A 288,358-nucleotide genomic window follows, 5' to 3' on the forward strand; every position below is an offset into this window, starting at 1 on the left:
ATGGGTTTACATTTGGCAAGAAAATCAAATGTTTCCACAAATGTGTTTTTTGAGCAAATACATTATTCAATTTTAGGCTCAGAATCCTTCAAAATTGCTCAAAAAGAACATACCTACTTTGTAAAAAAAATATAAACCAATGCTGAGCTCAAAATTTTGAAAAAAGTGCTTGAAAAATATTTTTGTTGAAATATTCGATTTTCTCGCCAAATTTTAGCCAATTTTGATTGATCAAATTGCGTTTTTCCGAATATCCCAAAAATCGTGACCCAATTTTGGGCGAGTAGAAATGAAATGGCTTATAATAATTATTCAAAAGTGATATTGCGACCTATCAAAATATGTTAAAATTTTGCAAGAAATTCGAATATTTCCACGAAAATATTTTTTGAGCATTTTTGAAAAGTTTTGAGCCCAAAATTGGGTTTTGATTTTTGGAATTTTCGAAAAAGTGTCATTCGATCTATCAAAATATGTTAAAATTTTGCAAGAAATTCAAATATTTCCACAGAAATGTTATTTGAGAATTAATGAAAAATTTTGAGCCCAAAATTGGGTTTTGATTTTTGGAATTTTTGAAAAAGTGTCATTCGACCTATCAAAATGGGTTAAAATTTTGCGAGAAAATCAAATATTTCCATAAAAATATTTTTTGAGATTTTTTGAAGAATTTAGAACCATAAAAAAAAAATGAAGTCAACTATATTGTTTGCTAATTCTGGATCTTTTTCTAGCCTGGGACCTTGGCGAAGAAGTGAGTATGACAACCGTCAAGGAGTATAAAGTAACATAATTTTACATCAATCTGTCAACGCCATGTATTGATACACTCTGTTTGTTTGCAAAATCACAACCACATTTTGAAATCTTCAAGTAAAAAAGAGAAAAAACTACGAAATATGGTTTTATATATATTTTTTTTCACTAAAAAAAACTACAGACGTTTGGTAATTCTGTATTGTAAAGTGTACAAATTGATTTAAAATTGTCATCGTAATTTTATTGACCATTTTAAAATATTAGAGAATGCGTTAGTCTTCAGTAAAAATACACCTATTTTGTTACGTTGTAGCTGAGCTTTTACCTATAAGCTTGATTAGGTTGTATGTTAGGTTGTTAATGTGTACATTTTTCCGTTTGTTTAGATGATTTGCGAGATAAACGAAAATAAAAAAAAACTCGGTTAATAATTACTGAAAGTGTTTGATAAATGCAATTTTACATAGGTAGGTAGGTAATTTCAGTCTCTTAAACGAAGAATTTCACTAACGTAATAGTAGGAAAGCTAATAAGGATATTATTAGAAAAGAGTACCAAGAAAGTTTTAGTCGATTTGAATTACTAGATTCTTCTATGGTTTCAGCCCTAAAATAAATTTTGTTACCGTTCTCGGTCTGATCACTTTTTATATCGATTGTTTGATATAAATCTTCGAGTGGTACGACATGCGAATTGTTTAAAGTTAATACCGTATAGTTTTCGTAAATTTGTCTTTCTTTAATAATTCTGTCAGGGTTTTCTGTAAACAAAATTTATTTCGGTATTTAACAAAAGCAAAACTTATAATTACAAATTTGATGTAGTCGGTAAGTAGGTATACGTTATAGATTTCCATCATTGGAATGGCTTATATATGGATATCATCGAGTAGATATGTTATCGACGCTTTTTTTTTTTTTTGTTTTTATAATAATAATGCTGTCGATTTCCATGAGATCAAACACGTCCAGCCATTATGTCGTATTTTCACATTCAGACTATTTCTTTGATACCTTTGTTTAACATGCTGTCTTCTTTGTAGTCCACTTTTAAATACGTCGTCAACGTTACTTCGAAAACTTTCTTCGGATCGTATGGAATTCCGCTTATTTCACGCTTCCTTCTGCCGTAACCAGTTTGGCCGTTACTGCATTCGATCTGAAAATATGAAATTTTTTAAATAGGTGTGTGGATTACTTAATGAAGTACCCACTCGTGTAGGTACTGCAAGTTTTAAGTAAAAGAGTTGCTCGAGTGACCCGTTATTGTAATTTTTATGGTATGAAAATGAAAGTGTTGAAGAGCTCGTGCATGTGCCAAAAGATCACGATTATGATTTGTATAATTTGTGGATACAATACCATGTAGATTGATGTATTGTATTGTATGTAGGTACACCAGGGTGAGTTAAAAAAAAAAAAAAAAAAAAAAAAAAACACATACTTACCCTAGATTTTGACAAAAATTAGTGAAGATGTTTACTTTTAATGAGAGACTTCCCAGAAAAGTTTTGAGCCCCCCAGTTGTTCAGGGAGCTGAGCCAGGGATCCTCAAAGTAGGGTCATTTTCAAAAAAATAATCGAATCCAATTTTCAAAATCGTTATAAAGGAACCTATGCAATTTAAATAATTTTGAAGTTCATGTCCTATTTTTGTCCTACTTATTTTGAAATCGGATTTTTGGAAACCAGAATTACAAAATTTTGAAAAATAGGTAGGACATGGAAAAAAATGTTCGAAGTTTGTTTCATATCATCTTCTTTTTGCGGAAATTTGGAAAACAAAATGTTCAAAACTTCATAAATTTCAAAATTTATTTTCCAATTTGCTTAATAATTAGGTTTTTTTAATTTCTGAGGAGGAACCTATGATTTTTTCAACATCGAATATTTTCTCACAGGTAATTATGAAAACCTGGTTATTCAAGTTACCTACATTTCAAAAACCAAATTTCAGAATTTTTAAGCAAACTTTTGAAATGTTAAAAAATAGCCCACAAAGAAAATCAGTTTCAGATTACTCGTAGGTAGGTAGGTAGGTACCTATTAATATATACCAGCTTATTTTTAAATTCAAATTTATTTTCTGAAATTTCTATAAATAAAGCTACCAAATAGAGCCTAAAAAATTTTTCATCGCTTATTTTCACAAAATTATCAAAAATTGTTTCAACATTTATATTTTGAAAATCCGATTTCAAAATAATAGATTTAAAAAAATAAAGAGCAAAATTTCAAATTTTTCAAATCAAATCTTTGAAATTTTGAAAGTTGAAAATAAAGTATACGCTACGAAGTCAACTTCAGGGGGATTTCAAGTCGTTTTGACGCCTCCAGCGATTTTTTTGAAAATTACTGGAGTCTCCAGTATAGGTTTTTGAAACTTGAATTCATTAAACGGAGATAGAAATAAGTCGAAATTCATTCTGCAAACCAATTTCAATACGCTACGAAGTCGACTGCTGGTGGATTTCAAGTCGTTTTGGAGCCTCCGGCGACTTTTTGAAAGGTCGTATGGCGTTTTTTGGAAAATTGAAATTTCCAAAAGTAGCTGGAAGCTTCAAAACCATTTGAAACCACTATGTAGTCAACTTCTTATCGTATTGGAATTAGTTTGCGAAGTAAATTTCAGCTTACCAACACCATTTGGTAAATTGTTGCGAGAATTTCAAGCTTCAAAAATCTACTGGAGGCTCCAGTAATTTTCAAAAAGTTGCTGGAGGCTCCAAAATGACTTTAACTCACCTGACGTCGTCTTCAGAGGGTGTTAAAATTGGAGTGTAGAGTAAATATCAGATTTCCATCGCCATTTGATGAAATTTTGTAAAAATTTAAAGTTTCAAAAATTTGCTGGAGGCCCCAAAACGACTTGAAATTTACCTGCAGTACTTCGCTGCGCATTGAAATTAGTTAGTAGAATAAATTTCAGCTTTCCAACACAACTCCATTTTGATGAAATTTAGTGGAAATTTCGAGTTCCAAAAATCTGCTGGAGGCTCCAGAACTGCTCAAAACGGTTCGAAACAGTTTCCAATCGATTTTCAATGTCGAAAATAGGGTATATCCCAAATTTCAGCTTTCTTGGTCAATTTGGTAAAATTTTGATTTTTTCCCTCATTTTTTTGATTTTCAAAAATTCACCAAAAATCGAAAAACGCACATTAGCACTCGAAATTTTGACAGGTGATGAATTTTTGCCTGATCTTTCGATCTACCCTTGTACGGTTTGAAAAATTTTGTGCAGTCGTATGTTGGAACGCAAAATCTGCGATTTCGGCTGATCTGTAAATCAAAATGGCCGCCATTTCGTAAGTAGGGTCACTTTTTTTTCGAGTGCAAGGGCTAGAAATGTTCCTTAGGACTCCCCCTTTAAGAAAAAAGTTGTCCCGGTGGATCGACGTGCGGGTGCAATAGATCCTTAAGCGGGCTCCCCGACTAACCGGAAATTTCGCAAAATAAAATGTTCAACATTTCAAAACAATCAGTTGCAAATTTGCTTCAATCAGTTTTCAAAATTTTATTTCAACATCTAAAAAAATGAGCCATGTGGAAAAATTTATTGAAATTTTAGAAATCAGATTCAAAATATTTTGAACATTTGAATCCAAATTTTCAAAATTTCTATAAACGAGGCTATGAATTTCTTTTTCATAAAATTTTGAAATCAGACTTTTGAAATTTTTGAAATTTTGAAACATAGGAAAATAGATTACGAAGGAAAACTCATTATTTGTAAACCTACCACGTTTTTACATCCCAAATAACTCGAAAGTTTTTGAAAATTCTCAAAATTCAAAGTTGAAAGTTTCATGTTGAAATTTTCGAAATTATGAAAAATTTTTCTTAATTCATGTTTTCTGTTTTATTATGTACAATCTTTTTCAAAGTTTCATAAAAAATGAATAGTTATCTACCCATTTAAAAATTTGCATTTTGAAAACTTGGTTTCGAAATAATGTAGGAAAATCGAACATAAACTTCAAAATTGTCAAAATTCAGTAAGTTTGATGTGGAAATTTTGAAAACACAAGTGATTAGAAATATTTTTGAAATATTCTATTGTGTTTCGTAATTTATAGCTTCAGCTTCCTCTGCCAAAATTCTGAAAATCGAGGTTATAAAATTTCGAAATTTCAAAATCAGTTTCCAAATTTGTTTTGTTTTTAAAATCATGTTTTCAATTTCAAAATATTTTGAAAATTTTGAAACACATATGTATTTTGAAAATCCGATTTTCAATATTTCATTAAAAGAAGCTGGGAAACAAAATTTTGGAACTGGTTTCGAAATTTTTGAGATTTTGAACATTTTATTTTCCAATTTTCTTTAAAGAATCCATGAAACAAATTTTGAAAAAAAAATTCGTCGTTTATTTTCCAAAATAACGAAAATCTGGTTTTAAAAATTACATTTTAAAAATCTGGTTTAAAAAATTATATTTTAAAAATCTGATTTTATTAAATTGGAATGCATTTCTAAATTTTTAAATTTTTAATGTTTTAAAGTAGGTATAATTTATTCCTTTTATCCAAACTGATTTTCGAAATATAAATTTTAAAACCACATTTTGACACTATTAAACGAAAAAAAAATTCAAAATTTGTTTCATAGCTTTCTTTTAAAAAAACTTTGGAAATCGGATTTAGATTTCAGGATATTTTGGTAGGTAAGTACCGTTTTTGAAATTTTCGAAACTCTAAAAATCTGATTCAGAAATTTTCGGTAAAGGAAAGCCCATAGGTAACTATTGGTTCTAAAATTCACGACCTATAAAAATGAGAATAAAGTATAAAATTTTCAAATCGCACTTTTGAAATAATTCATGAATACATTTCGTATTTTGAAATCTTCAAAACGTAAATTTCAAAACCGAGTGTTCGAAATTTGGAAATTTTTCAAATCTGATTCGCTCTGAACAGACCTACTCCGATCTGGATGGATCTGATTGGTTCCACTGATCAGGATTAGATTAATTCAGGTCTGGTTAGACGGTCAGTCAGATCTTTTGGATCTGGTCAGAACCAATCGTTTTTGCCTGGATGTCCAATTTTCCTTCATCATTTTGAAATTGGATTTTTAGAATGTAAAAATTTAGGTCAAAAAAGAGTTTTTTACTACAATTTAGACAGAAGCAAGACATTTTTGGCAGAAAACGTAAAATTGATATTTTTATTGAATAGCAAAACTTTTTAGCAGGTAATTTTTTGGTAAAAAAGGAAAACTTGGAAATTCTTAGCAAAAAAGTGAAAATTTTTGATAATTTGAGGCAAAATATCAAGACTTTTTAGCAGTTTTGGTGAAAAGTGAGAACTTTGTAAATTTTTGGCAAAAATCAAAACATTGATAACGTTATTAAAAATCAGGACTTTTTTTTACAATTTTTTGCAAAAAGAATGATTTTAATAAGTAATAAGTATTATAACAAAAAGTAGAATTCATATTTTTTAGCCATTTTTTTGGCATGAAACGAGACTCTTTGCTATTTTTGGCGAATAGCAGTAACTTTGATAATTGAGTAAGGTAGGTACCTACTAGAAAAGTGATCGAGTACGATCCCAGCAATTATACCTATTAGAGGAGTGAGGATTACGAAAACTGAATTCAAGAATGTAGATAACTTTTGACTAATTTAGAGTTTATCTAGTTATTTTGGAAAACTTACACCTCTGCATTTATCCAAGCATATATTGACGGTTCCGGTGAATTGCACGTAAGTTGTTTCTGGGAACTTGAAAGCTCTAAATTTGGCACTCAGATAATCTCCGTCAACTGTATTGAAATTTTCGAACAAATATGGGTCTACCGAACATCTGCAATGAAAAATCATCCAAGTTAGTGAAAGTCTTTAAAAATGGATTCAGTCATTTTTGAAAATATGAAAAATATTCATTTTCATCTAGTATCTAATTAATTATTCTGTGAGTCAGTTTCAAGACTACATAGTAAGTAGATGATGAAATGGATTTAGCATTTTCGCATTTCATACTCAAAAACAAATCATTTACCAAATTTCTCAACTTAAAATGTAGGTACTTGGAGAATTTATTTTAAAAAATTGTCTTTTCTTTTAACAGTAGGTAAAAGCAATAAAATATACAAAAAAAAAAATAAAAAAATAAAGATGCAAAATTTTCGACTTTTCAAACTTTCTTTCGCATATTTTTTTTTTTCAAATAAACTGTTCTCACAATATTAAGTAAGTACAGAATTAGGTAATTTAAGAAAAAAAACTGAAAAATGTACTTTAATTCCAGAAAATTGTAAGTATCAAAATGAGTTGAAATAGAAGTAGTCGTGACTCATGAGTACAGTTAAATCTTCAGCAAGAGTGCTTTTACTTATTTCATGACAAAATTTTCGTTTTTTTTTTTTTTTTTTTTTTTGGAGGAATAAAAATTTTTGAACTTTAAGTTTGAAAATTGCCTCACTCATTAATGTTCAAAAATGAACTGATTCATTATAGGTACATAATATCTTGTGTGCAGGTACCCTACCCTACCTATACTGGGCCTAGTGACTAGTGTTGGCGATTATTACTCCAACTTACCCATTAAATATAATAGTCTCGTCTTGAGATTTAGTATCAGACACGCGCATAAAACTGACCAGCAATCCGTAAATCGGCGCGCTCTCTTTATCCAGGTAAATTTCCATGGTCAACGGCGTACCCGGTTTAACGTTCAATTCACCGTTAACCAACGAATTTCCTTGTTTAACTCCTACCTTCAATTGCGGCTCAGGTGCATTTCTTTCCAGCGTGGTTGTTATTTCAATGTCTCTGCAGAATGCAAAATGACAGTACGAATTGATTTTTCATTCGAATTACCTTTCTTATAATAATAATACTCGTATTATACAAGCCGGTATACGTAAGATAGGTAGGTATATATAAATGACAATAAAGCACGTTAATTATGCATTGCACGTCGTCATGGAAGAAGAAGGAAAAAAAAAGAGTTAATATGGTATTATAAAATCTTGGGTTCCGTCGTCGTCGTCGTCATCGTGTATTTAACTCATTAATAATGACCAACGTGTATAGGTGTACCGTGTAATAACCGGTTTAATTTTACTGTACTGTACAAGTAATAATTGTGCAGGTATACGAGTATAGTTTACTCAGCGAAATACTCATTTACGAGTACACGAGATTGCTTACTCTTGTTCTTTGAATCCTGCAGGAAGGACATTTCGACGAGTAATGTTGTGTACTTTACTGTTTAGCAAGCATTTTACTCCAATTACTTCTTTATTCTCCGAGTTATTTTTTTCTTCTATTATTATCTTATGGTAGAAACTTTGGATGCCCTGGATGAAATTAAAATTACATTGTAGGTACTCGTATTATGCCATTTTATAAGTAGGTAGGTAGAGAGGTACATATATTATAATATAAACCGCAAACTAGGTACCTATTATTCACTTACAGTGGCTTGATTAGTGATGCGTGTGATTCCACACTGGTAAAAATTAATCAATGATAGATTGAACATGACTCCAGAGTGTTCAATAGGTGTTGGATGGCAGCCAATGCCTATAACCGTGAAAAATATCGCAAGATACCGGTAAGTACTAGTAAAGGGTCATCTCGAGCATACATCCATCCAGTGATGGCTACAGATTTCAAATGGTGGTGCATTTTGGTGGGAGGGGGGTCCCATAGTTCGAATGATGAATTTTCTCAAGCTTTTGCTCTCGCTTCGCTCAGATCATTCAAGATGACCAAAAAATTCCAGAAATAATCCCCAAACTGTTTGAAAAACTCTTATTTTATTTTTTTTGAACAGAACTACAAGGTGGGCCACTCCAAGCCAAATCAGCGAATTTTCGCACGAGGGTGTTCGATTTTTTTCAAAATCAGATCATGTGTAGAGGTCATTAAACGATGGCGAATAACGCAAATCGGACATTTTTTCGTTTTTTTTTTTTTGACGGAGCTGTGGAGCTTCAAAGTTCTTTAAAGTGGCCAAAAATGGAAAATTTGAGTTGCCAAATTGCTCCGATTGTATGAGGTATAGAATTTTGGACTTTTTTTCAAATTGTAGTACTTTGAGAGAGTGATTGACGAATTATGTCAAAATCAGTGTGGCCACTTTCAAAAACCTAAAAAAATCTATTTATATAAAACCACGATCTGGACGAGTAAAAATTCTAAAAAAATTCTCTCTTTTTTGTCCTTTTTATGTAGAAAAACATCAAAAAATTGGACTCGCATTTTTTAAAATTTTCGATAAAAAAAATAGTTTTTCACTTAAGTATTGCAAAAATACCATCAGAAACCTAAAAAAATGAAAACTTTTGTATTTGTGAGATATTTTACCAAATGTGTAGACAAACATAAGAAAAAATCCTCCCCCCCCCCATTTGTCAACGAATTGACGAGAAATACCATTTTTCGTGCTATAATTTCAAGAGTGAAACATATTGAAAAAATTCCTCCGCCGATTTAAACAAAAGTAGGAACTTAAAAAATGGCTATTTTTGCATTTTTGAAATATTTCACCAATATGTAGAAAGACATGTGAAAAAATCTCCCTTTTTGAATTAGTTACCTATAATTCTTCTCAAATAGGGTTGTCGATTTTTTTCAGCACAATTCATCTCAGAGATCCAGAGATGGTAATTGAAATTTTGCCTCGATCTATGCCATTGCCATCAAAATCCAAGACCACTTTGAGGATTCTATTAAATAAATTGATGAAGTTTGTTCTATACAAGAAATTTCTCAGTTCAATTTTAACATGCATGTAAATTCAAAAATTGCCCCTTTGTTCATGGAGCGAGGTGGCCGAGTAGGTAGAGCAGTTGGTGAAACTAATGATAAATGGGTGGAATGCAGAGGACGTGGGTTCGAACCCTACCTGGGGCACAAATTTTTTTAATTTAGAAAAATTTCAAAATTGAATTTTAGTGCTTCATTTTACTGGGAAAGTGCATTTTTAGCAATTTTTGACTATTTTGGTACATAGAAATGAAGAAAACTCCAGTTTTTAAAAGGAATGGTTTTGTACCATTGGTAAAATACCATTGGTAAATGTGTCCGAAAATACTATATGGTTTTGTACCATTGGTTTCTCTATGAAAACCAATGGTATTTTTTCACATGGGTACTGAGCGGTTAAAAATTTACAAATCGTTTATTTTTGGATAAATTCGCGTTCTGAAAATTTTTTCTTTGCAAATACTTCGCAAAAATCATGCCAAAATATTGAAAGTTGGGAATTATTTTGGAGACCAGTGGTGCCAATTTTTTGATCATTATTGCCCATTTCAAAAAATTGAGAAAAATAGGTTGTCAAAAACTTATGATTTTTTTTTAAAATTGACAATAACGATCAAAAAAATTGGCTCCTCTGCGGTCCAAAATATTCTTAGACGATTTAGAAAATATTTCTCCAGTTTCAGGAATGATATCATTCAATATTTTGGCATAATCGATGCAAAATATTTTCCAATAAGCGATTACTTTCATTTGAGACTAGATCATTTTTTCCAAAACAGGATGGATAGCGACAGAAGCGAAAAAATCACGATTGTTTCGAAAATATCCCGTCTTTGGGGTCTCGCATATCTCCTCCTAGGGCACATTAGGAACTGAAAAATTTTTTTGAGTAACTTTCTTCAGCTCAAAATAATGAAGGTCTTTTCAGAATTCGGTCAAAATCCACCCACTTTTTTTTCGCGATCCATCCTAAATAACGTAAGTAATATTTTTCCTGATGGCAAAGTTGATGAAAGTCAATGCGAGACTTTGAAAAAAAAAATCGAGGGTCCTCTAAATTGCCAAAAATTGTATGCAATTTTTCCTCCGAAAATTTCTCATTTCATGAATCTTGAGCTCTTCCTATTTACTGTTTGACTCGTTATTTGAAAAAACTTTCGCCTTCGTTTCGATAGATAGGCCTTTTTTGTTATTTTTTCTTCAAGTTTTCCGTACTTTGAAAATAAGGCATTTTGATTTATTTTCCAAAACTGTTCTTATCAAAAATTATCCTGCACGATTTCTCAGGTAAATTATGAACATTCAAAAGCTTTAATTTTCTTCTCAAAGCAAAATTGTCGTTTGAAAATTAATGTTCCAAAGTTCTGTCTTTTCGAAAATTACAATTTCAAAAAATTTCATATTTACAATTTTTTCATCTTAGACAATATTTTTTCAAAAATTCCAAAACCTCCCATTTCATAAGTCTTGGGCTCTTTTCTTCCACTGCTTGATTCATTATTTTTCAAAAACTTTCGCCCTCACTTCGCTAAGACTTGAAAATTTTTTGTCATTTTCAAGCTTGCTGTACTTTAAAAATGAGGCATTTTGATTTATTTTTCATAAGTTTCAAAGTTAGTCAAAAAATTTGAAAAAGACAAAAGTTTCTCATAAAAAATGATTTTGCACAATTTCCTGCCATTATAAATTTCGAAATCTTTAATTTTCTTCTCTAAAATTGTCGTTTGAAAATCAATGTTCGAATTCGATCTTTTCCAAAATTGAAATTTCGAAAAAATTAGCAGGCAATCCAATGTATTTTTCAGTTTGATAAATTTCAAGGGCACCTAAAATCAGTTTTTCCTATCAAAAAAACGTTGTTTGGTTCTGAAAGTAGTCATAAATTTTTTAAAAGATTTTAAGATTATTGTTCCAATTTAAACAACGTCAAGACCAGCAAATCAAATTTTTTCACATCAAAAATAATCTTGTTTTATTCATAAAATTTTAAATTCTTAAAAGCTTCGCCTTCGCTCTGCTCATTGGGCTGATTTATTTTGCTTTATGGTCAGGGACATCGTTACGGAGGGATTGGGAGGAAGGAATCCTCCACTAGACGAATTTCATGGTTGAAAATTTGAAAAATTTACTAAAATTTGACAACGTTTCTGCAATTTTTCAACGCTAAAAAATTGTTTTTCACTTGCTTGAATTTTCCAAAAACCTTCGCTCGAGCTTAATTACTTCATTTTCCTTTCTCATGTCAAGAGACTTGAACTAGGTACTTGGAAAATATTTGCTCAAAATTTTTTTTAAATGTTGAGAATGCAAAAAAATTAGTTTCTCTCAAATGAAGTTTTTTTTTTCACTTTTGAGAATTATGAATTTTCAAAAGCTTTTGGCCTCACTTCGCTCAGTCCAAACGTAGGTACTTCTGTTTTTTTGAGAATGGAAAAATTGACTTCAAAAATTTTTTTAAAACAGAACCAAATTAATTGCAAAATTTGGATGTTTTTTTTTTAAAACGATAATACCTAGTTTTTTTTTTAAATTTGAAATTATTAAGAATTTTTGCTCTGACTTGCCCCTTCTTCCCCCTTCCCAGAAAGAATTGGTTCAAATCCCTGATGTTTGAAGTTACTAAAATCAGTATTGTTACCTATATTGTTGTTCAAACTTTTGAAATATCAATTCCAAAGGTCCCAAAACGAAGTTATAACACCACCTTTTTGGAAATCTGTAGCCACCACTGCATTTACATATAGGTATCATTTAAATCTTACCTGGATAAAATTTAAGGTTATCCAGATACACATCTGAGTCGTAATCTGGTTTCTCCAAGTCAATCAGCATATTCTCGTCTGTACATGTTACTTTGTATTTAGCTGTAAAAAAAATAAAAGTACTTTTATTAGCATGATTTTATAGATCATTGTTCCCTCGAATTCACACACCGAAACCTTGAAGAAATTGCACCAAGCACCCAGCCGTCCACATCCCACGTTATTGCGAAGAGTAGTTAGGTACCTCTAAATCAACGTCGACGACTCGACGTGCAGTCAATCATAGTATGGTACTAAATGCAACTTACACAACCTTGAATTTTCTTTGGATTATCATTTGGTTCAGGGTCAAGCATCGTTGTAAAGTATTAAACCGTGACAAAAGGGTTACAATGTGGATTTTGAGCAGATGCAGATGTCGATCATTCGATCATTAATGATGACAAAAAATCAACTAATCAAGCTACGACAATGCTCGATTAAAATTAATTAATATAGAATATGCACAAATGCAGCTTATATCGATGTTCACTCTTAATGTAAGTATATTATCGAACAAGATCGAGAATGATGTTAATCTGAGGCATCTCTGAGGAAATGACGTGTATTTTAATCAGTTTCAACTTCTCATCGCGATGCTCGTATAATGCATTTCCGTTCCACGCTATACTAGAATTGTTTATTATACGTAATTTTAATATGTTGTTGTTGTTGCTGCTGCTGTAATAGGAATTAATTTCGTAGGTAATTACACATGCCACAAGAGGTGATATGAAATGTAATCACGAAGCGTGCAATTTAGGCCGCCGAAATTCATCTTATATGTATTATGGCAATGACATTGGTAAAACACAATCCGGGTAAGTACTTATCATACCTTCTTACTCATATTATTTTTTTCAGAGGAGTGAGTACTGAATAGAGACAGGCTGTGGCTATACATATTCTCAAGAGTCAAGATACAGTTTCAAAATGAATTAGAATTGAAATACTTACTAAGGTAATACACGCGGAAGACCAAATACCCAAACCACCCATTAGATTCTAACCACGACGAAATTTTCTGTACCTATATTTGTACGAAATGAAGAGAAAAAAGTGAAAGTGAATAAAATTGACAAAGGTAAACCGAGCTGTTTCGTAACATAGGTAGGTATATTGTGTAAACAGGTACAATACTTTACTATAACGAAGTCGCGATGGTCCTTGTACACAGTAGGAGGCTCGTGTATTCCTACATGTGAAATTATTCACCCTCTGGTTTGTCCTATTGTCGTGATAATTGGTTTGGATCGGTGATATTTAGGATGTTTTGCTTTTCAGGTACCTTACCTACCTATGAATGTAACTCCCCAATTCAAAGGATTTAAAAAGGATATAATCTGTAGATAAAGAATATACTTAGTTAAATAGCGTTTCCGGTTTAAGGGGTACCTATACTGTATGTATATGGACGTTTCGAGAAAGGAAGAAGAAAGTACGAGTACCTACCAACACATAAAAAGCTAGTATTTTGGGCTTTCAAGAATTAAATGCAGGGGAATTTAGCTCGAAGTCGGAAAGAAAAACATAACTGAATTTAATTTCAAGTCGAATACATATAAGACTTAATCTCTTCTCATCATTTATGATGAGAAGAGATGGATTTAGTCACGACAAAAAAGGTAGTAGTAACAGCCAACAAAAAAAAAAAAAAAAAAAAAAAAAAAAATAGAATCACTGAAAATGACCCAAAACTTCCGAATGAAATTTCATTTCAGAAAAGAAGTACTCGAAATGCCCGAAAAGGTGTTTAAAATGCATTAATATGGTCTAGGTAATGTTGGAAAAAATTCCCCTCAAAAAAAATATTATGAAAATCACCAAAACCAGTTGAAGTTTTAATAAAAGGTTGCCCAAAGGCCAAAACGTACGAAAAAGTGTTGAAAACTCGTCAAAATGGTGTAAAAACACTTTTAAAAAACTCATTAACAGGGCTGAAAAGTAGAAATTAGCAAAAAGTAATCAAATGTTGCCTAAAACAATCTATTTGTAGCTAGAATTATAAAAATGGCCCGATATTTCTTATCTAAATGGCCCAAAAAGTATCGTATTTTACCAAAATCGCAGAAAAACACTTTCTTAGTCTAATTTACAGAAATTTGAGGTGTTTTCCACAAAAAAACATTTTTTCTATTGTGAAAATAGCAAAAAAAAAATCATACTCGAATAATAAAAAATTTTTACTTTTTTATTTTTTCCAAAATTGCAAGAAATCTTACTTTTTGTAAAAGCTGTAAAAAGCAGGTACCAATTTTTTTTTTGCCAAAATTACCATAAAAAAATCTGCTCATTTTCTCAAAATTTCCGAGCAGTCTTGTTTCTTTTTTTTTATGCCAAAATTGCAGTAAAAAAAACTTTTTTCTGGACAATGGTACGAAGTTTCCAGAAATTCTCGTTTTTTTGTGACCAAAAATATTCCTACTTATGTTAAGGTTGCAAAATAATCAAGGTTTTAAGTACCTATCAAAAATACCAAAAAAATGTTAATACTTATTTTGTCAGAATTTGCGAAAAAAAACTGTTTTTTAAGCAGAATTTCTACTTTCCAGCAAGTTTTGTTTTTTAAGCAGAATTTCCAGCAAGTTTTGTTTTTTTTACAAAATTGCAGAAAAACTCGTTTTAGGTCAAAATTTTCAGGCAGCTTTGCTTTTTTGTCACCAAAACTCTATTTTTTTTTTTTTTTGAAAATTGCAAAAATAAATCAGTTTTTTACCAAAATTATCAAAAAATCTTACCTATCTTTTTCACCATAATTGTGACAAAAAAAACGACCTTTTTGTGGATACTGCAGTGAGAAAAAGGACCCACTATTAGTCAAAATTGACCAAAAATGTTTGTTTTTTATGTAGGTACATTTCTGGAATTATGTTTTCTTGCCAAAATTGCAAGAAAGCCCTTTTTCCTTTTTAGCTGAGATTTTTTCAAAAAATCTAAACTGTTTTTTTAAAAACAAAAATATCTGTTTTTTTAAATCAAATTTGCCAACATAATTCACATTTTGGCTAAAATTGCAAGAAATTTTCATCTATGGAAATTACGATTTGGGGAAAATTTATTCAGAACGAGGGGGGGTGAAAATCACAAATTATAATTTATTAAATGGACCCTTCTGAGGCGTGCCCTTCGGGCTCTTGTTTCATAGATCTACCTCTGATGCTGAGAAGGAGATTTTTGAATAGCTTAGTGAAATCACAAATTTTTTTATTTCAAGAATTTCTGCGAAATCAATCGACAAATATTTTGAATTCTATTTTTTTTTTTTTTTTTTTTTTTTTTCAGTAAAATAATAAGGTGATTTTATGAAATGCAAAGCCAAAAAAAAAACTTGCAAAACTCAACCAGGTAGGGAAGTACCAAGTACCTACTAAGCAGGCTACCTATTGATGCCTTTGCCTTTGCACTTTAACCTATTCAACTGCAATTTCACCTACAGCCATGTGTATAGGTGACTGAAAAAGAAGAACTTTAAATTCATAAATTAATAAAGGTTGATTAATGATTATTATATTTTCTTGATTTAAATCTTCGAAAAAATTTCGAGGAAATATTTAAATTCTACGTTCATTATTAGGTATCTGATGTTTGTTCTTAAACATCGATAGCATGTTAAAATCAGTGATTCATTTTGTAAATATTCCAAGAAATTTTGATTACTCATTCATCTGCAAGAAAGAAGGCAGTTTATCAGTCAATCTCGCTGCAAAGATGGTTCATGCGTCAATCAAATTAACAGCAATTTACCAAATAAATACAGCCGAGGATCATTAAAACTTTTCAATTTGCATTGCTAATGCTGAGCAAAATTTCGTCTCCTCGTTTTCAGACAGTTACTTGGAGTAGCACTATTCCATCAACTACATACCTATTTATAATATTATGACACTGGTAAAAAAATTGCATAAAAATTAATACTCTTTCGTTTCGTGAGTTGAGAAAATTCATAAGTAGGTGCCAGGTGGTGGTGACGATGCCAAAATTTTCTGGAATTTAGCGATAGCAGGCGTCAATTATAATATCCATTTGCAATGGTAAATTAAATTAAATAAAGTACTTAGGTAATCAAATTATCGAAGCTATAGCCATATGAGAAAATATCGTAGGATCATCAATTTGCTTGATTTTAAATTCGATAACTAGTTCTGTTTTAGATAGAATTGCGTTGCAATAGAAAAAAAATAATAAACTAACGACATACATGTTGGCATACGTGTAGTATACGAGAACATAACTGTTCATCCTACACTTGTGACTTGCAATAAATGTAAATAGTTTTCGATTTATGGTTACTTTTAGATGGAAAATTTCGTAACATTCGGTTTAGATTGAATTTTAGTTCAAAAATCATCAATACTTTTTTACAGCCTTCAGCAAGTTTTCAAATTTTTCCATAAATCTCAAATCGCTCTGGCAGGGTCAATGATGCTTGTAGACACACCAAACGATATCTTGTCAAAAATATCACTTGTTCCAGGTGTTATTTTGAAATCCCCCCCCCCTTATTCCTGAAATTTACCTGCAATTTGGCTAAGAATTCACTTCTGAGGTAACCCAACTGAAATTTCCCGATAACCATCTAAGATAGTCGACAGGGTGCTTAATAAACACCCACCAAAGTTATAGAAGCCAAAGTTCATTTTTGGTCCTTCCAGAGCTGGAGAAATTTGCAGAGCTCAAACTCGACTTTTTTCTTTTAAAAAAAAGTTCACTTCAGTACCAAACAAAAAAGTTTAAGAAAGTAAAAAACCAAAAAAGTTATAAGACGATTAATATCTAGTTTATTGAAATTGTAAATACAGTTAAAGCTGTCTACTGTAATAATTTAAAAAAAAAAACATTTTAATGCAGAAAAAAATCACAAAGTTGGCAATTTTTGACAAAAACCAAGATTCAAAACAATTTTTGGAAAAAATTAAGGCTTTATAGAATCTTTTTGCAGAAAAAATGACAATTTTGCGGTAACTTTTGATCATAGTGAGACTTTTTCAAAATTTTTATGGCAATTTTTGGCATTTTTTGGTTTCTTTGAAAAAGTGAGACTCATTTGCAGCTTTTCTATTCAAAAAGTGACTATTTTGAAAAATATTCACAAAAATGAGACTTTGACAATTTTAGTAAAAAAGCAAGACTTTTTGGAAATTTTGAACATTTAAGTTGGAATTTATTTCGGCATTTTCTGGCAAAAAAAACGCGAGCAAAGTTTGACAATGTTAGCAAAATGAAGCATTTTTTACCAATTTTTGGCGAAAAGAGAGACTTAAACGCAGATTGGGACTTTTTGAAATTTTTCGCAAGCAAACGACAGTTTTAATTTCAGTAATTTTTGTCAGAGAAAGTGAAACTTTCTGGGAATTTGATGGGAATTTTTAGCTTTTTAAAAAAAGAAGTAAATTGTCAGCAATTATACTCGTTTTTGCAACTTTTTTGTAAAAGAGTGAGGTTTATTTGACAATTTTTGACTTTTTTAAGGAAAAAACAAGATTTTTTCTGCAATTATACTTCTTGGCAACTTTTACTGAAAAGATGAATCGAATATTTCACAATTCTATAAGCGAGGAAGCGACGCTTTTTGGCAAATTCTTAGGTGATTTTGAACATAAAAGTTAGAATCTTTTTGGCATTTTCTGGCAAAAAAATGACATTTTAATAATTTTAGAAAAAGGTAGTTTCTGGTTTTAAAAAAAGGTAAAGTCATTTTGACAATTCTTTAGCAATTTTGGACATAAAAGTGAGAATTTTTTGGCATTTTCTGGCAAAAAAAAGAATAACATTTTGACAATTTTAGGAAAAGGTAGTTTCTGGTGTTTAAAAAAAACAGGGTATTTTGGCAATTCTTTAGCAATTTTGGACATAAAAGTGAGAATTTTTTGGCATTTTTTTTCTGGCAAAAAAATGAATAACATTTTGGCAATTTTAGCAAAAGGCAATTTCTGACATTTTTTGGAAGAAATGACATTTTGACACTTTTAGCAAAAGGTAGTTTCTGGTGTTTTAAAAAAAAAAACAGGGTATTTTGGTTTGGCAATTCTTTAGCAATTTTTGACATAAAAGTGAGAATTTTTTGATATTTTCTGGAAAAAAATAACCCTATTACAATTTTAGCAGAAGACAATTTCTGGTAAAAAAAAAAAAAAACAAGTAAGGCATTTTGGCAATTTTTTGGCAATTTTGGACACAAAAGTGAGAATTTTTGGCATTTTCTGGCAAAAAATGACATTTTGACAATTTTAGCAAAAGTCAATTTCTGATTTTAAAAAATACTCAAGGCATTTTGGCTATTTTTTGACACTTTTTGGCATACTTGGGAAAAAACAAGATTTTTTTCATCATTACTTTTTTGCAGTTTTTGTAAAAAAAAAAGAAAAATGAGTATCTATTCTTTTAACAATTTAAGAAGAAAGCAAAGTATTTTTTGCAATTCTTCAACGATTTTGAATAGAAAAATGTAAATTTTTGGCATTATGTTTGGAGAAAAAGTGACAAGTCAGGAATTTTCAACTTTACCAAAAATTACAACACCGAAGGATAATCTTCTTGAGCTTTGAAAATCTCTGCAGGTCAAAGTCAAAGTTCTCGTCAAAGATTTGATTTCAGTTATCAGCTATGTCAAATGTAATCATATCACGTTCTCTCAAAATTGACCAAGTTGGATGTTTTGTAGCTTCGAGGGACAGGGGGGCATACAGAAAATGAATGTGAAAATTGAAAGCAATTTTTCTATGGGCATTTCTAGATTTGGCTGGGTGTTAAAACTTAAAAGGTTAGCAACAATCTTGAACTGATAAGGTTTCTTTGTTTCAGCAGCAATATATTTTGGGTTGATTCAAAGGCGAATAGAGAACCAGCATCAATCATGTTGAAGAAGATGAGGATGATGTGATGATATCATCGCCACAGTTGGTAGTCGTTTTATCAGATCAAACAGATGTAGGCACGCGAATGACATAAACGTGGAATAGGTATGCGAATCTCTGAAGCTACTGGAGGCGTAAGGACAAACGAGCTATGAAGGCTCGTTTGCTGATTAAGAAAGATTAAGGGTCTCGTTGGATGCAAAGAAGTAATAATGTACGATTATCATATCACTTACTTTTAGCTTCAGTTTGAGGAACAGTACAGCACATCAAGAGCACCAAACATGCTAGGCATACGAACGACGTCATTTTTCTACCTTCAAAGGGATATTAGGCGGTGGTAATTCGGCGAGTAGTTTTTTTTCAATCACTGGCGAAATTTCGCTTTTCGCAGATTCGAGCGAGCACACGCGAAACACGTTATTGGTCGCGTAAAACGCGCATCATGTACGAAAGTTACGCGGTATATTTAATCGCTCGGCGCGATCGCACAATAACCAAAGCGAAAACAAGAAGAATCGACCCTCAGGAAGTCTGGCTAACATTACGAAGCGCACCAACAGAACGTCATGACGAATAATATCACCTACTCTGTTTTTTTAGCCTTTCAGGTACTTGTGCACACACTAACTAAAGTATTATTCAAGTGGTCGTCAGCATGGATATGTTATATACAGTATGTTGGTGGGACGTTTTGACGTGTGGGATCTCCTCATATACTCGTATACACATACAGGCCGCCGAGTCTTAGAGAGTCAAGAGTGGTTCCCAGTTTTACGGTTTTGTCGCCGGCGTTACCACCAACGCGCTGCGTCGTCGTTACTCGACGTGTGCTGGTCGATGGCCTTAGATCGAAGGTGATCCGCTTCTGGCACGTATAGGTACACAATGTGTGCGTGGGCGGTGGCGGCAGCCCCGCGAAAATTTCTCAATTTACGGGCTAATTTTAAGGCTCTGCTTATGCAACGTTCAATGCTGTAAAGGTATCAACGTCGTAATGTGTATGTAAGCCCGATTAGCGCAATGGCAATTTGAAAATTGCCATTTGTCACTTTTTTGGCAAATTGTTGGCAGAAAGAAAATGAAAATCATTTTGCCGATACTTTGCCAAACTTTCAGGACTGGTGGCAATTTTCAAAGGTGCACGCAAGTGTCAAAAGTTTTTTTGCCAATAATGTCAAAATATTGGCAATCAACGCGGACATAACTTTTAAAACGACCGTTGGTTTTTTTAAAACCTACATATGTGTAGGTTATGTTAGATGTTACGGAGTGTCGCGTGTTCGGTTGTTCATCAGTAGGCCTACGTGCATTTTCAGTGTTTGTGAGTTTGTGACTTGTGTTATTGTTAATCGCTTCATATAGCTCAATTTAGCAAGCAAAACGCCACTAATCAAACCAACAGCATGTCTTCGGAAAATCAAGAAGAAATGGATGAAGAGCAGCAGCCGGATGATAATTTTTATTTGGTGAGTACATACTCGTATGTATTTGACGCGTATCCCCCCCCCGCCCCGATCATTCATGACCATGTTATTAAGGTAGGTTTTGAAACAATTTTGATAAAAAAAAAGTGAAAATCGGGGGATTCAATATTACAAAATTTCGATTCTACAGTCAATTCTCTTCCTCAAAACATCGTTTCAACACCTACCTTGAATAAAAAATGTTAGGGTGGCTAATTTTAATCCATCATTAATACGTAGAAAAACTCTTCAAAAATCGCAAGTAGTTACCTAATTCTTTGTAGAATTCTTCATATTATGTAGGTATACATAGTTAAGTATTTTGTTTCATACTCGTATATGTACGAGTACTTACTTATGTATTAGTACAAATAGATATAGGCACTACGCAGCTAATTGTATCTGTTCGGACTTGAAACCCGGCGATCTGGCGCCGTTGGTCGCTCGCTCGTTTTATGATGCGATGTAGCTAAGTAGATAAGACATTGTAATTCCAGGAAATTGGTGTTACCACTCCATAAAACAGAATATCTATTATCTCACACCAATTCAGATTGGTTTTTTTTGCTCGTGCTTTTTCGTATTTTTTGTTTATGAGAGGAAGGAATACTTCTCTTTTCAGTTTTTAAATTGACGACACCCCCCCCCCACCGATTTTATCTCGTCAAAATTTCAATATTTACGTTCTGTAATAGGTTTTTAAAAAAATCATCTATAGCGTGTTTCGAAAGGTATGTAATAAATACGTCTACATGAAATGACAGAGGTCTAGCTCGATATTCGAGCATTTTTTGGAATTTTCGTTTCATTATTCTCATATAAGTATAAGTAGTTTTTAAAATTTCGAACCCCCACCCCCCTCAATATCATACATTTCAGCGATGAATTCATTATTTTTTGTTAATTTGAAGAAATCCGGGAACCTGAATTTCCCCAATTTCTTTTTGCTTTTGACGAATCTATACTAATATCGATATAGTCGCAATCCTTGCTTATATTTCAAAAATCAGCACAAATACGAATTTATCCGTACAAGTGACAGCACTTGAAATGAAGAAATTAAACAAATGGATAATTCCATAATTACAGATAACGCCTCAAGATCAAAGTGTAGGCAGGACTACCTCATTTAAACGAAAACGAAAAGCAAAAGAAATGATGGAGATGGAGACGAAACAGCGTTTCGAAATGGTAATTTTCTTTTTGTTTTTCTGATGTTGCCCCATTGACATTTTACATTTCTGCTTACCTATTGCATACGTTTCTTCAAAATATTTCTTTTGGTAGTGATCTGCACGTGATGAAAATGTGTTGCATTTTGAATGCGCGAATTAATTTTCCAAAATGGAACGGTTTCGCTAATGATTCTCAGTTTTAGCCATTCTCATGTAGAATAACATACTTATCAAAAAATTGGTCTGCAATTTTTTAAATTTTCGTGGAAAAAATTATTACGAGTTTGGCACTATTGCAAAAATACCACCGGAAACCTAAAAAATGAACATTTTTGCATTTTTGAGATATTTTACCAATGTGTAGACGAACATGTGAAAAAATCCCCCTCCCCCCAATCTGTCAACGAATTGACGAGAAATACCATTTTTCATGCAATAATTTTAAGAGTGAAACATATTGAAGAAATTTCGCCGCTGTTTTAAACAAAAGAAGGAACCTTAAAATGAATATTTAAGGACTACACCATTTTCATATAACTTTTTACTAAGGGCGAAACTAGGTCAAGTGGAACGATTTTTACTTGACCGATAATTGTGACTAACTACCTGTTTCAGCTTTGAGACCCCTATAGGTATATTTTGTTGTGTAGTCCCATCCTTCGGCTACAAAATGACTCCTCATTTTTCAAATTTGGTCCAAAACTTGTGCTTCAGAATTTTTTTTCTGAACCACCTTTTTTCGTTCCACTTGACCCGATGATGTGTTCAAGTGGAACAGACGGGTGGAGTTGAACCGATATGAGTCCAATTTTGTACACTGATGTAAATTAGCATGTTATTTCGAAATATACGTAGGTAATGCCATTTTTCAAAAAAAAAAACATTTTTGACCATCTTTTTCTCAATTTGAAAATTTCTTTCTCCCTTAAAACCCTCCAAAATGAAAATTTTTCGTTGTCACATAGAAAAGGATCATTTACATCACAATTGCTATATCAACGGAAATTCCAGTATGAAAATTCATCGTCAATTCGTCAACATTGCGAGGGAGGGAATTTTTTTCAAATGTTCGTCTACATTGGTAAAATATCTCGAAAATGCAAACATTTTCATGTTTTAGGTTTCTGGTAGTATTTTTACAATAAGTGCCAAACTTGTAATTTTTTGATACGATATTCTACATGAAAAGGAATAAAACTGAGAATTTTGTCAGAATTTTCACTCTACAGGAGAATTAGGTGAAAAATCGCAAAAAAAAAAACCATTTTTACCTAGCCAAGATTTTTTTGCGTGAAATTGTCGAGGGTGACCCCCTGAATAATTCCCAAGAGTTACTACCCCGTACCCCTCTTACAAATTTTTTATGGGGGGCTGATCCCTCCCCCCAATGGGTTTTTCGCAGTTTTCTCCTCAGTGGTTGATTTTACGTCAAAAACAGTACAGTACTTTTTTGTTCTACGTCAAATTTCCGATCTAGTGATATATCAACTGTCCTTCTACCCCCAGGAGGGGTGGTGCTACAACCATTCAAATGAGAGGGGTTTTCTGAAAAACACAAAAAAGATATCGACCCATAAGAGGGGTGAAAAGGCTTCCGAGAGCGTTCGTGTTGATACTAGCATGGAAGGTGGGTACCATTAAGAAACCACCGCGTGAAAAATTTCAGATCCACGCCATCTCCCCTTTTTGGGGAACCCCCCTTTTTTTAAATTTCAATAACACTTTCTCAGCCCCATTTCAACCGATTTTGAAAAATTTTCTGGAAGTTATGTACATATATCCTTAGTAGGAATCCCCACAAAAATTTTCAACCCCCTTCCCTCATATTTACCCCTCAAAAAAGCGTTTTTTTTTTTCATTTTTTTATGCCTATTAACAATCAATATTGCGAGGTACAATTTTAGAAACACGTTTTTTGGATGTATTTTTGGTTTCCAAACATCTCATACATATTAGAAATTTTTGCTTTGGTACGCCGTGGTGAAAACTTGGAGTAATGTATCTTAGGGGGATGGGGGTGAAATGGGAATTTTGAGAAAAATAACTATTAATGAGTAGGATATAGTTTTCATATGATTCGATACCGCTGAACACGAATACGACTACAGATTTTTTGCTACACTCACCTATCCCTCTCCAGAGCCCTCAGCCCCCTCTCAGTTTTTAATATTCCTCCTCGAGGATTGATTTCACATTTGAAATGTTGTCTGTTAACGTATTCTGATGAAATTTGTTGTAAAAATCTTGGCTAGGTAAAAATGTTTTTTAAATGCTAATTCTCCTGTATTACTCGTTTTCTATTTTCGGCCATTTCGGAGAATTTTAAAGCCCCACAGCTCCGCCAAAAAAATCAAAAAAATGCCCGGTTTGCGTCTTTCGTCATCGTTTGATGACTTCTAAACATGGTGTGATTTTGAGAAAAATCGAAGACCCCTCGTGCAAAAATTTGCCGATTTGGCATGAAATGAGCCTACTTACATTTATTTATTATTTTTTATTTGAATGAGCAAGTAAAATGTCAATAGGGTCATTATGAAATGGTAGGAGCGGAAAATTTATCAGAATATTTATAGGGCAAAAAAGGGTTCAGCGCTGCCAACCTTGTGGAAAAATCTATCAATAGACAATTGAATTATTTTACAAATTCCATAATGAAACATGAACAAACTTTGATATAAATAGATTGAAGCATAGGTAACTACATATTTTTCACTTCTGAAGATTCAAATTGTGGTTACCTACAAATTTTTTTTTAGAAACGATGAATAAATGAAAATACTTAATCCGAAAAAGTTTGTATTCTTTGTGAAGTAAAGTTGAAAAAAGTACGAGTAGGTAATCAAGTTTTCAATTTGTGATTAACTTTCTGAACCAAAGAATGTTCAAAATAATCATCTTATATGTATAATAGGTACAAGTACATATAGGAAACGTAAGAATTTTCCACATTTTGGCCTGGCAGCGCTGAAAGGGTCAACATTTTACGAGTAGTGAGCTGGCCGCTGGCTCTCTTACTGGTATGGTCTCATATTTTGCTTCTCTAATTACCATAAATAAAGGAGGCTCTCCACTTTTTTTGACAGATATCTGGAATGGATGCTCTGATGCGTGAAATGATCGACACGAACGTTTTGAAAAATCCTGATTTTGGAACTCGCCCATCAGATAGTAATACAAATATTCTGTCGACTCCCGATGTAACTCAGCAATTTGAAAGTGATATAAATGTTTCGACAAATCCTGATGTGAGACCTTTGCAATCGGAAAGTGATTTAAATGTTTTGACGGATCCTGATGAGGAAACTCGCGAACTGAGTGAGGATACAAATGTTTTTCCGACTTTCGATGCTTCAACGTCATCTATTGCAGAAGCTCTGCCCAATGATACTTATATCAATATGAGTGAACTAGCTCGAGACTTAGGCTTGAACATCGTTCAAGATGTCCACACCAACGAAGCCGTGGACAGAATACAGCAATATAAAGATAAAATTTGTGCAACGTTCACTAAGCATCGATTAACTCAGGAAGCACAACGTGATATGTTAAATTTGATGAGAGAATTGCCTCGAGATGTTCAAGTTGCCCTTCCGGTTCAAGGCCGGACATTACGACCGCATCCAATTCCTACTATTATTGTTGATATTGCTCCTGGCCAATTCGCTTATTTTGGAATTTCTAATATCCTTAGTATGCCAGAGATGAGTTTTTTTGATTATAATGAAACGGTGATACGACTGACCGTTAATATAGATGGCGTGCCGGTGTTTCACAGTAGCCAATTCAATTTTTGGCCCATTTTAGGCTCCATCGATAATTTCCCAGTTTTTATAATCGGAATTTATGGTGGTCCCAAAAAACCCACTTGCAGCAACGAATTTTTACAGCTGTTGATCAAAGAAATTATTGTACTGCAAAATAAAGGGATCACTATACGTGGAAAAACCTATGTATTCGTTTTCGAGAAGTTACTAATGGACGCTCCGGCTGCGTCCTACATTTTAGGCGTGAAGGGACATTCCGGCTATTATTGCTGCCGGAAATGTTACGCTGCTGGCAAATCAGTAGTTGTGGAAGGACGAGTCAGCAAATCAGGTCGGGAATGCCGAGTGATCTGCTTCCCTGATTTAGATTCAGGGAATCGCGTTTCAGCTGAATTTTCTGCGCATTATGACTTAAATGACAGGGACCCCCACAATAAATATGTAAAACATTTGTTCAACACATTATGTGATGACGATGATGCAGTCATTAGCGACGACGAAGAAGAAAACGAAGATGCTGGTCTCCCAGAAGCGATAAAAGAGCATCACATGCACCCTACGATTTTAGCTAAACTTAAAAATTTTGACCTGATAAAAAATGTCCCCTTGGACTATATGCATCTTGTCTTATTAGGCATCATGAAAAAATTACTAAAATTATGGGTCTCAAAGAAAACTATGTTACCCAACCAGTCCAACCCAAACGAACCTACTGTTTCAAAACGTCTGGACTTTGCCAGGGATTATTGTCCTACAGAATTCCAACGACGTCCTGAAAATTTGGACCATTTAAATTCATGGAAAGCCACACAACTGAGAGTTTTTTTATTATACGTTGGTGCCTTTGTGATGAATGGCTTTTTAGATTATGAGCATCTTTGTAATTTCCAGCGTTTGGTGGTTGCTATGCGATACATGACTCGTAAAGTGACACGAGATGATAGGCGAGCCCAAATTTTGAATACCAATTCTGGTATTGTGAAACCGATTATCAGAAAATTTGTGGAGGAATGTATCCGCTTGTATGGCGAAGAGTTCGTTTCATACAATGTGCATAATCTCATACATGCTCATGTGGACTATGCCAATTTCGGACCGTTGGATGATTATAGTTGTTTTAGATTTGAGAGCTTCTTAGGTGTTCTCAAACGATTAGTTAAAAGTGGGAATCTTCCACTAGAACAGATTATAAACATGTATAGCAATCTTCTGAAAACTGGGCAATATCCGTGTAATAGCAATGGACTATGGGATGATGTGATGGAATTTTACGAGAAACCGAAGTTAATTCACGAGATCCCTATTACATATAACAAAGAAGACGAAAATTGGAGAAAAACGTGTAGTGACTCGTGTTACACTCACTATTCTGAGATGAGATTCAGAAATTTTACGTTACGAGTCAACAATGAAAAAGACCGTCACTGTTTCGTTAATGGTTATTTCGTACGTGCTACAAAGATTCTTTGTGAGGTTGGAAGTGGCGATATTTTTATAGTAGGAAAATATTATACAAAATTAAGAAGTCTTTTTGAGGTACCCAAACCATCAGTTGACGTTGGCTTGGTTGTTGGTATTGAATTGTCCGAATCTTCGTACAAGTTTCCTTACAATCAAATTGAGGAAAAGTGCTATGCGTTTCCCCTTGATAATCCAAACGGTGACTGGGCAATAGCTCGATTTTTGCATTATTAAAATGTGTAACTGAAACAACTAATGTCTAATACTAGTACCATATAACTCTATGTACATATTATACGAGTGTATGTATTTTTTTAATGCAGTGATGGGATATTTGAGATGAATTTTTTCTATGGGAGGGGGGGGGGGTAAAAATTCCCCATTTTTCCGACATGTGTTTGACTAATTGCCTTTAACCCTCTCAACTTGAAATCTCGCAGGTACTATGTTTAAAATACTTACTTCAAGTATAAATTAACAACATTGTTTTCAAAGTTCAATTTTATTTGGGAAAAAAATTCAAGAAACCACAGCTGCTAATTATTCTTATTAACATAAAATAACTAGTGAGATTTTTTTTCACTTTTTAACAGTACCTGTACGTTGTCGCTTCCCTTTAATTGTTAGTTTTTCTTTAAAATTAAATAAGAATTTATTAAAAAATGGCCTAATTCTTCTTTGAAAAAAAATAACAAAAAAATACAAAGAAAAATTTCAATTACTCATGCTTCCAAAATTTCCCCAGGGTTTGTACTGCCACATGAAAAAGGGTGTGAAAAGGCGAGGACCAAAGCTGATCCGAACACATCTAGATCGGAACAGCATGCAAAAATATATCACAATCCAAACTTGCAAGTGCTTAAGTGCATCATTCCCGATTTTCAGTATGTAAATTTTCAAAAATTCCTGGGTCAAAAAATGAAAAAAAATAATCAAAATTTCAACAAGAATGCTGAAATTTGCAATACACCATACCATACCCTCTTTTAGAAATTCTGAAGCCTCATCATAAGTTTTTGGAAATTCCATTTTTCCAAAAAAGCACAAATTTTGAATTTTGGATTTCAGTATTTCGCCTTCTTCCTTTTTATCCCTGTACAGTTGAAATTCTTCTCCACATCCTATCACTGAATTTTTAGAATTTATTTTTGAAATAGACGTAACCGCTTGAGAATTTTTTTGTTTTTCAAAAATGTTTAACTTATCTATATGTATAGCGACTAGCAATTAGACATGTTAATAATTAGTAGGTATATTATGTATCTATGTACTTTTCATCCGGTTCAAAGTTTCTATTATGTTCTTATTGCCATATTCATGTTTCTCATTGTGCTTCTAATTAGGTTAAGGGTACTAGGTCGAATTTCTACGATTACATCGGGGGCGTATCTACCGGAGCGCGTTTGAAAGAAATTGTAATTATATCGGACAAAGTCAAAGGAAAATTTCCATACGCTGTATATCGCGATTGGATCAACACCGAGGAAGGCATGGTGATATGCCCGCATCCGCACCCAAATAAAGACGACCAATCTTTAAAATGGCTCATTCGGGAAAGGTTGCCGGCACGTACGACGAAGTTCACTATGAACGGTAAAGCTGTAACTGTGAGGTGGAAAGAATATTGTTTAAAAAGCCTTTATAAGCACTATGGTAAGTAGTTGAGTATCTTTTATGCAGAAAACTAAGTACTTCAACTTTCAAGTACATATATCCAGGGGCGAAGCGACCGGAGGGTGGAGGGACTGCCCCCAGTGGTTTTGGAGTTGGCAAAAATTGGCAAATTTGAATGTCATGTTGAAAAATTTGTCATTTTTGTTTTTACCTTACTGTTGACATTTTCAAGATTTTTAGTTGACATTTTGAGGAGTTTTGAGTTGGCATTCTCGTGAATTTATCCCCCCCCCCCCAGCAAAGCAGGTTAGCTTCGCCCATGAGTATATCAAACTGTAGCTTATTGATCACCTCTTCCTCCCTTGAAACAACTAACTAATCGAAGTCTTTAATATGAATAATGTTTCAACATCTTAAAACAAATTTGAATTATATGTACCTACCTACTTTTTTATAATTCAAAATAATAAGCTTATTTTCAGTTTTCAAAGCTTCCGTCGCCCCCTCCCCACCCCCAGCTAACCATACATTGGTATTCTCAAGATATTTTGAAGCATTTACTATTCACTTTTTTTCCTCAGATATTTCAAATCTTGATGACGCGTTTACTGCTCTTGGCAACAACGAAAAGTTTGGTGAGGAAACCACATTACCAGACACCGACAAGGAGGAATTGGGACACGGAAAGCGAAAAAAGAATAAAATTCCAGACGCTGCGGAATCTGATGTCTCCTTTAAAAGGTACGCTATATGGGTATACCTAATTGAAATGAACTCTAAAAACTAAATTTCAAAAAAACAACGAAAAGAATTGAACAAATTTGAATGCAGCGATAAATGAAATAAAAATGGGTTCATTCCATTCCTTAAGCAATTAATGAATTATGAAAAGTTGTCAAAAGTGATCTTTTTGAGTCTTAATGAGTTAAACTACGAAAACCAAATTACACGATAAGAGCCTATTTATGTTTTACCATGCTTGATTAAATTTTTTTCATACAACTTATATGTTTTTCCTCGTTTTCTAGAGCCAAAGTATCAGAAGGTCCGAAAGATCAGAACGCAACAGCTGAAAATCGTGGAAGTCTTATTGGGTAAGTAGTTCAAAAATTGAAAATTACAATAAATTTTTAAGGTACGAAAATGAATTCCGGTGTTATTAATACTTTCAAACCTTGAAAATAGCCTAAAATCAAAAAAATCTTTAATTGAATTTTTTTCTTGTGGCTGAACTAAAAAATCAAATTTATAAAAAATATAATTTTTTGCGTTTTTCGATTAAATATGTACTATAGGCCTAGTGGTGTTCCGGCTGCTTTGCGAGTAAACATCAAAGTATAAAATCGTATAAATGCATGATTTTCGATTAAATCGTTGTTATTATTGATGTACAGGCTGCTGCAATTCGCGAGTAAAATAAACATCAAATTCTCATTCAACAGTCTTTTTAAAGAAAAAATTTTCAGCTGTTATTACCCATTTTGAAAGAAATGTTTACGAAGTTTATTTTCTTCGACATTTAGAATAATCCAATGACAAATTTAAGATCACTCAGGCTTGAAAAAACCGAAAAAATTTCCAAGTACCCACTTACTTATTCAGTTCTGAAATAAAGTGCCCTCAAATACACACCGCAAGAATGAGAAAAATTGAAAAAACAAAACAAAACAAAAAACAGTTGATACTTAGGTATGTAGGTATGTACTTGCAGGGATAGATAATCATAAATTTTCAAGCCCTCGCCCCAAAATGAAAATCTTATTTTAGTAAGGCCCAAATTTCAGAATACCCGGTGTATGGAATGCTTAAAATATACAAGTAATGGAACATGTAGTACTTGTAAATCGTTCATACTCATATGAGGTACATAAATATGCACAAAAGTAGAATATAGGTCTCTTTTGATTTTTTTGAATTTTGTGTGTTGAAATTATTTGAAAACCCATTTCTATTCAGAAATTTCAGGAAGTATACCTCATCATTTGAGAAATTGATTTATCTATTATTTTATTTCTATTTTTTTCCAGTAAAATGTTTCGTTTGAAAGCGTTAGTTACCCATTACATCTGATAGATACTTTTGCTCAAAATTTTGAAATTCGTTAATATTCTTCTGCTCTTTAACCACAAGCACACCCTCAAAATCATTGAAACAAAATTTTTTCACATCAAAGCATTGCTACGATATTTTTATGTTTAGTAAGGGTGTTGAGGGAAAAGACTTTTTGAAAAATGAAATCGTATTTTTCAAAGTATTCTTATTAACGAATTTTGATAAAAATGAAAAAAAATAAGACAAACCCTCTCAAATTTATTTGACTGAGAAAAAAGTTTTGAAATATCATAATTTTTCATCTAAAACACATGCATGAACTTTTCCGAAGCTTTGAGACGAGCAACTTATTCAAACATTTCAGAGCTTTAGGGTCAAATTTTTCTTTTTTTTTGGTCCTAAACCACTATTCCACTATCTGTACACTTCATGTGTACAACACAATAAGGTACACTTCTCGTATTGATCATTTTTTTTTCTTTTAGATGTGTACTTTTTTTTTAGTAGGTACTTGCGTGTTACTGAGTTTAATATTTTAAAATCGTTTTCCAGAGCTGGAAATTTGATCCTTGTTCCTGAACCAAATGGTCAACCTCATACGCCGGCGACAGACGTGCTTGGGAATAATGATATAAGGTAAATAGGTACCTACCTGCTGGATTGAAATTCTATTTACATAATGAAATCTTACCCAACACGCTAATTTAATGCCCACCTACGTATTTTTTTTATCTGTTTACAGTATTCAAATAGAAAATGACCTTCACAATTACCTTCTCTTCAATCCTCCGAGGGCAAATCCGCATGAGAAAGTAACCTACGAAAATTTAGCTGCAATGAGATCGGACATGGAAGTAATCAAAAAGGATGTCAGCAAAATAAAATTGTTTATTGGTGGAATTTGGTCATTTTTGAAAAAAGGCGCACCGTCAGACAGTGAGTTATTACTTTCAATTACAATTAAGTCGGTATACGAAAATGACTTGGATATAATTCTCGTGATAACTTTCATTGCATGTCTTTCAGCATCAGTAGTCGAATTCGAAGACGACGAAGAAGATGAAATAGCGGTAAAGGCCACACCCGAAAAAAATCGTATTCGTTTAAAACTGAAATTCCCAATACCCAACGAGGTAGAGTTCAAGAAGTTGGACGAATTATTGAAGAAGGATGAGACAAATACAGCGTTTGATGACGATACGTACAAAGAAGTGGTAAGTGTATTCCTTTTTTGCTCACCCATCAATTTTTTTACTGTGCTTTAAATACCACGTAAATTTTGGAATAATTTAAGTATAGAAAAAATTGACATTTTTTGGAGAAATTTGGCAGTTTTAGCCGAAAATTGCAATTTTTGGGAGTTATTGGCAAATAAATTGCATTTCTTCGAATTTTTTTTAGGATTTTTGATAAAAAGCTTAACTCCATTTTTTTTTGTAGAAGATATTCATCAAAATGAATGGCTTGCAAAAAAACGTGCATAAAATCTGGAGCGCCCTGCTGGCGAGTAATTTCGCCTCCGTATTATCAATTAAAACTCTGGAAAAATCGGCGATGTACGAAATTGTTAGAAGTAAGAAAAATCAAATTCTGATCTACATAGTTTCAATCGTTTTATGAGATAATTTCATTTTTGGAATAATTTCAGGAATTTGTGTTAAATGGAAAGACATCCTGCCCGCGGTCAAGTCCAAGGAATCCGAGGAATTGTGGGATAAAAAAAACAAGAATGAACAATTTCATGATTCCACACAGAGATGGCTCCGTTCCAAACAAGAATTCGCTCGCAATACAAATAAGAAAAGTAATAAAAAAAATATGCCTAAAATTCCACCTGGAACTGGCGCATCCCTGTCTGCATCCTCGATTGCGATTGATTCAGCGATGAATGATATGACCGCGACCTCATCTCAAACTACATCTCCGACTGTATCTCTGACTGACTCAAACAGCGAGACCGCAAACGTTATCTCGACTCCAATTACGATCACAGAAGATACACCAATTTTTGTATTAACTTAATTTTTTCTTCCGTCGCCGTTTTTAATGTTATATTTCAGTTCAATTGTTACGATTACAGTTAATTGATACGTTGTGATTCGATTATACGTTAGTTTTATGTTAGAATTAGCGTTCAAGTTAGTGTTACGTCGTTTTGTATTCGTTTATACAATAGTTTTAATCCGTTTGTTTGTATTTTAGTCGTAAAGTTGTTTATGGTATTATTCGTTGTTATAATTGTTAATAAAACCATTTATTACCAAAGCTTCTCCGTGTGTAAGTATTGCTAAAAAATTGCCGCGAAATGGCAAAATTATGGTAAAAAGTATTGCCAAAAAATTGCCGCGAAATGGCAAAATTATGGTAAAAAGTATTGCCAAAAATTTGCCACCAATTGGTAAAAATATGATAAAAAATTGCCAAAAAATTGCCAAAAAACTGCCATTAAATGGTAAAAATAATGCCAAAAAACTGCCATTATTTTGCCATTTGATGTCAAAGACCATTCTTTTGCCATTGTGGCAAAGCTCTAATGCTGCACGCTCATTGGCTGGAGCTTTGCCATACGCTAACCATTTTTTTGCCATTAGTACACCTTTTGGCAATGGCAAAATAATTTGCCATCAGCGCTAATCGGGAGTATACCTACATGTAGCGGAATCATGAACGATTTGAACTCACGAACTGATGATGCCACTATCAGCTGATCATCACTGAGGAAATCTACAATTACTGATTTCACTAAGAAAACGTCTACCTATGACATCATTGAGGTCATTAGAGGAGACCTTTAGGTGAACTCGGAGGTATCCTCATGAGGGAACCTCTCGAAGCTGTACTAAGGGTGGTCTGAAAACCTCATAACCAAAATTTCAGCTGCCTAAGTTGATTTTTCACAAATTCTTGAAAATCCAAATTTGACTAGGTAGGCAATTTATGCTCTTGAAAACAAAAAAAAAAAAAAAAACATTCAGTGAAAATTATGAAAATTACGTAGTCCCAAAAACTAACATTAACCGGTTCAACCATCGAATTCGAATTTCACACTTTTTCGAGCCATTCTGAAGCCTCTCGTGCGATTTTTGATTTCTTCAGAATTTTGAAATGGCTCCAGAATATCAAGAAACTGCGAGATTCGGATTCAGAGAATTAATTTCAGTGTAAAAATAGTGATCTCTTCCAAAAATTTAATTTTGAATTTTTTTTGTCAGCAGGGAATTTTTGAAGAAACGCATTTCAAGTGTCCGCCTGAAAATCAGTCCAAATGTGAAAAAAAAATCGTTGAACAGGTCGAATTTAAGCCAAGACTTGATTTGAAGCTACTCAAGTAAAATTACCACGCGTTCTTAAAAAATTTCAAAATTCTGGAGAAATCGAAAATCACACTGAAGACCCCAGAATGGCTCTAAACGGCAAAATTCGGATAAAGATGGTTAGTTTTAGTGCATAAAAATAGGTTCGTTCGCATTTTAAACAGTGTTTTGTCACCACCACTGGTTTTAAGCAGTGTCTCCCACTACCACTGGTTTGAGCAGTGCCTATCACTACCACTGATTTTAAACCATGTTTGTCACTACCACTGGTTTTGCACAAACTCTGTCACTTCACTCATCTCAAACTGTGTTTGTCACCACCCCTGTTTTTAAACCGTGTCTGTCACTACCACTGGTTTCAAACAGTGTCTGTCACTATCACTGATTTTAAATAGTGTCTGTCACTGCCACCGATTTTAAACAGTGTTTGTCACTACCACTGGTTTTAAACAGTGTCTGTCACTACCACTGGTTTTAAGCAGTGTCTCCCACTACCACTGGTTTGAGCAGTGCCTGTCACTGCTACTTATTTTAAACAGTGTTTGTCACTACCACTAGTTTTGCACAAACTCTGTCACTTCACTCTTTTTAAACTGTGTTTGTCACCACCACTGTTTTTAAACCGTGTCTGTCACTACCACTGGTTTCATACAGTGTCTGTCACTATCACTGATTTTAAATAGTGTCTGTCACTGCCACTGGTTTCAAACAGTGTCTGTCCCTACCACTGATTTTAAACAGTGTTTGTCACTACTACTGGTTTTAAACAGTGTCTGTCAATACCACTGGTTTTAAGCAGTGTCTCCCACTAACACTGGTTAGAGCAGTGCCTGTCACTACCACTGATTTCAAACATTGTTTGTCACTACCACTGGTTTTACACAAACTCAGTCACTACCACTGGTTTCAAACAGTGTCTGTCCCTACCACTGATTTTAAACAGTGTTTGTCACTACTACTGGTTTTAAACAGTGTCTGTCAATACCACTGGTTTTAAGCAGTGTCTCCCACTAACACTGGTTAGAGCAGTGCCTGTCACTACCACTGATTTCAAACAGTGTTTGTCACTACCACTGGTTTTACACAAACTCAGTCACTCCCACTGGTTTTAAACAATGTCTGTCACTACCACTGATTTTAAGCAGTGTCTGTCACTACCACCGATTTTAAACAGTGTTTGTCAATACCACTGGTTTTAAACTGTGTCTGTCACTACCACTGATTTTATGCAGTGTCTGTCAGTACGACTGCTTTCAAACAGTGTTTGTCACTACCACTGGTTTTACACAAACTCAGTCACTTCCACTGGTTTTAAACAATGTCTGCCACTACCACTGATTTTGAACAGTGTCTGGTACTACCACTGGTTTTAACCAGTGTCTGTCACTACCACTGCTTTCAAACAGTGTCTCTCACTACCGCCGATTTTAAACAATGTTTGTCAATACCACTGATTTTGAGCAGTGTCTGCCCTCTGCCTCTGCCACTACCACTGATTTTAAGCAGTGTCTGTCACAACCCTCGGTTTTAAACAGTGTCTGTCACTACCACTGCTTTCAAATAGTGTCTGTCACTACCACTGATTTTGAACAAACTCTGTCACTTCACTCATTTTAAACAATGTCTGTCACTACCACTGGTTTTAAGCAGTGTCTCCCACTACCACTGGTTTGAGCAGTGCCTGTCACTACCACTGATTTTAAACCGTGTTTGTCACTACCACTGGTTTTGCACAAACTCTGTCACTTCACTCATTTGAAACTGTGTTTGTCACCACCACTGGTTTCAAACAGTGTCTGTCACTATCACTGATTTTAAACAGTGTCTGTCAGTACCACTGGTTTTAAGCAGTGTCTCCCACTACCACTGGTTTGAGCAGTGCCTGGCACTGCTACTTATTTTAAACAGTGTTTGTCACTACCACTAGTTTTACACAAACTCTGTCACTTTACTCATTTTAAACTGTGTTTGTCACCACCACTGGTTTTAAACCGTGTCTGTCACTACCACTGGTTTCAAACAGTGTCTGTCACTATCACTGATTTTAAGTAGTGTCTGTCACTGCCACTGATTTTAAACAGTGTCTGTCACTACCACTGGTTTTAAACAGTGTCTGTCACTACCACTGGATTCATACAGTGTTTGTCACTACCATTGATTTTAAGCAGTGTCTGTCACAACCACTGGTTTTAAACAAACTCTGTCACTTTACTCATTTTAAACTGTGTTTGTCACCACCACTGATTTCAAACAGTGTCTGTCACTATCACTGATTTTAAACAGTGTCTGTCAGTACCACTGGTTTTAAGCAGTGTCTCCCACTACCACTGGTTTGAGCAGTGCCTGGCACTGCTACTTATTTTAAACAGTGTTTGTCACTACCACTAGTTTTACACAAACTCTGTCACTTTACTCATTTTAAACTGTGTTTGTCACCACCACTGGTTTTGAACCGTGTCTGTCACTACCACTGGTTTCAAACAGTGTCTGTCACTATCACTGATTTTAAGTAGTGTCTGTCACTGTCACTGATTTTAAACAGTGTCTGTCACTACCACTGGTTTTAAACAGTGTCTGTCACTACCACTGGATTCATACAGTGTTTGTCACTACCATTGATTTTAAGCAGTGTTTGTCACAACCACTGGTTTTAAACAGTGTCTGTCACTACCACTGGTTTTGAACAGTGTCTGTCACTACACCCATCTGTGCGACTTCTCAAGGTCATCAACCTGGCACTTCGCCTTTTCAAGGTCACTTGTCTGCCTGTGTGGTGTCTCAAGGCCATCTGGCAGCCTGCCCGTCTAGCCTCTTAAGGTCATTACCCGTGTCTCTGGACTCTCAATGTCACTGACCTACCTGTGTAGCTTTCCAAGGTCGACTGTCAGCCCGTCTGACCTCTTGAGGTAAGAAGTAGACTAATCGTTAGCCGCCGCAAAACTGGATTTTACTCCGACCAATGAAAACGCATTCCCCACACACAAATAAAGGATATAGTAAGGATAGCAAACTTACAATTTTTATTGAAAATAGATTCAAACTGCCTAATTTCGCTATTTCGTGTGATATTAATTTATTGTTTCAATTATTATTCATTACAAATGACTAATGAGTAATTTTTCTATGCAGTACCTACCTACCTATGCAATCATGTCATTTCATTTATTATAAATAATTGATAATTTGATAACTGCAGCAACTAGCAAATCTTGCTCGCGATATTACAACTCATTTCAAAAATTTTCAGATAATTCTTCAATCTGAAAAGAATAAATTTTGATCTACGTACATTTTGCAAATATGAATGATCACTCTGATCTAGAAATCGATTAGATTAGAATGAATTGACTTTTCAAAATGCCGAAGGGCTTATGGTAAAAAATGATTTGTATTCTCACTCTCTTATTACATATATTTCCTTCTCATTACTTATTTTGTTTTTTCTCGTCATCTAATTCTAAAGTAGTACAAGTAGTTTTTCAGTTCTCAAAATTTCTAATTAATAATAGGTACGTATTCTCCTTTCTAGACCTGGAAATCAGTCTACTGTGGAAAATCAACTCAGAAAATGTTGAGTAAAATTCCAGATAACTGAGATAACTAAATAAATATTCATCAAAGAAGTTCGTGAATCGGTTATGAACGTTTATCTCACTCTCCTTTTTTATTTTTTCACAATTCTAAAATTGAAGATTGAAATTTACAAAAATAACACACAACACTCACAACAGTGTTATCACAGTTTGAGTGGGAGGTTATGGAAACATAAAACACGTTTTCATTGGTCGGAGTAAAATCCAATTTTGCGGCGGCTAACGATTAGTGCTAATTTTACCATATGATCTAAGCTTATCGTGTAATCGTTGCGAAGACAAACGGTACTCGTATCGCTTCTATTTTATGTATGCAATGCATGTGTCTTGAGTTGTATTTGTATTTTTTCAGGCACTTGACTACTTACTTGATAAAGTGTGCGAAAGTGATAGGATGTATGTTTAGTTCTTCAACTTTCACTAAGATGAATAGCGACGATCAGTCCAAAAATGACAAATGACAAAGAACTTGCATGGGTAATTAAGATTGTTTGTAGAAAGAATGAAGGAAAAAACTTGAAAATTGAATGCAACCATAAGACGAAGGTGACCCTTTGGTGACAGCTTCACCACCAAGTCAAAAATTGCTTGTAAGTGGTAAAGCTGATTGGTGAATCTGTCACCACCAAGTTACCAGACCATCGAAGATATTCTTAAGTAACATAGGAAAATTCTATTTATTACATCATCAACAATTCACCATAAGAATGTCGAAAACCTACGCAGTGACTCTTTGGTGAAAGATTCACCACCAAGTCGAGAATCAATACAGCCATTTTTGGTTGAAAAAAAGCTATACCAGCTACTCGTAAATCATCGCGAAAAGAGTGAAAGCCAAGGTAGTTCGACTTTTTGAATTTTGAACCGACTAGAACCGAACACAGACAAATTCAAAAATACGACATCGGGTTGAATTTCATTTTTCGATTTCTGATGAATTTTTGAATAGGTAGATAAGTAAATTTGATCAATTTTTTAACAGAAAACGACATTTTATCTAGATTGATAGTGGTTTCAAGATCTTTGAGGAGCTCCCGCGAATTTTTGAACAAAAAAGAAATTCTCCGTTAACAAACTCGTCTTTGTCTCTGTAAACATCTAAAATTTTGTTCACACCTTGTTTTTTAACATTCTAGATCAATTGGTGATTTTTTTCAGATATTCCAAGACCCCTTAACAAATTTTGAAATTTTCCAGCTCGTTTACAAAAAAAAATCAATATGGCCACAATCTGAGTTAAATATCCTGACACCCTGTTTTTAACATTCTCGATCAACTGGTGATTTTTTTTCAGATATTCTAAGACCCCTTAACAAATTCTGGAATTTTCCGGCTCGTTTACAAAAAAAAAAAAAAACAAACAAAATGGCCACAATCCGAGTTAAAGATCCTGAGAATGCGATTTTGACTCATTTTTAATTTTCTTCAATTTTTCCACGACTGGAAAATCAGAAATTTATGGAAAAAAAATATGAACTTTGATGAAATTTATAGATTCTAAAAAATGTTTGTCTGGTTTATAAAAAGTCGTCAAAATCCACGTTTGTGTTTATTCTACCTAGTTTCTATTTGATTGAAGTTCTGCGCCAGGTGGTACTTTTTGCTACATTTTCACGTACTTTCAATTTTGTCAAGCAATAATCTAGGTAGCCCACGACGCCACATATTGCACCGATTCGTCCCTCATGTCATATTAACGCCTGTTTGCAAACTTTGAAATTAAGCATGCGAGGTATACCTTATCTACGTGAAGGCCTAAGAAAATATGTAACATCGACATAGGCGAAAAAAAAATATTTTATTTAAAAAATTTGGAGTGCTTAAAAAAATTTTTATTTACAAATGGCATTAGGTAGCTGTTAGACTAATCAAAATGTTGAAATGAAACAAAATTTTAAAAAAAAAATAAAAAAGTAAAAACAGTGATGGAAATGGTGACGTTTGCTTGGTACGTCTTCTGACTCCACCAATGACAGTGATAGTTCACGCGAGTAATAATTCACTTTATTCGACACTAGATGGCGTAGTTGTAGAACCGGGACCTGGAGAACCGCTGGAGAAGAAAAATCCTAGAAGAAGCTTTCATATCTGGCGGATCTAAGGAGAAAAGCCTAACTGGCTAAACGCCTCAAATGAACCCATTTTGAAAATTATGATTTTTATTCCCTCCCCCTTCCTCCTCGGTGCTATAATGCCTAAAATTGGATCATTACTCCAGCCTCCAGAGTCTCCAGATGACCATTTCGTGAAATACATTTTTCTCAAACGTTATTTCCTTGACTTTCCTGCTGAATTCTCGAATCCGATTAATTCTCGAATCCGATTAATTCTCGAATCCGATTTCTCGAATTGATGTTTCACAAACAACAATTTGCCTGAATTAATTTTCCATAAAAATATAATTTTGAAATGTAAGAATCTCCATCAATTTTAGAAACAAAATGAAAAAATAACTTTAGGGCAATATTGACGTAAGACGAGCCTCCTCCGACATTTTAATGAAAACGTAGGGTTTTGGAGAACGAAAAGTAGGTACCTAAGACTTCTAGTTAAATTATGACGAGGAAAAAACAGGTCTCTTTGAGTTTTTTTTTTGGGGGGGGGGAGTTAGTATTTTCGCAAATTTTATTCAAAAAAATCAGGCTTCTTCGATAATTTTAACGATACGGTTTTTTTCTTACAACAATTTTTACAAAAAATCAGGATTCTTTGCAATTTTTGTTTCCGGCAAAAAAAGTAAAATGTTTTGATATTAAAACCCGATTTTTTTCAACTTTGAACAAAAAAAAACAAGATGTTTTGGCAATTGTGATAAAATGTATTTTTCGGATCACAAAACAGTGGTCCTTTTTACGTTTTTTGCAAAAAAAATTGAATTTTTCACAATTTTGTCCAAAACAGTGAAATTTTATGTTGGTTTGATAAAAATTGATTTTTTTGCAGTTTTGACCAAAAAAAAAAATTGGAAAATTGAAAAAACTTACCTTTCTGTAACAAAATGAGTACCTACCTGGAAATTTTGGTGTTGAAAAGTAAACACGAATTTTTTGCAATTTTGAAAAAACGTTCATTTGTTTTTATAGTTTTTACAAAAATGTATGATTTTTTTCAAATTTTGGCAAAAGAAGTAAGTAAGTACGATTTTATGATAATCTTGCCAAGATACTGATTTTTTTTTGGAAGTTTGGAAAAAAGAGTTTTTTTTGAGACAACAAAAAGAATCCGCCCACTTCCCTGCGAGTTTGACAAAAAACATAACTTTGTGACTACCTAATTTAATGTAACAATAGTTTGTTGGACAGTTTTGAGGAAAAATAGGTCATTTTTACTATGTACTTTAAATAAGGTGGGATTCTGCATTACAAAAGCTAAACAGGAAGCGTTTTTTTGGTAATTTTGATAAAAACTAATTTCTTTTTGCAATTTTGGCAACAACGTAAAAAAAACAGACCTTTTGCGATCAAAAAGAAACACTTCCTGGAAATTTTGACTCAAAAAAGGGGGTTAATCTGCAATTCTACCAAAAAAAAACTCTCTGGTAATTTTGACTCAAAAAATAGGCATTTGTTGCAATTTTGAAAAAAAAATGGTTTCACAATTTCTAAAAAAAAATACGATTTTTTGCAATTTTGGCAAAAAAATGTAAGATTATTTGGTATAGGTAGGTACCTACTTTTAATAAGTTGTTTATTGTTTGTTTATTTTTTTTTGCAATAATTTTGACACAGAAAGCAGATTTTTGGTGACAAAAATGCAACCCTAAGGGAATTTTACCCAGAAAAAAAAGGTTTTTTCTTCAATTTTTCTAAAATTTACAAGACTTTTTTTTTGGCAATTTTAACATTAATAAGAAAGCAGAGTTTCTTGTGAATTTTGACAAAAATAAAAATAAAAAAACATTTTAGGAATCAATAGGACTATTGCGTTTCACTCTGGGCGCTTTTATTCTTTACGAGTAATCAATTTGAAAAGATTTCTATCAAGTCGTCAATTCTCAGTTCTCACGAACTCTGAACTCATAAAACTGACATCAAAGAAACAATAGAGCTTACGAATACCAACTATACTAGAGGGTTTGAATTTGAAATACACGTGTATAATTTCAACGAATGAAACAACTTCTTCACTGATAAGAGCGCCGGCACAAGCACAACAACGCAAAACGCAAAACATTAACGTATGGGTAAGAGACGAGGAGGAAAATTGACGATTTCTTCCCTCCTATCTCTTCCCTCGCAGCTATCAAACACGCATCGATTCAAGTTTGCGCGAGCGCGAAACAGACGACAGGACAACGAGCAATTCAACGGAAAAACGTTATCTTTGTCAATGTTCGCTTTCGCTATGTAAACGTTATTTTTTTATTTTTAATACAACATGCTCGTGATGAAATAATCTATTCTATGTATCGTATCAATTATAACGATTTATTCGCCGAGTTTATTAATTAACATCGTGATGCTTTAGGGGAAAAAAGTACGTAAAATTGCCAAAGCTTCGGTAAAAACTTGGCATCATGAAAGTTATAGAAAATATAAAAACCCATTGTGTTGCTGAGTCAGAATGTAAGTACCTAAAAGTACATATAAAAGCTTTCAAGTATTTTCATTTTAAACGTGGTATGTAATAATTGTGTACTTAATATTGTAATTGTATAGGTTTATGGAAAGTGTTGGGTGCTGAACAAGATGGCAAATTTTTAATAGCTCAAATATTCAAAAATCAAAGCACAAGGATTTGCGTTTATTACAGAAACAGTCATACTTTTCAAACGCTGTACACTGTGAAAGAAAAGCTGAATTTAATTCAAGCATCGGTCAACAGCAGCAATGATATTCTAGGTGAGTTTGAGATTGTGTAAGTTCAAGTAGGTATTACTGTTTCTGAAGAGTTGACTTGGTAATCGAGTTGTAATTTTGTTTCAGTCTACATTAGCAAAACTAAACAAAGTAATTCGAACAATGAATCGCAGCCAGATTCCCTTTCTCGATCTTCCAGTCATGTTTATAAAGTTCACGGAATCGATTTACGAGATCAGTGCTTGTTAACAAGCATGGAAAACACTTCTGCTAAACAGATCATGGTACAGTTTTTATACCGCAAGAAACGTAACAATTGCGATAGATTATTGGTGTTTGCGCATCTTCAATGTAAGAATACATTAGAACATTTTACATATTTGATGTATTTAAACATTAAATTAATTGACAAAAATTTGCCATTTTGCAGCTATTTCTTTGTACGAAATAACCCGCAACGAAGGAGTAAGTTTGAAAAATTATTTTTGATTTTTTTTTTCAATTTAGTAAGTTTTAATTTGATTGTATTTTTTTTTTTTTTTGTTTTTTTTTATAGAGAAAAACCGAAGTCAAATTGCACGAAGTAATACTGAATTCATTTTCGTGGTGTCAGTGGAATGCGGAACATCAGTGCTTATTTTATATAAATTATAGAAAGTCTTCGGTCAAACAAGACGATGAAACACCTGCCGAATTTGTTACTGTTCCTACCTTATCGGCGTTTCAGTTCCATGATGATATGCCCCATGAAACAGTGGTATGTTTTTAAAAAATGTGTAACGAATTTAGAATATAAATGACCCGTACATTGTACGTATTCAAAATGACATTTTTTCCAGTTGAACATTCCATTAAATTTACCAGAAATTAAACGAGTCAATTCTTCCGATGCGCAGACAAATGTTTATAACGACGTTCCTATCCCTCTGCGAGTTCATGATTTCTCTCAAAATATTTTTGTATTGATGCAGTCGACTGGGATTGTGTATATTTGCCATTATTATTTTTTCCAAGTATGTATAGCTTTTATTTTTCAATGTAACTGAGTTTTAAAAGTAACTTTTGGTCTCTTTTGCTAAGTTTTAATTACTATAAGTAAAATTAGTAGATAGGTAGGTAATTTTTTTCCAAATTTTTGAAAACTCAATTTTCTCATGCATCTTGAAGGGAAAAACATGCTAATCAAGTAATCAATAAGTGAATAATTTGCGAAAGTATACACTTTGTTATTTTTTTAGTCCTGCCATTTGTTTTATTTAGAAAAAAAAAATGTAAAAGCCTCACTTTCTGGCAAAAATGGCAAAAAATCTCACTTTTTGTGGCAATTGCCAAACAGCTCCGTTTCTAGTTAAAAATGGTCGCTTTTGCGCATAAAATTCCAAAAAATTCCAATTATAAAGAAAAATGTTACACGTACTTAAAAGTTTTTTTTGACCAAAAAATGGAAATTAATCTCGCGATTGAACCCCAGAAAAGTGTCTCATTTCTAACAAAGATTGCAAAAATGTATCATTTTTTTGCTTTTTGCCAAAACTGTCAGTTTTGCTTTTTGCCAAAAATTAAAAAAATTGTCACAAATTCTTGTTTTTTTTTGTACAAAAATTTCAAAGAGTCTTATTTTTTGTCTAAAAAATTGCCTGAAATTCTTGCTTTTCAGCAATTTATAAATGATGAGTCTCACTTTGTTACTTGTAATTGCCAAAAAGCACCTAAGAGGGTGTTTTTTTCAAATAGGTACTTGAAAATGTAAAAAGAAAAGTCTCATTGTTCGAAAAATAAGTGCGAAGAAATGTAAAGTTTTGCCAAATAATTCTCAAACATTTTTTTGCTTTTTGAAAACATCGCCTTTTATTGTTTTTTAACAAAATGACCATAGATTTTAACGTTTTTTTTTTTTTGAATTGCTCAAAAATTTCGCTTTTTTGTCAATTTTGTCGAAAATTGTAAAAAAAGTCTCATTTTTTAATAAAATTGCCAAAATTTGTTTTTTTTTTAATTCCAAAATTTTCACTTCTTTTCAATATGTAGTTGTTCAAGTGTCTTACTTTTTTTTTGCTAGAAATTGACAAAAAACACTTCCTTTGATTAAAATTGTTAGTTTAGTTTTTTTTTTCAGATGAAAATGCCAAAGTTTTGCTTTTCAACTAAAAAATAATTGACAAATCTAAAGAAGTCTCCCATTTTTAAAAAAGATTATGAAAATGTATCTATTATTTTTTTGCTTCTACTTTTTGCCAAGAACTATCACAAATGTTCGTTATCTTGCAAAAAATCTCATTATTTGAAACAAATTATCCAAAAATTTAAACTTTTTAAGATTCAAGTCTCTTTTTATTACCTAAAACTGAAAGAAATCCGTTTTTTTACCTGAAAAAATATAGGTAATTTTTTTACCATTTATTGGCAAAAATTGCTGTTTTTTTGCTAAAGTTGTTAAATTTTTGCTTTTTGAAAATGTTCTTGGTTTTTTAACAAAATTGCTTGGTATTTTTTTTTCAAACTGTCCAAAACCTTCTGAATTTCTCCAGACAAGAAATTGATAAAATTGAGGGTAAAGACGTCTTCCCTCCCAAGGAGAGTTTTACATGTTTTTTTTTTTACTGAAATCAACTCAATGCTTAGAAATTAGAATTCCAATAAAAAGAAAAGTCTTGCAAAATATTGGAAAGTCATTTTGTCTTTTTTTTTAAAGTTTCTGAAAAGTCCTGCTTGTGGCTAAAATTATAAAAATTTTTGCTCTATTTTCCTAAAATTGTAAAATATTCTTGTTTTTAAGAAAATTACAAAAGTTGTGGTTTTTTGCAAAAATTTCCAAAAAGACGCACTTTTTTCCAAAAACTGCGCGAATCTTGCTTTGTTTTGCCAAAAGTAAGTGTTTTCCCAGAAATTTAAGATTTTTAACAATTCAAGTCTCACCTTATTAGGCTTAAACTGTCAAAAATTACCAAGAAGTTTTGATTTTTTTACCTAAAAAATGTAAATAAAAAAAATAGAAAAGTCAAAAGTGTATTTTTCGCCAATAATTTTCAAAAATTTGGTGTTTTTTTCTAAAATTGTTAAATTTTTGCTTTTTGAAAAAGTTCTTGTTTTTTTTGCTAAAGATTTTCACCTTTTTTGTTCAAGCTACCCAACATCTTTGCTTTTTTGCTACAAATTGCTAAAAAGTGTCACTTTGTCGCCAATAATTCTCAAAAAGCCCTACTTTTGGCTAAAATTGTCAAAGTTATGCTTCTTGCATAAAATTTTTAAAAATTCTCGTTTGCGAAAGTTTTCACTTTGTTGCCAAAAATTGCTAAAAATTGCCAAAAAGTTTCTCTTTTTCATCAAAGAGTTTCAAAATAGTTCAAACTTTTCAAATAAAAAATCAGAACATTTCACTTTTTAATGTTCTGTTTTTTGGTAATTTTGTTTAAGTACTTTAAAATGTTTTTTGGGGTAATTTTCGAATTTTTTTAAGTTACTGAGTTATTTATTTTTATTTTATTTTTTTTTTTTGTGAAAAAACACAGTACGAGGGCCCTGAATTTGTTTATTTTACGTTATTTTATTTAATTAAACTTTGCAATTGCAGCCAGTTGTTGATCCTGCAAGCTCGACATCAACGAGTACCAATACGGATGTTCATTTCGCATATTCGATTACTGTACTTCATCATGGTAGCATAGTTCACTGTACCGTACCTGGAATTCCATGGGATAAAGTTGGCTCAATGAATCCAGTATTTTGCATGTATGATGGTATGACTGATTTCCCTCCTCTTTCACAAATTCTCATCAAGTCTTTACTCAAAATTATATTCGAAATGTTCTCATATTTTAGATCAACACTTACTGGTCTACGCAGCGGATTTATTCACTCATGTCTTGGATTTGGGAATCGCTCACGAGCCTTGCTGCCATTTTATTATGGATAGTCCTTCCATAACAAATTCGTTTTTAAATCTAGTACCTGTACCTGGCACACTTTCGGAAGTTTTGGATCTTAAAACATTGGAAATTCTCAAGTTATCTATACCAAAAAGAAAATTAATCGAGTCCTTTAATTACAAGCACGCGTCGTTAAATAATAAATTATCTATATTGCATTTCATTCTGGTCCATTTGAATGACACGGAGTTTATAAATGAAGTAAATACCTAGCTTGTTTTTTTTCTCGTTAGTTTAATTGCTCTAGGTACCTACCTATTTTACTATTTGAATTTTTTTTTATTGCAGTTGGTTTCTGTGATTGCGGAAAAATTAACCGATATAAATAGTTCGAAACTTCTGAAAGAAATTCTAGTCGGAGCTTGTTACGCTTCAGTGAGCAAGCATATATCAAATGATGCATCTGATCTCTTAAGGTTATTACCAATGACCACGATTCATTCAGGATCTCTGATCGATGAAAGGGTAGGTATTAGATTAGATGCGGTAAATTTTGAGATGAGTTAATTTTACATATGTCATGTTTGTGTATTTACTAAAAAAAAAAAAAATGTGTAATCCAGGTGAACAATTACACCTTAACCCTGGAACAAGAAATGTTATGTAACCCTTCTGTAATGCTATTGACACCGAGACAACGCCTGATTCCATTTAGAAGCGATATTTGGACTAAACTGTGGAATCATTTACCTGCCCATATTTTAACCCATTCGCAGACATCTAGATTTAAAAATAGCACCGTTGTTGAGAAATTATCGGTTTCTCTGATTTGTTACCAGGTAAGGCATGGTCTAAATAATTTTTAAAACTTGAGTTTGTGAATCGAGAATAATAAATGATGTTGTGATTTTTACCTTTAGCCGGAAGCTCTATCGCGATGTTGTACTCCTCTTTCACCTGGGGCACCTCATATGGCTTCCACTGGTATGCTGGCAGATGTGGCGAATATATCTCGTTCCAATAAATCTGGTATAGATCCTTTGCCTTTTAATGAAATAGAAGCTTCGGCTGCGAGTAAACAAGAACACGTTATATCAGTGGTGAGTTACTACATACGATAAAAAAAATTAGTCAGATATTAGTTAAACAATAATTTACCCACTGATTTCGAAATGTGTTCCCAAATGCCTCTCAGAAGACCCATTTCGAAAATGATTCTCGAGTCTGATTTTTTGAATTAATATTCCCCTAACGACTATTTTCCTGAATTAATTTTCTCTAAAAACTTGATTTCAAAATGAATTTCCATCAATTTTAAGGACAAAAAAAATTGGCAATATTGACACGAACCAAGTCTTCCCTGCAATTTTGATGAAGAAAAAGGATTTTTTTTGCAATTTTAGAAAAAAAACAAGTCCTTTTAGGATTTTGGAGGAAAAATTCTAGATTTTCTAGAAAATTTGACAAAAAACCAGGCTCCTTTGGTTATATTTTGATGAAACTAGGTTTTTTAGAATATTGTTTACAAAAAAGCAAGATTTTCTTGTAATTTTGGATTTCGGCATATAAAGTAGGTACTAGGTAGGTAGGTAGGTAGGTAGGTAGGTGGGTAGGTACAAGGTACAACTTTAAATTTTGATGGGCACAGTCATAATTTTTTTTTGACAATTTTGACCAAAACAAAACCAGTTTTTATGACATGAAAAAAAGACTGTCTAGAAGTGTTGTCAAAAAAAAGGACCAAAATTCATCTGATCATCCAGACCATGCCTATTAAGGTCATTGACCCGTGTGTAACTGTGTATAGCCACACAAGGTCGTTCACCTACCTGTCTAACCTTCCTAGGTCGTCTGTCTGCCTGTCTGATCTCTTGAAGTCACTGACTCATGTGTCTGAATTTTTAAAGTTGTCTGAATTTTTGTCTATAGCATCTTGAGGACATTGACCCATCTGTCTGGCCCCACAAGGTCATTGACCCGTTGAATTGTCTTCCCAAGGTCATTTATGTATGTCTTTCTGGCTGTCTTTGTAAGGTCATTAGCCCGTGTGTATAGACTCTCAAGGTCACTCACCTACCTGTCTAGCCTTCCGAGGTCGTCTGACTGCCTGTCCAACCTTTCAAGGTCACTGACTCATCTGTCTGGCTTTTTAAAGTGGTCTAAATGTCTGTCTATAGCCTCTTGAGGTCATTGACCCATCTGTCTGGCCGTCCAAGATCATTGACCCGTTCAATTGTCTTCCCAAGGTCATATGTATGTCTTCCTGACTGTCTTTGTAAGGTCATTGCCCCTTCTGTTCGGCTCCTCAAAGTTGTCTGTCATCCTTTCTTGCATCTCAAGGTCATTGACCTGTGCATCTGACCTCTCAAGATCACTGACCTGCCTAACTGTGTAGTCTCCTAATGTCGTTTGACGACCTATTTGACCCCTCAAATTCATTGCCCCCTATTTCTGACCTTTCAAGGTCATTGACCTACCTGTGTAGCCTTTCAAGATTGTCTGTCTGCCATCTGGCCTCTCTATGTTTTCTGAGTGCCTGTCTGCCTGGCTTTCCAAGGCTATTTGTCTGCCTGTCTAGCCTCTGGAGGTCGTTGACCCGTTTTTTATTGCTTTTCAAGGTCATCGACCTTCCTTTCTAGCCTCTCATGGCCGCCTGTCTGTCTGTCTGGTTTCCCAAGGTCATATGTTTACGTATCTGCTCTCTTAAGGTCACTGACCCGTCTGTCTTAGTAGAGCTGGGATTTTTATGCAGAAATATGATGAAAATGTGCAATATTTTATGCAATTTTTTCGCCCAAAATATGCAAAAATTTCAGTTTGAGTGACGTATTCCTAAAAAGGATTTTCCAAGCTAAAAAAAAAACATGAAAACTCTTAGTTCAAAACAAAAAATACATTTTTCTTTTTAAAAAATATTTAGTAGGCAGTAGGCAAAACAAGTCATTTATAAATTCATAAATTTAGTATTCCAGGAAAAATTTTCTTGATGACATTTTTAGTAATGTTGCATTTTTTTTTAACAAAAAGTCTTAAAAACCTCAATTTTTGCAAAATTCTAGTTATAATGCAAAAAAATACCAAAGGAATGCTCAAATATACAGAAATGGTGTAGATTTTTCTCCTAAAATATGCAATTTGGTCTGAAATATGCAAAATATTAGAAATAATATTGGGCACATTCGTCAGTAATGATTCGTGGAGGTCTGATCAAATATGCACTTTTATCATTAGTCCAAAGAAAAATATGCAAAGCATAAAAATCCCAGCTCTAATTCAATAGTCATTTTTTCGAGTTTTCAAAAGTCTAGCATATGTCTGAAATTTATGCAATTTTTAAGTTTTCAAAAGTCAGATCAAATATTATAAAATCAGATAAATGCTCTGAACATTGTTGTTATATTTTTTTCAAGTTTGATATTTCTCCTCAACTTTTTAAGTCAGACATTATGAAAACTTTTTCCAAAAAATAAAAAAACACAGATTTTTTCGATAAAAAAGCAGGACTTCTTAGAAATTTGGGCCAAAAAAAGGGTTCATTTGCATTTTTTGCCCAAAAAACTATTTACCCAGCCATTTTGATTCTTTTTTATAAATAGGCATTTTTTGGAATTTTGAACAAAAAATAGTTTTTAACCTACAATTACATTTTTAAAAAAAATTAGCAATTTTGGCAAAAAGCAAAACTTTTTGTATATTTTAATTGAAAAAAAAGGTTTCTTGAAAAATGTTGACCAAAAAAATGGGTCCTTCTCCTTACTTGCAATTTTAACAAATTTTTTGGGTTCATAAGAGCACGACTTTTTTTGAAAAGTTCGATTAGATTTTCAAAAATCTGATCTTTTCTACTTACAATTTTGTCAAAAAAAGAAAAAAACTTTTTGGCAATTTTGATGAAAAAGAACCAGCTATTTTGTGAATTTCGAAAGCGAACAGTACTGTTCTTGACAATTTTGGTAACGCAGGAGTTGTTTGAAATTTTGACAAAAGAATCAGAGTTCTTGGAAAGCTTGACCAAAAAAGCTGGCAATTTTCAATTTTTTGAAATTTTGGCAAAAACTAAATTTTTGCCCTTTTCAGTACCTACTGTACAAAAATCAAAAACACTTGATCATTAAAAGGGGCTCATTATTCATGCAGGTCTACCCGGATACTGCCCTTTGCATCGTGTATTAAATCCACCTCTGGTGTTCTCTTTGTTTCAGAACTTGAGAGAAATCAGCCTGCATTTAGTGAAACTCGGCAAAAGCCCTATGCAAGTGCATGCAGTTGCGATGAGATACGTATCGTCTCAATTGGAGGTTTCCAGGATTTTATGCTCTTTTTTAACCCAATCTGTTGGAATCGATACGAAACGAACGGAGAGAGGATTTTCTCTAGTGTAAGTAAATTGAATTACATGCATTTTTATAGTCAATTTTTCTATCTTATTGGAGCTTTTAAAAAATAGGTACCTATTTCATTTTACAGGGACCGATTACAGAAGCACAAAAAACGCGCGTTATTCGCCCTGTTTGAACGATACTACTTCGCCGTCGACTCATTGGCGTTCCCTTTACCTCAAGGATTCTCTTCTTTTTTCACATATCTCGGTTATAGAGTGTTTTCTACTCCTAGATTTATCGATTACGTTCGAGCGAATGTGTTTCAAGTGAACATTGACGTTATGAAAGCGATCATGGCAGGTATCAAGATTAAATAATAATATTGAAATGCCATCGAGTGGCTTCGGTGTCACATTGCGGACAAAGACAAAAATATAACTCTCGAAAACTTTTCCATAGATTTACCCGATCGAGGAGAAGGGTTGAGGAATAAACTGAACTTACTGATGCAGTTACCAAGATCACGTGTCAAGCGTATTATGAATCAGTGGTCTCATCCGGTCAGTTTGATGATCAGAGCGAGGGAACATTCTTTGAATATTTTATCCGGCATATCTGGAGTTCAGTCTCGTACCACTGTTTTACCGAAGGGCATTCGCCATGGAGCTGGTGAATATTTTTGTAAATTTGTATAGGTATCAATTTTAAGGGTCGTGCAATTTTTTTGAAAATTTTTATTTTGTTGGTATAGGGTTAACGGCATTTCCATCGAATGAACGATTATCTCCGTTGGATACATTTCTTGATTTATTAACCGCCAAAGGTAGGTACCTATTGTGTGCAAATTTCGAGGTATTTTAATTAAATTTTTTACACATTTTTTATTTTTATTTTTGCAGCAAGCTTGACCGAAATTGATTTTAGTTTATTGATAGAAGCGACTGTAACATCGACGGAAAATTTTTTGGAAGAATAATTACCATCATTCGACGTCCACTCGGTCCACTTGTGCATTTATTCTCTTATTACATTTCATTTATGGTGTTTTTCGTATCATATTTTTATCATATTTCAAATAAATTGTTCAATGCATTTCATTTTTGATAAGATGAGAATTTCATTTCATCGTAACGTAAAGATACGAAATCGTTTTGCTTGCAATTTTTCCCGCCCAATGAAAAAATTTGTTTACTACGATTTTTTTCTCATTGAGCATCGAATATTCATCTGTTGTTATAAGTATGGATAGATAGTGAATGTGAAATAATTACAGCGTTAAAAACTGCACATGCTCCGTACAAGTAAACTCGTGATATTCCGTTTTGAAGGATAACCACGTTATGTAATTATGCGACAACATGTTTGATTTCGTAATGACTTTTCCTCAACGAACAATAATATGAATAGATAAACTTGATAGAATATATACTTATCGGTGCTAAAGTTGGAAATCAAGCTCGTCTCGGTGCCTGGTAGATTGTTTTAGGGTGTAGGCAGGTAAAGGTATAGCTTATTTTGCAAAGTTGGAATTTTCCTTAACCTACCTCTACAGTTATTATCTCGGATGAGAAAGTAATACCATACTTTTTTTATCTTCCCTCTATCTACATGAGAACTGAACCCCCCCCCCCTCCGGGTGAAGAAAAATCAATTCAGCCAAAATTATCCCACATTAGGAAAAAATCAAAAAAGATAAAAAATGCCATGTCCGTACAAAAGTTTTTGAAAATTTTCCATTTATGGGCAGAATTTGGTCGCTTTTCATAAAACCTTCACTCAAAATTGCAGAAAAAATTTACTTCTAGACAGAGTCCTTTTTTGAATAACCACCTTTTTCAAGAAAATCACTCCCTTGGTCCCCCAAATGATGATGGTTCTCCCCCCCCCCCGTTTGGACTTCGCCCAGAGAACAATTCCAATTCCCTTTCATTCGTCTTGTATTTGTGTTTTTGGCAACTGTAAAGTGGTGGGAATGGGCTCAAAAGATAGAATCCACAAAATACACATTCAGGGTACCTAGCTGATATACGCACCAAATTTCTGTCTCCTCAGTCAATTTGGAGAGGCTCCAGCAATGACACAAAATCGAAAACCATTTTTAAAAAAAAAGGGCGAAAATACTTACACTTTCTGTAGCTGGAAAATGGTGGAATGGGTTGAAAAGTTGGTCCCCCAAAAAGCACCTCTAGATCATCCCCCCCCCCGATATACATGTCAAATGTCAGCCTCTCAGGTCAATTAAGGGGGTTGAGGGCATGAAACAAGATTTTTCAAGGTGAAACCCCCGGATTTCTCGGCTCAAAATAGGTCTAGGAAGCTGATTAATTTTTGATTTCCTATCGATTGACTTGCAGTTTGACTTTTTTGGCTTTTTCCTCCCCTCTCTACCCTCTCAGAAAAATTTGGAAATCCTCGAATATTATCCCTAGGTCATTCCCACTCGACCTGTTGATTCGTTTTCGCCAAACCAAGTTCAACGATCAAATTTGAGCAAATTTTGTTGAAATTTAAATATGGACTTCTCATCCCCTCCCCCCCCTCCAATATGGGATTTTACGTCTAGAAGTGAGAATTCCCAAAAGCTCTTCCTCTCGTTTCGCTTTTCGCTCAAGTCTTTTTGTTTTTTTAATTCAAATTCAACTTTAATCAAAATACCTACGTAGGTATCTATTATTCTAATTCAGAAAATGTTGATACCAAAAAAACACATTTCTCACACCTCACACTGAAAAACATTGTTTTTTCTATACTTCTCGGAATCCTGTATAATTTTCGCGAACTTTTGGCTTTGCTTCACTCGAGCCTGTTTGCTTCTGTTTTTCAGAATTTTAATTTTTTTTACTTTAAAAACCTATCATTTCATTTAAATTCTAAAATTTAGAATCCTAAAAAATGAACCCCTCACAAAAAACATTGTTTTCTTACTTTTCAATAGAAATCTTCAACAGCATTTTCCCTCGCTTCGCTTGAGCCGATTTCTTTTCTTTTTTTTTTTTCTAACTTGTGGTGTCACCTTCCGATTTGAACGGGATCGCGATTTTTGGAAAAAGCATAGTCTAAAACCACTAATTACTAGAGACTAAGGATACTTTTCGGCATCGTGTGCTGTCGAGTGCTTTCGGCTACGCTCGTTTGACTTTATTCTTTGTAATATTGTAATGATTCAAGTTCCCTGTTCCTGTTGATGAGATTTTTTAATTTTAATTAAAAATTAATTATAATATTCGAATATTATATTGTCTCTTACGTATTCTTCATTGTATTTCTTGTAGAATGCAATTTTTTGTTGCTTAATAATATACTTTGGGTTAAATGCCTTATGTGAGCAGTTGGAAATCTGATAAGATTTTTTCGATTTTGACTTTGACTGATGTGATATCAATCTTCTTTTGAAAAACTTCCAAGTTCCAAATGTTTGTACAACAACGTCACTTCTCATTCTGTTAAAGTTTTACATTTTCTTCAAATTGAATTCGAAAGACTAGTATCATCACAGCTGTTTTTTATTTATATTATTGCCATTTGGAAATGTTCAGATCGGAAACCAAGTTGTCTAACTAGAGTACAAGACTGTCGACGTGTCAACGAAATTATGAAACAGATTAAAATTCAAAAGAAACAGGACTAACACGAGTTTTATCATTAAAATACGTACAATATTCGTATGAAATAATATGATTATGAAAAAGAAAGATTTGAACAAAAAGGAAACAGGAGTTTCATCTTTGATAAGGAGAATATTTCATTTTCATGGAGACAAGTCAAACGAGCGTAGCCGAAAGCACTCGACAGCACACGATGCCGAAAAGTATCCTTAGTCTCTAGTAATTAGTTCTAAAACCCTCCAAAACCGAATTTGCAGCTGCCCAAGTTCATTTTTCGATTTTTGGCGAATGTTTGAAAATTCAAAATTGACTTTTTTTGGATATTAATGTTTTTTTTTTTTAAAGTAGGTACTTGATCAGTAAAAATGGTCAAAACAATTACCCAAATCCAAATTTCACCTGTTCCAGCCATTCTGGAGCCTCCAGCGCGATTTTTCAATTTCTCCAGAATTTTGAATTTGCTCTAGAAGGCGTGCATAATGAAGTTGGGCAGCTAAAAATCGAGTTGTGTAATACACTCGACCTATTTAACAGATTTATCCACTTTTGAGCCAATTTTGAGAGTGACACCTCAAAAGTGTTTTTTTAAGCAGCTTTTTTCGAAATTGAAAAATCAATAAAGTCAAAAGTTTCCCGTTTGCGTGGAAGTTTTCAAAATTCGCGCGAATCACTGTATTTTGTCCAACACTGACCCCTTAAATCCAAATTTCACTATTTCCAGGCGTTCTGAAGCCTCCAGCGCGATTTTTCAATTTCTCCAGAATTTGGAATTTGCTCTAGAAAGCGTGAATATGAAGGTTGGACAGCTAAAAATCGAGTTTTGTATTATACTCGACCTGTTTAACGAGTTTATCCACATTTGAGCCGATTTTGGGAGTGACACCTCAAGACTATACTTTGTTTTTTCACCAAGCTTTTTTCAAAATTAAAAAATCAAAAAAATCAAAAGTTTCCCGTTTGCGTGGAAACTTTTGAAATCCGCGCCAATCGCTGTAATTTGTCCATAAATAACTCCCCAAATCCCAATTTCACCATTTCCAGCCATTCTGGAACCTCCAGCGCGATTTTCAATTTCTCCAGGATTTTGAGTTTGCTCCAGAAGGCATGAATATGCAGCTGGGCAGCTAAAAATCGAGTTGTGCATTACACTCGATCTGTTTAACGAGTTTATCCACGTTTGAGCCGATTTTGAGAGTAACACCTCAAGTGACCAGCTTTTTTCAAAATTAAAAAATCAAAAAAATCAAAAGTTTCCCGTTTGCGTGGAAATTTTTGAAATTCGCGCGAATCATTGTATTTTGTCCAAAACTGACCCCTTAAATCCAAATTTCACTATTTCCAGGCGTTCTGAAGCCTCCAGCGCGATTTTTCAATTTCTCCAGAATTTGGAATTTGCTCTAGAAAGCGTGAATATGAAGGTTGGACAGCTAAGAATCGAGTTGTGTATTATTATACTCGACCTGCTCAACGAGTTTATCCACATTTGAGTCAATTTTGGGAGTCAACTTGATTTTTTGGATTTTTTAATTTTGAAAAAAGCTGGTCAAAAACCACTCTTGAGGTGTCACTCTCAAAATCGGCTCAAATGTGAATAAACTCGTTAAACAGGTCGCGTATAATACACAAATCGATTTTTAGCTGCCCAACTGCATTATTTACACCTTCTGGAGCAAACTCAAAATTCTGGAGAAATTGAAAATCGCGCTGGAGGCTCCAGAATGGCTGGAAATGGTGAAATTTGGAATTGGGTAACTTATACTCGTTTTGGGGTTTATCTTGACCATTTTTACTGATCAAGTGCGTACTTTTTTTAAAAAAAAGCATAAATCGCCAAAAACAGTCAATTTTGAATTTTCAAAGGTTCGCAAAAAATCGAAAAATGAATTTGGGCAGCTGAAAATTCGGTTTTGGGGGTTTCAGACTAAGCTCTTTCCAAAAATTGTGGTCCCATTCAAATCGGAGTGTGACACCTCAAGAGGTTCCCTTGTAAGCTTCCTCATTAATTTGAACTTTGAAGCTTCTAAAAATTCAAAAGAGAAAATTATGGTTTATTAACACAAATCGAGAAAAAAATCAGCTCTTTCATTTTACCGCAAAGCTCAGATTTCAGTCACCTTCTCGCAGTCCTCCCCCTCACACAATTCTTGCTCACTTTATGGACTAGAGGCCTCCAAACTTGGAAAAAATCAAAAAAAAATTAATAAATTGGTAATTTAATCAAAAAAAATTATTCTTCTTTCAAAATTCTTTCGAATCATATGTAAGTTCCTTTCAAGAAAAAACCTCATTGATCCCTCAAGCTAACATTATTGCCTGGTTCAACTCATCTGCGAGTTAAGTAGGTAAGTATAATAAAGCTTGAAAAATCGAGGTAGGCATTTATGAAATTATTCTTTCAACGAATCCAATTATTTTTTATAAATAGAGATAATCAAGTAGGTATATATTTTTTCTTTATCGTGGAGGGGAAGAATCAGATCGAAAACACAGAAGACCTAGTGATTTCCTGATGAAGATGGACCTCCAAGGATTAGAACGAAGAAATGTAAAAAATTTAATTTTTTTTACTTATTTTTGAGGAAGGGGACAAGTTCCACTTTTTTATGATGTACAGGGGTGACATTTTTTCTAATAAGTAATTTTTTTCTTAGTTTTCAAAATTGTAGAGTAGGATTAGTTTTTCTGAATTATTGTAATTTCAAATTGTTTGGCCCAAAATTCTTTTTTTTTCAATCATTACATGCTCATTATAATTTGTTTTGTTATTTTCTGTTCAATGGTGTTTGGTGATGATTTTTCCATAATTTTATTTTAGGTAGATACATACCTAATTGATTTTCCAAAATTTTAATTTTCTTATTACAGATTTTTAAAAATTTTAAAAAGTTTTTCAATTTTAAAAACTTATTTTGAGATGTTTTTTTCTATAAATTATTTATTGTTAGATTGATTTTTCAAAATTTTGTTTCGATAACTTTTGCAATTCCATTTTTATTTGTTATCTACAAATTTACCAGTGTTTCTGAGATTTCGATTTCTATTTTTATTTTATTGAATTTTTTTATTTTATTTTTTTTTTTTGGTACCTAGATCTTATCCTATATTTCTTTTAGAATCTTAATATTTCAACATTGGAATTGGATTGGTATTTTCAAATTGTAATTTCGATCATTCGATGGTATAATTTCATAGCGTTTTAGTTGTTCAATAATTTCAAATCTAATATTTGGAAATTTTTTCTAACGTTCTTTAAATTATCGCATGCTCGATGTTTATTATTTTTTTAAATATTGCAGATTCAATTTAAACTAATTGAAAGGACAAAACTATGCTGCAAACGCAAACCGTGAGCTGCGCCTTTTCTTTCAAATTTTTATTTATCAAGAAAGGCCTACAATTAAATAATGTAGCCTATAGAGGTATTGCTTTATTCAGCGTTGAAAATTGGAAGTTTTTCGATCAGAATATTGACTGAATGACCTGATTACAGAAAATACAGATCTCTGTTCTTAATTTGAAATTGATTGATGAACTACTATCTGTCTATCTACATAAATATACAAGTGTTCTTGGGTATTTTTACTAAAATCGGTGCAGTATATAAGCAGCAGATAATATTCAACGCAAGAGTAGTTCGTGTACTTGAAACTTCATCATCTGATAATTTTATCTAGTTTGGACGATAAACCATAAATAAAACTTATTGATAATTGCTGCATCATTATAGCTAGTCGTTTTATTTTGTAATTATTATTCCTAAATCAGCTGGTAGTAGTACCGTACGTAATAAAGAAGAAGTACGTACTACGTACGACCAGCTGCTTGGTGCTGGCAGGAAGGTGTATATCAGTTGTTTTTCTCATTCGCTGGGCGGCTGTGAATAGTGATAACGTTGTTTATATATTACGTACTGGTACCTACTGTGTTAATTTTCATTTAAAAAATCGCTCTTTGTTCAATGTTCAGATTTTTTCTTTTAATTTATCTATAATTTGGTGTTAATGTGCGGGTTAAATTATTAAAATCAATTAACAATTAGATAATCATGTTGTCGGACGACTACAAGGTAATGCTTTTCATAATACCTGAATCTAAATGCTAAAAAATACCGACGAAATTTTTCGACATTGTTCACTGATTTTGTGGTTGTCATGTCACCAAATTCGAAAGGATTTCGTCGTTATTTGACTACTGAAACCGTACATTTCACATATCTTTATACGAAAGAGGCTCTGAGTTGTGAAAAATACTCGTACCTTTTGTGAGCTCGAATCAGTGCTCGGTTTCTTTGTTTTTCTACTAAAGTATCTACGCAGAAACGTAGCACAAAAAGATTCATCGAATATTATACTTCCTGTAGATTATAGATTACTTTAATCGTTCATAACGTATAAATTACGCTAATGAAAATGACATCACGAATATATTGCTTAATATCTAGAACGATTCGTTGCTAATGCTATCTTTCCCATGGTTTGTTTCAGAACGACACGGTCAAGTTACCGAATTCGAAGCTACGTCTACGAACAAAGTTTCTAAAGCAATCGGAAATCCTGCCTAAGCATTACGATAAGGATAAAATCCACTCAAACACACAGTACCCGATACCACTCAGTCATTTCGTGACTCATTTATGTTTCATGATCGTAGTTTATGTGATTATTGTTTACATGGAGAAAAGATTACCGACTCCGTTGACGCTAAAAGACGAATCCACCAATCCAGATCGTTTTATAGCCGAAAGATCTCGGAATTATTTACTGAATTTAACGAAACTCGGCCCTAGGCCTGTGGGTAGTTTCGAGAACGAAGTCTTGGCCATAAATTTTTTCGTCAAAGAAATCAACAATATTATAAACAACGCGAATAAAGCGCATCGAATAACGTACGATTTGCAAAAAGTCAGCGGATCTTTTCCGTTGACTTTTCTAGACGGAATGACCAATATTTATAAGGATGTGCAAAACGTTATCGTGAAAATCGGACCCATCAAGGAATCCGCTCATAGTCTTCTGGTTAATTGTCATTTTGATACCGTTGTCGATAGCCCAGGTTGGTATTTTGTTGGTCATAACTGTGTTGTTATATATGTCGCGATCTACATAGGAGGCAATAAGCAACAGCAACAAGCAACTTGGAACCCTACTTGGAACCAGGCAACATAATCAAAATAGTTTGATTATGTTGCCTGTGTTGCCTGGTGTTGCCTCAAATTTTTTTTATCCAATCATTGAACAGTTTACCGCTTTTTTTTTGGCATTCTGCAGAAAATTCGCGTCGTAAGTTGCTCTCATTATGTAGGGAAGCTTTTTGAAAAATCACCCAAGTTGCTTCAATTTTGTCAAAATTGCTTGTTGCTGTTGCTCGTTGCCTCCTATGTAGACAGGCACTATGTTGCAGATCTACTATTAGATGTAATACGATTATGCATTATACAAAGTATATTTTGTTAATAGTTCGTACGTGACTTGAAGAAGGTATACTTAATGGATTTTGATTGATGTTCTGAAGAACTTTGATCTTCTTCGAGTATAATTTTCTATGCGAAAGCCTCGTGTCTTATCAAAATCATACATTGTTGGCAACTTATATCGAATTATACAGATACGAAACGTTTCGATTAATAACGATGAGTTGAAGTCAATCTTCGATAAGGTTGAGTAAATATTTCAACGTGAAGTGTTCTGTAATTAGAATGTTTCGTGTCAACTGAATTACCGCATAAATGATACATTTATGTAATTAAAAATAGCTTTGGCTGGTCTTTGACCAGGGTAAAAATTTGGCATTCGTGATAGTCTTCGGAAAAAATGTAAATAATTTACCGGGTTGAACCCATTACTATAACCCTACTATAACATAAATTATTCAGATGTGTGCACTCGTACATTTTACCAAGTTGTAATTTGGAACATCCCCTGAATTTATCTAGTGTGGGAAAATTATTCCTAATTTTTTTTATTGTTCTTCTATCTGCAAAAAAAAAGGTACAAGTAGCCCCCATTTAGTTGAAAAAAAAATCAAAAAAATTAATTTATCAAAAATTAGTTTTTCATTTTCATTATGACGACTAGAAATTAACGCTGAAAGCGATTAATTACTGAAATCAATTTGCGGGGGGGGGGCGTCAAATCGTAAACGCTGAATAGTGATTTTTTTATGAACATACAAGTAGATCAAAAAAAGACCAAATCCAAGGATTAGAACGAATTTAGGGTTCTTACTCGGTTACTTTTCAAGTAACTGAGTTACTAAAATTACTAGAAAGTAACTTTTTCTACGTTTTTAGTTACGTTACGATTTTTTTTTTTTTTTTTTTTTTTTAATTTTATTAATACATCTTGAAGGAGACAAAATCCTAATACATCAATTGTTGAAAATTGTCGCTTTTTGCATTAAGAATTCAAAAAGTTTTGATTTTTTTTCATCATCCAAGTCTCTCTAGTTACCAAAAAATGCGTAATAATCTCGCTGTTCAACACCAAAAAAATGTTTCATTTTCAAACAACAAAGATTGGCCCGAAAAGTATCATTTTTTTTGCCAATAAATTGTCAAAAAGTGCTGCTTTTGCTAAAACAAACTGTCGATCTTGCTTTTCGCTGAAAATTAACCAAAAGTTTGGTATTTCAATAATTTGTCAAGAATTGAAAAAAATATAGTTTTTTAGCAGTTGAGACATCTCGCAATTTTCACTTGAAATTGCCAAAAACCACCGATATTTTTTTTTACCTGAAAAATGTAAAAAAAAAAAGTAAAAGAAAAAAAGTGCTAGAAGGAACTGCAAAAAATGTCATTTTTCCCCCTAATAATTCCCAAAAATTGCTGATTTTTGCCAAACATTGTCAAATTTTTGCTTTTTGAAAAAATGTTCACTTTTTATCAAAATAACTGGAGATTTTCATTTTTTTTTTTTTTTTTGGGGTGTTTATAATTACAAGATTATTACACCCGTAAGGGGGGGGGTTAGATTTGCAGGGTGTCTACCAGGTCGCTATAGCGTTAAAAGTCGCGATTTTGAAAATAGGGCGCTAAAGTCGCGAAAAGGTCGCGATTTTCGCCAAAAATACCAAAAAGTCGCTATAAATTGTCCAAACTTCAAATTGGGCGTGGGAACTGTTGAAAAAAAAACATTTTTTCGTTGGAATTTTTTTTTTGGGGGGGGGAGGGAGGTACTTTTAACTGAAAAAAAGTCGCTAAAAGCCGCGAAAAAAAGTCGCGAAAAGTCGCTATTTTTGAAAATTAAATTTTGGTAGACACCCTGATTTGGTTTGTGAGGTTGATGTTTTTTATTAGGGAGATGAATTTTAGTATTTCTGAGGGTTCGTCAGGGATAGTAGGTGGGGTTTCTTTTATCTGTAGTGTAAGTCTGTTTTGTTTTAGTTGGGGATAGTTGAAAAGTATGTGTTGGATGGATGTGGGTTCGTTTCTGCAAAATTGGCATGGGGGTTTTGGTTCTTTTTGGTATAGGTGGTTATGAGTAATTTTTGTGTGGCCTATTCTTAGTCTGGTAATCAGGATTTCTTCTTTTCTGTTCAGGTGGCCTAGATTTTTCCAGGGGAGAGTAGTTTTTTTATGTTGGAAGAGTTTGTTTGAAGTTTGTTGTGACCAAAAGTTCTGCCAGTTAGTAAAATGTGTTGTGAGTGATTAGAGATTTAATGTCATCAGGAGTGAGAGTGGTAAGAGGGGAGGGGGTAGCGGCTGTTTTTGCTAGTCTATCAACAGTTTCGTTTCCAGTGATCCAAAGCTGTATGATTGAAAACTAAAAGCTAGCCAAAAGCTTTATTTGACCATTTTGGCAAATTCATTTGGTTCAATTTCAGTTTGAGTCATTTTTAAATTTTTTCTTTTCAAGTTTTTACAGTTTTTTTGTGTTTTTTTTCACTGTATTGAAAAAAAATTGAAAAGCTGAAAGCTAAAAGCCAACGATTTTTGGAAGCTAAAAGCTGAAGCTAATTAAAGTTTTGTTTTATCTATCAGCTTTACATCCCAGAATTGTTTTTTTTTTCAAAAAAAATTTTTAAGTCTTAAGACTTTATTTCAAGTTGATAATAATCAGGGCTTCAAAACCGGATAGATATCACTCTCAGTTTTGGTTTTATGTTTTTTTTTTAAAAAGTAAAGGTTTTGGTTTAGGTTTTTTAAAAAATTATCTCTCTCGTCTCGTTCCGGTTTTGCTTAAAGGGTTTGATTTCAAAGGAATTGGTTTCGGTTTTGGTTTTTTCCTTTTTTCTTCATTTTTTATAGGGAAGAAGGCCAAGAAAGTGATCACTTTTTCAAATACTTTGTATATGTGACTAGAAAGCAGCACTTTGGCAGTGCCAAATTTGTCAACTTTTTTAGTTTTCAGGCCTTTTTACCTTTAGCATCAGTTTTTACTTTATTTTTACCAAAAATGCAGTACCTATTAATTAGGCTAATTACTTACCTAAAAATTCCAAAACCAAAACCAATTCAGTTTTCAATCGGTTACGCTCTCCGTTTCAGTTTTGATTAAGAATTTGAGAAAACTGAAAATGAAAATAACACTCCTAGTTTCGGTTTTGGCTTTAGTTTTGAGCAATTTTAATCAGTTTTTGGGGGTTTTGGTTTCAGTTTTGGTTTCGGTTTGCAAGCCCTGATAATAATTGTTCAAGTCTCCCTTTTCTGCCAGAATTTGGCCAAAAACACTTCCTTCTATTAAAATTGTCAGTTTTGTTTTTTTGTCAAAAAATGCCAAAGTCTGAATTTGTTTTTAATCAAAAAATCTAAAAATCTAAAAAAATCTCATGTAACAAAGATTGCGAAAAATTGCAATTTTTTGCCTTTAATAGCCAGAAAGTTCTACTTTTTGCCAAAAGTTGTCTCCAATGTGTAGAGAATAGGGTGTTTTTACGTTCCTGGCGCCCCACGTTGGGCGCCAGTGTGCCACAAAAGTAAGTTGCCCTGAAGTAAAAAGTCCAAAACCTCTGATAACTCAAAGTAAAATTTTTGAAAAATATAGAAAAACTTCTGTAAGTTGAAGGCAGGTCCGGACCCACCCACTGAGTTACCGAGAAAATCTTGGTGGGCCGCAACGTTTTTGGGCCAATGAGGTAAAAACTGGGCCACTTAAAAAAATTCTGAATGAATTTTTATGCTCAGTGTCTTGCACTTTAAAAAAGGGGAAATTTGGCAAATCAATTGAGGAGCCCAAAATCAGGGGGCTGAAATGGGATATCTTGGTAGACCACGTGTTCAATGGGTCCGGCCCTGGTCGAAGGTTGCTAACGTTTTGCCTCTATAACTCAAATTTCTTGTTGAAAAAACTTGTAAATGCAAATCTCATTGATGCAAACCTCTTTTACAAACTCATTGGAGTTACTTATGAGTACATTTATGTTCATAAACACGTGCGAGTACGCTTCACTCAAGTCTCAAATACACATGTATAATATGTGTTTCCACTTCATTCCATGGTAAAAAAAAAACATTCATCTAATTCAAACTTCGCTAACTTGAAATTATACCAAAAACGAACTTTCATAACTCGAAGTCAACTCTTTCTTCCTTCAGCTTTGAGTTATCGAGACTCCACTATACCACTTTATTACTTGAAATTTCAAAAATTTACCAAAAAGTAGTGGTTTTTCCCCGTGAAGAATTTATGTGAAAAAAAACTAAAGTCTCGCTTTTCGATGGAAAAAAATTTGAAAAAACGTCACTTTTCTCCCCATAATTGCCAAAAATTGTTTTTTCTGCTGAAGTTGCCAAATTTTTGATTTTTTTAAACATTCTTGCTGTTTAGTAAAATTATTGGAGATTTTCAATTTTTTTCTCAAACTATTCAAAACTTTTGCAAAGTGTCACTTTTTTGCAAATAATTTTCAAAAGTCCTTACTTTTTGCTAAAATTGGCAAAGTTTTGCTTTTTGCCAAACAAATCGTCGTTTTTAAGAAAAATGGTAGCAAAAAAAGCAAAAAAAAAATCCACTGATATCATTCTATTTTTGTCGAGCATTGTATCGAAAAATTCAGAAAGTTAGCCTATTACGAGTACCTACATAATTATTTAAAGGCAAATTTGATCCATTTTTTCAAAGCTTACGAACTCTCTAATTCGATTAGCAAATTGATATTATAATATTACCTACTTTTAGTCTATCACTATGATCCCACTCAGAAATTTTTCCAGGTGGAAGTGACGATGGAGCAAGTTGCGCCGTTATGTTGGAAATATTGCGAATTATTTCTAAAATGAATACTCCCTTGAAACACAATATTATCTTTTTATTCAACGGAGCCGAAGAAAACTACATGCAAGCTTCGCACGGATTCATTACTCAGCATAAATGGGCCAAAAGTATCCGAGCATTTGTGAATCTAGAAGCTTGCGGAGCTGGAGGTCGTGAAATTCTATTCCAAGCTGGACCAGAAAATCCGTGGCTAATTCAGGTACCTACCTAGTACCTACCTACCTAAATTTAATTTGAAAATATTAGATTGTTTTCAACCAGATAGGTAATATTTTCTAACGAAAAAATTGTATTTATGAATTCAGGCGTATTCTGACGTAGCTCCTTATCCATTGGCTTCGTCTCTGGCTCAAGAAATTTTTCAGAGTGGATTAGTACCCGGCGATACCGATTATCGTATATTTCGAGATTTCGGTAAAATTTCAGGTAAATGATTTCAATCAGATTATAAGTATTTTTAACGTAGGTAAGTATGAGTGATTTCAAACGCGTTAAAATATTCGTTAATAATGAATTTATGGTTCGGTTATTGCTGCATAAACAATGATGACCCATAAACGTTAACGTTCCCCTATTGTATTACCACTGCTGTTGAATTTATCAAATTAGTAATACTCGTATCAAATTTAACACTGCGGTATTACGATAGTCTTATCGTATAGACCGTATTTTCCCAGCTCAGATTCCGTATTATCAAATCTCTATAGGTTTTATTAAATTTATTTCATAGGCGATACGATATGCTAAAAATATTACATTATTTTTATTTTAGGTTTGGATTTCGCTTGGTCGTCAAATGGATACGTGTATCATACGAAATTAGACGACGTACATCAAATTCCACTCGGAACCTTACAACGAACCGGAGACAATATGTTACCGTTGATTTTAAGAATAGCTAACTCCGAGCATATCTCAAATATACAAGAGTACCAGCACGGAAATTTAGTATTTTTCGACTTCTTAGGCACGTTTATCGTATCTGGAAAGGAATTAATTGCTACGGTGATTAACGCGCTGGTAGCAGCTGCTTCGTTTTATTCCATATGGTACAATATGAAACACTCGCAAGGTACTGGTAAATCATTTTGTCGCATGTGCTAAATGAATGAGAGAATGACGTACCTACGTATAATATTACAATAGTGTTCTTAATTTTCAGGTGTACCAAGAAAAGTATACACTAAAGGATTGACGTGGGGTGTCTGTAGTATTTTATTTTCTTGGATAATTACTCTGGTTTCTGTGATGGTAATCGCTTTTTTGATTACGTTATTGAATCGACCGCTTAGCTGGTACGCTCGACCGCAATGGATATTCTTTTTGTACATTATTCCTACCTTCATTATACCGGTTTTCATCTCGTGGAGGTTTCAGAGGAAATTTAAATATGTAAGTTGCTAGAATCAGAGTGGGTTAAGGTTTTTTTCGTCAGTGGAAATGGGAGTTGATGGAAAATTGCTTATACATATCTCGAAGCAATGTGATAAATTGACAAAAAATAGCACCCAAATCCCAATCATGTCAAATGTTCTGAAGTGGACAAAAGTTCAGTTTTTTCCAAAATTGCAAAACGTTAATTTGCTCATTTTGTCCCAAAAAAAATCCGTTTTTCGATCAAAATTGTCGAAAGGTTTTGTTTTTTGTTTTTTTGTTTTGGCAAACTTGCAGAATAGACCAGCTGTTTTTTGGTCAAATCTAACTTCCCAAAAAGGCTTGCTTTTATGCCAATATTGCAAAAAAAATACTACTGCTTTATTAAAATTGCCCAAAATAATCTGTCCACTGTCGGCATTAGCAAAATGACTAGTTCTTTTTTTCATCAAAATTGCCAACAGGTTTGGTTTTTTCTTTATCAAAATTGCAGAAAAATCTCCTTTTTTGGTCAACATTTTTAGAAGATATCGCTTTTTTGTCCCGAAAAAATAAAAATCTTTTCAGGTGTCAAAATTGCCAAAAAAAATCAGTGTATTATGTACTTTCAAAGTCTTGCTCGTTTGTTCCAAAAATATATGTTTTTTGTGTCAAATTACAAGTAAGAAGTGTGAGAACCCATTTTTATCAAAACTTCCGAAAAAAACTACTTTTTTAAATTAAAATTTCCAAAAAGTCTCGTTTTTTGCCATAATTAAAAAAAAAACTTGCTCAAAATTCACTGAATATGCATTTCTATTGTCAAAAAATCTACTTTCTGTGTCAAAATTACACAAAAAAAAACACGAATATATTCTATTAAAAATTATAAACCATTTTTCATTTTCAAAATTGCAAAAAATTATCGTTTTTTTGCCAAATTGCAGAATAAATCCCTTTTTTTGATAAAAATTTACAACAAGTCTTGCTTTTTTATCGCAAAAAGTCTTTATCATTTCGTCGCCAAAATTGCAAAAAGAAATCGGTATTCATTAAAATAATCAAAAAATGGTAGGTACCTTTTTGCCAAATTTCCCAGAAAATTTTACTTTTTTGTAAATGCGGTAAAAAGAAGTAAAATCTCCAAAAAACCTACTACATATTTTATCAATAACTGTATTAAGTTAGATACGTTTTTGCCAAAGTCGCGGAAAAACATTTTTTTAGGGGGGGGGGTCAAAGTTTCCAAAAAGTCCTGCTTTGTTTTCCAAAAAAATCTGCTCCTTTTGCCAAACTTCCAAAAAAAAAATCTCACAAAAATTAAAGAAAAGTGGTATTTTTTTGCCTAAATTACAATAATTGTAAAAACATTAAAAGCAAACCTAATTTTTTTCAAAATTGTGAATCCGTTTTTTTTTTTTTAAATTAAAAAATGTCAGTTTTTGTTTTTGTCAAAATTGCTATAAAAGAGTTGATGAAAATGTCTAGAAAATCTTGTTTTTTTTGCCCCTTAAAAATCTGCTTTTTTTTGTCAAAATTGTTATTTTTAAAAAAGTTGGTAAAAATTTCCAAAAAATCTTACTTTTTTGCCCCATAAATATCTGTTTTTTTTTTGTCAAAATTGTTATTTTAGAAAAAGCTGGTCAAAATTTTCAGAAAATCTTGCTTTTTTTGTCCCATAAAAATCTGTATTTTTTTGTCAAAATACCAATTTTAAAAAAAGCTGACAAAAATTTCCAGAAAATCTTGCTTTATTACCCCATAAAAATCTGTATTTTTTGTCAAAATTGCTATTTTAAAAAAAGCTGGTAACCAGAAAATCTTGCTTTATTGCCCCATAAAAATCTGTAAGGTTATTTTTTGTCAAAATTGCTATTTAAAAAAAAAAAAAAAAATTGCTAAAAATTTCCAGAAAGTCTTACTTTTTTGCCCCATGAAAATCTGTCTTTTTTGTAAAAATTTCAAAAAAAAAGTTTTCTATGAAACCACAAAAAAAATTACTTTTTTGGTGAAAATTGTGAAAAATGCTAGTTTTTGTTTTTCAAAATTTTCGAAAAATACTTTTTCTCTTGTTTTTTTGCCAAAAATGATCAATTTTTTTATCAACATTATCAACAAATCTAACTTTTTTTTGGCAAAATTGCAAAAAATTATACTTTTTTGTAAAAAATTATTGAATTTTGAAATTGCGAATAATATCTGTTCTTTTTTCAAAATAAAAATGTCAAAATTTTTCAAAAAATTTCTAAAAATACTTTTTCCTTGTTTTTTTGGCAAAATTAATCAATTTTTTAATCAAAATTACCAAAAAATCTTACTTTTTCTGGAAAAATTGCAGGCTCCTGTTTTTGTCAAAATCAGGGCTGCAAAACTGTAACTGAAACTGAAATTGAAATACAGAGGCTTGAAATCTTTTTTTTTTTTTTTTTTTTTTTTTTGGGTGTTTGTAATTACTTGATTATTACACCCGTCGTATGAGATTTAAATCGAGTTGGTAAGGTCAAGTTTTTTAATTAGGTCTAAGAATTTTTTAATTTCGGAAGGGTCGTCTGGTATGAATAGGGATCTTTCATCTATTTGTAGGGACAGTCTGTGCTGATGTAAGGAGGGACATTGAAATAGTAAGTGTTGGACAGATATAAGTTCTGAGAGGCAGAATTGACATGTGGGTTTTGGGGCCTTTTCATAGAGGTGATTATGTGTGATTTTTGTGTGGCCAATTCTCAGTCTGGTTATAATGATTTCTTCAAGTCTGTTTAAGTGGGAGAGGTTTTTCCAAGGATGGACTAATTTTTTATGTTGAAAGAGCTTGTTTGTGGTTTGGAGGGACAAAAAGTTTTGCCATTTCTTAAGTGTGCTTTGGGTGAAGATAGATTTGAGGTCGTCAGCTGTGATAAATATAAGGGGAGAAAGGATGGTGGCAGATTTTGCATTAATATCTACAATTTCATTTCCTAAGATTCCAACGTGGCTGGGTACATACATAAACTGTATGAAGAAGTTTGAATTTTGTAAGTCAAATAGAGTTTTATGAATATTTTGAATTAGAAGGTGATCGGAAAAAAGATTTTGGATAGCAGTTAGTGAGCTGAGGGAATCACTTTGAATTAAGAAGGACTTATTTTCTGATTCATAAGTGAGTATGTCACAGAGACAGTGGAAAATAGCTGTGAGTTCGGCAGTGTAGATTGAAGAACAGTTATGGATTTTAAAATTTGAAATTCTGTCATTTATAGAGTATGCATATCCTGTGTGAAGTGTTGGTATTTTTGATCCATCTGTAAAGCAAAGATTGAATTTTTTGTATTCTGATAAAAGTTCAACAAAATCTGGAACTTAAAATTTTTTCAGTTTTTCTTTTTAATTTTCGTTCTTTTTGTTTGCTCATTTTTTTTCGTTTTCTACGCTAGTTTATTCTTCAAATTCAAACTTGAACTTCCCTTCCTTTAACTCTTAAGGCTCAAAGACAAAACGTCCAAATTTCAAATTGTTAAATTCCGATATCGGCGATGCAATACAATTTTTATGCTAATAAATAAAAAGAAAAAAATTTAAATTTAAAAATGGCCTCTCTTTGTGTTTTTTTTAACACAACAAAGAATGACAAAACTGAAATCAAAGCTGGAAAAAGAAGGGAAAACTAAAACTAAAATTGAAACTAAAAACTAAAAAAATTGAAATTTGAAACTTTTATTTTTTCGTTTTTCCAGCCCTGGTTGAAATTGCTTAAAAAACTATTTGGGGAAAATTTCCAGAAAACTTTGCTTTTTTTGTTGTATAAAAATCTGTTTTTTTCTGTCAAAATTGCAAAAAAAAAAAAAGTCAGTTTTCTATCAAATTACCAAAAAATTTTATTTTTTTTGATCAAAATTATAAGAAATTCAAATTTTTGTAAAAATTGTAAAAAAGACCTCCGTTTTGTTAAAATTTTCAAAAAATATTTTTCCTATCTAGGGGTGAAAAGTACTACTTTTCCAACCTCGCGAGAATCGCTCGGATGTAAAAATAAGTACTTTCCACCCTCGTTCAGGAAAAATTACTTCACTAAACTCGGAGAAAAAGTGATTTTGAACTCGTGTGAGTTGTTCTCCTCACTTCGTTCGGGTCACAAACCTCACCCTCGTCAAAAATCACTTTTTCGGCCCTCGTTGTGTAATATACTATTTCTTTTCAAAATCGTCAGAAAAGGCTTGTTTTTTGTCAAAATTGCTAAAAAATTTTCATCATATTTTTCACATTTTTTATCAGGTAAATAATTTTTTAAAGAACATAAAATGGTACAGTGCAAATAAAATTAATTGGGTAAATATTCCAACTCCTCGCCCTGACGTTCAATTTTCTTTTTATTTCTTGTTATGAAAATCTAAATAATGTAACGCACTCTGAAATCTCATTCGCAAATGAAATTGAATATTTTTTAATAATGATTTTAAATCCATTTTATTTCATTATTCGCAGGTTTTTCCATCGTCCATGACGTTATTTCAAGTTTACAACGACAGTAATCTGTTGATTTTCACAACCATATCGGTGTGTTTAACATTAGCTCGAATTCGGTCCAATTTCATCGTATCGATTTGGTTGGGATTTTCATTTTTGACTTGGGTTTTAAGAAATAAACTATCCATGTTTTATACAGGTACCTATACAATATTCGTTTTATGATTATTTATTATGGATTGTAGGTACTTATTAACTGTAGAAAAAAGTACATACTTAATCGTTATTATTTTACAGATCATAAACAACTTTGGCTACAAACATTTTGCATGCTAATACCATTCATTCTAAGTAGTTACATTATTAACGGAGTAGAAATTTTTATTGTACCGATAATGGGTCGAAGTGGTTCAGGCAATCATGCTGAGCTCGTGCTTTCATTCATTATGTCCGTCATGCTAGTTCTAATGTTTAGTTTTTACGTAAGTTTTTTTTTTTTTATTAGTTGATTTACTTTACAATTTCGAATTTGTTCTTAATAAGAATTAAATAATTACCTACTTTTTCGGATATTTTCAGGTTCCTATTACCTTACTCGTTAATAACTTGAAAACAGTTGTTAAAGCTCTAGCCGGTATATTCTTAGCTGCTGTTTTAGTTCTATTATTTACGCCGCTCGGATTCCCATACTCGGGAGATTTATTAGCACCTGCGCCACAACGTTATATGATCTCTGTACGTTAACTTATTATCGCGTCAAGTACCTGTATTAGTTAATTATTGTCTCACTACGATAATAATTATTGTTTTTTGATCAGCACGTCGAACGAACGTTTTACGATATCGAAGGCAAAGTACGTAAGAATGATAGCGGATTGTGGATTTGTAATATGGATGTGAATAGCCCCAGAATGGTCAGCGGTCTGATTCCGGATATGTCCAAAGCTAAGCTTATTGAAAAAGATTGCGAAGAGGAGTTATACTGCGGACTTCCTTATATTGTTCCCGTGATGACAATTATGTGGTAAAATTCGTGTATTTTCAATTTTAGTGATCTATTTTCTTTTTTATGTGAGAAGAGTACGTTATAATTTTTTTTTGTTCGCAGGGAGACGCATTGGATTCCAGCTCCTCGTCCTATTCTACCCTCTAATATCGAATTAGCTTTAACTTATCGTGATTATAGACCTGATAATATACAAAGATTATCTTTTCAAGCTAAAGGTAAAGTACCTAATGTGTTTTATTATTGGGTGTATTAGATTTGTATTAATTTTACGAATGTTCTGTAGGTCCTGATCATATGACTTTGTTCGTTTCACCGTATCCTGGAGTGGTATTAAAGTCGTGGAGTTTGGTGGGTGGACCTCCACTGGAAGGACCGAAATGGAAAAACAGATCTACCTATTACGTTTATTATTCTTACGGGTCTGATCCGCAGCCTTGGAATTTCTGGCTAGATTTAGAGGTAAGATTTTTTCGACTTTTTTTTTTTTTGAAAATTCGAAAATGAGATTCGATTTAAATAAATAAAAAAATTGGTGATAATTGATTAAAAAAGTGTTTAATTAAACTACTTACATTTCGCATTACGAATGTTTACAGGTGGAAAATGCAAAAAAAGGTGAACCAATCGTGGATTTAGGATTCAGCGGGTACTTTATACACGGTGCTCATCAAACTACGCCTCAATTGAAGAAACTCTTCTCACAATTCCCTCCGTGGACGGTTACCACAGGTTGGACTTCAACTCTAAAGTCATATACGTTTTGAAACCAACGTTTACATACCTAGAGTAACGCTTAAAGAAAGGTTGTCCTGAAGTCTTTTTACTAAATGTAAAGTACAGAAATATGAAAATGCAGTTTTTCGATTTCCATCGAAAAACAAATCGTGAAGTCTGCACTGTGATATATATTTTAAGCACATTTTTACTCCTTTAAAAAAATGTTGTGTTTTTGTTCTATTTTTTTTTTTAACAACTCGAAAACTTGATTTGTGTTGTAATACGTATTATAGATGTGTATGATAATTGATAAACGAGAGGTAATACAATTTATGCATGTATTTGATTTTATACCTACGCCATGTGTAACTCAGTGATATAAATATTTATATTTTAATCATTATTATTACTGTTACGCTGCAAACAGTATTTTTGTATTTCTCCATTTTATACCTAAATGTATATTTTGTAAAGGTTTTGTTTTTTTTCGTGTGTGTTAAGCCAAAAGGAGTATATTGTAGGTATTTGTTTTTGTTGTTCATTTTTTTAAAAATGGTTTTGAAAATACTTTTTTTTTATTTTCATTTTTTTTTTTGCTTATAATACCATTAATCAAAAAGGGTAAAGCGATATTGCATTTAATCTGTATTTTTAAATATAATTCATATTCGCGTAGCAATTTATAAAAAAACGAAACATACCTTGTGGCAGTTTTTTTTACGTTTACTTTCATGGCTATTCTCATAAATTATGATTTCGCCTACCATTCTATTCTATGTACCAAAATAAGCCAATGAATTATAATTAATTTATGTTATGATCTCTTATGAAATGTATTCTAGTTTAGTCTAGTATTTCTTCCGCATGATGTTGTCATAAGGCAATATGTTATTTTCATAATATATCATTAATAGTTGTTGATGATGGCCATTTTTATTTCATTTCTAATCTAAAGCTTCTTTGGTGTTTTTTTTTTTTTTTTTTTTTTTTTGTTAAAAAATGAACGACCTTTGAGCACTAATTCATCTGCGAACCATCAATCAAGTTCATTTAGAGGACTGATTTTTCCCCTTCGCCGATTATTGTCTTTTCAAGAGAATTTGCACAATTTAAAATCTCACTCAACCCTCCACATCTGATAATCATTACTAAAATAACACTTCGATGAAAAAATTTATTCGAATTCTTGGATACACGATCGCTTAAAAAGGACATTTTAAGTTAATAACATGAATAATAAATTATTTTCGATAATGAAAACGATGATGAAAAAAAAGAAATAGTTAATAAATATAAGTCGCTGGTATTACGATATTGATATTTTATTTACACGGTTAAAAAGTTATAAAATAAACAGATGCGTTCGCTTAATCCTTTTCGCCAGAATCCAGGTAGCCTCTTAGGCTAGAAATAAAGATGTGAAATTTAGGCCATTGTCAAAGCTCCGGCTCCCAAACCGAAACCTACACCTTTGGGTCCGAAGTGTTTTCCGTAACATCCTCGGCAGTAAATATCACCATCGGGACCATCATTCAAATTCGTAGAGTCTAATGATCGAGAGCAATCTCCGCACGTGAAACAGCGTCTGTGCCAAATCTGTAAAAAATGAAAAAGAAAAACGTGAGCCTTTTTGAATGCTGAATGTAGCACATGCGTTGATTTATAATTTTTCTTGGTATGTACAACTGGCACCCATTCCCACTATCAGTCAACAAAAATGCATGCATCCTATATCCGGGTAAAACGGCCGTTTTCAGGGCCTTTGACAAGGGTAACTCTTTTCTGGATTAGGTACCTACATAAATATGAGGGATTATCAGGTTTTTTGATAACTCAAGTACCTATTGAAATGGGTGAAAAACTGATGACAGAATAGAAATATAGCTCATCGTTAGTTGAGACAGAAAGATTTGGAGAGCTTGGTGAGGAACCTAGACTTCTCAGACTTCTGCAAAGACTGTCAGAGAACTCAATGAGAGCTTGGCAATTGATTGCAGAAGCTAAATGTGGAGGAGTCACTCTGTAACACAAATTACAGCTAATCAGTTTGAACAATAACTGCTGCTGAATGGAAAATCAGAGAGCCAGAACTGGCTGAAGAAAGCAATTAGATGTCCCATTACCTTTCTCCTGAGGCTGAAATCTTTGCCATCATGCCATTCCCATTACAAACATATGAAGTAGGTACCTACATATTACAGAAGCCATGCTATGTCTGTAGGAATGAAAAGGATCCAAAGATCAATTCAATAGGAAAATTTCTTTGCTAGGTACCTATGTCATCTTTATAATTTTAATATAAGATTTCTAGAACAATAAAATTGATCCAACAGTAGGCTGGGTAGGGTTTAGACCAGGAAAGTCCTGCACTGGACAGATTTTAAATCTTGACCCAATGCACATTGCACATTGAAGATAATTTTGACTTCTGAGAAATGTTAGGTTACTGGGGCAATGTTTGTCCACCTTACTGCCACCTTTGATACTGTTTCTAACCGACTACTCCAGCAAAAAAGGCTTGCTACACTTGTGGAATGACAAAGATACAAACTTTTTTTTAGTTGAAAAACTAGAGAATCAAACTAGAGAAATAAAGTGTTGGATGAAATTTAATATTAACATTAAGCAAGAAGATAACTGAGAGAATTTTTCAATTTGAAACTGTAATAGGTAAGTCATCAGATTTTCAATAGGTTCAATATTTCTTGAGTTTTTTCCTAAAAAACTGAATCGTTTGGCACCTGGAGGCTCCAGAAAAATAATCCCTCTGAAAGTAGTGTGCTGTCAGCTGTCACTAGTGATGTTGATTTATGGGGGGAAAAAATATTGTATCAATATATCTCACATCTCACATAGGTACTTAGTATATTGATGCCAAAGTAGATGAAAAAGACGGGATCCGGCCCTAATCCATCACTTGTTGACAGGACATTGGTCAACACCCATGTCAGTACAAGACAAGTGAGAAGTTGATACCAAAATTGATTACCTATCATCTACCATTCATTGGTCTTGACATAGTCTCAACATTTAAATGCAGATTTTTTAGGCTAAAAGTGGCCAAATTTATTGAAAATATGGTAAATAGTGGTCAAACCTTCGTTATTTAATTTTAAAAAGGAGAAGTAATCCCAAAAAAACCCTAAAGTACTTAAAAAATTTTAGTTTTGTGAGATATGTGTTGTCGACTTTCATCATGGCAAATGTGTCTGCAATACCTCAAAATCATGTATGTAGGGTAGGTACCTAGGTAGGTTTAGGTAGATAGGTACAGGGTGCCCAGAAATATCGAGTACCCCTAAAAAAGTTTTCTACTAAAATACTTTGGTTGGTCACAGTTAGAGCCCTGCGCCGACGACGAAATGATCGGCGGCGGCTATGGTGAGTGCAGCGTTGTGGCTGGCGGCGTAGCCGATTTCAGCCGACGTTTTCGGCGGCGGCAAAAATTTTACTCGGCTGCCGCTCAGCCGGCTGCAAAGGTTGAAATTTTGAGGTAATTTTCCGTAAATCATAAAATTACCTCAGAATACAAATTTTTTGCGAAAATTATTCAGCTTCTCAAATAAGCATTTAGCATGAGAAATCATTCTAGGTAGTGCGTGGCAAAATTGAAAAATTTAGCCACTTGAAAAAATCCAAAATATGGGGAAAATTTCCCTGAAATTTGCCATTTGAGTGATTTAAATCGGCTCAGCCGAGCAAGGCGGCTTCAAAAATTTTTAAAGCGGCGGCGGCGGCTCAAAAAATGTGTGAAAATTTGGTGGCGGCGGCGGCGCAGGGCTCTAGTCACAGTGAATGATAATAATGATGGCACATGATTGGTTGTTGGACTGGAGAGATAACATTCCACCAATCATATGCATCTATTTCACGTTGCCAACCTATATTTTATATTTTTAATGAAAAACTTTCTTTGGGGTGCTTGATATTTCTGGGCACCCTGTACTTTTGTAGATCCTATTTAGGTAATCAACATCAATTTTCACATTGACATGACAACCACTATTTTGATATTGATTATAGGATCTAAAAGTACTAATTTTAGATACCTAGGTACACATTTGTACAGGGTGCACAAAAATATTGTGAACCCAAAAGAAAGTTTTTTTTATCAAAAATATAGGTTGGCATCGTGAAATAGGTAGATGTACTTGAATAATTGGTGGAATGTTATCACCTCAGTCCAACAACCAATCATGTGCTATCATCATCATCATTCACTGTGATCAACCAAAACATTTGGCAGAAAACTTTTTTAGGGGTAGACGATATTTCTGCACACACTGTAGATCTTGAGAATGTTGATGTGAATTGTGAAAAATGATGTTTATTATAAGATCAACAAAAGTACCAGAGGTATATCAACAAGATGTGAAAGTCTTGCAGATGATTGCAGATGAAATTTTGACAGCAATGACAATGGCAACCATCAACATTTCTATCTGCATGATGATTCCTTCCATGAAATTTTTCATTGGAAGCACATAAATAAATTTCAAAAATATGTAATGTTAATTTTTGCTCAGCTGTTGCGAACTTACTCTCATTGTTTTTTTTTGGGACTAATGTTTCAATTTTTTCAACTTTTACCCGTGTGGAGTCATATTGATACTTTTGTCTAGGTCACTAATGTCACTATGATGATCATGTCAGTGCTACGTGGGATCACAAAACTTTTTTTTTGACAGATAGGTATCAATATTTCAATATCTTCAAAATTGCATGAAAAGGTATGAAAAATACCTATTTCTCCCATTTTTATATCTATCATTTGCATTTTGTACAGAAGAAACAACTGTGAAAAAAATTAGAATGTCGGAAATGTCGGAATTTTTTTTCATCTTGAAAACAAAAAGTTGAAAAAAATATTTGAGAAGCTTCTTTTGAAATTCAATTTTTCTCCATATTTGTGACTGTTTTCACATATTTTTCCTCAATTTTTGACTATACACAAAATATAGTCAAAATGTCGATATCGGTTTTTCATGTCGATATTTCAATATTGGTTCTCATATTGATATATTGTTTAAGATATCAATTAATAGCAACGTCAGGAGCTGTCACCAAGTGCCACCAGTCCTCTTCCTCATCAACATCTACACCAATGACCAACTAATTGTACAGAATATTCACAATTTCCTGCATGCAGATGAATTGATCAAGCTCAGTCCTCTTGTCAGCACAACATGGCATGTTCATAATGGTTGAATAACACTTTGAATCAAGCTTTCAAAGATCTAGATTTACACTACAGAGATAACTATTTGAAACCCAAAACACAGACCTATTCATTTCTCTCCCAAACCATGAAGCAAAGTAACAGCTAAACATTCAATGGGGTGATACCAGCCTAGTGCAAACAATTGCCCCACATTGTACTTACTTTGGTGCAATACAGCACTATATGAGAGAGACAACCAAAATAAAAGTTGCAGCAAGAACTAATGTAGGTAGGTAGATAATTTGTTAGCTGTTGGGAACTATAGGAAGTAAATAGGGAGCAAAACCATAAGTCCCATGCACTATGCACATCAGCACTAGCTCAGTAGCTCTGTGGTATTCTGTGATTTCTGTGGAAGAGTAGATATGTTTGCCCATCTGAGGATGTAGAGCACATGCTGATAAAGTGAATGCAGCTTCAAATGAGGCATGTAGGCTGGTAACAGGTTCAATCCCTCTAGACAAACTTTATGAACTGAGTGGGATTGCTCCACCAGTAACCCTTTGCACCCAATGCACGGATACAGCAATGAACAAACTGGGGCAGTCAAGACTCAAGTCTAGGCGTCTAGGCACAGTCTTATGAGATTAGTGCAGGATCTGGAAGAGAGGGACAGAAATACGCTGGGATTGGAATTCCTCTACTGATAGAATAATGAGGCAAGAGTCACTCTCAAGCAGCAATCATTTCTATTATGGACTGTGAAAAACACTTGATAGGCTGAGGAGTGGAGTGACAAAATGCAAATAGGTACAACTTGCATGAATCGCGCCTATCTGATGACAACAACTGTGAATGGGTCAAGGTTCAAAATGACAAGCACTTATTTTGAGTGTGAACTATTTGAAAAGTTTGAGTTATCCATATTCTGATTGATATTGGCATGAGATGGGGAACATAAGAAACCGATTTTTGTTGACCATCAATGACTCAAGTTAGGTAGGTATGCTTAAAGTAATTAAATCCTTAGACAATAGCTTACCTTGTTTTTACTAATCATTTGTTCAGCAGCGTATACTTTGTAATCACATCTAGGACAGCCATCACCATTTCTACCTTTTATACCAGTCTGTGGTCTAGTTTCAGGGCTGCAATACAAAAAATATTTCTAGTAGGTAATTCACATCCTCAAAAAAGTGCATTTTTTCTGTGCTCAAAACAATTAACCCTATAAAACTTACAATAAAATAGTTGATTCGCCACTAGTAGAAACTAAAGTGGGAGAGTGACCATATCCGAAACCTTTCGGTCCGAAATTCTTTCCGTAGCAAGATCTGCAGTAAATTTCTTTATCAGGACCATCACATGCCAACATGGAATCCAATGGGCGATGGCAATTGGCACAATTGAAACATTTTTTATGCCACATCTGCACAAGAAAGTAGGTAGGTATATATATATGAATTTCGAATCCAATTTCACACATTGTGATAATTTATTCTAATCAACTTACTGTTCCTTTAGCTAATTGTTGTTCAGCGGCAAATACTTTTCCTCCGCATCGTGGACATCCATCGCCATCTGTAGCTTTAATAGAAGTAGTGTCGGGATTATAGAAAGGTCTAGTAGATGAGATTTCGTCTTCTCTGTAAACAAAACACACGTAATAGGTATTTTAATATCTTCTACTATATAGGGAAGTATGAAAATACAAATTAAATAATAGTGGCTAACCGAATTGCCAAACTTTCTTTATTATGCAAACAAAATTTTCAACCTCTGTTTACCTTGGCATTCGATCAATTCGTCATTTTCACGCTTTGAAAAAATTTTCAACTCTGGTGCCAAAGTTGAGACATTGAAGCGGCAGGTAAGGAGTAATAAATGATTATTTTAGCGATATTATTTTACCCCCGAGAGTACGTCGTGACATCATTGCCAAATAATTTTTATTGTGATTGTTGACAGAAAGTATAATGAAATTATTTTCCACTTACGTTAATCCGTCGGTTTGTAGGAAGCCAGAACCGCAAGCGAAACCGTAACCGTGAGGTCCCCATTTCTTTCCGTAGCAAGTTTTACAATAAACATCTTTGTCGGGTCCGTCGCAAGCTATAATCGAGTCTAAGGTTTTGTTGCAGTCTCTACATTTGAAACATTTTCTGTGCCATTCCTATCAATAAAATTTATAATCAGTATAGGTTGCCTAACCTTGTAATCAAGGATCCTTCCTCTTTTCTTGGTATTATTGTTTAAAAATAATGCAAACTTACTCTTGATTTAGCTAGCACCAATTCGGCAGCAAATACTGCTCCACCACATCTGGGGCAACCTTCGCCTGGCTTAGCTTTAATTCTAGCCGTATCGATCACAGTGGTACGAGGAGCAGCTACAGATGAATCACTGTAAAATCACAATTAATTTAATCACAGTCAACCTTTATCATTTTACTTGCAAACAAATAGGAACAAAAATCTCTAGGAAATTCAATATCCCCAAAAACATTCTCATCTACAGCTCAACAGTACAATGTCTATTTTGAGTTGGCCAAGGGTCTTAAAACCAAAACCACGTTTCAAATGATAGGTATAGTTAGTTCATTATACAAATCAGACCACAAATGCGTTTTAAATCCCTAAAATATTTACAAAATTTGTAAAATCCAATCAAATTGGGCACTGTTTGAATTTTTCAATATTACAAGAACAACAATTAATCAACAAACAAGACTGTTAAAACAGGATTGGTACAAAGGGATAAATTTTTCGATGGGTACCTGTCGAGTAAATCGCACGTTAGACCAATTGTAGACCCGCCCCCATGACCTATACCTCGGGGTCCATAACGTTTTGCATAACATACTGTCAAATAACAATAGAACGAATTAGAATATGATGAAAAATGTTCAACTACCAGGGTGATATTGAAATGAATCGATGCTATATTCGTGTAAAAAAATGATCGAAAATGAGTAAAAAAAATTACAAACCCGTTCATTACTGGATCACTTTGTAATGCACCAGCTCCTTGACCATATCCGTAACCTTTTGGACCGAAATCTTTCGCATAACATACTATTACATGCAACAACATCGAATACCATGCGGTGTTAGAAACAATCATTGACAAAGTATTAATTAAGTACCTACTCAATGAGGTAAATTATTTCAATTTTTTATTTTAAAAAAAAAAAGTTCATTCATTTTATGGGATGTCTTGTATCCCGATATCTGAATATTGGAAAAAGGTTCTCTACGATACGAGGATTTTGTTCAATTCAAAGTAGGTAGGCTTATTTTAAGAATAGAGGAAGAAATTGAAGCATAATTTTAAATAGAGTTAATAATTATTCTTACCTTTACAATAGATATCTTTATCTGGTCCTTCGCAACAGTTCACTGAATCTAGACGTTTGGAACAATCCCCACACTTAAAACATTCACGATGCCAACCCTTTGAACAAACCATGGCATTTTTGTTAGTAAAAAAAAATTCAAGTTAAAATATAAGGTTTCGCATTAATAAATAAAAAAAAAAAAAAAAAAAGGAAGGAAGGAAGAATGGGTTCAAGACATGCTAAATTTTCATGGATTTCATGCCAAAGTAAAAATGACAAAATTCTGGTAGGTTTTCTTGTAGGTAATTCAATGAATCACATGCCACATTTTATAAAGTTTTATCGACTCGAATTACCTTTGCAATAAATTTCCCTATCTGGACCATCGCAATGAATAATCGAATCCAAAACTTTATGGCAAATAATACAATTGTAGCAACTCATATGATACGCCTAGAATATCAAACCAGCTCGTATTCTACATTTTGGATTTTTTTCTAGCATAAAACTACACTTTCAAATGCTTCCAAATGTACCTACCCTTCCTCTGGCCAGCATTTGCTCAGCTGCGTACACATAACCACCGCAACGTGGACATCCTTCACCTTCTGGAGCCTTGGCAATGGCTCTTGATTCCAGTGGAGCATTGGTCTTGGGTCCTATGCCATTCCTGAAACCGATAAAATATCGATGAAAAATATTTGCAGGCACGAAGCTCGTCATCATGAAATTTATTGATATTTTAGGCGAAGCAATAAGTATCAAAAAAATAATCTTATTTGCAACATCGTAGATAATGTATGAGGTAAAAAAAGAGATTCACAATACGCAAAAGAATTGTTTAAATTGCATTTTGAATATTGAAAAGCTTGAAAAATCTTGCTTAAAGAGAAACTTAGTATTGTAAAGAGCGATTAAAAAAACGTTTATTTTTTCAAAATTATTTTATTTATTTTAAAATAAAAAAAAATAAAAATATTTTAGTCCGCGAGTTATTATTCTACGAATAAAAATGTATAAGAAAAAAAAAGATGCGAGTGTGATACTGATTGCGGAAAATAAAAATTAAATTTCATAAAACAGTAGTACAAATTTCAAAAAAAAAAAAAAATGCACACTTTAGTGCAAATGAAAGCTAGAAAGAAAAGTAATAAAGTATCAAAAAAATCAGATAACATAATTATGATAGTATTATATACAATTAACTAAAATGGATAGAAGAGTTATTTCAGCCGTGTATTCTATATAGCTCAATACATGGTTCACAATTCACATCCCTCCCACTCTTTTTATGTGTTATTTGAAAACTTGAAATATATATTTTTTTTAGCCTTGTTAGCATAAAGCTTATATAAGTAAGCTTCGTGTGTATGTGTATGAAAGGCTACAACAGATCTCTAAGTACGAGTATAATATTAATTCATCCTAACAAAGCAAACATAATACGAGTAATTAAGCGAAGCTTCGCCTCGATTTGCGCGTTAAATGCGATTATTCGGCACATAAAAATGTAATTCTCACCATTTTTTTGTAACAAATTAGGACGGAGCCAGTGGAAGCGTTTTTCTTCATTGTAGGGTCGAGTTTTTATCTACCCTTTTGTATTAAGGTAGGTAAATTTTTGTGATTTTTTTCCCCCTCATTAGGTAGGAATGTAGTAAAAGTAATATTTTTTCGGTTTTGTCATGAATTGCTAAAGCTTTTACGAAGCGATTTTTCTCATGGGGTTAGTGCCTGGGAGATTTTATTAACGCTCGAGAGCGATTTCTTTTTTTTTGTTTTTAGTTGAATATTTATGTAGGCGTTTATTTATAATATGTGTGACGTGGTGGTGTATGTAGTCGTTGGATTGCGAATGTTATGATGTGTGATAATGCTGATTAGTGGGTGAAAAAATAATTTCAAGTGTTGAGCAGAAAATGATTAGATGTACTCAGACCAGATCAGATCCAATAGGGGAGACCTAATTTGGGTCTGATTAGATTTGAATGGGTCTGATCAGATCTGGACCGCCTCGAATTCAATTTGATCTAGCCAGATCTAATCTGATCAGAGTTTTTTGATCGAGATCTGTTCAGACTTGATCATATCCAATCTGTTCTCCTGGATGATTCTAACAAGTAGAAGTGATCGATAACTGATTTGTTTCAAATTGAGAAGGGATCAGGCATTGGAGGTGTGATTTTTGAGAAATTTTAGCACAAAAGTGGTTACGCAGTCATAACTCGATTTTGGAGCTCAAACTCCGTCAAAAATGCTCAAAATAAATCCTCGTTGAAAGATTTGAATTTCTGACGAAATTTTAACACAGTTTGATAGGTCACATGATACTTTTTGAAAAATCCCAAAAATCATCACCCAAATTTGAAGCTCAAAATTTGTCAAAAATGTGCAAAAAACGTTTTCATGGAAATATTTGAATTCCTGGCTGAATTTTAACACATTTTGATAGGTCACACGATACCTTTTCAAAATCGAACAAATCATGACCCAATCTTGGAGCTCAAACTCCGTCAAAAATCCGCCAAAAACATTTTCGTGAAAAGATTCGAATTTCTGACGAAATTTTAACACATTTTGATAGGTCACATGATACTTTTTCAAAATCGGAAAAATCATGACTCAAATTTAGAGTTAAAGCTCAAAATTCGTTCAAAAAGCTCAAAATTCGTTCAAAAAGCTCAAAATTTGTTCAAAAAGCTCAAAATTCGTTCAAAAAGCTCAAAATACATTTTCGTCAAAATTATGGAATTTCTGGTGAAATTTTAACATATTTTGATAGGTCACATGATACTTCTTCAAAATCGGAAAAATCATAACCCAATTTTGGAGCCAAAAATTTGTCAAAACTGCGTAAAAAACATTTTCGTGGAAATATTTGAATTTCTTGCTAAATTTTAACACATTTTGATAGGTCACACGATACTTTTTCAAAATCGAAAAAATCATGACCCAATCTTGGAGCTCAAAAATTCAAAATCCGTCAAAAATGCGCCAAAAACAATTTCGTGAAAAGATTTGAATTTCTGACAAAATTTCAACGTATTTTGATAGGTCACATGATGCTTTTTCAAAATCAAAAAAATCATGGCCGAATTTCGAAGCTCAAGATTGCTCCAAAAAGCTCAAAATACATTTTCGTTGAAAGATTTGAATTTCTGACGAAATTTTAACACATTTTGATAGGTCACATGATACCTTTTCAAAATCCGAAAAATCACGACCCAGTTTTTGGAGATCAAAATTCGTTCAAAAGACTCAAAATACATTTTCGTCGGAATGATCAAATTTCTTGCGAAATTTTAACACACTTTGATAGGTCACATGATACCTTTTCAAAATCCGAAAAATCATGACCCAATTTTAGAGCCCAAAATTTGTCAAAAATGCCCAAAAAATATTTTCGTGGAAATATTTGAATTTCTCGCGAAATTTCAACTCATTTTGATAGGTCACAACACCCCTTTTGGGTGGTTCTATAACAGTTCATTTTTACTCGAAATTAGAGGGGGCATGACATTAATATTCAGCTGCTCTATATTGTGTGCGCCTTTTTTCGTGAACTTTGGCTTGATGGACGTTGAACGAATTTCCCCATGCTGTGGATATGAATTTATTGGGCCCCTGGCCCTGTGACACCTGCGTAACCATTTTTGTGCAAAAATTTTTCAATGTGCTATCCTGTAAGACATTTTTTTTTAGCCTTTTCGGACCCGTCAGACCCACATCTATAAAAACCTGAATTTTCTGGGCCGCAAAAAAGTAAGTCCAATTCAATTTCTTGAGGACTTTTTGCCCATTGGACTGTAGACTTGATAGGGTGGATCGTGAAAAAAATCTAAGGATTTTAACCAATTTAAATCTAGAGCTGGAGACTTTCATTTTGAGTTGAAAGTCACTCAGGCCCCCAAGGTGCCCCTGGAGGGGAGACATGGGTCCTCAAAGAAAAACAATTTTCGAAAAAGTACTATTTTTTTCGCTGTAGCCCCTACTTGGCCTGTTTGGAAGAAAATGAATTCATCCCAGGGTTCCAAGTTGAGAGTTTTCCCCAAAGCAGGTTGGTATGGGCTAGAGCGAAAAAAACAAGATTTTTTTGAAAGTTCCTCCTCTTTGAGGTCCTATATCTCTTCTCCAGGGTCACCTCCAGAGCCAAAAAAAAATCCAGATGACTTTCAACTAAAAATGAACATTTCCACATTGAATTTAGTCAAAATCCTCCTATATTTTTTTTCACAATCCACCTTAATGAAATAAGTCTAGTTACTTACTACTTTTTCCAATTCAAACGTTAGAAAGGATTGGTAAACAAAACTCACAAAAATAGGTAATGAAAAAATTTTCAAAATAAAAATCAAAAAGGTTCACCAAAGGAGAGGATAAAAAAATAAGGACACAAATTCTTACATAGCTGAACTAAAAGCTGATCCAGGTAATACATGTATTATTCAATCTAACTAGATAAGTACTACAATTTTTATAAAAAATCACAAAATTTTTATCGGCCTGAAAATCGACTCGTTTAATCGCGAAAGGGCTACTAAACATCGAGTTAGAAACATTTGTTAAATCAGAAGCCAAATACGAGTATTTACATTATTACATGATGAAAAATCGTAAGCTCTTTTAAGGCCTTTAGTAAAAGCTTTAGCAATGCTTTAAGAATTAAAACCGAATCAATATTACTTTTTGTACATCAGAGAATGTTTTTATACGTATGTGTTTTAAATAAGTAAACGAGAACCGTGAATTTTTTTTGTATATTTATTATATACTTTTTTTTAGAATACAAAATAGGTATATAAGCTTTAACGTAGTACGTATAATAAATTAAAAATGCATTTATAGTTTTATTGCCGAGAGAGATGTATGTAAGAGAGAAGTATTGTAATAATAAATTATTTTTGCAATGCATCTACAACATAATATTATGGTATGTGTTTATTGGAAAATTGAATCGAGTCTTGTACACTGTAAAATTTTTGTTTTTTTATATTTCGTTTGTTTGTTTAAATAGGGAAATGCGTTGCAATTAAAAAAAAAAAAAACAATAAATATAAAATATAAAAGAGAGGGAGGGTGGAATTTTATGCTGACGAAAAATTCCTCCGCTTTTGCTGTAGTTGGTTCCGTTGTGCATGGTTGTATTCTTCTAATGGCTGTTAAGAGATACAAAAATTTTGTTACATGGGATTGTTGTTGTCGACAAAGGTAGGTAAATAATAAAGCGCTAATTAATACGTGACTTTCATCGTTTTTTTTTTTTTTTTTTTTCAATAGTCAAGACTAATAGCGTTTCAATATATTTTCCTCTACATGGGGTTGAGTTAGTAAAGGATAAAAGGGATTTGAAGCGGCGGGGGTCGGAACAAAGGTTGGGAAAATTCTCTAAATGGGTTCAAATGTGCTGTACGTTGATTGGTACATTACGATATGGTGATAATAAATCCGAAATCGTTGATTGTTTGTCTCTCATGTGTAGATTCGATGTGTACGTAATATGAATCGTGTCTATTTCTCTTCATTCTACGGTAATAATAATAGTCTAATCTTTGATCGATTACTTACTGGAATTGGTCTCCGGCATCCATATTCAAAGCTCCGGCTCCTGCTCCGAAACCGTATCCTTTAATACCGAATTTACGTCCATGGCAGTTCTTACAGTATAATTCATTTTCGTGTTCTGTGCAGTTCGTCGAGTCCAAGAATTTACCGCATAAACCTATCGACGAGTTTGGTAAATAATTGATTAGAGATTTTTTAATTCAATTTGAGATTTCAGGAATAAATAATACTCGTATGATTCTTACCGCATTTGAAGCAAGTCTTGTGCCATTTCAAGCCACCGGCTACTCTTTCTTCAGCGGCGTATACGCTTTTGCCGCATTTCGGGCATTTAGGGGCTTGTGGTGCTACGAAAGGTGGCATTTTGTCGTGTAAAGTTGTAGTTTAACTAACTGCCAATCTGCAAAAATGACATTTAGGTACAATGTTAATCGTGTGGTACTTTGCCAAACATGTTGCTTATCATTTAATAATTATTATTTAACCTAGTTACAATTATTCATCTCGCGCTTCGTTGCAGTTATTATTTATTTATATTTTTGTATGTAGATCTAGATACACGAGTAAAACGTGTGTAAACCTACGTAATTCCATTAATGTTGCGCATTGTCGCGCCCAGCCCCCTTTTTCTCACGAGCACGTGCTCGAGATACTATTTAAAGTTTTGGGTGAGAACATAGAACATCTTGGTCGTCGTTGAGATATTTTTTGCACGACTGACCCAGTAAATTATGGTACTGGGGTAATAGCGAGTCATTTATCTCGACGTATCATAATAAAAAACATTGTAGCTTCGTTGTAAATAAATAGATGAGACATTCGCGAAATAAATAGTCGCTCGAGTGACCTCATCATCATCGCTGACGTTTGGACGAAAAATTTTGCCAAACAGATATGCATGAATGGAGGAGGCTCGAGGGGAAGTGAATCGCTTTTACAATTTAGTGAAAATAAGTAATGCTGGCAGAATGATGCTCTTTGGAAAAAAATTAAATTCGAAATAAAGTACAGGAATTTGTTTTATACTTTTGAAATTTCATGTTTGACCACTCTGAATTTTTTTTTAAAGGAGAGACTGTTTTAGAAGGATTTTAGTTCATTTCATTCGCAAAAAATTGAAGCAGAAAACTTAGGTGCTGGAGTGTGGAATTTTTGAGGAAAAATTGAGAGATTTCAGTCGGTGATGTCGATGATCAAGATTCAATGGGAGGGTGAGCAAGGGGAGGAGGGGGGCAAATCAAAATTTTAAAACAACGTGATTGCTGTAGAATGACCCAAAAGTGGTTTTGTGACCTATCAAAATGAATTAAAATTTTGCAAAAAATTCAAACATATCCACGAAATTTTTTTTGAGCATTTTTCAAAGAATTTTGAGCCCAAAATTGAGCCATGATTTTTGGGATTTTTGAAACAGTGTGATTCGACGTATCAAAATGGGTTAAATTTTTTGCCAAAAAATCAAAAATTTTCACAAAATTTTTTTTTGAGAATTTTCGAAAAATTTTGAGCTCAAAATGGGGTCATGATTTTTTGGATTTCTGAAAAGGTTTACTGCGACCTATCAAAATAGGTTAAAATTTTGCAAGAAAATCGGATATTTCCTCGGTAATCTTTTTTGGGTATTTTTTGAAGGATTTTGAGCCCCAATTTGGGTAATGATTTTTCAGAGCTTTGAAAAAAGTTATTACTGCAAGCTATCAAAATAGATTAGAATTTCGTAAGGAAATCAAATATTTCCACGAAAATGTTTTTTGAGCATTTTTCAAGATTTTTGACCCAAATTTGAGGCATGATTTTCGAGATTTTTGAAACAGTGTGATTCGGTGTATCGAAATGGGTCAAATCTTTAGCCAAAAAACCAAATATTTTCACAAAATTTTTTTTGAATATTTTTGAAAAATTTCGAGCCCAAAATAGGGGTGATGATTTTTTTGATTTCTGAAAAGGTTTACTGCGACCTATCAAAATAGGTTAAAATTTCGCGAAAAAAAAATATTTCCACGAAAATCATTTTTGGGCATTTTTTGAAGAATTTTGAGCCCTAACTTGGGTCATGATTTTTGAGAGCTTTGAAAAAGTTCACTGCGACCTATCAAAATAGGTTAAAATTTCGCGAGAAAAAATCGAATATTCCAACGAAAATATTTTTTGACCATTTTTTGAAGAATTTTGAGCCCTAAATTGGCTAAATTGGGTCATGATTTTTGAAATTTTTGAATCAATGTGATTCGACGTATCAAAATGGGTTGAATTATTGCGAGAAAATCAAATATTCCAACGAAAATGTTTTTTGAGCATTTTTGAAAAATTTTGAGCCCAAAATGGGCTAATGATTTTTTGGATTTCTGAAAAGGTTCACTGTGACCTATCAAAATAGGTTAATATTTCGTGAAAAAAACAAATATTTCCACGAAAATCATTTTTGGGCATTTTTTGAAGAATTTTGAGCCCTAACTTGGGTCATGATTTTTGAGAGCTTTGAAAAGGTTCGCTGCGACCTATCAAAATAAGTTAAAATTTCGCGAGAAAATCGAATGTTCCAATGAAAATGTTTTTTGGACATTTTTTGAAGAATTTTGAGCCCTAACTTGGGTCATGATTTTTGAAATTTTTGAAACAATGTGATTCGACGTATCAAAATGGGTTGAATTATTGCGAGAAAATCAAATATTCCAACGAAAATGTTTTTTAAGCATTTTTGAAAAATTTTGAGCACAAAATGGGGGTGATGATTTTTTGGATTTCTGAAAAGGTTTACTGCGACCTATCAAAATAGGTTGAAATTTCGTGAAAAAACCAAATAAATTTCCACGAAAATCTTTTTGGGCGTTTTTTGAAGGATTTTGAGCCCTAACTTGGGTCATTATTTTTGAGAGCTTTGAAAAAGGTCACAGTGACCTATCAAAATGGATTAGAATTTCGCAAGAAAATCAAATATTTCCACAAAAAAAATTTTTGAGCACTTTTAAAAAATGTTGATCCAAGAATTGTGACATAATTTTTGGGATTTTTGAAAAAATGTAATGCCACCTATCAAAATAGATTAAAACTTTACAAAAAAAAATCAAATTTTTCCAAAATTATGTTGTTTGAGCATTAAAAAAAAAAACTCTGGAGCATTTCTGTGAGTGCAGTTAAAGTTAAGGAATACCTATGCAGATGCATCTATCAAAGTTGGTGGAAATTGAATAAGAAAATCAATTTTTTTAAATTAATAGGTACTTTAGAATCCCATATGAGTCAAACTTCAAAAAATATAGGTATATATATTTCGTAATCGTAATAAAAAAAAATTGATGACTAATCATCTTCATCACTTTTTTCTCACTAAATTTTTGAGAGATGTTAAAGAAATATTACTTTGGTAGATTACAACACTAGACCTTTTCTTCATGTGACACATTTCGATGGCTTGTGTGACACTTTTTTATCACTATTCAAAAAGTTGACTCCAGTTTGGACTCATAATTTTTCAAAAGTGCTCAAAAAATACATTCTAGAGTAATTTTTGATTTTCTGGTTAAATTTAGAACAATTTTGAAAGGTCGTAGGACATTTTTTGGGGGGAAATTCTTAACGTAATTATCCAAATTTGGAGTCAGAATAATTAAAAAGTAGGTAATTAATCAAAAAACGTGTTACTTAGTGAGAAATTTGATTTCCCTCGAAATTTCGACTCACTTTGCTAGGTTGCTTATGCTTACACTTTATTAAAAACCTCAAAAATCATGATCCAATTTCGAGCTCAAATTTATTCAAAAATCATATTCGTGGAAAAATTTGATTTTCTTGCAAAATTTTAACATATTTTGACAGGTCGCACTATACTTTTTCAAAAATCCCAACAATAATGGCAATAATCATGACCCAATTTTGGGCTCAAACATGTTCAAAAGCACTCAAAAAATATTTTCGTGGAAATATTTGAATTTCTCGTGAAATTTTAACTCATTTTGATAGGTCACAACACTACTTTTGAATAATTCTAGAACAGTTCATTTCTTTGGTGGGGGGAGGGGGAGGGGGAGGGGGATGTGACTTAAAAATTCAACTGCTCTCTACTGTTGGGACGCAAAAATGCAAACCAAATTCGATTCCTAGAGCACTTTTTACCATTTTGACTACCTTAACTTAAGCGAAGAATGAAGATTTTAAGCTAAATTCTTAGAAAGGAAAAAGTTCAAATACCAAAATGAGTAAGTAAGTTCACGGCTAAAAGCGACACAAATTTTAAACTGATTCCTGTCAGTTTACAAAGTTTCCTCAAGGTCACAAGGTTTCACAACTTTGTACCCAATTACCCACCCACACTTTCAACGAGTCCAAAAATTGTTCTGTTTGTCGTCAAACGTTCTTAGAATATTTCTTTCAACAAATACCTACCATCCCCTCGCTCCTTTCTCCTTTCCTAATCTCTCGAGTACAAAAAAAAGCACACAGCCATACAAATAAACAATAAACAAGAACACACTATAGAAAATTCAATGTTATACGAATAACGAGAAAAGAGTATAAGTATGTGGTATGTATTAACACAGGCGTGAAGACGCCGAAACTTTTATATAAGCCGCTAATTTGTAATACGACCAACAAAATGGGCCGGTGATTAATCAGCTTTATAGTAACGTGTGCTACAGTCTGAGTCGCGCGTCGCGCGTCTCTTTATATATACGAGATACTTTAAAATAAACTTTTTTTTTTCTTCAAATTTTATCATCTTGATATGGGTTTAAAATGAAGTCTCGAATGAAAGTTCTAACATATGTTTCTATGTAATTTGTGCACGAATTGAAGTATGGCCAAAACATCTGACATGTTTGGCCAATATCCATTTGCAAGTATACGCCAAATCCCAATACTATATTTAACCGTTAGAGTATCATTTAAATCTTAACTCGAAAGCGTTTTCTTCGAATGCAAATCTTATTATTGGATAGTTTCGATTATTGGGTTCAAGTTTCGCGCGAATGGGTGGTATCGAAGAGTAGGTAGGTAGAGGGGAACCACTTGATCGAAAGTGCGAGAATCGAGAGGAGTGTTTAATAATATCTTTTTTTATTCGATCGTTATTGCAGGCAATGTAGGCCTATATAGGCTACGAACCATCAGTTCAGAAAAATTCTATTTCGGTTCGAGATTAAATGCAAATTAATGCAAAATCAGAATCAGAATTTTCAATGCTCAAAATTAATAAGGTATTGGAACACATTATCGTCTAAAAGATGACTTGAAAGAGCTTGTAGATGAAGATGATACATTTAGGAATTGGCACCTAAGTACTTTCTAGAATCTCATAGGTAATCCATCAATCATTAAGAAGGTCAAATTCGAGAAAAAAAATCCCTACCTATCAAGATTTCAAAAATGTTCAATTTTTGATCTTTTGATAAATTGGATCCTCATTTAGCAATATTGAAAATTAGGTAGCTACCAAAAAAAAATGAGCCAAAAAGAAGACTAGAATATTGTTATGTGGCAATGTCACCGTGAATGAGTTCCAAGCAAAGTTCTATAGAAAACTAAGGTCACTCTGAATAATTAATGGTTCGTTTGCAGCCTGGAATTCAGTTCTTTCAATTTCATTCATAAACGAAAAATTAGGATTTTCCACCTCCCTCCCCCTTGAAGTTGATACTTCAGATGAGAAATAGATGATTCCGTATTTTTTATTTTTTCCTCTATTTGCGAAAAAAGAAAGGTGATCTCCCTCCCCCGGTTCAAAAAAATTGTTAAAAATCAATTCGTTAAAAATGCTTTGTTTTTGTGTCAGATTTTTGTAAATAATCCCGTTTTTCACAAAAAAACTATTCCCATTCCTCCAAGCCATACTTATAAGGTGTCGGTGTCCTTCAAAATTGAAAAAAAAAATTTAAAAATGAGTAAATAAATAGAAAACAGTAGATTTTTTTGAAAATTTATCATTTCCACGTTAGAATTATTCTGTATAATCCCTTGTCAAAAAAAAACTTTTCCGGACCCCCTCCCCCTCCCCCAAATGATGTTGCTTCTCTTGTATGAAGCCTCCCAAATTTGGAAACAATTCTTGTCTGTACAAATTTTTTAGAAGTTTGGGTCATTTGTAGTTGAAAAAAATGTTTAAAAAATGGAATAGGTAAATCAAAATCAGCGAAAATTTGTTGAAAAATATTTATTATATTTTCCACGTTAAAATTATTCTATATAACTCCTTGTCAAAAAAAACTTTTCGGACCCCCCCCCCCCCCAATAATGTTGCTTCTCTTGTATGAAGCCTCCCAAATTTGGAAACAATTCTTGTCTGTACAAATTTTTTGAATAGAAACTTGGGTCATTTGAAGTCGAAAAAATAAAAAAAAAAATAGAATAAATCAAAATCGGTGAACATTTTTTGAAAATTCAGCATTTCCACGTTAGAATTTCTATACTATAACTCCTAGTCAAAAAAAAACTTTTTCGGACCCCCCCCCCCCAAATGATATTGCTTCTCTTGTAAGAAGTCTCCCAAATTTGGGAACATTTCTTGTCTGTACAAATTTTCTGAATATTTTACATTTTTACTCAAAAACTTGGGTCATTCGAAGTTGAAAAATTAAAAAAAAAAATTAGAATAAATCAAAATCAGTGAAGATATTTTGAAAATTTATTATTTCCATATAAGTAATTGCTTTAAATAACCCACTTTTCAAAAAATAATTTTTTCGAACCCCCAAATGATGTTGCTTCTCTTGTAAGGGAGCCACTCAAATTTAAGGAAAATCCAAAAAGATGAAAAATTCATGTTGGTATACATTTTTTGAATATTTTTAATTTTTGGATCTTACTAAATATCCGCCTTTTTAAAAAAAACCTCCACCCCCCCCCCACCCCACCCTTAAAAACACGTTGGTCGTCTTTCGTAAAGCCCCTCAAAGTTGAAAAAATATAAAATTAATATTCGTACAAATTTATTGAAAATGTTTCATTTCTAAGAAAAGTCCTCTAGAATAACCAATTTTTCAAGAAAATATTTCCCTTAGTACCTCAAATTATGTTGGTACCCTTGTACTTATATATGAAGCCTTCAAAGTTGGAAAATGTCAAAAAATATAAAAAAAAATTGATGTCTGTACAATTATTCGAAAATTTTCCATTTCTGAGCCGAATACCTACTTCTAAATAAGCCTCTTTTCAAGAAAATCCCTCCCTCATTCCCCCCACCAATGTTGGCTCCCTACGTAAAGACTTCCAAAGTTGAAAAAAATTTATAAAAATTAACAAATTGGTAATTATTTTCAAAATTTCAATCTTTTTCAGAGTTTTCAAAATCTTCCAACAAATCTAATTATTTTTCAGAAATTTAGGAAGAGAACAAGTTCCATTTTTATTCAGTGGGGGGGGGGAGGAGGCAAATCGAAAACATTTAACAACGATTTTCTGATGCAGATAGATCAAATCCTTGAATAAGAACAAAAAAATGTAAATTTATTTTTTTTTTGAGGAAGTGGAGCAAGTTCTACTTTTTTATCATGCTGCAGACGAGCGAAAAATATTAAATAATAGGTACCTATTTAACCAATGAAAATGGACCAAGTTTAAGAATTAGGGTTAAAAAAACGTAAAAATTCTCCATTTTTGGATTTTTAATGTATTTTGTGAAGGGGGGTGGGGGTGTCACATGAAACCCGTCAACTTTAGAGTGTTGAAAATTGTCCCTTCCAGTCCATCAGGTGGGTCATGGGTATAGATGAGGCCTGAGGGGCTGAAATTGTTATGAAACCTAAGTAGGGACTTGACACGAGGTGTTGGAACTAGAAGGCCAATAATTTTAAAAATTTTGTCCAATGCTTCGATTTTTTCACATTTTATAAATTTGAGGAGCTCGCCGAGCACCATTTATTTTTCATCGAGGGGGCTGAAAGTTTCATTGCATGATTTTCCCATCCGAAGGTAACAACTTTAGAGAGTAGGAACAAAAAAAAAAAAATAAGAAAAAAAATTCCATCATATAAGTACCTTAAGGTATTCTACCTCCTTCAATCTCTTCCTATTTAAAATTTAGCTAGGTACCTATAGGTGTCTAAAGAGTAAAGATGTGCCAATAAAATGAAAAATCAAAACTACCATAAAATTCTCATACCTGCAATCATGTAACAATCATTTTCATATATGGAAATGAATACCTAATAACTTATCACGTTCAACGTTCAATACAACCGAGCACAGGTAAAGTAAACTAATTACACCAAGAAGATACTCGACTAGGTATTTAATACCTATAATACATTTTCATATTAGTAATTCCGGTATAAAACTTGACTATATATAGGCGCATAGCACGAATAAGTAAGCAAGCATGATTCATTCGCGATGATTACATCATCATACATTCTGTTGATCCTTGATCGTGTTCCATGTCATGTTCAATCGAAGTCGCAGCGCCGAAGTCGAACAAAATAGAGTGCAATTTATAAGTTATTTTAGAACGACACCTCTTGACTTGAATAGGAAAGGTTGACTAATGATTCTTAGAATTGATTTCAAAGTTTGAAATGATGCGTACAAAGGTGACAATATTGATAACTGCGATAAGATCGTTCCTTGCAATTTTGCTGACCAAAGGGCATTTTTCCGGTCACATTTTTCGATGAGTTTAACTTTAAATTATCATTTGACAAGAAAAACAAAAGCGAAAATTGATCCTTTTTCATCATTCAAATTTCAAGTTGACAATAATAGACTTGTTTAGAAATTACGATGATAAGAAATGAAAGAAGAGTTGCCTATTCCTGAGTATTTCAGGAGTAGGAATACTCGTTGAAAAACTTGACCGGTTTTGATTAGAAAGAGAGAGTTTATTTTTATTTATTATTAAGTAATTACGATTATTAATCTTCTATAAATACTCAGGAATCAAAGTAATTTTATTCCTTTTCCTAGTCATAAATTTTAGTGAATTTTAGTTTAAATCGAACTTTCGTTGTTCCACACGCAAAATTCACATTCTAGAAATAAACATAAGCTTCGAACCAATGAGATGCGTTGATCTTGAAAAACAAACCATTTCATTGGTTCACACGGTTGTGTTTACTTTTTACCCTCCAAATTTTCATTTTAATTTTTTTTCACAAATAATTTCACGTTTTAAAAATTTTATCAAAAGGTCTACTTCGAAATTCGAACAACAATTTGAAATTACGAGAGTAATTCCTACATTTGATCGGACTTGAAAACTATTCAACGTAAGAACGAATCGTATCAGATTTTCATCGCACAAAAATGTAAATTAATTATCTCATTTGTTCAGAGAATTCGATACTCGAAGACCCAACGATTTTCCAATCAAGTTCACTCAACTCTGACACCAAACATATTCACTATATCTTGCGATAAACTAATTATTAAACAGAATGAACTCGTAGTATACACGATATTTTCAATACATTGGAAACCGATCCACATTATAATACATATTACTCAATTCCAATAACCGAAATCGCCACACAACAAAAAATTGGAAAAAAATTCCTAACGCGAATTCAATATAAAACGAACAATAATAAAGGCACAAACCGTTTGAAAAAAATTATAAAAAAAAATTTTTCGAAAATAATATTAATCTCAATTACTTACCGAACAATTATAAAAGATCGAACACTAAGAGGTTAGACCGAATGAAAACAACACGAGTAAGCACACAAGCTGCTTGAAGATAGTTAAACTGATGATCAGTCCAGAACTGAGAAAAGTACGAATTGTCCTACGTTTTAACAGAACTGCACACGGCACCTTTAACCGAATTACCGCCAAAAAGAGGGACGATCCGCTCACCCCCGCTAGCCTTTTACTTTTAAATGTTTTTAAAACGTCGCATAGTTGTCCGTTTATTGCATATTTTTACCATAATGATTCATTACATATTTATTTTATACCTGTAAATGTTTTAAATATATTTTTTACATAATTTCTTCGGCCCACGTATCTAGATACACTCGATGGATGAGGATGGCATTTTCTAAAAATTGCAACGGTTATTTTTATACGCGCGTACACGCTTGTTTACCGATTTCAGCGAAGTACGAGGTATTGATTGGGAGAAAATAATCCTTATTTTTAAATTGATTCGTATGTAAGAGTGAGTACGTGCCCTTCGTATGTAATTTTAGAGCGTTATTAATTCTAAATTCCGCGACCCTCAACCTTCTTTAAAAACTACTCGTACCTAACGTTTGCCAACTCGACAGTGAAAAAATTTCCTTCACTTGGACAAATATTTTTAATAAGTTAAAGAGTGAGAATTTTCATTAAGAATTTATTATGTTTACGCTTTTTGAACGAACGAGCCGGTGTAGAATTAAATGCGACGAAAATGTAGAAAATTTGCCATTTTTTTTTTTTCGTCAACAAACGAAAGCTTATTTGTTCAAAATACCTACATCAACGAGGTGATAATTTTAATGGCGGAATTTCTACGTGAAGATAACTTTGTAGAAGTTCAATACTTGATAAAGTAGGTATTGTGAATCGTGTGAGAAAATTTGCTATGATTTATGACGTTTTAAAGCACCGAATTGCATATGTCGAAGAAATTACGATGTAACTTATATGTTTTTGATTACACGCATAAATCAAGAAGTTATGATAAACAAATCAGTTCTACCTATAAGATTTTTATGCGTGTGTGTTGTTTTACTCTTCTTAGTTTACTTTATTTGAGAGGATAAATATTTATCTTCGATTAGTGTACAGTATAACTGGCAAAAGTGCTCAAGAAATCGAATTTGGGTGGCTTTTTTGCAGCTCAAAAACTTCAATTGGCATTTTGGGTCATTCCACGTCAATTCGACCAAGAAGTGGTAAGGGGGGTGGGTCGTCGTATTTTTTCAAATTTCTGCTGTGGAAAGACCTTCCGAAGAGATGACCAATGGCGCAAATCGCAGCCCTCTAGCCCCCTTTTAAAGGCTGTCAGGGGGTGTCAAAGTTTTCAATGAACTTGGAATATCATCCATTTCAGCAGTGGATTACTCGATAACCGCGATACCTACCAAAATGGATTTTTTTCCAATAGGTAAGGGTTTTGAAAGGATTTTTGATGATATCGTAAAAATCAGTGTTGCCACTTTTTTTCGTACGAAAAATTAGCTCGAAAAGTTTCAAAACGTAGTTTTCATATTGTTCCGACTCTCAAAAATTCTGAAAAAAAAATATACTATGGATAACTTTTCATGCTGAACAACATTATTGAAAATTGTGATGGCATTATGTCGTTAAGTCAATTTAAAATAATTTAAAGTTTGCGAAAAAATACGATTTTTCAATTTAAAACATAAAAAAAAAAAATTGGGTGGTGAAATTGACCCATTTGACCCTTATTTTTACGTATCCGTTGAAAAAGTTGAAAACCCCCTCTCACTCGATGGAATGAACTCATCACAAAAAAATCAAAATTTGAAAAAAATCAAAAAATGAACAAATTTTAATTTTTTGCTATGAGTGTGATTTTTATCAACTTTTTTATGAAATAAGTTACGTCGGAAAGAAATCAAAATAAGACGACAAAATGAATTAAAACTTTTTTTGATGTTTGGAATTGAAAATTCAAGCCAAAATTCGGAACAACATCTTGCACAATAAGTCACAATGGAATTTTGAAGTAGCCCCGGAAGCCCCCCCCCCCGATTTCGAGTACAAATGGATAGCGTTGGAATCATTTTAAAATGATCGTTCGACCTATCAAAGTAGGCTGAAATTTCGCGAGAAATTCAAAAATGTTGACAAAAATGAATTTCGAGCATTTTTGAAAAATTTTAAACTCAAAATTGCGTGATAATTTTTTTGGATTTTTGAAAAAATATCTAAATTAATGTGACAAAATTTTGCGGGAAATTCAAATATTTTGACGAAAATGTATTTTGAGCATTTTTGAAAAATTTCGAGCTCAAAATTGGGTTATGATCTTTGAAATTTTTGAAACAGTGTAGGTAATTCGACCTGCAAAAATGAGTTGAAATTTCGCGAGAAATTAAGATATTTTGACGAAAATGAATTTTAGCATTTTTGAAAAATTTTGAGCTCAAAATTGGGTCATGATCTTCGAAATTTTTGAAACGATGCGATATCCGACCAATCAAAATGGGTTAAATTTTCGTGAACAATCAAATGTTTTGACAAAAATGTATTTTGAGCTTTTTGACCAATTTTGAGCTCAAAATTGAGTCGTGTAATTTGACCAATCAAAATGGGTTGAATTTTTGCAAGAAAATCAAATAAGTATTTTGACGAAAATTGAATTTTAAGCATTTTCGAAAAATTTTGAGCAGAAAATTGGGTTACAATTTTTTGGATTTTTGAAAAAGTATCATGCAACCTATCAAAATATAACGAAATTTCTTGAAAAATTCGAATATTCGGACGAAAATTTATTTTGAACATTTTTAAAAAATGTTGAGCAGAAAATTGGGTTACAATTTTTTTGATTTTTGAAAAATTAGGTACCAACCTATCATGCGACCTATCAAAATGTGACAAAATTTCGTGAGAAATACAAATATTTCAACAAAAATAAATTTTGAGCATTTTTGATAAATGTTGAGCTCAAAATTGGGTCGTGTAGTTCGACCAGTCAAATCAAGTAATTTGCTGAAAAATGTATTTTGAGCATTTTTGAAAAATTTTCAGTCAACTCATCAAAATGGGTTAAATTTTTGCGAGATAATCAAATATTTTGACAAAAATGAATTTCAAGCATTTTTAAAAAATTTTGAGCAGAAAATTTGCTCACAATATTTTTTGAATTTTTGAAAAAGTTCCCATCATGCGACCAATCAAAATATGACAAAATTTCGTGAAGAATTAGAATATAAATTGACAAAAATATATTTCGAGCATTTTTGATAAATTTTGAGCTAAAAATTGGGTCCTGTTGACCAATCGAAATGATTTTTACAAAATAGGTACATGACACCTTTTTGAAAATCACAAAACTCATGACTTCGTTTAAAGTCTCAAAATTCTTCTAAGCAATTCGAAAAGAGCGTTGATAGAAGTTTTTGATTTTATTTCGAAATTTTAATCCATTTTGATAGGTTATACGAAACACTTTTTTCAAAAGTCTCAAAAATCATCATCCAAATTATGCAGCTCAAAATTTTTCAGATAATATGCTCAAAATACATTTTTGTCGAGATATTTTAATTCCTCGCGAAATTTTAACCTATTTTTAAAGGTCACGTGGCAATTTATCAAATTTTGAAAATCATGACCCCGATTTTAGGTCTTAAAATTCTTCAAAAATGATTTTTAAAAAAATTTTCGTCGAAATATTTGAATTCCTCACAAAATACTTTTTCAAAAATCCCAAAAATAATGACTCGATTTTGAGCTCCGAATTGTTAAAAAAAAATCAAAAATCGCGATTTTCTCATTCAGGTTTTACCTACTTCAGACAATAGGCTGTACATCATTTTTTCGTTAGGTCACATTGCACTTAAAAAAAAAATCTCAAAAATCATGACGCAATATTATGGAGTTTGGAATTCTCAAAATGCATTCAAGTCAAACTATTTGAATTGATGGCGAAATTTCAACACATTAGAAAAAGGTCGCATTACATTTTTCAATTTAGTAGCTCAAATTTTTTTGAAAAATGCTCAAAATGTATTTTCGTCGAAATATTTGAATTTCTGGCGAATTTCAACACATTTTGATGGGCCACAACGATACTTTTTTTTAAATCCCAAAATTCATGACTCAATTTCGAGGCTTTATTTTGGGAGTCTAAATTTGCTCAAAAAGCTCGAAATACATTTTCGTCGAAATATTTGAATTTTTGGCGAAATTTTAACCCATTTTGATAGGTCACGTGATACCTTTTCAAAATCGGAAAAATTATATAACCCAATTTTTGGAGCCCAAAATTCGCCCAAAAAGCTCAAAATACATTTCGTCAAAATATTTGAATTTCTAGCGAAATTTTAACACATTTTGATAGGTCACACAATACTTCTTTTTAAATCCCAAAATTCGTGACTCAATTTCGAGGCTCAAAATTCTTCAGAAATGCAAAAAATATATTTTCATCAGAATATTTGAATTTCTCATTTCTGGAAAAATTTCAACCCATTTTGATTGGTCACATGACGTTTTTTCAAAAATCCTTACCGGGCTCTAAATTTTTCAAAAATGCTCAAAAACGTCACCACTCGCCAGTTTGTGGATCTATAGAAGAGCTTTCTGGAGATGTGGTGAAAATTACTGTTGCCACTTTTTTAATCACCAAAAATTGGCTAAGGAAATTGTAAAATAATATTTCTCAAATCTCAACAGTTCCCATTGCCCAAGCCTAAAAATTCTGAGAAAATTACCCGAAGCATAAATTACAAATTTCTCTCCTTGAAAAAGATCGAAATGGGGCGAATGGACTGATTTTCACCAATTTTACTACACATTCGAAGAGAAAGTTGGTAAAATCTGTGTTAAACGTAGATTTTTGTAAAACTTCTCACGTTTTCTCATCATTTTTTGAATATTAGGCAAAAAGTCTTTTGATTTCATTTTTTTAAGACATAAGTCTATGGCATAAAATTGATGAAAATATTTCAATACTTGCCCCCCCCCCCCAGATAACTTTTCTGCAATATTGGAACTCCCAAAAAAAACTTTATTTCATCATTTTTGGCCCACCCAGTAGCCATAGGTAGGTTAAAGATTGTTGAAATGAAACGAAATTTTATTCCATTAAAATGAATCTGATTCATTACATAATCCGTTTACGAGAAAAAGAGTGATAATTTTTTCACCACGTTTTGAAAGCTAAAATTATGTCTGCCCGTACGACTTGGGAAATTGCCTGATTGTTAATTACACGATGTTTTAATATTTAACATTTTTTCCTATTATTCTTCAAATATGTACACACCACGTTTAGAAATTTGCAACAAAATTGCACCCGACGTAAAAGAATTTGACAATTTGCCTCCTTTATCTATGTTAATAATCTTCACATACCTAACCGCCAACGGTTATTGCTCACCTTTTAAAAAATTATCTCATTTTTCAACGGATGCCAACAAAGAGCATTGCATTCACGTAAAATTTCTATCGACAAGTAGATTTTTTCTTTTTTTTCTTTTTTAGAAAAATGAAAGTAATTATGTAATATCTCATTAACATGACACATCAGAAAAAATAACCGGCGTTTATTGCCAAAAAATTTTAACGTAAAAATCTGCCATAAGAATCGATTTGTATGTAGGAATCGTACGAGAACTAAATGGTCGTTTGCAGAAAAAAAAACCAATACATATCAATTTTTGAAACTCTAGACGACATTTTCTTATTGGGAAATGACGAGACAAAGCAGAATGCAGTTAATGAGATCATCAGGTAATATTTGGCAATAAAAGTCAATTTTAGAAAAGTGGAAATTTCGCTAAAAATATCTCCGTGAAGAACTATTGCCAGGCGCAAAACTATTTCTAACTATGTTTCATAACGCAATCCTGATTAAAAAAAAAAAAAAAATTAAGAAGAATCGAGGCCTTTTATCAACGCACCCACATTTCTAGCATTGAAGTGGAAATTTATTTAATTTTCACTCCAACCAAATCAAATATCGTCGCGTTAACACGAACCGAATGTCGCTTTTAACGTGGTATTGAGTTTTTTATTTTAAAATATGTGTACGAATACCGAACTTGGCGAGTTAACAGAGCTGCAAATTTATTTGGCTTATATGAACCGGCTTTTTAGAGATTTACTTTGTTCGAAATTTGCCCCGAGAATAAAAAAAAAAAAAAAAAGAAAGAAGAAATGTTCACCATGAGTCATAAGGTATCGTGTGTAAATGAAGTTGAAAAGCTAAATATCACATGTTCGAGATCCCACACATTTTTATACGAAACTATATATATGATATCATAGAGTCTAAATATAATCTGAACGTTACGCTGTATTATTTAATACCGTATAAATGTTAATATAAATAACCGCGGTTCAATTTTTTAACCTTAATAATGAGCCAAAATGACAGATACCTACGTCTTCGAGTGAACTTTTTCGACGCGATTATTGCGAGTTGCGACCATGCAACGGCTAATTCGCGATTAAATGACGTCTGTTATCATAAATCATTCAGCGAGAAATGTTTGCTTAGATTTTCGAATTTAATAGAAAATACAAATAGAATACGAATTTACTGCTGGCAAACTCTTTATAGCTCGGATTAATAAAATAATTGGAAGGGGCTTCAATTTTGCCCTATATTTTCTATTTCGTGATTTTATCGTGACGTTTTTTTTCGTTAACGTTAGCTTAATAAGGTGATAATTTGACAGCCTATTCCCATTTTTTGTAAAATACCATAATGATAAGGTAAGACTACACAAAACAAAAAAAAATCGAAAATGAACGATACATTGTACTCAATAGGAGGCACATGGTCGGAAGAGAAAAAACATTGCCCAGTTTTGATATTGAAGGGGATATGCTGCAGTTTTTTCTTCAGAAGTGATAAACAAAGAGGAAAAGTAGTCAAATTACCTACGTAAATAATTTTTTAGGGCAATTTTAACGTCTTCTAGTCTAGAATTTTTTTAATCGAGAAGCAGAATCTTTACTGATTGCAAACTTTCAATAACAGGTATACTTGAATTTTTTGCTATGAAAATAAAATCATAATACCTATGATTGCCTTTCTCCTTCATCATTAGGTACTTACTTTTGAAAAGAAAAATGCGGTCAAGTCCCTTCAATATCAAAGTTATGCAAGTAACAAATTGTTCATCATCGAAAACAAAATGTGAAAAATTTTCTACATGTACGTAGGTAATGAGAAAAATCCAAAACTAGACACACAGCATTATTGATGGCGCGAACTGCAAGATAGGCAACATTTCGTTCAAATTGGCAGTGGACAGTTCTGTTATCACTCTGTCAGTCCCAACGTTAGAGTATTTCCATTCCCTCCTCACCACGTTTTTGAAAAAATCTTCAAGTATCTAGGTCCGGTGAAATGACAGCCCTGCCTACATAGTCAAAATCTATGAAAATTAATTTCAACGATAGAGCATCGTGTTTGGTTGAATCTGTCACCAAAAAGTCAACGGACCATCGAAAATTTTTTCAAGAGATGTATGTACATATTCTAGTGTCTTTCATCAACAAATAGCAAAAAATATACATATGATGACTCTTTGGTAACAGATTCACAACCAAGTCCAAAAATGTGAAACTGGATTCCAAAGTTGGTGACCTTGGTGAACGTGAAGTTTTTCATTTGTTCACATACAAAAATCACCTTTTGGAGCTTTTTACACAACTTATGACTAAGTATGTTAATTGTTAACACACAAAAAGGGTCTTTCCCACTGATTGAAAACAGTGTTTGATTCATACCCAGGTCCTTACTTGTGTCTGAAAACACCCACAGATTGAAAACAGTGTCTGTTTCAAACTCAGGTCCTTACTTGGGTCTGAAAACACCCACTGATTCAAAACGGTGTTTGTCTCAAACCCAGGTTCTAGTTTGCCTCCAACCCAGGTCTTTACTTGGGTCCGAAAACACCCACTGATTCAAAACAGTGTCTGTTTCAAACCCAGGTCATTAATTGAGTCTGAAACACCCACTGATTCAAAACAGTGTTTGTCTCAAACCCAGGTTCTAGTTTACCTCAAACACAGGTCCTTACTTGGGTCTGAAACACCCACTGATTGAAAACGGTGTTGGTTTCAATCCCAGGTCTTTAATTGGGTCTGAAACACCCACAGATTGAAAACAGTGTTTGTCTCAAACCCAGGTCTTTACTTGGGTCTGAAAACACCCACTGATTCAAAACGGTGTCTGTTTCAAACCCAGGTCCTTAATTGGGTCTGAAACACCCACTGATTGAAAACAGTGTTTGTCTCATACCCAGGTTCTAGTTTGCCTCAAACCCAGGCCCTTACTTGGGTCTGAAAACACGCACTGAATCAAAATGGTGTCTGTTTCAAACCCAGGTCCTTAATTTGGTCTAAAACACCCATTGATTCAAAATGGTGTCGGTTTCAAACCCAGATCTTTAATTGGGTCTGAAACACCCACTGATTGAAAAGAGTGTTTGTCTCAAACCCAGGTCTTTACTTGGGTCTGACACCCATTGATTAAAAATGGTGTCGGTTTCAAACCCAGATCTTTAATTGGGTCTGAAACACCCACTGATTGAAAAGAGTGTTTGTCTCAAACCCAGGTCTTTACTTGGGTCTGAAAACACCCACTGATTCAGAACGGTGTTTGTCTCAAACCCAGGTCCTTAATTGGGTCTGAAACACCCACTGATTGAAAACAGTGTTTGTCTCAAACCCAGGTCCTTACTTGGGTCTGAGAACACCCACTGATTGAAAACAGTGTCGGTTTCAAACACTGGTCTTTAATAATTGGGTCTGAAACACCCACTGATTCAAAACGGTGTTTGTCTCAAACCCAGGTCCTTAATTGGGTCTGAAACACCCACTGATTGAAAACAGCGTTTGTCTCATACCCATACCCTACACAGGTTCTAGTTTGCCTCAAAAACCAGGGCCTTACTTGGGTCTGAAAACACCCACTGATTGAAAACAGTGTCTGTTTCAAACCCAGGTCTTCAATTGAGTCTGAAACACCCACTGATTCAAAACAGTGTTTGTCTCAAACCCAGGTTCTAGTTTGCAACAAACCAGGTGTTTACTTGGGTCTGAAAACACCCACTAATTCAAAACAGTGTCTGTTTCAAACCCAGGTCTTCAATTGAGTCTGAAACACCCACTGATTCAAAACTGTGTCTGTTTCAAACCCATGGTCCTTACTTGGGTTTGAAAACACCCACTAATTCAAAACGGTATCAGTTTCAAACCCAGATCTTTAATTGGGTCTGAAACACCCACTGATTGAAAACAGTGTTTGTCTCAAACCCAGGTTCTACTTGTAGTTTGCCTCAAACCCAGGTCATTACTTGGGTCTGAAAACACCCACTGAATGAAAATGGTGTCTGTTTCAAACCCTGGACCTTAATTGGGTCTGTAACACCCACTGATTGAAAACAGTGTTTGTCTCAAACCCAGGTCCTTACTTGAGTCTGAAAACATCCACTGATTGAAAACAGTGTCGGTTTCAAACCCTGGTCTTTAATTGGGTCTGAAACACTCACTGATTCAAAACGGTGTTTGTCAGTTGTCTCAAACTCAGGTTCTAGTTTGCCTCATGGGTCTGAAAACACCCACTGAATCAAAATGATGTCTGTTTCAAACCCAGGCCCTTAATTTGGTCTGAAACACCCACTGATTCAAAACGGTGTCGGTTTCAAACCCAGATCTTTAATTGGGTCTGAAACACCCACTGATTGAAAAGTGTTTGTCTCAAACCCAGGTCATTACTTGGGTCTGAAACACCCACTGATTGAAAACAGTGTTTGTCTCAAACCCAGGTCATTACTTGGGTCTGAAAACACTCACTGAATCAAAATGGTGTCTGTTTCAAACCCAGGTCCTTACTTGGGTCTGAAAACACCCACTGATTGAAAACAGTGTCGGTTTCAAACCCTGGTCTTTAATTGGGTCTGAAACACCCACTGATTCAAAACGGTGTCTTGTTTCAAACCCAGGTCCTTAATTGGGTCTGAAAAGACCCACAGTTTGAAAACTGTGTCGGATTCAACTACAGGTCCAAAGAACCCATATGTGACCTTCAATTCAAATCTTTTTCCATTTTGGTCAATTTTGACCCAGTTTCGGAGTGGTGCCGTAAGCCGTTAGTTTGGAAAAAAACGGATGCAGGAAATCAAAAAAATTTTTTTTGCGTTTTGAAATGTCTCTCACCTTTATAAAAAATTTCTAAAAAAATAATACGTATATGTTGCATATCTAAGTTGAGATACATACTAGGCTGTCTGTATTATTTTTCTAAATAGGTAATTACTCCTTTGTAAGAACTGGCCAAAAAAACCGCCGAAATGCTAAAAATGCGCATTGTACTCAAGAAATACGAGTATACTTGAAAAAAATTCAAAAAATTTTCATAAATAGCCCTTGGTAGTATCTAAAAATTAATTTAAAACTGCCGAAGTTGTAAATTCTTCACTGAAATTTCAATTTTACCCTTTGTGATGGGGTTATGGGTGATTTAGCGATTGAGAAATTTCATCACAGAGGTTTTTGATAATGAGGAACAACTTCAACAGGTTAGTTTCAAAATGCAAAGACAAGGCCAAATCGCCTTTTCTACCCGGCTATGCTCTTTAAAAAAATTCTGCTAAAAAATTGAAAAATTCGACGAGCTTACTATATTACGTAATAGCATCGTATTTGTTATTATTCTTCGTTACTTATTACTTTTTCACCATAATCAGTGGTATTATTCGTTGATTTTATGATTATGAAGATCGAAGATAGTTGGAACAGGCATTAGGAAGGAAAATTTACTATCGTCACATCGATTTTCTACACCCAAGAATAGAATTACCATAATTATCTGATAACGACGATGACACCGATACATCGTAATTATCGAAGACTGACAAATAAAACGCGTAAATCGAACCACGAGAACTATTTTATAGGCTTACGTACGAAAATTCCAGAGATGATTCAATTAACCAATAAATAAAAAAAATAAAAAATAAAATAAAGAAATTATATTTCTTTGGTTTATAAATGAAAATGTTCACATAATCAAAGATTAATAGTTACAATATTTACATCATTACGTAGTGCCTTTTGGTATGTAGTAATACATTAGGACCAAAAAAAGAAAAAAAAAGAAAAGAAATGAAAACACATATTTAAAAATTTCACCAATCACGTACGATTGTTTTAGATATTTTTTCTTCTTCGTATAAATAACATACTTCGATAATACAATCACACTAAAAAAAGTATATAGTATGGTGATGACAGTTCTTCAGAAGAACTGTGTCAGTAAATATACATACAATATATTGCGGGAAAATGGAAACACGATATCGAAAGATTTCAATCGATACCTACAAAAGTAAACACCGAATTAATACGTAAAATACATAAGATAAATTTAAATTATTCTACAAAGTTGTAAACCTATTCTTGAAGCTCTTCGCATCCTTATATAATTACTTAATGGTGATTATAATTTCAATAGAGAATTTACAAACATACGCATTACGTTAACATAGGCCAAGTAACACAATATCGGTATCAATTATTATTGTATTATCAACACGCAGTACGTTCGATTGTTTTGTTACGCAAGCCGAAGCTCGGAAAACCGTACTCGTATAGTAAATTCTCCTCGATTGAATTATACATTCACAGCCCTACACATTAATGAATACCTACGAAAAATTCAACAGGAAAAACAAATAAAAAGAAATCGGTAAGGGCCTGATTTAACATTTAACCCACGATCCCTGTTATTTACAATATTCTAGACGACTTATATATCCAATCCATCCATAACCTATGCTTTTTTTCAATCACCGATATTTCGATTTAAAAAAAATTTTAGCCGGCGTTGGCGTTATCAAAGATGAAAAAATTCTCGCCATCGATCTTCGCGATATTATCACATTACACGCCTGTTTCGTCGAATGATGGTTTTAACCACTGCAATGACTAGTAAGAGACCATAAGTCGTTAAAAAAAAAAACAAGGAACATTTTCCTGAGTAATAAAAAAAAAACAACAACAAACAAAACAAAGTATACAAAGACAAAGAAAAAAGAAGCGGTATTCGGGGATTCGTATAGATCAGTTTGTCTCATCGTCGTAAGGATCGGCAGTGTTCAGGACGGATGTTGTTCTTGAAACTTGTTAAGTAATTATCTTCGAAATTCCGATCGAATAGAATAGATACGAGACTAAAACGTGAATCTGAATCGTACTCATACCGCTATGCATATCTCACACCATGAATCAAACTTCATCGACTTAAACCAGTAACATAATAACTATGTACAAGATTTGTTTAAAAAAAAAAAGACCAGTGTTAATTAAAAATTTTCATCATTTTAAAAAAAAAACAGAAGAAGAAACACGTTAAAAGGAAAAATTGCAACAGACAAGGTACTATTTCGTGATGTAAATCAACATCTTTATAGTATAGTGCGGTGCCGGTGGGTAGTTTACAGTTTACACGGGGAAAATCTTCGCTCATACCATCGATATGGTGACATTAATACCTAAGTTACCATTATCCGAGAATAACTGAGCCATGCTGATATCGAAGACCAAACAATCGGAATTCATAATGGCTGTGGCGACTCCTTCGTGAATACTCCTCGGAGTAGCTTCCCACGTTAATCGTCTACGAGGACCGTTTAATTCCAATCTGTAAAGATAAAAAAATAGATAACATTATTAATTATTTGAAAAACGTTTTCTTTCAATTTCAACACTTGATATCAATAAATTATTATAGTGTACACTGTACAGTCCAAGTGGCAAAGTGTTCTACACATTTGGCTGGTTTTTTTTGCAGCCCGGACAAATTCAGTTGGCTTTTTACAGATACGGATTTCATAAGTCAGAAAAGACGTATTAAAATATTTTGGGGAAATTTTTTTTGAACATTTTTGAAAAATTTTGAGCCCAGAATCGGGTCATGATTTTTGAGATTTTTGAAAAAGAGTCACTCGAGCAATCAAAATAGGTTAAAATTTGACCAAAAATTCGAATATTCTGACGAAAACGTGTTGAGCACTATTTGAAAAAGTTCACTACGATGGCGTAACAACATACGTTAAAATTTCGCGAGATGATCAAATATTTCGACGAAAATGCATTCGAGCATTTTCGATAACCTTTTAGCTCTAAAATCGAGTCATGATTCTTGAAAAAGTATCTTGCAACCAATCAAGGTATGCTGACTCATCAAAATATAGGTTGAAATTTCCCGAAAAATCGCACATTTCGATGAAAACGTATTCTGGGAAATTTCGAAAAATTTCGAGCTTCAAAATTACATTATGATTTTTGAGACTTTAAAAAAAAATGCAAATGCTTTTTTGAGCAGTTTTTAAAAAACGATGGGCCAAAGTGAGATTATGATTTTTGATATTTTTCAAAAAATGTGGTGCGACTTATCGCAATGAGTTGAAATTTCAGCAAAAATTTAAAATTTCGAAGAATAATAATGTTTTTTGAGTTTGCTCAAGAAACTTTCTCAAAAATTATGACCCAGTTTTAAAAATGCTCAAAATACATTTTTGCCAAATATTTGCTCAAATCACCTTCAAAAATCCCAAAAATCATAACCCAGGCATGAAATCCAATATTTAATTTTTTTTTAGTGACTTTAGTGACTGAAAAATAGCAAAAAAGTGACCAAAATTTTGAGAAATGAGAGAAAAGTAATATATATTACGTTAGTCGGGGAGCCCGCATAAGGATCTACGGCACCCCCCCCCCCCGGTCGATCATCCGCGACAACTTTTTTCTCAAAGGGAGAGTCAAGGTAGATCGAAAAATCAGGCAAAAATTTATCACCTGTCAGAATTTCAAGCGCCCAAGTGCCTTTTTCGATTTTTGGTGAATTTTTGAAAATCAAATTTAGGCCAAAAATGAAGAAAATATAAAAATCTACTGGAGGCTTCAGTAATTTTCAAAAAGTCGCTGGAGGCTCCAAAACGACTTGAAACCCACCAGCAGTCGACTTCGTGGCATATCGAAATTAGTTAGTTTGCAGAATGGATTTGGGCTTTCCAACTCCATTTGATAAAATTTTATGGGAATTTTGAGTTTTAGAAATCTGCTGGAGGCTCCAGTAATTTTCAAAAAGTCGCTGGAGGCTCCAAAACTATTTGAAATCCACCTGCAGTCGACGTCGTGGCATATCGAAATCAGTTTGCGGAATGGATTTGGGCTTTCCAACTCCATTTGATAAAATTTTATGGGAATTTCGAGTTTCAAAAATCTGCTGGAGGCTCCAGTAATTTTCAAAAAGTCGCTGTAAGCTCCAAAACGACCTAAAATCCACCTGCAGTCGATTTCGTAGGGTATTGAAATTAGTTTGCAGAATGAATTTCAGCTTTCCAACTCCATTTGGTGAAATTTTGTGGGAATTTCAAGTTTTAAAAATCAGCTGGAGGCTCCAGAACTGCTCAAAACGGGTTGAAACAGTTTCCAATCGATTTCGCGTGTCGAAAATAGGATATACCCCAAATTTCAGCTTTCTTGGTCAATTTGGTAAAATTTTGATTTTTCCCCCTCATTTTTGGCCTAAATTTGATTTTCAAAAATTCGCTAAAAATCGAAAAAGGCACTTTAGCACTTGAAATTCTAACAGGTGATGAATTTTTGCCTGATCTTTCGATCTACCTTTGTACAACGTTTAGAAAATATCGGCTCTATCCAATCACATCGTCTTACATTTTTAATGTTCAACAGTTGATTTTTAATTTTTTTTTAAATGATGATTCTGAAGGATTTTCATGAGAAATATTGATCATTTCTTAAAATTTTGCACTTTTTCTTTTTTACGCGACAAATATTCAAAAAAAGTGACCAAAGTTACTTTTTTGGCCATTTTCGCCGAAATAGCGACAAAAGTGACTTGCAAGTGAAATAGTGACTAACTAAGTCACTTTTTAAGTGACCAAATTTCATGCCTGATGACCCAATTTTAGAGTTCAAAATTTCTCAAAAATGGTCAAAATTAATTTTTGTCAAAATATATGAATTTTTCATAAAATTCCAACACACAGATGAGCTGGTATTCAATTTTTTCCAAAAACAGTGACTTCGTTGACCAAAAATGCTCGAAAAAGGTAACCAAAAAGGTCATCATACAACTGTTACAAAAACGAACACATCAATTTTTAATACTTCGATCAAAAATTACAAAAAAAAAACAAATTCGACAAATTATTCAAAAAGCAGAAATTTTTGGAAATTATTTACAAAAAAGTGGCACTTGCTCGCAATTTTTGCCAAAAAAGTTGGATTGTTTCATGAATTTTTGGTAAAAAAGTGAGACTTCATGACTGCTTTTAGCAAAATAGAGAGGCAATAATGGAATTTTTGCAAAAAAAAATGTGAAAATTTTCGGCTGTTTTTGGCAAAAAGTGAGACTTTTTTGAAATTAGTGTCAAAAAATGAGATCTTTTAGCAACTTTTTTAGTGAAAAACTACACTTTTATGCAATATTTAGGAAAATTAAAGACTTCAACACATTCAAAAAAATACATGACTTTCTATTCCAACAATTTTTGGGGGAAAACAAGATTTTTGGGCAATTCTTGAAAAAAATAACTTTGGAATTTTTTGTAAAATAAAAGGAAGCTTTTTATACAGTTTTCGGAAAATACGAGACTCTTTAGTAAAAAGTGAGGCTTCTTGGAAATTTTTAGTCAACAGTGAAAATTATTGGCAATTTTTGACAAAAATTAGGTCTTTTTGGCAATAACTTATCGGCAAAAAAGTAAGTCTTTTTCGTAATTTTCAGCAAAAAGCGAGACGGGCAATTTCATCAAAAAGAACTAATGACAATTTGTGGCAGAAAAGCAAGACTTTTGAGAAATTTTTGCAAAAACAAGATATTAACAACATTTTTAAAACCATTTTTTAGAAGTTGGACCTACATTTAAAATGGTTGATTATTGAAATTTTTTTAAAAAGCAACTTCGACACTTTTTTAAAAATCCCAAAAATCATGACCCTAATTTTGGAGCTCAAAATTCTCCAAAAATGCGCTAAAGACATTTTCGTCGAAATATTTGAATTTTTGGCAAAATTTTGACACATTTTGATAGGTCACATCACACATTTCCGAAAATCCTAAAAATCATGACCCGATTATGGGGCTCAACATTCTTCAAAAAATCAGAAAACGCATTTTTGTCGATGTTTATGAATTTCAATAAAAAGCCCAATAATATTATGGCCCCCTTATAGAGGTAAAAATTTTTCAAAAATGCACTAAATACATTTTTATCGGAATATTTGAATTTTTTGAGAAATCCCAGTCCATTTTGATTGGTTACATATTATACTTCTACAAAAATCACTAAAACCATGACTCAATTTTGGGCTCAAAATTCTTTAAAAACGCTCGATAGACATTTTCACAAAAATATGTGAATTTTTCGCGAAATTTCCACTTATTTTGATAGGTTACTTGGTCACTTTAGAATAATTCTACGACGGTTCATTTTTACTCAAAATTGTGGGGCGGGGGGTAGATTCTGAGCAAGGAAGTGCCCAGTAATATTCAGTGAAAAATTTTTGAACTCAAGCCATTTAGAAAAACACTAACTACATACTTGTTAAACCCGTAACTCCAAAATGCCAACCAATTTTTTTTGGTCTTCAAAAAATTTACCAAACTTGACATTATTTACTACAAAATTTGGACTATAGACTATCAATAGTGTAATTTTAAATTATTCGAAACGAAACCACATTTCTGATAGATGCTTTCACTTCTGACTGCATTAATAATAGAGAAGTGTTATTTACTGACGATAATTTCTTATAATAAACGCTTCGATTAGTTCGAATGTTCGATAATCCATAAGGTGTTCACAAAATGATACGAAGCGTTCATTATTCAACACAACGTTTCTCATTCTGAACTGTACAAAATGAAGCACATAGCTTCTGAGCTTGACAATAATCAACTTTTGCTACCTACGTAGACGTACGTCTATTTTGAAAAAAATCATCTCTAAGTATGCTCGGATACTAGCTCGAGTCGACTTTTTAGCGTAGTAGGTCATGAATTGAAGCTCGAATGCTTTTTAGAACACCTTACAGATTGATACGAAAATATCAGTGTAAAATATGGAAACATGTGCAACATTACGTCATGTTTTTTTCGACGTAAAGTTAGAAACTATTCAAGTACACAGTAATTCGTTATCAAAAAGTAATTAACGAAGATGAAACAGAGACTCGAACCGTATCAAAAAAAAAACCGACCGGCATCGGGTACGTTTATCGCGACGACGTAAAAAATCCCACATACGGAAGCACTCTGCACTCGAACAATGAATCAGCGATACCAACCTATAAGCGAAATTTTCGGCTTGTTTACGAGATCCGATTAGTTGTACTATTGCGAAGAACTGCTGATGCCCTTCGTACTTCTCTTGCTTTTCTAAAACCAGCATGAAATTGTACCCGAAGCAAGACTGCATCATTACCCAATCGACAGCACCAGGTAGATTGATATCGGTAGCTAGGAAAACGATATCTTCACCTAAACGATAGTAGCAGATTTGATTAGCACCATGTTATGATATATGAATGAATGTTGAATCGAGAGAATTAGTTGAATTATACCTTGCAACGTGGTTATAGACTTATGAGACATCATAAGATGAGCCATAACTTGCTCCAAGCCTCCTTGCCATTTACACGAAGCTCCAGGACAAGGACAAGTGTACGGTCTCCATTCGCACATCTCCTCGTGCTCGACTTTCTCGGTATGCAGTAAAGAAAGCGAACAGCCGGATGACGAATATTTACACGGGAACATGATTGTGCTGGCTACCTTCTCCATAGCCAAGTTTCGTATATTACCTACGAGTAAATAGACCACATCGTCAGTACAGAAATTGAGAAAATACATCGCATTTTGCGCAAATCAATTACTAACCCAAAGGTCCACGACATGTCGGACATCCGGTAAGTTTAGGGCGGCAATTACTGCATACGAGGTGGCCGCTTTGGCATTGCAATATGGGCGGCAATACATAATCAAAACACACCGGGCATTCGAAAAGTGAAGCTAAATCTGCAGCTTGTGGTGTTTGTGTAGTACATGTGGGAATTACTATCGCATTAAGGCCTCGCCGTTTGGCCGCTGGTAAAGTATTCGCTTGGTTACTGGCACTGTTACCGCTGCTATTCGCATTATCGTTGCTGTTATTTGGAATAACACTAGCAGCGGGGCTAGCGATACTGCATTTGTTATTCATCATTACTACGTTCTGAAATCAACGCGAAATAATAATTAGTTCAATTACGAAGAAAACGCCAAGTAACTAGATGATACGAATACGTACAATAACAGAAACACACAAAGTAAACATACGAAATCACACTAACCTGTAATCGATATCACTAATGAATTTTTTCAGATATTGTCACGATTCGTTGAAATGGAAACTATAAAAGGTAAATAATTTGAATACAAACATCTTGCAATCAAAGAAGGACTAATTTCACTAAATTATCATCGTTTAAATGGTCAACTGGCTAATTGTAGGTCAGCAACCGAACAGTCATCGTGTTTGAATTCGGTACTCTTATTTAACGACTGCAACTACAAAGTGTTATTCACGTTGGTCTTCTCGCTGGATACCGATTAAATCGACAAAATTGACCGCATCGATGTGAAATATTGTAGATAATGAATAAAGACATGGAGTCCGATCGCGCAGATTTACATACAAATTATAACGAAGAACGCGCAGCGCACAGGTACAATAACACACGAAATTTTTCACTAGATCGCCATGTGACGGTGAATACAGTTTGTTAGCATTACAATCAAACCTGAAACTGCGTTTTGAACTATGAACAACGTATAAATCAATGCACAATCCACCAACGAAGGACGATTAATTAATAATAATTATGCAAAAAATTGATTACTTTTTGTTTTTTTCGATTTTTTCTGCAACAACACGTCATGCTCGTACCGTTGCAGCGACGTAAAAATTAGTTTGTTTTGTACTCGCAGTGTTACCAACCTGCAGTCTGTTTTGTCAGCAGGTCAGGTGGATGAGGTGCACGTGCATTTTTTTCTCAGACGAGTTAGTTTTTACTTTTTAGGTTAGGTGTTTTGTTGATTTATTATTGATTTGAAATTCATTTTGAATACGATGAAGATGGAATTGATGGTCATTATGAAATGCAGTGTAGTTTGTTTTTGACAGGTTTTTTTTCTACTGAGAAAAAACCGAATTTAATTTATTCGGCAAAATTCTCATCTTTAGTACCAAACGAAGAAGTAAAGGAACAAATAATGTAGGATGTAGGTACAGGTCGAAGGTACAAGGTACAACTCTACAACAATATCAATTTTAAAATCCAAAATAAATTTAAAATTGAGATGATCAACTTCCAAAAGAGTCGAATAATAGGTACCTACTACCTACTTGAAAAAAAAAACATATGAAAAGTAAAACTAATAGAAAAATTAAATCACATCAAAACAATTCAAAACTTCAAAATAATAATTGACCATGACCCTTTCTTGAATCACCACTTTCAACTAATGAACAAATAGGTAAGGAAAGTAGTCGAATACTAATTTTAAAAAAAAACGAAAATGAATATAAGAGGCTTACACTCATTTTTTTTCCAAAAAAAAGTAAGTTTAGTCACCAAAAAAAGCTTGAAAAAGTAAACAAAAATCAAAATATGACTAAAAAAGTGACAAAATACAAAGAAACGGCCACAAAAACAAGTTTGATTAGGTATAAATTTCAAAAAGTAAGAGTAGGACTAATTTTGCATCTTTTTTGTCGATTTTTATAAAGCAAGACTATGACAATCTTAGCAAAAAGAAAAAGCAAAACCAAATTGAAATTATTTGGAAAAAGTGATACTTTTCAGTGATTTTTGGTGGTAGGGGGAGGAGAAGGGGAGGACTACAGTCTACATTTTTATTAATCTTAAGCAACTAAAGCCCGCATAAGGATCTATTGAACCCCCCCCCCCCCCGTAGATCCTTCGGGACAACTTTTTTCTTCAAGGGGGAGTCCTAAGGAACATTTCCAGCCCTTGTATTCAAAAAAAAGTAGCCCTACTTACAAAATGGCGGCCATTTTGATTGACAGGTCAGCCGAAATCGCAGATTTTGCGTTCCAACATGTGACATGCACGAAATTTTTCAAGCCGTACAAAGGTAGATTGCAGGATCAGGCAAAAATTTATCACCTGTCAAAATTTCAAGTGCTAAAGTGCCTTTTTCGATTTTTGGTGAATTTTTGAAAATCAAATTTGAGCCAAAAATGAGGGAAAAAATCAAAATTTTACCAAATTGTTACAGAAAGCTGAAATTTGGGATACACCCCATTTTCGACATGCCAAATCGATTGGAAACTGTTTCAAACAGTTTTTAGTAGTTCTGGAGCCTCCAGCAGATTTTTGAAACTCAAAATTCCCACAAAATTCCATCAAATGGAATTGGAAAGCCGAAATTTACCCTGCGAACTAATTTCAATACGCTACGAAGTCGAATGCAGGTGGATTTCAAGTCGTTTTGGAGCCTCCAGCAACTTTTTGAAAATTACTAGAGCCTCCAGTAGATTTTTGAAACTCGAAATTTCGCAAAATTTCATCAAATGGAGATGGAAAGTCGAAATTCATTCTGCAAACTAATTTCGATAAGCTACGAAGTCGACTGCATGTGGATTTCAAGTCATTTTGGAGCCTCCAGCAGATTTTTGAAACTTGAAATTTTGCAAAATTTCATCAAATGGAGATGGAAAGTCGAAATTCATCTGCAAACTAAGTTTGATCAGCTACGAAGTCGACTGCAGATGGATTTCAAGTTATTTTGGGGCCTCCAGCGACTTTTTGAAAGGTTGTATGGCATTTTTTGGAAAATTGAAATTTCCAAAAAGTAGCCGGAAGCTTCAAAAGCATTTGAAACCACCAGCAGTCGATTTCGTATTGTATTGAAATTAATTTGCGAAATAAATCTTATCTTGCTAACTCTATTTGATAAAATGTTGTGGGAATTTCACATTTCAAAAATCTGGTGAAGACTACAGTAATTTTCAAAAAGTCGCCGGGGAAGTCGTGTTCAGAGAGTGTTAAAATTGAAGTGCAGAGTAAATTTCGGCTTTCCATCCCCGTTTGATGAAATTTTGAGAAAATTTCAAGTTTCAAAAATCTACTGGAGGCTCCAGTAATTTTCAAAAGGCTTTCCATCTCCATTTGATGAATTTTTGGGAAATTTCAAGTTTCAAAAATCTACTGGAAGCTCCAGTAATTTTCAAAAAGTCGCTGGAGGCTCCAAAACGACTTGAAAACCACCTGCAGTCGACTTCGTGGAGTATTGAAATTAGTTCGCAGGGTAAATTTCGGCTTTCCAACTCCATTTGATGGAATTTTGTGGGAATTTCGAGTTTCAAAAATCTACTGGAGGCTCCAGAACTGCTCAAAACGGTTTAAAACAGTTTCCAATCAATTTGGCATGTCGAAAATAGGTTATATCCCAAATTTCAGCTTTCTGTAACAATTTGGTAAAATTTTGATTTTTTCCCTGTCAATTTTTTTCAAAATGTTGGACTTTGACAATTTTAGCAAGAAGTAGGTTTTTTTATAGCAATCAATTAAAAAAAACATTTCTTAGTTCTTTGCAACATTATTGGTCATAAAAGTGGAACTCAGGAAAATTTTGAAGAAAAAAATCAGGAACTTTTGGAATTTTTAGCAAAAAAACGTCAGTCTCTACTCCTTAGCAAGTTTTCTAAAAAAAAGCTAAAAGTTTTGTAAATTTTTGAAAAATCGAGAATTTTTGATAATTAATTTTAGCAAAAATCAGAACCTTTGATTACGTAAATTGGGAGCCAAAAAATATTCTCTGGAAAAGAGTGAAGTTTTTTGGAATTTTCTACAAAAATAGGTAGGTACAATTTTTATAGCTATTTTGCTGAACAGATAAAAAATTTGTCATTTTTTAAAAAACGAGAATTTTTGACAAAATCAGGACTTCAACAATTTTAGCTAAAGAAAAGGATTTTTTGACAATTTCCGCGAAAAAAGCTAAACAACTGATATGAATAATTTTTTTAAAAAAGTCAAACTTTTTGAAATATTTGGAAAAAAGTGAAAAATTTTTTAGCAACTTTTCTATGTAGAAAGCAAGAGTTTTTAGCAATTTTTAGCAAAAAGCAAGACTTTGACAACTTTAGCAAGAAATAGGACTTTATGCGGTAGTCGGTATTGGAAAACAAAAAAACGGCAATTTTTAGCAAAAAGCAAAATTTTGATAATTTTTTGCGAATTATGGACAAAATAAATCATACTTTTTCGCAATGTTTGTCAAAAAAAAGCCAGGATTTTTGATAATTTTTAGCCAAATTCATATTTTTGGGTAGGAATAATTTAGGGGAAAAATTTGAGAATTTTTGGAATTTTCCTCGAAAAAGTGACAATTTTTACCAGCTTACGGCAAAAACCAAAAACGAATACTTTTCGGTAAATGTGTACCTACAGAAAACGAATTTTCTATTTTTGGCAGAAAGCAAGACTTTGACAATTTCGGCAAAAGGCTGAAAAGGTATCTATTGCAGCCAGTTGGAAAAGAATAAACATGCATCGTGTACTTTCCCTAATTATTCTCGTAGGTAGCTTAGTTATTGAAATTATCCACGTTTTTTTTCCTTCTCCAAGATACATGAAAAAATTAAATTTTTGACAATTTGCAAAAAAAAGTAACTTTAGTAACCAAAATGCTGAAAACAGAAAAAGTGACCAATCTACATAAAAATATACAAGTAGGTACCTACATAGTTACTTTGTTGCTTTTTAGATATAATCGAGTAAGACTTCAACACCATGTGAATATGAAAATTCAGTCACTTTGAAAAAATTCAGAAATTCAAAATTGACACGAAGGAATAATTAATCCGTAGTTGAATAATATAATACATTAAACTGAAACAGGATTTTTTGTCACTTCTTTCTTGGGGACACACTTTCAAGTTTCATTTTTTTCTCCTGAATAAAATAAATTCTTTCATTTTTTCAGTTTTTATAACAACTTTTTTGATATTTTTGAAATTTTCTTCGGAACACTCCACTTCTAATTTTTTTTTAATGAAAACGAGTTAGAAAATTTCATTATCATTATGCTAAAAACCCTGAAACACGGCTGAAACTTTTGGCTGAAAACTGAAAAGTGAAAGTTCATGAATATTTCAGTGCACCCCATCCACCTACGAGCGAACAAAACAGACTCTGGTGTTTTAGGATTGGACAAGTTTGAAAAACAGTTTTTTTTTCAAAATTATAATTGAAATCAAGTAATTTTTCAATTCAGACGAAAGTTTATGTCATATAAAGGATAAAAAAGTAATAATTCTTCAATAATCACAAATTTTTAAAAGAAAATTTCAAAAAAAATTAAAAATTCGTCGAATTTCAAATTCTACCCAAAAAAGTCACATCCAAAAAGCCAAAATAGTAAACAAAACTTTCCCATCTAAAGCAAGAAGACTGCACAGTCGAGTTGATTAATTTTTTTATGAGAGCTTGTACTTTTTCTGTACGTTCATTAGTGTCTTAAAATTTAAAAACAACTTCGTCAGCAATTTATTTAACTCTTCTAAATCGTTCTGCCGTTAATTTCGCGTCTATATTGTTTCAATTTTGTACCATATTTCCCTAGCACGATGTCGTTAGTGTAAATTGTGTAGCTAATGATCGCCACAATGAATCGCGAAGACGGCCTTAAATTGAGGCGTAATGTAGTGCGTGATAACACTTCAAATAGCAGCAAAGAAAATAACAGCGAGGATAATAAAATCGATCAAGAAGAAAATCTAGAAGATGGAGATTCGAAGGAAACACGCTTCACACTAATGGAAGAAGTTCTTCTGTTGGGCCTTAAGGATAAAGAGGTGAGAGCTGAATGGGTGTCGTAATTATACATACCATGGTATATGGAAAAATTGCGTAGGGATATCTGTTATCTGTTACATATGATACCACTTTCATGTCATTGTTTCACTCTACCTTTCTAGCAGTCTAGTTTGATAAAAAAAATTTCAAGTTTACATTGTGTCCTTATATTATGTTGTATTTATTTACACTCTTTTGTCACCATATTTTGTTTTACTATATGTGTGTATTGTATTGTATTGTATTGTGTAGGGTTATACGTCGTTTTGGAATGACTGCATATCGTCCGGATTACGAGGATGTATATTAGTAGAATTAGCCCTTCGTGGACGCATCGAACTCGAAAAAGCTGGCATGAGACGTAAGAGTTTATCAACTCGAAAAGTACTGGTGAAAAACGAAACGTTGACTGGAGACGTGCTCTTGGACGAAGCCTTAAAACATATTAAAGAAACCCAGCCACCAGAAACAGTTCAGAGTTGGATAGAATATTTAAGCGGTAATTATCGACAGAACCTGTTATTAACCGAGTTCGTTTCGTTCTTACTCATGTAAATAACTCAGATCTAATTTCACGCTTGTATTATTTTTATAGGAGAAGCGTGGAATCCGCTCAAATTGAAATACCAGTTGAAAAACGTTCGAGAAAGATTAGCGAAAAATTTAGTAGAAAAAGGAGTATGCACTACGGAAAAACAGAATTTTTTATTATTTGATATGACAACCCATCCTTTAACTGATAACCAAGCCAAAACTAGATTAGTTAAAAAGGTACGTGGAATTCATACTCGTCCTCGTTTCGTTTAACGCAGAGTTTTTTTTTTAAATGGTTTTTTGTGTTGTTCGTTTCAGGTTCAGGATGCTGTTCTATCGAGATGGGTTAATGATCCTCAGCGTATGGATAAGAGGATACTATCTTTGATATTTTTAGCCCACGCTTCTGATGTTCTTGAAAACGCCTTTATACCGTTGAACGATGACGATTACGAACTCGCTATGAAACGAGTCCGAGAACTGGTCGATGTAGATTTAGAGGCAGAATGCATGAAGTCTCAAGGAAACGACGTAATGTGGGCTGTGTTCGCCACTTTTATTAAATAAGTCGAGTGTTTATTTATAAAGGTAATTTCTTCCTCATAATAACCCTAATTTACACCTTGTCCAATGTCGATAAATGAACGTTGGATCGACGATTTGTTGAATTATTGCTCCTGATATCCCGTATTCGTGAGGTTGTGAAGAATGCTTCGGTGTTATACCCTTATTTTGAACCATTTCTATTTCTGTTATAGGCCTACATTGATATGAAATCATACTGCAACGAGCTATTCGTTAGCATATGATTACGAAAGTATATAAATATTGAGAAATTAGCACATCTTGTATGCCTTTTTTTTCGCAATACGAATTTCGAATGGAATTCTTTCAGATTACGCTCATTCTAATATTGATTTTCTCAACGTCAATAAATATTGCTGAAAAATTTCAATCCTTATCTGTATCTAAATTACTTACTCTCCCTGTACAGTAGCGTAATACTTATCGATACTAATGAACTTCTCTAATCGTCTTACATATTGAACCAAATGCTATTCGAATCTCGTGTTGATAATTTCAATGATTTTTTTTTTCTATCGGAAGAATATGCGTATTTAGAATAATTCTCCACTTTGAATATTTTGATTCGGTGCCGTATATTGAAACCACTCGACTCGTTATCGTATTTTTTTTTTTATCACAACAGCGACTAACCTAGACAAAATTTTTACTCGAATTAAATTATTTATTTTTACCAAAAGTGCTCGTAAAAGATGTAGCAACTACGAGTATATGTGTATGTGCGGAAATAATCTTACAGTTGAAGATAAAAAAAAACCAAATTAATTGTTTATTATTATAATTGTAAATAATGGTTGAAAGTTTCATGTTTTATTTGAATTATGCTCGTTTCAATTTCATTCGCGACATTTTATTGAATCCTCTTATCTTAAAAATACTAAACATCTGAATGTTGATTATTTTTTTCGACGTATCAACGATGAATATTTTTATTTTTAAAAGAATTCTATTGCTCTTTCGTTTCTACGAAAGAAATTTCGTTTCGATAGATTGGCTATCAATCGATTCAATTTTTATTTAATGAATATTTAATATTTATCTTATTGAATGAGTAATCGTCTAGAAAAGAAAGCATGAAGTTTAGCTTTAGCCAGCAAGCTGCAGTAGAATGTCGAATCGTTCATTGTTTATGTACTGACGAGGTGAAGTCTGAAGTGTAATGACTGATAATCCTCTTAACTTTTCTTTTTTTCTACCTACCTGGTTCTCTTCAACTGAGTATTTATCACTCGTATTTCACTTTAGAAATCAACGTTTTATTACGTACAGTTACTTACTTACCGTCACAATTAAACGTTAATAAAAATGCGAAATTTTATTAAGTTTGTTTATAGCCCAGTTCTTTTTTCAGTTTTTTTTCTTTGGTATAACAATCAAACAGTTTTATTTTATAATTACTACGTTGTACCTTATTTTGCGAAGTTGAAATTTTCCACTTCCTACCTTTTTAAGTTCTTATCCGGAGTGAGATAATAATTCTCCATTTTTGAGTTTTCCTTCCTTTTATTGTTCATAAAAAAAATTACTTTTTCAAAATTCTTCGTTTCTGCGCCAGAATTTTTCTAAATGTCTAATTGTCTACCTTTTCAAAATAATAAAACTTGCCCCGGTCTATGAAGCCATATTAGCTCCTCCAAGTTGAAAAAATGGAATAAATCAAGATCAGGGAAAAGTTTTTCAAAAATTTTCCATTTTCACGTTAGAATTGTTCTACATAGGTGAACTTTATACTAGAAAAAACCTTCTCTGGGCTCCCAAAAAATGCTGGTTCTCTTGTATGGAGCCCCCCCCCCAATTTTGTAAAAATATAAAATTTAATGACTGTAGTGTACTAATTTTTTGAAAATTTTCAAGTTTTGAGAAAACATTTTTCAAATACCTAACCACATCTTCAAGAAAAACCTTCCTCAGGTCCCCCCCCCCAAATGACGTTTGTCCACTTTTGCAAAGCCCCTCGAAATCGGAAAAATCCCCCCCCCCCCTCAATGAAAAATTAATATCTGTACGAATACTTCAAATACCAAAAAAGCTCGAGAAAGTAAACTGAAAAAAATCATTTAAAACTAGAACGTTGTAAATTTAAATGTTCTCTGTTCTGGTTCTTAACTTTAAAAAGTTAAAGTATTGTGACACTTTTTAATGAAAAATTAGAGCATTGTTTGAGAATTTTTTGCTCACAAAGTGAGAATTTTTGCAATTTCTGGCAAATAAAACAACTATTAAATCAGACTTTGACAATCTTAACAAAAAGAAGGTCTTTTTGGCAATTTCTGACAAAAATAGGAGTATTTTCATGGTCAATTTTCGGAAACAGTGAAACCTTTTGTAATTTTTGGGGGGAAAAACGCGACACTCAACTTTCAAGAATTTTTCGCCATGTTTGAAAAATTGGAGGAATTAGACCATTTCAACAAAAAGTAGGACTTTTTGAGAATTATTGATAAAAAAGTGATATGTACTTTTTGGCAATGTCTCGCAAAAAAATGATACTTGGATAATTTTTGAAAAAAAAGTGAAAATCTTGAGCAATTGCGAGAAATACATGTTTCAAAAAGAGGTCAAAAGTAAGATTTTTTGCATTTAATATTTTTCAATTTTAGCTAAAAACGAAGTGCTACTAAAAGCTATAATTTTTGGAAACTTTTATCAACATTCGAAATTTTCTGCAAAAAAAAAAACGAGAATTGTTGACTGAAAAATTAATACCAATTTTTTAAAAAAAATCGATCAATGTGTTAAAAAATGTAGGTTTCAGAGGACACTGAATTGATTTTTGAGTCCATTTAATCTACCTTTTCTCAATTTACAATTTTCGAACATTTCAGTGATTTTGTCAAAAAAGAAATGTAAAATTCAAATTGTTTGTTTTCTCTGTTGAAATTTTTCAAAATGTTGATTCCCCCTTCCCCTCCGGCAAATTTGTGTTTCAAAGTAAAACGATCTAAAAATTCGAATTCAGTGTCCTCAAAAACCTAGACTTCAACGTATTAGTCGATTTTTAAAAAACAATTGAATTTTTCTCTTTCCCTCGGGGCCAAGTTTCAGTTTAAAAGTAAAATGTCCTAAAAATGCGAATTCAGCGTCCTCTAAAACCTAGATTTCGACATATCAGTCGAGTTTTTAAACAAATTTTGGATTTTAGCCCACTCTCCCCGCCTTTTACCCCCTAGCGCGCGAAGCAAGCATGTCACGGCTTTGCAAACGTTGAAGAGGGAGGTAAAATACTACCCAATGGCAAAAGAAAACTTTTGGTGTCTCTATTTTTCAGAATAAAAGGCATTCTCCTGGACTGAAGATTTTGACGGTTTCAACAAAAACCGACATGGACCTTTTTAAAAATTATTGTTGACAAAAGAGGGTTTTCGGATAATTTTAAAAAGAAAAAAATATGAAAATCTTGAGCAATTTCAAGAATTATTTCAAATACGTACCAAAAATTTGACAATTTTAGCAATTTACATATTTTCACAATTTTTTCGAAGAGTGAAACTTTTTTCCATGTTCTAGGTAAAAAAAAAAACAATATTTTTTGGCAATTTTAAATAAAAACAAACTGCTATAAAAAGCTAGAATTTGTTGAGAATTTTTGGAAAAAAGTAAACTTAATATTTGTTGCAAAAAAACTGAGAATTTTTGACTATTTTTGGCAAAGAGGAAAACTTTGACAATTTTAGCAGAAATTGGCAAATTTTTGGAAATTATTGGCAAAAAAAATTAATTTTTATCAAAAAGGTCACTATTTTCCATATTTTAGACATAATGAAAAAAAGAACTCTTCTTTGTAATTTTTAGAAATGTTGTGGTGAAAAGAATCGTTAAAAAGATGTAATTTTTGACAATATTTTGCAAAAAGCAGGATTTTTGAGTATTTTTTGAAAAAAGTAAGATTTTTTTGAATGCTTTATAAAAAAACTGAGATTTTTTGACGATATTTGGCAAGAAGCAAATTTTTAATTTTTTGCTCAAAAAGCGAAACTTTTTAGCATTTTTTGGCATAAAAAAGTTGGGCTTATGGGTAGAGCTGGAAAGCTAGGCTAGCCAAAAGTTGAAAGCTAAAAGCCAAAAGTCTTGTTGGTGATCTTCCTCTCCCTCTTGTTCCAGGGACCTGGCCAAAGAGAATTCCTTTTTCAATGTTTTCCGGTTCTCTTCTGGCTATGTGTCCAAAATAACTCATTATCCTGGTTTCACATATTTTATGTAGCCTCGCTGGTTCTTGCAGTTGTTCCACAATTGATGCATTTGTTCAGTGCGCAGTATATGGTATCTTCAACATCCTGCACCATACCCACATTTCAAATGCATCATTTCTTCATCGATCATATTGCTTCAATGTCTAGGTCTCCGCTCCATATAAGAAAACTGGAAAACCTAGCATCCTGACTTAGTCTCTTCCTTGGTTTTATAGAGATTTTCCAGTTGGTGGTGACTATTCTCATCCTAGACATCGCTGCTTTTCCGAGAGCTATTCATCTAATTTCCTTGATGGATCCTCCATCCTTTGAGTATATATACATGATATGGAGGGCTAAATATGCAGGTTCCATGCGAGCTTCAGTAGAGCGCGCTCGACTTGGTTCAGTAAAAGAACCCAAATAATTTTACACTTTAGAGACAATTTTGTAAAGTAAAAAATAGTTTAATGAGTACCCAAGACGTTTTAAGCCTTCCCTTGAACATTTTTAAACATTTGAAGTTCAATTCATCGCTTACATTTATCATTTATCAAAATCGCTATCGTAGGTTCTTTTACTGAACCAGATGCTGAATGCTGGATTATTAGCCCTCCATATCATGTATATTATATACTCAAAGCCTCCATCAGCATCCACAAGTGAACTCAAATAAATAAATGAGTTCACTTTTTCAAATTCATTCAGGCCTTCAGATTCTGTCAAGTATCCAGCTATATCAACAACCATGACCCTAGTTTTCCCCACATTTATGAGGAGTCCCATGTCCTCACTGACCATCCTGACCCACCTTATCAGTTCTGCCAGTTCCTCTTCATTTGCAGCTATTAAGGTGGTATCATCAGCTTAACAGAGATTGGAGATTGAGATTCTTGTTCCTCCTATCTTGATGCCACCTTCCCAGTTCTCCAAGGCTTTTTGCATGATGTACTCGCCATAGATGTTGAACAGCAGAGGCGAGAGTATGCAGCCCTGCCTTACTCCCCATTCTGGCTGAAGCGGGTTCAACTCGTCTCCCCCTACTCTCGCCATCATCTTGTTCTTGTCATACAGTAATTTGATCAGCTCAATTGGGTGCTCTGAAACTCCCATCTTGAGTAGTATCTCATACAGCTTTGTCCAATCGACATAGTCAACGGCCTTTGCATAGTCAACAAAGCATAGTACCTCAGCAATGTTATCATGGAATTTTTCAATTATTTGTCTGATGTTCAAAATCTGCTCTCTTATACCTCTTCCAGGCATAAAACCTACCTGTTCAGGTGGAATCTGCCTATGCAAGCATGCCTTGATCATGTTGTTGATTATTTGGAGCATCACTTTACTGGCATGTGGAAGTGGAATCAGGGTTATTGTGTAATAGTTAGCACAATTTTTCATATCACTGTTCATATGTAGCAGAATTAACACCAACTTGCACCAATCTTCTGGCCATTCTCTTTTGAGCCATATGTTGTTGTATATCTTCCAGATCACCTTTTCTGCTTTCTTACCCATGGACTGTAATATCTTAGTCTAGATACCGTCACATCCAGGCACTTTGTGTTTTCTCGATGCCTTAATGGCATCTCTTACTTCATCAAGTAAGATTTTGGCTCTTCTACACTGTCCACTTCAAACTGCTCAGGTTTTCCAGTTGCTCCAAAATCAAGGTCCTAAGTTTGGAGCTTTTAAACAGTCCAGTCCGGTTATTCAGTTCTGCATTTTTTGTCTTTGTAGGTCGGTCTGGTCCGGTCCTGACCAGAAATTTTCATTGTGGTCATGGGTCAGCCCAGGTCCAAAAAACGGTCTTCATTTTTCAGAAAGAAAAAAGCTTCCTAACACATAAGATGAGTTGAAAAATGGGATTTTTACTATCAAAACATTGAAACTTGGAAAGAAATTAAATCACAATGGAAATTTATTCGAAATGGGCATCTAAAATGGCATTATAAATTTGAAAAATTGGTCATAACTGAGGTCCAAACTGCGGTCATTGGTCCGATTTTTTAGAAAGGTCTTGGGTCTTGGTCTATTCCAGTTATCTTTTCTGAAAAGGGTCATGTGTTGGGTTAATATTTACATAATTTTTGTTCAGAGGTCCAAGGTCCGGTCTGGTCCACTCGGTCTTGTGTGCATTTTTGGGTCCAGTCACGGTCATCGGTCTGGTTTTTTGGTCCGGTCTGACAAGCCTGACTTCAATTTCTGGTACTTTATTGTTGTTTGGGTTCTATGGTTCACTCTGATATAGCTTGCTGCAATACAATCTCCTCCTGTTCTCTAGAATCTTATTCGAGTCTCATACTACTGTACCATCCTCAGCGGTGATTTCACATGATTGTGGTTTAAAATCTCTGGTGATCTGTTTTATCTTCTTGAATAGTCTGCTTGATTCGTTGTGGTCAGCATATTCTTGAGTTTCTTCACAATATCTGTTCAGGAAGGTTCTCTTATTCGAGTCCCATGCAACTGTACCATCCTCGACTGTGATTTCATGTGATTGTGGTTTAAAATCTCTGGTGATCTGTTTTATCTTCTTGAATAGTCTGCTTGATTCGTTGTGGTCAGCATATTCTTGAATTTCTTCACAACATCTGTTCAGGTAGGCTTCTCTATCTTTCCTACAATTTCTCTGAACACATTTATTCAAGGCTTTGTATTTGTTATCATTTCCTTCCAGTTTTATTTTTATACAGAAGCTAAAAGCTAGAGCCAAAAGTGCCACCTTTTAAGCTTTCCATCTCTGATTATGAGCAGTATTTTAAAAAGGAAAGACTTTGTTTTTGTTTTTGTTTTTTTTTTTTTTTGTAGCAAAAAGGTGGCACTTTTTAGCATGGAAAACCCCATTTTCAGCAATTTTGACAATGGGCGAGATTTTCTCGTAGGGAGTGAGAACGAAAAAAAAAGCGAAAATAAATTTTCTACCATATAATCCCCTTGAACGATAAAACGATGATACAAAATAAGGCATCTGAGCTAATCTGAAATCCCGAAACTTGAAATTTCCTCGAAAAACAGTTCCATTCTTGTAGAATTATTCATCAACCATATACTGACTAAGTTTCTCCGCTTATTAAAAACAAATAATAAATTCGCGAAATTCATCACAAGTTTTACAATTAGGTCGTTATTACGTGGCTTCATCGTACCAAACCGAGTAGTAATTCAAAATTTAACAAAGCGTAATTCAACATTACCGATCCATTTAGTACTTTTATGGATACCTTAAAGCGTATTGTGTATATTGCTCGATTCCCTGTGTACAAATTTACCTATAATACAGTATATTTTCAATTTTCAGCTACCTTTCGATCAGATGTTAGTATTCGAAATACGGCTCGAGCAACGAATCAAGAATGTTATACAGTGTACCATACCATGATTCCTACACACAATAGCGAAACAGAGTCCTTTTTTCTACCTAACTGTATTATTATATAAGTTTACCGCTAAAAAAAAAATCTCCTAATCTATCATTTTTACTACGTATCTGCGATTTTATAAACTGATTTTCTACATTGAATACGTAAAATAATTGTACAATGAAAGTAATTCGGAAATTTTCGTCGTTAGATTTATATACCGATTATCTCCTCGTTTTAACCGGAAATAACCAAAACGTGATGAGAGATAAACAAAAAATCATCGAGGATTTGTAATGGTGCGTATTCCTTTACATAAAGACTGCTTTGTAATCTACATACAATTTTTTTGAGCTTTCACATAACTCAAATTCCATCGTTGCTTTTTTAACCGGAAATATTTACCTTCACACTCGAAAATTTTAATCATGCCAGTTCTAAAATCATTTTTTTTTACTCGACTTTGAAAAAAAATAATTTCGCTAGTAAATTAGAAAGGTCTTCGTTGAGTTATTCGTTGATGTCGATCTATGTAAGGGGTTCAGGATTAATTATTGGAAGTTGCGAGTATAGATAAATTGTGAATTTTTGCAAAGTGATGAGACTTGCATAAAATCGAGTGAGTCTTCCTGAAATACTAATTACGCACGTAGGTAATCAAGCGAAGAAATGCACATTACTATCACTTTTTATCCGATTTATTATGGTTACCGTTAGTTGAATGTTTTTTTTTTTTTCGAAAAAAAAATGATACCGATGTAGGGCTTGAAAAATATTTGTATTTTTTTGCTTTTTGTATAGTTTGTACGATATTTGAACGTTATTTTGTTTTTATATTACCTAGTGTATTTTTAGCTTAGGTATAGAACTGTGATTCGTAATGACTACGAGTATATTTTTTTCGATAGGGATTTGAAAAAAAAACGACAACTTTGTCCTATAGAGTTCCTACACGAAGGAATGTTGAATTTTAACGATGAGAGAATGTAAAATACGATAATTTCGAATTGTATCGATTATTTTGTGATCATCGTCGCGTATTTGTACATTCCAAGGATCAAGATTCGGATATTTGGCTCTCGATTTTTAACGACAATACGAAGAACAGTGTTTTATCATGTAAGAAAACAAATTCGAGTATACACGTTGATAATTTTCTTCGTATTTTCTTATCGAATTTCAGACACCACGATTACGTATTCGTCCAAGTTGCGTGAAAATTTCCTAGAACTAAAGGGCTAATATGTTTTACGACCAAAAGTCAATTATTTTTGAAAAATTTTAAAGATAGACACGACCAACGTCAAGAAGAACCTTAACTTTTAACGATAAGACCTTCGTATTTTAACCAATATGGCGGTATACTAGTCAAAACCTTGTCAATGGGAAATACGTTGAGAAATTAGGGTCATAACAGCTGTTATCCTTTGTATACGTATATTTGTGTGGTTTTGGTCAATTTTTTTATTATTCGACTTTGGATTGCCTGCCTTTGCCCTTTGCTGTTTTTGTTTTTTTTTTTTTGGTACGTCACGAAGAAAAAAGTGGTTATAAATTGATACAACTTTGCCTTTTAGATATCGAATAGAAAAGACGATGTGTGTGGTATTCGATTTCGATTTCGATTCGATGTGTATAGTTATAAAAATATAAGGTCATTGTTTTCGTTTAAATTTTATGATAATTTAAGATTTTAAATATCTTACGTCGATACTTAACTCTTTGCACAATAAGTTTGTTCTATTAAATAATCGTTTCTAGGTTTTCTTACTACTCTATCTGTATTGGACAACTATTACCTTATGCCATATGTAGAGTTTTATTAATATTGTATGATGATTCTTCGTTCTTGAAAAATAATTGTAAATACGGTAATATAAAATAATATACTTTGTACATTTACCTATCAATTTTTTTTTGTTTTCTTCGATGGTAAATAAACGCGTGTATGTTATTTTGTGTATTTCTTTTCTTTTCTTTTTTTTATTTAAGGCGCTGAAAAAAAAACACTCGACGCATGTCTGCCAAGAAATCGGCTCAAATGTGGATAACCCCTCACAAATTGATTTTTAGCAGCCCAAATTAATTTTCACCTCATCTGGAAAAATTTCCAGATTCTAAAAAAATAAAAATCGCGCTAGAGGCTCCAAAATGGTACGAAATGGTGAAACTCTGATTCCAGAGGCTGGTTTAGGCTACATCCAGTCAATGTTGCAAATTTAAAAAATTTCTCAAAGAACAGAAAAGAATTAAATTTTTTCCTTTCTGAATAAATTGGTCAGTGTTTATTGGTCATCCTCCGAGTCCGTTTTAGGGGGTTTGCTGCAAAATTCTGGAAGATCCAGGCTCAAAAGTAAAGTTTTAATCAATTTGTGAATTCCAGAAAAAGTGAAAAAAATCAAATTTTCAAAGAGGGTGTGTAACGAGCAGATTTTTCAACAATATATCCTCTGGTGTGACTATACGATCACCCCACTCGAAAACAATCTGACATTTGACTCTTTTGAAGCTTCCAGCAGATTTTAGAATTTCTCCAAACACTTAAAATCATCCTGGAAATGCCACAAATGAATTTATTCAGTACTTATAATTTTGGACGGTCCTTATAGTCCGGCATATGACAATAGGAGTAATTGCACCCCCCCCCCCATCCTCCGGGACAACTTTTTTCTTAAAGGGGACATCCTAAGGAACATTGTAAAGCAAACTTGCCAAAAAAAAAGTTGGCCTTACTTACAAAATGGCGGCCATTTTGATTGACAGGTCAGCCGAAATCGCAGATTTTGCGTTTTAACATAGGACTTGCACGAACTATTTCAAACGTTACAAAGGTAGATCGAAAGATCATGCATAAATTTATCACCTGTCAAAATTTCCAGGTCTAAAGTGCGTTTTTCGATTTTTGGTGAATTTTTGAAAATCGAATTTAGGCCAAAAATGAGGGGAAAAATCAAAATTTCACCAAATTGACCAAGAAAGCTGAAATTTGGGATATATCCTATTTTCGACATGCCAAATCGATTGGAAACGGTTTCAACCCGTTTTAAGCAGTTCTGGAGCCTCCAGCAGATTTTTGAAACTCGAAATTCCCACAAAATTCCATCAAATTGGAGCTGTAAAGCTAAAATTTATTCTAAAAACTAATTTCAATACGCTACGAAGTACTGCAGGTGAATTTCAAGTCGTTTTGGAGCCTCCAGCGACTTTATGAAAATTCGTGAAGCCTCCAGCAGATTTTTGAAACTTTAAATTTTCACAAAATTTCATCAAATGGAGATGGAAAGCTGAAATTTACTCTACACTCCAAATTTAACACCCTCTGAAGACGACTTCAGGTGGGTTCAAGTAATTTTAGGGCCTCCAGCGACTTTTTTGAAAATTACTGGAGCCTCCAGTAGATTTTTGGAACTTGGAATTTCCCCAACATTAAATTATCAAATGGAGTTGGCAAGCTGAAATTTACTTCGCAGACTACATGGTGGTTTCAAATGTTTTAAAGCTTCCAGCTACTTTTAGGAAATTTCAATTTTCCAAAAAAACGTCACACGACCTTTCAAAAAGTTGCTGGAGGCTCAAAAACGACTTGAAATTCGCCAGCAGTCAACTTCGTAGCGTATTGCAATTAGCTTGCAGAATGAATTTCGACTCTCCAGTCTCCATCTTAGTTTGAAGAAATTTTGGGGAAATTTCAAGTTTCAAAAATCTACTGGAGGCTCCAGTAATTTTCAAAACAGTCGTTGGAGGCACTAAAATGACTTGAAATCCACAAGTCGTTTTCAGAGGGTGTTAAAATTGGAGTGTAGAGTAAATTTGAGCTTTCCATCTCCATTTGATGAAATTTTGTGAAAATTTAAAGTTTCAAAAATCTGCTGGAGGCTTCAGGAATTTTCAAAAAGTCGCTGGAGGATCCAAAACGACTTGAAATTTACCTGCAGTACTTCGTAGCGTATTGAAATTAGTTTTTAGAATAAATTTTAGCTTTACAACTCCAATTTGATGGAATTTTGTGGGAATTTCGAGTTTCAAAAATCTGCTGGAGGCTCCAGAACTGCTCAAAACGGGTTGAAACCGTCTCCAATCGATTTGGCAAGTCGAAAATAGGATATATCCCAAACTTTAGCTTTCCTGGTCAATTTGGTAAAATTTTGATTTTTTCCCTCATTTTTGGCCTAAATTCGATTTTCAAAAATTCACCAAAAATAGAAAAACGCACTTTAGCACTTGAAATTTTGACAGGTGATAAATTTTTGCATGATCTTTCGATCTACCTTTGTAAAGTTTGAAAAAGTTCGTGCAAATCTTATGTTAAAACGCAAAATCTGCGATTTCGGCTGACCTGTCAATCAAAATGGCCGGCATTTTGTAAGTAAGGCCAACTTTTTTTTTGCAAGTTTGCTTTAAAATGTTCCTTAGGATGTCCCCTTTAAGAAAAAAGTTGTCCCGGAGGATCGGCGGGGGGGGGGGGTGCAATTACTCCTATTGTCATATGCCGGACTATTATTGAGCATCTTTTTATCAAGTAATATTTCAATAGAAAAACGACCTGGTTGGTACCTACTTTTTTTATCCGATTTTTTTCATTTTTTCTAAAATGTTTAATAAGGTTAAAAATTTACTTTTGATCTGGTTTTCCTGAAATTTTGCAAAAACCACCTGAAATGGTCTAAAGAGCTCCAAATAAGCACCTACTACAGTGTTATAAGGTCTATAATTATTATAATGTTCATTTTTAGTCTGTTCAAAGCGATTTAAAATTTCTGGAAAAGATTGTAAAATGAATTGAGGCTTCAAAATACCCCAAAACAAGTAGTTGCAGATGTGTGAGAATTTGATTGAAGGAATTACTTGTATTCGTACCTATTGGTCCAATTTATTCAAAAAAATTCATGTTTACATGAAATAGTCTTAAAATCGGACTTGAAATGGCTGTTTTGAATTTTTTGAGCATTAAAAAATGTACCAAAAATCCAAAAACGAACTTAAGCTGCTGAAATTTTGATTTACTTAAAGGGTTCTGAAAACAGTGCGGTACTGAGAGTTTTATTACCTATACCTATTGTAAAAAGACATATCAGTAGACACACCTAAATTTTTCAATAAAATGGAACAAAGCTTGTAAAAAGACATATCAGTACGCACTCCGGAAGTGTAAAGTTGGACAGTCATTCTCCACGGTAGGGCTACTATAATCCACGGTAGTGCCTTTCTTATAAATAAAAATAACTTATATCATAAGGGGGGGGGATGGGACGCCGGGTGCCTACTGATATGCCCGTAGAGGAATGCATTGGTGTTCGTATATATATTACACTGAACCGCTCAAGACTTTATCTGCGAGAAGTGAAATGATACATTAGCATTTAAAAACCTCATCAATTTGATTGAGTTGAGCACAGGGATCGCGGAGGGAGGGGGTCAGTGCCTCCGCCTCCAGCTCCGGCTCTTGAATTTGTAAAAAATTTACCTCCGGCTCCGGCTCCACCCTCCATATTTTTTCAATCCCTCCGGGAGGTCCTCCGGAGGCCCTCCAGGAGGTAGCTGTTTGAGGGGGGCCTCCTTACAATAAAAATGAGTTTTTCAAACCTTTATAAGTGCCAAGCAGATGGGCCCCGTTACAATAAAAATGAGTTTTGCAAAGTTGAATAAGTATCAAAATAATTATGTCATAATGTCACTCATAAATGTCACGCCTTCATCATTAAAAAATATTGAAAGGCTACTGGCTATAGGATTTGAATTTGCCCCCGAGAGCTTCAGGGTTGATATTTGCATGGAAGGTGGGTACCCTTGAGCACCTTCCGTCACGAAAGTTTCAGATCCCAAGACACCCCCCCCCCCCCGGTTTTGAGCAACCACCCCCTTTTATGAAATTACAATAGAAATTTTTTTCTCAGCCCCATGTGAACCGATTTTTTCAATTTGTTGGTATGTTGTAAACATCCATAAGAGGTATCCCCACAAAAATTGTCACCCACCCCCCTTTCCGCCCCAATGACGTTTTTTAGCTTTGTTTGCCCGTTTCAGCAATGATCATGATTCTGCACAAAAATGGGAATAGCATTTTTAAATGTGTTTTCGACCCCCAAAAAACATCTATTTTTTTCAAAAAAAAATTTTTGGTGGGTCGTGGTCAAAAATTGAAAAAACTGACAGAGGGGGTAACAATGAATTCTAGTGTAAATTATTGTTTTTGGTAAACGAGGTGTCGTTTCCATATGAATCGAACCCCCTGAACACGAATATGACATCCAATTTAATGCTACCCTCAACCACACCCCTTCAGTGCCTCTGCCCCCACCTAAACAATAAACTTTTTAGTTTACTCCGATCAATCCTCGACCAATAATTACTTCAAATCAAATCAATTACTATTAAAGGTATGTTTCGCGAAGGTTGAAAACTCAACGACATCGCAAGGGTCAAACTTTAACATTCTCGCGGAGCTGGCTGTAGCCTGGAAGGGGATAGATGCGGGTAGACCTAAATTTGGACTTCATATTCATGTTAGGGGGGTTTGATTTATATGAAAACGACACCAATATAATCATTATTACCTCATATCGCTCAATTCTTAATATAATAGTTAAATTGAGGTGGGGGCAGAGGCACTGGAGGGGTGTGGATGAAGGTAGAGCTAAATTGGACGTCTTATCGTGTTCGGGTGTTTGATTCATATGAAAACAACATTAATATCATGAAAATAGCTCAACTTTCAGTATTGTAAAAATTTAGTTGGGGCAGAGGCACCTGAGGGGTGTGGTTGAGGGTAGCATTAAATTGGATGTCATATTCGTGTTCAGGGGGTTCGGTTCATATGGAAACGACACCTCGTTTACCAAAAACAATAATTTACACCAGAATTCATTTTTACCCCCTCTGTTAGTTTTTTCAATTTTTGACCACGACCCACCAAAAATTTTTTTTTGAAAAAAATATGTGTTTTTTGGGGGTCGAAAACACATTTAAAAATGCTATTCCCATTTTTGTGCAGAATCATGATCATTGCTGAAACGGGCAAACAAAGCTAAAAAAACATCATGGGGGGAATATGGGGGAGGTGGGTGAAAATTTTTGTGGGGATACCTCTTATGGATGTTTACAACATACCAAAAAATTGAAAAAATCGGTTCGCATGGGGCTGAGAAAAAATTTCTATTGTAATTTCATAAAAGGGGGGGTTTCTCAAAAACGGGGGGGTGTGTCTGGGGGTCTGAAACTTTCGTGACGGAAGGTGCTCAAGGGTACCCACCTTCCATGCAAATATCAACCCTGAAGCTCTCGGGGCAAATTCGCCATAAATATCCACCAATAGCCTGTGGATAAACCCTCACAAATTGATTTTTAGCAGCCCAAATTAATTTTCACCTCATCTGGAAAAATTTCTGGATTCTAAAAAAATAAAAATCGCACTAGAGGCTCCAAAATGGTACGAAATGGTGAAACTCTGATTCCAGAGGCTAGTTTAGGCTACATCCAGTCAATGTTGCAAATTTAAAAAATTTCTCAAAGAACAGAATAGAATTTTTTCCTTTCTGAATAAATTGGTCAGTGTTTATTGGTCATCCTCCGAGTCCGTTTTAGGGGGTTTGCTGCAAAATTCTGGAAGATCCAGCTCAAAAGTAAAGTTTTGATCAATTTGTAAATTCCAGAAAAAGTGAAAAAAATCAAATTTTCAAAGAGAGTGTGTCACGAGCAGATTTTTCAACAATATATCCTCTGATGTGACTATATACGATCACCCCACTCGAAAACAATCGGACATTTGACCTTTTTGAAGCTTCCAGCAGATTTTAGAATTTCTCCAAAGACTTGAAATCATCATTGAGCATTTTTTTATCAAGTAATATTTCAATAGAAAAACCACCTTGTTGGTACCAACTTTTTTTTAATCCGATTTTTTTCATTTTTTCTAAAATTTTTAATAAGGTTAAAAGTTTATTTTTGATCTGGTTTTCCTGAAATTTTGCAAAAACCACCTGAAATGGTCTAAAGATCTCCAAATAAGCACCTACGACAGTTATAAGGTCTATAATTAATTAATTATTATAATGTTCATTTTTGGTCCGTTCAAATTTTACGCAATCAGCAACATCATCACATTATAAAATGGTAAAAAGACATATCAGTACGCACTGCGGAAGTGTGGGAATATTCAAGTCGCGCCGGTTTTCTTTCTTATAAATAACTTATATCATAAGGGGGGGATGGGACGCCGGGTGCCTACTGATATGCCCATCGAGGAATGCATTGGTGTTCGTATACCTATATACTACACTGACCCGCTCAAGACTTTATCTGCGAGAAGTGAAATGATACATTAGCATCAAAAATCTCATCAATTTGAGTTGAGCACCAATTCATTAATACCAAGCCCAACTTACATATTGATATTGTCCATCATTTTGTGATCACCTCCGGAGAAATTAATTTTTGGAATAATTCCTGGAGCTAATTTATTCATTAATCTGCATAATACAATACCATCTCGTAAGACATCTTCGAAAGCATATCCTGAAAAACACCAAGTTCAAATAAATTATAGAATTTCTTGCACAATTCGGCATTAAATAGAAGATGGGTAGATTAAGGAATTTTTCTTAGTCAAGTCCCATGTCCCAATCTAGGAAAAACCAACTTATATACCTACTAATCTTGGGGGGGGGGGGTCTGTAGGTTAGGGGGCCGACCAAGTGCACCAGGGAGGGCGCTCGTCGTAGACGTAGGGGGTTCATCGCACCCCTGTGAAAGCGGCAAGTTGTGGTGCGTCGAGCAGCAAAAAGTCTGGCTCCGGCACTGCAGTGACCAAAACTCACTGGTCCCTTCGAGGTTGTTCCCCCCACTCCAAAATTTACATTGACATTTTTTCTCTCAAAGTACTCGTGCGACCTATCAAAATGTATTAAAATTTCGCGTAGAATCCGAATATACCATTCATTTTGAATTCCAACCCTTCTGTGCCCCTCCCCGCGCCCCTAAAGTGCAGTTGACAACTTTTTTTATGAATATTCCCATGCGACCATTCAAAATGCATTAAAATTTTGCGTAGAACTCCAATATCATATTAATTTTGAATTTCAATCCTGCTGTACCCCTCTCCAATCCCAATGATGATTTAAAGGTAATAAATAAAATTTCAAAAGTTTATTCCAAAAAACAAAAGTAAAAATTGAACAACCAAATAAAATGTTTAAAAATAAATTGTTTTAGCCTTTTCAATTTTAAAGTTGAGCAAAAATTCATAATTACAAAATTTGTTTATTTTCTAAAGTACTACCCATTCCCGCGGTCATAAATACGTTTTTCTCAATTTTTCTCTTTTAAAAAATTGTTTATCCCTTTCAATTTCAAAGTTAGGCAAAAATTCATAATTACGAAATTTGTTTATTTTTCAAAGGTTTACTCATTCCGATGACTGAAAATACGTTTTTACAACTTTTTTTTCAAAGCTCGGTTGTCCTTCGAATTTGAATGGTAGGCAACTTGCTCATCTAACGTTTTTTTCAAGTCATGCAGTCATACCAAATCTGAAGTTTGTACCATCACTCCTCCACATACATGGTGTATCTGTAACTTATCCGCAACAAAGGACACAATGATGATTGATGAATGTTGTGGAATATTGCATCATTCCTGAGAGAACATATGAGCTGCGCAGATGGGTACTGAGTATAGCCACAACCAGAGATGAGGCGATTCGAATCGCAGAAATGAATCGCGGATCACTTTTGAATCGGATTCAGAACTGGATTCAAAATAAAAATGAATTGGGATTGTGAAAATTGAATTGTATTCACAACTGTAGATGAATGGCAGCGTCGCAATGGTTGTTCAATTTTTACTTTTTATTTTTTGGAATAAACTTTTGAAATTTTACCTATTTATTACCTTTAAATCATCATTGGGTGTGGAGAAGGGTACAGCAGGATTGAAATTCAAAATTGTAAGAAGTAGTTTTTGTTGCGTGTATATTTTATGCGTTTCTCACGCTATTTTCGTCGTCTGGATGCGTTTGCCGTTTCTGATACCTCTTGGCCTTGGGGTGTCGGCTTGTGGTGCAATTAGTAGCTGTGCGTTTGTTTGCTACGCAATATTTTTACGCTACACAGATACGAATATAGATTTTAAGATGGGACGAAAACTCATTAGTTATTAGCAGCTGTATTGAGTTGCGTCTCCCCAGTCACCAAGAGATACCTGCCTGTTAACATTGTATTGACGATTACGAATACAACACCGAAGTATTACGCTAATAGGTAAGTTATCTTACTGAGTACTACGATACATGAACGCTTATTTAGATTATGCCTTGCTTTAAATATTTGATTGATATCTTGTTACATTGTACTCGCAACGTACATAGATATGTTTTATTGCATTAGGGCAATGATGCTGATTTGTACAAGGGTTATGTGATTATGATTAGTACAGTGGTCGCACGCACATTGTACATCTTGTCAGTGAGTCAGGACCCTGAGGGGGACTCATAGAGGTACCACTAGGCAGTATGTGTGACGAGCCATACAGGCGATGATGTGGCCTCTCTGATAAACCTGGGTTTGGTGCCTAGGGTGTCTGTGGTACAACACTGCTAGTTGGCTGTTAAGGATCATTCCGTTATACTGACACTGTTGGGCGAACCACCGGTAGAATTGGTACTAGGGTTCGGCGATTCCCACAGTTGGTCTTGGTCATCACTGAGATGGTGAGACCTGAGACGGAGGTCTTTTAGATTAGATCGAGATTGAGTTATTTACAGGCTATCTACAAATTATTTACGTGTTCAGTATGATCAATGAGTAATGCATGTGTGTACTCAAAAGCAATTATTATTTAATTACAGATCGCTATTCATCCATCCAAGTTCCAGCCAAGCCAGAACTCCGGACCTGACAACCTCAGTTGATTGATTTGATTTATGATATCGATTTAGTTAATTAGCGAATTAGCATATCAATGTTTTATTTTACCTGACAATTAAGTTTGATAATTAATAAATAGTCGAGTGGTTTGTATTGGCTATTTCCTGACGCATCTACTAGGTGCTTTTCGAGCACTCTTTTACAAAATTAATATGATATTGGAATTCTACGCAAAATTTTGATGCATTTTGATTGGTCGCATGGAAATATTCATAAACAAGTTGTCGAACTGCACTTTAGGGGCGCGGGGAGGGGACACAGAAGGGGTGGAATGCAAAATTAATGGTATATTCGGATTCTACGCGAAATTTTATTGCATTTTGATAGGTCGCACCGGAATATTTTTATAAAACATTTGTTGAATTACATTTCAGGGTGGGTGAGGGGGCACAGAAGGGTTGAAATTTAAAATTAGTGAGATATATTGGGACTCTACGCAAAATTTTGATGCATTTTGTTTTGATTGGTCACACGGGAATATTCATGGACAAGTTGTGGAACCACACTTCAGGGCGGAGGGGAGGGGCACAGAAGGGGTGGAATTTAAAATTAATGGTATATTCGGATTCTACGCGAAATTTTATTGCATTTTGATAGGTCGCACCGGAATATTTTTATAAAACGTTTGTTGAATTACATTTCAGGGTGGGGGAGGGGGCACAGAAGGGTTGAAATTCAAAATTAGTGAGATATTGGGACTCTACGCAAAATTTTGATGCATTTTGATTGGTCACACGGGAATATTCATGAACAAGTTGTCGAACTGTACTTTAGGGCGGAGGGGAGGGGCACAGAAGGGGTGGAATTCAAAATTAGTGAGATATTGGGACCCTACGCAAAATTTTGATGCATTTTGATTGGTCACACGGGAATATTCATGAACAAGTTGTCGAACTGTACTTTAGGGCGGAGGGGAGGGACACAGAAGGGGTGGAATTCAAAATGAATGGTATATTCGGATTCTGCGCGAAATTTTAATACATTTTGATAGGTCGCACGAGTACTTTGAGAGAAAAAATGTCAATGTTAATTTTGGAGTGGGGGTAACTCTAAACGACTTCACAGCCCCATAATTCGTCATTGTGCAGATATTTTTCAGCCGTTTTTTTTTCAGTTCGGTTGGAAATAATCTTGTCGAACTAATTTCACAAAAATCTTTCTGTTGCCGCTCATACATGACTACAGAACAATTTAACTGTCAAAAATGCATAAAAACTGCATTCAAAGTGCAATAAAATCCGTTTGTGCTAATGCCCAACAGAAAAAAACACATATTCGGTATCGGGTGGTAGTACCCTTCTTGACTACGTTTCATTTTTTTTGTGCCGGCCACGTTCAGAAATACACCCCTTTAAGGCTCCAGCCCCCTATTGTGCAAGTTTGAAATATTGAAATCATGCGTTTCGGATTTTTGGGGGTCCCTTCAATATTTCGCTGGATGATTTTTTTGGTGAGCAAAAAATTTCAGTAAAATCGATTTCTAATGTATCTACTTTTGGCTCCGTGGATTGTAGACTAAATATTCAGTATATATTTGTCTTTCCTACACAATGTAATATTATAAAAGAAATTTACGCAATCAGCAACATCATCACATTATAAAGACATATCAGTAGACACAGCGGCGAAATCTTCTCGTAAATTTTTCAACAAAATGGTAAAAAGCTTGTAAAAAGACATATCAGTACGCACTCCGGAGTGTGAAATTGGGTGTATGTCGAACGTCGCGATAGTGCCTTTCTTATAAATAACTTATATCATAAGGGAGGATGGGACCCCGGGTGCCTACTGATATGCCCGTCGAGATATGCATTGGTGTTCGTATATATACTACACTGAACCGCTCAAGACTTTATCTGCGAGAAGTGAAATCGGTGTTTACAAAAAATTAATAATGTTTCACAACTTTGGCTATGAATGTAAATCTTTTTTGGTGATTTGAATTTTTAAAAAAACGTCTTCTTTGCAATTTTGACCAAAAAAAAACAGAAAAAGGCTTTTTGGAAATTGTGAACAAAAAAATAACAAGATAAAATCAAAACGGGTCAACCAATCGAGTCAGAACCCAATCTCTATGAATTTTCCTTGAAGAATAAAGATTTATAGATTCTTGTAAATTATAGGTATGTATTATTTTTCAAGAATGTTTTGTTCAAGAAATGGATTTTTTCATTGAAGTTCTAGTCGTGTCTATTTCGAAGATGCCTATGCATTTTCGCGCCTTAAAAAGTTGTGAAAAAATATAGGCAAGTAGGTACTAGGTAAATATCGACTTCTTTCATAAATTTTGAAACATTTGAATCACAGGGCTCATCAAAAAATGCTTACAATCACAAAAGTACACGTGAACGTTTATTTTCATTTTTTTTCTTCAATACGTCTTGTAATATAAAAAATAATTTAATATAAAAACATCTCCAGTTTTCTTTCTACGTCAATATTATAGATAATAAATAAAATTTCATAACAAATAGAATAATAGGTAGGTATGTACTTTGATTCAGTTGAAATTTGATTTTTTCTTCAGATTTTTCACTCGTTTTAAAATATTGAGGTCACAATACAATTGTAGGTAGGTAACTTTTCCATTTAAAGTTAGGTAATTATAAAATTCTGATAGGTATTAAAACAGATTTATCTATTTGCCTAATAAGATTTTTCTGGTAGCGCCGAAATTCTGACCACTTTGAGTAGCAAGTTTATTGGTACCAGCTTGTAAACCGATGACTCCTTCGCCAGCTCTTAATTGTTCTTCGGTCCATTCGCGTCTGTGTTCTTCGGATGGTCGTGGTCCTAGGAATGGTCCTCTCCATTCTGGATGTTTGTAACACTATTTGAAAAAAAAAAGAAAATGAAATTCAAGTAATAAGTAGTAGGTACTTACACATCATACGAGTAGGTCAGAGTCAATATATTATGTAATTTATCATACGTACTGTTCTTCCAAGAGCGAAAATAGTTGTGGTAACACTGGAAATATTTTTCGACTCCCATAAATCTACGCTTTGGAAGAGATCTACGTCTGGAACTCCGTATTGAGTACATGCTTTTTGAAACCTAAATCATTCCAATTTACCAGAAATAAGTATAGAAAATAGAATTTCCATGTACGAGTAAAAATCTGATCAATTTGAGCACCAACTCATCGTCGATATAAAATCCAACTTACATATTGATATTATCCATCATTTTGTAATCACCTCCGGAGAAATTAATTTTTGGAATAATTCCTGGAGCTAATTTATTCATTAATCTGCATAATACAATACCATCTCGTAAGACATCTTCGAAAGCATATCCTGAAAAAAAAACAAGTTTGAGTAAATGATGGAATTTCTTGCTCAATGTGAAATTGAATACATAGATGGGTAGATTACGGAATTTTTCTTAGTCAAGTCCCAATCTAGGAAAAATCAACTTGTATACCTCTATACTAATCTTGCCCCCCCCCCCAAAGAAAAAATCTCATCTAGGCTATTGTCAAAATTGCCAAATAGTCTAGTCTCGTTTCTTGCCCAAAATTGTCGCTTTTTCACAAAACATTCCAAAAAATCTCCGTTTTTCTCGAAATATTGCTCAGATGTCTCGTTTTTTTTTCTTCAAATAATGCTTAAAAAGTCTCGCATTTTAAACTAAAAAAATCAAAAAGGCTATAGGTGGATAAGTATGGCGAATTTGCCCCCGAGAGCTTCAGGGTTGATATTTGCATGGAAGGTGGGTACCCTTGAGCACCTTCCGTCACGAAAGTTTCAGACCCCCAGACACCCCCCCCCCCCGGTTTTGAGAAACCACCCCTTTTTATGCAATTACAATACAAATTTTTTTCTCAGCCCCATGTGAACAGATTTTTTCGATTTTTTGGTATGTTGTAAACATCCATAAGAGGTATCCCCACAAAAATTTTCATCCCCCTTACCCCCCAAAATGACGTTTTTTAGCTTTATTTGCCCGTTTTAGCAATGATCATGATTCTGCACAAAAATGGGAATAGCATTTTTAAATGTGTTTTCGACCCCTACAAAACATATTTTTTTTTCAAAAAAAAATTTTTGGTGGGTCGTGGTCAAAAATTGAAAAAACTAACAGAGGGGGTAAAAATGAATTCTGGTGTAAATTATTGTTTTTGGTAAATGAGGTGTCGATTCCATATGAATCGAACCCCCTCAACACGAATATGACGTCCAATTTAATGCTACCCTCAAGCACACCCCCCCCCCCCAGTGCCTCTGCCTCCACCTCAATTTTCACTATTATATTAAAAATTGAGTTATATAATAATATTGGTGTCGTTCTCATATGAATCAAACACCCCAAACACGAATATGACGTCCAATTTAATGCTACCCTCAACCACACCCCTCCAGTGCCTCTGCCCCCACTTCAATTTATACTATTTTTAAAGTTTTGATATTTTCATAGGTAATGTTGGTTTCGTTTTCATATTAATCAAACCCTCCGAACACGAATATGACATCCAATTTTACTCTACCCAGATTCACACCCCTACAGTGCCTCTTCCCCCACCTAAACAATAAAATTTTTAGCCAACTCCGATCAATCCTCGACCAATAATTACTTCAAATCAAATCAATTGCTATTAAAGGCATGTTTCACAAAGGTTGAAAACTCAACGACATCGCAAGGGTCAAACTTTAACATTTTCGAGGAGCTGGCTGCAGCCTGGAAGGGAATAGATACGGGTAGACCTAAATTGGACTTCATATTCATGTTAGTGGTGTTTGATTTATATGAAAACGACATCAATATTATTATACAGCTCAATTTTTAATATAATAGTACAAATTGTGGTGGGGGCAGAGGCACTGGAGGGGTGTGGTTGAGGGTAGCATTAAATGGGATGTCATATTCGTGTTCGGGGTATTCGAGTCATATGAAAATGACACCAACATTATGAAAATAGATCAACTTTTAATAGAGTAAAAATTGTGGGGGGTAGAGGCACCGGAGGGATGTGAATGAGGGTAGAGTAAAATTGGATGTCATATTCGTGTTCGGGGGGGGGGGGGGGGTTGATTCATATGAAAACGACACCAACATTATGAAAATATCAAACTTTTTAAAATAGTATAAATTTAAGTGGGGGCAGAGGCACTGGAGGGGTGTGAATGAGGGTAGAGTAAAATTGGATGTCATATTCGTGTTCGGAGGGTTTGATTCATATGAAAACGAAACCAACATTACCTATGAAAATATCAAAACTTTAAAAATAGTATAAATTGAAGTGGGGGCAGAGGCACTGGAGGGGTGTGGTTGAGGGTAGCATTAAATTGGACGTCATATTCGTGTTTGGGGTGTTTGATTCATATGAGAACGACATCAATATTATTATATAGCTCAATTTTTAAAATAATAGTGAAAATTGAGGTGGGGGCAGAGGCACTGGAGGGGTGTGGTTGAGGGTAGCATTAAATTGGACGTCATATTCGTGTTTGGGGTGTTTGATTCATATGAGAACGACACCAATATTATTATATAGCTCAATTTTTAATATAATAGTGATAATTGAGGTGGGGGCAGAGGCACTGGAGGGGTGTGCTTGAGGGTAGCATTAAATTGGACGTCATATTCGTGTTGAGGGGGTTCGATTCATATGGAATCGACACCTCATTTACCAAAAACAATAATTTACACCAGAATTCATTTTTACCCCCTCTGTTAGTTTTTTCAATTTTTGACCACGACCCACCAAAAATTTTTTTTTGAAAAAAATATATGTTTTGTAGGGGTCGAAAACACATTTAAAAATGCTATTCCCATTTTTGTGCAGAATCATGATCATTGCTAAAACGGGCAAATAAAGCTAAAAAACGTCATTGGGGGGGGAAGGGGGGGTGAAAATTTTTGTGTGGATACCTCTTATGGATGTTTACAACATACCAAAAAATTAAAAAAATCGGTTCACATGGGGCTGAGAAAAAAATTTTTATTGTAATTTTAGAAAAGGGGGAGTTTCTCAAAACCGGGGGGGGGGTGTGTCTGGGGGTCTGAAACTTTCGTGACGGAAGGTGCTCAAGGGTACCCACCTTCCATGAAAATATCAACCCTGAAGCTCTCGGGGGCAAATTCGCCATACTTATCCACCTATAGCCTTTGCCAATAACTGCTAAAAAGTCCTTCTTTTTGCCCAAAATTGTCAAAAAATCTCAGGTTTTTTCAAGAAATTCAAAAAGTCTCGCCTTATTGGCCCAAATATTGCCCAAAAACCAAAATTCCAGCTTTTCAGAAATTATGTTTACCATAACATCGCCAAAAAATGACAAAAAAAACCGTTGTTTTTTGCCTAAAAACATGCAAAAAAGCCACAAGGCATCACTTTTTGAAAAAAAAAATTCAAAAAAAGTAACTACAATTTCTTTGCCAATAATTTCAAAAAATTTCCGATTTCTGCCAAAATTGTCAAATTTCTGCTTTTTAACCCTTCCGAAATCCAAAAATTTATAACCCTACTTAAAAGCACCAACCTAATAAACCAAATCTAAACCCTTCTAGCCACGGGTGTAATAATCGTGTAATTATAAACACCCAAAACAAAAAAAAAAAAAAAAAAAAAAAAGTGATTCTCGCTATTGCTAAAAATTTTCAGTTTTTTTCAAAAAGTATCCAAAAGCCTCCCTTTTCTGCCAATAATTGCCAAAATGTCCTTCATTTTGCTAAAATTGTTATACCTAGTCTTCCTTTTTTGCCAAAAATTGTCAAAAATTCCAATTTTTTGTCAAAAAAAATTCGATAAGTCTCACTTTTCTGATTTCTCTAAAAATTGCTGAAAAATCTCGATTTTTATCTTTTACTTACCAAAAATTTCCAAAATTCTCGCTTTTTATGGCAGTTTGTTTTTGTCTTTATAAAAAAGGTTGTAGATAATTTTTTTATTAACCAAAATTGCTGAGTTTGCTAAAATTGTCAACTTTTTGAAATGATTCTCTCAATTTCTCAAAATTTTTCAGTTTTTCTCCCCAAAAATAATCCAGTTCCAAAAAATTTGCTTTTTTGCCGAATATTGCCAAAAAGTAATGCTTTTTGTGTCAGTAGGGTATGTAATTCTCAAAAAGACCTTCTTTTGGTTGAAACTGTCGAAGTCTGTTTTTTTTTTTTTTTTCAAATAAATATTGTAAAAAATTCTCGTTTTTTAAACAAAATTACAAAAAATCGTAGTTTTTTCAAAAATTCCAAAAAGTTTTATTGCTTTTCAAAAATTGACCAAAAGACTGATTTTTGGCCAGAAATTGTCAGAATTCTTTCTTTTGTTAAAATTGCCAAAGTTTGACGTTATTTTGCCAAAAATGTGACTTTTTCTCAGAAATGGCAAAACGTTTCAATTTGATTCGAAAAGTTATCAAAAAATCTCATTTTTTGGCAAAAAGTTTCAACTTTTTTTTTGTGATTTTGGGATGTTTTCCAAAATTTGGATCTCGTTGACATTTGAAAAATTTAAAAAAAAATCATCCAACTTTCTGATATTATCTTGAAAAGGCATTTGATAAAGCCTGGCGTTATAAAATTCTCCAAAAATTACATTCCATTGGAATTAGAGGACATTTGGCTTACTTTATTCAGAATTTCTTAACAAACCGTACTTTTAGAGTGAGAGTTGACAATACATACTCAGAGTTTTTTGAAATTGAAAATGGAGTCCCCCAAGGTTCAGTTCTTAGCACAGTCTTATTTATACTTTTGATTGATGACATTTCCAATGTTGTTTCTAGACCCATTTCTCTGAGAATCTTTGCTGATGATATAAACATTTCCTTTCGTTCAAATAATATTCAACTAGCTCTTCAAGTAATCCAAGAAACCCTTGAAAAAATTGAATCATGGGCAGATTCAAATGGTCTAACCTTCTCTGAGTCAAAAACCCACTGTATACTTTTCACCAAAAAAAATAAGATTCCTCCAGATCTCATCTTCAACTTCAAAGGACACTCTTTAGAATTCAAAACCACAACTAAATTTCTTGGCTTAACTTTTGATAGAAAACTAAATTGGACTCCTCATTTTCTAAAAGTAAAATCAGATATCATGAAACGCCTAAATCTGTTGAAAATAATCAAAAACACCAAGTATAAACCATCTCGCAAACTCCTACTTCACTTGTATAAATCTCTAATTCGCAGTAAAATTGAGTATGGAAGCCCATGTTTTGCAAATATCTCAAATAAAACTTCAAATATCCTAAAAACAATTCAAAATTCAGCCCTAAGGATCTGTTTAGGAGCCCTCTATTCCTCTCCAATAGATAGCCTATATTGTGAAGCAGCAGAATTACCCCCAGATTTCAGAAGAACTCTCATAACAAACAAATTCATCTCAAATGCATCCACCAACCCTTCCCATCCACTCCAAAACTCAATTAACCCACCCAACCCCCAACATTTTGATCATATAGAAGGACCCATTTCTAATTTCATCACAATGTTGAATGATCTTCAAATCAATCCCAAAACTCTCATCCAAAAACCAATATTATACCCCCCTTGGCTTCTAAAACCTCCTCAAGTCAACCTACAGCTTATTAACTACCCAAAAAATAGCCACTCTCCATTAGTAATAAAACAGAACTATCTTGAACTTTTATCAGAATGCAAAAAATTCAATCTTTGCTTTACAGATGGATCAAAAATACCAACACTTCACACAGGATATGCATACTCTATAAATGATAGAATTTCAAATTTTAAAATCCATAACTGTTCTTCAATCTACACTGCCGAACTCACAGCTATTTTCCACTGTCTCTGTGACATACTCACTTATGAATCAGAAAATAAGTCCTTCTTAATTCAAAGTGATTCCCTCAGCTCACTAACTGCTATCCAAAATCTTTTTTCCGATCACCTTCTAATTCAAAATATTCATAAAACTCTATTTGACTTACAAAATTCAAACTTCTTCATACAGTTTATGTATGTACCCAGCCACGTTGGAATCTTAGGAAATGAAATTGTAGATATTAATGCTAAATCTGCCACCATCCTTTCTCCCCTTATATTTATCACAGCTGACGACCTCAAATCTATCTTCACCCAAAGCACACTTAAGAAATGGCAAAACTTTTGGTCCCTCCAAACCACAAACAAGCTCTTTCAACATAAAAAATTAGTCCATCCTTGGAAAAACCTCTCCCACTTAAACAGACTTGAAGAAATCACTATAACCAGACTGAGAATTGGCCACACAAAAATCACACATAATCACCTCTATGAAAAGGCCCCAAAACCCACATGTCAATTCTGCCTCTCAGAACTTATATCTGTCCAACACTTACTATTTCAATGTCCCTCCTTACATCAGCACAGACTATCCCTACAAATAGATGAAAGATCCCTATTCATACCAGACGACCCTTCCGAAATTAAAAAATTCTTAGACCTAATTAAAAAACTTGACCTTACCAACTCGATTTAAATCTCATACGACGGGTGTAATAATCAAGTAATTACAAACACCCAAAAAAAAAAAAAAAAAAAAAAAACAGTAGGTATATGTCAGAATTTTTAAGACTTGAAAGAAAATCTGTAGACTTTTAGAGATGCTAACTTTTGAAAACTTGGAAAGCCTTGAAAAGTGAGACTCGTTTCCTCCTCCCTAAAAAGAAGTATTCGACTCAGACATGAAAATTTTTTAAACAATTTGTACAGATGATAATATTTTATCTTTTTCGATATTTTCCAATTTTGAGAGCTTCATATGATGGCCATCATCATTTGGGGGACCAAGGGAGAGATTTTCCCGAAATGTGGTTATTTGGAAGGACTCTGCCTAGAAATGAAACATTTTTAATAAGTAAATTTGTACAGATATATGTTTTTCATTTTTTTTGCAGGTGGAGGGGGGAGTTTTCCAAGTTTGAGGGGTTTTACAATAATTGGGGGGACCAAAAAGGTAGGGTTTTCTTTAAAAAGTAGTTATTTAAAAAAAATCTTCTCAAAATTTAAACAAAAAATGTTGTTATCTTTTTTATAAATTAAATATTTGTCATTTTCAATGTACAGATATCAATTTTTCATTTTTTTTTTTTTTTTTTTTTTTTTTTGATAGGAGGAGGGGGGAGTTTTCCAACTTTGAGGGAGTTTTACAATAATTTGGGGGACCAAAAAGGTAGGTTTTTCTGTAAAAAGTTGAAAAAATTCTTCTCAAAATTTAAACAAAAAGTTTTTTCATCTTTTTTATACGTATGTAACTATTTTTCACAAATTGGGGGAGAAGATGGGCTTCATACAAGAGAACCAGGATAATTTGAGGGTCCAAAGAGGGGTTTTTCTTGTAAAAGGGTGACCTATGTCCTATGTATAGAACAATAAAAAAATTTGTTCAACTTTTCACTAATTTTAATTTTTGCTTATTCCATTTTTTTCTATTTTACTTGACAAAATAAGGTACACCCTGAAGTAAGTATGTTATATTTTAAGATTTCACGAACACCTACCAGGAGGGAATCTTTCACCCAATACAGCTTCAATCCATTCTTGAGCTTCGCGTTCTTGCTCCGGGTCACGTTTACCGGCCACCTGAATTCAAATAATAAAGATTACCTCAGTACATTTTTCCTTTGTACATGTACATACATACAAACAAAACATTGGACAGAAATTATTGAACATTTGCCAATTTTTTTACGTTTTTTTACGCTAACGCCCACACTAAAAATATTTCATTTTTGCCCAGTGACATTACGCGTGAAACTTCGCGAACTCTTACGTGAAATTACGTCAACGGATTTTCATGATCATTGTAGATGGATGACTAATCAGACGAAAGAAATTGAAAAAATGTCGTGGTAAAAAAAGAAAAAAATTCTCGACTTGAGGAATCACGACACCATACCTAACTTAAGTTGAGCTTTCTTGCAAGTATAGGTAGATACCTATCTAGTATTTAAAAACGTGAGAACTTATTTGATGTTCTCATTATCAGAATAATTGATAATTTCCACCTTGTGATAAATCAGTTAGGTACCTACTTGAAGGAAAAAAAATCTTTCTACTGTTTTTTTCGTTCCTTTCAATTTGGAATTTTCCCCAAATTTTTAAAATAAATCCAGATCGAACTAAATTTATAAGCCAATCCAAAATAAACATTAATAATCTACAAATGATATCTTTTGATGCATTGCAACCTTCGCTGCATTTAAACTCACAAAATCCAACCTTGATCTTTATAATAATAACTTCGCTTGGGTAATAACATTTACTTTACAACGATGATTTAATGCATTCGCTCTGCCAAAAGTTTTTAAAGGTTGATGAATTATATATTTCTCGAACGATAATGGTCTATTTATAAGAAAACGAAACGTAAACAACGTTTATTTTAATGGCTGATGGGCGCTGCATTGCATCTTGTATAATAAACGTAAAACTGTCGCTTTCTACAATGCAGAATTCCAACGCTAAATTGGCTCTAGACTCGATTTATCGAGCGATGGAAAATAATTCGATTATTTGGAGCGATTTATTTTTGTCTTTATTCTGCGATCTGCTGAGCGAAGCTGTGATGGAAGATGGAAACTTTTTCAAAAATATAGGTAACTCTTGCAATACGAATAAAATTATTTAAAAAAATTTTTAAAATTATGATGAAAAATAAAAGTAAAAAGATCAAAATTTTGAAGTAATTCTTTAATATCTTAGTCACGAGTTGTAAACAATTTTCTAATTTACACTCCTCCATCCTCAATTTTATTCAACATGAAACAAATTTGGCAAGCAAGTGTACTTATAGTCTTCAGAATTTAAATCACTGATTCGAAGAGGCAAACGTTAAAGAGAGTAGGCTGTTTTTTAATTACTATAAATTGCCCCCACACGAGACAAGGGGCCAAAATTTAGGGTATTCGTCGAAATCTCGACCACGTTCTTGAAAAAATTAGTCACATGTCAATTGTCATATGAACTTGAAAGCAATATATCATTTTTTGAAACATCAACTTTTTTTATAAAAAAAAAAAAAAAAAAAGTACAAAAATAATTAAATAGGGAAAATGATTCAGCTTGATCGTATTTTTAATCCATGACCACTTCTCACAGAACTATCAAATTAATTAAAATTATCTCAGTTTTGCAAAAAACCTTCGATATTTTGTTTTTCAATTTTCTTGGAAAAAAAAACGAATATTTTGATGTTTTTTCTTATCATTTTAGTAAATTTTAAGGAGACGAGCTGATATTTTTGCATCAATCTCACCAATGCTTTTAATTCGTTAAAAAAATACTCGTAATTTCACTCAAAATTATCATCCAAGTAAGTTAAAAATGTTGCAAAAAATTTTGAGCTTGCAATTTTTTTGAATCAGTTTGTTGATTTCAATAATTTCTTTGGAAATGTTGTGATTTTTGTTCAAAATTGTGAAAATTTTGTAATTTTTTTCTCAGAGTCACGATCGTCTTCTTTTTAGAATCAAAACTTCCATTTTTCAAAAAAATTGTCTTTTTTTTGAAATTACGACAATTTTTGTTCGCTTATAAGAAAATTGAAAGTTGACAATTTTTTTTAGAAAATTAGCCCTACAGTTATATTATTTCTTGAAAAACATTACAACTTCGAAAATTTTTTTTGAAAAAAGATACAAAAATTTCAAAATTGAATGTTCGATTTTTTTTCATTTTTTGTTTCAAAATAACAAAATTATTGTCATTTTTTACCAAAAATTGAATGTTTTATTCTTGCAAAAAATTGTAAGCTTGCTATTTTTTTAAATCAGTTTTTCGACTTCTTTGAAAAAAAAATCACAATGTTGTAATTTTCGTTTAAAATTGTTAAAAGATTGTAATTTTTTAGAATAGAATCTGCAATTTTCTTAAAAATTGCCTTTTTTTGAAATTACGACAATTTTTGTCCTTGAAAGTTCGAAATTTTTGCAGAAGAATAGGTACAGTTTTATCATTTCTCGAAAAACATTAAAACTTTGAAAACTTTTTTCGAAGATTGGGTATAGAAAATTCAAAATTGATAATGTTCGATTTCTGCCATTTTTTGTTTCAAAATTATAATTTTTTGCTAAAAATTGCATGTTTTAGTTAAAATAGCCTTTAAAATGTTGAAAATTTGTGTTTTTTCAACATTTTACATTTTTTTTTGCAAAAATTGTAAGCTTGTGTGGTTTAAACTAAAATATGGTGCATATTTTTTCACCAAGTTGAAAGCATAATTTATCGTAGGTATTAAAAAAATGCCATAAATATCATTTTTTTTTACCAAAAATTTTAAATTCATACATTTTGATGAAATTTTTTGAAATTCAAAGCAAGTAAGTATTTTTTTTTTTCAATTTTTCAGAAAAAAAAGATCAATTTTTTTGACATAATGGAAAACTGATTTTCCTGCCAAAATATGAAAGTGAAAGTTGACTAATTTTTCATCAGAACAATGATTCTGTTCTTCTACGGAAAAAAATTGAAAATGATAACATTTTTCGAAACATTATGAATCGTTATAGTTTTACAAAAAATTTGAAGTTAACAATTAATTTTTTCAGAATCATGATTTTTACTTTTCTTAAGAGAAAAATCAGAAGTAGATCAATTTTTTCCAAAAATTAGCAAAAAAAAAATTGTTTTTTGTTGGAAATAAATTTATAATTTTTTTACAAAATCATGATTATGGTCAAAACGTTATTTAAATTGTATTTTTTTTTTTACTTTTCGAGAAGAAAACTTGAAAATTGAAATTTTTTTCACTTATAAAAATTTATATTTTTTACAAAAATTGAGATTTGTTTTTTTTTCTTGTTTTTTAAACATTTTTATAATTAAGAACAAACCAAACAAACTAATTGAAAAGTCACCTCAATTATTGAAATGATTTCTTTTTTTTTTGGTACTTAAATCTGACGAATTGTTACAATCTTATTAGCATTTTTTTTTTTTTTTTTTTTTTTTTTTTTTTAATTAAAAACCTGAGACTTGGTCATTAATTTTTTTTTCAATCGAATAAGTAATTGAAAATATTTGGAAATGAAAATTATTCTTCGACATCTCGAACACTATGAACCATCTCTTGGAATATTTTTTCATCATCTTTCATTTGCTAGAGACCAAATTAGAGGTGGTTCAAAACCAAATTTCATTTTCAACAAATCAGTAAAAAAAAAAAAAAAAATGCGAAAAAATCAAAATATTAATTTGAACAATTTTACAAAAAAACAAAAAAATCTTCAAAAATTCTCATAAAACCTCCCCTAAAAATCTCCAAAATCTCCACAGTCCAATAACTATCCCATACCACACCGCAAACACTCGGTATAATCTACACGTACCTGCCACAAGGGTCTTCCACCAGGCATTTTGAATAATACAGTGAACGAATTTAGTAGGTACACTCGACGACTCGGCGAAAAGCGAGAAATCACAATTAAATAAAGATAAAAGATACTAACTGGTAGTCTCTCTTCGTTCTGGAAAGACACGTATAGTTTTACTCGAGATGCGAAAATTCAAAAAGAGGGGGTTATGAGGTCACCCGGGATAAATTTAGAAATCACCTTCTCGATATTTTTAGTCCACTATGGAATATCGAGTTAACATATTTTCCCGTATTTATTACATACAAAAACCACACACACACATGTCATCGTTCAACTTGAGAAAGGAACCTTGTACATATAAATCTGGTGAAACAAAGCCCTCAAAAAAAAAACTCTCCTGTCATCGTTGGCAGCATTCCTCGATAATGAAATAATAACAACCCCGGGGTCGGGGCCGTTAAACCGTTATACGTTCTAAAATTTATTTTACAAATACATCTCGTTAATACACGAACAAATATTCAAACGTACACCGGTTTTTTTTTTTAAATAAAAAGACAATGAAATAAAACAAAAATACTACGTAATAATGAGTATCACCGTTGGAAGCACAAAGAAAAAAAAATATAGAAAGTTATACAATATTACGTCGATGCATTGACTAGTACATTTCAAATGTTGTAACATTTGCTAATAAAAATTACGCGAGTACACTAAAAAAAAATATTATGCCCCGTTGTTCGTAATATAAATTTCGTCCTTACATTTTTTCCCCTTTCGAAAAAAAAATTGCTTTCATGTTTCATCGAGAAAAAAAATATTAAAATAAAATAAAATTCACCTACTTAAAAATATACCAACGTTTCTATATAGAGCCTCTTATACGATATTATAGACGAAAGAAAATACAAAAAAAGGAAAGAGAAAAAAAAACGTACAAAAAAAATAATTAAAAACATTCTAAAATACGTAATTAAAATCTACAAATATTATGGCACAATTATGTTAACAATTCGATTCCCTTTGATTAAGTAGATAATACAAACATTATATAAACGTATAAAATTACACAACTATTTATAAACTATTTCCAAAGCAACCGTACAAAAAAAAGAAGAAAGAAAATAAGAAGAAAAATTACGTATTTGAAACACTCGTTCGCGTTAAATAATTAAAATTTCAACACATAGGAACCTCAAATTAATAAAATTCACAACCGTCGTTGAGGTAAAATTTTGCTTATAGAATGGATATGGCGGACAAATACAAACAGACATTATACAAGTAACGTACTAAAATTACACCTAACACATCGTTTCGCTTGAGTATTATAAGTTACAACGTTTAAAATAAAATAATAATTCACAACCAATACATCGTAATAACAAAAGAATTACCCACAAAATAATAATACCACTGTTTAAACACAACACAACAATATTAGGGTACATAAGCGGCCATTTTTTTCTTTTAAATCGACGGCTTGAGAATTTCCTTTCAACGAAAAAACGAAAAAAAAACCCTAATTCTAAAAAATACAACACAACGTTTTGTTTGGCAACATTGGGCATAAATAGTTGAAATCCTCCAGCTTAAACAATTGACTTAATAAAAAATATACATGGTTTGAGAAAAAATAATTCACGATCAACTACATTACGTAGCTACGTACATACATACAAGAAGAAGGTTAACATATAATACCAGAAAGTATAGTAGGAACATACCAATCAATGGAAAAGAAATTTAAAAATTGCTACGACGACGAGGTCGTCAGTCGAGTCCCAAAAAAGGATTAAACTTAGTCTCGATTTACTTGTATTTATTGCACTTGTTCATTGCTCGTTGATAAAGTATCGTTTAATTCCATCGTGCTTTGCAGTAGGCCTTTTTTCTCTTCGTTTATGTTGGTGGAATGTTCGCCTCCGATGCTGTATATCGACTCGTACACCGGATTCGCGAATGTGTTGGAAGATAATTGGAAAATCACCTGCACATGATTAAAAATTAGAATCGTATACATTCATATAAATTTCAATTTTGCTTGTACTGATTGCGACTTTTACGTACCTTCTCTTGTAAAGGAGTAACATGGTCTAGGGTAACTTCATCTTCTTCGGCGTCTCCTCTCAAGTACATAGGATTATTTACTGCTCCATTTTCTTGAATACGAACGTGCATAAATGCTCCATTACTGGAATAAAAAAAATGTATAAAATTCAATCCATTTCAACTCGATATGTAGGGGATTTCACCAGTGGCAGATTCAACATACGGGGGCAGAAAAAATCAAAAATTCCCATCAATCGTGATTTTTTTGATTTTTGAAAATAGTCCTAATCTCGTAAAATGGGTTGAAATTTTTACAAATTACAGAAAGAATGTCGAAATTCATTCTGAGCAATTTTGAAAAATTTTCAAAATCCAGAATCAGGAAATGATTTTTTGGAATATTGAAATAAGGTGTAATTTGACCCATCAAATTGGGGTACAATTTTCTCAGAAAGTAGAAAAAAAATTGAAATCCATTTTGAGCGGGTTTGAAGTGTTTTTGAGCTTCAAAATCACATGAATTTTTTCAAAAATCTCAAAAGAAATGATTTTTTATACTTGGGGCTTGAAATGATTCAAAACTAAAACTACTAAAGAAAATCGAAAGGAGTTGTTGATTTTCTACCGAAATTTCAACTCATATGAGTCAAATGATACGTTTTTCGAAAATCCCAAAAATCAGGACCAGTAGATTTCGTGGCCGCAAAAATTCTTCAAAAATACTCGAAATATTTGCGAATCTTGCGAAATTGTAACCCATTTTGATAAGTCGCAAGGTCACTTTTTAGTTTAGAACGTTTTTGAGAAATTTCAAGGTCAAAACTCAGATCATAATAATTTTCATGATTTTTGAAAAAGGCGTCTTTAACAGCTGATTAAAATGAGTTGAAATTTTCACAGAGAATCAAAAAAATTTTCAAAATTCATTTTGAGCGGTTTTGAAGAATTTTGAGCTCAAAAATTGGGTCATGAATTTCTTCGAGACTTTGAAAAGTTCAAAAATTATGCCAGCAATGAAATAGGGTTAAAATTTAAGCAGGAAAAAATCAAAAATTGCTATCAAAACTTATGTATTTTTAGCAGTTTTGAATATTTCGATTTCTCGCGAAATTTTAACACATTTTGATCGATCGCGTGATACTTTTCCAAAAAATCTCAAAAATAATAACCGCGGATTTTGGGACTGAAAATTCTTTAAAAAATAATCAGAATTAAATTTTCGATGAAATGTTGAAAAAGACACTTTTTCAAAAATTCCATCAATCATCAACTAGCCCAATTTTGAAGCTCTAAATTCTGCAATCAAAACTGCTTCAAAAAAATATTGGGAAATTTTTGATGTTTTGTGGAAAATTTAATCAATTTGTACGAGTCAAATGACATCTTTTTCGAAAATTCCAAAAACCCAGGCCAGATTTCAGGGCTGTAACTCTTTTTGCTAAAATAGCAAAACAACTTTCATAAAAACTGTTTCAAAAAGGCTTGTTCTTTTTTTTTTGTTGCCAAAACTGAAGAAAAAACACCCTGTGTGGTCAAAATTTCCAGAACGCATCGATCGTTTTCTCGTCCCAAAAAATTAAGAGCACGTCCCTTTCCCCTCTCTCCACCATTAAAAAAAATTATGGTGGGACTGTGAAAACGGCAGCCCTACACAGACGACCTTGGAAGGATAGATACGTAGATCAGTGACCTAGAGAAGTCCAACAGTCGCACGGACGACCTTGAGAGGCCAGCTAGACGGGCCAATGACCTTAAGATGCCAGACAGCTAACCAGACGACCTCGAAAAGCACTACTGAGGGGTGAATGACCTTGAGAGAATGGACAAGCAGACAGACAACAATGAGATGTTACATCGTGGATCAGTGACTTGAGAGGCTGGATAGACGGACCCGTAACCTTCAGAGTCCAGGGGGTCAATGACCTTTGGATGGCAGATAGGAAGACGGATGACCTAGAGAAGTCAAAACCATAGGTCAATGGCCTTAAAAGACAAAGAAGACAGCCGATCTTGGAAATCTAGATAACAGGGTCCGTGACCTTGAGAGATCAGGCGACCTTAGGAAGCCATAATGACTGGTCAATGACACTAAGATGCCAGATTAGACGAAAAACAGGCAGACACATGACCTTGGAAAGCCCGGTAGACGGACCAATGGCTTTAAGAGGCCAGCTAAGCGGGTCAATGAAACAGGAATAAATACGGCCATGAGAAACCGAAAAATAGGTTAATGACCTTGAGAAGCTGGGACATGGGTCAATGACCTTTGGATGCCAGATAGGAAGACGGATGACCTAGAGAAGTCAAAACCATAGGTCAATGACCTTAAAAGACAAAGAAGACGGCTGATCTTGGAAATCCAGATATCAGGGTCAGTGACCTTGGGAAGTCAGACTACCTTAGGAAGCCATAATGACTGGTCAATGACCCTAAGATGCCAGAACAGATGAGATGTAGGCAGATAGATGACCCTGGAAAGCTGGGTAGATGAACAAATGACCTTGAGCGGCCAACTAGACGGGTCAATGACCTTTAGAGGGAAAATATGACTGAAAAAGACCTTGAGAAACAGAAAACATAGGTCAATGACCTTGAGAGGCGGGCCAGATATACGATTTTGAGAAGCTAGACATACGGGTCATTGACCTTTCGAGTCCAGAGGCAGGCAGGCAACCATGAAAAGGCTGGGCAGGTAGGTGAGTGAACTTGAGGGACCAGGCAGACGAGTCACTGACCCTAAAAGATCAAACAGGAGTACAGAGAGACGATCTCGAGAAGTCAGACAGATGGGTCAGTGACTTTGAGAGGTCAGGCAGACGAGTCAATAACTCTAAGAGGTCAGCCAGGAATACAGAAAAACTTTTCACATATTTTGGCTGAATTTTTGAGGCTACTATTATACCACCTACAAAGGTTTTTTTAAGGGGGGGGGGGAGAAAAGGGGCTGCTCTTCATCTGCACCGGGTGTTCTAACTTGCTCTAATGATGCTCTATCCCTTGAGGGGTATCCCCCTTCCCTCCTGAAAGTGGTAGGGCCAGCGAAATCCATCCCATCATTCCCATAAAAATCTATTTCCTTTTTTTTCAAAAATTGCAAAAAAGATTAATTTTTATCAAATCACCAGAAAATTTTACTTCTTCGGTCAAACCTAAGTTATGTAAAATTCTACTATGTACATACTTTGTAAAAATCATAAAAAATCTCTCTTTTGCCAAAATTGTCAAAAAAATATTTTTCATCAAAATTGCCAAAAAGCATTGGTTTTTTTTGTAAAAATTGCAGAAAAATCTTTTTTTTGACCAAAATTCCAGAAAATCTATCTTCTTAGTAAAAAAAATTATGTATTGTGAAAAACCCTTGTTTTGTCAAAATTGCCAAAAAAGCCTGGTTTTTAGTGAAATTTGCTAAAAAGTCTTGACCTTTTTTTTCAAAATCCCTCAAAAACCTGTTTTTTTCCATTACCAAAATTGGTGGAAATTCTACATTTCGAAATTGAGTTTTTAGAATTAATTTGGGGAATTTCAATTCAAGAAAATAGGATTCGAAAATTCAGTAGGAAAGTCAGGAAAATAACATTCGAGAAAAATTTACGTATTCGACGAAATGATCATTCGAAGTGATGACCTAATTTTTCATATTAAAACCCCTTGGAGGAAGGGAATAAAAGTGTTAGTCCGCGTAGGCCCTTTTCCTTAGATCCGCCACTGGAATATTATAATATTTGAGATAACTTACCCTCTCCTGTGAGACAGGAAGAAATAGACGCCAACTAATATCATAAGCAGAAATACAACTACGATGATGAAATGTAAAACGTTGAATTTTGACAAGAAATGATCCGCTGAATCGGATGCATGTTCGACACTCGATGGAACGTTATTATTACCGATATGACATCGATTACCGGAATAGTCCTCAGGACAACTGAAAAAAAAAACATGTTTCCAATTAATATTTCTATTCGATTTAGAAGCAACTCAAAATTTTACATTTCTTCAAAAATTTTGATTCGTATAAAAGGTGTCGAAAAAACATACAAAAATACGTCATTAGCCAAAATTTCACGACATCATAAATTTCCATCTAATACATTCTAAAAATTTTCATTTTTTTTCAATTTTTTGCCATTTTGAAATTTTTTAAAAAACTTTTGTAAGCCTTTAGAAACACTTATTTAAAAAAAAAACTGAAAAAATTTTACGTCTTTGGAAATTCAATCTCAATTCAAATCATTCTCGCTCATCTTGTCAGCGTTACTCGACCTCCTCCAATAGTTTCTCACTTTCTACCGTCCAATTCGCCCAAAAAACACGTAAATAAAATCTCAAAAGCGCATCATAATAAAACGAAATATTTTCATAATTACATGCACGTCGGAGTATGCGATCCGTCTGTAGGTTCTTGGCAAGTACCACCGTTGAAGCAATAATGCACACAAGTCGACCAAATGCTGCACCTACTGCCTATCCAATTAGATTTACAGTGACAGAAAGGTCCTTTTTCACCGTTCAAGCAAAGACCATTATTGTGACAATAATCTTTACACGTTGATCCGTCATTTCCATTCGATTTTACTTCGCAATCGACTCCAGTCCAAGGAGAAGGACAACTAAAACAAGAGCCAAGTTTGAAATAACGAAAAAATTCCATCGAATAAGATGAAAAACATTTCAAGCAAATCTACGTATGTACCTGCAATAAGACCGGCCGTTGATTTCGTGGCATGTGCCACCATTGGCACATTGGCCATGCTGGCATCGTCGATTACGACATTCGCTAGGTGTATCGATGATATCGCAAACGCAATTCGGGTCTCCTTTGGCACAAGTACAATTACACAGGTTAGTCTCGCAACGTCGACCGGTGAATAGCGGTGGGCACATGCATGACACGTCTTTTGTTGTCACGCTACACGTTCCTGTAAACGAAGGTGAAAAATAATTAGTCATTGGTTATTTTATTTGAGTGAAAATCAAGAGCATATATGTAAATGATGGATTGTTTGTTGAAGCTGCAGCAGTGTAGGTACATAGGTATAACAGTACTAACCTCCGTTTAGACATAGATCTTTGCAGGCGTTTTGATCGCATCTTTTACCAGTATAACCAGGAGGGCAAATACATTTCGGTCCGGTGTCTATTAAACGACAAGATCCCTGTAAAAAAAACACACATCAAAGTTATATTAATGTACATACATACATAGGTAATTCCTCGTACTTCATAGTGAAAAATTCATTTCTGATTTTTTTCGCTCTCTCACCATAAAATTTGGCAGGTCTTATGTAAAAAATTTCTAGTACCATGTTAGTAAAAATGAAATCCAAAAAATTTGAATTTTGTACGTTTTATACATTCTAATTTTTAAATTTAGTCCAGTTTCATTAGAAAAATACTATTAGATATTTTTCACTACTCCGCATGATAAAAAAGTGACACGTGTCCCTTTCCTTAAAAAATAAAAAAAATCACATTTTTTCGTTCTAACCCTGTTTTCAATTCCCCTCCTCCCCCTGGCCACCACAAAAATAAGGCTTGTACTCGGTCATTATTTTAATTAACCCAGTTACCTACTAAATGGTTTATTTTTCTGCGTTTTGGTTACCAAATTATTTTTTTTGTACAAATTTTCAAGATTTTTTTTCATAGACTTTGAAGAAATTGTTTTTTTTTCTTAAAAATTGCTAAAAAGTCTCGCTTTTCAACCAAAAAAATTAAAAATTTGCCAATAATCGTTCAATAAGTTCTGCTTTTTGTCAAAAATTGTGAAAAAATTCTCGTTTTTTATATCGTACAATAGTCTTGCCTTTTGCTAAACATTGCAAAAAATTACGAAGAAACGTCGTTTTTTATGCCTAAAAACATGCAAAAATAAAGTGTCACTTTACAAAAAAAATAAAATGAAATAAAAACGAAAAAATGGAATTTCTGTATCAATTATTTCCAAAAATTGTCGATTTCTACAAGAATTGTCAATTTATCACTTTTTGAAATAACTCTCGAAACTCCTAAAAATTTTCAATTTTTTTGGCAGAAATTTCCGAAAAATATCATCCCATCATTTTTCTGGCAATAATTACCAAAAAATCTAGGTTTTTTCGCAAAAAATTTCAAAAAGCATTATGTACCTACTTTTTTCCAAAAATTGTTCAAAAGTTGTGATTATTAACAAAAATTTCCAAAAGTTGCACAAATATAATATAGTTTTTTCAATTAAAAAAAAACTATAATTTTTTGCAATTTTTTGGCAATTTTAGGTAAAAACAAACTGCTATAAAAAGCCTGAATTTTTGGAAATTTTTGTTAAAAATCAAAACTTTTGAACAATTTTTGAAAAAAAGTAACGTTTTTTGAAATTTTTGGCAAAAAATCTAGAATTATTCGACAATTTTTTCAAAAAACTCGACTTTTTGGAAATATTTCAAAAAAAAAAAAATGATGGGGTAATACTTTTTGACAATTTTTTGCAAAAAGGCGAAGCTTTTGTTTAATTTTATAAAAAAAGTGAAAATCTTTAGCAATTTCGAAAATTATTTCAAAAAAGAAAAAAATTGATAGAAGACCCAAAAATTATTGATTTTTGCTAAGATGGCCAAATTTTTGTCTTTGAAAATATAATTTTCACAATTACTCAAAATTTTCACTTCTTTTTTAAATAATCAAAAACCTTGTTTTTTTCCAGTAACGTCTCTTTTTGCCAATAATTATTGAAAAGTCCTGCTTTTTGTTGAAGTCAAAATCTTTAGTCCTTTGGCTCGGAGGAGGAAATGAAATAATTTTTTTTTTTTTAAATCGACCAATGTTGAAATGTAGGTCAATTTTTTGCTTTTTGAAATGAGTTTCAAAATTGCTAAATATTTTTACTTTGATCTGATGATCTGAAATTGTCGAAAAGTATAGATTTTTTTCCAGAAATTGTTAAAAAGTAGGCCCTCTTTTTTTTTTTTTTTTTTTTTGCAATAATTACCAAAAAGTTTGTTTTTTTTATGAACTTGTCCTTCTTTTTTGCCAAAAAACTGTCAAAAATTCCAGTTTTTTTGAAATTTTTTTTAAAAATTATTACTTTTTTCCCAAAAACTGCAAAAAATTTGGGGTTTTGTAGCAGTTTGTAAAGCAGTCAAAAATTGAAAAAAAAAGTAGTTTTTTAAATGCAAAAAAAATTTTACTTCTCGAAAAAATTGTGAAAAGGTGTGATTTTATCATTCGATATCCCAAAAATGAATAATATGCTCAAGATTTTCACTTTTTTTCAAAAATTTTATCCAAAAGCGTAACTTTTAGTCACTTTTTATAATGCCAAAAAGTTCAGTGACTTTGAGAGTCCAGACACACGGTCAATGACTTTGAGATGCTAGAATGATAGAAAGACAGACGACCTTGGAAAGCCAGACAAACAGGTGAATAGCTTTGAAAGGCTAGACAAGTGGAAAGACAACCTTGAGAGGCCAGACAGGTACATAGACGACCACTAGAGGCAGGAAAGTGACCTTGAGAATCTAGACACACAGGTCAGTGACCTTAATAGACCAGATAGGCGGGTCAGTGACCTTGGGGTAAATAACTCGCGCCCATATGGCTTCGTCCGGATAAGGCAGAAGACCTAGTTTGGGTGATCAGGTCAAGTTGACTAACAAAATTATTCAAGATTTAAAACTTTTCTTGGAGAGGAGATCTTACACCCATTTTGGATCAATAAATTGATTTTTCTAAAAAAAAAATTCAACTTGAGGGGAAGGGTAATCAGTATTACTTTTTTTGCAGATAAGGAAAAAAAATCAAAAATAAGGAATTTTCTCTCACTCGATGCGATGTCACAAATTTGGAGGGTGTGAGGTAAAAAATTCCCAACTTTGCAAAATAACCTACACCTTAATTTTATAACAACACGAGCTAGGAATTTTTTTTTTTTTTTGTTTAAATTTATAAAATATTTTTTTCCAATCACTCACCTTTTTACAATAGTTATCGCATTTGGATACATTACACACAGCTCCCGAATACCCGGGCGAACAAATACACTTTTTAACACCGTCGGAGACTTTCACACAGGTACCACCATTTTGACATCTTAGATCAGCACATTGTTCGCAACGAGTACCTAAAATAACATAAAAATATAATTCATTAGTTCACAGAAATTGATTATTCTCGTATTTTAAATTTTAATAACAATTCAATCAGTCTTACCAGTGAACCCTTCTTTACATTTGCATCTGGTTGGAATCTGCGGCTCACATTCGCCATCATTCAAACATAAACTACATTGTTTAATTGGAATCTCGCAGTTATTACCAGTCCAGCCTTGTTTACAAATACACTGCAAAATACAATATTATTATAACACGTGAAATTCCGTTCGATAAAAATTCGCGAAAATGTTTATCATTATTTTGTTTGTTGGCAAGTACCTCGTTTCTTGTGGAACTTCTCAATTCTACGAAACCATCGCCGCACACGCAATTACGTTTTTGACCTCCGAATGCGGTGAAACAGATCGAATTATTTCTAGTTGGCGCCTTCGAGGTGAAATTAATTTCTATGAAAATAAAACAGATTAAAACGTATTATTGCTGGTGAAATATGTAACATCGTAAACGAGAACGTTATTCAGATCAAACTTATCATTTATTCATTAAATTTTTTCGAGAAATACTTCAAAATGTGCTCAATTTATTTCAAAAAAAAAAAATAATAATGATAATAAAATAAAATAAATGGTACAAAATTGATAATGCTTTACCTCGTGGAATTTGTTTATTTTCTTGATAAATTGCTAGATCAGTAATACGTGATGATCCAATTTCTAAAATGGTGACATTTTCAGCTCCGAATTTATTCACTTTAATAATGTTGGATTTTTGATTTAACGCAACGTACAGGAAATCTTCAAATACATCTATTCGGAACGGTTTCATTCCTAAATTTAAATTTAAAAAAATTAATATGTGCCTACTTCAACTTTAATCGAATAGAATCAACAGATGATTTACCTGGCGAAAACTGATGCACTAATTGCCGATTGGTTCCATTCAGATCGATACATTCGATCCATCTGAGTTTATTATCCACCCAATACAATCTTTTGGCAGGGTAATCGATGGTCAACGCCATTGGCCAATAGATATTTTGTGTGACGAAATGTTTCCTATTCGAACCATCGGTTCCGGCCACCTCGATACGAGCCTGTTTACCCAACTCGGACCAGAATAATTGCCTGAAAGAAAGCACGAAAATTACAATCAGACACATATTTATGCAATTTTTAAAGAGAACAGGAATTTAAAAGATTGAGAAAATCTCTCTTACCCTCGCATCGGATCAATAACTAAATCCTTAGGTTTATGGAGATCGTTGTTGAATAGAGTCGTTTTGAATCTTCCTTTGGTGGTACATGCCATAATGGCTTGATGAGCTGTACTGGTTTCAATCCAGTAAACTATTTTACTAATCCAATCGACAGCTACGCTTTGAACTTCTCCTTCAACGTTGATCTGAAATACATTTTAATGACATTTTTTTCAGCTCAATTTTAGTTTATAAAAAAAACTGGACAATTAGATAGCGTCAAATTATCGAAAAGAAACAAAAAAATAAAAAAAAAATCTTGAAAAACTGATAAAAAAAAAATTAAGAAAAAAATGTAGACTCACCAATTGCACTCCACTTGCATTAAATATCTTCACGTAAGCCCCTGCATTTTGCCCATGTATAAGGTCGAACGTAATCGGTGTGACGAATATGGCATTATCTTGTTTATTTGTCCAGAACACCAATGACTCGTTACTTGAGATCATAATATCATACGTTTCGACTTTACTGCCAGTTTTAGAGAGTGTGATCTTTTTAACGAAATTATCGCTCGCTCTGTACGGATCAACGATACCAAAATCTGCCTCCATCGCGACCGTCAAATACGCCGGTTGTCCTGAAAATGACCAATTTCCAAGTAGAATTAAGAAAAATACCATTTTCGCGAGAGAATACTCACAATGGAACTTACCAGTAGCGTGACAGGTCTTTTGATCCATAGGGAAAAGTGTGTATCCAGGGGCACATCTGCAATGAGCTGTGTTTTTCTTGACAAAACATTCTTGAGAGCAGGTACCAAATCTACAAGTGCATTTTTCTTCGTCCGAATTATCACCGCAGTCGTTTTGTCCGTCGCAGATGAGAGATTTATTGACGCAATGATTATTGCCACATTTGAACATGTCTTGAGGACAATTTCCGACCATTTTACAAGCGTCTACGTCTTCGTCGGAATTATCGCCGCAGTTGTCTTTACCATTGCACAGGGTACTTTTCAAGATACATTTATGATTACGACATCTGCAATATTGGAGAAATTAATATAGCAAGGATACGATAAATTAGAACGTATAAAATACGAGTACGTGGGTTTTGTTTCATTTGCGAGTTATTTTTTTTACCTGTATTTACTAGGTGGGCAGGCTCGATTAATGCAGAGTGATTCGGATTCGTCGCTTTTATCCGAACAGTCGAATTCGCCGTCGCATTGCCACGTATCTGGAATACATTCTGACGAGTTACAGGTGAATTGTTCGCTCGTACAGGAGACGGGACAGTCTAACTCGTCGCTGAAATCGGTACAGTCCGGATCTCCGTCACATTTGTATTTTCTGCGAAAGGATAAATTTCAATTTGATTATTTAGATTAGATGTAGATAAAGAGAAAATGTAACTTTTCCCTTAAACATTAAAAATACGCAGATACGGAAATAAAACGTTCAACTCACAAGTGAATGCAAGTCGGTGGCTTAGCGCATTTGAATTCCTCAGTGCCACATGTGATGTTGCAATTCGATTCGTCTTCTTTATCATGACAGTCGAAATGACCATCGCAAAGAGAATTTTTACTGATGCATTTTCCGTCCAAACATCTGGAAAAAAAAGTGCATTGTGAGAATTTTACCGGCCTGAATAATGCGGTTGTCCTTGACATTTCCTAAATTCAATCAGTTATTTTTTTAATAAGTACAGAAAAGAAACCCATTGGCCCGAGCGAAGCGAGGGCAAAAGATTTTGAATTTTTATGATTCAAAAAAATATCTAAGATCGTTTTTGATGTAAAAAATTCATTTTTCTCAGCTGTGACATTTTTTAAAATTGGAACAATAATTTTTCAGAATAATTTAAATTCTAGAATAGAAAATAAAAATGACCGGAGCGAAGCGAGGAAAAAGCTTTGAGACACGTGGGGTGAGATTCGAAATACAAAACAACGTTTTTTTTATGAGGAAACCCACTTGTTTGACCATCTTTGATAATTTTGAAAGTTGAGTCAAAAATCTCACTTTCAAGTAGGTACTTAAAATAACCTAAAAAATTAATAAATGATGCACGTGCGAAGCGAGGGCGAAAGTTTTTGAAAATTTATCAGTCTAATTTGTAAAAAAGAAAGGGTTCAGACGTACGTATATTCAACGTTGAAAATATATTCTTCAAATTTTCACTATCAATTCCGATAAGATTATGAAAATGGGAAAAAATTGATGAAATAAAAAAAATCACTATTTTACTGCATTTCCCCCCCCCCCCCTTTCTCGCAATTTTTTTATTTTTTATAGGTATGTACAATTATAATTTTTTTCAAGACGAGGGAAAATCATAAAAATAAGGGCCTAAAAAGGACTTTCTGAGAAAAAAAGAACTTTTAAGGACCACGATTGAAAAAAAAGAACAGTTCCTTATAAAAAGGACCAATTGAGATGACTGCCGGGTCCAACCCCAGGTCCTATCTTGGGTCTGACAACATCAACTGATTCTAAATGATGAAAACAATGTCTGCTCCAAACACTGATTGAAAACAGTGTCTGTTTCCAACACTGATTCAAAACAGTGTCTGCTTCAAACACTGATTGAAACCAGGGTTCTGTTTCAAAAACTAATTCAAAGCAGTGTCCGTTTCAAACACTGATTGAAAACAGTGTCTGTTTCAAACACTGATTCAAAACAGTGTATGTTTCAAACACTGATTCAAAACAGTGTATGTTTCAAACACTGATTTAAAAATGGTGTCGTTTCAAACACTGAATGATTAAAAACAGTGTTTCTTTCAAACACTAATTCAAAACAGTGTCTGTTTCAAACACTGATAAAAACGGTGTCTGGTACACAGAGTCTGAAAACGGTGTCTGTTTCAAACACTGATTGAAAACAGTGTCTGTTTCAAACACTGATTGAAAACAGTGTCTGTTTCAAACACTGAATGATTAAAAACAGGATCTGTTTCAAATGCTGATGAAAACGGCGTCTGTTTCAAACACTGATTCAAAACAGTATCTGTTTCAAACACTGATTCAAAACAGTGTCTGTTTCAAACACTGATTCAAAACAGTGTCTGTTTCAAACACTGATTCAAAACAGTGTCTGTTTCAAACACTGATTCAAAACAGTGTATGTTTCAAACACTGATTCAAAACAGTGTATGTTTCAAACACTGATTTAAAAATGGTGTCGTTTCAAACACTGAATGATTAAAAACAGTGTTTCTTTCAAACACTAATTCAAAACAGTGTCTGTTTCAAACACTGATAAAAACGGTGTCTGGTACACAGAGTCTGAAAACGGTGTCGGTTTCAAACACTGATTGAAAACAGTGTCTGTTTCAAACACTGAATGATTAAAAACAGGATCTGTTTCAAATGCTGATGAAAACGGCGTCTGTTTCAAACACTGATTCAAAACAGTGTCTGTTTCAAACACTGATTCAAAACAGTGTCTGTTTCAAACACTGATTCAAAACAGTGTCTGTTTCAAACACTGATTCAAAACAGTGTCTGTTTCAAACACTGATTCAAAACAGTGTCTGTTTCAAACACTGATTCAAAACAGTGTCTGTTTCAAACACTGATTCAAAACAGTGTCTGTTTCAAACACTGATTCAAAACAGTGTCTGTTTCAAACACTGATTGAAAATGGTGACTGTTTCAAACACTGATTGAGAACAGTGCCCTTTTCAAACACTAATTCAAAACAGTGACTGTTTCAAACACTGATTCAAAACCGTGTCTGTTTCAAACACTGATTCAAAACCGTGTCTGTTTCAAACACTGATTGAGAACAGTGCCCGTTTCAAACAGTGATTGAGAACAGTACCCGTTTCAAACACAGGTTGAGAACGGTGTCCGTTTAAAACACTGATTTAAAACAGTGTCTGTTTCAAACATTAATTCAAAGCAGTGTCCGTTTCGAATACTGATTGAAAACTGCGTCTGTTTCAAACACTGATTCAAAAGTTCAAAACAGTGTCTGTTACAAACTCTGATTGAAACCGTGTCTGCTTCAAACACTGATTCAAAAGAGCATCTGTTTCACACGCTGATTGAAAACAGTGTCTGTTTCAAACACTGATTGAAAACAGTGTCTGTTTCAAACATTGATTCAAAACAGTGTCTGTATCAAACACTGATTCAAAACAGTGTCTGTATCAAACATGGGTTCTAATTTGGGTCTCAAAACACCCACTGATGGAAAACAGTGCCTGCTTCAAACACTGATTGAAAACAATGTCTGTTTCAAACACTGGTTCAAAACGTGTCTATTTCAAACCCAGGTTCTTACTTTGGTCTGAAAACACTCAAATGGTGTCTTGTCCATCCCTAACTCCTTGGGTCTGATAACACCCACTGATTCAAAACTGTGTCTATTTCAAACCCAGGTCCCCACTTGTGTCTGAAAACTCCCAAACGGTGTCTGGTCCAACCCCAGGTCCTTACTTGGGTCTGAAAACACCACCAGATTCAAAATGGTGTCTTTTTCAAATCCAGGTCCTTACTTGGGAACCTCTGGAGGTGTCCGCCTCCGATTTGAACGGGACCGCGATTTTTGGAAAGAGCATGTTCTAAAACCCCCAAATCCAAATTTTCAGCTGCCCAAGTTCATTTTTCGATTTTTTGGGATTTTTTGAAAATCCAAAATTGACTATTTCGGTGATTTATGTTTTTTAAAAAAAAGTACGTACTTGATCAGAAAAAATGTTCAAAATAAATCCTAAAACTGATATTAACCCCCCAAAATCGAAATTTCGCCATTTCCAGCCATTCTGGAGCCTCCGCCGATATTTTACAATTTCTCCAGAATTTTGAATTTGCTCCAGAAGGCATGAATATGAAGTTGAGCAGCTAAAAAAGGTTGTGTGTTATACTCGATCACTTTAACGAGTTTATCCACATTTGAGTCGATTTTGAGAGGGACGCCTCAAGAGTGGTTTTTTGACCATCTATTTTCAAAACTGGTCAAAAAACCGCTCTTGAGGTGTCCCTTCCGAAACCAACTCAAATGTGGATAAACTTGTTAAACAGATCGAGTATAACACACAACTCGATTTTTAGCTGCCCAACTTCATATTCACGCCTTCTGGAGCAAATTCAAAATTCTTGTAAAATAGCGGTGGTGGCTTCACAATGGCTGGGAATGGCGAAATTTGGATTTTGGGGGGTTAATATCAGTCTTAGGATTTATTTTGAACTTTTTTTCTGATCAAGTAGGTACGTACTTTTTTTAAAAAAAAAGCATAAATCACCAAAATAGTCAATTTTGGATTTTCAAAAATTCGCCAAAAATCTAAAAATGAACTTGGACAGCTGAAAATTTGGATTTGGGGGTTTTAGAACATGCTCTTTCCAAAAATCGCGGTCCCGTTCAAATCGGAGGCGGATACCTTAAGAAGTTCCCTTGTTAGGTCTGAAAACACCCACTGATTCAAAACAGTGTCTATTCCAAACGCGGGTCCTTACTTGGGTCCGAAAACACCCACTGATTCAAAAACGGTGTCTGTTTCAAACCCAGGTCCTCACTTAATAAAATTTCATAAGGTACACCGCTCGAGATACGATACTATTCGGAGTAACGTTTCTTACTTGAATTCACTTTCTGTGCAGTTTCTCAGAGGACAATTCATTTCGTCGGAATGATCACCGCAATCGTTCTCCAAATCGCATTTCCAACGTCCCGGAATACACCTGATTTAAAAAAAACACAATATTAATACTACGTGGCACGATATTCAACCCAGATTTTCATAAAAACTCCTCAAATTCATACTTGTTATTAGCACATTTGAAATAAGTAGGATCGCAAGTACGATGCGAACAACTAGCCGGCTCATCTTCACCATTAGGGCAATCTTTATCACCGTCGCAAACCCAAGCCTGCATAATACATCTACCGCTCGAGCACCTTTGCTGGTTCGAAGCACAAGTGCTCACCTCACAGTCAGCTTCGTCGCTCCCATCTTCGCAATCTTTATCTCCATCGCAAGCGTGAACCGAAGGAATACATTTATTCGATTTGACGCATTTGAACTGTAACATTATAAATCGTTCAATCATCACTATCCATTTCATTTATCAACATAGTAAGCATCGAAATACGCACTTCGTTAACTTTACATTCCGTGGGGCAATTTTGCTCATCTTCTCCGCCAGCGCAATCGAGATTACCGTCGCATTTCAACGAATTGAGAATACAGAACGCCGGTTGCGTCCCATTAGCTGCACATTTGAAGTGAGTATCCATACAAGTGAACGTATCGCAGTCTTTTTCATCGGAGTTATCCCCGCAATCGTTTTTACCATTGCAGATGGCCGCTGGATGCGTACAGTTGTAATTAGCGCACTGGAATTGGCCAGGGAAACATTTGAATTCCGGACAGTCTTTCGGCTCGTCCCAACCGTCTCCGCAATCATCCTATAAAATAGCATATCAACTGTTAGAATCGTTCGATTTCAAAAAATACTCAAATCAAGATCAATTTATACCTGATTATCGCATCTCCACCACATCGGTATACATTTGTAGGTATTAGGACACACGAAATGCGAACTCGAACAATTTGCTTTACACGATACTCCATCCGAATCCAATACAAAATTATCAGGACATGCGCAAACATGGCCTCCTTCGGGTTTAATCAGGCAAAGAGCTTTACATCCTCCGTTATTTTTACACGTGTTGTTTTGCACTGAAAAAAACACTCGTTTTGATAAAATTTTCCAAAAAAAAAATTACAAAAACCAAACTTTTTTTTTTCTAAAAATACCTGAAGGTTGTTTGAATGGATGAAATACTCGGATATCCATCGGTCTATAATTAACGTGGGTAACCGATTTGCAATCTTTGCCGTGATATTTATTACACCTTTCTACCGTCTGTGATTCCCAATCCGTCCAAAAAACGTAATCTTCGAATACCGCCAAAGCAAAGATATGATGCAAATTCACCGAAGGATCAGTACCTGAAAAAATATAAAATACAATCGTAATTAATTCACATACAAAAATGTCACACGAGTTACTAAGTAAAAGAGCATCTCAAAAAAAAATTACTTCGACTGATCACAGTTTGTTGATTTTTGCCATCGAAATCAGCCACAGCGATGTAATCGAGTTTAGCATCACCCCAGAATATTTCACGAGTTTCGTAACTAATGGTGAGAGCATTCGGCCAGCCTAAGGAATCGTTGATCAAAACTCGTACTCCGGTTCCATCCATCGCAGCTTTACCAATATACGGTTGATTACCCCAATCGGTCCAAAACATATATCTGCGAAAGAAAATTCATCCAAATGATTAAATTCAAACCCAACAAGGGGTACGATTAGCTTACGAAATAAAAAAAAAATTATACTAACCCTCTGGTGGGATCGAGGACAATAGATCTGGGTTCTTGTAATAAATTTTTATCGTTGATCAGTACCTTTTTGAACCTGCCATCTAGTCTGGATACTTCGATGGTATCGTGACCTTTATCACACCAGTATAAATTTTTCGCGATCCAATCAACGGCCAGACCATCCGGGTTGAGTAAATTCGATCCATGAAGAGTCTGTAAGAAAATTTCATAATTGATGAAATAAAATATATTCACATAAAGTACGTACTTACAAGTTGTTAAATTATATTTACTTGGAAAGTGGTATTTTGCGGGCACTGTCGACGAATAGTTTTCAAACTTTTCGATACTTCGGACCAATATAAACAGCCACTTTCGTAATCGTAATCCAATCCTACGGCGTTGGTTAAATTATGAACTTCGATGGTGGAATTACCATTCATTTCGATTCTTCTTATAAAGTGTTTATTTGTCAGTAATAAAGAAGGTGGTTGTTCAGCTGTAAAAAAAAACAACAATGAAAATCAGAATAGAATTCCTTCAAAGTTTTACGTAATTTTTTTTTTTTTTTGAAGAGGAATAAAGAGCTTACTTTTCAATTTACACGAATGTTTATCTTCTAACAAGACGTAGCCCTTGTCGCAGTAGCATTTATAAGATCCTCGCTCGTTGACGCAAATTTGACTGCAAGGTCTGCTTTTGCATTCGTTAACATCGATACAAATATGAGGTATTGACGGATGGACTTGATATCCGGTATTGCAGGCGCATTCGAAACCGATTTTCTTATCGATGCAGGTGTGTTGGCAGTGAGAAACGGCCAAAGAGCATTCGTTGATGTCTGGAAAATTCAAATTAATTAATTTCCTTAAAATTCGTAAATTTTTAACTTACAAAAAAAATAAAATAAATAAATGAAACAAAAAACTGAATGACACTGCTGGATCTAAGGAGAAAGAATTACGCGGTCGAAGGTCTCAGATGGGTCCATTTTGGAAATTGTGACTTTTATTCCCCCCCCCCCCCCCCCCGAAAAAACTTTACCATCACAAATTGAGTCATCACTCCAAATGACCATTTCGTCGAATAAATTTTTCTTGAACGTTAATTTTCTGACTTTGCCACTGAATTTTCAAATTCGATTTCCCGGATTAATAATTTACTTCAAGAATTTTGACGAAACAATTTTTTTTTACATATGTACATTTTTACAAAAAAAAAGAATTTTTTGCAATTTTGGCTTCTAGAAAATTGAGTAGGTAGGTACGTTTTAGTATATTAAAGAAAACTTCTTTTTTTTTTTTGCAATTTTGACAAAAAAAAAACAGATTTTTTGCAAAGAAAGCTAAGAAAAATTTCGAACAATGTTGTCTAAAAATAAATTTTATTCTGCAATTATGGCAAAAAACAGTGACTTTTTGGAAATTTTGAAGAAAAACATTTTTTTTGGAAATTTTGACACCACAGAACTCTTTCTACAGTTTTCAAAGTAGAATTTTTCACAATTTTGACAAAAAAATATTATATTTTCAGGTGGTATGATAAAAACTCCCTTTTTTTTGGCAATTTTCAAAAAAAAAAAAAATTGGAAATGTTGACACCACAGAACTCTTTCTACAGTTTTCAAAGTAGAATTTTTCACAATTTTGGCAAAAAAAATAAATTTTCAGGTGGTATGATACAAACCCCTTTTTTGGCAATTTTGAAAAAAAAATGTTGAAACGAAAAAAATTTACAAAAAATTAAAATTTTCAACAATTTTGCCCAAACTACCCAAAACATAAAACTTACGGGAAATCTTGTCAAAATAAAGTTTTTTTTCATTAGCAATTTTGACAAAAACAAGGCCTGGCAATTTTTTTTTTCAAAGGGAATTTTGGTCTGTTTTTATATTTTTACAAAAAGTCCAATTTTTTGTCAATTTTGATCAAAAATTAATTTTTTGGTGGAATTGCGACAACAAAGCAAAGCTTCCTAGAAATTTGAGCGTTTCCTGCGATTTTTTCAATTTTGATAAAACAATTGGTTTTTTGGTAATTTTGAGAAAAAATTGGTCATTTTTACGGTACTTGCAAAGAAGTTGGATTTTCTGCAAATTTGACTCAAAAATGTAATATTTTTTCGTAATTTTGATAAAAATTGATGAAAAAATTTTGCGATAAAAAAGCAAAACTTTATAAAAATTTTGGACAAAAAAAGGGTTTATTCCTCAATTTTGGCAAAAAAATTTTATGACAATTTTGATTTTAAAAACCTGTTTTTTTTCGCAATTATTTAAAAAATAAATTCACAATTTTTTGGAAAAAGCTGAGTTTTTTGCAATTTTGGCAAAGAAAAAGTAAGATTTTTCGGCAACTTTGATAAAACATTTTGTATTTTATTGTAATATTGACGGTGAAAGCAGGTTTTCGGCGACATAAATGCAAGATTTAGGGAATTTTAAACCAAAAAAAGGGTGTTTTTTTCAATTTTTGACAATTTTAATCTTAAAAAGCCGAGTTTTTTGAGAATTTTGACTAAAAGTGGGCCCTTCTTTGCAATTTTTGGGGATCAAAAAAACAAGACTTTCTGAACATTTCGACCAAAAAGAATGTATCTACACTGATTTTTTTTAGCATTTTGACACCTCAACAGATTTTTCGGGGGGAAAAAACGTCACTTTTTGGACAAGTTTGACCAAAAACAGGTTCTCATTTTTTTTTTAAACGACCTTTTTGTAAATTTTGACACCAAAAACAGATTTTTTTGCTACCTCATTTTATAAAATTTTGATATTTTTGAAGAAATGGAATTTGCAAAAAATAAATTTAGCAATTGAAATTTTTTCCAGTGCTGCATTTTTAAACACATTTTTTTCATTCAATTTTTAAATTCTCCTGCCAGTTAGAAAAGGAACAAAACAGGCTGAGAAAATATCACACAAAATTTCTCAAAAAAAAAATAATATCACGATTTTAAAAAATCTTACTGCATTTATATTCGTCACTGAGATCTCCACAATCATCTTTTCCGTTACAAACTAGGGATTCATTGATACATTTCTGGTTCTGGCACAAGAACATTTCGCTGGTACATTGTTGCGTATGATTTTCTGCAAATATTTCGCATACAAACGATTAAATTAAACAAAAACTTGGAATTTCATACATTCTGAAGAAAAAAAATCTCACTTTCGCAAAGAGAATTATTAATATTTTCATCGGAATTATCGCCGCAGTCGTCTTTTCCGTCGCAAGTGACGCTCAAATGAACGCATTTTCCATTATTACACAAGAAATTAGGCGATTCGCAAATTCTACAGCTCGGTGGTTCGTCCGAATTATCTCCACAGTCGTTATCACCGTCGCAATAATACTCCTGTAATTCGATTCGTCGTCGTAAAATCCATATTTATATAAAAGTACCGATCCCTTACAACTACATAATGTACATTGTATACTTCTTACATTGAAAATACACTTCTTATTCAAACACATGAATTTATCCGGCGAACACTTCTCGTTCCAGTACGGTATACAATCTTGTTCAATTGATTCGTCGGATCGATCATGGCAATCGAATTCTTTATCGCAGACCCAAGACCAAGGTATACATCTTCCGGTAGAATTACACTTGAATTCGGTATCCAGACACGTTCTAGCTTCGCAATTCTTTTCGTCAGATCCATCCGAACAATCTGCGATACTGTCACATTGCCACGTTCTCAAAATACATCCTTCTTTATTCTCACACGAGAAATGATCGCTGTTACAAGTGAAAGCTGAAAACATTCGGTATAGTAAAATGAGCATTTACGAATAGGAATTTAAACATTTTCAGCTTAAATAGTTGAACAATAAAAGTGTACTTACTGCAATTCATCTCGTCCGAAGATAACGAAGTTTCGGTAACATTATCTCCGCAATCGTTATCTCGATCACAGACCCAATTTTGAGGTATGCATCGAGAATTTTTACACTTGAATTTATCAGGACCGCAAGAAAATGTCGAATTGGCGCCTGAAATTGAAATTTAATACGTGAAAATGATTTTTCAAATATTGATCCCAGTGTTTTATGGAGTATAATTGTGATTGCATCCCCTCCCCCCACCACAATCCGATCCTTGATTTTGCTTTCCAACATAGGACTCACACGAAAATCGAAAGAGCACACAAAAATTCATCACCAACCAAATTTCAAGTGCTTATTTCGATATTTGGTTAATTTTTGAAAATTGAATTAAACCAAAAATGAGAAAAAAAATCAAAATTTTACCACATTGACCTAGAAAGCTGAAATTTGGGATATATCCCAGTTTCGACCTGTCAAATCGATTGGAAATTGTTTCAAACCGTTTTGAGCAATTCTGGAGCCTCCAGCAGATTTTCGAAACTTGAAATTTCCACAACATTTCATCAAATGAAGTTGGAAATCCGAAATTTACTATCAAGTAAATTGCTGACGAGTTAGGTCATTTTAGAGCCTCCAGCAACTGTTTGAAAATTCTTGGAGCCTCCAGTATATTTTTGAAACTTGAAATTTCCACAACATTTCATCAAATGCAGTTGGAAATCCGAAATTTATCCTGCAAACTAATTTTAATATGCTTTGAAGTTGACTACAGGTAAATTTCAAGTCGTTTTGGAGTCTCCAGCTACTTTTCGGAAATTACTGGAGCCTCCAGCAAATTTTTCAACGATCCAAATTTCTATGAAATTTTACCAAACAGAGCTGGAAATCCGAAATTCACTGTATTTTGTTGAAATTTCAAGTTTCAAAAATTTACTGGAAGCTCCAGTAATTTCCAAAAAGTTGCTAGGGCTCCAAAACGACTTGATAGCGTGTTAAAATTGGAGTCCAGGGTGAATTCTGGATTTCCAACTCTGTTTGGTCAAATTTTATGAAAATTTTGACCGTTGAAAAATCTGATGGAGGCTTCTTCACAAATTTCCAAAAATTCGCTGGAGGCTCCAAAATGACTTGAAATCTACCAACAGTCGACTTCATAGCGTATTAAAATTATTTTACGGAATGAATTTTGGCTTTCCAACTGCATTCGATGAAATGTTGTGGAAATTTCAACTTTCAAAAATCGACTGGAGGTTCCAAGAATTTTCAAAAATTCTCGGAGGATCTAAAATGAATTAAACTTGCCAGCAGTCGACTTAATAGCGTGTTTAAGTTGAAGTGCAACGCGAATTTCAGATTTTCAACTTCATTCGATGTAATTTTGTGGAAATTTCAAGTTTCAAAAATCTGCTGGAGGCTCCAGAATTGCTCAAAACGGCTTGAAACTATTTCCAATCGATTTGGCAGGTCGAAAATAGGATATAAGTTAAATTTCAGCTTTCTAGGACAATCTGGTAAAATTTTGATTTTTTTCTCAAATTTGATTTTCAAAAATTCAGCAAAAATCAAAAAATGTACTCCAGCACTTATAATTTTGACTGGTGATATATTTTTGCATGCACTTTCGATCTGGCTTTGTCCAGTTCAGAAAATTTTGTGCGAGTCCTATGTCGGAAAGCAAAATCAGCGATTTCGGCTGCCCTGTCAAGTGTCAATCAAAATGGCCGCCATTTTGTTATTTGAATCAACTTTTTTTCAGCAAGCTTGCTTTAAAATGTTCCTGAGGATGTCTCCTTTACGAAAAAAGTAGTCCCGGAGAAACGTCAGGATCAGGAAGGGGGAGGGTGCAATTACTCCATATTTATATTCCACACGCCGGATCAAACGAATTTACCTTCTCTGTCGCAATTAACTTCGTCGCTATTATCACCACAGTCGTTATCTCCGTCGCAAAGCCACTGCTGATGAATACAGATGGACGTTGTATTACACGGTATTCCTTTTCCAACTGGTAACTTGCTACAATTGATGGCTACAGAGATGAAATACAACATGAATACTCGGATCGTATTTGAGAATTTGAAATGAATAATAAATCAAGCTCGAGCATGCTTACGGCAGTTATTTTCATCCGAGTAATCCATACAATCTCTATCTCCATTACACCGTAATGGGTTCGGTATACATTCGCCGCTACCGCATCTGAATTCGTATTCTTTGCAAGGGCAATCTAATTCATCCGATTCGTCCATACAATCAGAGAACGAATTGCATCTGAGGTTATTTTTAAGGCAACGGTTATGATCACAGGCAAAAAATCCTTGACGACATTTTCTTTTACCTGAAATATAAATTTTGATTTAGACGCAAAATTAAAATTTTTTCAACATTTTAAAATGCTAAAAATTACTTACTGCAATAAATCGGATCTTCGTCGGATTTATCGATACAGTGCGAAACTCCATCGCAGGTTACTTCGTAAGGAATGCATTGTTTCTCGGAACGGCAGGTAAATTGATCGTCGGCACATTTAGGGCTAGATAGACTGCTGCTACCGCAACGATAACCATCTTCTAAGAGCCTTCTGCCTTCTCTACATTTACATACGACCGATCCGGTTACATCTGTTTGACAGATATCTTCGCAACCGCCGTTCAAAAAGTGGCATTTATTAGCATCGCCTGGAACATAAAATTACTCAGATTACAAGTTGAACCACATCGGAGAGAAATTTCATAAACATTTATATAAATCTATTTACAAGAACGTGATGAATTCGATACAGCGATAATACCCATCGGTCTGGAGGCTGATCGAAGCTTGATGGCGTTTTCTCCGGTATATTTATCGCATCTCATCACCGACTGCATTACCCAATCCGTCCAAAATAGGTAATCTCCGAATATAGCCAAACCAAAGGTATGAGGTGGGGCTGCATTAGGGATTATCTACCAAAAAAAAAAAACAAACACCACATTTATTAATACGCAGTTTTGAATTACAATACTCACGATAGGAACTGAATTCTTCGACTTACCACTCTTTTAGAACCATCGTATTCGCAATGTTCGATTTTATCCATTCTGGCATCAGCCCAGTATAATTTTTTAGCAGCGTGATCCAAGATGATGGCATTAGGCATGATTATATCGGAGGTAATGATCGATTCGACATTGTAACCGTTGGCGAACGAACGTTGTATACAGGGTTTTTCACTGTTCCAATTCGTCCAGTAGACTTTCCTGTGAATTGGATTTTTTTTACAAGAAATTATATCACAAATTGAACGGAAATCATTATAAAAAACAATAAAAAATTTCGGTCTATTATTTGCACTTACATTTCGCAACTATCAATATCAATTCCACGAGGTTTATCCTGAGTGCTGAGTCGAACCACGATTTCAGGTTTGGTCGAATTTCCATACGGTTTGAACTTATTGATAGTCGCGTTACTATTACAAGTCCAAAATAGCCATTTTTCACTCGGCTCGAAAACTATTCCTTCCACTAATCCGACACCTGTACAAAAAAACAACAAGAAAATTAACATTAATTTCAAAACTTTAATTCAAAAATTGTTGTCCAAAGTCCAAACTAGAAAAAGTGCTCTGGAAACTGAAAACAGAGGGCATGAGGGGGGAGGAGGAGGGAGAAAGTAGGCATTTCGTAGGGATACGTTGGACATGAGAGAAAATAAGTATTTCAAATTTTTGAGTCGAAACAGTAGCGAACTGGAACCTCAAAATAACCTTATACCAAAGTTGTCTGAGGGTAAAGGGGAGGGGGGGGGGGTAATCATTATTTTTAAAACCCGGCTTGCGACCCATCAAAATAAGTTAAAATTTCGCGAGAACAACGAAATTGCTAGTGGTTTTCTATTTTGAACACTTACAAAAAAATTTGGACTCAAAATTTCACCAAAAATGAAAAAAAATTAACAATCAACACGCAACCTAACCAAGTAGGTTGAAATTTCACGAGAAAAATGAAAATGCCAGTGATTTTCTTTCTTGACCACTTCTAAAAAATCTTGAGCCCCAAAATATCATCAAAATCATCATGTGACCTATCAAAGAAAGTTGAAATTTCACGAGAAAAACGAAAATGCCACAGAATTTCTTTTTTGACCACTTCTAAAAAATCTAGAGCCACAAAATTTCATCAGATATGAAAAAAAAAAAGAAATGAAAAATCATCATGTGACTTATCAAAAGAAGTTGAAATTTTTTGACCAAAAACAAATTCTTGTGCTTTTTTTTGACCTCTTACAAAAAATTTTGGGTAAAAAATTCCATCATTTTTTTTTTTTAAATGTAAAATCGTCATGTGACCAATCAATGTAGGTTTACATTTCTTGAAAAAAGAAAAAATCCAATGATTTCTACTTTAAAAAAATTTGGAGCTCAAAAATTCATCAAACTCGAAAAAAAACGAAAAATTGCCATACAACCGATCACTCCATAAGTTGAAATTTTTCGAGAGAAATGAAACTGCCAGTTCTTTTTTGACCACTTTCTAAAAAATTTGGCCTCAAAATTTTATCAAATTTGGAAAAAATTGAAAAATTAACAATACAAGTGACCTAACCATGGTAGATTGAAATTTCACGAAAATGAAGAAAGTGCCCGTGGTTTTATTTTTTGACCACTTCCAAAAAATTTTGGAACCAGAATTTCGTCAAAAAAACCAATTTCAGTGACTTTTTTGACCTCTTACGAAAAATTCCATTTTCGAAAAACTAATTTAAAATCGTCATGTAACCTATCAAAGTAGGTTAAAATTTCTTGAAAAAAAACGAAAATTTCTGTGATTTTCTTTTTTGACCACTTTTGAAAATATTGGAGTCCAAAATTTCATCGAATTTGAAAAAAAAAATTGAAAAACCTACACGCAACGTAGACCTACTTGGAATGAGGGTTAAAATTTTATGAAAAAAAACATTGATTTTATTTTTAGCACAGTTACAAAAGGATTTGGGCTGATATGTTCATTCATAAATGATAAAAAAAATTGGTAAATTGGTTTTTTTTTCAAAGATGACATTTTGAGCCCAATTTTCTTAAAAGTAGTCAAAAATAAAATTACTGGCAATTTTTGTTTTTCTCGTGAATTTTCAACTTCATATGTTGATTTTTCAAATTTTTTTTTCAAATTTGATGAGATTTTAGGCCCTCAACATATTTTCAAAAATGACCAAAAAAATAAATCACTAGCATATTTCATTTCTCTCAAAAAATTTTAGCTCAAGTAGGTATATTGATAGACAGTAAGACAAATTTTTTCAGATTTGGTGAAGTTTTGAGCAAAAAATCTTTCGTAGTAAGTGATCGAAAAAAAATTGATGGTGATTTTTTTATTATCATTTTATTTTCAAATGTGAAGAAATTCCGACCACAAAATTTTTTTGAAAATACCAGAGAGTCGAAAATGTAAACCACTAGCATTTTCATTTCTCTCGGAAAATTTTAAGACAATTTTTTATTTTTTGTTTTTTTTAATTTGATGACATTTTGAGCTCAGAATTTTTTTGTAAAAATCACTGGAATTTTTGTTTTTTTTTTCAAGAAATTTTACCCTACATTAATAAGTTGCCTGTTGATCTATCAATTTTTTTCAAAGATAAAATTTTAAGCCCTAATTTTCTTGGAAAAAAGTTTTCGAATTTTTTTTCAAATTTTTGATAAAATTTTGAGCCCAAAAATTTTTGCAAGTGTCCAAAAAAGAAATCAGTTGAATTTTTGTTCTGCTCGATAAATATTAGCTTTCGTTGATTGGTCACATGATAATTTATTTTCTCAAATTTGATGAAATTTTGGACCCAAATTTTTTTAGAAACTGTAAAAAAAGAAAATCACTAGAATTTTCGTTGTTCTCTAGAAATTTCAACTTATTTTGATAGGTCGCAATACGACTTTTCAAAAATCGCAGGCAACAACTTTTATTACGAAGTACGAAATACCAATTCTCTTTTTCCCCTCAAAATTACCCACTCAATGAACACTTTTTCATATATGTATGTACTTGGACTCTAGACTTTGGGTAAATGGCTCATAACGTTGGAAACTTACGATCAGCAATGATACGATGACTGGAACCATTGAAGTAGACAGAATTAATCGTACTCCTCTGTATATCCGAATAAAATAACAATGATCGAGAATAGTCGTAAGTTAATCCAATTGTATTCAACATATTAGTTTTAGACGAAATGATCGCGTACGGAGGATTCATGTCTTCGGTATCGGTGATGTGAATACTGTCGATATGCGTGATTCCAGAATACATGAGGAATGTATCGTAGGCTGAAATGAAATACGCAGCATAATAATTCACGATTCCAGATCTAATTTTTTTAAGGTAGATTTTCAAAAAAATTCATTCACAAGGTAACTCACGTTTACACGATTTTCCATCCGAATCGACGACCGAATACGTACAATTGCAAATCGCTTTCGTGCCATCGAACAAACACAATTCGCTGCAGCCTCCGTTATCTATGGCGCAAGGATTCGAGCCTTTTTGACGTTTTTCCGAAAATATAACGATGTCACGTAACGAATCACCGACTCCGTTGATGATATCTTGATAATCCGATACATTTTTCAAAGATGCTACTTTCAAGCTGCCGTGATTATGTAATCTAAACACATAAAAAGAGATTATAAATTATCAAAAGACTTTTACGACAGGTAAATTTAGCTAATTTAGGGTAAAAATATCCAAACGTAACTTACACATCGATCCAGTATAAGCTTTTATTATAAACGACTAAACCAGCTGGAGTGATTCGCGATTCTCTAAGCATTAGTTTCTTATCACTACCGTCGTATCTGACTCCATAAATACTATTCGTCTCGCACCAATACAGCATTTGATTCTAAAATCGATTCGGATTATAAATCACCATCTAAATAACTAATTATTACCTTCGACTCTTCATCATACATACTTCGTAATCTAATGTTATATCGTTGATATTGGATTTCGTCTCATTGACAACGATTTGTTTATTAGTACCGCTCAGAGTAGCTTTTCTGATACGTTTAACGTCACCGCCTTCATTCCAAAACATCAGTCCATGGATAGGATCAACGGCAATGAAAATAGGCTTATCGTTGTTCGTGTAAACCAATACTTTTCTGTGGGTGCCATTCAATCGACTAACTTCGATTACGTGAAGTCGTGGATCAGTCCAGTAAATATTACCGGCTATCCAGTCGACCGCGATGCCTGAAAATCACCAGTCGAAATTAGAGAATATTCTGCAATTCGTATCGTCGATAATTTCGATTTCGAGGTGTCTTACCAGCCAACCAATCTGTTTGGGTGGTATCGTGGTTGGGTAAACCGATAATAGTCTCACGTTGTGACCCGTCTCTTTTGATACGAGTAATAGTACCATGGTCGCTGTCAGCCCAATACAAATAATCTTCCTCTGCGCGGAAAAAAGTGATTAGAAAATCGTACAAATTGAGTAATAATCCGTTATCGATCAATAAAACTAACTGGCATGGAAATCCACACTGGAAGCCATCGAAATATGCGAAATCGGAGCAAGAATATTTTCCGTCTGGTTTACAGTTGAATTCATGGTGATGCCTTTGATTTCCCAGTGAATCGAATACAAGATGAATTCTTTAATACCTGTTGAAATGAAATAGTATTTTAAATATTTGTTCGTCAAAATGAGCCTCGTTTTGGTCGTTTTAATGAAAGACAACGTTTTTTTTCTAAAATAACTCAAGTCTCGCTTTTTACCCAAAATTGTTTTTTTTTGCCAGAAATTGCAAAAATTGACTGTCAGGAATTGTCAAAATGTATCTTTTTTTTGTTTATAGTTTCCAAGAACCTTTTTGCAAAAATTTTAAAAAATTCTCCTTGTTTGAAATTTGTCAATGATTCTCGTATTTCAGCAAAATTGCAAAGCCTTGCTTTTTTCTTTGTTTGTTTTTTGTTTTTTTTTTTGAAAACATGTAAATTTTCTAAAACAATTTTTTCAAAAGAAAAATGAAATGGTCAGATTTGAAGTTTTCTCGAGAACGTAGAAACAACATGGAAAAAACCCAAAAAGCTCTGAAAAAAATTTTTTAAACAAAAAAAACCGATTAAAACAGGACTTTGTTTAAAACACGACGTTTGTCGTAATTCAACACACGTTTTTTTTTTTACCAACCTGCCTTTTTAGCAGAAGTTTTCAAAAATTACAAAAAAGTAATTTCTTCACCATGTCACAAATGAACTCGCTGTTTTGACAAAATTGTAAAAAAAATGATTCTTTTGCCGATGATTTCCCAAAATTGTCAGATTCTTGCTTTTTGGCAAAAATTTTTCATCTTTAGCAAATTTGCCAAGAGTTCTTGTTTTTGATTTTTTTCAAATTTTTTTCGCAAGTCTCGCTTTTTTGCCAAAAATCTACCAAACAATGTCCTTTTTCTGAAATTATTGATGTCTTGCTTTTTTCCCAAAAATTATGTTTTTTTGGCCCGAAATTACGAACATTCTCACTTGATTGCCAAAAATTGTCAATTCGTAGAATTTTTACAAGCCCAAAGTACGATAATGCGAACACAGCAGCAGTGTAATTCAAGTTCGCAATACGTTACGAACCTGCAAACAAGGTATGGTAGTATTCGTAGGTTCGCAAGTTGCGACACTACGAACCTGTACATGAAGCGTTCGCAGGTTCGCAAATTAGCGAGTGAAAATTTTTACAAGCCCAAAGTACGATAATGCGAACACAGCAACAGTGTAATTTAAGTTCGCAAGTTACGAACTTGCGAACGAGGTATGGTAGTATTCGTAGGTTCGCAAGTTGCGACACTACGAACCTGTATATGAAGCGTTCTCAGGTTCGCAAATTGGTGAATGAAAATTTTTACGAGTCCAAAGTACGATAATGCGAACACAGCAACAGTGTAATTTCAAGTTCGCAAGTTACGAACCTGCGAACGAGGGTTAGTACTATTCGTAGGTTTGCAAGTTGCGACACTACAAACTTCAGACTGTATTTTTTGCCCCAAAAAATCTGTTTTAGGTGTCAAAATTGCCAAAAAAATCTATGTGCTTTCTTTTAGGTCAAAATTTTCAGAAAGGGCTCATTTTTTGTAAAAATTCCCAAAAAACTCTACTTTTTGTATCGAAATTTCCAAAAAATCTCGTTAGTTATTTTTTGTCAAAATAGAAGAGTGTTAAAATTGAGGAGTTCCATGAAAAAGAGGCCTTAGTCAATTTTTTTTTGGTTTTACAATTCTGAATAATATATTTTCTAATTTTTTTTATTTTTATCAATTCCACCATATTCAGTGATATTGAAGTATTCTGTGAAAAAAAATAGACCAAGGCCCCTTCTCCATAAAGCTCATGAATCAAAATGACCAAAAAATTTTGCTTTTTGGAAAAAATTGCGAGAAATGCCTGATTTTTTAAATTAAAATTTCCTAAAAGTTTCGTTTTGTCAAAATTGCAAAATGAACCTCTTTTAAGTCAAAATTCTCAGAAAGTCATGCTTTTTTATCGCAAAAAGTCTGTTTTCTTTTGTGTCAAATAAAAATTACCAAAAAATCCTGCGTACCTTTTTTAGCCAAATTTGCAAAAAATCTTATTTTTCTTTGCAAATACATACAAGTACAGTAAAAAGGACCCATTTTTCTCAAAATTGCCATAACAAATCTATTGTTTACTCAAAATTGTCAAAAGGTTATGTTTTTCGCCAAAATCGCGGGAACCCCTGTTTTTGGGGTCAAGATTTCTAGGAAGTTGTATTGGGGACTTGGGACTCCAAGTTACCCACCTACGTTGGGAACTTTATGCCCAGGTATATGCTACACTGAGCTTTCTATATGGTTGATACCTTGCGCATAACTGACCAATAAACCATTGCACGATACATTGTATGTACATACGGGATATTGGGGTTGTCTCACTCTCACCTGTGGAGTTACTACATAAGGGGTCAGCCTGTCAAGTTCCCAAATCACGGGTCCCCATAAGGAACAGTATGGCTGGTTTGGGTACCCTGGGTGGGCAAAGTAGTAAGTAATTCCCCCCAACATTGGCGCCCAACGTGGGGCGCCAATGTTGGTGGAATTAATACTTTGCCCATCGAGGGTCCCCATAAGGAACAGTAGGGCCGGCTTGGATAGTGGGTACCCTGGGTGGGCAAAGTAGCGACCCCCCCCCCCAACAAAGTCTTGCTTTAATGTCGCAAAAAATCTGATGTTTTTGTCAAATTTTCAAAAAAATCAAAACAGTCAGAAAATCTTACTTTTTTTTGCTAAAATTGAAAATGGTAAAAACTATAAAAATAGACCTATGTTTTTTTTCTAAATGGCAAAAAATTCTGTTCTTTTTTGTTTTTTTTTTTTAATAAAAATTGCACAAATTTGTTTTAGTCAAACTTTCAAAAAAAAAAAAAAAAAAAACTTTTTTTGGTCACTATTTCCAGAAAGCCTAGCTTTTTTGACACACAAAATTCTTTTTTTATGGTCAAAATTGCCAAAAAAAAAAACAGTTTATTTTTATCAAACTTAAAAAAAAAATACCCAAAAATGTGAAAAAATCCTACATTTTTTAAAAACCTATAAAAAAGACCTCTGTTGTGTCAAAATTTCTAAAAACAATTTAGATGAAATTACCAAAAAATCTTGTTTTTTCGGCTAAAATTGCTGGAAAAAATTTTTTTGACCTCAATTTCTAGGAACTCTTGCTTTTTTGTCGCAAAAATCAAAATACCAAATCGTAGTCGTACCTACCTAGAGACTTTATTTGCCAAATGCCAAAATTGCAATAAATCTCATTTTTTTGTAAAAATTATTGCAAAAAACCTTGTTTCGTCAAAACTGGCAAAAAAGCTTGGTTTTTTGTCAAATTTGCTAAAAAAGTTGAACTTTTTTCCCAAAATTCCAAAAAGACCGGTTTTTTTCTGGACATAATTCATCTGAAAATCTTACTTTGTTTGCCAAAAATGCAAAAAAAATCATACTTTTTCAAAATTTCAGAGAAGAATTTTTTTATATCAATACTATCTAAAAGTTTTGTTTTGTTACTAAAAAACAAAAAACTAGTAGAAATTCTTACATTTCGAATTGAGTTTTTAGGAAAATTTAATTCAGGGAATGGAATGGTCATTTGGGGAATATTAATTTGGGAAATCGAATTCGAGAATTCAGTACAAAAGTCAGGAGAATATAACGTTGGAGAAAAATTTATTCGAAGAATTGGTCACTGAAAAACGTGATGACCCAATTTTCGATATTAAAGCACCCAACGAGGGGGAGGGGGGAATAAAAATCACAATTTCTGAAATCTGCCCTTCTGAGGCGTTCAACCACTTATTAAACTTCCACTTACCAATACACTTAGTAGAATCTTTGGGATCGGTGTGATATCCTATGCTGCATTTGCACACTCTGGTGTTGGGCGAAACTGGTAAACATAAATGCGAACAGTTTCCTCGATTTTTAGCGCAAGCATTCGTTCCTCGTTGTTTAGCCGGATCGTATACGATCATCGAATTCACCCCACCTAATAAAATTACTCCATTAAAAAAATTCTTCAATATTCAAATACCTACGTGAGAATGAAAAAAACACAATTTTTTCGAAAACTTACTAGTATTAGTTCTAAATATCGTATTATTCGATCCGTTGATTTTATTCGCCACATGAATACTGGAATCTGAATCAGCGTAGAAAATGGAATCTAAATGTATCGTGATAGCGATCGGATCACTTTGCTCCATTTGCAGAAGGATATTTTGTATTTTATGGGTTTGTAGATTTATGTACTGTACGACGTGGGATTCTTTATTTATCCAATACAACGAGTTGGTCAATTCGTCGACGGTTAGACCTGAAACGAGGTATTTTAGAGGTTAAATTTATACCAGTTGGTTTAAAAAAACGCGTAGATAGATGAAGAGACTCACAGGAAGGCTCGTTGAGATGATCGTTGACTTTTTTCGATGTCAGTGTTATACGTTGTTGGCCACTCGTATCGCTGGAAATAATACTGTGAGATCCTTCTTCCTCGGTGACGGTCCAAAATAGGCGGCCTGCTGTTGGTTGAATGGCCAATGATTTGATATTGGTGATCTGACGAAAAAAACGTAATTTTTAAAGATGAAGTAAGTTTAGTATTTGAAATGAGTTTTATAAAATTCGATTTTAACGCACCTTTTCATTATTATTCGCATTTTGATTGGAAAAAATAACAGTGAAAAATTCTCCTTTCAGGTTACAAGCGATAATTCGAGACTCCTCATCGTTGGTTGAAATGAAAAGATTTTTCGAAATCCAATCCACAGCCAAGCCACTCGGATTATTTACTCCTATCACCAAGACACGATTACTCGTAATTAATCGAGGAAATAATCAATTTTCAAACAGTAGCAGACTTGGACTTCGTTAAATACCAACCTGTATCAATAATACTCTCAACACTTCCTCCAATAATCGGCGTTCTTTTCACTTCTTTAACATGAGAATCGATCCAATACACGTATTTGGAAGATGCATCGAAATCCAACTCAGTTGGGTTAAAAACATTCGGAACCGTTATCGCCGGAACAGTATAATAATACGGTTGAACTAAATCAGCTCCTCTGATCTCATTCGGACGAGAATACAATAAAAATATTTCATTTTCTGTCGATTTAAATCGCAAATTAGAAACAAACACAGCGTGACTCGGATCGAAATAGAAATCTCAATTTACCTTTGCACGTTCGATTATCGGATGTTAAAATCATGATATGAGGACAAGCGCATTTATAAGTTCCATTGATGCTTAATAAACACAAATGAGAACAGTTTCCGTTATTCACACCGCAGGGATTATTCAGAGTTCTTGGCTGTCGACTGGGATGCATGATTTTCACGTCGAACAGCTGCATCGATGTTCGTTGGATGACTGATAGATCCGAAGCGTTCCATTTATTCGCTCTGATTACAGCATTTGATCGCCAATCGGTCCAATAGATGTGGTTCTCGAATAACGTAATGGCGAACGGATGATCAAGCAAGTCGTGTTCTTTGATTAGTTCTTTGATATCGTTACCGTCGTAATCGACGGTGAATATTGCGTGTAACCTGTAAAATTTAATTAAATTAGTATCAGAATTGGACTTTCTTTGCAGAAAAACCCTGCCATCCTCTATGAATCTTCAGAAAATCAAATCCATCCAGGAGGATAAAATCCTAAATTATTAATTTCTCATTCATTTTTCTCTCGCCAATTAAATCAAAATGCGCAAAAATTTGCCAATAATTAATTTTTCCAAGAGAATTTTTCAAAATTTCAAATTTTTGAGTGCTCCCTTTCTGTGTAAAAAAATAATTATTTAATACCTTGCATCCACCCAATACACTCTTTTCAGCTGATAATCGAGCGTCAATCCATTCGGCCAAGCTCCATCGGTTAAATCATCAATTCGAACTATTATCGATCGATAATCTCCAGACATACTGCAACGTTCAATTCGAGGCGCCTTGTTTCCCCAATCGGTCCAAAACAGCCAACTAAACGAAAAAAAAAAATTCATTCAGAATCCTTTCTGCAAACGAAAGGTTCACCATCGCATCGTCGAATTAATTTACCCGTATCTGGGATCTAGAGCGATTGCTCGAGGATTTTCAAGGTCGGATGCGACTAGAGTTCTTCTGAAACTGCCATTGACTCGGGCAACTTCAATCTGATCCATATTACTTTCCACCCAGTATAAATTCTGTCCCATCCAATCCACTGCTAATCCTTCAGCTGTCGCCAATCCGGATTTTACTATTTCTTCGATATCGGTTAAAACTGTAAAAACGTCAAATAATATGAATTAGATTTTATTTTTCCCAAATTACAACAATTACCTAATACTCAGAGGCGGATTTCACACACGGTACCAGGACCTCCATGAATAATGGTCCCTTTAAATGATTAGGTGTGTTTGATTTTTTTTTATCTATGAAGTACCTATTGTAGAAGCAGATCATTGAAAAATATTTTTTGGAAAAATTGCACAAAAGGTCCAGTTTTTGGGTCATTCCCAAAAAAGATTTTTTTGGCCAAAACTGTGAAGAACTCCTGCTTTACCAAAATTTCCACAAGAAGTTTGCTGTCAGAAAATGATTGGTTTTTTTTTATCAAAACTGCCTCCACCAACATTGCAGAAAAACTTCCCTTTTTGGTCAAAATTTCAGAACGTATCGCTTCTGTGTTTCAAAAGATCTGTTGTAGGTGTCAAAATTGACAAAAAAATCAGTGTAGATACCTTACTTTCTTTTCAGTCAAAATTTTCAGAAAGATTTATTGTCCCTTCCCCTCAAAAAAATGACCGATTCTTTTTCATCAAAATTGACAATAAATTTCGTTCTTTAATGGCCGAAATTGCAGAAAGACCAGATTTTTTTTGGCCGAACCTAACTTTCCAAAAAGTCTTGTACTTTTGCCAAAATTGCAAAAAAAAACACTGTTTCACCAAAATCTCCAAGAACAATCTGCTTGCTGCCAAAATTAGCAAAATGACTTGTTCTTTTTTAAAAAAATTGCCATGTCTAGTTTTTTTTCACCAAAATTGTAGAAAAACATTTTTTGGTCAAAATTTTCAGACTGTATCGCTTTTTTAGCACAAAAAATTTGTTTCAGGTGTAAAAATTTCCAAAAAAATCAATGTGCTTTCTTTTTTACCAAAATTTTCCAAAAGTCTTACTCTGTTGTCCCAAAGAAAAATCTGTTTTTTGGGTCAAATTTGGTCAAAATTTCCAAGCCACTCTGCTTTTTCTATTGACATTTTCAAAAAGGTGTATTTAGTTGTTCTTTGCCAAAATAGAAAAAACAAACATTTTTCTAGTAAAAATTCCTTGAGACTTTCAGTGTCAAAGTTGCAAAAAAAAAAATGTTTTATCAAAATTACCAAAAAATTTTGCTTTTTGGCAAAATTGCGAAAAGTCTCTACTTTTTTGTCATAATTGTAAACTCATTTCCTTTTTTGCAAAATTCCGAAAAATTCCTGTTTTTTTAAATACTTGAATAAAATTGCCAAAATGTTTCCTTTCGTCAAAATTGCAAAATAAACTCTTTTTGAGCCAAAATTCTCAGAAGGTCAAAGAAGAAAATTTCATTTTTAGTTAAAATTCCTCTGTCACTAAAAAAAGACGTTTTTTGGTCATAATTACAAATATGGCCAATTCATTTGCCAAAATTCCCCAAGAAATCCTAATTTTAAAATCAAAATAATTGCCAAAAAGTCTTGTTTTTCGCTAAAATTGAAAAAAAACTTTTTTTGCTCAAAATTTGCTGAACTGAATGTGCATTCTTGTTGTCAAAAAATCTGCTTTCTGTGTCAAAATTGCCAAAAAAAATACAACCAAATCGTTCATCAAAATGAAAATACCAAAAAAATTTTTTTTTCAAAATAACAGCAAAAAATCCTACTTTTTTTTGTAGAAGTTGTAGAACAACTTTTTATGAAAAATTGCAAACAAATTGGTTTATTTTTAAAAAATAGCCAGAAAGTTTTTTTTGCCAAAATTACAGAAAAAATATTTTTTTTGCCGAAATTTCCAGGGAGTTTTGATTTGCAATCGCAAACACTCAGTTTTTTTGTCGTCAAATTGCAAATAGGAATCTGTTTTTATCAAAATTACTAAAAAAAACACCTACTTCTTTTTACCCAAGTTGCCAAAAATTTCTACTTCTTTGCAAGTACAGTAAAAAAGACCCATTTTTTAAACAAAAATAGCTTTTAAAAGAACCCTATTGTTTTACCAAAATTTTCAAAATGTTGTTTTTAGCCAAAATTGTGGGAAACCCTCCTTTGAAACCCTCTTTTTTGAGTCAAAATTTCCAGATGGTCATGTTTTGTTATTCCAAAAATCTGCTCTTTTAGCCAGAAAAATTTCAGTTTTTTTCATAATAAAGATTGTCAGATTTTTTTTTTGAATTGATTAAAAGAAACGTTTTAGGTGTAATTTTCTGAAATTTTCCCTATTTTGTCTCATAAAAACCTAGTTTTTTTCCTTCAAAATTGCTAAAAAAAAATTTTTGGTCCAAATTTTCTGAAATACTTGTTTTTTGCCCCATTTCTTTTTCTATCAAAATTTCAAAAAAATGAGTTTTCTAATAAACCACTAAAAAAATGTCACCTTTTAGGCAAAAATAGTGAAAAATTCTACTGTTTTGTAAAAACTGTAAAAAAGATCTCTGTTTTGTCAACATTGCCAAAAAGTCTTGTTTTTTGCCAAAATTGCAGAAAAAAATAAGTTTTCATCAAAATACTCGAACTAAAAGGAAACCCATCAGCTGTATTTTCCAAAAGCCAAAATGGCAAAAAATTCAGTTTTTTTGTAAAAATTATGAATTTTAAAAAAAAAAAACTTATTTTGCCAAAATTGTCGAAGGAGCTTGAATTTTGGTCAAATTTGTTTAAAAATCTCAACTTTTTTTTCAAAAATCCCAAAACGACATGTTTTTTTTTCTTGTCAAAATCCACAAAGCAGATTCACTTTTTGTTAGCCAAAAATTGCTAAAAAAAAAAAATTCGGGAAAATGATCGTTCGGGGAATATTAATTGTAATTCCGGAAATCATATTCGAGAATTCAGTAGGAAAGTCAGGAAAATAACGTTCGAGAAAAATTGATTCGACAAAATGGTCATTCGGAGCAATTACCCAATTTTTGATATTAAAGCACCGAGGATTGGGGGAGGGGGGAAATAAAAATCGTCATTGAAATGGACTCTGCTGAGGCGTTTAGATGTCAAGTGTTAATATCGTGTAATAATTAACTCACTGTCATCTTCTAAAGTTCCTCTAAAAATTTTATCGTCGACTACATCGGTCCAAAACAGCGTATACGTGTTGTTAAAATAGAGGAAATCCAAAGCGATGGTATTCTTCAACCCTAATGTCATCGAAGTCGAACTCAAAGTATGTAAATTAATACTACGAAGTTCGTGTCGAATACTGAAGATGATTTTAGGAGTGCTCTTATCTGAAAAAACAAACAATTGACATTAAAATCCTTTCACTTTATTAATCTGAAAATTCAGATCTTTGTTTACTTACCGATCGATTTACACGAAAAATGATCGTTTTGAATTTCGTAATTGTCGAAACACTGGCATTTATGGGAATGTTTTCCACTTTTCACGCATTTCTGCGAACAAGTGCCCCACATATCGCATCTATGATTAGTATTACAAGTAACGTTGTCACTTTGTAAATACATGGTGGCCGGGCATAGGCAAAGGAATCCCTCCGGAGCATTACTACAGGTATGCGAGCATTCGGTCATGTATTCGCAAGGATCATCATCTATGTAAACACGAATAAGGTGGAATTAATGAAATGAGAACGGATTTTTTCAAAGCTACAATCGAAGATTCTCTTTACCGCATCTTCCAAATTCATCGGATTTATCGTCGCAATCCATCTGATTATCGCATAATTGCTCCGGTACGATACATTTGGTTCCATTATCGCAATAACGATTCGGATATTCGCAAGTAGTGGGTAATTTGTATTCGGTAGTTTCTTCGGTTGTGTCAATTTCTACGTTAAAAAAATGTTTAAATAAATCAAAAGTGATATCGAATGAAGTAATTCTAATTCTAAAGATGAAAAACTCGTTCAGGTACCTTTGAATAAACAATCAAATTCGTCGGTTCCGTCGCTACAATCTTTATTTCCGTCGCATATTTTACTCCTCGATACGCAGCTCAAATCAGGAAAACAATAAACCTAGAAAAATGTTTGAAAATTACGACATCTGTTCGTGAAATCGTGAATGATACTTTGAAGAGATCGTTTCACTTACTTCGTCATTTTTGCATAATTTCGTACAAGAATTTTCATCTGAAGAACAACTTTCGTCGGCGTAATCGCAATCGTGACAATCATTTTTACCATTGCAAACCTGTTCTAATGAAATACATAATCCATTCCGACACGCGAATTCATTCGGTAAGCATCTTTTCAACGCTGTAAAAATATCGATTAATTAATGAATCCGGCAAGAGAAATGTTCGATAGACGAAAATACGAGATCTTACTGCAATTCTGCGTTTCATCGGAACGATCATCGTCGCCGCAATCGTTCTCGCCGTCGCAAACCCAAGTAGAAGGAATACACCGACGACTTTTCGTGCAGCGGAATTGCTTTTTGGAACATTCGTGTAAGGGGCAATTCTGACTGTCTTCGTCGCTCTTATCGTTGCAGTCCGGTTCACCGTCGCAGATCCAGTACTTTGAAATACAACGCATTCCATCGCAGGCGAATTCATCTTCGCGACAAGTCTTGCCTTCTGTGGAGGGGTTTAATGAATTTAGTTTTTCGCGAATCGCGACGTGTTGGACAGAAATGAGGGTTTTATTTACCGCAAATGCCTCCTTGAGTTGGACTTTCATCTGATCCATCGCTGCAATCTTTATGACCGTCGCAAATCAACTTCATCGCGATACACTGATCTGCGTTGACACATTTGAAGCTTCCTGAGAAATTTAAAAAAATGTACATTTTTAGATACGAATATTTTCTAGGTTATACAAGGTCCAGGAAAATTAGCCGAAAAAGGGGTTCATTGGTATAAAGCTGAATAATTTTGGTATACTGGTGCATTTTTAATGAGCTAAACACGGATCTAATGTGTCCCTGGTGAGCGTTCTCCCCTATTATGGATCCAAGCTCCTCAAATTCGGTTTTTGGCCCTTTTTTGCCCTCAAATATTGGCCTCCACTTTGGTGTACACCTGCCCCCTCCCCCCCCCCGGAATGATTTTTTTGGCCATATCTCATCTAATTTCATTGGTATGGAAAAATTACGTAAATTCATATAGTTGTTTAAATATAAAATTTCTCGTAAATGAGCTGAACAAGTCCTAATTTTTTGCCCAAAATCCAAGTTTTTTGTCAAAATTTCAAGAAAGTTGGTATGGAAGATTCTAGAAAATCCTGATTTTTTTAGGATTTTAAAAATAAAGTCCTGATTTTTGCCAGAAATTTGAAAAAGTTTCCATCTAACCAGAGATTTTTTTAAATCATAATTTTATGGCAGAAAAAATCCTGATTTTTGTCAAAGTTTCAAAAAAATTCTTGGTTTTTGCAAGATTTAAAAAAATTTTGATTTTTTTTAGGATTTTAAAAAAGTTTTAATTTTTGCCAAAAATTCGAAAAAGTTTCCATTTTTTAACCAGAGATTTTTAAAAGAAAAAAAAGTCCTAATTTTTTCCCCAAAATCATGATTCTTGTCAAAATTTCAAAAAAAAACTTGGTTTTTGGAAGATTTAAAGAAAATCTTAATTTTTTTAGAATTACAATAAAGTTCTGATTTTTTCCAAAAATTTGAAAATTTTCCATTTTTTAACTTGATGATTTTCATTAAACAAAAAATCCTGATTTTATGCCAGAAATTGAAAAAATAAGTCCTAATTTGTTGTTGAGTTTTCAAAAAAGTCAAGATTTTTTGCCAGAGTCAAGAAAGTCCCGATTGTTTTTTAGGATTTCAAAAGAGAAAGTTCGAAAAAAAATCCGTATTTTTGTCCGGAATGCGAAAAAGTTCCCATTTTTTAACCAGAGCCAGAGATTTAAAAAAAATCCTGATTTTATGCCAGAAATTGAAAAAAAAAGTCCTAATTTTAGTCGAGTTTTCAAAAAAGTCACGTTTTCATGCCAGAAATTTAAGAGCCCCAGTTTTTTTGCCAGAGCCAAGAAGTCCTGATTGTTTTTAAGGATTTCAAAGAAGACATGATTTTTGTCAGAAATTGAGAAACTCTTGATTGTTCAGCCAGATTTTGAAAAAAATCCTGATTTTTTTCAGAAATGCGAAGTTTCTAACCAGAGATTTTATGAAGTCCTGATTTTTTGCTAGAAATGATAAGAGCTCTGATTGCAGCCAAGAAACAATTCTTTTTTAATCCCAGCTTTTGCCAGAAATTTGAAAAATTTTTGCTTTTTAAGCCAAAACTTGTAAAAAGTCTTGATTTGTTGACAAATTTTTTTAAAAAATTCGAATTTTTGTCAGAAATTTGAAGAAGTGCCGATTTTTTAACCATAGTTTGAGAAAAATCCTCATTTTTTTATTTACAGAAATTCAAAAAAGTCTCGATTCTGAAATAGATCTGAATTTTTTTCAGAACTTCAAAAAAAGTGCAATGTTAGCTAGTTTAAGAAAATTTTGATTTTTAAGCGAGAGATCTAAAAACTTCTGATTTTTTTTAGGATAGTAATGAATAAGTCTCAATTTTTATCAGAAATTTGAAAAAAAGGTCACGATTTTTTAACCAACATTTGGAAAATATCCTAATTTTTTCCAGTTCTGCAAAAATGTCTCAATTTATCAAGTCCTGATTTTTTGCCAGATTTTTCATTTTTGTTTAAAAAGTCTCAATTTTTGTCAAGATTTCAAAAAAGTTTTAATTTTTTCCTAAAATTTGAAAAATTCGAATTTTTGTCGAAAATTTGAGTCGAGTTTTCAAAAAAGTCATGATTTTTTGCCAGAAATTCAAAAGAGCTTCGGTTTTTTGCCAGAGTCAAGAAAGTCCTGATTGTTTTTTAGGATTTCAAAGGAGTTCATGATTTTTGTCAGAAAGAAAAACTCATAATCTTTCAGTGAGAGTTCGAAAAAAATCCTGATTTTTGCCAGAAATGCGAAAAAGTCTCGATTTTTCAACCCGTGATTTTAAGAAGTCTTGATTTTTTGCCATAAATCGATAAAAGTCCTGATTCTAGATGAGAAACATTTTTTTTTTATCTTAATTTTTGCCAGAAATTTTAGAAAATTTTGCTTAAGCCCTTTTAGCCACAATTGGAGAAATCAGAAGTTAAAAAAAATGAACTAATCTAGGTTAAATTTTATAAAAGTATGAAAAAAAGTCTGATTTTTCTTCAAAAATTCACAAAAGTTGCAATGTGTGCCAGTTTGAGAGAATTTTGATTTTTAAGCAAGAGATTCAAAAACATTCTGATTTTTTTCAGGATCTTGATAAGTAATTCACAATTTTCATCAGAAATTTGAAAAAGAACACGATTTATTAGCCAACATTAATTTGGAAAATATTTTAATTTTTTCCAGTAATTCAAAAATGTCTCGATTTTCCCACCGTCCTCATCTTTTGTGAGATTTTTTTTCAAATCTCAAGTTTTGTCAAGAATTTAGATAAGTTTTACTCCAATTTTGGTCAAAAATTTAAAAAATTTCTAGTTTTTTGGAAAGAGATTCAAAATAGTCATCTTTTTAAAAAATACAAGCAGTAAAAAATCCTGATTTTTCATCAGAACTTCTAAAAAGGTGCAATTTTTTGCAGAAGTGCAATGAAATTTTGATTTTTGTAAGACATTTAAAAGTCTTTATTTCTTACTTTAACTAAAAATTCAAAAATGCCAAGATTTTTCACTAAAAATTCAAAATTTATGTTCATTAAACATACCGCCCTTTTTTTTTCACTCGTGTAATGGAAATTATGATTTTATGAGGAGGAGGGGAAGAGGGTGGTAATCAAATCAACTCAATATCTGCGAGAGAGACCAGTATACCAAAATTCAGTGTTCTACCTCGTTTTTCTCGATGGAATCAAATTCTAATTTTCCTAGCCTAAAAGAACATCTAGATGTTGTATGTTGAAACCAACCTTTTGGACATTTCGACGACGTATTGTTTTCCGGAGCGTGAAGACATTTTTCATTTTCGGAGCTATTATCGGTACACAAACACTGACTTCCTTCGGTATTCATCACGCATAACCCATCACATTCCGAAACACTCGGACATCGACGATCACCGATATCTAGAACTGAATTAGATCCTCGTTAAATACCAAATGATTAAATAATTTTTCAATAAAAGCTTCAAAAAATCTTCGATTACCTTCTTGTTTCTGCGAACTGAATATTTTCAAATCGAACAGCAGAGGATTTTCAACACCGAGTATAGTTTCATTTTTCGTATTCAAATTGTAACTTCGAATCAATCCCTTCTGTTGTTCGGACCAGAAAATGAAATCGTTCAATAAAGCGACACCGTAAGGATGGGTAACTTTTGAAATAGCCACCACTTGGCGTTCAGTTCCATCTAAGTTGATTCTTTCTACTTTATCGAGGAATGAATCACACCAGTATAATTTTCGAGAGAGAAAATCAATGGTTAATCCGCTCGGCCAATGTAAATCGGTTGAAATGAAATCGGTTCGGTTTTTCCCGTCCATCGATGCTTTTTCAATATAGCTAGGTAGGTTCGACATCACTCTGGACCATCGACTCCAGTACATGTATCTGGAATAGTACGAAACGGTTAAAAATTTGTACTAATTTCACTTCACTCCCTCGCTAATCGCTTATCACGTACCCAGCATGAGGATCCAAGACAATTGAACGAGGATTACTGTTATCTTCCCTAAATAGAGTTCTTCGTCTGGTGAAATTACTCAAACTGACGATCGAAATTGTCCCAACTTCTTCGTCTGTCCAATATAAATTTCTACCGTACCAATCGACAGCTAAACCTTTGCAATTGAAGATGTTATCTTTGACGACTACTTCTCGTTTAGTGCCATCGATTTTTCTTCGTTCGATTACGTTTCTAGAGAGGAAAAAATGTACATTAAAAACAATCGAGAGTAAAAAAAAATAATAATAATAAATAACACCCAGGAACTTACTTGTGGCCATCAACAAAATAAATATATTGTTCAACTGCATCGTAATCTATCGCTGTTGGATGCACAAGACCGGTTATAGGCTGCATGACTTCTTCGCCGTTCAGAGAAATGCCCTTAATCATGGCTGGTTTTCCTTTACCATACAATAAGAATGATTCCTTTTCGGCCACTAAATCGAAGAGAAAAAATTGATTAAAAATTTTATTTCATTGGAATTATTCTCAATATTGAAAAATTCAACACTTACAAAGACATTTTTTCTCCACTAATCTGAAGCCGGGTTCACACATACAATGAGCAATTGGTTTCGTGGTATTTTCCCATAATGGGATGCAGATTTGCTGACATCCTCCGTTATTCTCTTTACAAGGATGGGAAACTAGAATAACAAAACAAAAAAACAAAAAATTAAATAAAATGCTAATTAAAATTCGGTTAAAGACGGAGAAACATGATTTATTTACCATCGGGTTGCCTTTGTTTATGGTAAATGATCACAGAAAATGGACGGTTCAGGTTACTGGTAACGATTTCATGTTGATTCGGTTGAAATTTATTTAATTTAATTATACTTAAATTCCTCCAAGACGACACGTAAATACTATTTTCAAATAGGACCACGTCGTATAAATTTTGGACCTGAAATCAAACAGATTAACCATGAACAATGATCAAGCAGAAGAAACACGAAATGATTTTTACGATTAGTTTAGAGTGTACCTTATTTTGCCAAGTTGGAATTTGCCACCCCCCCCCCCCACTTCCAAAAGCTGTTATCTAGGGTGAGAAAAATTAAAATGATTCCTTATTTTTAATTATTCCTCTATCATCGAAAAAAGTGTGGTCAGTAGCGCCCCCCCCCCCATTGAAAAAAATTTTAATAGGGAAAAAACAAACAGTTTACTTATCCAAGTTTCATAAGAGCCCTTCAAAGTTGAAAAAAAAACAACAACAAAAAAATGGAATAAATCAAAATCAGTGAAAATTTTACATTTTGGCGTTATAATTATTTTACATAGTCCCCTTTTCAAGAAAAACTTTCTTCAAACCCCCAAATGATGTTGGTTCCCCTTTTATGAAGCCTCTCCCCAAATTTGAAAAAACCAAAAAAATAAAAAATTCCTGTCTGAATAAATTTTTTGAAAATTTTTCATTTTTGAGCAAAATTATTCGAAATAACCACATTTTTACGAAGAACCTTCTCCAGGTCCCCCAAATTATATTGGTCCCTCTTTGTAAAGCCTCTAGAAGTTGAAAAATTGATATCTGCACAAATTTATAGAAAATTATTTCATTTCTAGGCAGATTCCTCTTGAATAACTATATTTTCAAAAAAATCTCTCCCTTGATCCCCCCAAAAGATGTTGGTTCCTTTCATCCTTTTGTATGAAGCCTAAAGTTGGAAAATATAAACATAAAAAATTGAGTCCTGTGCAAATTATTTGAAAATTTTCAATTTCTGTGCACAATATTCTTAAATACTACTCTTTTCAAAAAAAAACCTCTTTCAGCCCCCCTCCCCACAATTTTGACTTCCTATTCAGAGACCTCCGAAATTTGAAAAAAAAATGAGCAAATCCGTGATCTTTTTTGAAATTTTAAACTTCTTTCAGAGTTCTTTTAAGTAACTCGGTCCTCCAAACAATAATGTTGGCTAGTTCAACTCATCAATTTATAATAAAACTTGAAAAATCAAGTTATCACTATAAAATCAATCTTTCAATAAATACATAAATACAATTATTTTTTTGAAAATTTACTGAGGGAACAAATTTTCAGGGCTCGTACTCATTTTTTCCAAAAAAAATTAACTTCGGTAACCAAAACATCTCGAAAAGGTAACCAAAAAGTAAAATGAAACAATCACCAAAAAAAAAAAAGAAAAGAAAAGAAATACAGAACATTACAAATTGAAATGTTTCGGTTCTTAATTTTGAAAAAGTTGAACTATTGACTTTTTTTTAATGAAAAAACGAACCTTTTTGAGAATTTTTTGCAACAAAGCAAATTTTTTTAGTAATTTTTGGCCAAAAAAACGAGTTTTTTGACCAAACTTTGAAAACTGTAAAATGTAATTTTTGAAAAAATTGAACCTTAATTTTCAGTAATTTTGTTAAAAAGCGAGAATATTTTTCAATATTTGACAAAACGCAAGACTTCGACAATTTTAACAAAAAGCTCCAGGACTTTTTGAGAATTATTGACAAAAAGACGTTACTTTTTGGCAACACTTATCTGACAAAAAAGTGAAAATCTTGAGCAATTGCCAGAATTATTTCAAAAAACAGACATTTGGAAATTTTAACCAAAATTAGCAATTTTTTAGAATTATTGAAAAGTGATGAATTTTTGAAAAAAAGAACTTTTTTTGGATTTTCTGGGAGGTAGAAAAAAACGAACCTCGTTTTTTCAGTTTTTGGCAATTTTTTCTGCTATAAAAAGCTAATATTTTTGACAGGTTTTGGGTAAAAATCAAGACTTTTCGACAAATTTTGAAAAAAAGTGATTTTTTTTTAATTTTTTGCAAAAAACCAAGATTTTTTGACAAGTTTTGGCCAAAAAGAGGACATTGACAATAAAAACCTGAACTTTTTCCGCAAGTATTGGTGAAAAAGTGAGGCTTTTGAATAATTTTTCAAAAAAAATGAAAATCTTGAGCAATTGAAAGAATTATTTTAAGAAACAGGCATTTGAAAATTTTAACCAAAATCAGCCATTTTTGGGAATTATTAAAAGGTCATAAAATTATATCTTTTCGCAATTTTTTCAATTTGGATTTTCAGGGGGGGCGGGGGTAAGAAACGAACTTTGTTTTTCCAATTTTTGGCAATTTTTCTGCTATAAAAAGCTTATATGTTTGACAGTTTTTGGGTAAAAATCAAGACTTTTGGACAATTTTTGAATAAAGAAGTGTTTTTTTTTAATTTTTGCAAAAAACCAAGATTTTTTGACAAGTTTTAGCCAAAAAGAGGAATTAGACAAAAAAACTGAACTTTTTTGGCAAGTACTAGTGAAAAAGTGAGGCTATTGGATAGTTTTTTTTTTTTTTTTTTTTAAGTGAAAATCTTGAGCAATGCAATGATTATTTCAAAAATCAGAAATCTGAGAATTTTAGTCAAAATCAGCAATTCTTGGCAATTATAGGTAAACATCAGTCTTTTTGGACTATTTTTGAAAAAAAAAAAATTATATTGCAAAAAGCGACAATTTTTGAGGAAAAAAAAAGACTTTGACAATTTTAGCAAAAAGCATAACTTTTTATAGCAATTTTTGGCTAAACAGAAGACTGATAGTTTTGGAAAGAAACTCGAGTTTTTGGCAACTATGTACTGATACAGAAGTGAGGTTTTGGTATAATTTTTTGGAAAAAAATAAAAGTCTTCAGCAATTGCAAGAATTATTTCAAAAGGCAAAAATCTGACAATTTTAACAAAAATTGGCAATTTTTTTGAGGGAATTATTGGCAAGGAAATTACATTTTTTTTGCGATTTTTTTCCAAAAGTAAGATTTTTTTGCAAGTTTTTAGGCAAAAAAAAACGACGTTTCTTTGTAATTATTGGCAATGCTATGGTAAGAATAAATTCAAAAAAGCTAGAATTTTTGGTAGATAATATTTAGCAAAAGACAAGATGTTTGAGCATTTTTTTGCAAAAGAAGGTAAACATTTTTTGAACTTTTTGCAAAAAAACGAAAATTTTCGACAATTTTTTTTTGGCAAAAAACAGTTTTTTTTTTTGGAAATTATGGGAAATTTTCACATGGAGGGGGAGGGGGTCTCAGCACGACTAATTTTTACTAACATACTTAGTTCTAAAAATTTTTCACATAAGACTTGTCAACTTCGGACCTTAACATTTTTTCTTTTCACAAGCAAGATAAATACCTACAACTCGATTTTTTCCAAGTAGGAACTTGACCGAGGTATTGGAACTGTAAAATTTACAATTTTAATAATTTTGTCCAATATTTCGATTTTCTCACATTTTACCAGCACCACTTATTTTTACCGAAAGAGCTGAAAATTTTCATGGAATGATTTTCCAACCAGAGGAAATTTTAATGGATGGGAGCAAACAAAAAAAAAATCGAAAAAAATTTCCAAAAAATAAATTAAGTACACCCTAACGATCAAAATAGAAAAATACTAACTGGATATCCTTTTTTAATAGTCTGGCGATTACTTCCATCGTAATTGACTCGTTCGACGAAATCTAAATACGTATCGACCCAATAAACATGTTCCAGAGGGAAATCGACAGCAACTCCGTACGGATAAACGATTTTATGATCTACCAACACGACTCTTTCTTTACCATTGAGTAAAGCTCTCTCTAGAGACGGCTGCGTCGTACCCCATTTGGTAAAAAACATGTATCTGCGAACAAATCATCACTCGAATTAGACACATCTCTTTCCATAGGTTTTCATTTCCAATCACCTCTCGGCTCGTTTAATACGAAATAATACTCACCCTTTAGTCGGATCTAAAGCGATGAATCTCGGTTTACTGATATTTACATCGATCAGAATCACACAAGAGGTGATATCGGACGTGCAGAGGAATATCATTTCGTTGGTATCGTCGACGAAGTACCAATTGCCGGAGATCCAGTCGAGGGCTACGTGCGTTGTGTATTCTAAAGGAAATATCGACGGTTCTGGACGGCTCCAGCGTTCGATGAACGTATCCGAAGTGCAAGTTATGTAGTTTCTGGTATCGTTATCGCCTCGGTGGATAAAACAAATGCGTCTTTTGCGATAGTCGAAGGTTAACGATAACGTAGATAAGTTGTATTGCTTTTGCGAACGTCCATCTAGGTGCATTCGTTTGATATGTGACATGGTACTAAAGAACACTAAAGGTGGCGCGTTTGGAGGATCTGTAGGAATATTAAAAAAATATAGATGAATAACTCGTATTATAAATATCTCTTTCATTTTACGCATATTTGTATATATTTACCATTGATCGCTTTGCAGCTAGTTTTATTGATTTTTTCATAACCAGATACGCAATCGCATTCGTAAGAGCCGTTCGTATTACGACAAATCTGATCGCACGAGCCATCAATTAAACATTCGTCGGTATCTGAAATCGAAACGTGAAAAAATACATACTCGGCAACGTTATTAGGTATTTTTTCGAAACCTGTTTCGCGGTATCTTTCACCGGCTTGACCGGGCTACCAGAAACTAAACGTACCGACGCATAAATCCAACTCTGGCTGTTGTCCTTGAGGACAGTAACACTTGAATTCTCCGTATACAGGCTTAAAGCCTTTTGAACAGTTCGATTCGTGGGTCCAATTTCCATCTGAGAAATTAAAAAAATATTTATTACGCCTGATTCGTTCTTTTTATAGCCTATATTAACATATTTGTATTCGTTATTTACGGCAGAATGGTCCTTCGTCTGATTTATTCGGACAATCCGGCACATCATCGCAGAATTTCTCGATTAAAATACATTCGGTGGTATTTTTACACGGAGCCATGTTGCCAGCGCAGAAAACACCCTTATTGCCTGCGAAAAAAGTCCAATTTTAGTCAATTTTTGGGGTAAATTTATCGATTAAAATCATTTTCATTTACAATGATTCGCATCTTCGTCCGAATTGTCGATAATTCCTTGCTTGTTAACGCTACAGTCTGCTTCTCCGTCGCATATCCAAGCATTAGGGATGCATTTTTTGGTGTATTTACATTGGAATTGATGCGGTTTACATGGCACGTCTTCTGTAATTTAAAAGAAAAAATTAAAACTCGAATTTACGTTTTTTTTTTTTTTTTTTTATTGATTTATTCTTACGGCAGTCAAAAGGCTCATCCGAGCCATCGGCACAGTCTGGAATTCCGTTGCATTTCCACCTCAAAGGTATACATTCGCCGGTATCACACCGGAATTCCTTCGTCAAGTTACATTTTAAATCTGAAACAAGAAAAAATTTGCATCAGTTGATAAGCATTATTTATTGGTAATTATTTTTATCTCGTATACGAGTATAATAACCGTAATAAGTAATACAGGATAAATTGCTAATTGCAACAACAATAATCAATTTCTTTTAATTAGTTCAACTTTTCTAATCAATATTCACACGACCTTGGCCCTAGTTAAATTTTACGCAGAATTTTTTCAAACTTCTCTAGAAATAATTTAAATATATCGCTTGTAGAATAGAAGAAAAAAAAGCTATCAAATACATAAATTGATCTTTTTAGTTTTTACGACTGTTTATCGCCCATTAACAGCAGCTTTGCCGGTAATAAAAAAAAAATTAAACGGTGTAAAAGTTCAAACCGACGATTATTTTTTTTTTTACAACGAACATAAAATAAATTTCAAGTTGACCCAATATTTAATTGTATTTTATATTAACGACCATCTTCATCGGGAGACTTTTAAACTTATCTTTTCGAGACTGAAATTACTCGGAAAATGTTGTAAAAATATTTCGCAGGTGTTATCACTTCTATGAAATTTATCTGTTTAATTATAGGGTACGTAATTGAGATAACGATAATGAGAGGTTGCTACGTTAGCTTATTATAATCATGTTTTATATCATTAACAAAGGTATACGAAATCGCCTACAGCATTTTTCTCATTATTTAGCGAACCATTTTTTTTTCCTTCGTTATACGAAGCATTGGGTTTCTAAGAATCGAGAAAATATTTTTAGAAAAGCGGCCATTCAAAGGTGATCGACGAATAGGTAAATATTTATGCGAATGAGCAAAATTTCCGGTCATTTGATTTTCAAGTTTCATTCGGTGTGATAAATATTTACGCAGTTGTGTTTATAGCGATTTTATTTGTGTATGGGATTCGAACCAAGTCGTAGCTTGAAAGGAAAAAAAATTAGCGAATTCGAGAAACGACATAGCTTCTACATGCATCGACGAAACAGTGAAATAAAAAGAAGAAACCAATTGACGAGAGGTCGGTGATTAACCTTTCAGTGGCATTACGATTACATATGTATCGTGGTTCTTGTAGTTACTCGACTCGTAGTTGTTGTATCTCGTATTGTATAATAATTTTTCAATAACCTTCTACGACTTCCTTTCTGATAAGAACAAATGCCCAAAGGTGATTGCGATTTAATCGAGAACTCGTATAACGATTAATTAAATTTTAGTTTATCGAAGATGCATTTTGAAGGGAAAAAATGCTAGCTCGATTTCGAGTAAAATGATGTAGGTATAGTTGGAAATAAATTGCCAGTTTCCCATAACAAAGAGAGAACTTCGAAAGGAATAAATACTGCAAGTTGTGTCGCGCAACGTAATTAAATAAATAAGCATCTAATCTTCGAGCAGGATGTAATCCATTATAATAAACGTGAACCAAGTATTTATACTCGTATGTATAGTAACACGAATTATACAAGACAATTTGCATTATTCACGAGTTAATTTCCCAGATGAAATGGAATTTTACCGAACTCGAAGATGAGAAATTAGCTCGAAAAAATATTCGTCATTGGTTGATTGATTTTTTCTTGAAGAACAGGTTCGATCAGAGCTTCAGTAAGGGTAGATATGGTCAACCACCCCGGAACACATTTTCACAAGGGTTGTCTGGTTCTCGTATTTGAATAAAATTAAGATATACGTAGGTATTTGAATTAAATGTAAATGTACAATGTGAACAAACCTGTATCTTTCGTGATAATTGCTTCGGTAAAGGTAAGAAGAATTAGTAAAAAATATAATATTGATAAGGAGCATCTTACGAACATATTTGATCAATGGTATGGCAGAAAGTGGTATATAAACTTTTACATCAATAGATTTACGTTAGTGGCACACTTCACTCGAGGAATCACATTTCTAACGGAAAAATTAACGCCGATATAATTAATTAAATTCGAAATTTAATGGCGCCATTTTGATCTAATATCGGTGTTCGAACTTCGGCTTATGGTTCAAATTCAAAACAAACAAACTAGAATTCTATCTAATCACAAAAAAATTAATCAATGCGACAGGTCGATGTTGGAGAAGTCGAGATTTGGGTCGATTTATAGACAGGTCGATTATCGAAGTTTGTGATAATCGATTAGATGGTGTTTAGGTGGCGAACCTGCTGGTGAGAAAAAGAAGCTCATTGTTTGGAATTGGAACAAAAACAAAAACGAAAATATTTCCCGCGATTTATGGATTTTCAAAAAAATTTTAATTTGAACTTTGAAGTTTGAAGATAATTTGAATGAAACGAAATTCACTGAAAATGAATCAATGAATCGATTCGGTTCTGTTCTGACATTTCTGAAGTTCTGACTTCTGAATTCTGATGTTCTGAGAGAAAGAGAAACTTTCTCGCAAATCATTTCTATTTTCTACAATCCTACGAATAGCAGACTGCAGAGGTACAGATTAGAGATTTTTAAAACACGAAATTGCATTAGTGTATTTCCTATTTCGTTTTTTTTTTCATAGCTTTTTCCAACATTAAAATTGGAGACGAAAAATCTTGTCTTGAAGCTAAAGACTGAAGGTTGAAAAATGATAATATGATAATGAATTAATGAATTAATGAGACGAGACGAGACGAGAGTAGGTAACTTGAGGTAATTTGAGACAAAAAATTCAGAATTTAAGAATTTTTGAGGTTGATTTTGATTTTCAAATCCTACGCTATGGTTCACCTTTAGGCAATCAGCTTCTGAAGGAGTATCAAAAGCCAACAGTTGTACAATTTTAAAAACTACCTAAAATACCTACCGAATTAATTATTTGAAAAGTTAATTTCGTAGTTTGGAAATGGAAATCCTACGATGAATAAATTATCATTTGTTCGTACAACAAAAAAATGCTGAGAATGATAACAGGTACTACAATAGTAACGTAAATTAGAGGAAATATGCTCATAAAATAATGAGAGACCGAAACAAATACTTAAAACCGTAATCATAAAAAATTATTTCTTCAGTGTGCAAGAAACGATTCCTTCAAAAAAAAAAAAAAAATCAAACCAATTTATAAAACAGCTTTAATAAAATTATTCAATGAACTTGAAAACACTACCGAACAGTAGAAGACTAGAAGTTACATATCAATTAACGAAAAAATGATATTGCTGATATGAATTACGTATTAAAATTCTGAGTAAATTATTAAATCAGTTTGATAAAATTAAAAATTCAATGTCGTCAAAATTTCTATGAGAGTTGAGAGTTTGTTTTCCTTTCTTTCCTTCTTTTTTTTTTTTACTTTGCGATTCACCAGCATTAATCGATTTGGAACACCAATTACCAAACTTATGATAAGATGAAATTTTTAGCTGCCGAAGTTGATTATACAACACGTAGGTACTGAAGTGATTTGAAATTTCTGGAGAAAACTGAGAAAAGTCAACTTTTTCTGGAGGCTCCAGATCGGTCCAAAAATGTTGACAATCGATTTAGGAGATCGATTTTTGAGGGGTAGGTAGGTACGTAGGCGAAGTTTCGAGTAATTTGTTGCAAAAATTGTTAATTTTGGAAATTTTTAAAGATTTTAGATTACTGGAGAAAAGGCAACTTTTGCTCGAAACGTCGAAACATCCAAAAATTGATCATTTTTCGTAAGTTTTTGAAAGTCTGACATACTTAATGTCTAAATGTCTAAATGTCAAGAATTTATCGAAATCAAAATTATATTTCCTAATTCCTAAAAACTTGAACAAAATAATTTTTGTAGGTATGCGTGTATACTCAGTGGGTATGTGCAATCAACCGACTCTAAATTGGAAATTGATCAACTTTTTAGTGTGCGTAGCACACTATTGGTTTCGCTTTGAGAAATGAAATTTCATTATACATGAATGTTCTCTTAAACTATCCAACCGTTTTTTGTACCTATTGGACACCATTTGAGAATCATTAAGGCGGAGGGAATAGATTATTTTTCATTCAATTCGGATGGGTAATTGCTGAGTAATTGCAATTTTAGTTCATTATTTTAATGCATTAAATCCTAAAAAAGGGAAAAGGGGACTTGTAGAACACCTGCCGCTCATTGTACCCTGCTATACCCCCAGTCTATTCCATCTACGCTTTTCAAAACAGCTGTCTCATTGTACCCTGTTACACCCCTCATCTGTTAGCCGTATATTCCAAGTGGGAGTGGTTTGGTGGGGCGTTTACCCAACAAATATATTCTTTTAATGCCCTAACCCACCATGTGAACTCGTAGTCGAATGGTTAGGGCATGTAGGTAGGAGTAGGAATTGTAGGGTCCCAGGTTCGAATCCCCATCAGGTAGGTAAGTATAGGTGACGGATTTTTCGTTGGAAATATTGGATAGGTGAATGCCGTGGAGTGAGTACATGATGCTGGTGCAAAAAAAAACGAATTTTGAACCCTGTAGCCCCCTCATTTTGATTTATAAAAACAAAGTTATGAAATATGATGATATCATTTTGCTAAATGAATTTTCATTTCATTTATTCAAATACTTTTTACTATACCTATAGCACCGTAAGTACAGTAAAAATTACCTTAAGATGAGTAATTTTTACTTTTTATGATATAAAAATTACTTTAAAATGAGTAATTCTTACACAACTTGGTTTATGTAATTTTTATTATCATGATTCAGTAAAAATTATTAAAACAAAATGATTTTTACTAATGTTATAGCAAAATTTATTAAAATGATGATTTTTACTATAAGATTACAGTAAAAATTATTATTGTAACTGAACAGTTGAAAATTGCTGATTTTCAAAACAAATTTTATCATACTTATATTATGTATTTTTTTATGGGATCTAGTTATTGTGCTAAATATGTAGTCAAAATTTTTTGTGAAAATTACCCATATTTTTTTCGTGTAATTTAAAGGCAATGCGAATTCTTAACATATTTTATATGATTTAATAATTTTAGAATCAAAGGCAAATACTGAAAATTGGTTTGAAATTTTATTTTGAAGACAATGGAAATTCTAAAAAAAATATGAAAATTTGTCATTTAGAGACACTGAGAATTCCAAAAATTGATTAAAAGTTCTATAAGTTGTAGATAATGTGAACTTGAAAATGATATGAATAATTATTGTATGTAATATATATGAAGATAATGAGAATTCTGAAAAATTAGAGGCATGCACTACTTAGATATGTAATAGCGGTTATAGCTGTAGAAAAGGCAGTCAGCTACGCACACTTTGCAGCTAAGCTTTGCTTAGCTGTCTAGTTTTCAAGTTTTTTTGAAAATCAGACGTAAAATATCAGCAAAAGTTCAGATTTTTGCCAAAATCGCTAAAAAAAAAAACAGACTTTTTGGATACAATCCAATCCAACTACTCAAAAAGTCTCTTTTCTTTGGAAAATTTTTTTCTTAGTAAAATTGCAGAAAACCCTCACTTTTTGAACAAACTTTGCTTATTTATCTGGAAAAATCTGTTTTAGGTGCCAAAATTGCCACAAAATCAGTGTACTTACTTTCTTCTTGCTCAAAAATTTTCAGAAAGTCTTGTTCTTTTTCCGCAAAAAATCTGTTTTTTGTATCAAAATTGCAAGTAAAGAGCCATTTTTTGTCACAATTCCCAAGAAACCCTGCTCTTTTTTTATCTAACAAGGGAACCTCTCGAGGTGTCAAACTCCGATTTGAACGGGATCGCGATTTTTGGAAAGAGCATAGTCTAAAACCCCCCAAAACAAAATTTCAGCTGCCCAAGTTTATTTTTCGATTTTTGGCGAATTTTTGAAAACTCAAAATTGACTGTTTTTGGCGATTTATGCTTTTTTTTAAAAAGTACGTACTTGATCAATAAAAATACTCAAAATAAGTCTCAAAACTAATATTAATTACCCAAATCCAAATTTCACCATTTCCAGCCATTTTGGAGCCTCCAGCGCGATTTTTCAATTTCTCCAGAATTTTGAATTTGCTCCAGAAGGCGTGAATGTGCAGTTGGGCAGCTACAAATCGAGTTGTGTATTATACTCGACCTGTTTAACGAGTTTATCTACATTTGAGCCGATTTTGGGAGTGACACCTCAAAAGTGGATTTTTGACCAGCTTTTTTCACAATTAAAAAATTCAAAAAATCAAAAGTTTCCCGTTTGTGTGGAAATTTTTGAAATTCACGCCAAAACTAACCCCCTCCCCCATTCAAATTTCACCATTTCCAGCCATTCTGGAGCCTACAGCGCGATTTTTCAATTTCTCCAGAATTTGAATTTGCTCCAGAAGGCGTGAATATGCAGTTGGGCAGCTAAAAATCGAGTTGTGTATTAGTACTCGACCTGTTTAACGAGTTTATCTACATTTGAGCCGATTTTGGAAGTGACACCTCAAGAGTGGTTTTTTGACCAGCTTTTTTCAAAATTAAAAAATTAAAAGCCAACCGTTTGTGAGGAAATTTTTGAAATTTGCGTGAATCGCTGTATTTTGTCTGTAACTAACCCCCAAAATCAAAATTTCACAATTTCCAGCCATTCTGGAGCTTCCAGCGCGATTTTCAATTTCTCCAGACTTTTGGATTTGCTCCAAAAGGCGGGAATATGAAGTTGGGCAGCTAAAAATCAAGTTGTATAATTACACTCGACCTGTTTAAGTTTAACGAGTTTTTTGAGGTGTCACTGTCGCTCCAAAACGGCTGGAAATGGTAGAAATTGCACTCCGGGGGGTTAGTTCTTGAAGAAATACAGCGATTCGCGTGAATTTCAGAAATTTCCACGCAAAGGGGAAACTTTTGATTTTTTTGATTTTTTAATTTTGAAAAAAGCTGGTCAAAAAGCCATTTTTGAGGTGTCACTTTCAAAATCGGCTCAAATGTCGATAAACTCATTAAACAGGTCGAGTGTAATATACAGCTCGATTTTTAGCTGCCCAACTTCATATTCACGCCTTCTGGAGCAAATTCAAAATTCTGGAGAAATTGAAAAATCGCGCTGGAGGCTCCAAAATGACTGGAAATGGAGAAATTTGGATTTGGGTAATTAATATTAGTTTTGGGACTTATTTTGACCATTTTTATTGATCAAGTACAAACTTAAAAAAAAAACAGTCAATTTTGAATTTTCAAAAATTCGCCAAAAATGGAAAAATGAACTTGGGCAGCTGAAAATTTGTTTTTGGGGGTTTTAGACTATGCTCTTTCCAAAAGTCGCGGTCCCGTTCAAATCGGATTGTGGCATCTCAAGAGGTTCCTTTGTAAGTTGCCAAAAAGTCTCGCATTTGTGCCAAAATTGGAGAAAACACTTTTTTTTTTGGTTAATAATATTTAATATTCTCGAGTCTTGCATTATTTCTGTCACCTAAAAATCTGCTTTTTGAGTCACAATCGCAACAAAAGAAAAAAGAAACAAATGTTATATCAAAATTAAGTACCGAAAAGTTTTACTTTTCTTTGCCTAAGTTGCGAAAAATGAATAACAAAATCCTACGAGTACTTTTTTTTGTAAAATTTGTAGGTAAACATAATTTTTTTAACCAGAAAGGTATTTTCTACTAAAATTGCAGAATAAACCTTCATTTTGGCCAATATTTCCAAGAAGTCTTTGCTTTTTTCTCGCAGAAAACACGTTCTTTTTGTCATCAAAATTGCAAAAACATCAACTTCTTTGCAAGCAATGTAAAAATTCAAAAAAGCCAAAATAAAACTATTGTTTTATATAAATCTAGGTATGTTGTTTGCCAAAGTCACGAGAAATGCGCTTTTTTTGAGATCAAAATTAGCAGAACGACTCGCTTCGTTGTCGCAAAAAAATATGCTCTTTTTGTCGAACTTCTGAAAAAATCAGTTTCTTATCAAAATTGTCAAGAAAATCGGACTTCTTTAACCAAAACTGCCAAAAAACGTAATTTTTTGTTTTCACGTTTAAAAACAGACATGCTGTTTTCAGAATTAAAAAAATTCCTGTTTTTTTTTTAAATTCAAATTTCCAGGTCTTGTTTTTGTTTAAAAAAAGTTTTTTGGCCAGGATTTTCAGAAAGCTCTGATGTTTTGTCACATAAAGATATTTTTCTTTTTTCAGTCACGATTGCAAAAAAAAATCAATTTTCTATAAAACCACCAAAAAGTTTCACTTTTTAGTTTTTTTTTAAAGCAAAAATTGCAAAAAATTGTACTGCTCAAAATGTTTCCATGGACTTGTCTAACCATAACTTTTTGAATACCGAAATATTTTGGGAAGTGTAGGTATGCGATATAAATCTTTTTTTTTTTTGGTTTCTACCTGGTCTTTCACCACGTCTCCAGTCCAGTCAGCCTTTGGGATTTATCGGTGAATTTGACATAACTTTACCCTGATTGTTCGTAGGCAATTAGTTTCAGGTAGGTACCTTTTCTTGATGCCTGACTCTAAGGCACAACTAGTTGGTACCCACCAAAATTTAGTTTGAATTGTTTTTTTTTAAATACCAGAAGAAGAACTAATAATTACTCACACTGTTAAGAATAGAGTTAGAGAACTTGAAAATATTTTCCAAATCTTTTATTGTACCAAAAATTACATCTAAAATAGAAATTACGAAGAACATTAAAACATGTACGAAAACCTAATAAACATATTCGTCTATAAAACGAAGAATGGAACTAGTGAAAAAATAGCACATATTCATTATTAATTATGTATAGCAATATTATGATCTTTACAGGAGTTTCGAATCATTCACCAATTTCAATAAGTAATTCGTAATCGTATTTAACAATTCAACTCAAATACCTAGGTATCTATACATTACATAATTTTACATGAAGTGAGCAGTATGAAAAAAAACGAATGCTGACTGCTGAGAAGTAAAAGCTCAACTTTTTGAATATTTTTAAGAAGTTTTTTGATCTTCAATAATACAACATTTAAAAAAAAATACTTTTATTAAAACGAGAATCAAGGTCTCTCTATCTCTCAGAAAAAGAAAAAAAGCAGCAACGTATAATATTATGACACTTACAAGTAAAGTATTAGGTACACTTTTTTAAGATTTTGAACGCCTCTCTCTTCACCTCTAAAGAGCCTTGTTTCGGTTTTGGGATGAAAAGCTTACATAAGAATCAAGATTACCTATTTTTATTTTTTTCAGTTAATCAATATGGTATACGTACGAGTATATCAGTTTTTCAGTACATAATCATTTTTCTATTGGTTATAATTACTTTTTTACAACAACCGAGTCGTTGTTTTCCAACACGGACATGAAAATGCTCAGTGCTTTAGTAGCTTTCGGGTGGAAACCTAGTGTTAGCGTCGCCCCTCGAATGGTTTTGGAAAGATCCTCGTGCATCACTGCAATACACCTGCAGAATACCCCTAAACTATCGAATTCTTTCGAATCATTCACCAATTCCAACAAAGTTTTAACTCTGTCCTCCTCGGATCGATTTTCAAATATCCATTCTAACAGATTGGCGCGAAGAATCGTACCTTGTTCGAGACAACTAAGGTGAGCTAGTTCAGCTACGGGTACATAATCGAGGACTGCTGATTTGCCATAGTCTAATTCAAACTTCTCAATAGCTGCACAGCATTTTACAAAATATAGCTTATTTTCTGCAGCTTTCTAAATAGGTATATAAAAGATTGACAAATTGTAGAGATCATTAAAAAAAAATCAAAAATTCATATTAATTATGGCCTTAAGAACACTCACCAATTCTTGATCTGCCTTATCTTCATAGGATTCAATTGCGTAGACCAACTCTTTGATTTTAAGCAACAAATTGGCACCGAGTTCGGACCGTTTCGATAAATCATTTTCATTTAGGATTTCTTGAAGCATATCTTTAAAAACTTTGAGCCTCTGGAAAATTATACAATAAGTAAATTTCAATAGGTAACACTCAAGTATACAGTTTTAGGTACCTAATTGAAGAGAGGGTTTAGTTTTTATAGACAGATGAAAACAAATACCTAATTCAAAGTCAAGCAATAAAACATGTGAAAATTTAAATCGCATAATATAAATCAAATAAACAATAAGTAAATCTTACATCTTCGACCCTATTGCTTGAAGTACGGTTTCCAGAATCCTTTTGCAAATAAAATAAAATGAGAATTAGATACTAGAACAAAATATGAAATTTTGTGAGAATTATTACAATTTACAAATTTAAAAATCGCTTACAGTAGAATAGTTGCGATAAGTTCTGATTTGTATATTTGATATCAATCCCTGAGGAATTTGATGGGCTCGCTTAAATGCAATAAGGTTACCTGAATAACGCATAAAACGCATCAATATTATCAAACCGCATTACACAACAAAAAATCATAAATTATCTGTGCTAACAAGTGATCTCCATCCCTAGGTGATATTTTTAAGTGAGTTTCATCAGCCCAGCAAGCATAATACTGACCTTTTTGAACAGATGAAGCTGCTAGATCGACACTAAGAAGCAGTGTAGCGCTTACTGTAATTTGAGGTTTCCAAACTCTGTCAAAATAAGAACCATATCAGTATCTAATATCCGTAAAAGGAAAAAGTTAAACGACGTGCAAAGCTTACGGTAGAATAAACGGTATCTCTTTCCATAAAATCAGCGAATTTGTTGAGCGAAACTCCATGTTTGGATGGATTAATACTTCTCCTTGGGCTGCTCAGTTTGAAAGCTTTCGTAGACGCTAATGCTGATTTATCTACGTCGCTCTGAAAGCAATCACAGTTGATTTATCTGACAAAACTTACTAGGTACACGAGGTTACTATAGTAATGATTATTTCAAGAATGAAGAATGTACGAAATGAAACCTGCTCGTTAGTTCAAAAGTGTAATAAAATTTTATCTACGACTTGTGATAGGCGATTTTTACAAAAGAATTTTTTTCAGTTCGAGTAAATATTATGTTACGAATGTAAGTATTAAAAAGTTTAATTTCGACAAAAATCAGGCCGGAGTTTACAAAAAATTACGATTTTTCCAACTCAAGGCTAATTTTCTCAACTTCTATTTACCTACCACGTTTACAAAATTGGGGGCAAGTTGATGGATACTCACATTAGTACAATCAATATCCAGCCAAAAAGCTGCCGCCGAATGTAATCGAGCATTAATTAATCCTTGTTTGAATGCAACACAGTTCAACGATTTCATCATCTTTAATTTGAAAAAACGTTCTCGTTACGACTGTTACGACTTCACAGCACTACTGACACTGAGCTACTTCTACTTCAAATGATGTGCTTATTTTTTGGGGCGAAACCAAACGAAACTCGACATCACGACGTGTCGATGTTTGTCGAACGTCGAACGTCGAACTTGAAAGAATTGGAGCCAACTTCGATGATAAGCTTTCAGGTTTAGATAAATAGCGAGTAACGAGTATTCCTGTTACCTATGTAATAGGTACCTACCTAAAATCAGGTCCAGGTCCAGGTCCATTTCCCCAGAACGACCACTTTCAGGTGGGGGGGGGGGGAAATATGTCGATCGTTTGTGCTTCGTTTGTTTTGTGTTCTTTATTGCACGTGCTCCCCCCTTCCCCTCGCTTTTCAAAAAAACATTTTGGTCAACCTGAGGAAATGAAAATCGATGAAATCGGCCACTTTGCATTAGGAGGGTGAAAGTGGTGTCAATCGTTTGTGCTCTTGTGCACATGCTCTTTTTTTGTGCTCTCACCTCCCGTGTATTTATCTAGGTACCTATTACAATTTGAAGAAAGAAAAAAACGAATTTTGAAGTTGTGCTGATTTTGGAGTGGGTTTTTATGAATGAATTTTGACATAATTCGTCGATTACACTCTCAAAGTACTAGGTACAATTTGAAAAAAAGTATAAAATTCTATACCTACCTACCACATACAACAGGAGAATTTGCAACTGAAATTTTCCATTTTCCGCCCTTTCGAAGAATTTGACACCTCACAGCTCCGCCAAAAAAAAAGTCGCAAAGATACCCGGTTTGTATCATTCTTATTCGTCATCGTTTGATGACCACTAACTACACATGATCTGATTTTTTAAAAAGTCGAAGACCCATCGTGCAAAAATCCGCCAAATTGGCGTGGAATGACCCAGACAACTTTTTTTTGAGCTGTTTGTTGAGCGAATTTTAAAAATATTGGAAAGTATGCCAGGTATTGCGTACCTATTTCTAATTTTTTTCGATTTTATTGTGATGAATTTTGTACCTAAGTATTTATAATTTTTCTCAATTTTATTGTGATGAATTTTGTACCTATTCATAATTTTTCTCGATTTTATTGTGAAGAATTTTGTACCTAACTATTAATAATTTTTCTCAATGTTATTACTTGTATAATAATATGTACCTATCCTAAAATAAACGGCAGCTTTGTACCAGGATTATGATTGCTTAAATTTTACTAGGTTTCATTATTGTACAACAATAATTGATCAGAGACGGTGGCGGGGAGGAAGTTTGTAATTTAAAAAAGCGTAGGTGCTTACATGTAAATGTATGAATGATTAGTGTACCTACTTACCCATCTATCAGTTTCATTTTGTTTTGATGATTTTTTTTCGGGTATTGTGAGAAGGGGGAGCACAAAAAATGAATACGTACATGAAAAAGCACAAACAATAACAAAGCACAAAAAATTGACAACTTTCACCCCTCCCCTACTAATGCAAAGTGGTCGACTTTTAATTCTCCATGCCGACCAAAATGTAGAGCTTGGAACAATCGAATTGTTTCATAATTGATCAATTATTATAGCTGATTAAATGTTCCTCGCAATTATCAATTATAATCGATTAAAATCAAACTGCAACCTGCATCCCGAAAAATGGCGCAACATCAAAATGTTACTTGAGTTTTTTTTAAACTTTTATAAATCTGAAAATCGAATTGCCTGAAAAACCCACTCCAAAATCAGCACAACTTCAAAATTTATTCGTTTTTTTTTCTTCAAATTGTAATAGGTACCTAGATAAACACACGAATCTAAATGTAACAATGTAACAAATAACAGTAAACGAGAAAGTTTGAAAAGAAATCTAAAATGTTTTGAAAATGTGCTGATTTTGAAGTTATTTTATTTTTTCAGGGTTTTCTACAACTTACAATTCGATTTGCCAGATTTTTAAAAATTGAAAAAAAAAAAAAAAAAACAAATCCAATCTCGAAGTTCTGCCGTTTTTTGGTACCTAGATATAGGTAGTCATTTTGTTTATCAAAATAAGTTATGACCAAATCAATTTCAATCAACTACATGGTGAAATTGTTATTTGATAATCAAAAAGCCACTGTGTAATCGATTAAAATCAAATTAATTCTAAACCTCACAAAAACGGTTTTTCTTTTTCAAAAATTTGGTGGGGGGAGGGGGGACACAATAAAAAGAGTACGTGCACAAAAGAGCACAAACGAAGCACAAACGATCGACACCCTTTTCACCCTCCCCCTCTACCTGAAAGTGGTCGTTCTGAGGAAATGGACCTATTATTATCCAATATATCATGCAACTTTTTTTTTCTTTTTTTTTCAAGCAATGATTGGAGAAATTTTACTACTTATATATCTTGTTTCTTTTCATTTCTCTCCGATTACTCAGCTCAGAGATCGAAATTTGAACGCTACATCGATCAGAAGAATGAAAAACAATAAACTACTAGATAAAACAAAATAATGAAGACAGATTTTGAATTCTATTTGAACTGCAACACATTCGACATTTACATTATTCTTTATACACATTACAACAAGATGTTATTTTTTTACTTTTTCTTTTTAGCATTTCAACGTTTGAACTATAGGTACCTATAATAGTAATCACGATTTCAACAATTTTAAAATTTACCTTAGACGAATTTAATAATAAAAATAAAAAATCAACTACGCCGCTGCTTCGGTTCCTTCTGTCGCGGTAACCTCTGTCGTGCCACCATCTGTGACACTTTCTGGCGTTGCTGTCGTCGTATATGCTGTCGATTCTTCTTCGGCTTCGGCCTCTTTAGGCGTATCTCTGCCACATTCTTCGTAATCTTTCTCCAGAGAAGCTAGATTTTCTCTAGCATCGACGAACTCTTGTTCGTCCATACCTTCTCCGAGATACCAATGGGCATACGCTCTTTTGGCGAACATTAGATCGAACTTATAATTAACCCTAGACCATACTTCGGCTATCGAGGTGGAATTACAAATAGCGCATAAAGATAGGTTAACTTTAGATAAACCGCTACCCGGTACGCAGGTAGGTGGTTGGTAATTGACGCCTATTTTGAAGCCAGTCGGACACCAGTCTACGAAGGGTATTTTACTATTTTTAATTATCTGTATAGAGCTGTTTACTTCTTTAACTTGTATCAGGCCTCTGTAGAGCATACAGCACGCCATGTATTTGCCTCGAGAAGGATCGCATCTCAGCATTTGATTTGATCGTTCGAAACATAGTCGAGTTAATTGAGTGACGGTGACTTTCTCGTGCGTAGCTTTGTTTACCGAATGGAATGGAGCGTAGGTGACGAGTGGGAAATGTATTCTAGGATAAGGTACTAAATTCGTTTGGAATTCGGATAAATCGACGTTGATTGAGCCATCGAATCGCATCGATGCGGTTAAGGCTGAAATCACTTGGCCGAAGATTCGGTTTAGGCTGACGTACGTTGGTCGTTCCATGTCCAGCTGACGGGTGCAGATATCGTACAGGGCTTCGTTGTCGACCAAAAAGGCGCAATCGCTGTGCTCCATGGTTCCGTGCGACATTAGTACTGCGTTGTAAGGCTCTACAACCGCTGTCGAGAGCTATAGACGAGGAATAAATAGATCAATATTCGATATTTCAAAATAGTTTAAAACAAAAAAAAGTCGAGTATATTTACCCTAGGACACGGATAAATAACGAATTCTAATTTATGTTTCTTTCCGTATTCGGCTGCTAATTTCTGCATGAGCAGAGTAGTCAGCCCTGAGCCAGTTCCACCGCCCATCGAATGAAAAATGAAAAACCCGGCGAAACTGGCGCACATTTCGATTTGTTTTCTCAACGAATCCAAAACAACGGATTCCATTTCTTTTCCAATGGTGTAAAATCCGCGTCCGTAGTTATTCGCCGCATCTTCCTTGCCCGAAATCAACGACGAAGGACGGAATAACTCTTTGTATTGATTGTTCCTAATTTCATCTGCGATCATATCGTACATGTAACTTATTAATCAATTATGAATGAATCAAAATGGTAAAAATTAGTCCTACACTTGAGATAATTTTTTACCTATAACGCTGGGTTCCAAATCAACCAACACAGCTCGAGGAATAAACCGTCCTGTCGTCGTCTCTTGATAAAAAGTACCGAAAAAATCATGAGCGTTACATGGTAAATCGTCGGCAGTCAGGAAGCCATCTGGACTGACTCCGTGTTCGACGCCGTACAATTCCCAACATGCATTTCCAATCTGGACTCCAGCTTGTCCAACGTGCACTGACACTACTTCTCGCTGAAAAATGTTCGTTTTAAATGTAATTTAAAGGTACATTTTAATATACAAAAGCTTACGATTATTTACCATTTTTTAATAAATCAAAAAAAGAAAAATCTACTAAGAATTTTAAAGTTTTCAAACATCAAAAGTTTTTTGAAATGTTGTTTGATAGGGAGTTCAACTCAAACTGAAGGCAAAAATTGTTCATTTTAGTAAATTAGGTAAATAAATGGCGTATTTAAAGCCGAATATTTTTTTACATTTTTTTCTGCTGTTATAATTTTTTTTTTTTTTTTTTTTTAGAAATTTTTTTTGAAGATTTGCTTTTTCCTACTGAATAAAAAACATTGTAAGCAATGTTAAAACTAGGTAAATTTTTTGGTGCACTCAAAACTGATCTTTTTGGGATTTTGAAAAAAAAAGTTTGATTTTTTTTTTAGAAAATTTGACAAAATCCCAAGCTTTTTCAGCGATTTTGGCGTACCTACCTAGGTATGCAATTGAGTTTTTTTAAAATAATAATTCTTACGAAAAAACAGGTTCTTATGCAATTTGGGCTTGTATTTCGATGAAAACCTGATTATTTTTTTTTGCAATTTATTGACCAAATATGAAAGATTTTTGCGACAAGAAAGCAAAACTTCCTAAAAATTTTGATCCAACTAACGTTTTTTTTTTCTACAATTTTGGCAAATAAATCAAGAGTTCTGGGCAATTTTGATTAAAAATATTTTTAGGAAATTTATACGATTCTTTTCAATTTTGGCACAAGAAGTACGATTTATTTTGATAAGAAACTGTTTTTTTTTTTTGAAAGTTTGTCAAAAAAGGCAGATTCTTTGGCGACAACAAGGAAACACTTTCTGAAAATTTTGACCCACAAAAAGGGCGTTTTCCGCAATTTTGACAAAAAATACTGAAAATTTCAATAATTAAAAAAATACTTAGGTGTTTTTTTGGAAATTTTGAGAAAAAATGAGTCCTTTGTACAGTATTTGCATAGAAGTAGGATTTTTTTTGCAAATTTTGGGGATAAGGTAGTACGTTTTGGCAATTCAGATAAAAATTATTAATTTTTGCAATTTTGACGTCAAAAAAAAAATTTAAAAACATATTTTTTGCGATAAAAAAGCAAGACTTCTTGGAAATTTTGTCTAAAAATAACTTTTTGATAATTTTGATTAAAAAAAGGACAGTTTTTGGAATTAAAAAAAAAAAAATTATTTTACAAGTTCTATTCGTAAAATTGGGATTTTTTGCGAGCCATACATTTGCAAAAATTCCTACTCACAATTCAACTTTTTAAAATCCCATCAGTTTGTAATGTTTTGTTTTTTGGTCACTTTTTATCAAAAAAATACTCATTTTTGTCAAAAATTGTGAATCTCGTTTTTGCCAAAGACTCCAAAAAGTCTCAATTTCTTTTCAAAAATTGTACAAAAGTTCTGCTTCTTTGCTAAAAAATGCCAGAAGTCTCAATTTTTCGCCAAAAAATGGGGGGTGGGGGAATCTCGTTTTTTCGACTAACGCGAAAAAGTATCATTTTTTTGCTCGTAATTGCTGGAAAAAGTTCCCACTACTTTTTGCTATGCAACTTTCAAAGTTTCGCTTACTGCCAAAATATTGATCAAAATTCTCGCTTTTGAGCGAAATCGCCAAGTTTTGCTTTTTTTTTTAGCAGAGGTTGTCAGAAAAAAACTTGCTTTTTTGACAAAAATTACAAAAAAATACTTTCTTTTTGCCAATAATGCTACTTTTTGCTAAAATTGTCAAATTCATACTCGTATTAGAAACAAAATCCTCGCTTTATAGCAAAACTGCTAAACATTTTCACTTTTTTTACCAAAAATAATTCAAAAAGCCTTTTTTTATCTTGCATAAACCAATAATTCTCCAGAAGTCCTGTTTTTGCTAAAATTTGTCAAATAAGTTTTCTTTTTTGCCAAAAATTATCAAAAAATCTGGGTTTTAAAAAAATTTTCAAAAATATTTTCTTTTTACAAAATCTTGGAAAATTGTTGTTTTTTTGTAAAAAATGTCAAAGTCTCACCTTTTTTACGAAATTGCCCAGTCTCTTTTTATCCAAATGTTTTTAAGCCTGGTTTGAGGGGGGAGGGGGGGAGGTTGCATTTTTTTCCAGTCTCAGGCATGAAATCCACCATTTAATTTTTTTGGTGCCTTTAGTGACTGAAAAATATAAAAAAAGTGACCAAAAACTAGAGAAAAAGTGACCAAAATTTAGAGAAATGAGAGCAAAATATACAGTTATGTTGCCATGTTGGTCGGAGAGCCCGCATAAGGATCCATTGCACCCCTCCCCCCTTCGGTCGATCCACCAGGACAACTTTTTTCTTAAAGGGGGAGTCCTAAGAAACATTTGTATGGTAGTCCTTGTACTCAAAAAAAAAGTGGCCCTACTTACAAAATGGCGGCCATTTTGATTGACAGGTCAGCCAAAATCACAGATTTTGCGTTTCAACATAGGACTTGCACGACATTTTTAAACTGTACAAAAATTTATCACCTGTCAAAATTTCAATTGGTGAATTTTTGAAAATCAAATTTAGGCCAAAAATGAGGGAAAAAATCAAAATCTTACCAAATTGACAAAGAAAGCTGAAATTTGGGATATATTCTATTTTCGACACGCCAAATCGATTGGAAACTGTTTCAACCCGTTTTAAGCAGTTCTGGAGCCTCCAGCAGATTTTTAGAACTCGAAATTCCCACAAAATTTCATCAAATAGAGTTGGATAACCGAAATTTACTCTGCAAAATAATTTCAATACGCTACGAAGTCAACTGCTGGGGGATTTCAAGTCGTTTTGGAGCCTCCAGCGACTTTTTGAAAATTACTGAAGCCTCCAGTAGATTTTTGAAACTTGAAATTTCCCCAAAATTTCATCAAATGGAGATGGAAAGTCGAAATTCATTCTGCAAACCAATTTCGATACGTCACGAAGTCGACTGCAGGTGGATTTCCAGTCGTTTTGGAGCCTCCAGCGACTTTTTGAAAATTACTAAAGCCTCCAGTAGATTTTTGAAACTTGAAATTTCCCAAAATTTTATCAAATGGAGATGGAAAGCCAAAATTTATTCTGTAAACTAATTTCAATACGCTGCGAAGTCGATTGCTGCCTCCAGCTACTTTTTGAAAGGTTGTATGATGTTTTTTGGAAACTTGAAATTTCCAAAAAGTATAACTGGAAGCTTCAAGACCATTTGAAACCACCATGCAGTCGACTCCATATCGTATTGAAATTAGTTTACGAAGTAAATTTCAGCTTGCTAACTCCATTTGATAAAATGTTATGGGAATTTCAAGTTTCAAAAATCTGGTGACTCCAGTAATTTTCAAAAAGTCGCTGGATGCTCCAAAACGACTTGAAATCCACCAGCAGTCGACTTCGTAGCGTATTGAAATTAATTCGCAGAATGAATTTCAGCTTTTCTTCTCCATCTGATGAAATTTTGGGAAGTTTCGAGTTTCAAAAATTTGCTGGAGGCTCCAGAACTGCTCAAAACGGGTTGATTCAGTTTCCAATCGATTTGGCGTGTCGAAAATAGGGTATATCCCAAATTTCAGCTTTCTTGGTCAATTTGGTAAAATTTTGATTTTTCCCCTCATTTTTGGCCTGAATTTGATTTTTAAAAATTCCCCAAAAATCGAAAAAGGCACTTTAGCACTTGAAATTATTGCAGGTGATAAATTTTTGCCTAATCTTTCGATCACATTTTTAATGTTGAACAGTTGATTTTTAATTTTTTTTTTTTAAATGATGATTCTGAAGGATTTTTATGAAAAATATTGATCATTTCCTAAAATTTTTCACTTTTTCTTTTCACACGACAAATCTTTAAAATGTGACCAAAGTCACCGTTTTGACCATTTTCGCCGAAATAGTGACAAAAGTGACTTGCAAGTGAAATTAGTGTCTAAGTCCCTTTTTAAGTGACCGAATTTCATGCCTGAAGTCTGATTAAGTTATTTTTTTTTGTAGAAAAATTTGGTCTATTCCAAGTCGAAAAAAACAGCTGAACCACACTCGATTTAACAAAACACTCTGTCCAAGAAAAAAATGCAGCCCATCCACCTGCGAGCTGACAAAATAAACTGCTACCTAACAAAATTTCTTTTAAAAAAATTCAATAATATGTGGCCATAAAGAATAATTCGAATTTTTTCCACACCTTTGAAAATGGAGGAAATTTCCTCTTCAGTAGTAATTCAACTCTAAACGAGTCCAGATGTAACTCACGGCAGAATTTTCAAAATTTTTTGTAATTTTTTAAAAGTTCCGTAAACGTTCAAAATGGTGAGTTGGATCCTAGCAAAAAATATAATTCTATTTTCTTTTAAATTTTTTGGAAATTTTTTTTCACGTCCATGATCGAATACGCTATCAAAAAATATTTCAACTTTTTTTTGAATTTTTCGAGAGATTTTTTTTTACGTCACTTTAAATTTTGGAAATTTTTTTAAACTCACACTAAACATTCTGGTATTTTCAGCGTGAAGTAGTGTCTGTTCATGTCGGCCAGTGCGGGGTCCAAATCGGAAGCGCCTGCTGGGAATTATACGGCGTCGAGCACGGAATAAGTCCTGATGGATTTTTAACAGCTGACAGCTTAAGCTGCAACGCCGAAGACTATTTCAGCGCGTTTTATCAAGAAACCGTCGCCGGAAGATACGTACCCCGCGCAGTATTGGTTGATCTGGAACCTACGGTGATAGGTAAATATCCCCAAAAACATAAATAGGTAATACTAATTTCAATCGTACTTGACGTAATTAATTTATGTGTACCTTTTTTAAAATAAAAGATGAAATCCGAAACAACCAGTACAAAGAGCTATTCCGTCCATCATCGCTGATATCCGGTAAAGAAGACGCAGCCAACAATTTCGGACGTGGATATTATACCATCGGTAAAGAAATGGAAAATACAATTTTGGATTCGATTAGAAAACAAACCGAAATGTGTACCAGCTTCGCGGGATTCTTCATTTTTCATTCCATGGGAGGAGGTACCGGGTCCGGTTTGACTACCCTCCTTATGCAGAAATTGGCTGGTGAATATGGAAAAAAACATAAATTAGAATTCGTCATCTATCCATGTCCACGAGTAAGTCAAAGAATAAATTTCAAACTTAATCGTACCTCAACATTTTTAGTACAACGTCTTGTGTCTTGATTGCAGATGTCCACAGCGGTGGTGGAGCCTTACAACGCAGTTTTAATGTCTCACGGTACGATGGAACATAGCGACTGCGCTTTTCTGGTCGACAACGAAGCACTATACGATATCTGCATTCGACAACTCGACATGGAACGACCTACTTACGTTAGCTTGAACAGAATATTCGGCCAAATAATATCGGCCTTAACAGCTTCGATGAGATTCGACGGTTCCATCAATGTCGACTTATCGGAATTCCAGACCAACTTAGTACCATATCCGAGAATACACTTTCCGTTGGTCGGATACGCGCCATTCCACTCGATAAACAAAGCTGCTCACGAGAAAACCACCGTCACCAACCTGACTCGAATATGTTTCGACAGATCGAATTTAATGTTGAAATGCGATCCCTCTCGAGGTAAATACATGGCCTGCTGTATGCTATACAGAGGCTTGATCCAAGTCAAAGAAGTCAACACCTCGATACAGCACGTAAAAGCCAGCAAAATACCGTTCGTAGATTGGTGCCCAACCGGATTCAAAATAGGTGTTAATTACCAACCTCCCACTGTAGTGCCAGGCAGTGGAATGGCGCCAGTTAATTTATCGCTTTGCTCCATCAGCAATTCGACCGCTATCGTCGAAGTTTGGTCTAGAGTTAATTATAAGTTCGATTTAATGTTCGCCAAACGAGCTTTCGCCCATTGGTATCTGGGCGAAGGAATGGACGAACAGGAGTTCGTCGATGCTCGTGAAAATCTAGCCGCTCTAGAGAAAGATTACGAGGAATGCGGCAAAGACTCTGAGAAGACCGGTGACGAAGGCGAAGCGGAAGAATCGACCGCCATGAGCACGACAGCATCGCCGGGCGACGTAAGCGAAGCAGTAACCGAAATCACAGCTGGTAGTGCACCTCCACCTTGAGCTAAAAGTATTCGGTTTTAAATTAGTGGGATTTTATTTTTAAGTTGTGAAATTTTTTACGAAACTCGTGCAGCATGCTGAATAATGTAACAAAAGGCACCTGAAAATAAAAGAATGGCAATTTTATTTTTTTTCTATTTTATTCACTGGTAATTTGCAACGAATGTAATACTCATCTTGGGTTAGTTTATCAAAGTATTAATCTTCAATTTAGCGTGATCAGCAAAGACGGAAAATGATTATTAAGCTGATATGATTCATGGTTACGATGCTCTGGCATAGAAAGAGAAACGTAGGTAGTCGATTTGCTCGTTCTAGTCTTCGGTTAGTAAACCTGTTGAAACAATTGATAAGCTGTAGTTTGAATTATGCAAAAATCAGCAAAATAAGTCTATACTAAACTAAATCTACCTACGTAAGGATCCTTTTATCGTCTAGATCGAAATTAATCCGAACCAAGAATTGATGTCTAAAATAACTAGCTAGTTTTCGTTTCGTTTCTACGGATCGTTTGAAATAAAAATATCCATGAATGCAATGTCCTACTTTTGCTCACTCTGATAAAACTTAAAATTTAGTTAATCAATTCAACAATGTATGATGGGTAATTTACAACACAATCATGCAATACAATGGAAGATCAGAACGTACAATATAATCGATGCTTGAGCTAATTCTGTCAAAAACAACGTACAAATAGATTCCTAATCGCTAATTACATATAATCAAGACTCTAAAATTCGCTACTATAATGTTATATAAGTATGTACCTATTTCGATTTCTGTTTCAAATTCAATATCAGAACGTAGTATCTTCAAAATTCAATTCAAAGAAGGTAGAACTATACAACCTTCTGTCGTTCTCATATGCAGGTTAGGTATTCGGTTACCTGTTCGTTACCGGAAGCTCATTCATGATTAGAAATTCGCCAACTCAGCACGGTTTTAAATTACTCGTCTACCAAAACTACTTTACTTTCAAGAAATATTCATTTCCTTCGAAATATCATTAAACGATAATGTTAATTTCAACGTAAGTATTTAGCAACGTTGTCAAATTTTTCGATTTCTATTCACAGTGAAGAAATCATAATAAATAAGGTAACAAATGATTAAAATTCATGCTTTTATAATTCGATTTTTACCGTTAAAAACAGGTACGAAGAAGTTCTTCAAAAAATAAATATTTACTTAATCTAATAGATCACAGAAAGTGATTAAATCTAATTTAAATTTTAAAACACGTATCAAAAAAAGGAACTTCCATGAATATGGGTAAAGAAATAGAAAATAGCTTTAAAACAATAACAATAAGCTTATGATCTTTAACTTAAATGCTACTAACAGCACCTGATAGAAAAATATCACTAAAAATCACCTTGATTAATTTTTTTTTGAATTATTTCGATCAACGTACGAGTAAACTGAGTAAACTTATTTCAAATCTACTCGGGTTCGATGTGTTCCTCTGTTTCGACATCTTCATCCAGTTCGATAACATCGACAATTCGAAGATCAGACCTAAGAAATACACGAATACAAATAGATTTCCACGAATGACGATTCAAATACATAAATGACCAGAAGTATATATAGTAGTACGACAATATATTCCATGCACCGATGTACCTTATTATCTCATTTTTCTCCTGCTCGGATTTCAATTTCACCTTTAATTTCGCGTTCTCCTCATTCAACGCATCGTTTTCATATCTAAGATACACATTGTGAAAAAAATCTGATTAGATATCACTTTTCAATACTTTAATCTGACGTATCGTCTCATGAATTTCATCTCACCTCAGTCTTTCACACTCTGTACTAGAAACTTTCTGTTTCTTGTGCAGTCTTTGCAATTCTAAATTCTTCAAGGCTAATTCTTTAACTTTTAAATCTAATTCTGATCGCGATATCGATAGATCTAGCTGCAGATTCTTCGGTTTCGTCTTGCTTCTCGTGTTTTCGTAAACTGGCACCGGTGATTCTTCGACATACGGATCTAATCTGAATATATCTTCGTGAGTAATGCTCGAACGACAATTAGGACACGAATTCAAATTAGAACTGCGAAAGAAAACCAAAAGGCGAAAGCTAGCTTTGTTGTAGTCTGAATTCGATGATAAAAAAAGGGTTCATGCACATAGATATTTTGTTATGAATACACGTATTTAATTACTGATAACTGATACTGCAAAGTATCAGATAAACAATACACATACCTTTCTAGGATCCATTCCATAAGACATAAGCAATGAAAACTATGCCCACAACTTGTTGAACAGACTGAATCTTCTGCACTGCCTGTGTCGAATAAATCATCGTGGCAAATGAAACATCTTAGCTTCATTTCTGTAGTTTAGTGCTCATAAGTTTAATTAATTCGAAGCCGAAATCCGAATTTCAGACTAAAAATTTCATTCTGCAGCTGATGAAATGTCATTCTTATCTATCTGATTCTGACGTTATCAGTAGTGTCACATTCTACATAACGAAGATGAGTACCGGAAATGAACTGCACAACTGCCATCTATGCCAAAAATAATTGATTAATTTAATTGTCAAAAAGTCCTGCTTTGTTTTTGCTGAAAGTTGCTGAGCATGAAACAATTCAAAAAATCATCAGAAATTTTTGTATTTTTTTTTGCTGAAAATTACTATTAGTCTTGGGTACTTTTCCAAAAAATGTCTAAACTCTCCAAAAGCTCGACGCTTTTCTATGTAGCTTTTCAGCAATTGAAAAGTCAAAGTCTCGCACTGTCTGATCTCGCTTTTATACCTTGAATAATTGACAAAAATCACCGAAGAGAGTCGTTTTTTTTTTACTTAAAAATTTGAAAATATAAAAAAACTAAAAAGGGTCTCATCGATCGAAAACGAAAAAAGAAACTGCGAAAAAATTGCAATATTTTGCCAATAATTCCTGCTTTGTCTTTTTGCTGACATTGTCATTCCTGCTTTTTGAAAAAATTCTCGCTTTTTCGCAAAACGGTTAAAAGATTTTCAGTTTTCTTCTTTTTCAAATTATCTAAATTGCATAATTTTCAAATTTCACAAAGTCTTCCTTTTTGTTGAAAATTCTAAAACATTCTCGTTTTTTACAAAATTGCCAAAAGTTGTCATTTTTTTGCAGAAAATTTCAAAGAGTTTCACATCTTTTCAACAGATAGGTATGAAAGTCTTTCTTTTTTGCCAAAAGTTTCCAAAAAACACTTCTATTGGTTAAAATTTGTCAGTTTCACTTATTTTTTGTCACAAAATGTCTCAAAATCTCGCTTATTTTTAACCGAAAAATTAAAAAGTTGAAAAAAAGTCTCTCATTTTCAACAAAGGTTGAAAAAAAGTATCAATTTTTTTTGCCAATATAAAACGTAGAAAAATATTTTTTTTGTTGAAATAGTTCGACTTTTTGCCAAAAGTTGTCACAAATGTTCGTCTTTTTTTTTGGTAAAATTTCAAAAAAAAACCTACTTTCTTCCAAAAATTATCCAGAAATTTTGCTTTTATTCCAAAAATTTGAGCTTTTTAACTATTGAAGTCATATTTCTTTGCCTAAAACTCCAAAAATTGACCAGAAATCTCGGTTTTTCATTTCAAAAATGTGCAAAAAAAAATACGAAAAAATCTTTTGCCAAAAGTTGACAAAAATCCTCTTTAAAATTTCAACTCTGCGAAATTTTGAAATCAGTTTTGAAGTTTGCAGGACCTCCAAACTAAAAAAATTTTAGAATGAATTTTGGAATTCCCAAGAACTCAAAACTGCAACATTTTTGATTGAAATTTTGGATTTTGTCGGTGCTTCAAACTATACGAAATTTCAGATCAATTTTGGAGTTTGCAGGACCCCAAAACTGAAAATAATTTTGAATGAATTTTGGAGTCAGTATGTAGGATTTTCAAACTGCAAAATTTTCAGATAAATTGAGTTGACAGATCTCCCAGAGTTCGGATGATTTAAAGAATGTGATGTTTAAAACTGTTTAAAGCAGGGTTTAAAAAATAAAATTGATCGAGTTTTAAAACAAAAAAAAAAAAAAAATGAAAAAGGTCAAAACAAGCTACTTATTAAAAACATGTATTTTTATACCAACTTGTACTTTTTTCAAATTTTTTAGTCGGTTCTTGTATTTTTGTTTTTAAAAAAATGGTAAAAATAAAAAGTTTTCAGTTTTTTTATTTTAAACAAAAAAAAATTCCCAACTTTGAGGTCTTTGAAGCTGCAGAATTTTTGAACGAATTTTGGAGCTTGCAGGACCTCTAAACTTCGAAATTTCCGAATTAATTTTGAAGTTCGAAGGACCTCCAAAGTCCAAATTGCAAAATTCTGAATGAATTGTAGAGTTGGAGGGCATAAAAACTACGACATTTTCGTGGTCAATTTTGGAGTTTGCAAGACCGGAGCTTGCAGGAGCTCCAAATCACGAAATTACCGAATAAATTTTGGAATCTGCATGATCTCAAAAAACTGCAAAATTTTTGGAATAATTTGGAAGTTTGCAGGAGGTCAAAACTGTGAAATTTTCGGATCAATTTTGGAATTTGCAAGACCTTCAAATTTCAAATCAAACGTTTAAGTAGGTACTCAATTTTCAAAAGAATTAAGATTTTTTTCTTTTAGTAATTTTGCTAAAAAACGAGATTTTTTGCCAACTTTTTTTTTTAAAGCGAGACTTTTTGACAATATTATATAGTCTCAAAAAAAAAATTTTTGCGTTACTTTTTTCTATTTTTGGCAATTTAAAATAATTCATAGTAAATGAACGAGACTGTTTGGAATTCTTTTCGAAAACCAAGATTTTTAGCGTTTTTTTTTCTTTCTAGAAATGAGGTTTTTTAAAGTTATTTTTAAAGAAGAATTTGTTATCATTTTTTGGCAGAACAGAAAGCTTTTCTTTGACTTAGAGAAGGCTTATGATAGAGCATGGAGGTACAAAATTCTTGAAAAAATCCACTCAATTGGAATTCGAGGACATCTTGCTCTCTTCATTGCAAATTTTCTTTCTGATCGTAAATTTCAAGTTAGAATAAATATACCTTATCACAAGTATATGAAATTCAAAATGGTGTCCCACAAGGCTCTGTATTGAGTACAACTCTTTTTATTCTCCTTATTGATAGTATTCATAGCATTATCCCTCCCCCAATGTCACTAAGATTATTTGCAGATGATATGAACATCTCCCTATGTTTCAAAGACTTACAAATAGCACAGCTCTTTATCCAAGAAACCCTTGATAAAATTCAAGAATGGGCAGATTCAAATGGTCTCTCATTTTCACAGTCTAAAACCCATTGCATTCTTTTTTCTAGAAAAAACAAAATTGAACTTCCTTCCCTAACTCTCAAAGGTAAAAAACTTGAATTCAAATCAAATACAAAATTCCTTGGATTGATTTTCGATTGCAAGCTCAAATGGACACCTCACTTTTTATCCATTAAACAGAACTTAATGAAACCCCTAAATCTATTGAAAGTGATTAAAAATCCAAAATATAACCCTTCAAGATCCCTTTTACTTCAGTTATATAGATCTCTAATTAGAAGCAAAGTAGAATATGGCTGTCCAGCCTATATCAGTGCATCAGATAAAAACCTATCAATCCTTAAAGTAATACAAAATGCTGCCTTACGCCTATGTATAGGAGCATTACCATCCTCTCCTATAGACAGCATCTACTGTGAAGCTAGTGAACCCCCTCCAAACATCAGGAATTTCTATATTACTAATAAATTCATTGTATCAGCAACAACAAATCCAACAAACCCAGTCAGAACTTTAATCAAAAAACAAATTCAAAATATTTCAAACCATTCTGAAAATCACTCCTGTATTCTCCAAAATTCTTTAGGAAATCACCATGTAAGCCTATTAGACCTCACTTCCGAGTACAATAAATTTCCTCCCTGGGAATTAATTTTACCAGAATTCAATCTATCCTTATCCCAATACAAAAAAAATGAGTACCCATCTGGTTTCATCAAAGAAAAATATACTGAGATCATAGCAGAATATCATGAATTTATTTTATGCTTCACAGATGTTTCTAAAAATGAGTTCGAATATGCAGGCTATGCTTTTTCTATTGATGGTAAAATTACCAACTTCACAGCTCATAAATATTCTTCAATTTTTAATTTAGAAGTTTCTGCTATACTCCATTGCCTACAAAAGATCTCTACTTCAAATAGCCCAAACAAAAAATTCCTGATTCAGTCAGACTCACTCTCTGCTCTTTTATCAATTCAAAACAAATTTTCTGAACATCAACTTGTTCATAAGATCCATCAAATCATCTATAAACTTCAGTCTACTGACAAAATTATTAAAATGTCTGTCCCAAGTCGTGTAGGCATTAAAGGAAATCAGGCAGTAGATGAATCAGCTAAAACAGCTGTTACCCCCTCTAAAATTTTCTCTGTGACCCATGATGATGTTATTAACATTCTAAAAATCATCCAAAACTCCAACTGGCAAAACCTATGGAACTCAAAAACAAATCACAAACTATTTACCCACAAAAAATCAATCCTCCCTTGGAAGCACCTTAGTCACCTAAATAGATCAGAAGAAATTATAATCACCCGCCTCCGAATTGGTCATACCAAATTAACCCACAGCTATTTGTACACCAAAGCTCCTAAACCCACCTGTCAATTCTGTAATTCTGAAATAATCTCCACCCAACACCTTCTATTCTACTGTCCCTCCCTCAAAACAAAACGTCAATCCTTAAACATTTCAGACCTCAACCCTACAATTCCTGACAACATCAAGCAGATGGAAAACATTCTTAAATACATCAAAGAAATCAATCTTTCAAACCAAATCTAGACAAACCCCTCGAAACTGGGCGTAAAAATTCTGGCAATTATACACGCCCAGTATAAAAAAATGTCAAAAAAAAAAAAAAAAAAAATGAAGCAATTTTCGAAAAAAAAGTTACTTAAGAAACCAAAATTGCAGAAAAAGTAACCAAAAGTTACCTACCTAGTTACTTACAAAGAACGAAGTAGGTACGAGTTCTGAATTTGAAGGGAAAAACTGACAACGAATTATCGAGAAATTTAAAAATTCAAACTTGACACGAACAAATAAGTAGTCGAAAAAAATAAAAATAAAAATAAAAATGGAAACTGTTGTGGTTGTGGCTCGAGAGACTCGAGAGACTTTAAAACGATTGATTTTAATATCAAAAACGATAAAATGCGATTAAAACACAATTATACTTTTTACATTCGAATATCAATGATAGAACTAAACTTGAAAGGCAGATAAATCTTGAGTATTTGTTTCTCGAACTCACTATACTGACCAGGTGAGTCGTCTGTATTTTATAATTACAGAGGACCGATCAACTGGCCAATAGGAACGTATTTCTGTTATGTCATGATAGTTACACGTTATTGATGCATTGTTTTTATGTAGGTATTGTTTTTTCAAAGCAAGCAGTTTTAATATTTTTCGGTTATAGCTGATTTAGGTCATAATAGAAACAAATGAGAAAATTCCATTAGATTGAAAAAATTTATAAATGAAGAGTGATATTCCAAAACTCGCTTTGTCCATTTTTATCAAAGTGCGTTTTTCAGTGGAACCTGGTAGATGAAGTATTAACTCACATTCCTACATCATCAACCTACCAAAATGAGGTGTTAAACTCATCTAAATAGCCAATTCACTAAAAAATTTTAAAAAAATAATGTTCCAAAACTCGCTTTGTCCATTTTTATTGAAATTTTTTTCAGCAGTATTTAGTGGATGAAGTGTATACCTACACTCCTACATCATAAATCCACCCAAATAAAGTGCTAAACTCGCCTAAAAAGCCAATTTACCCGTTTAAAGGGAAACTGTTTTTCCTCTTTCCTGAAAAGTTGCGAAAATGGACAAAGCGAGTTTTGGAATATCACTCTTCAAATACAAATAAATTGACGTTTATCACCTAACTAATTTTATTCAAATAATAAACAAAAAATCGGATAGTACCTTTTTTTTTTTTTTTTTTTTTTAAAGAAGAAAGGAAAAGAAAAATGATCAAAAATTCAAAGTTCAAAAATGTACCTACCAAATCGACTTCGCCATTTAAGAGCACCTCATCTACCTGCGAGCTCTCAAAATAGACTCAGTTGAATTATTTTTGAGTTTACGTATTTTGTTATTATTGCTCTATGGAAAATAATAAATGGCCACCAAATTCCCCAACAAGAACTGCGCACCTTGAGTTGAAAATTCGCAAAACTTTCAGTTTTGGAATAACCTCCTTCAGGGTCGGATTGAAATCCTTTCGCAAAAATTTAAACTCGTCAAAATTCGAAGTTAATTTTCTTAGTTACCCTTAAAAATTAGGTACAATTTGATATCAAAATGGTAAATATTTTCATTCTAATATTTTTCAACTCTCTCATCTTATACTTATAGAAACTCGAACAAGTATCTGTTTATTTTACGATTTTTTTTTTTTTCGTTTTATTTTTTTCCCATCAGCGTGAAGTAGTATCATTACACGTAGGCCAAGCTGGAGTACAGATGGGCAATGCTTGCTGGGAACTGTACGGAGTTGAGCACGGTGTCAGTCCAGATGGGTTTTTAACAGCGGATAATTTGGCTTGTAACGGTCCCGATTTTTTTGGTACTTTTTATCAAGAAACATCCACCGGTCGATTTGTTCCCAGAGCTGTGCTCGTTGATTTAGAACCAACGGTTATAGGTACTTATTTTTTAAATTCTATATTTTTTTTCCTTTTTGGATTTTTTTGTACCTACCTAATTCGTGTTCGTTATATTTTTCATTTTTTTAATTAGACGAAATTCGTAATAATCAGTATAAAGAATTATTTCGACCAACTTCGCTAATTTCTGGCAAAGAAGACGCTGCCAATAATTACGGCAGAGGGTATTACACCATTGGTAAAGAAATGGAAGTAGTTATATTAGATTCGATTCGAAAGCAAACCGAGAGTTGTACCAGTTTCGCCGGTTTTTTCATTTTTCATTCGATGGGCGGAGGTACCGGATCCGGTTTGACCACCTTGTTAATGCAGAAATTAGCCAACGAGTATGGCAAAAAACATAAACTAGAATTCGTCGTGTATCCGTGTCCAAGGGTAAGTTGCAGAATAAAAAATTTCTAAACCCAGTAGCTCTTTTCACTTTTGTTCGAATTTCGATGGCTAAATTTTGTTAATTTTACAGTTATCGACAGCTGTGGTGGAACCTTACAACGCAGTGCTAATGTCCCACGGTACAATGGAGCACAGCGATTGCGCCTTCTTGGTCGACAACGAAGCCTTGTACGATATCTGCACCCGTCAGCTGGACATGGAGCGACCAACTTACGTCAGCCTGAACCGCATCTTCGGCCAAGTCATCTCCGCTTTGACAGCTTCGATGAGATTCGACGGTTCGATCAACGTCGACTTATCCGAATTCCAAACTAATCTCGTCCCGTATCCCAGAATCCACTTCCCGCTGGTAACGTACGCGCCTTTCCACTCTGTAAACAAGGCAACCCACGAAAAAGTCACCGTTACCGGACTTACCAGGGCTGTATTCGATAAAGCCAATCAAATGCTGAGATGCGATCCAACTCGAGGCAAGTATATGGCTTGTTGTATGCTTTACCGCGGTCTAATTCAAGTCAAAGAAGTCAACTCGGCCATACAAATAATCAAAGCCAGCAAAATACCATTCGTTGACTGGTGTCCGACTGGCTTCAAAGTCGGAGTTAACTACCAACCACCTACTTGCGTACCCGGTAGCGGTTTATCGCCGGTTAATCTATCTTTATGCGCTATTAGTAATTCGACAGCTATCTCCGAAGTATGGTCGAGGGTTAATTACAAATTCGATCTAATGTTTGCCAAACGAGCTTTCGCCCATTGGTATCTGGGCGAAGGAATGGACGAGCAGGAATTCGTAGACGCCAGAGAAAACCTAGCTGCGTTGGAGAAAGACTACGAAGAATGCGGCAAAGATTCCGATAAAGGTGAAGGTGGCGCCGAAGAAGAATCTACTGCGTTTAGTACCACCTCCGGTCCGGCTAGTTCGACTCCGGCCGACGATGCGGCTACGGAGGCGCCGACCAACGAAAGCACCACTGCTCCGGCTTAATACAAGTAGCGATGTCCTGAACATTTTCTTGTTTGAATTTATCGATTAATATTCAAGCATCGGATGTCCGCTTATTGAAAGTCCGACAGCCTATAGAGTCCCGATGAAGGCCGAAAATAGCAAGCAGGCGACTGGGATTTGTATCGTTTGTGATGATACGTAACATCGCTCACGCCTGATTTTGAGACGTATACGAAAAATTCAAAAAATGAGTCGACGGAATTTTTTAAAATCGATTAAAAGTGTCTAGATAGAAAAAAATAGATTATGGTAATTTAACATCTTGAAATTGTGTCGAAAAGTGAAATAAAAACAGCATTGTACCTGAATTTGTGTATATTTTTTTTTGCTAGTTTATCGAATTGATGAAAGAAATAGGATACGAAGTGGGTGAAAAGACGTCTCGAATTTTCCAAATCAGCGAATTGAGAAAAAAAATATTAAACCTACCTGAATGTTTTGTAATTTTTTGTACACTTTGACGAACTCGAATTGAAAAAAAGTGGGACTGAAAAATGGTGGCGAATTGTTGAAGTTTCGACTCTTAAATCAACGAATTATACAGACTGGTTTGAATAATTTTATCATTGTACCAATTTATTGAATGATTGACGAAGTAAGTTGTACGATTGTGCCATAATATTGATATCGTTTTGGAATATTTGTGCAAATACATAGTAAAAGTAGGTACTCAAATCTGCAGGTAAAAATAGTGTATAATCATGCCATGAAAATGAAATTCGACAAAAGCTTTCCAACTTTGAACTTGAATGAAATTCTCGAAGGTCGACTTCTCGTTCTTTCCAATCATACAATATGATAAATTCAGCAAAAAAAAAGATGAAAATTTTTCAAAATTATTTTCAGCAAAAAAAAAAAGATACTTGATGAAAATTTTTTCTTTTATTATTTTGCAAAATTAACATCGCCTCAGATGAACATGATTTTCACAACTCGAATCATTTTATGGTACCATTTATTGCAAAAATCATATCTCGTACGAATGTAACAAGGTTTGAAGGTTTACCTATGATTCGCCTTCTGTTATTTGAAAGCAAATTACTCCAATCATCTAAATGCATATGTATGTATGTACGTAGTATGTAGGTAATCACAGTGGTGGATCTAGCGTAAAGATAAAAACCTACGTGTCATTCTTTTCTATCTTCAAATTAACCCTGCAAATGAATCTGATCTTGAATTAACTGGTCTCGAGGATACAATCGTCGAACGTTTTAAACAGTTCTGCTGAGAATTGTCGATGCTCGAAAATTACGAACCTCTCCTCTCTATCACTTGGTATTTATCTTCACTGGACTATTGAAGGGAACCTGTGAAAAAAATTGAGTCGAATTGGGGGGGGGGGATTTGGTTTTGGTTCCAGTTAATATGGAAACTGCCAGTCTGCAAATTTCTGAACAATAATGGTTGGTATTTTGTTTGAAAATTATGGTAGGTATTATTCGTTGAATATGAATAGTTCTGCAAAATATTACATTGCACGTGTCCAGAGGAGGTGAATGAAACGCGGTTGAAACTGAAAGTTCGATATAATCGAGTGAGACGTAAAAAGACCCATTTTACGTCGAATAATGAATTTTTTAACGAGTTGGGGAAGATCAATGGGTGAGTCAAATTGTCAAAAAAAAAAAAATGGAAATGGGAAATGTAGTCAGGATGACTGGATGAGGGAGGCACCTACATATTATCTAGCTCCATTGGAAGAAAAAATTTCGAATCAAGTTGTATCGAAAAAACATACTAAAGTATCCCATCTTAGAAAATTTTAAATGCTGAAGAGTGAACAAAGAGCTAAGAAAACGAAAAAAAATCAGAATTTCATCTAATTGAGCTAGAAAATTGAAATTTAATGAGCCTCATTTTTGACCCCCTAAATCAATGGATACGGTTTTGAACCGTCTCAAATTGGACTGTGAGCACCCTCAAAACGCCTGAAATTCAAAAACTTACAATGAACCCTAAAACAGTGGTACAATGATATCCTCCCTTATGTTTTTGGGATCGCAGAATACGAATTTGACAAAAAAGAATGTGTAAGGGTGGAGGGTCAGGGGGTGAGGGGGGTGAAAAATTTTAAATTCGACAATAATGATGTGTGATATGTCAAAATGTATGTTTTTGAAGGTGCAGATCACGAATCTGACATTATTTTTCTCGTAGGGATGAATGGTGGGGGATGAAGGGGGTAAAAACGGTGAAAAATTCAAAATTTGACTATATAACGATGTGTGATATGTCGAAATGTACCAAGTATTAATAATTCAACTGAAAGTAAGCACTTTTCATCAATTTACTGGATTTTAGTTTTTATAAAGTGATTAACTGATTATAGAGATAAAATTTATCTTAAAACTCCGTTTTCGCCAACTCGGCTGCATAAATTGGAATAGAACAAATTTTTGCACGTAGATGCACGAGAAATTCCAGGGGCTGGTAATACTTGAGATACAGTGTATTTCAAGATATTACTCGTAATTGCCATTTTTGACCGAAAGTGGCCCTATGACCTCCACAGTTAATTCTAGCGAGTGAATTTTGTTAAAATGTTACAAATCTTTTCTTACTGGGACTTTGACAGCACCCCAACAGAAAATTTGTCATCCCCCACCCTTCACCCCTCCTGCATCCTCGAAAACGTACATTTTGACATATCACACATCATTATAGTCAAATTTTGAATTTTTCACCGTTTTCACCCCCTTTATCCCCCACCATTCAACCCTATGAAAAAAATATTGCCAGATTCGTGATCTACACCCTAAAAAACATACATTTCGACATATCACACATCATTGTAGTCAAATGTTGAATTTTCACCGTTTTTACCCCTTTCATCCCCCACCATTCCCCCCTACGAAAAAAATATTGCCAGATTCGTGATCTACACCCCAAAAAACATACATTTCGACATATCACACATCATTATTGCCAAATTTTGAATTTTGCACCCCCCTCACCCCCTGACCCTCCACCCATACAACATTTTTTTGTCGAATTCGTATTCTGCGACCCCAAAAACATAAGGGAGGATATTACTGTACCATTGTTTTAGGGTTCATTGTAAGTTTTTGAATTACAGGCGTTTTGAGGGTGCTCATGTTGCTCACAGCCCACTGTGATCTCGAGAAAATCAGGAATGCCCGCAGATTTTTAGAAGATGAAATTTGCCTAAAATTTTATAAAATTCAGTTGGAAAATAATTGAAAATTTGTAGTTCTTCTATTTTCGACTTAGTCGACTGAAGGTGCTTGCAAATGCCAAATTGGGCCTCACCCCGAATGACCATTTCGTTGAATACATTTCTCTCGAACGTTATTACCTACTGAATTCTTGAATCCGATTTCTCAAATGAATACACCCCAAACGTCCATTTTCCTGAGATAATATTCCCTAAAAACTTACCAATTTTAGTACCTTAACAAAACAAAACTTGAAAGCGATTTGATGAAAAAGTAGTTTTTTTTGCTCAACTTTTAATATGGTGAAAATTGAGGTGGGGGCAGAGACACTGGAGGGGTCTGGATGAGCGTAACATAAAATTGGACCTTATATTCGTGTTCGGGGGGTTCGATTCATATGGAAACGACACCTCGTTTACCAAAAACAATTTAATTTACATCAGAATCCATTTTTACCCCCTCTGTACCTAAGTTTTTTAAATTTTTTACCACGACCCACCAAACATTTTTTTTTGAAAAAAATATATGATTTTTAGGGGTCAACAACACACTTAAAAATACTATTCCCATTATTGTGCCGAATCATCGTCATCGCTAAAACTGGAAAATAAAGCTAAAAAACTCCATTTTGAAGGGGAAATATGGGTGGAGGGGAGTGAAAATATTTGTGGCGATACCTCTTATGGATGTTTACAATATACTAAAAAATTGAAAAAATTGGTTCACATGGGGCTGAGAAAAAAAATGTATTGTAATTTCAGAAAAGGGGGGTTTCTCAAAAACGGGGGGGGGGTCTGGGGGTCTGAAACTTTCCTGACGGAAGGTACTCAAGGATACTCACCTTCCATGCAAATATCAACCCTGAAGCTCTCAGGGGCAAATTCACCATACTTATCCACCTATAGTCTTTAGTTGACAAAAAGCAAAAGGTACGATTTTTAGGCGAATTATGACAAGGGAAAAATCAGTTTTTGGAACTTTCAGAAAAAAAGTTTGATTTTGAAGCAAGTTTGACAAAAAAACCAGGCTTTTCCGGTAATTTTGACGAAACAAAGTTTTGTTTTAAATAATTTTCACAAAACAGCAGAATTTTTGGCAATTTGGGCTTCTGGCAAAACAAAGGGCAGAAGTGCAAGATTCAAGGAATTTTTAACAAAATATGTTCATTTTTTCGATTTTGGAAAAAAGGGACTTTTTCACAAGGTTTCTTGAAAATCTTGACAAAAAATGGTCCCTCAATTTAAATTTTTGCACAAAAATAGATTTTTTTGGAACAATAAGAGCAAGAGTTTCTGGAAATTTTGATAAAAGACGATGTACACTGTTTTTTTTAATGGTAATTACGCCACCTAAAACAGATTTTTTGGCACAAAAAAGCGACACGTTCTGCAAATTTTTAAGCGATTTTGGTTTTGAAAAAAACAAGGTGTTTTGGAAATTTTGATGAAAAAAACCTGTTTCTGCGATTTTGAATTTATAAATTTTTAAATAAAATATCTTATATTTCTAATTCGACGAAAGCTCTTTCTAACTTTGAACTTGAGTGAAATTCTCGAAGGTCGACTTCTCGTTCTTTCCAATGATATACTTAATATGATAAATTCAGCAAAAAAAAGATGACAAAAATTTTTAAAAATTATTTTCAGCAACAAAAAAAGATACCTCAATAAACATCGCCTCAAATGAACAATATGATTTTCATCACAACTCAAATCATTTTATGTAGCCCTATTTATTGCAAAAATCACATCTCGTAGGAATATAACAAAGTTTACCTATGGTTTGCCTTCTGCCATTTGAAAGCAAATTACTCATCCAATCACCTGAATATGTAGGTAAGTACAGTGGTGGATCAGACGTAAAGAGAAAAACCTACGCTTCATTCTTTTCTATCTTCAAACCCCTGCAAATAAATTTGATCGTGAATTAACTGGTCTCAAGGATAGAATCGTCGAACGTTTGAGACATTTCTGCTGAATTTTGATTTTTGGTTCGAGTTAGTATGGAAACAATCCAAACATGCCAGTCTGCAAATTCTTTCGTAATAGTTGGATTTTTGTTAGAAAACCATGTTAATATTCGTTAAATGTGATTATAGTTACGCAAAATATGACATTGTATGTGCCCAAAGAAAGTGAAACGCGGTTGAAAGTTCGATGCAATCGAATGAGACGTAAAAAGACCCATTTTATGTCGAATAATAAATTTTTCAACGAGTTGGGAAAGACCACTGGGTGGGTCAAACTGTCAAAAGAAAACAGAAATATAGTAAGGATGAGGAAGGTATACGTATTATCTCAACTGAAAGAAAAAAATTTCGAATAAAGCTGTAAGTATCGAAAAAGCATGCTTCATAAAGAGTATCCTATCATAAAAAATTTCAGATGCTGAAGATTACTTTTAAATCTTCGAGGAATTTTTAAAAATCAAAGAGCTAAAAAAACGAAAAAAAAATCAGAATTTCATCTACTCGAGCTAGTAATTTGAAACATGATGAACCCTATTTTCGACCCCCCCCCCCCGAATCGATTGGAAACGGTTTTCAGTCGTCTTGAGAAGATTTCGAACGCCCGCAGGTTTTTGGAGGATGAAATTTCTCTAAAGTTTTATAAAATTCAGACGGAAAATTGAAATTTTGTTCTTCCTCTGTTTTTGGACTGAAGGTGCTTGCAAGTGTCAAATTGGGCCACACTCCGAATGACCATTTCGTCGAATAAATTTTTCTCGAACGTTATTATTACCTACTGACTTTCCTACTTCTTGAATCCGATTTCTCAAATGAATACTCCCCAAACGTCCATTTCCCTGAGATAATTCTGCCTAAAAACTTTTTAAAAACTACGTACTTGATCAGTAAAAAAAATGGTCAAAATAAATTCCAAAACTTATATCAATTACCCAAATCCAAATTTCACCATTTCCAGCCATTTTGGAGCCTCCAGCGCGATTTTCAATTTCTCCAGAATTTTGAATTTGCTCCAGAAGACGTGAATATGGAGTTGGACAGCTGAAAATCGAGTTGTGTATTATACTCGACCTGCTCAAAACGAGTTTATCCGCATTTGAGCCTATTTTGGAAGTGACATCTCAAGAGTGGTTTTTTGACCAGCTTTTTTCAAAATTAAAAAATCCAAAAAATGAAGTTTACTCCCAAAATTGGCTCAAATGCGGATAAACTCTTTAAAAAGGTCGAGTATAATACACAACTCGATTTTTAGCTGCCCAACTGCATATTCACGCCTTTTAGAGCAAATTCAAAATTCTGGAGAAATTGAAAATCGCGCTGGAGGCTCCAGAATGGCTGGAAATTGTGAAATTTGGATTTGGGTAATTAGTTTTGGGACTTATTTTAACCATGTTTACTGATCAAGTAACTTTCAAAAAAAAGCATAAATTGCCAAAAATAGTAAATTTTGAATTTTCAAAATTTCACCAAAAATCGAAAAATGAACTTGGGCAACTGAAAATTTGGTTTTGAGGGTTTTAGACCGTGCTCTTTCCAAAAATCATGGTCCTGTTCAAATCGAAGTGTGACACCTCAAGAGGTTCCCTTATTAATAGCAATTTGATGAGGATTTTTTTTTTGTTGCAAATTTAGCAATCAAAAAGCAAAAGGTAAGATTTTTAGGCGAATTAAGACAAGAGAAAAATCACTTTTTGGGACTTTGGGGGGAAAAATTTGACTCTGAAGCAAGTTTGACAAAAAACCAGGCTTTTCCGGTTATTTTGACGAAGTACAGTTTTCTTTTAAATAATTTTCATAAAACAGCAGAATTTTTGGCAATTTGGACTTCATGGTAAAACAAAGGTAGGTACCTAAGATTTTGTACTCGGTATTTGGATGAAAACCGGTTTTCTCACATTTTGACCAAAAAAACTGATTTTCTGAGACAAAAAAGTAGAATTTTTCACAATTTTCACAAAAAAATTTGAAAATTTTTCGTACTTTGATAAGAAACTGTTATTTTTTTGCAACAGTGACGAAATAAAAAACAAGATTTTTATTCGTAAATAAAACTTTCTGAAAAATTTGACCAAAAAAAAGTTTCTTTTAGCAATTTTTGCGAAACAAAAACTTGGCAACTTTTAATTTAAAAAAAAAAAAAATGTAATTTTTCTTGAAAAAAGTAGGTCAGTTTTTATAGTGGGTATTTACAAAAAGTACGAACATTTTTTTGGAAATTATTGACGAGAAACTAATTTTTTTTGTAACGTAATTTTAGCAAAAACCAAACTTCTTCACAATTTTGAGAAAAAAATGGACTCTTTGTACAGTATTTGCAAAGAAGTCCCTTTGCAGTTGACTTCGTAGCGTATTGAAATTAGTTTGCAGAATAAATGTCAGCTTTCCAACTCCATTTTAATGACATTTTGTGGGAATTTCGAGTTTCAAAAATCTGCTGGAAGGCTCCAGATCTGCTCAAAATGGTTTGAAACAGTTTCCAATCAATTTAGCATGTCAATAATAGGCTGTATTCCAAATTTCAGCTTTCTTGGTCAATTTGGCAAAATGTTGATTTTTTCCTTCATTTTTGGCCTAAAATTTGATTTTGAAAAATTCACCAAAAATTGAAAAACGCACTTTAGCACTTGAAATTTTGACAGGTGATAAAGTTTTTCCTGATATTTCGATCTACTTTCTTACGGTTTGAAAAATTTTGTGCAAGTCTTATGTTGGAACGCAAAATCTGCGATTTCGGCTGACCTGTCAATCAAAATGGCCGCCATTTTGTAAGTAGGGCCCCATTTTTTTTTAGTACAAGGGCTAGAAATGTTCCTTCGGACTCCCCCTTTAAGAAAAAAGTTGTCCCAGAGGATCGACGTGGGGGGCGGGTGCAATAGATCCTTAAGCGGGCTCCTCGATTAATTTTAGTAACAAAACAACACTTGCATTAGAAGCAATAATTGAAGAAGTAGTTTTTTTGTTTACAAATTTAGCAACCAAAAAGTAAAAGGTTGATTTTTAAGAAAAAAATGCATTTTTTGTGATTTTGAGGGAAAAAGTTCAATTTTTGAACAAATTTGACAAAAAACCAAACTTTTCCGACAATTTTGACGAAGCAAAGTATTCTGTTGAATAATTTTCACGAAAAGCAAAGGGGTCTTAGGTTTAACTTGGTACATATTTGAAATTTGAATCAAAACTTGATTTTTTAAAAAAAATTTTGACCAAGACAACTGATTTGTTGCGACAAAAAAGCATGACTAATTTCACAAAAAAATAGAATTTTTTACAATTTGTAAATTTTTGGTAATTTGATAGAAAACTGTTTTTTTTTGCAACAGTGATGAACAAAAACAAATTTTTATTTGTAAAAAAAATAAAGAAAGACTTTCTGGAAAATTTGATCACAAAAAGTTTCTTTCAGCAATTTTGGCAAAAACAAAACCTGGCAATTTTTAATTAAAAAAAAATAATAAACAAAAAAACTGTTTTTTTTTCTTTTGAAAAACGTAGGTCAGTTTTTATAGTTTTTAGAAAACAGTTCCTACGAAGATTTTTTGGAAATTCACAAAAAGACTAGATTTTTTGGGGCAGCGAAGCAAGACTTTCTGGAAATCTTCACCCAAACAAAGAGCATTTTGAGATAAAATGGGCCCTTTGTACGTACAGTATTTGCAAAGAAATGGGATTTTCTGCGAATTTCGCTAAAAATGTAATATAGGTATGTACTTACTTTTTGGTAGATAATTTCGGTAAAATATTCTGCATTTTTGATGACAAAAACAGACTTTCTGCGATAAAAAAGCGAGACTTCCTGAAAACTTTGGTCAAAAAAGAGCTCATTCTGTAATTTTGCCAAAAAAAAATTTCTGGAAATTTTGATTTAAAAAGAACGGTTTTAAAATTTCTACAAACCTGAAGCAATTTTTGCAATTTTGAAAAAAAAAGTAGGTACAATTTTTTGGTAATTTTGTTTGACCTTTTTTTTTGCAATCTTGACACAGAATGACAGAACGCAGATTTTTTTATCGACAGAACACTGAACAGAACTGCAAGACTTAAGGAATATTCAACAAAATACGTTTATTTTTTCAATTTCGGAAAAAAGAGACCAGACATTTTCTATAATCTGATTGAAAAACATTGACAAAAAATGACCCCCCTCACTTGCAATTGACCCGAAAAACAGATTTTTTGGGACAAAACAGCAAGAGTTTCTAGAAATTTTTACCACAAACGACGTATACTGATTTTTTTTGTGGCAACTATGTCACCTAAAACAGATTTTCTGGTACAAAAAAACAATATGTACCTTCTGCAAATTTTTATGCATTCTTTTCTTGTTTTTTTAAAACAAGATCGATCTTTTGGAAATTTTGATGAAAAAAAAACTTTTTATGCGATTTCTTTTTAAACAAAATGTATTATTTCTAATAAAAATATGGAGAAAGGACAACGAGATGTGCCCAAAAATTACGAAAATGGTACGGGTACCTATTAACAGGCACCTAGAAACTTTAATCCACCTAAACGATATTTTATTCGTAAGTCATTTCCTCATTTTGCAATTCCATCCACAATCAAAATTCCTTTTCGATCGTGAAATAATTCTTTTAAAATCCTTTTATATCTTTCTGTGATCTTACGTTATTAGTTTTTTTACAGAAAAATAATTAAAAACAAGCGAAAACTTCTCCTTTATTTTTATAATAAGTACATCGATATCTAAAATATGTCTTTTGTACACTTTTTTTTTAGAATAACAACAAAAATTAATTTACATCCCATGTAGGTAGGTACATATGATCTTCAATAATAACATACATATTTGATTCATTGCGTCATTTTATTACAGATACATTTAGGTTATTTCTATCCCTTCCGAATTAATTATTATTATTGACGAGAACTACTCGATAGGTTAGGTACATACATTATTCTGCTACTTCGATTAGAAAAAAAAAACATTCCTCGAAAAATTCATTATTGTATAAAAATGATTATCTTCGACCATTCCTTAAATCTTGAAATAAATAAACGATCAATTCGTAAAGATGCTGCTCGTGTAGGATTCGTGTAGCTGAATATAGTATCCTAAGAATTGAGGTACGATTTTACAGGACGCATTCACAATAATGTTAGGTCCGGACCGTATCTTCGATGTCTCATTTCGATCGTGAATCTTAATGTCACGCCGCCGCCGCTGTCGTAATCAATCTGAAAAAAAATGACACGATTTTACAAAGTATACGATGCTTAAAAACTGTCAAATTATGTACGAGATAATAACTACTTCCCGTGATCAGTCACAGCCATTCTTCAGAACGTATAAAATTATTTCTTCCCAGCCAGATTAGCTTCGAGTTCTTCAAATTCCTAAAGCAGACGTAAAGAATTGGTTCAATAATAAAAGTACCTAAGCTAAGCATAATAAATAAACTGAATTAAAATTTTGCATGTCTAAATAAATGCTACGTCATTCGGATAAAATTTAGATCATGAGAATTTAGAAATCGATGGAAATTAGAGGTCGGTACCTATACTCCTACATGTATATGTAGAATGTGATGCACTGTAAATTCACATCGTCAAAATTTCCTATTTTTTGTGAAATTCTCTATTCGTAATGATTTCACTGAGGTTTCCATTCCTCGAGGTTTTATTCGGCCTTGAAACGTATTTAAAATAAATCGTATTTTAACGATAAACTAATTAAATCGAACGATCATCATTTACTTACTTAAATTACGCAGAATAAATTTGGTGATTCTACACCACGATTGCGTCGAGGATGCTTAGGACCAAAAACTTTATACTGGTATTTCAGTCAAATTTAGAACCAAAATTATCGTTCTAACTGATACGCGACCGACGATTGGAAAAAAATGGGAACAAAACAATACATCGATGTACTCAACTTACCTACTCGAACTCGATAGACGTGGTGATGGCGATTGTTAAGCTCACGTGTCAGACGTCAGTTCAGTACAGGATCCTCGAACTCAAATTCTAGTCCTATAACAAATAAATAATCTGATTAATATTTATTTCGTATCAAGTTAACGATTCACTTACGAATACTTTGTTTTATACATAATATTATTAAAAATAAAATATTGCCGAAGCTGGTACCCTCATATTCAACAAATAAATTTATAATTTAAAAAAAAGGCAAATTACCAACCATTATGGTTCGAAATTATCATCATGTTTGCTGTGTCATTTTTGAGTTTGTATGTACACCTAAACAAGGTTACCTACAGCATATCGTAATCTGTAACTTTATTATCTTCACCTGAACACAGTAAGTAAGTAATTTTTAATCCTTATGGTTACTTATCTTCTTTTTAAAATGAAATTTACCATATGTTTTACTCAGGTAATCGAAAAAAAGTAAGTAAGATAGCTTCTGTTGTTTCGAATTATAAAGGTCAACCATTAAGTTGGCGAAATAATTGCTGACTAGAAAGCGATTTTGGATTCATCCACAGTCACAGGAAAAATGTAGAAGATACCAACCTTGAACCTACCTATCTGATTTTCACTATTTTTCTCGATTTTTGATACCTGCTCTAAGAGAAATAGCAGACCCAGAAGAAAAGAGAAATGAATCCCATAAAATTAATTTTTTTGCTTTATTTCGAATAACGTTGTGTAGGTAGGTACGATTACTTTTTTTTCATTTCTGTCCATTATGCAGTTTTTTCCCATTCCTTTTATAACACTTTTGTGAACGAAGAAGACGCGGTTTTATTCTATGATATGTAATTTGATAATCTGAGAGATATGTACATATAATAAGACATACAATTTTGCAGGTAATCGAGTTTTCAATATGGACGAGTCCGCGGTTTTACTTCTGCTGTTCAGGCAGTAGACTGCAACAAATTCCGAGCTTGTGATGCTGTAAACTTGAAAAATATTTAATACCTATTAAATATAGAAATTTATGATTGATTAAGAATAGTAATTGGCCGTTGGCGAGAATAATTCCTTCAAGGAATTATTGTTGGAAAATATATTATTTTTGTAAGATTTTCAATGCTCAGATAATAAAAAGTTGTTTCTGAAAACATCTTCAATTTAAATTTTAATACATAAGATAAAGGAAGTTGCAGATTCCACTGTTGGGCAGGCAAGCAATATATTATGTATTATGGTGCAACTAGGTGTAACATACGTAGGTATATAGACTAACTGCTAGTAAATTTGGAATAATTTTAAAAGCCATAGAAAGAAAGAAGTATCCACCTTCGAAAAGGCTGACGCCAACGAACTGCAATTACAGCAATTACATGAAAAAGCCATCACTAAACAGCTATCAGAAGCCGTCAATGACAACGAACTATCTTCATCATTGCAACCTTTAAAAGTGATAGCAAATGCCATTGGTTCGATTTCAAGTTTTCTGACGATCAAAATACCTTGAGGATAGTTTGTTTCAAAGATGTAAGTGCAAAGTTGAATAAAATAATCAAAACAGAGAAGTACTACAGCATACAAGATGGAACAGTACAAGAAACTTCTTTCAAAGGTAACACCCCCATTGAAATTATTTTAACTCCGAATTCTGTTATCAAAGAACAAGAAGAATCTGCTGTTAATTTTAAAGTTCCTAAATTTCCCACCTTTGATGCTATCATTGATATAGAAACAACTACAAAGCCTAAAATCAACATGATTGGTTTCATGTATTAAGTGTTGCTGAAGAGGAACAAGTTTTTGTTGATGGCAAATCACTTGTTAAAAAATCAATTATTGTATTTGATCAACAAGGACAGTTGACAGATTAATGTTATATTGTGGAATCATCTGAAGAACTGAAACTAGATGATGTGATAGCGATAGACGATGGAATTGTTAAAACGTATCATGGTGGTAAATCTATTAACATTGGTAACTCATCTAACCTCACAATTGACCCAGATTGTATTGAAGCTGCCAAATTGAAGCAGTGGAAAACGACTGAAACTGAGACATCTCAAACACTTGATTTATCAATCAGCTCTCAGACATTCAAAGAAAAAAATGATAAATTCTCTACAGACAATTTATTGAAAAGTGCTGAGAAAGAATTAGGTGACGTTGAAGAACAGCAGCAACAACTCGAGATAAAGCGTATTCGATTATGTGAAGAAATAAGAAGATACGAGTCTTTGTAATTTAATTTTCAATTCTTCTCAAATGAACAGATGATAATCAATTTTCTCATTATTTCTTAATGTTTTGTTTTGTTTTTTTCAATATGAACCTTTTTCAGTGTTTGATATTTTTAATAGGTATGTAATAAGTGACCACTTAGGTATGTTTACCTCCTGGTGGGGGGGGGGGGGGGGGGTGGAGGAGGCTGAGACCCCAGGCTGGTGAACTTTCGGGTTACGCAAGGCTTGGCTGTACTTGGTCCTCTTCCAAATCCCCCTCAGGCCCTTGTCAGGGAACCAGGCGCGACCCCAGGTTGCGGATAGGGGGCCACAGGTTAATTATTTTACTTGAAAAATTATCTTCAACTTGGAAAAAAAATGGTTGGTAAGTTCAAAAAATTTTCTCAATATTTAATGTAAATGGATATTTGTGAGGGGTGAAAACGAAATATCAATACCCTACAAAAAATGTGTGTGAAAAATTTTGGAATAGGTGTAAGTAGATATATTTTGTTCATTATAAGGATTAGTTAATAAAATCGACACTAGGTAAGTGCTAGTGTCGCGTTTACGATTTACGTTTCATACGTAGTAGATGGAGGCTCGCAGGCTGGAAGTGGAGGTTTGACTGAGAGGGGTAAACATTTCTCACGTCGTGTGAATTACAATTTTTTATTGATGATGGGTGTTCAGTTCAGTGAAGCCCTCAAATTTGGGGTATTTGAAAAATGGAAATATGAGAGTGTGACATATCGATTGTAATGTTTTCCACAATGCTGAATCCAAAAATGGGGTTATTTTTCGAGTATAAAATCATTATAATTATTAGGTTTACATTTATGTAAATCGGAAAAATGATTCTGATATTCTATTTGATGACGAATGGGATGCATGGTGCATCGTTTATGGGGTTTTCAACCATGCTGATTTCGAAAATCAATTCGTTTATTCGATAACACCCCAACAAAGCCCTTAAATTACAAATTTTTATGAAAATACATTTAAAATATACAGTGAAATCGTAAATGATTCGTGAGATATCCGTTTTACTATGTTTTTGAGTATGGTTAGGTACCTATACAACTAAGTAATAGATCTTGTTTCCAAAATTGGTTGCTAAACCATGCAACAATATTGATATAAATGTGTATAGGTACTTATGTAAGTACATATGTATTCCAGCACCAAAAAAATAGTGTGAAAACATCGCCACAACACGCGCGCGGTGTACTTGCCGGACATCCTACAATTTTTTTCATGAAAATCGTCTTTAAAAAAACAATGCATCAGCTTTTTTTTGTAAATGTACCGTTAGACTATCGGCATATTCATCAATGGTCATCAATATTTCCATAAGTATACTTATTAGAATTAATATTGGAAATAATGAAACAGAAGCAGAATAAATCTTTGGAAGATATCTTGACGAAAACAAAAGAATGAAACTGAAGCAAATGTAATCTTTTAACGATATTCTTTTAAAAAATGTATAAGTATGGGAAACGAGTTCAGCTCCTGTTCCAGCAGTACAGGTTGTAAAGGATGAAGGTGTAAGAGGATCATTAATTGATCTCGTATATGCCCACCTATTGTTATGCGACATGACAATCGATGAGGCATATTCAAAAACTAAAAGAAAAGCAAACGATGAAAAGTAGAATGCAATTAAAGATTCATCAAATAAATTAAATTTTATCATTCTTCACAGGTGATAACGCAAAAGCTACATGGGCCAATCTTCATACAGTTCTCCATAAAGAAATGAAAAGAAATCTGAAACCAGGTTCTAGAGGCCACAATAGCCCAGAGGAATGTTCAGAGTCTGTATACCAAAGCACATGGCTTCATTGGAGTCAAGTAATGTCTGTTGTGAGGAATATTTTCGTCCCTAGAAAAACAAGGTGGTGACTTAGCTACAGCAGATGTGCAAGTTACTATGAGTGATACAAACGTACACCACTTTAAACAAGTGACCCTGATCCCAAACAATTTGGAACATGTGATAACTGGCAGTGGAATCTGAAGATGATGATGTTGCTCCATTAAGACCTTCTAGTTTTAATTCTCCTGGTATGTATGTAGTATGCAGATGATTAAATTCATTGGCTATTTCCAAAATATTCATTTACTGTAACTTTACTTTCATTTACTTGGGTACCAGTGTGAGTGATAATACAACAAAATGGAAAAGTAAAACTCACTCCATTCTTTCAGTCTTTGTGAACCCCTATATTAGGAAAAATCCCTACAAAAGCCACCATAATGATAACTATGATAGTAATGGGGTATGACCTTTATACAAAGAACAATAGACCTGAGGAAAAAATTCGATTAAAAAGACTGGTATTTTTTTAGAATATGTTTCTAAATAAGTAGGTATAGCAAATGCAATAGATTAATTTGAAAAGTAAAAAAATCCTACTACACAGTAGAAATATAGGCTCTGTGTAAATGGAACATTCAAGTTTCAAGATTAATTAATTAATTTTATTATTATTTGATCAGATTCCACATTTTTATGGAACAATAATTGTAAAAACATCATCTATAAGCCAATCGAATAAATATTACAATTAATTACATGCAAGTAAATAAATTTCTAGGTTTTCTCATTGTTGTGTAAGCACAATGCATTTTCATTATTATCAAAATAATTTCATTATTGCATTTTAGAGTAACTTACACCTGTCACCACTCCTCTGAAAATATGTAAAGCACCAACTTTTGAAAACAACAACAATAAGAAAAGAATTTCAAAAAATATGAATTGCAGAGCAAAAATTTCACTCAAAGTGAAGCTATGCACTTGTGACACATGCAAAAAAGATCAATATGTAAAAGTAGGTACTGTATAATTACTGTCATTTATTGAAATTGTGAAGCATATAGAAAATATTGTAGCAATATTTCTGAAAAAGATGCCACTAGCATGAAATGTATCAGAGATGGTTATGAGGTTTTGGAAGCTACTTAATTTGCTTGTTTGGTATGGAAGGGTTGGGGAATTCGGAGATGATGTGCTTGTGGTTCAAGGCCTTTGCCTCCTGTGCAATACAGCGCATGAAGAGAGGCATGTTTTGTAAGGGGAAGTGGATCTACTCTTGGCCCTCGAGTTTGCCAAAAAAGAATCAGTGTTCCAGCTGGCTGAAGTGTATCCGCTCTTGATAAGAAATGCTGTCAATGAAGAGGCGAATGCGACTCATCTGATATGAACCTTCTAACAATGAAAATAACTATAATTATAATTAGGTACACATCTGCACCGATCAAGAGAAAATGTTCGTATTTTCTGCACAATTATTACTAACTTAACGATGAATTTCTTCCTCAACAGGATAAAAATGGAAAGATTGAGCAGAATACCAGTAATCAGTTAAAACTGTTTAGGTACCAAAGCCATATCAGAATATTCGAAAAACATGATAAATTTTCTGCAATAATATTTTATTAAACTTATTTATCGTACAGCTAAATTATATTATTTTTTATTATAATTATACAGTGCTGTATACAATAGAAACTAGGTACCTACATTTTAATATTTTTCCTCCATTTTCTGTTATATGTAGGTGTATACTCAAGATTTCATATTCTGCGTTTTGGACGAGAATAACGATAGAAAGCTCGATATAAAAGAATTTTGACAACATTCACCAAAATGACGGATTTTGAGAAGACTGAAGTAAGTAACTCAAATACTTGAACTAGTTCAGCGTGTTCAACTATCATCAAGACACGGCTGTCTTGCAAACCATGCTACCCAACAATTGAATTATACAAATACCTATCTGGTGATTGGTGCTAATTCCCACGGATTTAATGAAACAAGAATCTCATATCAGAAATGAATACAAAACAACATTTTGAAGTTTGAACGAAGAATGTAATTTTTATTTTCTGACATACATAATACCAGAGCTTGGCAGTAATTCCACTAATGATGTAAGCGCAGCTGCTTTTCCACGCGCCTCACTGGCAGCCTAAGTAGTCCTCCTTGATCATACTTTGTGGTTCTTCAGAATTTTTGCCGGGAGTGATGATTGTTGATTAATAAAGAACATTGATATTTGAGGATGTAATTTCCAAACAACCCTTAGTCCATGAAAAATGATTTTTCTGGAGAGGATAAAAACTAAATACCTATATTGAAAAAAAAAGATATGAAATTTTACAATTGATTTTTAGGCGAGAGATTACGAAGAGTTACCTTCAGAGACGATGAATACCCCAATTGGGGCGAAAATTTTGACAACCTTATTAGAGATTATGAAAATCTCCGTAAGTGTAACTTTTTTTTTTTTTTTTTTAAAAACATTTCAAAAATTTAAACAATGTTTTTTTCTTACAGGTTCTGAATTGATACGTTATGTTAATCTACTCATTGAACAAGATTTCGAACATTAGCGTGTTGACCCTGAGATGAACCCCATTTGTGCTGAATTAGTACCGGAAGAAGAGGAAGAGGAAGAGATTCGTCAAAGAGTCATTAATTTGACAGACGAACTGGGTAAATATATATAAACCTTTTCTTCTTCTTCTTATTTTTTTTTGTTTTGTTTGCTTATTTAGTAGAACGTTTTTGGTATACTGTGGCTGAAATCCCATTATTCGATAGGGCTGCACAATGTTGGATGCTCATGTACACTTTATGAGCGAATATGTGAGTTAGACAAATGTCTACAAAACGATGAGCAACAGTTCCAAGATTTTAACTTAGAAGAAGTATTAATGGTACAAGAAGAAGAACAGAAAATAAATGCCCTGGTTGAAACAATTGGTAAGAAAAACATATTTTCTTAACCAAAATTTTCAGGATTGAATGTTATTCGGTTGTTAGACAAATGTCTACAAAACGATGAGCAGCAGTTCCAAGATTTTAACTTAGAAGAAGTATTAATGGTACAAGAAGAAGAACAGAAAATGAATGCCCTGGTTGAAACAATTGGTAAGAAAAACATATTTTCTTAACCAAAATTTTAAATGATACTAACCATTTTTTTTTGTTCAACAGATCTGACAAATACCGATGATGAGGATGAGGATGTACTATGATTTGATTTGATTTCAATACTTTTTTTTTCCATATTTTATTAATTATATTATGTGCTTTTTTTTTCACCTCTGATACTTACAACAATCTTGTTGCTATGTATTTTTTTTTTTTGTATCTTAACATGTAATAAAAAAAATTATAAGATCAGCTGTTTAAAAAATATTTATTGTTCATATTTTTTTTTACACGCGAAATTCTTAAAATATATAAGGTAACGAATTTCATCTTTGTCATAACACAGTATGTGGTTCGTTTCATGTAAGTTTTCTGTCAGTGATTTCAGTAGGCACAAGTTCGCGAAGATATGATAACACATAGATAACAATGAAGTAAGTGTATTGATAGCAATCAATTTGTAATAATCAGTCATCAAACCAACATTTTTTATCGTTTAAAATTTGTAATAACTTCTTCATTTATTTTTTATGTATCAGCCTTGTGTTGTATACGTTACTTAAGAAAGGTATGTGTTTAGTAAAATTACTCAACTTCCGGATGAACTGACCAAACAGTTTATTAACCATTTACGACGCCAAGTGACAAAATGCAAGTATACTGACTAAGATGCTCAACTCTGTCAACAAATTGTCGCCGGATGTTGCAACAGAGAGATATTTGCTGAAAATGTAAAATATAGCCGAGCAAAGGTATCTCATGAGACAACAGAGAAATACTTGGACAAATTGAACTTGTTTTGTAGATGACCCTGGGAAGCAAAAGTTCATCTTCAGTCGCCAGGGTCACACCAAAAATATAATGGACAATTCAAAAACATCTACATTGGTGATATTTGCAGCCGCTGGCGATGGTTCTTTACTACTGCCATATATTTGTTATAAGGAGACCAATATGTACACCACCTGGATTCTTGGTGGACCAACTGGAGCTGCCTATGATTGCTTGAAATCTGGTTGCTTTAGCAGAGAAATTTTTGAAGATTGGTTATTGACAAGTGCGTGTCATAAATGGTATTCAGCATAGGAACCAATATATACATATACATAATCACCAGTAGTTCAGTGATGCACTTCTGTGAAATGGCGATGGGGAATGCAATATGCCTATTGAAATAAAAATGCCCCAAAAAAGCTTTCAATTACTTGACTTTGAAAACACATTGAAGCAAATTATCGACAAACTCAAAAACAAAGATGAAAGCATGGATACTTGATTTTTCGCTTTATGATTATTCGCAAGTCATTTCACTCTCAGGTGTTCATTTATGGTTAATTTTCATTTTAATGTAGTTGTTTCAATGTAAGTATTTGTTGGTTTATATCTCGTGGTTAATTTTTTTAATAATGATTTTTGTAACCTACCTGATTTTATTTGATGATTTGTTGATATTGTTTCGTGATATTTTTACAATTTTTTTGTAGTCATGATTAGTTACTTTTTCATGATATTTTGTTTCATGATTACATTTTTTTTATGATTTAGACATGTAAATTTATTTTTATAAAAATATCACCACTGCTCATCCCTCAACCGCTGCTTTCCATTATGTAGAACATATATCACCCATTGCATTGGCGGATACAAAATTGCTGATGTGTGTTCACAAAAGTTTTATTTATTGGAAGTGAGTTCTTTTTGATACAAATATCTGTTTACTAGATTGGAAAAATCAATATGTGAAGCTTTACATATGTACATACCAAAACCACGGCATATGTGGCATTTTGAAACACAGTGCCATGCCATGAATTTAAAACAAATAAGCGAGTAGGTAGTTTCTGATGACAAGGAGAAGAATAGTGCCATAGACAGCAAAAAGCATAAGAGATCGCCGAAGTACTATACAAAAGAATAAAGTAAATTATTCCCAAGAGTATGAAATTTAGTGATCACTATCATCAAACTTTATTATGAGAATGATTCTCACATAAGAAAGAAAATCAGTGCGATTCCGCATGGGATGCCGACATACATACTCATTACTCATTGAGGAAAAAATGTTGTTTTGAGTGGAAACAGAATCTCAAATAACAGATTTATGTATTTCAATGACAAATTAGACAATAAAGATGTTCATATTAAGTTATACATTGTTAAGCTACTCTATGTATTTTCGCGATATCATCATATTTAATTTTATTCCAATTTTACAGATTACCATTTTACTCTCGATTATCTGCACGATTTTATACTTATACATACAAGAGACAATAGGTAAGATTATTTACTTGTTTTTTTGTTTGATTTTGTTCTAATTTTTACCCAGGCTGTGTTTAGTTTTTCAATTACATATATTCTGGGTCTACAAAGTAGTGGGGTGTCTCATCTCGTTAATTACATTTGTACCTATAATTTAAAAATTTATTCCAAAGTATGTGAGTTTACCTTATGGGTAACTATTTTCAAGGTAAGATTATCAAGTTTGAAAGAAAGTTTTTTTTTTCAGTGGTTCGTTTCAAACCGAATTTCACGAGCTAGTATCAATTCAATGATCTCAGAAGTGTGGTAACATGAATGCTTTCGTTCATTTGAGTTGTTCTCAAATTTTGTGCTTTTTTGATTTTAATAATTTCTAATCAATCAATTGAATTGGAATAACTTTTTGTTCTTCCTTTTTCAAATTCTGTTTTTCTGTAAGAACCTAATATGATTCTTTGGATTTCTAAAATATACAAAATGTTAAACTATAGGTAAATATTTAAATAAATCAGTTTGAAATTCTTGAAGTTTTCAGTTTTTGAAATGAAATTTATCACACCCCAACCTAGAATTATCTTCTTTGAAAGGCGCTACACGAGCCTTCCAAAATCGAAAAAATTACTGCATTTATATTATACTTTCAAAGTAAAATATAGCAATTTGAATGATGATTATTGGTACCTATTTGATATCTTTTTTTTATGCTTACTTGATTTTAATATTATATTACGTTGCAACTTGTATTCGTAATAAAAAAAAGAATAAAATTGAAAATTCATGAGCAAATAATAAAAATTTAAAAATTTATTATTCAAACTCAGAAAAAAGTATAAGTGAATCCGCAAATAACCTCCTTAAATAATAATAAAAAAAGATGTTATCAATGTACTTCTCAAAGCACAAAATTTCGAGAGCTTAACTGAAATTTCTAAAAAAACGTTTCTTTTCATACAATTAAAATGAAAATGAAAATTTTTTATAAGTAATTTTTTCTTTTTTGAATTATTTTGTTTTGTACCTTAACTTACTATAGGTAATTAATAACAAAAAACATTTTTTTTTCATGCTTAGGTATTAACTTTTTGGGTGTGAAAAAAGTCAGGGATAAATAATTGGTGCTAGTAGTAGAGGGTTGGAAAGGAAGGGAGGGGAGGGGGTAAATATTTACAACTGTCATCATTTTTCGAAAATTCTGCCTGGCGACGCCACTGGTTTTTCATCCAATTTTATTTTTCAACTTGTATTCGTTCTATTCTATTCGTTGTATTTTCGTTTTCTTCCTTTTTTTTCCAACATCCTTACTCTTATTTGGATTTTCATCCAATTCTATTTTTCAATTTTTATTCAATCTATTCGTTGTATTGTATTTTTATTTTTTATTTTTGTTTTTCAACATTCTTACTCTTAGTTAGTTTTTCATTCAATTTTATTTTTTGAAATAAATAAAATTTAAACAAAGAATATACCATGTACATGCTATATTTTTAAAATTCAATAAGGTAAGGTATTCATAAGGTGCCTTTCTTCTGTTTGGGAACTCAAATAAACTATTGAAAATTATCGCAAAATAGGAGAAAAACGAGAAAATTTCTATTTTTTCTTTTCGTTTTTACTACTTTCTGTGATTGTTTTTTTTTTTTAAATACAATTTTATTGTTGTTTATAACGTTAAATGAAATCAATTTTTTGTTTTTACTACTTGCAATGATTGGTACTTTCAACTTTGATTAAAATAAATTTTTGTACTTTTTTGTTTATCAAAAAATTCTAATGATGTGATATAAATTTTTCTAAAATTTGTTTGGTGTTATTTTTAGAAATTTTTTTAATAATTTGGAGATTGACGAAATTGCGATTGGTAGTACTGTTAATGAACTGATTTTTGATGGAAATGTGGATGTGGAAAGGAACCGAAGTGTTGAGGATAATGGTAAATGGAAAAATTTTCTGGTTATAATTGTTTTTGTTTTGTTCGTTATTTTTATATTGTGTTCATACATGCCCACGTACGGAAGGAAATGCATTAGTAATGAGTGAGTGACCGAAGAAATCGGTATGGGTAAGTAAGTAATTTCTTCTTTTTTGCGTTTTTGGGTAAGTATCAACTTTTTGTTCTTCCTTTTTCAATTTCTGTTTCTCTGGAAGAACTTGATACTTAATTATGATTCTTTGGATTTCTAAAACACACAAAATGTTAAACTATAGGTGAATATTTAAATATGTAAATCAGTTCAAAATTCTTGAAGTTTTCAGTTCTTAAAATGAAATTTATCACGCCCCAACCAACCAAAATTATCCTATTTGAACGGTTGTATGCGAGCCTTCGTGCATACAAACGTAATATTTACCTAATGAACTAATTTTTTCTTTTCAGCAATTTTAGCTCTTTGCGTTGCATTCGTAGATGATTATAATGCAGTGGCTTAAAACTAGTTTAAATGGATAGAAACCTATTTTACGTCTTAGTAGGTATTATATTTTTCATTCGTCGTGATTTCGTATTCGATTTGTTTTGCGAGTTTGCTCGCCGCCACAAGATAGGTACTACCTAGTTGATGGAAATTTCGTAAGGAGCTTTAATTCGATTCGATGTAACTTTGGTCTTTTTGGTCTCAGGCTCTCGTTGTAGGAAATTCGTACCTGCCTTTTAGGGAAATAGGTAAATAAATTAGATAGATTTAGATAGGTAGGTTACCATTCTTACTCAGAATCTCGTATTCTGACCCACGTTTTATTTACAGGAAATGGAGGAGGTCGTCGTACAAAATAATCCAATATTATCCGACGAAATGACGTAGTCCCTCGACGAGCATCGTGATTTACAACTTTTATATTCATTTAATTAATCGCGCTTTATTCACCTCATATTATTCTGTTCGAATTATTGAACGTATTATTATACACGATATTATACGTCTTTGTATTCACATACTTTAATTTCACATGATCGGAAAATGAGTAGTTTCCTAGACAGTTTTGTGTTTGGAAAATACGTCTTTAACGCATCTATCAAAACATGTGCGGAAAACAGTTACTTTCCTCCCTAGGGAGGAAAGTAACTGTTTTCCGCACATGTTTACAAATTCGAAATCAGCCATTTTTTTACATTTTAGCATTTATTTTCCTCTCATATGAAATTAAAATAGTATACGCGACAGGATTGGACAGTAACGCGATTAACTTGTGCGATTTAAGTCGCTCGGCTTCGCCTCGCTCCTTAAACTTCGCACTCGTTAATCGCATACTTTCCGCTCCTGTCACGTAATATACTATTATACCTACTGCCTATTTCAAGAATTTGTTTTCTACATACTTTAAGGAGAAGATATTTCAGTTACTGTTTTGCATGAAATTTATAGAAGACTTATGTCACCGAATGATCATGAAATTTCTTAGTAATATGAATTTTTTCCAATACTTATGATAATTTGTGATTTTATAGTTTATTTTCCTTCATTTTGAGTAAGTATATGTTCAGCTGTCACCGAATGCTCATACGATGTTTTTATGCAATTTGGACTTTGACAGACAAGACATAATACAGTGACTTTATTTTGGGTGAAGTTGTGTACCAACTGGCTCAAGCAAATGAAGCAGTTGAATTGAATAGGACTACACCAACCAATGATGAAGAGAAAGAGAAACGATGATGAGACTAAAGCTCTACTAGCACCATATGAGATTCTAGAAATGAAAAAAAGTAGAATGATGTAACCAAAAACCACCTAGAAGGCGACGCTATCGTCAAGTATGGAAAAATTAAAAATTGAGGCCAAATCCACCAAAACAAAAGTACTGTTATATCGTTTGATTGAATAATGGTATAATCGCACGATCGAGGTTCAAGGTGGTTGTAGGGTGTGTGTAAAAAACAAATTATCCTCCTCGTGAGAAGATAATAAATTGTTCCAATGTAAATGCTGTTTTCATGTGTCCTATGAGTCATCTTTATTGAAGTGATTGTTTTGTTTGGATACTAAATATAATTATCCAAAGAACACTGTATAGGTAGGTAATTATTTTCATTTTTTATTAGATAATATTATTTATTCTCTCTTTATACTATAAGATCCAAGGTTCATCAGCAACAGCTCTAATGATGAATTTTAAGAAACTTTATTTTTTCAATCTCCATTAATGAAAAATTGCAAGATGTTGATCTACTTAGTACTTACATTCATAATCAAAAATTATTCATCTACCAAGTAAGTAGGTACTATAATATTTTAATTTTATATGTATACTCAAACATCATTTGAATTCTATATTTCAGGGAACTGCAGGAAATTTTCTCTGAGAAAAAGAACATACATTTATAGTTGCTGAATGTTTCAGCACCAGTTCTGTACCCCTCCAGCTCAATAGAGAAAGTGAGGACGGCCAGTTATGCGATACAATGAGATGTTTGAGAAATCTTATTTTGTGGTTCATAGAACCAGCTTCTACACAGCGGATCAATTATTAGCATTCAAATCGTAGCGAGAAGTTGATAACAATTGTGGACAAATCTGTTAAGATTTGGGTTGAAAAATTCGGATCTTATGGATAATGCCAGTCCAATGATTAAAATGGGTAAAAATCACGAATTATGGCACTCTACATGTTCATCTCACACCGGAAACTTACTGGCCAAGGATATCCTCGATGACTATCATCACTTCATCAGCAAAATGAAAACTTTGCTAACTAAATTTAAACAAGACGATTTTGAACGTGCGATAGTTGAGAACCGTGAACGCGAATTATAACCTTAGCAGATACCCTTTGGCGTTCTTATCGAGATGCGGCAAAATGTGTAATGAAAAATATAAACGTTGTTTGAAAATTGATAATTGATAAAAACCTGGATTCTATATCACTGAGTAATGGTATAAGTGATCTTATTTACAATTTCAAGTTTTTCAGTGATTTAGAAGACTTCACAAAACTGTGTGATCCAATCTGCAAACTTATAAATAAGTGCCAGAGTGGTATGTTTTCTATTGCTGACGCAACAAACATGTGGTTACAGCTCGACCCTGGATTTTACTTTACATAGTTTTTACTTCACATTTGACGTAAACTACATAAAGTACATATTTACTTTACAGCCAACCCGAGATGAAATTAATGAAAGTGAAAGTGTATAATTACTGCCATTTAATAGTGAAATTGTGAAGCATAATATAGAAAATGGTGTTCTAATTATTGTTGGAAAAGATGCCAGTGTACCCCTCCAGCTAGAAAGAGAAAGTGAGGAGGGCCAGTTATGCGATACAATGAAATGTTTGAGAAAGCAAGTGCGCTCATTGCCTGACTCAAGAAAAATGCTACCCAAATTTTCAATCTTGAGTCTGGAGAAATCGATAATCTGGCAATTGACCCACAACCAGAAGCTATAGTCAGAGTAGTGAATTCCACAATGAAAGAACACAAATTGTACATGTGTGATTCTGACACATGTGTAAGTAAATTTTAAATTGGTTTTATGATTGACTCATTTTTTTCTTCAAATTGAAGAATGTGTTTTCTATTTTAAGGAGAAAATATTTCAGTTACTGTTTTGCCTGAAATTTACAGAAGACTTATGTCACCGAATGATCAAGAAATTTCTCAGTAATATGAATTTTTTTTCAATGCTTATGATAATTTGTGATTTTATAGTTTATTTTCCTTCATTTTGAGTATATGTTCAGCTGTCACCAAATGCTCATATACTATGTTTTTATGCAATTTGGACTTTGACAGACAAGACATAATACAGTGACTTTATTTTAGGTGAAGCTGTGTACCAACTGGCTCAAGCAAATGAAGCAGTTGAATTGAATAGGACTACACCAACCAAGGATGAAGAAAAAGAGTAAGACAATCACACATGAAACGATGATGAGACAAAAGCTATACCTACTTAGCATTATACATATGAGGACCACTTTCCTAGATATGAAAACAAGTAAAAGATGATGTAACCAAAGTTATTCGTTAGTGAGTTCAGTTCCTACTGAAAAAGCAATGTTTTGGGGAAGAAATTTAAATCGCTGAAGGCTGTTCAGAAATTTATTGCAGAGGAACTGAAGAAACTGGACAAGATGCTCGAATTTGCAGTTTGCATTTTATTAGAACAAATGATATTTTGTAAGTGTTAATCTTTTTCGCCACCTGGAACTTCAGCAAGTGTCATTTCAATGGTATAGAGGAGGTCCAAGACGAACTGAGAGTGGGAATGAAATCTAGATCCTCCACTCGCATGTCGTTTAAACTTAATTTTTTAACAAATAGTAAGTACATACTCACATCAAGATCATTTAGGCCACATACAAAAAGCCACTAAACCCGGACCAAAAAAGTTAAAAATAATAATGTTATTTTCAGCATTGTAGTTAAGTGAGTGTTCATCTTCTTTGCCACCTGGAACTATAGCAAGTGTCATTTCAATGGTAATTGGCATAGGAGAAGTCTAGGATGAACTAACATAAGCCAAGGAAGTAAATCTGGATCTTCCACCTGCATGTCACTTAAAATTAAGACAATGAAGAGTCTTTAGAATATCCTTCTAGTGACGTTTCTGATACCGAAAAAGTTGATGTAAAACAATGAAAACGTCAGCACTCCTACGTCAGACCTGGTGATAAATGGTTCTTGACTTTTACGCGGCTAACTCTCGTTACCGTATTAGTTATTCTTATTCTTACTGTGTGTCTCATGTAGCTAAGTTCTCATGATACGTTTCTATGTGTGTTTGTGCGTTTAATGTGTTTAATTGTTTCTCTGAATTATTTCAATAAATCTTTATTAAAATACTTCTCGCATAGTTCATTTTGGTGAAATAAACTCCTGAGATATTCGGACATTGTCACCTAGAAACGATAATTCAGATAGTGATGAGCAGCCATCAGATAATGATGAAAAGGTTTCTAAACAGTCATCTAAATATTTAGTAAAAAATTCGGTACATAGGACAAAAACTAAAACCTATGATAATTCTGACAATTACTGTTCAAAAAAACCTAAAGACGAAGATTCCGATACTTCTATTGTATCTAAACATTCCAATCGTGAAAATACGAGAAAATATTTTGACTAACAACAATCATGAAAGTCTTCGAAACAGAAATTATTAAAAGATCGTTCAGCGAAATGTGAAGACGAAGATTCCAACACTTCTATCATATCTAAACATTCCAATCGTGAAAATACGAGAAAACATTCTGATCAACAACAACCATTAAAGTCTTCGAAACAAAAACATATAGAACATGGTTAGAAAGATCGTTCCATCCCACATGAAAAAATACCATTAGTTTTCCAAAAATACTAATAGTTTTTCCAAAAATACTATTAGTTTTTTTGAAATACTATAAGTTTTTTTGAAATACTATAAGTTTTTTTGAAATACTATAAGTTTTTTTGAAATACTATAAGTTTTTCAATAGCACTTATAGTTTTTTGCACTGTACTATTAGTTTATTCTACACATACTATCAGTTTTTCAGAATTACTATAAGTTCCTTGAAAATACTTATGGTGTTTTGTGTTGCACTATTAGTTTATTCTATGCATACCATTAGTTTTTTAAAATACTTAAAGTTTTTCATCAAAGTTTTTGATTTTTTTTTTCAATGCTTCAATTTTTTACCCGGAATAGATAATTTTGAATCCAATTTTTAATACAAATTTCTTTGAATTCACATATATGGGTAAACTTTAAGGTTTTATGATCACGTTTTCAGAAACCTAATTTTAATGTATTAAATTCATTACGATGTGTACGTATTATAAATTCAAAACTACATTGATTGCAATTGACAATGTATACGATTACGATACCAGTTACTTTACTCAGTATTTATACTCAGCTATGGCTCCTCCAGCTCGTCAAACTGCTGAAGGTGTTTGACGACTCCGAGAAAATACTAAAGCAACTCTACTTGCTCATCAGACATGGGCTCAAAGCGCCTCGGAGAAATCTACAAGGGAAATACAACGACGAATTCAGCAAATTGATGTAAAGTATGCTGAAATTACCGCACTTAATGATGAGTTATTACTGTTGGACGCGGATGAAACAAGTGAGTTTATTATCGAGATGGAAGCGATTTATCTCAAATTAATATCAAAGTTAGAAACTATACTAGATGGTCGTGTAACGAATGACATAGATATTAATTCTATCGCTGGCTCCGATTACCGTAGTTGTCAAGATGATGCGCCAACCATTCGCCTTCCAAAACACAACTTACCAGAGTTCAGTGGTAAAACTGAAGATTGGCCAAGCTTTTACCAACGATTTACGTCAAGTTTACGCTCCTCCAGGCTTACAGATTTATATCGTTTCGAATACCTGCTAGATTGTGTTAAAGGTGAGGCTTACAATCCAATCAAAGAGATACCGTTACTTGGAAAAAACTACCAGTCAGCAATCAAGGATCTCCGCAAATGATACGAGAATTAGATGCCTGAATCTACGCCTGTTCCTGAACAAGTTGTTCCAGTTACCTTCTGCAGCAGACAGCGATCCGGATTCTCTTTGTAAGCTGATTACTATTATCACCTGTATGGTTTGTGCTCTCGAGAACATGGACTTCAAGCTCGACCTACTCTCCAGCGAATTAATCAGCCAGCTCATCGTTATGAAACTCGATAAGCGTACCCGAGAGCTTTGGGAAATGACCTTGAGCAAAGAGTTAGCCAAAGCTAACAAAACAGAAGAGGAGCCAGACGATGATAAACCTAGCTCGTATACCCAGTTGATGGAATTCTTAGAACTCAGACTACGTGTGCTCTCCTCTGTGTTCGTTGGTGATCGTCAGAATAAAGAATCAAGTGAGGTGAAATCTCAATGTACACGTACTGCAGCGTTAGTTACTACTACCACCACAGCCAACGGAACACTGACTACGCCACCTCCGAATTCAGCTGTTTCACCTCAGACTACAGCAACTCCTCGTTCTTGTCCTTGTTGCAACCAGATACATCAGTTGTACCAGTGTGCCAACTTCAAAGCTCTCAGTATTGCAGATTGCTACAAGAAGGTTCGAGATGAACAATTGCGTGTGAACTGCTTCTCCAAGGGTCATTACGCAACCCAATGTCGTTCTATTTAATGTCGGCAGTGCAACAGGCTCCATCATACTTTGCTACATTCCGAATCTACCATCGACCTGCCGAATACTCCTCCTACTGATCCGCCATTGGGGACGGGACCTCAACCAAACACAGGTCCTCAGCCGGATCCGAAGCTCGTAGTCACAGCAGTATCGAGGCGATGCACCAGCGGCGGCGTGTTACTTGCAACGGCAATTGTAACGGTGAAATCAGCGCAAAGTTCGTGTGAGGCGAGGATTCTGCTCGATGGCGCATCACACACATCATTCGTTACCACACAACTCCAGAAACAGCCAAACTTACCGACTTCGCCGTTCGATGTGACAATCAGTGGTATTGGCAGCGCCGCAGCAATTTCCAGTCTGCGCACAAAGGTGCAAGTGACAGCGCGCGATTCATCATTCTCCATCGACCTCTCAGCGTTGGTGATTCATCGAATTACTGAGCCCCTTCCTTGCGACGCATTCAGAGGAATGGCAGGTGGAAGGAATATAGCTAGCTGATCCAAAGTTTAATCAACCAAAAGAGATCGACATACTAATTGGAGCACACACAATCTACGATATACTACAACCAGAATTTCTATGTCGACCGAATCTACCTGTGTTGCAGAGCTCTCGGTTTGGTTGGTTGTTAGCCGGCCCATATTCATCGCCCAGTTTACCTACACGTGTACATTGCTGCAGGGCAACAGTTACCTCCGAAGAACTGCACGCTATAACGCAATTTCTCAATGCTGACGGCACACCACGCGACACCGACAAACGAGAGTGCGAGCGCATTTTCGATGAAACCTACCAACGTGACGGGACAGGATGTTTCATCGTTGCACTCCCGCATCACCCAGGGTTAACAGTTGGTGAATCGCGTAACCAGGCAGTCGCTCAGCTACGATGTACCCGTATCAATGACCAGTACTCTCAGTTTATGAGGGAATATGAAGAACTCGGTCATATGACTCGATGCGCACCTCTGACTCCAGATCAAGAAGTATACTACCTACCGCATCATGCAGTATACCACAACGGTAAAATTCGAGTGGTATTCAACGCCTCTGCTCCATCCAGTAACGGACTGTACCTCAATGACATCATCTACGTGGGACCGACCGACACTACAGCCGAAGCTTGCGACAATCATAACGAGATTTCGAACGCACAAGTTCGCGTTCACAGGCGATGTCATCAAGCTCTACCGACAGATTCTCTGTGTGATGATACAATATTATAGAGCTATAGGCGCACACGTAAGTCATACACTACCTAATTAACAGTTATTAGACACATTATACACAATGCAGTACATATTAAATAGCGTATATACAAATACAATTGAGAGAACAGGTCCTTGAACATACCTATAGTCGCCTTCATAAAAATCACATATGTATACTCCAAAATAGGTATACTCGATGAACGAATTAACAACTATACTGTTAGAAATAAAAAAAAGTACCTAATTGTAGTACCTATCTAAAGGATATAACAATTAGGTACATGTAATTTAAATAATCTAAAAGAGCGAGATGAATTTTTAACATGCGTCGCTTGTCATGTCATATCTTTATAATTATATATCAGCAATGAATTGCATCTGATGTTATATTGCGAAAACATACGAGTAATTTTTCAGGAGCGAGATTTTCATTTTAAAAAATCGAATGTTAATCAGCTATCAGCTATGTACATTTCCCACAAATACATGTATTTTGAATGAAGCATTTTACAGCAAATTTTTTTTTTTTTTTTTTTTTTTTGCATTCCTATCATACTGTAATTCGAAAACTGCTCATTTCTCCTAAACACCAACCTCACCTACCGCTCAGACCACCTCGCGCTCACTCCACCCAACATGGCCGAAAAGTCCCAAGCCCAAAAACCTGAAACCCACAACTCACGCGGGACAACTCACACAAGGGATCCACGGCCCCAGGAGAAGGTGCCGAGAATTTGCATTTATTATTATTTGTTTATTCAATTCTGCCCCTTGGTAGAGGCACCCAGCAGCGGGCCAAACTCGGTGGCTACCGACGAACGGTGTCTTGCCTCCGGACAGCAAGGTTTGCAGCGGAGTGTGGTTCTACCTGGAACAGTGTGGTGCAATACTTAACATCCATTTTTACATAAGTACCTATCCTGGCCCTCATTTGTATACGTTTTGACAAGAAACTCGATGATTAGTCTCATTCAAAAAAATTTGCCAACGGCATTACATAGACAGAAGATAAGTCTTTCATCTCCAGCAACACACATTTTTGAAAAATGTCTTCTGGAAAAACAATCTGACGAATTCCGGTTTTTTTCATAAAATTATATCTTTTATAGAATTTGTTGGCAGTTGGTGGAGCAAACTTCTTCAAAACTTCACCTTCTAGTACAACACGATGCTCACCAGATGAAGAACCATATACCTACAAACATGATAAATTTAATGACAAAACCGTATCAACTAAGTAAATCAAATGGATAGAGCATAGAGCTGTGCTTTTTTAAAACAAAAACAATTTGTTCATAATGCTGTTTAGAACATATAAAACATGAGTTTTGATCGAAATTAGTAAAAACACGTCGCTTTGCGATGCTTATTTGTCTAGTGATTTTCCAAACACCTACGAGTACAACTGAAAATTGAAATAAAATTTCGGAAAAGTGGCACCTACGTAATCAACGTGAAGTGAGTTACTATCAAGTAGCAATCGCAAGCATACGTAAATACGTAACCTTTCTTAGGTTTTGAGGGGAATTTTTTGAAAAGCTAGAAATTTCAAAAATTTGCGCTGAACCAGGGTCCAGACCAGCTCAAAACAGCTCGAAAAAATGTTCAATCAATTCGGCGGGTTGAAAGCAAATACAGTAACAATCGCTTAATGTTATAACGTTTGTCCCAGCCCATTTTAATAACATTAAGCGACTTATAACACAAACCGATTGAACAAAAAAGTGATTTTTTTTCAAAAAATTTTATATGGTCAATTTTTTACTAAATATGTAGTCATTGAACTAAAATTTCGCAAAAATTGTAGGAAAAAGTGTTGAAAATAGGTTGAAACTTCGAAAAGTTATGAAAAAAGTGTCAAAAAATTATGTCAATCAGAAAAAAATCTGAAATTTCAAAAAAATTAGGCAAAAACTGGGTGAAAAAGTGTTAAATACATTTTAAAATTACATAAAAATGCGGAAAACACTTGAAGAGTGATATTCCAAAACTCGCTTTGTCCATTTTTATCAAAGTTGGGTTTTCAGCAGTACCTGGTAGATGAAGTATTAACTCACATTCCTACATCATCAACCTACCAAAATGAGGTGTTAAACTCACCTAAATAGCCAATTCACTAAAAATTGAAAAAAAAATAATGTTCCAGAACGCGATTTGTCCATTTTTATTGAAATTTTTTTCAGCAATATTTAGTGGATGAAGTGTATACCTACACTCCTACATACATCATAAATCCACCCAAATAAAGTGCTAAACTTGCCTAAAAAGCCAATTTACCTGTTTAAAGGAAAACAGTTTTTCCTCTTTCCTGAAAAGTTGTGAAAATGGACAAAGCGAGTTTTGGAATATCACTCTTCACTTGAAAATCACTTAAAAATTATAACATTATCCGATGCTCTAATTACAATAACCGATGGAATTTCAATGTAATGAGATATAAAAGATCGGGACTGGACGATTTTAATAACATAAAGCAATTTATAACATTAACCGTTATAATAATAAGCGATTTTTACTGTATACTATACATATTTCACATTAATAAAGTAGGTACCAGGGTACCTACAGAAAAAGATGGTGTCGTCGCCCTTACAAAATCGGAAAGAAAAGAGTTTAGGAAGAAAAATGTGTCTGAAACTGATTTGAATCCTCAACTGAAAAATAATACTGCAGATAAAAAAAGGGTATAATGAGATTTTGTATGTCTACACCTACACTTGTAAATAATTAATATTCGTGTTCCTTGCCTGTTACATTAGGTGCAGCGACGCGATGAAAAACGTAATTCGAAGAACGTCTCCAATTCAAAGCAAAAAGACTTGATGAAAAAATTGCCCCCCCCCCGGTCATCAGATATCTCGTCATCAGACTCCAATGCCGGCAGCGAAGATGAAAGTTATAAAGACTGCTCCAAAGGCCAGCTGCAGAATAAAATAAAGCTGTTGACCGCGAAAAACAAGGACCTCAGGTTGGAAGTCGCGGGGCTTCGAACTCTGGACAGCGTCAGCAAAGGTATCTTATAATTTGCTTGTTCTTGTAGGGTTATGTTTTATTTGTTTTTAATGAACGTGAGCGTATCATTGGGTCATATATCTGCATGCAAAATTGACGAAAACTTGGTTTGTATCAAATTTTGAAAAAGATTAAACTCTTTTTCGATTTCAAAAAAAAATAAGTGCCTACTCAACAAAAAAAGGGATACACAGTGGCGGACTGGCGCGCCTATTAGTTCAACTAGCGATCGACAGGAGCCCCGAAACATCGAGGGATCCCATGTGTACTTGTAAACCAAAAATATACCATGTATTTTCGACACCTTTTTTAAACGTAAATTTTCTCAAAGTTTTGCCCTCGCTTCGCTCAGGCTTGTTTGGATTTCTTTTACTATTCGTATAGAAATTTCAAATTACCCAATATTCAAATTTTAACTCTGTGGAGTCAAAAAGTGGATTAATTAGACTCGTCATAAATGAACATTATTTCTTATCTCTCTAAATACGAATTTTTGAAAGCTTTTGATCTCTCTCCGGCCGTTTGAGCTCCTGTGTTGTTTTTAAATTGAATTTTTTAAAAATATGTCATTCAAATTTTTAAAGAAATGTTGAGGCAAAAATAAACACTCTTTTCACCTGAAAACTATAAAAATTATGGCTATCAGTAAGTTAATAATTTGCGAAAATATCGACATACGTACTTTTCACAATTTTGTATCGTATTTCATTTGGGTAACGATGCCAAATAGTCGAAGTCTATACCATTCTATCATTTCAAAAACAGCTAAATACTCACCTTGTCGAAATTTCCAAACAGAACTCATTTCTCACCCACAATTATTGTTCCTTCATTTCGTGAAAAAATGCAAGAAGTATCCATTCCCCTTCACAAATTACCTAAAAATCCTGGTTTTTTGCCTAAAAAGATGTCAATGACTCGAAAAACGTCTACATACCATTTTCAACAAAGGTTACAAAAAAATATCTTTTTTTTTGGGCCAATAATAGCCAAAAATTCGCACTTTCTCCTATAAAATCTCATCACATACCTTAATATTTGCGCACAACTTATTAATCTTCCTTCTGCGATGTTCATGATCTTTAGTCGATTTTTGGTATCCATCAAATACGATATGCACTTTTTTATGATGATACGCTTGATCAATGTGGCTGGAATACTGTTTTATAACATCTCTATACGTTTTTCCATTCCATCGAACATGATGCAGTAAGGACCCACCATCCAAAACAAACTCGGTACTTTCATCACAATCTTGGACACATGTGTAAGTAAATTTTAAATTGGTTTTATGATTGACTCATTTTTTTTTCAAATTGACTCTTTTTTAATTTGAATAGTCAGAATCACTGGAAGCGTGCTGCATTCAATATTCACATACAAGAAAATCTAACCTGAGGATTGGAGAAAGAAAGTAGAGATACCTAGTACCTATTTTCTTCAAAATCTTTTCATCCTACCAAAGATATGATTTACCTACAGTATTTAAAATGAATACACAATCATCAAGATTCTTCTGGCTAGTTTTTACACAAATGGAAAATGTTACCATTGTGAATACACTGAATGAACTTCAATAGATGACAGTGATTTTGTATTCTAAGTTTGAATTTTGAAAATTATTACTGTGCATTTATTTATCGATGTCTATATGTATGCATTCTAGCATCATGTGTGTAAATTTTGTTTGAATTGTTGATGTGCTTGTAGTAGGTATTTACATATTGTGTTAATTTTGATACATTATAAATTATTAAGTAATCCAAAATGCCCATACCTCGCATTTAGCCCTGATGCATATCTACAAAATAGAGATGGGGAATACATGCTGAATTAAATACTCCAAAAAAAAACCGTCAATTACTTCCAAATGAACTTATTAAAGAGCTGAAATATTTGAAACTGTCAGAGGTGGGTTACATTTCCTATTTCACACAAATATACAGCTGTGTCTTGGACTGTTTGGTATGAATAATGCCCTTTTTAGCATTTATTGCCAGAAAAGTAATAATTGCATTTTGCATGATCAATATTGATGTACCATTTGATGCTACCAGGTAGCATCAGATTTGTTTTCTACTTTGAGGAGAAAATATTTCAGTCATGTTTTGCCTGAAATTTATAGAAGACTTATGTTATATCACTGAATAATCAAAAAATTTCGTTAGTAATAAGTATGAATTTTTTTCCTACACATATTTATGATAATTACTGATTTCACAGTTAATTTTCCTTCATTTTGAGTAGTTATATGTATGTTCATTGTTCGGCTGTCACCGAATATTTATCTGCTGTTTTTATTTTCACAATTTCGGATGAGCTTTGTAAGATGGGTGATTCAAAATTACATGAGCTGACGCCAGTGCTTTTGAATAAAAAGTTAATAATATGTTTTTATGCAATTTGGACTTTGATGGACAAGAAGACATTTACAGTGACTTTATTTTAGATGAAGTTGTGTACCAACTACCCAGTGCTAGCTAGTTTCTATAATTTCACAAAACCCTGACCATTGTGCTGATTCTACAGAATGCACTAAAAAACAGCCTCTCGATCAAGAGCTACAGATCTGGGACTTGAATGGCTGGTACTTCAATATTTAGGTCTTCTAGATGATATTGAAAAACTCCACAAAGAAATTATGTTAGATGAAAATGCAACTGAGACGCATATAGTTTGAAAAACACCAGTCATCGAGATTAGCAAGATCGAACAATGTGTAATACACAATTGCAATTTTATGTCATAATAATTTCTTTTGTGCTATTATAAACTACAAAATACAATATTTATAGTCTGTTCACCAAAAGAAGGTACCGAGCCTAAGCGGAAAGTTTTGTATTTTCAGCCAAATATTTGTGTGGCAATCGTCACATCACTGATGTTAAAACTGAGGGTGCGCTTACCTTCAAGTACGAAGTGCAATTCATTTTTCAAGTGTACCTATTTCCTATCATTGTAATGCTGCAAAAAATCAATTAGAAATGAAAACTGAAAAGGCAGGTATTATACATAATAACGTATAATATAGAAAAACATTTCATTACAAAATTTTGAACTTCGAATAAAATATATTTTAATGCTCCTTTGCTGTTTATTGTAAGCGTATCTCGAATTCTCAATGATGCCTCGATTGCAGCGCAAATATTTGGCCGCAAACAGAAACTTTTCTGTTCAGCTCGGTACCTTCTTTTGGTGAACAGACTATAGGTTTGGATGGATTGGACGAGCTATTTAATAATATTGATAGTGATCAACCATCTATATCTAGAGTGATTTTTCAGAATTCAGTAGGTAAGTATTTCAATTCTGTAAAACTAAACATACCTAGAGGGGAAAATTGTAAATTAAAAAATATGGAAAGTTTATTTTTTATTTATTATTTTTTTTGTAAAAAATTTCAATTTTTGAAATTAAAAGTGAACGAACTTTTAAGAGAAGAAATGTTCTCAACATAATCAACAGAAGATTCGAGGAGCAAAAAGCATCATAATCTTTGTTTTGCTAACTTATAAGGGAAGATATTTATTTCTTGTTTGTTGTTGTTTTATTTTTTACTTGTAATTTGAAGGGCTCCATTATTTAGACTGAGCTGGGAAATGTCCATTACGATGTATACCGCAGGAAAAGCAAACGTGTTCTGATCAATCATAGTCCGATGGGAGCTCATGAGGCCACGGACACGGAGCTTGCCCCCATGATGTTCGGAGCTGCGCCAGAGACACTGAGCTGCTCCCCCAAAAAGATGGTATAGCATCGATAATACTAATCTGAAGCTACCGATTGCGGTATGCTTTGTGCTTCTCTTCTATGTTTCCAGTAATCGAACGAGTTACCGATTATGAAAACAGAAAGAATCTGTACAAGATTACCTACGATGGAACAAAGACAAGATATCGATGGATGACGTCGTTTGAAGACCATCGATACTGTGAAAGTCTGAAACCTACCTTCATGATGGATCCAGAGACGCCTGGTGGTTTAACAACCACTGGCATCGATGCTTGTTATAAGAAAATGGTGTTTACTTACATATTATTTTGCAGCTGCTCAGTAGGTAAGAAAATTTCACATATTTCGCATTATTATTATTAGTATTATTTTTTGTCAATTCCGTTATTCTAAATTATTTATTTATTCATTTATTTTTGTCAATTTTGCATCGAGATATCCCGGTGCTCTCTACTCCTCGGTTCAGCAAGGCAGAAACGTGCCCCCATTTCCAAATTTCACGGAAGATTTCAAACGAGCATTTCCACTTTTTTACAACATTATGATGTGCTCAATTGCAGTGAACATCGTAAGGTAGCCACACAGTGATCCCTGAGAATTTCTATGCGGCCAAAATTCCAAAAAATGAAAGATAATGCCCACCGAAAATGACAGATTTTGAAGACAACGTTTCTGAAGATAACGATTCTGAAGACAACGATTTTGAAGATAATGATTCTGAAGATTTAGAATTGCGAAGATGAAGAAATTGATTTAGAAGAATTCGATTAAGTTATATATCTATTGAATTGAATTGTGTAGGTTTTTAAATATGTACCATTTTAATTCATGTAAAAAGCAAAATGCCAAAAAATGATTTTTTTTTCAAAGGGAAACCAGATTTTTAAAATGTGTGTAAATATGTTTGGGAGGTTAACAAGAGTGTACTTAGTACCTCTTCCAAGTATTTTGAATATTACCCCCCCCCCCTTAAAGGGCTACATTTTGATTTTGGGTAAAATAGTTTACAGAAACTATATTAGAAGGCTCAAAAACATGCATTATGATATCCTACTTGATTTTTTTGAAAATTTTGAAAGTTTACCCCATACTCTAGAAGCCCCATTGGAGTTTTTGGTAAAATGGTTCGTATGAAACGTATTTAGAAAATTCAAAAACTCATGTTTCAATACCTCGCATGATTTTTCGGAAATTTTGAAATTTTGCTCCCCCCTCTAGAAGCCTCATCGAAGTTTTGAGTAAAATCAGGCATCTCAACTGAATTTAGAAAAAAAAAAAAAAGGAATTTAAGGAACATTTTTTACCAAAAAAAGGACTAAAAAGGACCTCAATATTATCGATTTCAGGTGTTTTGGGCCAATACCAACACAATTATTTTATTTGCCATTCAAAATTGAAAAAAAAAACTTCGAAATTATTTTCATTTGGAATAATTTTATGAAACTAACAACTAAAACATTAATTCCGGTTAGATTATGAAAATGGAAAAAACTGAAACAAAAGATACCAACCGCTCCGAAATTAGAAACAAAAACTCTACCTGGGCCGTACCGAAGTCATTTTTCAGGGGGATGAGAGGGAAAGGAAACGTAAAAATGCCAATTAACTCAAAATTTTTGAAGAATAAATACGCAGGCAAACAAAACAATATAAAAAACTATGGTTTTTTGTATGAAGAGTTACATTTATAAGAAGTTTAGTACCATTTTGCATCAAAATTTTGAAATTAGAATGATGATTTCGAAAATTAGTATTCCAGGAAGCAATTTTTTTTTTTTTAACGAAATGAAAAAAAAACAAACTAAGTACACATAACTCTCAAAAATCAGCATTTCAAGAGGTACAAAACGCGATTTTTTTCGCGCGATGAGTTACTTATATAAGATTTTATTATTTTGCTTCAAAATTTTTAAACTCGAATGATCATTAGATGTTTTTTAATATATTTGATGTTTGATGTTGTGCTATACTGTAATTCTTTTTTAAGATACGTTTATTATGTTCTAAAAGTGCAATAAAAAAGTAATTTTTTTGTTAATTCATTTATCTTGCAAATCAGTTTTCAATTTTCATCATTAAAATTTTTTTGTTGGGTCGGAGCGTTAAAAACCGCTATTTTTATTCCGGTTTTGTTCCGGTTTCGCTCCTTAAAATGTTTCGTAAGTTGCTCCATGTTCCGTTCCGCTCCGCTCCACAAACCACAAAAATTCTCCTAAAAATTAGGGGTTCAGTGTTCCGGTTTGGTTTGGTTCCGCTCCGCAACACTGTCAAGACTTAAAACTGATATGATGCAAATTATTTGCAGATATATATCATTAAAATCGATGTGTTAATAATATATTATATTATTATTACAAATCGGTTCGTAAAAATGGCTGAACAAGCCTTCAGGTTATTTAATAAAAAAAATTTTTGTTTCAATTTAATAGATGGCGTGACCAACAAGATCGCCGATGAACAAAAAAAAAATGAGTTGAAGAATAAGATGGACGAAAAGAAATGAATCGAAGAAAGGAAAACTTCTTGAAGAAAGTTGGAGTGGTTCATGAGGAGTCCAGACTTTTACAAAATTCCAAAAAAAATTGTAGGTAGAACAAAACAATAAGTAAGCCATTGTTTTATTTTAAAAATTTTTACTAAACGCTTTATTCAGTACCTAAGCATTCCCGGTGATGAACCTTTAAATACTTGGAGAGCCTGAATCACATATACGGGTACTGGGTAATGCGTTTCATTCCTATACTGAAATTACCATTTCTTTCAGTGTACCTAAAGAGTTCAGGGAGTAATCCAAGTTTCCAATACGACCTATTTTATAAGAATTTGATTCAAAGTGGATTACTCCAAATTTTTTATAAAGAATTTACGTGTTGAACGAATCATTTCATTTTCTTTCATAAATGGCTGATTTTGTTCTCATTTTTATTTTTTTAAGAATTTTTTTCAAAGTAGACTTTATTTTGTGATTTTAAGTGTATGATCTTCATAAGACGTTTAATTATAAAATTGTTCAATTTGTTCCATAAATAATTTTTATTCAAATGTGTCGATTGTGTCATTTATTGCTTTTTCAGTGTAAGTTGATATAATAAAGATGTTGTTACTTCACCTAACGTGCCTGTATCTCTGATTGAAACTGCATTCTACTTATACAGAAAATAACCTAAAAAATCAGCTGCTGTTGCTTTCTTTCCAGCCATGAAAATCAGAAAAAGTTGGTGGGAAAAACAAGGAGTAGATCCGCCAGTAGAAGTTGAAGGTTCAAGTTCGGAAAAGACGAATGTGCACCACCAAGTTCAAAAAATTTTGAAATATTTCGAAGATATTATGGCGAGAAGGAAGTTTTTACACCTGTGTGAGTAAAAAGAAAGGCATAAAAACGATGTTTTCTGGTATGATGAATAAAGGAGTTAATTATTTTTATATTTTCGCTTCAAAATTTTAAAATTTTAATTTTAATTTTTTTTTAAAATTCTAACTGAGTAGCGTCGTCAAAAATGCAAAACATGGTTATTCTACTGCATTTTTTTTTCAACTTTTACGCAATTTTTTCTCTTTTTTATAGGTACAATATTATAATTTTTTTTAAGACGAAGGAAAATCATGAAAATAAGGATCTAAAAAGGACTTTCTGGGAAAAAAGGACTTCTAAGGACCAAGATTGAAAAAAGGACAAGTTCCTTATAAAAAGGACCAATTGAGATGCCTGGAGAAGACCTATGTTATGTCACTGAATAATCAAAAAATTTTGTTAGTTTAGTAATAAGTATGAATTTTTTTCCTTTATGACAATTTGTGATTTTATACTTTACTTTCCTTCATTTTGAGTGTAAGTATGTATGTTCAATATGGAAAGTTTATTTTTTACTTACCTATTATTTTTTTTGTAAAAAATTCCAATTTTTGAAATTAAAAGTGAACAAACTAACAATGAACCTTCAAAAATCTTTGTTTTGCTCACTTATAAGGGAAGATATTTATTTCTTGTTTATTGTTGTTGTTGTTTTTTTGTATTTTGGAGGGCTCCATTATTTAGACTGAGGGGAAATGTCATTACGATGTATACCGCAGGAAATGCAAAGGTGTTCTGATACCCATAGTCGGATTGGAGCTCATGGGGCAGATGGGGCCAAGGACACAGCAGCTTGCCCCCCCCCCCCATAGGATTATGCTATATAGATATTTTTGAAACAGGAAATGATGATTTTCCTCTATGTCTAAAACATCTACATATTTAGAGATATGAGACTCTAAATTCATTAAACACTGTCTGTAATTTCAAGTGTGAACCCCGTCACAATAAAACCCTGATTAAAAAAATTCAAAAAGGGGATTATGTTATAACCAATCTGAAAAACCTTTACCTACTTGAAAAATGATAAATGTCCTAACTAAATATTAAACACCTTGTATGAAGATATCGGAGCATTAAGATTAAAAATCCCATGTGACAGTTGAAATCTACCAAAAATCTAACACATTTGAAATAATAATCCCAAAATTATTCCCATGCTTAAAATTCTTTAATACTTTAAAAATACACCAATTACTTCCACTTCAGAGGACAAATTTGGACTCGTTAAAATTTACATCCGAAACCAGTCATCATGACATATCAAAAATCTTGAATAATAATTGGAAATTATCGACCCCAAATTTTGAAATCAAAACCTCAACTGAACAGTTGAAAAATAAATTAAAACTATTACTAATTTCACGTCCGCCGTAGCAGGTATAATACTTTTCGTTCGTCGTGATTTCGTATTCGATTTGTTTTGCGAGTTTGCTCGCACTAATTACTAGAGACTAAGGATACTTTTTGGCATCGTGCACTGTCGAGTGCTTTCGGCTACGCTCGTTTGACTTATCTCTGTGAAAATTCACATACTAAAACTAAAACGAATTTCACGCATGATTGCTCCGTTATCGAAATCATTGACATCATGAAGTTGAAGAATTGTCAAGTGAAATGTAAGTAATTCAATTTTTTCTCTTCCATCCATTTTTCAATGCTTACTATTTGTAGCTGGAGATCTTTATCCTCAAGATGTGATGTTGTCGAATCAACATGCAAGTAGGAATTTGAGATTTTTTGGTTTTGTTGAGAAGTGTTGAGTAGATTATGATAAGGTAGGGAGCCTGCAGGAACATCTGAGGGCCTGCTGGGTTGGAGAGAAAATTCTGACGAAGGATAAGGAAACAGTACCTTATCCATTGTGTCCTCAGAACCTCTTCTATAGGCATTAGGCTACCTCTCAGTATAATCTTGAACATTTCTATCTGAGAATAAGAAGAAATTAACTTCCTTTTATACGTCTTTATTCTGATTTCCGACTCATCGAAGTACCAGTTTAAAAGGCGGTCTATAATTTCAAATTCGCTAGGCTTGAAAGCACATCTAAACCTGCAATCTGTTAACGATGAATTATTATATCGACTTATGTCAAGCAAATATGTAGTTACAATGCCTTACGAGGAAGACAATTCGGTATGAAGCGACTGTACAGATCGTGTATATGGCCATGGGGATCACATCGGATACCTCAACAGCACCGAGAGAATTCCCTCATGGATATGAGGGCCCCTCATTTCAAGATTAATGATGGCAAGGGGACATCCGGATCGCATCCCATGGGATGAACAGCTGACAGCAGATGCGGAATTACAGAGGCTAATCCAAGAACACCAGGAGGATGGAATTCCAATACCATTGCCGGCACCACCGCCCCTTTTTTGGAGGGATGAAGATGTAAATGTAGCCGAATTCCCAGAAGAGCAACCGGAGAATGTGTTTGTGCCTGGATATCCGCCAAGCTATGATAAAGAAAAATGCGCAATTTGCCTTGAGACCACCCGGGGAGCAAGTGGAGTTAGAGCCTTGTAACCACAACACGTTTTGTCGAAAATGTATTGGAAGGTTAATCATGGAAAGCAGGCAAACTCCTTGTCCTCTCTGCAGAACCATAAGAGAAGTAGATAATAAAGATGTTTATTCTTCAACGTTACGAAACGATATGTTTATTATTTTAAATAACAAAATAAGTAGATATATTTTGTTCATTATAAGGATTAGTTAATAAAATCGACACTAGGTAAGCGCTAGTGTCGCGTTTACGATTTATGTTTCATACGTAGTAGATGGACGCTTGCAGGCTGGAAGTGGTGGTTTGACTGAGAGGGGTAAACGTTTCTCGCGTCGTGTGAATTATAGGTACGATTTTTTATTGATGATGGGTGTTTAGTGAAGCCCTCAAATTTGGGTTATTTTGAAAAGTAGAAATATGAGAGTGTGACATGTCGATTGTAATGTTTTCGACTACACTGAATCCGAAAATGGGGTTATTTTTCGCGTATAAGATCATTATATTGGGTTTATATTTACATAAAATCGGAAAAATGATTCTGATATTCTATTTGATGACGAATGGGATGCATGGTACATCGTTTATGGGGTTTTCAACCATGCTCATTTCAAAAATCGATTCGTTTATTCGATAAGGCCCAAACGAAGCCCTTAAATTTCGAATTTATTACGTAAATATCTACGTAATTTGAGAATGTAGATTTACCAATTTTTCCAAGGTGTTTTTTCAGAGTATTATGTAGGTACATACCTACTTGAGAAAAATATTTTTTTTCAATTCTCAAATTTTTATTTAGATACCTAATATGTACCTACTTAGATACTTCAAAATGACTAAATTTGTTTATTTTTTTCCCAAGTGATTATAAAATGTTAATATGTAGGTTAGGTACCTGCCTACTTCAAAAATGTAGTGTTTTTTTTCGTTTTTTTCTCATCGTTTTCCATTCTAATGAAAAATTACCCTGATATAGTTTTTCATCGCCGAAATATTTTCCTAAAATAAGCACTTATCTAGACATGTTATTGATTTAATTTATATGTTTACAGGCAGGAAGTTCTCTGCTGAAAAGGAAAATGATGGATAGTGAAGACAATTTCCTCAAAAAACCTACGTGCTGGAAGATGATATTTGACGAAACTAAGACTTTAGATGACTTTAACCTCGTTCTGGACAACGTTTATATCAAAATATGCTATTTGTTAAACCAGATCAATTAGTTCATATACAAGGAAATGAAATTCTTAAAGAAAGTGTGGAGAAAGTAGCCAAGAAATATACCAAGTGTAAGTACGTCGGTTGTACGACCAATGCAGCTGTTGAACATGCCCTCAAAGATGTGGGCTCATGCAGAAGTTACAACATGTTCACATGTGATTGTGAGCATTTAGTTGCGCATTGGGTGTTTGGTGTGTTTAACACAACTAGTTCCCAAACACACTTGAGCGCACATAATTTATCATCGCTTAGCTTCTGCTAACTCGTAGCCTTTAAGGTTGTGTAAGATGAACAAATCATTTTCCAGTTACTTTTAGTTTAGTTTTTTTTTTCAAACTAAATAGGTACAAAAATTGTGAATACTTACTGTGAAAAAATGTGAATTGAATTTCTCTTTTTTTCATATTATTTGCAACTTTTGTGATTGTGCCGTGGTGGTGGAAGACCTCCTCTCTCATGTGGTTGTGGTTTTCAATAAACCTTCAATTTTGATTTATTAAATAAATAGCTATATACAGAATTCAGAATTACAGATTTAGATTTTTGTATTTTTCAACATTGAATGAGATTTTCGTGTTACATTAATTATTTTGGTGGAATTTTTCTAGGTACTTCTAATCAAATTTTTATTCTAGAATATCCTCGTGATTTTTTTCAGCTTTTAGGAACTTGTGATTTTGATTTATTAATAAAAGATCACAAAGAGTTTTTTCAACATTATTTTTTGACAATTTCTGTGTTTCCACAGTAGCCAAAATCGCAGTCATGGTCAACAACGAGAATTTGATTAAAGTCGAGGATTTAATACACCAAATCGTGGATCTAATAGTCAAGGTTTTAAAACTGCAAATCGAACATCCAATGGTCGAAGTGGAGGATTTAATGCCACAAATCGAGGATCTCATTCTCAAAATGCAGAATTTGATGCTCCAGGCACATTTAGCAGTGTTCGAAGACTTTGAAAACACATTGAAGCAAATTATCGACGAACTCAAAAACAAAGATGAAAGCATGGATAGGTACTTGATTTTTTGCTTTATGATTACCTATTCGCGAGTCATTTCACTCTCAGGTGTTCATCTGTGGTTAATTTTTATTTCAATGTAGTTGTTTCAATGTAAGTATTTGTAGGTTTATATCTCGTGGTTAATTTTTTTTTAATAAGTAATGATTTTTGTAACCTACGTGATTTTATTTGATGATTTGTTGATATTGTTTCGTGATATTTTTACAATTTTTTTTTTTAGTCGTGATTTGTTATTTTTTCGAGATATTTTTTTTTCATGATTACATTTTTTTAATTATTTAGACATGTAAATTTATTTTTTATAATATCACCACTGCTCATCCCTCAACCGCTGCTTCCCATTAAGTAGTATATCAATTTTTAATGGAAAACTGCAAGGGGGATTAGGGGGAAAGGGAATCATCGAAGTTGAAATATTGCAATTTTGAGTGCGAAAGTACCAAAAGGGAGGAGTTAATCTTTTTCAACGTATTGTTATATTTAACGTTCCGCATTTGAAAAGCTCTGCTACGATTTTTTTACGCTCAGAAGTCAGAATTGCCTTTTTTCAAATGTGTACCCCTCCAGCTCAAAAGAGAAAGTGAGGAAGGCAGCGATCCAAGATCTCGCTCTTGCTTCTGCAGCTGCTTGAAATGCACTGCTACGTCAGAAATTTTCAATTGGTAATGATGATTAAAATCTGAGTCTGAGAAATCGATAATCTGGTAATTGACCCACAACCGAAGCTCTAACCAGGGTGGTGGATTTCACAATGAAAGGCCACTCATCGTGGTTCTGACTCATGTGTAAGTAAATTTTAAATTGGTTTTATCGACTCATTTTTTTTTTCAAATTGACTATTTTTTAAAAGTCGACTTGTTTTTTCAAATCAATTTGAATACGGTAGTCAGAATCACTGGAAGCGTGGTGCATTCAATATTCACATACAAGAAACTCTAACCTGAGGATTGGAGAAATAAAGCAGCGATATCTAGTACCTATTTTCTTCAAAATCTTTTCATCCTACCAAAGATATGATTTACAGTATTTAAAATGAATACACAGTCATCAAGATTCTTCTGGCTAGTTTTTACACAAATATGGAAAATTTTACCATTGTGAATACATTGAATGAATTTCAATAGATGACGGTGATTTTGTATTTCAAGTTTGAATTTTGAAAATTATTATTGTGCATTTATTTATCGATGTCTAAATCTTTAGTGGGATTTTTCTGGACTATTTAACGAGGTTTGAAATGTTTATTTATGAAGACTACCGAAAGACATATCTTGTGATTAAATCGAAAAGATCTGTGGAGCCTAGGGAGCCCATCATCCAAGTGGAGGAATGGCCTCCTAAATATTTCCATGAGCTCGCCATAAAAATACCCATATTTAATCCGAAAGACAGTAAGTCCACATGAAAATAATTTCAAATAGTATTAATCAAAAAAAAGATTGTATGTTTTATTTTTATGTATTCAAAAAAAATTTTTTTAATTTTTCATCTTATCGAGTTGTTTTTCTTTTAGTATCTTACACCATGGTGCATCTGCACAATGATCGGAACTGCGGTGTAGATGGTTGCCTATTGAAGAGAGAGACTGAGAGTAATTAAACAAATACCTAACATGTTAAAAAAGGTAGGCACGTAGACAGATGAATAGCACGTAGTCTTAGAATACATTATACAATGTACCTAACGATAAGCTATAGCCAAACAGTTGTAGTTCAGTATCAATCAATAAACGAATACCGATACATTGTTGAATCTAGGGGTTTAAAAGAAAAAATCAATTGTTTGCAATTGTAAATTGTGAATTTTGCGTTGAAAAGTAAAAGTTCTACTTTAATTATTGTTTGCAAGGTAAACACATTAATAATGCGCGATTAGGCGAAAAAAGAAAAGAACAGTACGAAATCGAAAGTGAATATGACGAGCATTCGCAACAATTCAAACAGCCAGTAACGAGTTTAAAACAAAGCTATCACGGAAGCATCCAGTATGCCGAGTATAACCAGCCCAAAACAAAAAAATTAAAAGTGAAGAGATAATGCGTATTGAGTATGTTGATTATTTACACAATATTATATGTACCTAAGAAAAACCATTCGATGAAAAAGCGAAAACAATAAGCAGCCAGACCCAGGAAGATTTCTTGAAAATTAATGGATGAAATTCAGATGAAATTTGTTAGAGTGTCCTGGATCTATGAGCTACCAAAAGAAACAATCAAACAGATAATCAACCAAAATTTCCCAGAAGGAGAAATCTCAGAAGATGAACTGCTCGAAACCCTCAGGAAGGAATTGGTATCGTTAGTGCAGCTAGAAATTAATTCAGAATTAACATTAAAATTACAAAATAGCTATAGTACAGAATGTAAGAAACTAGTATTATAAGGGTTAGATGAAATAAAACTGAAAAAACTAGAAAGAAATAAACAGGAATTTAAAAAGAGAGAAGACCTTCTTGTAATAATTTGGTGGAAGGTCTGATAATTATTGTTTGAAAATTTTTTATAAATTTTGAATATAAAATTGTGAGTCCTATCAACTGTTGAACTTGTCTAATATTTTTCCACTGTTGATGCCCAGTAAGTAAGTAATTTTTGTGTAATTTTGATGAATTTTTTCCCAGGCGGGTGGAGTTCCAGGGGGCGGAGAAAACGCTGAGCACATACCTAATTGTGCAGGAATTTTTATCGAATTTTGAAATTTTGTTAATTTTATGTGCTTTTTATCAACTTTTAAAATAATTGTGCTAATTTTTACTATCTACCTTTTTGTTTTGCATTTTTTTTTGTTGTAAATTTCATTAAATTTTGCAATTTTTTTATGTAAAAATGCATTATTTTTATTCTAACTTTTGCTAAAATTGCATCACTTTTTTTGTGTGTGTCGATTTTCAGTGATTTCCTTGATTTGTCCTCGCAGACCTAGAGATTCAAAATCATATTTATTTGGGCTCATTTCGTTACGTGTGTAAAACACGGCTTGGTAATTGAAAACACTGATAAAATAAGTAAAATTTTGGATGTCATTCAAAAAAATATGATCATTGATCAATTCCAAATCATTCTTACCCATTGCAAAGAAAACAAAATTCCTGTAAGTGCTCATTTCTCCCAAAGTTCTCCTTACTGATCTCCTAGTAGACCTTCAACGTAAAATTAAAACTGAAGGTCTTAACATTATCTATTGATACTGAAAAGCTCTCAAGCTATTATATCTATCCTTTGGCAACATACCACATAATAGAAACTGAAATCAACATCAAAATAAAAACCCCTTTGAAACAAATTAAATCGGATTGGAGGTTGTATGAGGTTATCCCAGTCCCCTTTGTTCAAAATTCCCAAATATGTATGATTCATTCGGAACCAAGTTATCTGACCCATAATTACGAAACCGGGGATATTAAAATTATCAGTGGAACAGAACTTGAAAAGTGTGATACTGAAATAGGATTGTGTTACATAGATATTTTTGAAACAGGAAACGATGACTTCCCTCTATGTCTCAAACATATATTCAGAGATGAGACCCTAAATTCGGTAAACACATCTGTAATTTCAAGTGTGAACCGTGTCACAATAAAACCCTGATTAAGAAAATTCAAAAAGGAGATTACTTATGTTACGTATGGAAAAATTAAATAATTTCAGCCAAATCCACAAAAAAACAAAAGTACCATTATATCATTCGATTCGATAATGGTACAATCGTATGCTCGTGATACGAAGTGGACAATTATGGTAGGTGTGTGAAATATATGAATAGTCGCGAAATAATTAAACAAGAAGTAACAACACTGTCCTCCTTGTTATAGTATAATTAGCTATGATGTTTTGATTCGTATGTGTCGAGGTTAAAAGAGTAAAATTGTCGAATATTTATGTAAAGGATCAATTTATTCTGTGTTATCATTATTCTGTGTCGTATTTGCGATCCTTATTAAATGGAATATTATTTCAGCAATGAACACTGTGCGTTGTATTTAATTTCAAATCGAATGTATTTAATTTCGAATCGAATTGAAAAATAGTGAATTGTACCTGAACTGAAAATAGTGAATTATTTGGAACTCGTCTCTAATTTGGACCAACGGGGCAGAGTTACATTGGCGCCCAACTAACCCTTACACAGCTACGTCCCATAAAGTCAAATTGGGGAACTACTTGTCGACAGCAAAGGTAGCCCAATGAAAAAGTCCGCGACTCAGAATCCAGAGAAAATTGTCAAAAGTCCGCGACCCAGAATCAAGGAGAAATTGTCAAATTCAGCCCGGAAAAATTTGGATCCTGCCCAATCCAGTCAAAAACGACCCAAAATCGAAACCGATCTCAGCAGTGCAGGAAAAAATCCAGAACTCAAGCGAAAAGACAAAAAAAAAAAAAAAAAAAAATGGTATCGTTATTTGTAAATTAGTTGTTTGTAAAATTCTCACCCTTCCCCTATATTACGTTTCGGATATTATTACTAGGTATGTGTTTCAAGTTGGCCTTAAGTTTTTTACATTTCTGGTAGTTTTATAAATGGCAAAATCTGAAGATAAAATTAAAACCTCATGGATCAATGATTTGAAAAAATATGAGTTGGAAAAAATTTTAATTGTGTACAAAATAAATTCGGAAGGGAAATTAGATGATTTGAGAAGCAGACTACGAAAATTTGTTAGAAAATTTCCAGAAATTGGCGAAAAACTGCAAGAATTTTTACAGACATTCAAAATAAAAGAGAAGATTTCGAGTGGAATAAAATTGAGAGTTTTATAAATACAGTGGAAAGTAATTGGCAGATCACAAACTTAGACGAAATTTTAGACAGTTTGAAAACACCCAAACATTCTGGCAACAATTTGAAAAATCTTTACTTACTTAAAAAATTATGATGTTGTAACAAAATTAAGGCTGTTCCTTGAGATTAAATTAATAAATTGATTTTTTTAAATCACTAAAATAGGTAAGATGAATTAAAATTTAACTTTCCGTTATGAATTTTTAGTAAATTTTGCAATTTTTTTTTTTCAACATGTAAATGCATTATGTTTATTTCAACTTTTGCTGAAATTGCATCACTTTTTTTTGGTTTGTCGATTTTCAGTGATTTTTTTGATTTATCCTCGCAAAATTGGAGATTAAAAATCATATTTATTTGGGCTCATTTCGTTACTGATGGTCTACAGATATTTGAAAAAACGCGCCAAAAAACCGCCTCTGGATCAGGAGCTACAGATCTGGGATCTGAATGCCTCAAGTAATATTCGTATTATTGTCTTGGACTTTTGAACAAATTCATTCCACATGCATGATTTCATTTAGTACCTAGGTGTTCATGATTACACCAATTTCGGTATAACGTTTCCTTTTTACAGTGTATCGATTAAGGGCCTAAAAGATGATCTAAGGGACTTTTCAATCAAGTTAACCGGACCTGTTTAGAGCGTAAACCAGCTAATCAACATAGTCGTCACACATTTATAGGTTTAAGTAAGTATTTATTCTAATTTAATTAGTTGAGTAGGTTTTAAGCATGATTTTACACTATAAATAGGAATAATACATTGATCGAAGATCTATATATAAGATCTCTATGATAAAAAAGTAGTTAATACGTTCTCTATGATTTCAAAACTCGCCGAATGATCACGATTATTACGATCAACCCTTCAGCTGGTTGAGAGCAATATTTCAAAATTTTGTAGCAATCGTAAATAAGCCTCTAGGGTCAACAGGCATCTGCGAATCAATGTCTAAATATCTGAATGAAATAAAAAAAAACGTACGATATATTTTAAATTATACCCTGTGACCGTGCTGGGAAGCTAATTTCTTTGTTTTTGTTTCATTATTTCAGTTGATATAATAAGCAATAGATCCATATTATATAATACGATTCGTGGGAGTTTTTTTTAAAACTTATCAACTCGAGCCGTAGGTTATACTGTCTTACTTGACTACCGTGTTTTTTCACCGCAGCCATTAGAATTTACACAAAAATCATCACATTTGATGATTAGGGCTTACTTCTATTTTCAGAGTGGCTGCGTGTAAAATTTCAGGTAGATGCCAAAAATGCTTTCATTTGGGACTGGGCTATACTGGGTAGGGGCAGCAGCGGAAAAACGCGATTTTTTTGATAATGCCCCATCTTTGAGGGCCCATATCTTCCTGTTAGGATATTTTTTAACTCAAAATGACAATTCTGCTCAATTTGGTAAAAAAAACACCTTTTTTTTGAATCATGTTTCACGAAAAATCGAATTTTTGGGCAACCCCCTCCCCCAATGTGACTCTTAGGAGGGTCCTACTGCAAATCTAACTTCATATTCGTGTTCAGCAAGTTCGATTCATATGAAAACGATACCCATATTGTCGATCTTCTCTTGCTCCAAAATTGGGGGAGGGGGTGCTCATGGCCCCAAAATTAAGGTTTCAAGAAGTTGGTTGGTTTTATATTGTTTTTAAAGGTCCGAATGCAAAATTTCAGAATTATATCACTGGCAGTATCGCTTTTTTGGTGGTTCCGTGACACAAAAAACGCATTTTTGACTGTTTTTTGAGTTTTTGAAGATGACCCACCTGGAGAAAAAATTTGAAAAAAATACCAATTATAGTAACTCATGCAGATATATTTTTGAAAGAAAAAAAATTTTGAGCACCAGAATTAGGTTCGGAGATACGGCGGTTTCAAATTTTCTTTTGTCAATATCTCCCCCCTGGGG

At 33.4% G+C, this 288,358-nt stretch overlaps 14 protein-coding genes and 1 long non-coding RNA gene across 22 annotated transcripts; 7 read left to right on the forward strand and 8 right to left on the reverse strand.

Moving 5' to 3' along the window:
• Positions 1 to 939: 939 nt before the first annotated feature.
• LOC135849503 (uncharacterized) lies at positions 940 to 19,883 on the reverse strand. The gene is made up of 8 exons (XM_065369979.1): positions 19,372 to 19,883; positions 12,243 to 12,344; positions 8,186 to 8,292; positions 7,918 to 8,066; positions 7,306 to 7,536; positions 6,421 to 6,568; positions 1,773 to 1,917; positions 940 to 1,519 (listed from the first exon to the last, which is right to left on the reverse strand). Exons 1-8 carry the CDS (start codon positions 19,442 to 19,444, stop codon positions 1,266 to 1,268), a joined length of 1,209 nt encoding a protein of 402 aa, XP_065226051.1. The 5' UTR covers positions 19,445 to 19,883; the 3' UTR covers positions 940 to 1,265.
• Positions 19,884 to 19,906: 23 nt separating this feature from the next.
• LOC135849488 (uncharacterized) lies at positions 19,907 to 32,932 on the forward strand. Of its 2 annotated transcripts, XM_065369966.1 has the most exons (9): positions 19,912 to 20,604; positions 28,345 to 28,654; positions 29,197 to 29,356; positions 29,644 to 29,709; positions 31,220 to 31,303; positions 31,410 to 31,603; positions 31,694 to 31,881; positions 32,108 to 32,240; positions 32,316 to 32,932. In XM_065369966.1, the coding sequence occupies exons 1-9, from the start codon at positions 20,542 to 20,544 to the stop codon at positions 32,687 to 32,689; spliced, it is 1,572 nt and encodes a 523-aa protein (XP_065226038.1). In that variant the 5' UTR covers positions 19,912 to 20,541; the 3' UTR covers positions 32,690 to 32,932. The 2 variants fall into 2 exon arrangements, with proteins under 2 accessions (XP_065226031.1, XP_065226038.1); XM_065369959.1 differs by lacking the exons at positions 29,197 to 29,356; positions 29,644 to 29,709; positions 31,220 to 31,303; ... (2 more) ...; positions 32,108 to 32,240; positions 32,316 to 32,932 and adding an exon at positions 21,691 to 21,792 and having other exon boundaries at positions 19,907 to 20,604; positions 24,860 to 28,480.
• Positions 32,933 to 41,842: 8,910 nt separating this feature from the next.
• Positions 41,843 to 51,668, forward strand: pigeon (protein). Of its 2 annotated transcripts, XM_065369990.1 has the most exons (16): positions 41,844 to 42,139; positions 42,233 to 42,415; positions 42,500 to 42,724; positions 42,804 to 42,838; positions 42,930 to 43,130; positions 43,213 to 43,386; positions 45,945 to 46,110; positions 46,193 to 46,500; positions 46,588 to 46,764; positions 46,863 to 47,078; positions 47,160 to 47,339; positions 50,442 to 50,617; positions 50,707 to 50,921; positions 51,021 to 51,230; positions 51,313 to 51,384; positions 51,461 to 51,668. In XM_065369990.1, exons 1-16 carry the CDS (start codon positions 42,091 to 42,093, stop codon positions 51,535 to 51,537), a joined length of 2,664 nt encoding a protein of 887 aa, XP_065226062.1. In that variant the 5' UTR covers positions 41,844 to 42,090; the 3' UTR covers positions 51,538 to 51,668. The 2 variants fall into 2 exon arrangements, with proteins under 2 accessions (XP_065226070.1, XP_065226062.1); XM_065369998.1 differs by lacking the exons at positions 51,313 to 51,384; positions 51,461 to 51,668 and having other exon boundaries at positions 41,843 to 42,139; positions 50,707 to 50,917; positions 51,021 to 51,196.
• Positions 51,669 to 57,943: 6,275 nt separating this feature from the next.
• Positions 57,944 to 72,817, forward strand: LOC135849521 (endoplasmic reticulum metallopeptidase 1-like). 2 transcript variants are annotated; one of them, XM_065370011.1, is made up of 13 exons: positions 57,944 to 58,232; positions 58,651 to 59,218; positions 64,305 to 64,576; positions 64,683 to 64,803; positions 65,150 to 65,449; positions 65,540 to 65,769; positions 70,189 to 70,369; positions 70,468 to 70,652; positions 70,750 to 70,905; positions 70,989 to 71,194; positions 71,279 to 71,394; positions 71,463 to 71,638; positions 71,776 to 72,817. In XM_065370011.1, the coding sequence occupies exons 1-13, from the start codon at positions 58,212 to 58,214 to the stop codon at positions 71,941 to 71,943; spliced, it is 2,700 nt and encodes an 899-aa protein (XP_065226083.1). In that variant the 5' UTR covers positions 57,944 to 58,211; the 3' UTR covers positions 71,944 to 72,817. The 2 variants fall into 2 exon arrangements, with proteins under 2 accessions (XP_065226083.1, XP_065226091.1); XM_065370019.1 differs by having other exon boundaries at positions 57,945 to 58,232; positions 64,317 to 64,576.
• A 239-nt stretch (positions 72,818 to 73,056) lies between these two features.
• Mlp84B (Muscle LIM protein at 84B) lies at positions 73,057 to 95,705 on the reverse strand. Of its 4 annotated transcripts, none has more exons than XM_065370042.1 (12): positions 95,545 to 95,705; positions 86,202 to 86,356; positions 85,960 to 86,113; positions 80,935 to 81,064; positions 80,414 to 80,510; positions 79,834 to 79,918; positions 79,331 to 79,460; positions 79,055 to 79,230; positions 78,571 to 78,703; positions 78,299 to 78,486; positions 78,100 to 78,205; positions 73,057 to 73,492 (listed from the first exon to the last, which is right to left on the reverse strand). In XM_065370042.1, exons 2-12 carry the CDS (start codon positions 86,317 to 86,319, stop codon positions 73,322 to 73,324), a joined length of 1,488 nt encoding a protein of 495 aa, XP_065226114.1. In that variant the 5' UTR covers positions 86,320 to 86,356; positions 95,545 to 95,705; the 3' UTR covers positions 73,057 to 73,321. The 4 variants fall into 4 exon arrangements, with proteins under 4 accessions (XP_065226114.1, XP_065226105.1, XP_065226125.1 ...); XM_065370033.1 differs by lacking the exon at positions 79,834 to 79,918 and adding an exon at positions 80,047 to 80,131; XM_065370053.1 differs by lacking the exon at positions 80,414 to 80,510 and adding an exon at positions 80,751 to 80,847.
• Positions 95,706 to 106,538: 10,833 nt separating this feature from the next.
• On the reverse strand, positions 106,539 to 114,520 carry LOC135849546 (E3 ubiquitin-protein ligase SIAH1A-like). The gene is made up of 5 exons (XM_065370071.1): positions 113,944 to 114,520; positions 113,492 to 113,825; positions 113,176 to 113,415; positions 112,900 to 113,092; positions 106,539 to 108,223 (listed from the first exon to the last, which is right to left on the reverse strand). Exons 2-5 carry the CDS (start codon positions 113,814 to 113,816, stop codon positions 108,046 to 108,048), a joined length of 936 nt encoding a protein of 311 aa, XP_065226143.1. The 5' UTR covers positions 113,817 to 113,825; positions 113,944 to 114,520; the 3' UTR covers positions 106,539 to 108,045.
• A 4,567-nt stretch (positions 114,521 to 119,087) lies between these two features.
• On the forward strand, positions 119,088 to 130,082 carry sau (Golgi phosphoprotein 3 homolog sauron). Its single transcript, XM_065370073.1, has 5 exons — positions 119,088 to 119,477; positions 119,731 to 119,977; positions 120,074 to 120,249; positions 120,331 to 120,600; positions 128,068 to 130,082. Exons 1-4 carry the CDS (start codon positions 119,277 to 119,279, stop codon positions 120,577 to 120,579), a joined length of 873 nt encoding a protein of 290 aa, XP_065226145.1. The 5' UTR covers positions 119,088 to 119,276; the 3' UTR covers positions 120,580 to 120,600; positions 128,068 to 130,082.
• Positions 130,083 to 137,941: 7,859 nt separating this feature from the next.
• Positions 137,942 to 139,136, forward strand: LOC135842051 (uncharacterized). Its single transcript, XR_010558059.1, has 2 exons — positions 137,942 to 138,381; positions 138,969 to 139,136. It is a non-coding gene; the product is annotated as an uncharacterized LOC135842051 (long non-coding RNA).
• Positions 139,137 to 141,386: 2,250 nt separating this feature from the next.
• On the reverse strand, positions 141,387 to 153,477 carry LOC135849593 (muscle-specific protein 20-like). Its single transcript, XM_065370075.1, has 5 exons — positions 153,320 to 153,477; positions 149,492 to 149,573; positions 142,217 to 142,346; positions 141,984 to 142,104; positions 141,387 to 141,877 (listed from the first exon to the last, which is right to left on the reverse strand). The coding sequence occupies exons 1-5, from the start codon at positions 153,344 to 153,346 to the stop codon at positions 141,686 to 141,688; spliced, it is 552 nt and encodes a 183-aa protein (XP_065226147.1). The 5' UTR covers positions 153,347 to 153,477; the 3' UTR covers positions 141,387 to 141,685.
• A 295-nt stretch (positions 153,478 to 153,772) lies between these two features.
• LRP1 (LDL receptor protein 1) lies at positions 153,773 to 206,427 on the reverse strand. The gene is made up of 70 exons (XM_065370074.1): positions 206,128 to 206,427; positions 204,277 to 204,396; positions 204,060 to 204,203; positions 203,863 to 203,991; positions 203,671 to 203,781; positions 203,431 to 203,556; positions 202,939 to 203,347; positions 202,617 to 202,842; positions 198,931 to 199,105; positions 198,714 to 198,845; positions 198,467 to 198,635; positions 198,154 to 198,387; positions 197,677 to 198,080; positions 197,441 to 197,602; positions 194,193 to 194,306; positions 193,868 to 194,119; positions 193,633 to 193,796; positions 193,454 to 193,556; positions 193,209 to 193,367; positions 192,882 to 193,130; positions 192,607 to 192,807; positions 189,423 to 189,627; positions 189,174 to 189,344; positions 188,542 to 188,915; positions 188,244 to 188,471; positions 188,001 to 188,155; positions 187,754 to 187,919; positions 187,438 to 187,677; positions 187,177 to 187,350; positions 183,334 to 183,471; positions 183,134 to 183,262; positions 182,777 to 183,057; positions 182,562 to 182,704; positions 182,223 to 182,467; positions 181,896 to 182,129; positions 179,166 to 179,346; positions 178,863 to 179,067; positions 178,587 to 178,773; positions 178,240 to 178,506; positions 177,942 to 178,166; positions 177,720 to 177,857; positions 175,847 to 175,993; positions 175,442 to 175,755; positions 175,166 to 175,352; positions 174,964 to 175,086; positions 172,588 to 172,836; positions 172,289 to 172,494; positions 172,015 to 172,208; positions 171,709 to 171,926; positions 171,423 to 171,617; positions 171,142 to 171,344; positions 170,759 to 171,070; positions 170,426 to 170,685; positions 170,242 to 170,343; positions 166,117 to 166,260; positions 165,790 to 165,999; positions 165,360 to 165,688; positions 165,010 to 165,284; positions 164,666 to 164,850; positions 164,350 to 164,573; positions 164,100 to 164,276; positions 163,768 to 163,895; positions 163,547 to 163,676; positions 163,309 to 163,457; positions 160,410 to 160,515; positions 160,053 to 160,278; positions 159,727 to 159,969; positions 159,096 to 159,284; positions 155,378 to 155,501; positions 153,773 to 155,297 (listed from the first exon to the last, which is right to left on the reverse strand). The coding sequence occupies exons 1-70, from the start codon at positions 206,210 to 206,212 to the stop codon at positions 155,130 to 155,132; spliced, it is 13,671 nt and encodes a 4,556-aa protein (XP_065226146.1). The 5' UTR covers positions 206,213 to 206,427; the 3' UTR covers positions 153,773 to 155,129.
• Positions 206,428 to 212,886: 6,459 nt separating this feature from the next.
• Positions 212,887 to 215,678, reverse strand: LOC135849605 (uncharacterized). Its single transcript, XM_065370078.1, has 7 exons — positions 215,402 to 215,678; positions 214,913 to 215,053; positions 214,764 to 214,840; positions 214,532 to 214,620; positions 214,398 to 214,436; positions 214,058 to 214,207; positions 212,887 to 213,967 (listed from the first exon to the last, which is right to left on the reverse strand). The coding sequence occupies exons 2-7, from the start codon at positions 214,969 to 214,971 to the stop codon at positions 213,560 to 213,562; spliced, it is 822 nt and encodes a 273-aa protein (XP_065226150.1). The 5' UTR covers positions 214,972 to 215,053; positions 215,402 to 215,678; the 3' UTR covers positions 212,887 to 213,559.
• A 2,314-nt stretch (positions 215,679 to 217,992) lies between these two features.
• LOC135849607 (tubulin alpha-2 chain-like) lies at positions 217,993 to 224,407 on the reverse strand. Its single transcript, XM_065370080.1, has 4 exons — positions 224,277 to 224,407; positions 219,580 to 219,802; positions 219,188 to 219,489; positions 217,993 to 219,110 (listed from the first exon to the last, which is right to left on the reverse strand). The coding sequence occupies exons 1-4, from the start codon at positions 224,283 to 224,285 to the stop codon at positions 218,202 to 218,204; spliced, it is 1,443 nt and encodes a 480-aa protein (XP_065226152.1). The 5' UTR covers positions 224,286 to 224,407; the 3' UTR covers positions 217,993 to 218,201.
• LOC135849608 (tubulin alpha-2 chain-like) lies at positions 223,996 to 226,020 on the forward strand. The gene is made up of 4 exons (XM_065370081.1): positions 223,996 to 224,103; positions 224,300 to 224,522; positions 224,612 to 224,913; positions 224,989 to 226,020. Exons 1-4 carry the CDS (start codon positions 224,101 to 224,103, stop codon positions 225,892 to 225,894), a joined length of 1,434 nt encoding a protein of 477 aa, XP_065226153.1. The 5' UTR covers positions 223,996 to 224,100; the 3' UTR covers positions 225,895 to 226,020.
• A 986-nt stretch (positions 226,021 to 227,006) lies between these two features.
• LOC135849609 (E3 ubiquitin-protein ligase TRAIP-like) lies at positions 227,007 to 233,188 on the reverse strand. 2 transcript variants are annotated; one of them, XM_065370084.1, is made up of 5 exons: positions 232,892 to 233,188; positions 228,114 to 228,421; positions 227,695 to 227,958; positions 227,524 to 227,607; positions 227,007 to 227,415 (listed from the first exon to the last, which is right to left on the reverse strand). In XM_065370084.1, exons 2-5 carry the CDS (start codon positions 228,239 to 228,241, stop codon positions 227,340 to 227,342), a joined length of 552 nt encoding a protein of 183 aa, XP_065226156.1. In that variant the 5' UTR covers positions 228,242 to 228,421; positions 232,892 to 233,188; the 3' UTR covers positions 227,007 to 227,339. The 2 variants fall into 2 exon arrangements, with proteins under 2 accessions (XP_065226156.1, XP_065226155.1); XM_065370083.1 differs by having other exon boundaries at positions 232,880 to 233,188.
• Positions 233,189 to 234,147: 959 nt separating this feature from the next.
• Positions 234,148 to 236,331, forward strand: LOC135849606 (tubulin alpha-1 chain-like). The gene is made up of 4 exons (XM_065370079.1): positions 234,148 to 234,259; positions 234,377 to 234,599; positions 234,695 to 234,996; positions 235,085 to 236,331. The coding sequence occupies exons 1-4, from the start codon at positions 234,257 to 234,259 to the stop codon at positions 236,000 to 236,002; spliced, it is 1,446 nt and encodes a 481-aa protein (XP_065226151.1). The 5' UTR covers positions 234,148 to 234,256; the 3' UTR covers positions 236,003 to 236,331.
• The last annotated feature ends 52,027 nt before the right edge of the window (positions 236,332 to 288,358 follow it).

Source organism: Planococcus citri, chromosome 1 (genome assembly GCF_950023065.1).
Source record: "Planococcus citri chromosome 1, ihPlaCitr1.1, whole genome shotgun sequence".
Lineage (NCBI taxonomy): Eukaryota > Metazoa > Arthropoda > Insecta > Hemiptera > Pseudococcidae > Planococcus > Planococcus citri.

Bases quoted from the DNA above. Each gene is read 5' to 3' on its own strand.
- LOC135849609 (XM_065370084.1), bottom strand. From the start codon at position 228,241: ATGAAGCTAAGATGTTTCATTTGCCACGATGATTTATTCGACACAGGC. The intron at 227,959-228,113 runs GTATGTGTATTG...TTTCTTTCGCAG, and splicing joins ATGGAATGGATCCTAGAAAG to TTCTAATTTGAATTCGTGTC. The intron at 227,416-227,523 runs GTACATCGGTGC...TGTATTTCTTAG, and splicing joins GAGAAAAATGAGATAATAAG to GTCTGATCTTCGAATTGTCG.
- LRP1 (XM_065370074.1), bottom strand. From the start codon at position 206,212: ATGTTCGTAAGATGCTCCTTATCAATATTATATTTTTTACTAATTCTT. The intron at 175,756-175,846 runs GTAAGTACACTT...GAATGTTTTCAG, and splicing joins TTCGGACGAGATGAATTGCA to CTTTCACTTGTAACAGCGAT. The intron at 175,087-175,165 runs GTGAGATTTTTT...AAATATTTGCAG, and splicing joins TAATAATTCTCTTTGCGAAA to AAAATCATACGCAACAATGT.
- LOC135849606 (XM_065370079.1), top strand. The intron at 234,600-234,694 runs GTACTTATTTTT...TTTTTTAATTAG, and splicing joins TTTAGAACCAACGGTTATAG to ACGAAATTCGTAATAATCAG. The intron at 234,997-235,084 runs GTAAGTTGCAGA...TTAATTTTACAG, and splicing joins TCGTGTATCCGTGTCCAAGG to TTATCGACAGCTGTGGTGGA.
- LOC135849521 (XM_065370011.1), top strand. From the start codon at position 58,212: ATGTTGTCGGACGACTACAAG. The intron at 59,219-64,304 runs GTTGGTATTTTG...GATCCCACTCAG, and splicing joins TACCGTTGTCGATAGCCCAG to AAATTTTTCCAGGTGGAAGT. The intron at 70,653-70,749 runs GTAAGTTTTTTT...GGATATTTTCAG, and splicing joins TTCTAATGTTTAGTTTTTAC to GTTCCTATTACCTTACTCGT.
- Mlp84B (XM_065370042.1), bottom strand. From the start codon at position 86,319: ATGCCACCTTTCGTAGCACCACAAGCCCCTAAATGCCCGAAATGCGGC. The intron at 81,065-85,959 runs GTAAGTAATCGA...TATCGGTTTCAG, and splicing joins GATGCCGGAGACCAATTCCA to GAATGGCATAGGACCCAAGA. The intron at 79,919-80,413 runs GTAAGAATAATT...GTTATTTGACAG, and splicing joins TAAAGATATCTATTGTAAAG to TATGTTATGCAAAACGTTAT.
- LOC135849546 (XM_065370071.1), bottom strand. From the start codon at position 113,816: ATGATGAATAACAAATGCAGTATCGCTAGCCCCGCTGCTAGTGTTATT. The intron at 113,416-113,491 runs GTTAGTAATTGA...ATTTACTCGTAG, and splicing joins GACATGTCGTGGACCTTTGG to GTAATATACGAAACTTGGCT. The intron at 108,224-112,899 runs GTTGGTATCGCT...TTATCTTTACAG, and splicing joins GCCGAAAATTTCGCTTATAG to ATTGGAATTAAACGGTCCTC.
- sau (XM_065370073.1), top strand. From the start codon at position 119,277: ATGATCGCCACAATGAATCGCGAAGACGGCCTTAAATTGAGGCGTAAT. The intron at 119,478-119,730 runs GTGAGAGCTGAA...TGTATTGTGTAG, and splicing joins TGGGCCTTAAGGATAAAGAG to GGTTATACGTCGTTTTGGAA. The intron at 119,978-120,073 runs GTAATTATCGAC...TTATTTTTATAG, and splicing joins TTGGATAGAATATTTAAGCG to GAGAAGCGTGGAATCCGCTC.
- LOC135849605 (XM_065370078.1), bottom strand. From the start codon at position 214,971: ATGGAGTTTCGCTCAACAAATTCGCTGATTTTATGGAAAGAGATACCG. The intron at 214,621-214,763 runs GTCAGTATTATG...TGCGTTATTCAG, and splicing joins AGCTTCATCTGTTCAAAAAG to GTAACCTTATTGCATTTAAG. The intron at 214,208-214,397 runs GTAAGATTTACT...ATAATTTTCCAG, and splicing joins CAAGCAATAGGGTCGAAGAT to AGGCTCAAAGTTTTTAAAGA.
- LOC135849607 (XM_065370080.1), bottom strand. The intron at 219,490-219,579 runs GTAAAAAATTAT...ATATGATCGCAG, and splicing joins TTTGGAACCCAGCGTTATAG to ATGAAATTAGGAACAATCAA. The intron at 219,111-219,187 runs GTAAATATACTC...CCTCGTCTATAG, and splicing joins TTATTTATCCGTGTCCTAGG to CTCTCGACAGCGGTTGTAGA.
- LOC135849593 (XM_065370075.1), bottom strand. From the start codon at position 153,346: ATGCCTGGTGGAAGACCCTTGTGGCAG. The intron at 149,574-153,319 runs GTACGTGTAGAT...ATTTGAATTCAG, and splicing joins GTGGAAGACCCTTGTGGCAG to GTGGCCGGTAAACGTGACCC. The intron at 141,878-141,983 runs GTACGTATGATA...TTTTTCAAATAG, and splicing joins TTTTCGCTCTTGGAAGAACA to TGTTACAAACATCCAGAATG.
- LOC135849503 (XM_065369979.1), bottom strand. From the start codon at position 19,444: ATGACGTCGTTCGTATGCCTAGCATGTTTGGTGCTCTTGATGTGCTGT. The intron at 12,345-19,371 runs GTAAGTGATATG...TTTTTTTTACAG, and splicing joins TCCTCAAACTGAAGCTAAAA to CTAAATACAAAGTAACATGT. The intron at 1,918-6,420 runs GTAAGTTTTCCA...TCATATTTTCAG, and splicing joins GCTTGGATAAATGCAGAGGT to ATCGAATGCAGTAACGGCCA.
- LOC135849608 (XM_065370081.1), top strand. The intron at 224,523-224,611 runs GTAAATATCCCC...TTAAAATAAAAG, and splicing joins TCTGGAACCTACGGTGATAG to ATGAAATCCGAAACAACCAG. The intron at 224,914-224,988 runs GTAAGTCAAAGA...TCTTGATTGCAG, and splicing joins TCATCTATCCATGTCCACGA to ATGTCCACAGCGGTGGTGGA.
- LOC135849488 (XM_065369959.1), top strand. From the start codon at position 20,542: ATGTCTTCGGAAAATCAAGAAGAAATGGATGAAGAGCAGCAGCCGGAT. The intron at 20,605-21,690 runs GTGAGTACATAC...CCATAATTACAG, and splicing joins CGGATGATAATTTTTATTTG to ATAACGCCTCAAGATCAAAG. The intron at 21,793-24,859 runs GTAATTTTCTTT...TTTTTTTGACAG, and splicing joins CGAAACAGCGTTTCGAAATG to ATATCTGGAATGGATGCTCT.
- pigeon (XM_065369990.1), top strand. From the start codon at position 42,091: ATGAAAGTTATAGAAAATATAAAAACCCATTGTGTTGCTGAGTCAGAA. The intron at 46,111-46,192 runs GTATGACTGATT...CTCATATTTTAG, and splicing joins AGTATTTTGCATGTATGATG to ATCAACACTTACTGGTCTAC. The intron at 47,340-50,441 runs GTGAGTTACTAC...TCTTTGTTTCAG, and splicing joins AAGAACACGTTATATCAGTG to AACTTGAGAGAAATCAGCCT.